General features: G+C 43.2%; 3 protein-coding genes and 1 pseudogene across 5 annotated transcripts; 2 read left to right on the top strand and 2 right to left on the bottom strand.

The window, feature by feature from the left end:
• Nucleotides 1-17,306: 17,306 nt before the first annotated feature.
• Nucleotides 17,307-44,364, bottom strand: CCKAR (cholecystokinin A receptor). Its single transcript, XM_028744260.2, has 5 exons — nucleotides 43,962-44,364; nucleotides 40,956-41,201; nucleotides 29,061-29,322; nucleotides 24,761-24,888; nucleotides 17,307-19,368 (listed from the first exon to the last, which is right to left on the bottom strand). Exons 1-5 carry the CDS (start codon nucleotides 44,068-44,070, stop codon nucleotides 18,842-18,844), a joined length of 1,272 nt encoding a protein of 423 aa, XP_028600093.2. The 5' UTR covers nucleotides 44,071-44,364; the 3' UTR covers nucleotides 17,307-18,841.
• A 31,636-nt stretch (nucleotides 44,365-76,000) lies between these two features.
• TBC1D19 (TBC1 domain family member 19) lies at nucleotides 76,001-150,445 on the top strand. 3 transcript variants are annotated; one of them, XM_028743597.2, is made up of 21 exons: nucleotides 76,002-76,227; nucleotides 80,790-80,862; nucleotides 82,412-82,457; nucleotides 83,767-83,842; nucleotides 84,787-84,861; nucleotides 85,033-85,096; nucleotides 89,998-90,044; nucleotides 93,071-93,181; nucleotides 95,572-95,644; nucleotides 97,469-97,507; nucleotides 102,886-102,998; nucleotides 116,558-116,632; nucleotides 119,455-119,517; nucleotides 128,129-128,213; nucleotides 131,353-131,397; nucleotides 133,409-133,441; nucleotides 134,884-134,993; nucleotides 137,839-137,930; nucleotides 141,116-141,231; nucleotides 142,265-142,335; nucleotides 148,489-150,445. In XM_028743597.2, the coding sequence occupies exons 1-21, from the start codon at nucleotides 76,129-76,131 to the stop codon at nucleotides 148,561-148,563; spliced, it is 1,581 nt and encodes a 526-aa protein (XP_028599430.2). In that variant the 5' UTR covers nucleotides 76,002-76,128; the 3' UTR covers nucleotides 148,564-150,445. The 3 variants fall into 3 exon arrangements, with proteins under 3 accessions (XP_077790529.1, XP_028599431.2, XP_028599430.2); XM_077934403.1 differs by lacking the exon at nucleotides 84,787-84,861 and having other exon boundaries at nucleotides 76,001-76,227; XM_028743598.2 differs by lacking the exon at nucleotides 131,353-131,397 and having other exon boundaries at nucleotides 76,001-76,227.
• Nucleotides 150,446-161,901: 11,456 nt separating this feature from the next.
• Nucleotides 161,902-162,030, bottom strand: LOC144328946 (U2 spliceosomal RNA; annotated as a pseudogene).
• Nucleotides 162,031-173,428: 11,398 nt separating this feature from the next.
• STIM2 (stromal interaction molecule 2) lies at nucleotides 173,429-246,791 on the top strand. Its single transcript, XM_028743747.2, has 12 exons — nucleotides 173,429-173,783; nucleotides 206,455-206,585; nucleotides 218,954-219,068; nucleotides 231,365-231,476; nucleotides 231,909-232,024; nucleotides 235,309-235,486; nucleotides 236,379-236,556; nucleotides 238,617-238,784; nucleotides 239,940-240,040; nucleotides 240,715-240,953; nucleotides 244,181-244,415; nucleotides 245,359-246,791. The coding sequence occupies exons 1-12, from the start codon at nucleotides 173,519-173,521 to the stop codon at nucleotides 245,834-245,836; spliced, it is 2,316 nt and encodes a 771-aa protein (XP_028599580.2). The 5' UTR covers nucleotides 173,429-173,518; the 3' UTR covers nucleotides 245,837-246,791.
• The last annotated feature ends 41,567 nt before the right edge of the window (nucleotides 246,792-288,358 follow it).

The following is a 288,358-nucleotide window of genomic DNA, read 5'->3' as shown; positions in this document are numbered from 1 at the left end:
CTGATCGGCAAGTCCTAGGCTCTGTGGTTTAACCCACAGCGTCACCCGCGTCCCATAATTTGCCACTACCATTAGGCTAAAACTGTATTTGTTAGGAGAAATGGTGAGATTGCAACACAGTCCTGACAGCTGCATGCATGTGAAATGATTATCGATAGGATCTGGAGGGCGTTAGTACCAGGTGAAATGAAACTCTGTAGTAAATGTCAATAAAACTGCTAGGCACCTTGTTCAATTATCTTGTTGAACTTGCAGGGTATATCAGTGTTATAAACTTATCACCTATATATATCAGTTCAGCTATTGCAACTTCCCCCAACTTTATCCTGGGAACTGGTAGCTCAGTGAATGTTCCGGGGATTCTTTTAAAACTCCCACGAAACGGGTGGGGTGTCTTTGAGGAAAGTGACCCCCTGTTCAGGGGCACATTCAATTACACAGCTAGGGACTTTTTTATTTCAGGTAAACCTGATTTACAGAACCCACATCCTTTAAAATATAGCAAGGTGGTGTCTTTGAATTGTGCTTTCTGCCCCCAATGTGTTTTGGAAGCAGAAGAAAATTGTTGACAAAGTAAATGAACTCTGGAGACAAAAGATCAAGAAAAAGAGCTCATCCCAGCAGGAATTTGCTTTACCAACAAGTCAGCCTCATTCAGCGGTTATCTTTGCTAGACCAGAGGAAAAAAACCCTCTTCTGTTCTGTTTTTCTGCTGGAAGCCCAGTGTGCAGCAGCAAACAATCAAATGTGAAACATAACAAGCGTCATCTCAGAGGCGTTTTTGTCCGATTTCCAAACCTTTTGCGGGATTGCACAAGCTAAGAATGGAATTAGCAAATCATTGTTTTGGGAATACAAGCATGGATTCCATCCTGCTGCTAAGGCATGCCTGATGCCCGCACCATTTTTCATTCAGCTTTTAAAAGAACGATACTGAGCTGCAATTTTTCTTGGTTAGAATCAGCAAATGAGTTTCTTTTATTTGGGATGGAGGATTATCTGTCTCCCGGAGCAGGCAGTTTTCTTTTCTTTTTTTCTGAAAAATTTATTGGTTTTTTACCATTTCCTTTTAAATCCATACAAATAATATAATCAAAGCATAAAGAATTCTCCAAATTCTCAGACTTCCTTCCCTCCATCGACAGCCCTTTTTCACTGCATATCATAACGTTCTCTATTTGTCCATAAAACTCTAATTATCTCCATAGTTCATTTCACATTGCAAGTGTTATTGTATTCCTGCCAATGTGCTTATCTGCTTACAGTCTTCTCCCAAGTAAGTTACAAATTTTCCCCAGGCCTTTTTGAAGATTTCCTCATCCTGGTTCCTGATTTTCCCAGTCAATTTGGCCATCTCAGCATAGTCGATCAATTTTATTGTCCACTCTTCTCTTGTAGGAATCTTGTCTTCCTTCCATCTCTGGCTAACGTTGTCGCGTACATGAAAAGTATTTTCTGTTCCCTTGGTATCTCTGCGCCTATAAAGGTAAAGGTAAAGGGACCCCTGACATTAGATCCAGTCGTGGCCGACTCTGGGGTTGCGGCGCTCATCTCGCTTTATTGGCCGAGGGAGCTGGTGTACAGCTTCCGGGTCATGTGGCCAGCATGACTAAGCCGCTTCTGGCAAACCAGAGCAGCGCACAGAAACACCGTTTACCTTCCCGCTGGAGCAGTACCTATTTATCTACTTCCACTTTTGACGTGCTTTCGAACTGCTAGGTGGGCAGGAGCAGGGACTGAGCAACTAGAGCTCACCCCATCGCGGGGATTGGAACCGCCGACCTTCTGATCGGCAGGTCCTAGGCTCTGTGGTTTAACCCACAGCACCACCCGCGTCCCTCTCTGCACCTATAATTCCTAATAAAAAGGCTTCTGGGTTTTTTTAACAAAAGTTATTTTAAACATTTTTTAAAAACTCATTGTAAATCATTTCCCAGTAAGCTTTATTCCTGGAACAGGCTCAGTGGTGCCATCACAGGTATAATCATCAGGCCATCTCGGGGCCAACCCAACCATGAGGCAAGGGGAGGTGCTTGCCTCAGGCGGCAGGATCCATGGGCAGCAAATCCCAATGTCAGTCTTTATCTCCCCCTTGTTCCTGATGTACATCTCCATTCGCCCTTTCTTCCCTGATAGGGAGGCTCTGGGCAATCACTTGCTATCCTGCAGGGCAGCACTGCAAGTAAAATCTCTTACACAAACAAGACTACCTGCTCTTTCATGCAGTGTGTCGTTTCATGTTTTGCAGGGCCCGTGGACACGTTTGCAAACTGAGATAAGCTGCGGTAGGCACCATGCATGCACCACAGCCACACATGCATGCTTATAAACACTCACTTTCCTCCTCTGCTAGCAATAAGGCTTGGGGTGTGTGTGGAAATATTCACTTCCCTCCAATTTGGGGAAGGGGTTGATTTCCTGGGAAATACAGCTGGGAAGGCAGGAGTTAACTTTCTTTCCCCTGCTGCAGTCTCCAGGATAGGTTAAAAAGAAGAAGAGTAAAGGTAAAGGAATCCTGGAAGCGAAGTCCAGTCAAAGACAACTATGGGGTTTTGGTGCTCATCTCGCTTTCAGGCTGAGGGAGCCAGTATTTGTTCACAGACAGCTTTCCGGGTCATGTGGCCAGCAGGATTGAACCGCTTCAGGTGCAAGGGAACATTGTGATGGAAACCAGAGCCAGTGCCGGATTTACGTATAAGCTGAACAAGCTATAGTTTAGGGCCCCACTCTCTTGCCCCCCCCCCAAATTAAAGGGATAAAACCTGGATGTACATTTCCAAAATGTAAGATAAAAAACAAATAAAACCTGCTTACAGTTAGAGCTTAATAATTATTTCACTATTAATATACTTCTTCTTAATTGTATTTCAGTTTAACAAGTACTTCGATAAACTACATATTTTGTTATGTGCAAATGGCATTAGATACCTATTAGGTCCATAAATCACCATATAGCATTTACTCAACGCAAAAAAACCAGCAACCATTTGTTGTTGACAAAGGACAGCTGGACATATAAAGGGTCCCATTACCTTCAGGAGCTTAGGGCCTCATCAAACCTAAATCTGGCCCTGACCTGACCAGAGTGCACAGAAACGCTGTTTACCTTCCTGCTGCTGGGGTACCTATTTATCTACTTGCGTTGGCGTGCTTTCGAACTGCCAGGTTGGCAGGAGCTGGGACAGAGCTTGGAAAAAGTCTCCTATTGGAGGCAATAGGTTTTTATCTTCCAAGTCTCACATTAAAGGGACAGATTATCCCCAAGACAGAGATGGATGCAGTGTATAAATTTAATAAATTTAATAAATCTATCCTCATCATTATCATCCTTGGCAGGAGCAGGTGAATTCAGTTTTCAGGATAATTACGTGGTGTTTGTCAGCTCAACCCTCTGCTGCTTCCCTTTCTCATCCTTCTGCAGTAACTTCCTCTTCTCCTTTTTTAATATTTAAAAAGCATGTTTGTTGCTGATACAGCTTAAGGTGAACATGAACTTCTCTTTTGTCTGTGAAATGGAAGCTTGTTTTGTTTTCCTTCCCTCCATTCTGCTGCTACAGACCCCAGGTGTACTAGCAGAACAATATTTTTCCTAGTATGTCTAGCATTGAATCTGGTGTTTTTCATATGTGCCCCTCCTACAACAAATATCATGGCAAATACACAGTATCACATTGACCACACGAGTGCACAGGCATGTATACTGATTATTATGTTTCATGTTGTTGTTGTTTAGTCGTTTAGTCGTGTCCGACTCTTCGTGACCCCATGGACCAGAGCACACCAGGCACTCCTGTCCTCCACTGCCTCCCGCAGTTTGGTCAAACTCATGCTGGTAGCTTCGACAACACTATCCAACCATCTCGTCCTCTGTCGTCCCCTTCTCCTTGTGCCCTCCATCTTTCCCAACATCAGGGTCTTTTCCAGGGAGTCTTCTCTTCTCATGAGGTGGCCAAAGTATTGGAGCCTCAGCTTCAGGATCTGTCCTTCCAGTGAGCACTCAGGGCTGATTTCCTTCAGAATGGATAGGTTTGATCTTCTTGCAGACCATGGGACTCTCAAGAGTCTCCTCCAGCACCATAATTCAAAAGCATCAATTCTTCGGCGATCAGCCTTCTTTATGTTCCATGGGTCTTCACAAATGACCATATATTTTGCTGCTAAAATTATGCAGGTCTCAAAATATCTATGGACGTTAACAGATTTTAGGAAAACAAAGTGCTTGAAAAAGGCTCCCATCATGATGCTGTCTGGTGTGTGCACACATCTATGGTGTTGCTTGCCACCTTTGGTCAAGCAGGTTTTGCAGGTTTTTAAACAATACAGAAACCTGGAAAATCTGTTTACTTGCGGGCAAGTGTGATGAACAAACTGCTTCCATCAAAAAGCCTTGTTTTTAAGGTGATACCAATATTCCACCTGCGGTAATATTACTTTTTCATTTTGTTAAAAAAATTCTGTACCACCTTTCCTCCAAAGATCACAGGGTGGTTTACAATATCAAACCACAAACATACACAGCATAATAACAAATGAAAGAATAACACACACACCCCCAGTAGATTTTCATTGCTTCATCCACACACATAACTTACTCCCTGATGTTTGCCTGTGCCAAACCAGTCGATAGTTCACTAATATGTGGTAAGAAAGTGTATGTAGCAATTCTCTCCTCCATGCAAACTTGACTGGGTTTCATTTGTTACAGAATGTGAAGAAAACCTGGCAACATAGCTTTACACTGGAAGCTCTTCCAGGCAAGAAAGTATCTTTAACTTATTATATAAAGTGTTCTGTACGTACACTAATGATGCTGTATAAATAATCATTAGTTAAATTTCTGCTTATGTTAAAGCCAAAAATTTACCACCCCCTGCACTATGAGATCACCTGCATTATTGCATGGCAAAACCCTCCATTATGTTGAGCTGAATAGTCAAAATAACCCTTTTACAATGCGGTCCAAAGCTGGATATTTTAAAACGTTCTCCTACTATGAGTTTGTTGCTGTGTTTGCACATTAAGGAATGAAATGCTCTCTCAGCATTGAAGCAAATGTTGATGGCTTCAATAGCAGTGTGTGTCAGGTAGCAACAAATCATGGCATGTGAAAATAATAATAATAATAATAATAATAATAATAATAATAATAATAATAATAATAATAATATCTTTATTGTCATTACCCCCTCGCGGGGACAACGAAATTATTTGACTGCTCCATAAAAACACAAATTAAAACAATACAGTATAGTACAGCAAGGAAGATTAGATGACTTTCAAAGTCCACGCTTCCCATTCAGGGCCAAGATCGCTCTGGAGAAGAAGCTGTTCTTAAGACGACTCGTTCTTGTCTTCATCGTCCTGTATCTCCATCCCGACAGCAGGAGCTCGAAGAGACAGTGACCAGGATGCGATGGATCTTTTACTATGTCCAGTGCCTTCCTATGGCACCTTGTGGGATAAATCTGCTCTAAGGTGGAGAGTGGGCAGCCAAAAATGCTCTCTGCTGCCTTAACAACTCTGCACAACTCCATCCTGTCCTGGGTAGTACAGCTTCCGTACCACACACATAAGCCATAAGTGAGCACGCTCTCAATGGCACAGTGATAGAAGGCAAGCAGCAGTTTCTAAATTTTCCCTCCATTGCTATGCTAAGCAGGAAAAACTATACACACGTACTTTGCGTAGGTAAACTCTAGGCATTTGAGACCCCTGTCATGTGGGGTGCCTAGGTACAAATGTATAATAATAATAATAATAATAATAATAATAATAATAATAATAATAATAATAGATTATTTATATGCCGCTCATCTGGCTGGGTTTCCCCAGCCACTTCTGGGCAGCTTCCAACAGAATATTAAAAACAAGATAAAACATCAAACATTAAAAACTTCCCTAAACAGGGTTGCCTTCAGATGTCTTCTAAAAGTCAGGTAGTTGTTTATTTCTTGATATCTGATGGGAGGGCGTTCCACAGGGTGGAACTACCAAGGATGCCACTACCAAAAAGGCCCTCTGCCTGGTTCCCTGTAACCTCACTTCTCGCAGTGAGGGAACCACCAGAAGGCCCTTGGAGCTGGACCTCAGTGGCTGAACGATGGGGGTGGAGATGCTCCTTCAGGTATACTGGACCAAGGCCGTTTAGGGCTTTAAAGGTCAGCACCAACACTTTGAATTGTGCTCAGAAATGTACTGGGAGCCACTGTAAGTCTTTCAGGACCAGTGTTATACTGTCTCGGCGGCCACTCCCAGTCACCAGTCTAGCTGCCGCATTCTGGATTAGTTGTAGTTTCCGGGTCACCTTCAAAGGTAGCCCCACGTAGAACGTGTTGCAGTAGTCCAAGCGGGAGATAACCAGAGCATGCACCACTCTGGAGAGACAGTCCGCGGGCAGGTAGGGTCTCAGCCTGCGTACCAGATGGAGCTGGTAGACAGTTGCCCTGGACACAGAATTGACCTGCGTCTCCATGGACAACTGTGAGTCCAAAATGACTCCCAGGCTGTGCACCTGGTTTTTCAGGGGCACAGTTGCCCCTTTCAGGACCAGGGAGTCTCCCTCACTTGCCCACTCTCTGTCCCCCAGAAACAATACTTCTGTCTTGTCAGGATTCAGCCTCAATCTGTTAGCCGCCATCCATCCTCCAAAAGCCTCCAGGCACTGCATTTAGGCAACGCTTTGCAGACATATTGAAAAATTCTTAATCATCTTACCAACACTTCTTTTTTTAACAGATGCATTTGTAGTCATACCAGCATGAAAGCCAGCATGTTAAAATTACATAGCTGTCTATGTGAATGTTCAGAACGAGCTTTCACAAAAGAAAATACATACACTGAGTATAAATTGTGTAATGCCCGTTTTTGTCTCTTGTTCTGGAGAGTGAAGAATTTGGCCTGTAGCTAACCAGCACATCCAAACAGTATAATCAAGACAGATTAAAATAAGCACTTAGGAAAACACAAAGAGAAGTTACGTGATTTGGCTGTAAAATTACTTACACAGTGTGGTGGGATGATGAGCTGCTTGTGCGTAAAATGCAAGTCCCTCAGAGTTTGATCAGGTTTTCAAACCTCTGCCTGTGACGGAGCCCCTCCGGCATGGCTGCGTCAATCGCTAGTAGAATCCGAAAGTGGTTGCTTTCGGAAACGTTTCCAACATAAAAGCTCTTTCACGGAAACACGTCTTCTGGACTCTCTGCGTGACAGTTTCCGGCGAGGCGTGGGTGTCCCTATAGGAGGTCCTGAGACCTCTCCACTGTTTTCGCTGGAAACGTCTCTGAGCCACCCCTCCGACTCACTTTCCCTGGAAGTTCCTGCTCGCCCCCTACTGGTTCCCTCTTCAGCTGCTCCGTCTCTTTCAACCTGAGGGAGCCTTTGCACCTCCTGTCCTTCCGATGGCAGTTCCCTGACATCCACCTCCCCTCCAGGGCCCCCTTCACCCCCTCCCGTCTCCTCCCCTCCGGGCTGGGAGGAAGTAAAACCCCTGAAAGAACCTTCCTCATCGTCCGAAGTTTCGAACACTTCCCTCCACCTGCTACTGTCCCTCGTCTCTCGATACTCCTCGTCTTCGGAGTCTATTCCCTCTTCCAACTCCGACTCCGTGAATCCTTCCATTTCCTGTTCCTCGTCGGTGGTGCCGAAGTACTCCCTCCTAAACCTTTCTACCGGCTGTGGTTTCCTAGGGAATCTTTGGTGGAACGTTTCTGTTAAAACCTCGTCATTGACCTCCCCTGCAGTCACCCAGGTGTTTTCTGACTCCGGTTCCCCTTCCCACGCCACCAAATACTCTACCTGATTTCCCTTCCACCTGGAATCGAGGATTTCCGCTACATGGTTGCTGCGTTCCCTCTCTTCCAAGGCTGGTCCCCTGACGTGCTCCCCTTCACGTCCCCCCCTGTATGGTGACAGTAACGACCTGTGGAACACTGGGTGCAATTTCATGTGGTTGGGTAACCGGAGTTTGAAAGCCACCGGGTTGACCTGCTGAATGACCTCAAAGGGTCCCAATCTTCTGGGCCTCAATTTCTTACAACCCCCTTTGAACGGCAACCCTTGGGTTGACAGCCACACTTGATCCCCCACCCTTATGGTTTCACCTTCCCTTCTGTTCTTGTCTGCCTGCTTCTTATATTGTGCCTTGGCCCTTTCTAAGTTGAGCTGGAGCTGATGATGGATCGCTTCCATCTCTTCTACAAAATGTTCAGCCGCTGGAACGCTCCATCTCTCCCCTCCCTCCCCTGGAAATGCCCTGGGGTGACACCCGTAATTAGCCAAAAAGGGGCTCATCCCTGTGGACACATTCTCCGCATTATTGTAGGCAAATTCTGCCAGCGCCAACTTTTCGACCCAATCGTTCTCTCTGTCATTGACATAACACCTCAGATATTGTTGAAGAATGCCATTTGCTCTTTCCGCCTGCCCGTTGGTTTCAGGGTGCCGGGCCGTTGAAAAATTGACTTCCACGTGCAGCAAGCTCATGAGCTTCCTCCAGAACCTGGAAGTAAATTGTTTGCCGCGGTCTGAGATCACCCTCAAGGGAGCCCCGTGCAACCTAAAGATGTGTTCTACAAACAACTTCGCTGTTTCTTCCGCTGTGACTGCATGTGAGCATGCTACAAAGTGGCACATCTTTGTTAACAGGTCTACTACTACCATGATGGCTGTCTTCCCCTTGGACTTCGGCAGATCCGTCATAAAATCTATTGATACCGCTTCCCAAGGCCGTTCTGGTGTGGGTAATGGTTCTAATAACCCTGCCGGCGCCCGTCTTTCCCCTTTGGCTCGCTGACATTGGTCACACCCTCTTACATACTCCCTTACATCTTCCCTCACCTTGGGCCACCAGAATTCCCTGGTAACCAACCACATGGTCTTGTGTTGCCCAAAATGTCCCGCCGTGGGGCTATCGTGCAACTGCTTGAGTACTCTCCCCCTCAATTCACCTTCGGGTATATACAGTGCCCCTTTGTAATACAATGCCCCATTTCTTTCCTCAAAACCTTCGGGGCTCTCGCCCTCCCCCCTGAGTCCTCTGAGCTTATCCTGGGCATATTCATCATTTTCCGTTTCCTCTACCAGTTCTCGTTGCCCCACCAGCGCCGCCCCACACACCCAGCGGTCCTCAGGGATGACATGTCTCTCTTCAATCGCCCCCTCCCCCTCCCAATACTCTGGTTTGCGTGAGAGAGCGTCCGCCCTGACGTTTTCTGGACCTGGCACATAACAAATTTCAAAGTTGAATTTAGAGAATTCCTGTGCCCATCTCACTTGTCGTTGGTTGAGCACTCGAGCTGTTCTCCAATACTCTAAATTCTTGTGGTCGGTGCACACTTGCACCTTGTGTTGTGCCCCAATTAATAAATGTCTCCACCTCCGGAACGCTTCGTGAATGGCAAGTAGTTCCCTGTCATACACCGTGTAGTTCCTCTCGGATTTATTCAGCTTCCGCGAGAAGAAGGCACACGGTCTCCACTCTGACATACTCCTCCCCGGTTGAAGAAGTACCGCCCCTACCGCCCGGTCGGACGCATCGGTTTCCACTCTCATGGGTTTTCGTAAATCCACATGCAGAAGTTGTTCTTCCGAGGCGAAAGCCCTTTTCAGTTCTTCAAATGCTCGCTCCGCCTCCGCCGTCCAAACAAATTTCTTCTTGCTGCTGAGGCAGTCGGTGATGGGCGCCGTCAAGTGGGCAAAGTTCTTGATGAACTTCCGATAAAAGTTCCCAAACCCCAAGAATCTTTGCACATCCTTCTTGGTCTTCGGTGTCTTCCATTCCAGTACCGCTTGGACCTTGCCTGGATCCATGGCCAATCCCTTGTCTGACAAGCGGTACCCCAGGAATTCCACCTCCTTGGTATGAAACTGGCACTTCTCCAGTTTCACCCACAGCTGGTTGGCTTGCAGCCTGCCCAACACTTCTCGAACGTCCCTCACATGCTGCTCCTCATCCTCCGAATACACCAACACGTCGTCTAAAAAGGCCACACAGTTCTTGTAGAGCAAAGGCCCCAGAACGTGGTTAATAAACGCTTGAAAGCACGCGGAGCCTCCTTGTAGACCGAAGGGCATAACGAGGTATTCAAAGGCTCCCAAAGGGGTGAACATGGTGGTCTTCCATTCATCTCCCTTCCTTATGCGTATCAGATTGTACGCCCCCCGCAGGTCCAGCTTTGTAAAAATCTTTCCCTTCCTTACCCTGGTCAAAATGTCATCAATTCGGGGCATAGGGAAAGCCAGGGGTTCCGACACTGCATTCAAGGCCCTGAAGTCACACACAAGTCTCGGCTTATCTGTGTTTTTTTTGTCCACAAAAAACACTGGGCTGCCCCCCACCGCTCGGGACTCTCTGATGAAACCTCGCTTCAGGTTTTTGTCAATGAACTCCCTCAGCTCCTGCATCTCCCTGTCGGACATGGCGTACAGCTTGCCCACTGGGAGTTGGGCCCCAGGGAGTAGGTTGATTTGACAGTCAAAGGGTCTATGCGGCGGCAGTTTGTCTGCTTCCCTTTCGCTGAATACGTTGCTCAGATCTGCGTATTGCGGGGGCACCTTCCCTCTGCCCATTACTTCCATCCCGGCTAGGGTGACTCTGTCTCCGCCCTGAACCTTCCCCTGCTTGCAGTGTTCTAGGCAATGCGCTGACCCAAAGGAGACCACCCTCTGATGCCAGCCCACTAGCGGATCGTGTAGCGCCAGCCAGCTCATCCCCAAGATGATGGGAGCTCCTCCCAAGGTGGCCACATTAAACGCTATCCGTTCGGTGTGCCTTGCCACCCTCATTATCATCGGGACAGTCTGTTGGCTAACTTCTCCTCCCAACAGCTCTCTGCCATCAATCGTGGTCACCTGCAAGGGATTACTTAAAGGGATGGTCTGTATCTGGTGCTCAGCTGCAAACTCCTTACTCATAAAATTACAGGAGCTGCCTGAATCCAAAAGCGCCTTGACCTGTAGGGGGTGTCCATTTGGCAGCTCTAGTGACACTTCTATCACTAAAGCAGGTCTGGGTGGTTCTGGCGTGGGCACTTTCACTGCTCTTTGGCCTGGCTGCTGTGCCCCGACGGTGGCAGCCAGGCGTTGGCTTTTACTTGCTCCTTGTTTTCCTCCTCCCTTTCCCCCACAGCTCCTGCCATCCCTTGCCATTCCTTTCTTTGTGGGCAGACTCTGGCAAAGTGCCCTGGCTGTTGGCAGAGATAACATTTCTTGGCGCTCTTTCCCTCCTTCTTCCGCCCTTCACTGGGATTTGAAACTGCGCGCGCCCGCGCTGTTCCAACTTCCATCGGCTCTGCCGGCGGGAAAGGTGGCTCTGGAATGTCCGGAATGCGCAGTTCCCTCCAACGTTCTCCTTTCCCTTCCCGCCTTTCCAAAGCTCTCGCTTCCTGGCGCGCTCCTATGGCCAGCGCGGATTTGGTCAGCTGGTCCATAGACTCCGCCCTTGGCCCCCGGGAAAGTTCATCTTTAACGGCCGAAGAAAGCCCCTCTTCAAAAAGCATTTGGATGGGTTCCGCCGATAGGTCCCACCCCAATTTATGCATCAGCATAGTAAACTCAGTCCAGTACTCACGGACAGATCGGCTCCCCTGTTTGCAAGCCATTAACTGCCTTCGTACCACCCCCTGCTCAATGTCACTGGAAAACATCAGGTCCATGGCACGAAAAAACTTCCTCGTGTCCTTTAGTATCTCATTATTCACTGCCATCAGGGGTCGAACCCAATCCTTCGCCCCCCCTTCGAGATGGCCAATTACAAAAGCCACTCGCGATTCCTCGTCGGGGAAGTCATCATACTGCAGGTTGAGAGCGTATTGCATCTCAGTTCTAAAGGCATGATAGTTTCTGGGATCTCCCCCGAATTTCTGCACCAATCCTGGCACCTTTCTGGCTATCGAGGTGGTTTTCTCCTTTCCCTTTTCTGCATCCTGAGCCCTCCTCTCCTCAAGCCTCGCCGTTTGCATGGCCAGCTGGATCTCCAACGCCCTGTACCTTTCTTCCAGGCTTGGACCTCCTCCAGCTGCTCCTGCTCCTCCGGTTCCGGCTGGGTCGCTCATGATGCCGCTGCTTGCACAAGCTGGCTTTCAGTGACTTTCGGATTGCTGTGGTGGGATGATGAGCTGCTTGTGCGTAAAATGCAAGTCCCTCAGAGTTTGATCAGGTTTTCAAACCTCTGCCTGTGACGGAGCCCCTCCGGCATGGCTGCGTCAATCGCTAGTAGAATCCGAAAGTGGTTGCTTTCGGAAACGTTTCCAACATAAAAGCTCTTTCACGGAAACACGTCTTCTGGACTCTCTGCGTGACAGTTTCCGGCGAGGCGTGGGTGTCCCTATAGGAGGTCCTGAGACCTCTCCACTGTTTTCGCTGGAAACGTCTCTGAGCCACCCCTCCGACTCACTTTCCCTGGAAGTTCCTGCTCGCCCCCTACTGGTTCCCTCTTCAGCTGCTCCGTCTCTTTCAACCTGAGGGAGCCTTTGCACCTCCTGTCCTTCCGATGGCAGTTCCCTGACACACAGATATACAAACATCAATCATCTACGCAGTAAAATAGAAGAGGAAACATTTTTATAGCCTGTATGTATATTCAGGGCATTCCAAACCTCTCATAGAAATGGCTTACGACTTCTATTGCATTTTGCCTTTTCATGTATTTGAAGTGCTGTGTACTCCAAACTATTTTTTAAAAATAAATTCTAAATGTAGTCAACTTTGTAACAAAATCCTGAATTTTGGAGCATATATATATAAATTGAGGACACAGGCATATTGCATTTTTGCATGATCTTCCATTTTGAGTGCTGTACCTGGGATTTCTGCTGGGCTGCTGGCAAGGAACTCAACAGGGCACCAGAACCCTTCAGTTACTTTAAAGCTCTTATTCATCCAATTTCCTACTACCTTCCACCCCCCCACCCCCCGCTAAGATCTCAGCAGACATTGCCCATAAATTAGGGTTGCCATATTTTGAAGAACAAAAAAGAGGACACATTTGCTGACATCTCCTTTTAACTATGCATCGCTGTGACGACCCATGAAAAAGAGGACGTGTCCTGGAAAAAGAGGACATATGGCAATCCTACCATGAAACAATTTCAAGTGTACCTCTGCATCTAAATGAAGCCCGGGCTACATGTGGTATCCAGGAAGTTATGCTGCACAGAAATCACCCTGAATGTAATGGACAAATCTATAGGAAATCAAGTATCACACAAATGAAATTGGTGGGGTGCAGAGGCACACAGGATTGGCATGCCTGGATGGAATTATTCTATCCTGAATACATTCTTTACGGAAGGGGTTGGCAGACTTACCTTCCTGTTGTCCCAAGTTTGCATGATTGCCCTTCCTAACCTCGGTGATAAGAACCCTGTTAGCCAATCTTAATAAGGAATTGGTCCTTGTACATCATAGCTTAGTCGCTAGAGCATGAGACTCTCTCCAATTATTTTTATTAATTTTCCAAATGATTACAAATCCAACCAAATTACTTTAATTTAATACAATTTCTTAAAATCAGGTTTCCTGCTCTTGTTGCAAACATGTGTTGATCATTTCCTCCCATAGCTGCATCATTTCTTATGTAGTGTTCAGTTGTCATCTGTCAATCTTTGTTACATCATTCTTGCAAACAGAGCCTCCTTACAAGTAGGGCCTCTGTTACATCTTATAAGTATAAAATTCATTACACATGTGTAGTCCTTCACTTGAGACACAGTCTGACTCCCTCCTTTGGTGATCCTCATAGAACTCTAGCCCAATGGTTGCCATTAATTTTAGAATGAATTGATTCTAGAATGCTGTGTTACTTTTATTGTTGTTAGCCACTCTGAGCCCGGCTTTGGCTGGGGAGGGCGGGATATAAATAAAATTTTATTATTATTATTTATTATAAGCATTGTTGTTTCAGACCTGGTGTGTTGGGAGAATTAATTACTGTCTTCCATTGTTCAGTTCTTTGCAGTGTTTATCTGGATGGGACAAGGTCACATTCCATTCCTTCTGCTGTTTACTGACGAGCGTATGGGCTGCAGCCATAAATAACTCACAGAGTACATGTCCAGTCTGTGCCATTAAAATTCCTCTCTGGAGTTCTTCCTTGGCACACAGTTAAAAACAAAATCTTTTCTCAAGTTCGGCTTCTTACCAGATCTATTCGGCAGCTGTTCAATCTTCTTGCTCTGCACTGCTCCATCACACGCCTGGTCCGATCCAAAAATAATTTTAAATAAAATCCATTTAACCTTGGTCAGGTCAGGGGAGGGAATAATAAAGAAGAAGAAGAAGAAGAGTTTGGACTTGATACCCTGCCTTTCACTCCCTTTAAGGAGTCTCAAAGCAGCTAACAATCTCCTTTCCCTTCCTCTCCCACAACAAACACTCTGTGAGGTGAGTGAGGCTGAGAGACTTCAGAAAAGTGTGACCAGCCCAAGGTCACCCAGCAGCTGCATGTGGAGGAGCGGGGAAGCGAACCCGGTTCACCAGATAACAAGTCCACTGCTCTTAACCACTACACCACACTGGCTGTTAAATTCCTTGTTAAATTCCTTGTTGAGCATAAATCAAAAGCTGGACAGCTCAGTTGGTAGAGCATGAGACTCTTAATCCCAGGGTTGTGAGTTTGAGCCCTACATTGGGTGAAAGATTCCTGCATTGCAAGGGGTTGGACTAGATGCCCCTTGGGTCCCTTCTAACTCTATGATGTTATTATGTACATCAGCTCTACACTTGCATACATTTGCTTGCACAGTTCTTATTCCTCAGACTACAAAGCATTGCTGTGTATACTTGGGGTGTGTGTTACCTGATCCTATGGCTTGCGGGGTTTGAAGAAATGAATGTCACCATCAAAGATACCTGAGTTCTGGTGAGTTCTGACTGAAAAAAAGCACTGAGTGTAAGTGTAAAGGATATTGGGGTTGCTTGTGCATAAAGGGTGCTACTGTTCTAGGCAACGTAGCCTGGCAAAACCTTTCCCTGGCTGGACAGCCCTTTCTCCATGGCTGTGTCAGTCGCTGGCAGAATCCATCAGTGGGCGTTTCCTGAACTTCTTCCAACATAGAAACTCTTTGACAGCAAGTCTCCTCCTCGCCTCCCTGCGTGGAAGTCTCCTGCGCAGAGTGGGCATGCCCAGCGGAGGTCCTGTGCTCTCCCCGCTGGTCTCTGTGGAAGAGTCTTGGAGCCCTCTCTCCGCAGTTTCCCCTTGCTTCCTGGTGTCACTCCTATTCCCTTCCTCAAAGGAAGTGTTCTCTCTCCCCCTGCTGGTCCCTTCTCCTGCATCATTGGGGAGCCTTACCTCCACTATCGGCTCCGATGGCAGTTCCCTGACAGTAAGCTACTCTGTCCATTTCAGCCCAACGCCTTACCTGCAAGACGAAATCACTCGGAGCCTAATTGGCAGTATACAGAATGAACTACACTCCTACCTGGACAGTTATCTTTCCACAAGGGCCGACATTGATGCCGAAATCCAGCATCGCCTGAGCTCTGTGAGTGCGGCTTTCTCCCAATTGAAGTGCAGAGTGTTTGAGGACCGGGACATTCGCAGAGAAACCAAAATGCTTCTTTACAAAGCTATTGTACTACCAACCTTATTGTATGCTTGTGAAACATGGACCACTTATAAACACCATCTCCAACTCCTAGAAAGATTCCATCAACAGTATCTCTGAAAATTTTTACACATCACTTGGAAAGAAACTTGGAAAGAATTAACGTCAGTGTACTGAACAAAGCAAAGATCACCTGTGTTGAAGCAATGATTCTTCAACATCAACTTTGTTGGACTGGTCATGTGGTGCAGATGCCTGATGATCGTCTTCCAAAGCAACTGCTCTATTCCGAACTTAAAAATGGAAAGTGTGATGCTGGTGGTCAACAAAAGAGGTTCAAAGACTCTCTGAAAGCAAATCTAAAAAATATGTAGTATAAACACTGACAATTGGGAAACACTGGCCTGCAAGTGCTCCAATCAAAGAACAGCCTTTACCAAAGGTGTCATGGCCTTTGAAGACACTCAAACTCAGGACAAAAGGGAGAAACGCGCTAAGAGGAAGGCACACATGGCAAACCCTCACCGTGATCAACTGCCTCCCAGAAGCCCATGTCCCCACTGCGGAAGGACATGCGGATCCAGAATTGGCCTCCACAGTCACTTTCGGACTCACTGTTAAGACCATGTTCATGGAAGATAATCTTACTTGGCTGTGAGTTATCGCTGAAGAAGGCAGCACCTCATAGAGCTCTGCTGTTCCAGCCACAGCTCCTTTCAGGAGCAATGAACTGAATTTTGCTTTGGAACTTTAATTAGCAGGATGTTTAAGAACAAAGTAGGAAACAGCATGGAGCTGTCCTCTTTGCTGCTATTTTTTTGAATCAAGCAAGGATTGGAGTATCACCGATGGCTAATTCCAGCTACCATACCTTGGATTTCTCTACTGCTTATTATGGGCAGCCCACAGTTGCATCCCAGGGATATTTAAAGAAAAAAAGATTATCAGTGTGACCAGAAAATGACCTATCTAAACAGTGAGTTAGTTCTTAGTTCCATTTTTATATTTTACTTTATTTATTTATAACATTAGTATACCATTTAATATAACAAAAATCTCTAAGCAGTCTACGTAAGAACAGTGAAAACACAACGTTCAATCATTTTGCCCTAAAAACTAGATAAAAACAAAACACAACTGTATCATCACAAGTAAAATTGAGCAATGTACAAAGCAAAAAACATGAAGAGTTGGAGTCCAGGAAAGGTAAGCATATACATGATTTAAAGAGGTGTTTGAAGGTTATTTCTCTCTCTGCCTCACAAATCACCTGAGGAATGGCATGGCTGCTATCGCCGAAAAGGCCTCCACCCACCTCTGGTGACAATCCTCTGGTTGTGGAAGGACCAACAGGGTATCCTTGGAAGATCTTAAAAATCAGGTGTGTTTTTTTACCAGGGTTCTCCAATCACAATATTTTGGGAAAGCAATGTTGCAGGAACATAATGCCTTGTTCTTAGCTGTCCTCTGCTCCTTGCTAGATCTGCTAGTGGTAATTGCTTGGAAAAAATGCTGGACATTTAAGTCCTTCTCCCTCTGTGCCAATGAGCTTTGCACTTAGCTTATGTGATTTGCAACCTTTGGTGCCAATTGGGCAGAAATCTGAAGCCCCCCCCCCATTCATCATAACTCTCTTCTGGGGTAGGGAACTTCTGGCCCATCTATTTGGCCCACCAGGCCATTTCTCACCCCAATCCATGCACCTGCCTCACACCTGATGCCACACCTGATATCAGGTGTGAGGCAAGTAGAGACTTGGCTGGATTCGCCTAGCTACAACACTCTGAAATGATGCAGGTCAGAGTAACTTTACAGTGTATGTCATTTTCATAATGAAACAATTCCCCACAAAACCTTAACTCTGCTTTGGTCCTCTCCCCAATTCAGATTGAAGGGGCCTAGTACAAAAAAACCTGGATCTAGTAATTTGGCAGGGTTTATTCGCACAGGAGTTGCTACTTTGCCTGCAAATTTCAACCACTTTGCCTGAAGGAGTGTCGCCACACCCATTGTTCTGCCCGGACACTGAGGTCCAGCACCGAGGGCCTTCTGGCAGTTCCCTCACTGTGAGAAGCCAAGTTACAGGGAACCAGGCAGAGGGCCTTCTCGGTAGTGGCACCCGCCCTGTGGAACACCCTCCCACCAGATGTCAAAGAGAAGAACAACTACCTGATTTTTAGAAGACATCTGAAGGCAGCCCTGTTTAGGGAAGCTTTTAATGTTTAACAGACTACTGTATTTAATGCTTTGTTGGAAGCCACCCAGAGTGGCTGGGTATAAATAATAAATTCTATTCTATTCTATTCTATTCTATTCTATTCTATTCTATTCTATTCTATTCTATTCTATTCTATTCTATTCTATTCTTCTCAAAAGAAAAAATGGCTAGCATCCCTCCCCCCATTTCCCTATAATCTAAATGGGGAATAAGCGTAGCTTTATTTTTCTAAATTGGGATTCGATCCAAATCAAGTTGTTTTCTGAAGTAATGGATTGGCGTCTGAACCAAATCTTGAGGTCAGGGCAACCCTCTAATAGCTGCAGTTCTAAACATTGACAGAGCAAGGGATTGCTGATTGCTTTGTTTTATGGTTATTCCCTCTAATTAGGAACATAATAAGCACTCTGCTAGATCAGATCAAGGCTTCATTTAGTTGGTTTGGGATTCTTCCAGATCTGATGCGTACCTCTAGCTATTGTGTGAAATTGTCACAGAGAAAATGACAGTGATTCTTTGTGGAAGTGCCTGGACTAAAAATGTGATGTCAAAGCCTATTGGCAAAGTCTGTTGCTTTTGGGGATGGGTGACATTTGCCACCCTTTATTTTTTTCCTTTTGTGGGCGGACGTTTCGCCGCACAGCACCCGTTTTCCATCTCTGAAATGGAATCTCTTCTTGTTCTTGGTGGGGGCAAATAGGTGGTTTAGTGTTTGACCTCAAACCCTCTTGTCTTCTGTTTCTTGGTAATTTTATCAATCATTTCTGACAAGGCAGGTCCCCACTGACAGCCATTCTTTTTGGCCTGAGAGTTGTTTTATGGCGGTGCCCATGACAGTTTCTCAGCCTCTCCAATGTGCCCCATGGGCTATCGTCACTGACCTTTTCTACCTGAGGTAACTTCTATCCATTTTTGAGACCCAAAGCCGAAAAGTGTTGCCGACTGATGGGAGACCTTTCGCAAATTATTTTCCTCCTACACTTTACTGAAGCATGTTCATACAAAGGCATGGCAGATGGTTTAAACACAAGTCAAGACCATAGAAGGAGATAAAATAACCGATTCCCCACCTTGGGCATGTTCAGGGAGGAGCAGATGCATTCATATGGGTGTAAGAATACCTGGAAAGCGTTGCTCCTGTGGTTCTGCCTTCCTCCTCCTCTGCCATCTCTGCTCTGGCCACTGGAAGCTTTTGCTTGGCGCAGCAGGTAAACGTCGCCAGAAAACCCATGCGGAAGCGTTTGTTCATGAAGCAGTAGATAATGGGATTCACACAAGCGGAGGTGTAAGAGAGCAAGTGTATGAAGGAGATGGGGGCTCCCGTGAGAAGCTGTTGCGCCGACACCTTGTCGAAAGCACGCCAGGCGTTGACGCTGAACACCGGCGTCCAGCAAACAAAAAACAAGATCACTATCACTATCAGCATTCGGATGACCAGCTTCTTGGCCATCAAGTTAGCGGTGGAGCAATTGCTTCGAGGCCGGTCAATTTTGGAGATGCTCCTATTGGACGGAAACTGTTGAAGGGGCATCTTTTTCTTCTTCTTGCTTTTCTGCAGATAGCACCCATCGCTATCTTCGAATTTGCTGCTGGTGCTGGTTTTCCTTTCTGTACGGGACGAGCAAATGCGATCACATTATCAAGAGCACACAACATGCGAGGGCACAAAACCCGCCGCACGGCTGGCAAAAGATACACATCAAAATGTGCAAATAAATATCTTTTGAAGGCCAGTGTGTGAGATCAGGTGTGTGGGGGTGAGTGTTTTTCAACTTCTGAAAGCCAAGTCACACACTGGGGGCCACTGAAATTAGAGGCATGATTCAGTCTTTGCATCTAGAAAGGGTTGTGTAAGAGTGAGAATTACCCACCTTCATATGACAGGCCCCAGCCTTCTGGTGTACTGTCTGAGCCATATCTGGACTGAGGTAATTTCCTCTGCGACTTGATATGGACCAGTGCTATATGGATGGTGCTATATTTATTTATACCCCACTTTTTCCCCTGACAGGGACTCAGGGTGATTCAGAAACTGTGTGGCAGTTGGAACATCTGAGGACGGGGTGTGTGTGGTGCACGGGAACTTAATATACAGGTGGCAACCATTTTGCACACGTCCAATTGACACGTAACCATTGAAAAGTTTGGACTCAGAAGAAGGCAGAATAGAGGATGGAATGGGAGTGGAATAGGGGGCAGAATGATGGCAGGGTGGAACAGGGTGGAACAGGCTTATGCACACTTTGTTGGGGCCAGGAACAGAGCCCCCACATATAATGGTCACCACCTGTATACCTTTTCTCCTTCCTGGTAATTATTACCTATTGATCATATCTTAAACAACCTGAAGGAGCACCTCCACCCCCATTGTTCAGCCTGGACACTGAGATCCAGCTTGGAGGGCCTTCTGGCAGTTCCCTCACTGCAAGAAGTGAGGTTACAGGGAACCAGGCAGAGGGCCTTCTTGGTAGTGGCGCCCACCCTGTGGAACGCCCTCCTATCAGATGTCAAGGAAATAAACATCTATCTGACTTTCAGAAGACACCTGTCTTCTAAAGTCAACCTCATATCAGAAAGTTTTTAATGTCCAATGTTTTACAATTTTTAATGTGCTGTAAGCCGTCCAGAGTGGCTGGGGAAACCCAGCCAGATGGGCGGGGTATAAAATAATAATAATAATAATAATAATAATAATAATAATAATAATAATAATAATTTAAAGGTAAAGGGACCCCTGACCATTAGGTCCAGTCGTGGCCGACTCTGGGGTTGCGGTGCTCATCTCGCTTTATTGGCCGAGGGAGCCAGCGTACAGCTTCCGGGTCAGAGAAACCTACGGTCTGTAAATAAAAACATCCTCAAGGTCCCAGGCCTCAGAGAGGTTAGGCTGGCCTCAACTAGAGCCAGGGCCTTCTCGGCTGCGGCTCCAATCTGGTGGAATGCTCTGTCACAAGAGACCAGGGCCCTGCAGGACCTGACATCTTTCCGCAGGGCCTGCAAGACAGAGTTGTTCCACCAGGCCTTTGGTCAGGGCGCAGCCTGACTCCCTCCTCTGGCAACCTGCACAGTATTTTGGTTGCCATCAATTTGATTTTAATTAATTTTTATAATGAAATATTTTAGAATGTGTGATTATTCAACTATTTGGTTATTTGATTGTTGTTAGCCGCCCTGAGCCCAGCTTCGGCTGGGGAGGGCGGGATATAAATAAATTTTTTTTTTTTTATTATTATTATTATTATATGGCCAGCATGACTAAGCCGCTTCTGGCGAAAAAGAGCAGCGCACAGAAACGCCGCTTACCTTCCCGCCGGAGTGGTACCTATTTATCTACTTGCACTTTGACGTGCTTTCGAACTGCTAGGTTGGCAGGAGCAGGAACCGAGCAACGGGAGCTCACCCCGTTGCAGGGATTTGAGCCACCAACCTTCTGATCGGCAAGTCCTAGGCTCTGTGGTTTAACCCACAGCACCACCCACGTCCCTGCCTCAATAGCTTAAAATTTAATTGGTTAGTTGTTAGGGTAGAAATATTCAAAACCAAATAATCAATCAATCAGTCAGTCAGACAAAGTGAGCTGAAAAGTCTTCAAAGTACATACAATATTGTTACAGGTCGCCTCAATCTCTGCCCGAGCGGTGCATGAGTTTCCGGGGGTCTTGTGTTTCCTTCAGAAAATTAAGGCACAATGGAGGGTAATGGTGTCTCCGTGAAATATGATTTATTTGCACATATTTACAACCTGAATCTTTCAGTGGAGGGCATGCGTAACACCTCAAGAGTGTCTCTTGTCATTTCTCTTCAGCAAGCTTGGGTCTGGAGCAACAGCTCCCTGGTCTCTGGGTACAGCCTCTGCTCCTTCTCCCCCTAAATCCTTGCCAAAAACAACTCCCCTTTCCTGTTAACATTGCCCACTGTAACCCTGGCAACTTCACTCTCTCTGTTCTGCAGAGTCTTCTGTCTTGCCATGGCTCCCACTGTTGGACTAACGACTGGCCATTTCAAGCCTTTGTCCGCTAATGGCTTCTCCCTAGCAAGCCATGTCAAGCTGGCACAGCTTGTTATCCTAAACTCAATCCAGCAATGTTTAGCCCAATTTTAGCCTATAACTTTTATTAATTCTAACTTTTGCTAATTTCAGGAATTATGGGTGCCCGGACACATATTTATTTTGATCTCAGGGTATTGCCTGGTAGGCTCGTGCTATTTTGGTGCAATTAATGGCATAATAGCAGTTGATCATTCTCTGAAAGTGACTTTTTTTGTACAAAATGTTCTGTTAACACAGGCCTCCATTTCCATTGGGATTAATTGCATAATAACACCATCTAGCCTAAGGAAAAACACGCTCAATGATTATAGTACACTACTAGGCCCATTGACCAGCTGGCACCGTTGGACCCGATGTCAGTGCAATTTTGAGCTACCTAGACTCATGTAGCTTACTAGTAAATACCGTATTTTTCGCTCTATAGGACGCACTTTTCTCCCTCCAAAAATGAAGGGGAAATGTGTGTGCGTCCTATGGAGCGAATGCAGGCTTTTGCTGAAGCCTGGAGAGCGAGAGGGGTCGGTGCGCAATGACCCCTCTCGTTCTCCAGGCTTCAGGAAGCTATCCACAAGCCTTTGGAGTGCTCTGAAGCGCACCCCAGGCTTTGGGCAGATATCTGCAAGCCTTGGGAGCTCGGCAGGAGTTCCCGCCGGGCTCCCAAGGCGTGCGGATATTAGCCTCCAAACCTGACCTGGTTTGGAGGCTGTCGGTGGGGGAAAGCAGCGCTTCTCCCCACCACCAGCCCCACAAGCTCAAGGGATAGCGGGGAGGTGGAGCGCCGCCTTCCCGCTGTTCCCCGACCTGATCTTTGGGGCTGGCAGTGGGGGAAAGCAGCGCTCCCGCCCCCGCCAGACCCAAAGAGCAGGTCGAAAGGAACCCAAAGCCTCCAGAGCCCAGCGGGAACTCCTGCTGGGCTCCGGAGGCTTCAGGTGAACGCACCTTGAACGCACACAACGCACCTTGTTTTAGAGGGGGAGAACAAGAAAGAAAAATCCCCCCCCCCCCGTTCTCCCCCTCTGGTCCGGTGCGTCCAATAGAGCGAAAAATACGGTATTTCTTTCTCCAAAAGGCCTGTTTTGTAATAGACTACGTTAAAAACAAGGCACTTTCCCCTCTGCGCAATCGAAAATCTTTTTTGCCAGAGCCTTTGGGATTCTGGTGAGATTAGTTAGTCAGGAGACAATTTCACCTGAAGCTGGAGAGATGTGGTTCTTGTAAACCTTTGATATCACAAGTTATCGAATAGCTCTGTACCCACCCAATCAAAAAAACACACCCAGATTTGTGGTTGTAGCCAGGGGGTGCTCTTTCTATTTAATCCTTGCTACTGATAGTTAATGTCTGATTAGAGTGGAACTGAGTCACAACACATCACTTTTTATTTTTATTTTTTAGTAGAAGCAGTGGCAAATAATCATTTTAGTTTTCAAAACTGGAAATGTCAATCTCTTGGAGATACACAGATTCAACTGAGTGATCTCAATCTCTTTGGGTGGGACCAGATGCTATGAACGAACAACAACAACAACAACATAATAAATACAGGTGTCAGTCCTGTATTTCCATGGTTGTAGCCAGGATTGATGTTAGGGGGCAGGCTTTATGTCAGTGCAGGGCAGAACCTCAGCTAGTTACATATTTTTGCTTATTTTTATTGATTTTTATTGACGGGGGGCAACTGTCCCTCTCTGCCCCCCCCCAGCTACGCCCGTGTGTGTATTTCTCTTATTTATTACATTAACGTGTGGGTGCTATTGATTCTAAAGGTGGGGGAATCAGTAGACAGACAGAATTTCTTAACCCTTCCCCCCCACTTAATCCCCCCCCCCATGAGCTCTGCAGATGTTTCTCAGTGACTTCCCGCATTGCCCGATCCAGCTAGAACAGGCATAGGCAAACTCGGCCCTCCAGATGTTTTGGAACTACAACTCCCACCATCCCTGACCACTGGTCCTGTTAGCTAAGGATGATGGGAGTTGTAGTCCCAAAACATCTGGAGGGCCAAGTTTGCCTATGCCTGAACTAGAGGGATCCTAAAACTAGAAGGAGCCTTGGCTGAGGGGTAAATACGCTGAAGAGGACAGGATGGCATGGGAGAGTTTAGGCACCTCCTCAGAAATAGATCCTTTATTGTAAGTTACCCCCTGGGTGCATTCTCATTATTCCTGAAGTAAACTAGGATAACTCTGGTCTCTGTTATTAGGATGTTTTGAAACATGATACAGTACCTTACAACAGTTACTTATAATTGTTGCCTCTGGTTTTCCAGATGGGAATACTATTTGTGTATGGATTGTAGATTTATTGTAAAGAGGCAGGAGAGTGTTGTTGCCGGGAGATCCCTGCCTGAAGTCTGGAAAGCTGCTGTCAATCAATGTCAACAATATCAGGCTTTCGGAATGTAGAGTTAAACTAAATTATCAAATCATCAATTCTAGCACACAAGGGGAGGGGGCAACAAAATAATATAATTTGGCATCTGAACAATTGGCATTATTAATTGTATTATAATTTGGAATTGTGACAATTGGGTTATTGTAATTGAAAACTAATAAAAATTATTGCACAAACAATACTAGGCTAGATGGAGCAATGGGCTAACTTGGTACAAGGCAGTTTTCTATGTAACTTTTTTATGGTTAGTTCTATATTGCTTGTCTTGGAATACCGTTGTATCTATTCTTGTTAAAAGTGAATGAAAATACCAGAGGGGAAGGAACGCAATTGCACACATACACAAATACACACATTCACACACACACACACACACACACACACACACGGAATAATTAATGCTTTTTAAAAAATCCTGGCTATGATTCGTAACTCAGAGACATTTGCAAGACTGCTCTGTTGCAGATTTTTTTTTTACCAGGAAAAAAAATGTCTGCTGGTCACACTTTCACATCTGAGTGAAAGAAAGAGAGTGGGACTGGTCATGAAGATTACCTCGTGAATACTTCCTCTGACTGACATCAAATTTGATCCCTTCGTAGAGCTCCAAGGAGATTAAGCCATAGGCAATGATCATTATGATCCCTGGGATAAGGAAAAGGATGAGCAGCTGGAAGATGTACCTGCAGAAACAGGAAGAGAGGCTTAGACCAGCAGAGAAAAGGTTAAAATATTCTTACCATCTTCTTTCTCATCTCTGGAATGGGCTGAAGCTGATTCTGGGTGCACTGCCTCCTCTCGTTTTAAAACCGAGTGTCATTATTATAGCTCACAGTTGAAAAGGATGTAATGTTAGTAGTATGACTTGTCAGAGTTGACAAAAGATATCCCACAGTATTTGTTCTGAAACATGGAAAGGTTTATGGGGGGGCTGCACCCCTTTTAGTTGCTCAGCTCACTTTGCAGATCAGTAATTCCTAATAATATTGTTAAGTTGTGGGTGAACATATCAGACGACACAGTGATTCTTCAAACAGCTCTTGTTTATTCACAAGCCAGAACAGAACTGAACTGAAGGGTTCAGCCAGCCTGCTTATATAGAGCTCCACTAGAACGCAACAGTAACAACTTTCTGTAACTATCCAATCACTGAACGTCACTTTTATCCCTTATTTGCTTATGTGGACCTGAACTATCTACAGTACCCCCCTGCTGGCTCAGGGTGAGAACTTCAGTACATAACAAATATAATAATAATTTTTTACTTATACCCCGCACAACTGGCTGGGTTTCCCCAGCCACTCTGGGTGGCTCCCAACAGAATATTAAAAATACGATAAAACATCAAACATTAAAAACCTCCCCAGACTCAGTGACGTGGGAGACAAGTGATAGTTTTGTAAAAAAAAGTAGAATGGTCCTACATTCACTCCCTCTCCCCCTCAGACAGTTTGCATCTTGGTTGTGGCACTGAAAATGTAACTTGTCAGATGCCCTGAGTACTAATTTATGTTTGAAAATAGGTGTAGGCTAATTGCTGTTCATGCATGGCAATTTGGGTAGAAACAGCTGCGGGGCCTGGCTTCAGACAAGGTGGGACAACATTTAAGGAAGCAAAGCCTACTCAAATTGAAGGAATGGGTTTCCCAAACCCAAAACTGACTATGCAGGCAGTTTGAAACGGGCACCAAAATCCCTATTTTTCCTTAGCTAAAATCCATTAACTTGAACTCTGAGTCAATGTATAAACAAAAACCCGGCTGTATAAACAAGTGCTCAGAGCCCTCACCTTTATCAGTTCGTGACGGCAAGGATGACCTTGGCTGTTTCAGTGGAGTAGGGATGATATGTCTAGGTCTTATCTTACTGTCCTGAAGTACAGGAAGGAATACCCTTTTATGGTCAAAAGTACAGGAAGGAACACCCTTTTATGGTTAAGAATACCGGAGCAGGAACATATGTGATGTCAACCTGCATGTATAGACTGATGTGGTTGGATTCCTGGGGAAGGAGGGAGAGGGTGCCTGGAGGATATATATACTGCATGAAATTTCTCATTTCTTTGGACTTGCTGTGGACACACCACGCAGGTGCCTTTCTGCTGTTCCGGAGAGCAGAAATAAAGAACTCTTTCTCTGAACCAACCCTCGGTGTCATTTGACTTCCTTCCTCCTGTCCGGGAGCAACGCAGACCCAATCGGTGAACTCCAATAAGGCTACAAAATGAGTCCTGGATCCCACTCCAAGGTTCTATGATCCTAGGAAGTCCAGGTACATAGGGGTTGACATATGTAGGCTTCCCGACATGAGACATCTCTGTAACTTCATGGATGTTTGGGGTAAGGGATAAAGGGTGTAGAAGTAGAGCCCACAGCCCCTTTCTGCTCATATTGCCCCTTTTAAGTGAGTTGAAAAAATACGTGCTCCACTCCTTGAATGCTCAAGCCACAATGTTATTCCTTGAAGGAGAACTACCTGAAAATGATTTACAGATTGTATCTAACTCCAAGTAGACCTGCTAAGATATATAATACTGAATCAGGTAAGTGTTAGAGATGCAATGAGACTGAGGAAACGTTCTTTCATATGTGGTGGTCCTGTAAAAGGGTAAAAGTGTATTGGGAAATAATCCACAATGAATTGGAAAAAATGTTTAAAAGTACTTTTAAACCCAGAGTCCTTTTTGTTGGGGATAATTCAAACGGAAATTCCCAGGTGTCAAAAAAGGTTATTTATGTATGCTAGTCCTGCGGCCCGTGGTTTTTTAGCCCAAAAATGGAAAATGAGCGAGGTCCCAACTAAAGAAGAACGGCAACTCAAGTTGATAGAATATGCACAACTCACAGACTTAACATATAGAGTAAGAGAACAAGAAGAACATGCGTTTAAAGAAGATTGGGAAATGTTTATTGAATATATGGAGGAAAATTGTGTTTATATGAAAACGTGGGCAGCATGAAGATAAATTCAACAGTGTGAATAAGTTTTGATGGATGTAATGATGGAATACTGAGTGGTTTAGTTTATATGCAGTAATATATGCAGGGATTTATGTTTTGCAAAATGAACCATGGACAGAGAAGAAGGGAAGTCATTGATATTTTAAGGTTGTTTGAATTAATGTAAAACAGAACATCTAATAAAAAATGTAAAACAGATACTCTAATCAAAAATTATGGTGGTGGGGGGGGGGAGAGAGAATGCTCAAGCCACAATGCCTTTGCCTTTGAGTTGTCACTTTCCTCTGTCTTTCCTGAAACAAATGAGCATAGCTGCCTCTGTGGAATTTATTACTACTCTGATTGTCTGAATTCTGCAGATCCCGAAGTGAACAGAGAAGGGCTGTAGCAGCAATTACACATGACTGGCTTGTTTTTCAGCACTGCATCTCATAATCAGGACACCGTTTGGAGAGGCTGTGTGATGAAACTCCTGCCCCCTCCTGGCCTTTGAAACGTGCTCTGAATTTTGCATCGCTCCATGGGAACCTGAGGCGGCGCCCCTGTTAATAGGTGCAAAACAACTATGGGCATGAGATCCACACCCCCAATTAACTCCTTTAAGAGGTGGTGTGGAAGGGGATCGCCATGCAATTTACCATCTACCTCCATCCTCACCCACAGCCCTTGCACAGCCACTTATCTGCCACAGAAGGTCTGTGCACATCTCCTATACTTACTGCTGGGGGCCTGCTCCTTCACATGGAGGCCACATGCAGCCAGACCATTAGTCTGCCCACTTGGTCCTGGGGAAGAGAGGATCGGTTGGGAGGGATCTAATGGCTGGTGTGTTGCAGGGTGCATGCGCCAGCCCAGTGGGAAGAGGCAGGGAGGGAGAAGAGCTCAGTTGAGCCCTGTATGGATTCTCTCCTACATGTGCAACTTTTGAGACCTGGGCTGGATGGTGTTTATAGTAAACTGCCTAGAATCCACTGGAGGAAGGTTTGAAAATATTTGAACTAATAAAATGCCCCAGATAGTGGAATTAATTTAACATGGCCAATGGTTGGTGGAAGTTGGTTGCTGGCCTCCATCTGTCTCACAAGACAATGAAGTGTGCCTCTGGGAGGGAGCAAACCACTGGAGCTCATAACTGCTACCTCCCACGTTGTTTCTGCTGCATTAGCAGTACTGAAGTGACCTCTCCAGTGTGGTGTAGTGGTTAAGAGCGGTGGACTCGTAATCTGGTGAACTGGGTTCGCTTCCCCGCTCCTCCACATGCAGCTGCTGGGTGACCTTGGGCTAGTCACACTTCTCTGAAGTCTCTCAGCCTCACTCACAGAGTGTTTGTTGTGGGGGAAGAAGGGAAAAGGAGATTGTTAGCCGCTTTGAGACTCCTTCGGGTAGTGATAAAGCGGGATATCAAATCCAAACTTTTCTTCTCTCTGGACAGCAAGCCTGGGCAGTGCATAGGGAGGTCCTGGGCTGCCCAGATGGCAAGACCCCCCCCCCACTAGGCCTCACTGACAAAATATAGAAAGCAGAGCAATACATTTGGCACCAGCTTGGCTGTTGGAGTTGCCGGAGGGAGGCGTACAAGATGCTATCTTGGGGACTCCACTCTGGATTTGTGTAGGGTTTAATCCTGAGCCCTTTCTTCTCCTGAAGATGTTCCGCAAGGCAGCGGGCAAACTGGATGATGCAATCACCATGTTTATAATACGATGAAGCAAACCCTTCAACATTGCACTTATTTTACCCCACTGACAGGCTGAAGGACTGGCTGTCCATAATTTGGCATATTAAATTGTGCCAAAAATAATGCCATCTAATACCATCTCCCAAGAAATGCCATATCTATATCTATCATCTATCTATCTATCTATCTATGGATATATATTTAAATCTGTTCTTACCAAGATTGCTCTACTACTGGGCTTGGCCAGCCCAGGCGACACATGTTCGCTGTGCTGTTGTCGAATCTTTCAACCGGTCTCAGCTTGCTGTAAATCGGATACGGCGTCATGATGGCAAAGGACAGGCCCCAGGTTGCAGCGATCACCTTCAAAGCGTGAGATTTTGTCTGCCAAACCCGAGACTGCAACGGCTTGCAAATAGCGCCATATCTCTCCAAGGATATTGCAACCAGGCTGAAGGTCGAAACGCTGACTGAGACACCTAAGCGCAGAGGGGAATGGGGAGGAAAAGGAGAGTAGAGAGAGTAAACGGTTGTCTCTTGTTTCTTTTGGCAAGCGGTGGAATCAGACCAGTAATAACCAGCAGCATAGCAGTAACCTATCTGCCAGCAGCCAGCAGAAGCATTCAATCTCCAGGCCTCTATGGCTGGACTCAGCGGTTCCCAAGAGACCTGGCTTCTGTGGATAATGTTCCATTTGGATCAATAAAACCAACCTGCCCTATTATGGGGCATTTCAGATATATGAGGATTTTTAAAAACAATAAAAAAGTATTGATTGATCAGTTATTTGAAATATTGCTACCGACTGCTATCTGTAATCATTTAAAAGTTATACTGAAACAGTGTGTCGGGGCATTTCCCAGTCAATTGAGTTTTCATTTCTTTCTGCAACAGAGTTCTTTTTACAGAAATTTTTCCTGCATCTTTTACTTCCTTACAGCAGCAGCAGCAGCATTCCAGCTATCTCTTAGTGAAATTCCAATTACAGGAATAAAGAGTCTTTATTATTAACAAAACTTTACACCTGGTCATTAATAAAGAAAAACAACAACAAAGAAACATAATCATTTTCTCTTTTTAGCCATCCGGCCAGAGACCTAAAGTTTACTCATTCACATACTCATTTAGACTGACCCCAACTTAGTTGATTGCATGCCCTGATAAGGACACCTGTTGCTGGGGAAGTTTTCCGTTGCCTAGCAACTTCCTCAAGGCCATTTACAAGTTTCTTCTAGAATATTCCAACGTCTTCTATTTACAAAAGAGGTCTAAAACAATTATGTGTGGTGCAGAGAAAATGGAGTGACGCTTTTCACCATCTCTCTTAAAATTCAAGACAGACAAAAGAAATCAGGCAAAAGAAAACATTCTTTCACAAAATGCATCTCCTCTAAACTTTTCAAATAATACCACCTCAGAGGATTAACTGTGGCCAACATTACAGAGCACAAAAGCAGATAGATGACTGTTTGCCTTGATTAGAAAACTCCATACAGACCCAATAATTAAATGCGGAACTGAAGGCCACTTCTTTCTATTTAACAACTCGGTTCCAGAATTACAAAACACTACTTATCTTCCCATATGGGTTTGGCCTTACAAAGCAAATACACCAATTTTTTTCCTGTGCAAAGTAAACACGCAATTCTACGCCGATGATACTGCTCTGCTGCCCTCTAATAGTTTTCCAACGGCTACGGAGAAGTTATGGGACGGTACTGCATATCAGAGAACTTCTAAATGTCAACTTTGCTGAAACTAAACTGGGGAACTGCTCCATTTACAATGATAAGTGGCCATTTGATGAGCAGGTTACTGAACAAGTTGTGCGGCAAGTGAATTGTGATTCTCCCGCCCTCCCCCTTCTAGACAGAGGATAAATAACGCTCAAGACCCAGCTGTGGGTGAAAACAGAGAAGTTTTTATTGCCTATATGCTGAAGATCATGGCCACTGGTCCCATCACCTCCTGGCAAATAGAAGGGGAAGAAATGGAGGCAGTGAGAGATTTTGCTTTCTTGGGCTCCATGATCACTGCAGATGGTGACAGTAGTCACGAAATTAAAAGACGCCTGCTTTTTGGGAGAAAAGCAATGATAAACCTAGACAGCATCTTAAAAAGCAGAGACATCACCTTGCCAACAAAGGTCTATATAGTTAAAGCTATGGTTTTCCCAGTAGTGATGTATGGAAGTGAGAGCTGGACCATAAAGAAGGCTGGTCGCCAAAGACTTGATGTTTTTGAACTATGGTGCTGGAAGAGACTCCTGATAGTCCCATGGACTGCAAGAAGATCAAACGCATCCATTCTTATGGAAATCAGCCCTGAGTGCTCACTGGAAGGACAGATCCTGAAGCTGAGATTCCAATACTTTGGCCACCTCATGAGAAGAGAAGACTCCCTGGAAAAGACCCTGATGCTGGGAAAGATTGAGGGCACAAGGAGAAGGGGGCGACAGAGGACGAGATGGTTGGACAGTGTTCTCGAAGCTACCAGCATGAATTTGAATAAACTGCGGGAGGCAGTGGAAGACAGAAGTGCCTGGCGTGCTCTGGTCCAGGGGTCACGAAGAGTCGGACACGACTAAACGACTAAGCAACAACAACAAATACTGAAGTAAGCAGGGTTGGCATGGTGTTGGGTCAGGAGCCATAAACACATAAGACTTCTGATCTGAAGCCTGATACAGCAACCTGTCATGCCTGTCGCAGAACCCCAGTGTATAAAAACTCTGTGCGGTGAACACTGAGATTGGCATCCTTCCAGTAACCTGAGGTGAGAGGTGTCTATCTCAGCACATCCTGAGCTGGAGTGCCTCCTCAGCACCCCTTAGGAGGGTCCCCCTTATTTTTAATTAATAATTTTATAACACAAATAAAAAACACAGACAGAAAAGACAAACAATACGAGCAAATTCTTGTCATATTCTTATTTTTCTAAACATTGTTGGCTTCCCCAAGTCCCACCTATCTGATTTTCATTTTACTTCATGTTTAGCAGTTTACATATATCATAATTTCTAACCATCTTTTTTAAAAAATCATCCTAAAATAACTGCACATTTTATCACTTACAAATAATACTATTTTAAAATACCCTATCTTCTAACCCTACAGTCTATATCTACTTCCAAAGCTATTCTAAGGTTTAAATATTAACATATTTTTTCAAATATTCCTTAAACTTCTTCCAGTCTTCTTCCACCGTCTCTTCTCTCTGGTCTCGGAGTCTCTCGGTCAGTTTGGCAAGTTCCATATAGTCCATCATCTTCATCTGCCATTCTTCGATAGTTGGTAAATCTTGGTTCTTCCAATTATTCGCTAACAATGTTCTCGCAGCTGTTGTGGCATACAGAAAAAAAGTAACATCCTTTTTGGGGATTTCACCCCTCACTATACCAAGTAATAAGGCTTCTGTTTTTTTTGTAGGTCCCCCTTATTTTTAAATCCTACGGGTTTCAGCGAAGAGTCCTTCCCAGTCTTACCTGAATATGGCAGGTACTGTTTGCCTCGGACCCTTTACATGCAGTGCTCGGGATGCGGGTGGCCCTGTGGTCTAAACCACTGAGCCTCTTGGGCTTGCCGATCAGAAGGTCAGCAGTTTGAATCCCCTCGACGGAGTGAGCTCCCGTTGCTCTGTCCCAGCTTCTGCCAATTTGAAAGCACACCAGTGCAAGTAGATAAATAGGTACCACTGTGGCGGGAAGGTAAACAGCGTTTCCGTGTGCTCTGGTTTCCGTCATGGTGTCCTGTTGCGCCAGAAGCAGTTTAGTCATGCTGACCACATGACCCAGAAAGCTGTCTGTGGACAAACGCCGGTTCCCTCAGCCTGAAAGTTAGATGAGTGCCACAACCCCATAGTCGCCTTTGACTGGACATCACTGTCCAGGCGTCCTTTACCTTTTTACAATTGCAGTGCTCTACCACTGAGCTATGCCCCTTCGCCAACAATATAATATTCATTTTATCAAAGCCACCAATGCAGGATTGGGTAGTAGGATTGGAGAACCGGATCAAGCAAAAGAAGCAGATCCAGAAGTGGCCAACCCTTCACGGGCCATCTTCACTCATGGATGGTTAGGCCAGATTCAGTTCTATTTACCTGAAAAGCTATAGGATGGTTATAGATCTGCCTCAAAAGGAGGAGGGCAGAACCCTACTGCATCCCTGACCCCCCTTCAAGCACTGTGTGACACAATGTACTTCAGTGTATAATATAAGCTGAATTAAAGAAATAAACATATAGAGAAACTGTGGGTCTAGCCAATGCAGACAGCTGGACCGTTATTTATCTGCAGCCCAATTGGGAGAAATATTTTATGGGCAGACTGGCAAAATTTGCGGTGGCTGCTCAGAAACCGAGAACCAATGTTTGTTGAAACCAATGTAGCAAATAGCAAAGATGCCCATCTGTATAGAATTTGCCATTTAGACCTTTTTAATATTACATTTGGAACTAGTAACTCGTTCCTGTAGTTTTATGAGTATCTAATTAATTAAGGAAGGATAATTTCTTGTTCCTGATTCTCGGAACGGATAACCCTTTGACACTCTGCACATTAACAATCAGGAAATGGTCTTCAACATGAAACAAACTTTTCCATTTCATTTATAGGAAAGGAGTCAATATAGTTCTGACAGCTGGCCTGATTTAAAACCGTAACTCTTGACGCGTGGCTGTATAATTCAGCTACAATCTGTATCTAACAGAGCAGAAAATTAGATTATCGGTCAAAGATGCAACCTTGCACTCTTCCCTTTTGCTCCAGGTCTGCAGTGAGGAAGGTCACTTATGCTGAACTCAGTGCATTTCTTCAGAAGGCCCAGTGGTTTGCAAAATAGTGTCAGAGGAAACACTCTGCCAGGGAGCATCTATGGGCCCTCTTCTTGCATTACTCCTATGAAACAGGTCCATGCATTGCATAGGCACCTCCCTCCTCCTCCTCCTCCTCCTCCTCCTCCTCCTCCTCCTCCTCCTCCTCCTCCTTCTTCTTCTTCTTCTTCTTCTGTGATCCCTCATAGCTGAGTAAGATTTGTCTTCCATGACACGGTCTTAACAGTGAATCTGTAAGTGACTGTGGAGGCCAATTTTGGATCCACACGTTCTTCCACAGTGGGGACATAGGTTTACAGGCAGGAGTTGATCATGGTGAGGGTTTGCCAAGCGTGCCTTCCTCTTAGCACATTTGTCCTTTTCATCCTGAGTTTGAGCGTCTTCAAAGTCCATGGCGCCTTTGGTACGCAGGCTCTGCTACGTTATGGTCGCTGTTGAAGGGCCGGAAAGGAATTTCCCTGCATTGGCAGGGTTTACCTTCCCCGTAGCAAAACGTCACAACTTTTGTGGTTTCAGGCCTTGGGCAGAATCCTTTAGTCTATCTTCCCTAAATAGGGAGGGGGGATGAAGCAGTGACCCACCCACCCCCGTGGCGGCGACCCCAGGGTTCCCTGTTAAAGGGGTTGTTTTGAGGGGAGGCATTGGCCATACGCCAATTGCTCTCCCCTGTGACAGTAGCGAAATAGGGGGCGGGCTCTCTGCTTGAACAGACGTTCTCCAGAGCCAGCCCAATCCCCACATATTCTGGATAACCCTGATGTTCCCCAGATCCCTGGCAGGGGTCTGGGAGGGATAAACGCCCAATGCCTAAGCCAAGGTCTCCCTACATCTGAAGTTTTAATAATAATAATAATAATAATTTATTATTTATACCCCGCCCATCTGGCTGGGCTTCCCCAGCCACTCTGGGCGGCTTCCAAAAAAATATTAAAATACTGTAATACATCAAACATTAAAAGCTTCCCTAAACAGGGCTGCCTTCATATGTCTTCTAAAAGTCTGGTAGTTGTTGTTCTCTTTGACACCTGGTGGGAGGGCGTTCCACAGGGAGGGCGCCACTACCGAGAAGGCCCTCTGCCTGGTTCCCTGTAACTTGGCTTCTTGCAGTGAGGGAACTGCCAGAAGGCCCTCGGCGCTGGACCTCAGCGTCCGGGTAGAACGATGGGGGTGGAAACGCTCCTTTAGATATATTGGACCGAGGCCATTTAGGGCTTTAAAGGTCAGCACCAACACTTTGAATTGTGCCCAGAAACGTACTGGGAGCCAATGCAGATCTCTCAGAACCGGTGTTATGTGGTCCTGGTGGCCGCTCCCAGTCCCCAGTCTAGCTGCCGCGTTCTGGATTAGTTGTAGTTTCCAGGTCACCTTCAAAGGTAGCTCCAGGTAGAGCTCATTGCAGTAGTCCAAGCGGGAGATAACCAGAGCATGCACCACTCTGGCGAGACAGTCTGTGGGCAGGTAGGGTCTCAGCCTGCGTACCAGATGGAGCTGGTAAACAGCTGCCCTGGACACAGATTTGACCTGTGCCTCCATGGACAGCTGGGAGTCCAAAATGACTCCCAGGCTGCGCACCTGGTCCTTCAGGGGCACAGTTACCCCATTCAGGACCAGGGACTCCTCCACACCTGTGGCCAAATTTTAATCCCATAACACATTGTCTTGAGCCATTATTCCACGCGGTTGTTGCCCAGGGTTGGGGGGTCTCCGCCTGTCAGCGCAAAAACATCTCCCACTTATTCCACAACACTGATAAATGAGCAAAAGAATGGCTCTTGATTTTAACGTTGCAATACCTGTGATTTTTTTTAAAATCGCAATTTCATTAATGTAAAGGTTTGGGTGCCAAATGTAAAGCTTATCTGAGAAAAGGCATCCTATATCTTAAGACATAAAATGTATCTATAATAAGCGAAGTGTTGAAGTCAAAAATATACTGTGTGTGACTATTGTTGTTGTTTAGTCATTTAGTCGTGTCCGACTCTTCGTGACCCCATAGACCAGAGCACGCCAGGCACCTCTGTCCTCCACTACTTCCCGCAGTTTGGTCAAACTCATGCTGGTAACCTCGAAAACACTATCCAACCATCTCGTCCTCTGTCGCCCCCTTCTCCTTGTGCCCTCCATCTTTCCCAGCATCAGTGTCTTCTCCAGGGAGTCTTCTCTTCTCATGAGGTGGCCAAAGTATTGGAGCCTCAGCTTCACGATCTGTCCTTCCAGTGAGCACTCAGGGCTGATTTCCTTAAGAATGGATGCGTTTGATCTTCTTGCAGTCCATGGGACTCTCAAGAGTCTCCTCCAGCACCATAATTCAAAAGCATCAATTCTTCGGCGATCAGCCTTCTTTATGGTCCAGCTCTCACTTCCATATATCACTACCGGGAAAACCATAGCTTTAACTATACGGACCTTTGTTGGCAAGGTGATGTCTCTGCTTTTTAAGATGCTGCCTAGGTTTGCCATCGCCTTTCTCCCAAGGAGCAGGCGTCTTTTAATTTCGTGACTGCTGTCACCATCTGCAGTGATCATGGAGCCCAAGAAAGTGAGAAAATCTCTCACTGCCTCCATTTCTTCCCCTTCTATTTGCCAGGAGATGATGGGACCAGTGGCCATGATCTTCGTTTTTTTGATGTTGAGCTTCAGACCATATTTTGTGCTCTCCTCTTTCACCCTCATTATAGTGTGTGACTATAGCTTTTAGCAAGTGTAAGGTATCTCTTACATAATAAATCCCCAGAGGGCTATATATTGATACTATTGTAAATGTTGTGGTGATGTATTCCCCTGAAATGTCTTTATGGTGGTAATTACCAAGAAAAAGGGCAAGCTTCCATGCCTCAGATTTTATATCGGCAATTAACTCTAACTTGTTGACTGCCATTTTTTTTAATGTTTCACTGTTTTATTGATCGTCTAATCAAAAGTGTTTCCCAGTTTCTTAAAAATGAACTTTGTCTCTTATTTTTATTATAGGTTTTTATTTTGTGGGGGGTTTTTTGCAGAGGTTTTTTGGACGTAGGCTGCCCAAGACAACAGATTCTCTTATCTGAGGAACAATTTGTTTTGACTTCACAATCCTTCACCTTCTTACTCAGAAATAAATCCCACTGAGTTCATCAGGCTTTCTCGCAGGTAAATATATATAATATTGCAGCTTGAGACAATTTTCTTTCCTATGCTAACAACTGGAAACCAAAACAATTAGCAATTCTACTAGAAAAAGACACCCATGTCCTGTTTCTCATTGCATGCTTGTGTTTATGAATAATAGTAAAAACTGAGTTGATCCTTTTTGACAGTCCTAGAAATGCCATCATCAAGCTTGGTGATCTTTACAAAATGCACAGATTTCTGTCAAATCCATATCCTGATCAGAAACACATTAATTAGAAGTAGAAAGTCCTACTGATTTCAGAGTCACTTCCATTTCAAAGTCCAACCAGACTATTCTTTCCTTAAAAACACACACGTATACACGGTAACTATTTGAGCATAGATAGGGAATTTTTTAATGTTTGATGTTTTATTACGCTTCTGTATATGCTAAAAGCTGCCCAGAGTGGCTGGGGTATAAATAATAAAATTATTACAACAACAACAACAACAACAACAACAACAACATGACAAAACTGGCATTTACAAGAAAGAAAGGGGTCAGCTATATCATATGAAAACAAGTATCTAAAACCTAGATAATAGGCTACAATAATATTTTCGGGCCTTTTCTCTAGGGAAAAATGACAGAAAATTAAACATTTATTTTAACATGTCTCCACTCAACTCTGACCCCAGAGAGTGTTCAGTTGCCTCCCTCAGGCAAGTTCTCATTGAAGTTTCAGTAATTCTGGTCTCAACTTTATACTGTCTAACATGATGAAATGCTTTATTTCTTTAGGAAAAGAAAAACAGCGGGCAGCATTCAACTAACTTTTACTTAGAGTAGACCCATTGAAATGAATAGACATAGCCATTCACTTTGATGGGTCTACTCTTGAGTAGAAGTTAGTTGAATTAGATCCATTATTCCTACATACATAGGAATTCTCTACCAAGGAAGAGGGATGACAGCACAATCCTAACCCTGTCTACTCAGAAGTAAATCCTGTTGAATGGGGCTTAGTTCCAAGTAAGTGGGGTTAGGTTTATAGCCCTACTTATTCAGCTGTAATCCTTAGCATATTTAGTTAGAAGTTATGTAGCAATATAAAAGTCGATGAAAATTATATTTCGTTCATCTAAGGCAAAACTGGAGGAGACACTAAAATGAACCACTTGTTAGGTTTGCTTGAGACTTACGGTAAGTCTGGAATAATAGAATCATAGAATTGCAGAGTTGGAATGCACCCCAAGAGCATCTAGTCTAACCCCCTGCAAAGCAGTCTGTTGACTTTGGTTAGTAATTGAGAAAATTGCAGACTTCGTTCTACTTGGGCTGAACACAGCTTGTTGCTACTATTTCTAACTAAGCAATTTCCCAAATCTGCAAGGCTTTTCAGTCAGCCTTGATTGTTGGCAGGCAGGTATCAAAGCAAATTATATCCCTTAAGGCTCATTTGTCTCTCAAGCACCTAATGGCATGCCCACCCAGTGTTTATTTGTTACATTTGTATTGTGCCTTTCCTCTGAGTTCTGAATACCATCCCAGCCTTGGCACAACTCTGAGAGTTGGGCTAGAGGGAGAGAGAGAATAAGTGATTTGCTTTCACCCCTTCCCCTCCAGCCACTGCACCAAACTGCCTCTGCTCTAGACATTTGTGCCAGTTGTACCACAAACCAGGCACAGGGCCTTCTTGGTAGTGGCACCCGCCCTCCCATCAGATGTCAAGGAAAAAGACAACTATCTGACTTTTAGAAGGCAGCCCTGTTCAGGGAAGTTTCTAATGTTTGATGTTTTATTGTGTTTTTAATATTCTGTTGGGACCTGCCCAGAGTGGCTGGGGTAAGGTAAAGGTCCAGTCGTGGCCGACTCTGGGGTTGCGGCGCTCATCTCGCTTTATTGGCCGAGGGAGCCGGCGTACAGCTTCCGGGTCATGTGGCCAGCAGGACTAAGCCGCTTCTGGCGAACCAGAGCAGCACACGGAAACGCCATTTACCTTCCTGCCGGAGCAGTGCCTATTTATCTACTTGTACTTTGACGTGCTTTCGAACTGCTAGGTGGGCAGGAGCTGGGACCAAGCAACGGGAGCTCACCCCGTCGCGGGGATTCGAACCGCCGACCTTCTGATCGGTAAGTCCTAGGCTCTGTGGTTTAACCCACAGCGCCACCTGCATCCCTGGGGTATATATATATATATATATATATATATATATATATATATATATAATTATTATTATTATTATTCCCATTGCACTGCTGTGCTATGTATCCCAGGAGTGTAACAACGCCCTTCCAGCACCACAACCCAGGAGCCCAAAGCGAGACTGGTCCCCCAGCCCCAAGCCCCAACTGTCCAGAGGATGCATGAGTCAAAAACTAAGAATTGTGTCTTGGTGGGTAAGGCTAAAAACTTCTCTAGCCCAACATTCTGTCACTGTTATGGCTTTTCACCAACATTTTGGGTATGTAATAATTCCAGCTCTTAAAAACAAACAAACAAACAAACACACACACACACACACACACACACACACACACACACAAAGTACCATTGCACCAATGGTGCCTTGACCATTCTTGAACCTCTCGCTCAAAATAGAACTGATGGGTCCCAAAGAGAAGATTTTAATTAGAACCTTCGCTGAAGAAGCAAAGGTAAATAAAAATATGGTTTTATATGATAGGCGGAGATGGGGGCCTCGTCTCCTGGGCAGCCCAGGACCTCCATGCACACTGCCCTGGCTTAGACCCCGCAGAGGTTACTTTGGTGTTGCTAACACAGCAAAAACAACACAGGGGGCAGCGGTTATGAGTTAGCGGTCTCTGCAGCCACAGCAGGCGCTGTGATTCCCCAGCAGTTTGGCTTCACCCACAGAGACTCACTTCATTGTGTCTCGGGACAGGCAGATGGCAACAATCACAGCTAACAGTGGCCCCTGGGGAGCATGAAGGCAATGCCCCCCCCACAACCTAATCTCTTATATGTAACAAAAAAGGTAAAGGTAAAGGACCCCTGGATGGTGAAGTTGCGGCGCTCATCTCGCTTTCAGGCCAAGGGAGCCGGCGTTTGTCCACAGACAGCTTTCCAGGTCATGTGGCCAGTGTGATTAAACCACTTCTGGTACAACAGAACACTGTGACGGAAACCAGAGTGCACAGAAACGCCGTTTACCTTCCCGCTGCAGTGGTACCTATTTATCTACTTGCACTGGTGTGCTTTCGAACTGCTAGGTTGGCAGGAGCTGGGACAGAGTGACGGGAGCTCACTCCATTGCGAGGATTCGAACCGCTGACCTTCTGATCGGCAAGCCAAAGAGGCTCCGTGGTTTAGACCACAGTGGCAGTTGCACACACTGGGCGTAGTCAGGATTTTTGTTAGGGGGGCAGACCTTTTGTTGGGGGGAGAAAACCTCAGTTTTCTATGTATTTTTTAATTGATTTTCATTGATTTGGGGGGGGGGGCAGCTGCCTTTGCTACATCCATGCATCAATGGTCAAAGTGTGAAACTTTATTGAGAATAAATAGGTGAGTGAGGAGTAGGGAGCAGGCAACAGGTCTGAAATGAACCAGAAATCCATGGCTCTAAAACTGGACTGATCCCAGGCTATGCAGCAACAATTCAAAGTGTTGGTGCTGACCTTTAAAGCCCTAAACGGCCTCGGTCCAGTATATCTGAAGGAGCGTCTCCACCCCCATCGTTCCGCCCGGACACTGAGGTCCAGCACTGAGGGCCTACTGGTGGTTCCCTCACTGCGAGAAGCCAAGTTACAGGGACCCAGGAAGAGGGCCTTCTCGGTAGTGGCACCCGCCCTGTGGAACGCCCTCCCACCAGATGTCAAAGAGAACAACAACTACCAGACTTTTAGAAGACATCTGAAGGCAGCCCTGTTTAGGGAAGCTTTTAATGTTTGATGTATCACAGTATTTTAATATTTTTTTGGAAGCCACCCAGAGTGGCTGGGGAAGCCCAGCCAGATGGGCGGGGTATAAATAATTTATTATTATTATTATTATTATTATTATTATTATTATTATTATTATATAACAATATAGTATTTCTAGTCTGTTGAATAGCTGAGAAGGTGGTCAACCTCCCAATGGTATGGAAGATGTGGTCTCTGAAAGCGGAGAGTTTGAAAACGATTTGGCATATGTAGTCAAAATGTGGATGTTCATCAACTCACCCATGAAGTAGCTGGTCAGTTTGCAGAAAGCAATGCCGAAAATGAAATCTTCCAGGAGGTTGGGAATGAGCGTGAAGGGCATGCAGAAGAAGCACAGCATGAGATCGCTGATGGCCAACGACAGCAGGAATATGTTGGTCACCGTTCTCATCCTCTTGTTCCGGATCAACACGACGATCACCAGCGTGTTGCCCAAGACACTGAGCAGAAATATCAGAGAATAGAGAAGAATCCGAACTGCTTGGTCTAAAGCAAAAAGCAAAAAACAGACTGTCGTCATAATTGGAAGAGGCTGCGCAGCCACACTAAGTTGTACAGAATTTATTTTCTGTCTGCATTTTACAGATAGTCACTCAACTGACAGATTTGCCTATCCCTCCATTGAGCTTGGAAATTAAGGCTCTGCTGTTGTTGTTGTCATCTGCCCTAAACATTTAAAGCAGTCTTTTAAAAAGTTTATTTCTTTGGTTTTTCAACTTAAAATTTTACAATCACATATCCAATGTACAACATAAAAACAAGATTTCAAGGAATCTCCTGGACTTCCATCCTCCCCTTTGTGGCTCCTATTATTAATCAATTCCTCCCACATCTTTTATGATAATCCAAACTCTTTACCTCTTCCATTATGTCCAGAATTCAACCTTAAACTGCAAATGATATTCCAATCCCACTAACGATTTTAACTGTTTACAATAGTCTTTGAGATAAGTTTCAAATTTCCCCCATTCCTTATTAAAATTTTTGACTCTTCCAGTCATTTTAGCCAAGTTAATGGACTATGCAGAAATGGCTAAAATGACATTTAAAGCAGTCTTATGCCACTTTGAACAGTCCGGGCTTCCCCCAAAGAACCCTGGGAAATGTAGTTCTCTGAGGGGAGCAGGGGGGTCTCCTAACTACCCTCAGCACTCTTAAGAGACTACAGTTCCCACGATTCTTTAGGGGAAGCCCTGGAATGATGTTGCTTTCAATGCACAGTGCAGATGGGGCCGTAAGATGGACTGGGATTCTGTACCCTTCCTAGTTGCAGGAAAGAGGTTATTTCAGCAGGCAACAGCTCTCTCATCCTTGTCACACAAAGCCTGCCAGACCCCTAGGGGTGACTTGGAGGGCTGGCATTTTTCAGACCTTGCTCTTTCTTTCTGCTGCCATCTCGGCACACTTCCCAAATGCCCTCTTCTACACAACTGTTGCAGGCCCAAGCGCCCTGTCCTTCTTTGCAGCTGTTCACCCAGATATGCAAAGGTACTGTATGTGTGTATTTGTGTAGTAGGCGTTTGCAAGGGACAAATGTCAGGCAGGAGGGAGGATAGGGTGCAAGGGGTCTATGCCTCCCCCTTTGTTGTTGTTTAGTCATTTAGTCGTGTCCAACTCTTCGTGACCCCATGGGCCAGAGCAAGCCAGGCACTCCTGTCTTCCACTGCCTCCAGCAGTTTGGTCAAACTCATGCTGGTAGCTTCGACAACACTGTCCAACCATCTCGTCCTCTGTCGTCCGCTTCTCCTTGTGCCCTCCATCTTTCCCAGCATCAGGGTCTTTTCCAGGGAGTCTTCTCTTCTCATGAGGTGGCCAAAGTATTGGAGCCTCAGCTTCACAATCTGTCCTTCCAGTGAGCCCTCAGGGCTGATTTCCTTCAGAATGGATGCGTTTGATCTTCTTGCAGTCCATGGGACTCTCAAGAGTCTCCTCCAGCACCATAATTCAAAAGCATAAATTCTTTGGCGATCAGCCTTCTTTATGGTCCAGCTCTCACTTCCATACATCACTACTGGGAAAACCATGGCTTTTACTATACGGACCTGCCTCCCTAGCAAGCCCTAATCTCTGGTTGCTCTCCTCCCAGCCAGAGTCCTGAGACCGTGTTTGCCTGTCAACGCAGCGAGAGCAGGGCAGGTACATATAGGAAAGTTATAGGGTGAAAGCGACTGTGCGGAGACAGTTGCTGCCTGTTGCTTCTCCCCTGCAAATACCTCCCCTGTCTCCGATTTGCACATCAGAGACGGAGATGGGGCTGGGATTCTGTATCAGCTGCCGAAGGACATGTAGTTCTGCCCTAAAATGTGAAGGAAGCTATAAAGAAAAATGTCAGGCATATGCGCTATATTGACTGCTGTGAAAAGGGTGGCAACCAGCCCTTCTAGATAGGCTGGTGTAAACCAGAGATCTGGTTGCGTTTGGTCTCGTTCCTTCTGCTGCGCTCTCAAGCTTAGCTCTAAGCAGCTCAGTTCTGGTCTATCCGGAACACATCTCATGCCTTTTCTCAAAGGCGTAGCACATTCAGCATCTGGTACTTCTTACAATATAACCCTTCTAAATTATGCAGCTTGCAAATCCCTATTTCTATCCACTTAGGAATATATCAGACAACAGGTAGTGTAATATATGACTCTGTGTTTTGACACCTTTGGTATAAAACACACACACACACACACACACACACACACACACACACACACACACGTTCTAAGTCCTTCTATATGTAGTTCATAATAACTGCAGTGGTGTGTGTGTGTTTTATTAAAAAAAAACTTTTAAAATTGCACCAGTGTTTCAGCTTACTCTTTGCATTATTTTCTGCCCTGTGTTGCAATTGTTCAATTTTCCAGCAAACATATATGTTGCTTTGTAGGCGGAGTTACCAAGTAAAACCATTTATTTTGACTTTCCACTCTCATTTAAAAATAATAATAATCCCTGGCCATTATTAGCAGCTTTTGGAGGTTCTGGGCGATGTATTTGATACTGACGCTTTATTCTCGTTTCGTGGACATGGTTTTAATTGTTGTATTTTGCTGTTGTCTTGCTGCCTAGTGAGCCACCTTGGTATTCATTTGGAAGAGAAATGTGGTATATAAATGACTAATTATTATCAGCAAATGTTTTCACAGAGCTTTGCTTTAAAACCCTTTATCAACTGCTTACCCTAAACTAGTTGCAGGTGAAGCTGATGGTGTTACAAATGCATATGTATTGCTACAGATATATAAATAGACTGTACCCTACCTTTAGGCTGAGAGTGATTCGGGCAGAAAATGGTGTAATTTTCCAAGCCAAGCTCGCACAGGAAAGCAGGAATATTGCTGTCAAGTAGGCTGTCATTACTTGGATCCATCCTTCACTCTTCAGAGTTTAGTTTCTAAGGCAGCAAGCATAGTTTGGGGACTATCAGTCCATTATTTCAGGCCTAAAAAAACCCTGCAGCGGCGGGCTTTGACAAGAGTCGCTGTCCAGAGTTATTCTTCTTCAGCCACCCATCGGGAGTGCTTAGTCTGTGCAATTCAAAGAAGATTGGGGACGCTTGCTTCGAGGACGGCGTGAGGCAGCTTAAATGCCGCAGAGTGAAATGCAGGCATGCACACAAACACTCTCGATTCCTCTCTTCTGGATCCACCCCTTTCTTTTACGGACGGAGGTGGCTTTGGGATCTAACCATGCCGTAGAACGATTGCAAAATTAACCCCTTGCCCAACTGCTCTCAGCCAGCAGATGCTCAAGACTTCTCCGGTCACAGTTATTTATAAACTTGAGTCAATACATGAGATTTGCGCAGCCTTATCTTATGCACCTTTGCTCAGGCATAGATCCACTCAGTTCAACGGGACTTGCTCCAAACTGTGCACGGGAAGGCAGTCTAAGGCCACAGTGCTTTACAGGTAGTTTAAAAAAGTACAGTCCCAAGTGTTGGAAATGGAAATAGAAAGAGGGTTCTTTGTGTGAATGCCTGATTATCGTCTTCCAAAGCAACTACTCCATTCCGAACTTAAAAATGGAAAGCGTAATACTGGTGGTCAACAAAAGAGGTTTAAAGACTGCCTCAGGGCAAAGGTGAGATAACTTCAGCAGGTGAGAAGGAGGGACCACTTAACCCTATTTCACCAAATTCAAATGTTCCTTTGCTTTCTGTAGAAGACAAATGATAAAGGTAAAGGGACCCCTGACTATTAGGTCCAGCCGTGCCCGGCTCTGGGGTTGTGGTGCTCATCTCGCTTTATTGGCCGAGGGAGCTGGTGTACAGCTTCCGGGTCATGTGGCCAGCATGACTAAGCCGCTTCTGTGCGAACCAGGGCAGTGCATGAAAGCACCGTTTACCTTCCTGCCGGAGTGGTACCTATTTATCTACTTGCACTGTGCTTTCAAACTGCTAGCTTGGCAGGAGCAGGGACCGAGCAACGGGAGCTCACCCCGTCGCGCGGATTTGAACCGCCAACCTTCTGATCGGCAAGTCTTAGGCTCTGTGATTTAACCCACAGAGCCACCCGCGTAGTATAAACACTAACATGTAGTATAATGTTAAAATGTAGTATAAACACTAATAATTGGGAAACACTGGCCTGCGAGCTCTCCAACTGGCGAACAGCCTTTATGAAAGACAATCTTACTTGGCTACGAGTGATCGTCAAAGAAGAAGAAGAAGAAGAAGAAGAAGAAGAAGAAGAAGAAGAAGAAGAAGAAGGTGGTCTTGTAGTAAGGTTAAAGTTTACTGGGAAACGATATATACTGAAATGAAAAGGATATTTAAAACTTCCTTTGTAAAAAACCCCCCCCCAAAAAACCCCAGAATCTTTTCTTTTGGGAATTATAGGGATAGACTACCTAAACTATATAGAAACTTATTTATGTATGCAACTACAGTGGCAAAAATGTTACTCGCCTCAAAATGGAAAGAAGCAGAAGTCCCAGCAAAGGAAGAATGGATACAAAAAAATATGGAATATGCAGAAGATTGGAAGAATAAGAAATCAAGATAACAAACTTTTTATAAAAGAATGAAAATGGTTTATTGATTATTTACAGATAAACTGTAAACAGATAAAAACATCGGCAGGATTATTGTAATAACCTGCAGTTTCATAAGAGTATACAATTAAAGAAGATGAATAAATGAGCAAATTAAGTTAATTTGGATAAGCTGAAGATATTAAAAATAAATTTAAGGAACAGCAGAAAGAGGGGGAGGGAAGTCAAGTTTTGAAATATCAAAATGAATGTAAAATTAGTGAAATGCATAATAGTGAAACATGTAAACTTGAAAAGTATATTTTTTTTAAAAAAAGTATAGTCCCTTATTACATTACATATAACTTCTGTGTTTCTCTTAGATAGGAGGTTAGGGAAAAGGCTACGGAGGCAGTTTAAATCCAGAATTTTAAAACACAGAGCCTAGGAGCACCTAATACTCTGTTGGAATCTAGCTGAGAGTGCTAGGTACATTAAGTCTAGCATTTTTCATCCTCAGGATTTGCTCTGATCCCATGGAGACGTAGCACCAAAGTAAATGTTATGGATCACATTCATTAACAAGCTCCAATCGTATTTTTTTCCTTTTAAACAAAAGCAAATGTGTGAAGCTTCAGTTGGAGGTAAAAGGACACGGGTGGAGGGAGAGTTGTGTGATTCTCTCCTTTCCTGTCGTTTTCGGCTCAAAATCACCACCCAGAAGCCACTTCCTCACCTGTAGGGGGAAATATATCATTTGTCTAGGGACATGGGTGGCGCTGTGGGTTAAGCCACAGAGCCCAAGACTTGCCGATCAGAAGGTTGGCGATTAGAATCCCCGCGATGGGGTGAGCTCCCATTGCTCAGTCCCTGCTCCTGCCAACCTAGCAGTTCAAAAGCACACCAGTGCAAGTAGATAAATAGGTACCGCTCTGGCGGGAAGGTAAACGGCGTTTCTGTGCACTGCTGTTTTTCGCCAGAAGCGGCTTAGTCATGCTGGCCACATGACCCGGAAGCTGTACGCCGGCTCCATCGGCCAATACAGCAAGATGAGCGCCGCAACCCCAGAGTCGGTCACTACTGGACCTAATGGTCAGGGGTCCCTTTACCTTTATCATTTGTCTGCTGCAGAAAGCAAAGGAAAATTTGAATTTGGTGAAATAGGATGAAGTGGTCCCTCCTCACCTGCTGAAGTTATCTCACCTTTTTACCTGCTTTTCAGGGGGGGGGGGAGGGAGACTGTTGCTGCATTACATCCAAGTTGACCCTTAGAACTGCACTTCACATTAAACACAGAACTAAGGTGATAAACTGATGTACAGAATTGGACTACATCACTTCAGATTACTGGTGGGGGTTGATCATATGCAGTGCTTTGAAGGCTGATGGCCGAAGAATTTATGCTTTTGAATTATGGTGCTGGAGGAGACTCTTGAGAGTCCCATGGACTGCAAGAAGATCAAACCTATCCATTCTGAAGGAAATCAGCCCTGAGTGCTCACTGGAAGGACAGATCGTGAAGCTGAGGCTCCAGTACTTTGGCCACCTCATGAGAAGAGAAGACTCCCTGGAAATGACCCTGATGTTGGGAAAGATGGAGGGCACAAGGAGAAGGGGACGGCAGAGGACGAGATGGTTGGACAGTGTTCTCGAAGCTACCAGCATGAGTTTGACCAAGCTGTGGGAGGCAGCGGAAGACAGGAGTGCCTGGCGTGCTCTGGTCCATGGGGTCACGAAGAGTCTGATACGACTAAACGACTAAACAACAACAAACTCTCATTTTGACTCAAGACAATCACCATTTTATAGTTCAAATCGGGGGAAATAAATACAGTAAATAGACAAAAGTACAAAGATTCACAAAATATTTAGGGGTATGCGTACCTCGCATACCCCCAGAAAAAAAGCAATGGTCATATGTCTGTATGTTGTCACATGTTGACTATATGTTTGTATGTTGTCACATGTAGAATGTTACCTTTATGAGATACTGAACTGCACTGTATCGCATACAGTCTTTCTGCTGGGTGTATTAATTTACCACATATGGTACATGTCAGTCCCACTATCCTAACACTTTTGGCATACGAAATATTCACTTATCCAAACATGAGGAATTATTATCCAAACATTGTTATACCCACCACCAATTCAGATATCCAGACTGCAAGACCTGTGTGTAGTACTGAGAGAGACTGGATAAATAAGAGTCGTTTTCCTTTCCTCGTTTGCCTTTTGTAAGGTTTTAGTAGGTCTTCTTGCTTCTTCCTTTTGTCTGTGTGTGTGTGTGTGTGTGTGTGTGCGCGCGTCATTTTGGGGTCAAAATTTCATGATCAGGAATGCATTAGAACAGGGGTCAGCAAACTTTTTCAGCAGGGGGCCGGTCCACTGTCCCTCAGACCTTGTGGGGGGCCGGACTATATTTTGAAAAAAAAATATGAATGAATTCCTATGCCCCACAAATAACCCAGAGATGCATTTTAAATAAAATCACACATTTTACTCATGTAAAAACACGCTGATTCCTGGACCGTCTGTGAGCCAGATTTAGAAGGTGATTGGGCCAGATCCGGCCCCTGGGCCTTAGTTTGCCTATCCATGCATTAGAATCTCCCTATAGGAATCAATGAAATTCGTCAAACTCATTATGCAACGGGCTTCCCTAACGAATGATTCCCCGAGAACACATTGTGTTCAGATAGCTATGTGTATAAGGTTTATTATTCTTTTGTAATAATAACCCAAAAACCATTCATTTAAAATCACCTGATTGTAAGGCAAGTGTTTAAGTCAGCAAGTGGCTTCTCCATCTGAGCAGAAAACTGCAAAGTCTGTACTAGATCAAAGCTGTGAGTGCTTTAATCAATTTAATTGGTGGATTAAGCTTGTAAAACTTTCGTGGAGGCAAATTGCAATTAGAGTGGCTGAGACTTGAGGAGAAAACAAGATGGTTCATTTTGCTCTAAATGAAAATGCTAGACAGTGTTTGCGTCTGACAAGGAGATACAGATCTTTGTTTGTTATGTCAAATGTTAATTTTGCTTTAACAGAAAATACCAGACAGTGTTTGCTTCTAACAAGGAGATACAGGTCTTTGTTCGTGATGCAAAATGTTATCACCCATATTCTTCGGTGTCCATAAAAAGCGCTTGTATCAAAGATTTGGCAACATGCAAGGACATTTGAATTTAATTCATTCAGATGACTAATCAACTAAAAGACTTTGGGACAGCCTTAGAAATGTATTAACTGGCGCTTAGGGTGGTCACTTACGCATCTCAAGAAAGAGGAAACATGCCGCCAGAAAGCAGGACAAATGAGGACACAAATTTACATGACAATGGCAATGTATAGATAGTTTTAAGACCCCTTCTTGTCTGTTTTGTGGCTTCATCCAGAATTCTATTAAAATCAAATGCCTCCAAATACAAGACTTAGCCTTTCAAAACACAGTTCTGCCTTCTGTAATGGATGTCACCAAGAAGTTCTTTTTTATAGTTTTCATAATTTTTTTCTGATTTACATTTCAAGATATTCATTTAGACAACCTTAAATCAGTGACTTCCCTTCTTCTCTTTCTGTGGTTCGTTTTGCATACTGTACATCCCAGCGTATTTTACACAAACTAAACCATTCAGCATTCCATTATTACATCCATCAAAACTTATTTACACTGTTGAATTTATCTTAATGCCACCAACGTTTTAAAATCTACACAATTTTCACCCAAATAATCTGTAAACATTTTCCGGTCTTCTTTAAATATATATTCTTCCTCTTTTCTTATTCAATATGTTAAATCTGCAAGCTGCGCGTATTCCATCAGTTTAAGTTGCCATTCTTCTTTGGTTGGGACCTCACTCGTTTTCCATTGTTGGGCTAGCAAAACACGGGCCACAGTCGTAGCATACGTAAATAATCTTTTTTGACACCTGGGAATTTCCCTCTGAATTATCCCCAACAAAAAGGACTCTGGTTGTTGTTTTTTTGGAAACACTTTTTCCAGTTCATTATATATCATTTCCCTATACTCTTTTACCCTTTTACCACATATGATAAAACATTAAACAGAGCCTAGGACTTGCCGATCAAAAGGTCAGCGGTTCAAATCCCCACAACAGGGTGAGCTCCCGTTGCTCAGTCCCTGCTCCTGCTCACCTAGCAGTTCGAAAGCACATCAAAGTGCAAGTAGATAAATAGGTACCACTCTGGCGGGAAGGTAAACAGCATTTCCGTGCACTGCTCTGGTTTGCCAGAAATGGCTTAGTCATACTGGTCACATGACCCGGAAGCTGTATGCCGGCTCCCTCGGCCAATAAAGCGAGATGAGCGCCGCAACCCCAGAGTTGGACACGACTGGACCTAACGGTCAGGGGTCCCTTTATTTAATAATGATAATTTTATTATTTATACCCTTATCTGATTGGGTTGCCCCAGTCACTCTGGGCAGTTTCCAACATTCATAAAAACATAATTAAAAATTTAAAAACTTCTATTGAATATTTACAGATAAATTGTAGGCAGATAAAAATGTTGGCAGGATTATTGTAACAACCTGCAGTTTTATAAGAGTATATATTTAAAGAAGATGGATAAATGAGTAAATTAAGTTAATTAGGATATGCAGAAGATATATTTTTTAAATTAAGGAGCCACAGAAAGAGGGGGAATATCAAAATGACTGTAAAATCAGTGAAATGTATAAATCTGAAAAGTATAAATAAAAATGTAAAATTAAAATTAAAAACTTCCCTATCAAGGGCTGCCTTCAGATATCTTCTGAAGGTTGTATAGTTACTTATCTCCTTGGCCCGTGGGTCACATAACTCCATATCCTCCAACATTTCTCTGATGAAAATAGGGACATCCTAAGGAAAAGTGGGGCATTCCAGGATCAAATCAGACACCAGGACAGCTTCTGTAAATCTGGGACTGTCCCTGGGAAATAGGGACACTTGGAGGGTCTGTATCTCCACAGTATTCTGGATAGATCATATAGGCCATTTAGTGGCCCTGTGAGCTCCCAGGCGCCATTGTGTGGGACACCTGGTTTCATGAACTGCCTCATTCTCTCTCTCTCTGTCCCTTTCTGAAATAATTTTTATTTGATTTTACAAGTATAGAGTTACGATACAAAATACATATCCATATTTGGAGATTTCTCCGAATCTCTAGACTTCCCACCTTCCCCTCCTTGGGTCCTATTATAAACCTTTTCAACTGCATATTATTATTTCATCATCCAAATTTTATGTCTCTCCATTTTGTCCATGATATCTTCTCCATTGCAACTGTTATTGCAATCCTGCTAATGTTTTCATCTGCTTACAGTGGTCTCTCAAGTAAATTATAACTTTCCCCCATTCTTTATTGAAGCTTTGGTACTCTTGGTTCCTGAGCTTTTTGGACAGTTTTGCCATTTTGGCAGAGCTGTCTCATTCTCTTCTCCTGCTCTGTTATCTCCTCTCTCTCCCTAAGTCATGGGTTGCTAACTTGCCATTTGATCTTCTCCTTGACCTCTAGGAGTCTAGATAGACCTTGTTACCAGGCTGTTTTGCTGCCAACATCCCTGGAAGGTCTCTACCATGGCTAGCTTTCCAAACAAAGACCGAGATACTTCTGGCAAGTCAATAAAGAGTCAAATCTTGCAAGACTAATTAACGGAAGATCCGTTTATAACAATCCTTTGGGTCGTCCCCTGCAGAATGTCTGCTTTGTTCTTAAGCCCTGCTTTTTTCTTGTCACTGACCGATGTCCATCTCACTTTGGCTGCTATTTAAAAAATGCCGAAACGTAAATGAAGGCTTGCTAATGGGAACAAATATAACATTTACATCCTCCCGGTCCTACTTATTGCCTGCACAATATAATACTGTATAAACACAGAACACAGTCCAGATTACCTAGGGCTGCATTTTCTTAAGAATAATATAGACAAAAGCATTACTGTGGAGGCCGATAGTGTAATCTACAAAATTAATCCATAGCCAGACTCTGGAAACTTTTGTTCTTGACAGCTGGTGGATCAAATTCTATTATGATGTTACGTGGAAATAATTTAGCCTGATTTATTTTATTTCTCTCTCCCCACCCCCAATCCATGGGAACATGCACTGAGGTGGCCTGGAAATAGTGAAAAATTCCATCCTGAATATCTAGCCGTGAAGGTAGACTGAAGCTGAGGGGGCAGGTAAACATTCGCCCCAACCTCAACTATCTTTACCACACATCCCTCCCCCCATAGGCCCTATTACCTCCCATTTTCTTCTCACTCTCTCCTTCCACTGCCCCATCGCCATGGCAGGTTCATTAAGAACTCGGTAATGATGTAATGAGGTAGAGGGTAAAAGGTAAAGGTAACCCCTGACCATTAGGTCCAGTCGTGGCCGACTCTGGGGTTGCGGCGCTCATCTCTCTTTATTGGCCGAGGGAGCCGGCGTACAGCTTTCCGGGTCATGTGGCCAGCATGGCCACAGCGCCACCCACGTTCCATTATTAAATAGGACGTCCCTATTTTCATCAGAGAAATGTTGGATGGTATGGAGGTATTTAGCACACTGGTGCCTCCAGGTAGAGTGGCATGCCGCTGCCGCATTTTGTAGACTCATGCTAGTTTAAAAAACCGTTGCTGATACACTGAAGATGACACTGATGATGATGATGATGATGATGACTGTTTGATGTCGACATGCAGAGGGCCAGGAGGCCAGCTGGCAAGCCCCAACTGTGCCGTCTCCATCCATCGGCCCGTGCTCCGACGTAAATCAGTGACCTATACTTCAAAAGCCAGGGCACGCTATTAGCAGAGTGTACTGTGCACACAGAATAGGCGTGAGGCTTGTGAAGTCATGCTATAACTACAGATTTATTAAACATAAATCAAAACAAAGAAACATGTCGTATCTCAGAGAGAACAGCAAAAACAAAAGCTATACACAACGGAAGTTCCCAGCAAGCTGTGCTGGAATGTAAACAGACATGTGACACGCAACAATTCCACACGTCTGCTCCTTAAGGTGGACTGGAAATGTCAACACTCTTATTTGTCCTTTCCAGCTAAGTCAGGTGAGGCAGAAGAAGTGTGGAAAAGGTCCTGGAGAGTCCTAATAGACTTGAGCGATCAGCTTCAGAGATCACTGCACTTCCCTAAAGGACTGGGTATTCATTCTGAGACTGCATTTCAGTTAATCACTATGAATTAAAACTCAAGTAGTCTTGGTGGCACAAAGGACCTTCAGTCCGTCAAGACTTACATGCTGACTTACATGCTGACTGCAACCCTGACCTGGGCAGAGCTAGTCTGGCCACAGTTATCTATGCCCTGGTGTTTCCAAGTTGCAGATCTGCAAAGAGGTTGATGTGGATCTGCCATTGAAGGCAATCCAGAAATGGCAGCTTGTCCCAGAACACTGCAGCTAAAGGCTGGTTTTTCATTTATTCACTTATTCCATTTATCTTCCAAGGATCTCAAGGAGATGTACTTGGTTCTCTTCCTCCCCATTGATATTGATCCAGAGCAGATTCCAATGTATAATTAGCAGAGTAAAAACTTTTTCGGATTCCCAAAAAATAGACCAGAGGCAATTTCATTTCGTCCAACAGAGCTTGACTGCTACTGAAGGCAAATGAGCATAATGGTCACAAATCCAATACAATCAGGATTGACACTGTCCAGTGATTTTTCCCCCCTTTAAAAATGCTTAGGTGTACAGTGGTACCTCAGGTTAAGTACTTAATTCATTCCGGAGCTCCGTACTTAACCTGAAACTGTTCTTAACCTGAAGCACCACTTTAGCTAATGGGGCGTCCTGCTGCCGCCGCGCCACCAGAGCACAATTTCTGTTCTCATCCTGAAGCAAAGTTCTTAACCTGAAGCACTATTTCTGGGTTAGCGGAGTCTGTAACCTGAAGCGTATGTAACCTGAAGCATATGTAACTCGAGGTATCACTGTACTTTCATTTTCCTACTCATATTGAAATACTGCCCCTCAGTGATGCCAAATTTAGATTTACAAAATGTTAAGGGGTATGCGTCCCCCCAGAAAAAAAACACAGGCACTGTCCATAAGAAATCCAGTTGCAGCAGACTTAACTTAAACTCACAATAATTTATAATAAGATTAAACCTTAACACTATAGCGTACTATGTACAGAACACCACACCAGAAGGAAAAGAGATAGAAAGAGAAAAGTAAAACCCAGGTTCCTTCTGGCCTCTTATTATAGTCAGCATGACCTTGTCAGAAGAGATAAGAGAACCAGTTTAAGCCAGCTGTACTCAGCTTCTCTGAAGGAATAACCCAAACATCATGAACCTTCTGCTTGTTTCATTCACACAGAGAAGCTTCCAGAACCCTCTTGAATTAATTAGAATAGGAAAGATCTCTACATACCAGATCAATACTTTCTGCACTAAGAAATGCAAACTGACAAGGTTAAGAGATGGCGACTGGCCCAAGGTTGCCCAATGAGCTTCATGGCTGAGTGGGGATTCAAAACCTAGACTCCCTGGTCCCAGTCCAACTCATAATGAAACATCTCCATTGTCTCCTGGTATGTTTCTGATTTCAGTTCCAAGGGTTGGTCTTAACCTTTAAGCAGCTTAGGGACCAAATACCTGTTGGGCTGCCATCTACCAAACCTCTCTTCACTTAAATAATCATGTGAGGCCTTTCTTTGGGTGCCCTGCCATGAGAAGTGGAGTCCAGTGAGAGAGAGAGAGAGAGAACCTTCTTGATGGTGGTTCTGTTAAGTTGTGGGTGAACATATCAGACGGCACAGCGATTCTTCAAACAGCTCTTGTATATTCACAGGCCAGGACAGAACTGAACTGAAGGGTTCAGTCAGCCTGCTTATATAGAGCTCCAGTACAATGTAACTGTAACAATTTTCTAAAACTATCCAATCACTGAACGTCACTTTCGATCCCTTATTTGCATAACTATCTACAGTATCCCCCTGCTGGCCCAGGGTGAGAACTTCAGTACATAACAGGTTCCTTCCTAGGAGGTCCAGCTGGTTGCACCCTCATGGCTGCCAACAAAAACATCTCTTTCCCCCAGGCTTTTTAGAGCTGCTAACTTTAGGTTTTTTTCCAAACCTGGTTTTACCCTGTAGCTGAATGGAGTTGCTGTTTTAGTTTTACTTCTTATGCCTTGCACTATCATTTCCTGTTGTTGTTGTTTTTAAATTGTGCTCTTATTTTTCTTAATACAGTGGTACCTCTGGATGCGAACGGGATCCGTTCCAGAGCCCCGTTCGCATCCTGAAGTGAACGTAAGATGCGACTGCGCGCGTGCGGGTCGCGTTTCGCCGCTTCCGTGAATGTGCATGACATCATTTTGAACGTCTGCGCATGCGTGAGCAGCAAAACCCGGAAGTAACACGCTCCGTTACTTCTGGGTTGCCGCGGAGCGCAACCCGAAAACATTTAAGCTGAAGCGTATTCATCCTGACTGTACGTAGCAGTGCTGGGAACTTTTTTTAAAAAAATAATAATTTTTATTGATTTTCTTTCCTCATAACAAATATCCAATATCATCACTTAGCATTCGTTTTCCAGTTTCCCCCCTCCCTGTTGACTTCCCCCAACTTCCATTTCTGGTTTGTTACAGCAAATGTTACATTCTGCTGTTTATACATAATGTTCTGTTATCACCTGTTATATTTCTTGTTCTCTGTAAATAAAGTTGTAAATGTTTATTTAAATCCTGCCAATGAGTCCAAGGTGGGTTTTTTTGTTTTGTTTCTGCAAAGCAGTGCTGGAAACCTAAATCGATGTCAAAGGTGTGGGAAATAAATTATGTCACTAAATAAAGATCGCCACAAAACTATAAATCACGCCAACTGCATGCCTGTTATTATTCCTTCGAGGGCACCAGTTCATACAGTTGGTGCCTCTGCATGATTCTGGCTGTATCTGGGCGCTCCCAGAAGATTACTTCATGGTGCCGCCAGCCGCAATTCTTCCTTTTCTTTTCCTCTATCGAACAGCTAAACACAATAAAACAAAACAACTGTGAGTGTTTGAAAATGAAGACAGGCTGAGAAGAGAACATCCTTTTTAGTTTGAGAGTTAATCACCTGAAAGTTATCAGTCTGGCAGGCCAAATGCTACACAGAATCATAGAATTGTAGAGTCAAAAACAGCCATGAGGGTCATCAGTCTGACCCTCTGCGATTCAGGAATCTTTTTGCCCAATGTGGGGCTCAAACTCATAGTGCTGAGATTAAGAGCTTCGTGCTCTATTGACTGAGCTACCTTGCTGGAATAAAGGTATCGCAGCGTTGAGCCTCCCTTTTCGCTGCGTGCATCGGATCACCCGCCCACCCTCCCTAATCTAGGGCTTGTGCGTTTGACCTTGCTATGCCTGTCATGGGGTCATCTGCTTTTGGGGCAGGGTCCCGGTAGGAATTTTGTCCATTTGGCTGATTGGCTGGTGCCATTTGGTTTTTGCCTACTGCGTAGCAAATCGTCACAACTTGTAAGGTTGCGGATAGGCATTGGTTAAAAATTGGTTGGTGGAGGGGTAAGGATTGGCTGTGCCTGCCCCTCCAATGCTGCTGCTGCAAGGGTATTCCATTAAAGGAATCCAGGGGTTTGCCCATAGCTGTCAACCGTCCCTTATTTGGCGGGAAACTCCCTTATCCCAGCGCCGTGTCCTGCTGCTGTCCCTTATTGATAATGTCCATTAAATTTCCCGGGTTTCAAAGGAAGCAGCTCCTCTCCCTCCCTCCCTGCCGGCCAGGGAGGAGGGGGGGTCCAACTGTGTTGCTTGGCTGCGTTGCTCACCCAATAAGGAGTCTAAGAACGACTGGGGGGTGGAGCTTGCATGCCTTGTGTCGATCAAATCAGCTGCATTGCCTGGGGACTCGCCTTTGCTCAGCGCTTCCCAGCGGAGAGGTGACTGTGGTTTTCCTTGCTGCATCCCCTTTGCCGGGTTGCTGCACTGCGGCTACCACTGCTTGAGGCTTCGTTTGGCTGCTGGCTGGGCTTTCTGCCTTTGGCTCGGAGAGGCTCAGAAGTTGAACATACCTGTGCCCAGAAAATCCCTTATTTTGGCTGTTGATCCCTTATTTTCGAGGCTGCTGGTCCCTTATTTTCAAATCTGTAAGTTGACAGCTATGGGCTTGCCATGCTTTTGTCTGAACCCCTGGCATGGGGCTAGGGCCGTGCAAGAGCCCCTGGGAGCATTCGGGGAGAGGTGAGGGTCTGGTGCCCAGCTCCATTCTCTTCCAGAAATGTTTTCCCTTACTGACTCCCACAGGCGTGCAAATGTCAGTTCTGTCCCTGGGCGGGGACAGATAGCCGTAACCAATGCCTAAGCAACCACTCATATTATGTATTTTAATAAAGTTGTGGCCAAAATCATGCCAAAAACCTTAAACAAAAATCTTGGTGTGAATTGTGATTTATTTAGGGGGGTGGCTTGGAGACCTCAACATGCAAGCGCCGCTGCTGGCGCAGCGCGTCTTTGGTAAATGAGTGCACAAAGTCAAAAGCCCTTTAGTAAAACAGTAGATATGCATTTCAGTAATACCTAGATATTAAGTTGTGGGTGAACATATCAAACAGCTCTTGTTTATTCACAGGCCAGAACAGAACTGGGCTGAAGGGTTCAGCCAGCCTGCTTATATAGAGCTCATCTACAAAGCAACAGTAACAACTTTCTGCAACTATCCAATCACTGAACGTCACTTTCAATTCCTTATTTGCATATGCGGACCTGAGTGAAAACTATCTACAGTATCCCCCTGCTGGCCCAGGGTGAGAACTTCAGTACATAACACTAGGTATATATGGATTTTGTTTTTCTAGCTTGATCACAATTATTTATTATTTCATGACTGGTAGATAGTTAAGAGCTTAGGCGGCTTCAGTGGTGGGCGCCCGGCACCCCCCAGAATTCGGTGCCCCACACCCCTTTCACCCCCGGGTAAAGACAGCCCTGGGAGGTAGAGCCAATGATAGGCAGCGCCAACTAATTCTACTGTGATGGCCTGGGAATCTGATTCAGAGGCTGGACCTGAGGAGTCCCAGTCTACACAGGAGTCCCCGCCTCCAGGGCCGGCTGAGCCGGGGCAGGGGCTTGAACCTGAAGGGCCTGCACCTGTGCCGGGTCCTCAGGAGCAGACACCAGATGTATCCACTCTGGCTCCGGAGGTGATTGAGGACCCATTGCCTGCAGGTGCGCCTCTCCCAGCCCCATCAGGGGAAGGTGAGGTTGCCTCTGGGTCCAGTAACCCTCCAGCCTCTCCAGAGCTGCAGAGGCTCAGGGCAGAGAGGCGGAGGGAACTGGGTTCTCCCAGGAGGAGTGCTCGCCTTAAGGCCAGGAGAGGTGGGTCTCCTGTGGGCCGGGACCGCCCCTGGCCTCAGAGGAGATAAAGGCCAGTCAGCCCAGTCCCAGGTTGCGGGAGCAACGACGTTGGAAACCTGTTTCTGCCAGCACCCAGACCTGTTTTTCCGGAGTTCCCGACCATGCCCGGCTTCTTGCTTTGGACCCCGCTTCCCCCTTGGTGGACAGTCTCCAGACCCTTGACCCAGGACCAGACTCTGACCACGCCTCACGGTAACACCCCCCCCCCCCGGGACCAGCACATCTACTTTTGTTCTCATCTGTGCAGTAGGCAAGCTACAGCAGCCTCCAAAACAAGCCGAACAGCTCACTGGCTTCCCTCAATGATGAGTTACTGCATTTGTTGCCCAGCACTGAAGCATTTTCCCCAATAAGGGAAGGAGAGCGCTTTCATGGAGGACTACTCTATTTAGTTATATTTTTGTTATTAAGTTTTACCTTTGAAGCAATCCTAATTCCCCTTTAAAAGATCGAGCGTAGCCCTAGATTTACAGCAGAGAATGTCTGGGAAATCTTGATTGCAGGAACAATTATTTTTGTTTCTGTCAGTGTTATATGACCTTTCAGACGTTTATGGAAGCTGGTCATTCTCCAGACTGCAGTGTGGAAATTGGAACTACCTAGAGAATCAATCAAGGTTCCTTTCTTGTCCACCAAAGGAGCATTAGAAATCCAGTGCTTGGCAAATATTTTGGTAGATTTTTTGAAATATTCTTGGAGTCCTGTCGTGATTTCATACTCTTTATTGCAGCTTGTAAAACAGTGATTGAATTGCCCCCCTCCCAAACCTCAGGCTTTTATATACATTATTTACATAATGTGAAATATACTCGGAGTCGAGTGTGGATTTCATGCTCTTTATTCAGCTCATTGTAGTGAGGAATGAAAGTTTCCCCAAAATATCTGCTTTATATACATTATTTACACAATGGGCCACACGTGATTGGCTAATTCTGGGATTCTCCCGCGGGCCAATCAGGTTGCGGATTCACTTCCACATGGAGCTGGATTGGGTGGCTCCTGCGGACCAATCATACTGCTACATTGTTCTAGGACAAATCAGACTGCATCATTCTGAATCCTATTGTTCTGGTACCAATCAGACTACTGCATTTTGGATCCTATTGTTCTAGGACCAATCAGACTGCTGCATTTTGGATCCTATTCAACTCAGTACATAACACCATGAGTCCCATCTGATTGGCTGATTCTGCTTCCCTCCTGGAGCCTGATTGGTCTTTTCCTGAAGGCCAATCAGTTGTTGCATTCTACAATCCTACCAGCCTAATAGGCGGATTAACTTCTTCCTGGAGCCTGATTGGTCTTTTCCTGCAAGCCAATCAGTTGCTGCATTCTAGGATCCTACTTGCCTATTATTCTAGGATCCAAGCTTAGTACATAACATTTTTATTCAGTAAAAATGGAACGAAGGCAGACCCCTTGTCCCATTGACTCCTGGTGTGACATTCACAGGGCCAAGCTACACACAACAGTAAATGCATCTTTGTAATTAATGTTACATTAATGTATGTATGTACATTAGTGTATGTTTGTACAGCTGTGTTGTTTTAAAAAAATGCAAATAGCTTCAGCTGCAGGAGAAGCAAAGGGGTAATTTAACTCTTTCCTCCCCTGCTATTATTGATGTTGTTGTAAACAAAAATTGCCCTTTTCCCTTATGGGGTATCCAAGAGCCCATATAGAGTCCTTACATAGGTTCCCTATTGGTAGGAGAAGATAACAGAGGCCAACCAGAGAATATTGAGAAGCAAAGCAGCTAGTAAGCTTGATCTTTATTGATCTGTTGCAACAGGGTGCTCCCCTCACCCGCAGGAGAGAGGAGGGACCCCGAACAATGGCGTGCAAGGCCTTATAAAGACTTTTGAAATTGCCACCCTGTAGATCAAGACCACCCCCAGAAACATCATACATACATCACGGAAGGGGTATAACCTAAGACCACCCCTCAGATACATCACACCTACATCACAGAAAAGGTGGTCTAAACAGAAATTTGAATGTTGTTTTTCTCCTGTTGTTGTTTATCTCCTGTCTGGCAGGTTATTTGATTGGATTGCCTGGGTAGCCTTGCCAGTCTTTTGTAACGATAAATAGTTCCTGGGCCATGTCACAGGCTCACACCCTATTCATATCTTAAATGTGTCCTTAAGACAGGATTTGTGAGGAAAGAGACAATGGGGAGGTATCCCACTTTGACCTTGCAGAGAAAACATTTGGTCAGTTTAGGAATCAAAATGGTTCCAGGTTGGTCTTCCTGTGCTGATTTATGTATGTGCTTGGTTGGTACATTTATGAACATTTCCATATATCTAAGACCTCAAAATTCCTATCACATTGTCGATGGGGAATTTCTCCCCCAAACAAACAACAGTTTCAGAGAAGGGATGTTCCTCACAACTGCAGCCAGGAAGGAAAGGATCACCTTTCCCCCTCTATTCTGATATTAATTTATTAATTACTTATTACCCTGCCTGTGATCGGTTGGGTTGCAAAATGGTAAGATGCATAAAAAAAACGGGAATTAAAATGGGGGGGGGGGGGAATCCAATAAAAGCAGCCAGTTCAGTCATTCAACATTAGTCCATCTCCGACCAAAACTGCAGCCAGGGTATACAGCTGGTAACAAATCAATCTGCAGAAAAAGCCTGGGGGAATAATAGTGTTTTTAATTGGCATTGAAAGATGGCCAGCTATGGGGGCAGCTGGGTCTCAGGAGGGAGAAAGCTCCATAGCCAAAGTGCAGCATACCAAAAGCCCATGAGCTGATGCTATTTGGAAATTTAAAAACCTGACAGTTTTTCGCTCTCTGATTCTGTTATTGTGACAGCACATTTATTTTTCTGCAAAAGATTCCGCTAATAGTCTTAAAAGAAGACCCAACACTTATTCCGCTACAGTTTCTACGATATTTTGAAAGCCCTGCTTGGTCAGAGAAGATTTTGGAACTAAAAATCGGTGTTTTTGTGTGATAAACTTAGGGAGCAGGGTTATTCCTCTTAATTTCCTGCTTAATCGTCAGTGGTTTTCTGAGCTGTCATGGAACCTGCAAACGAAATTCAATTAGCTGCCATCACTGCAGGATTTAAACAGGTAGCTGGAATTCACCTTATTAAAACCTTGATTGTTTTTTATATGTTTTGGAAACAACAATGGTGCTGATTGCGAGGTAACAAGATCAGCTGGCTATGAAAATTGATTAAAATTAGTAGAAGGTTGAGAAGGTGATTAAAGAAGAAGAATGAAGCTGTAACATCAGGAATGTAATGGACATATGCTTGTAACTGGAGTGGGAAACCTATTTTTTTAAAAAAAATGTATTCAAATTAAATAATTTGGGTGGATTTGTTAAAATTTGGAAAACTAATACACACACACACAAACACACACACCTTGGTTCTTTGTCAAACATTCTAGTGCATGTTTACAAAAATGGGCTTGGGCTTGGGTGGACCTAGTATGAGACGACCGAAGCTACTGAATTATAATAATAAGGTCAATTTGAATTCATGTAGGTAAATCCAATTTATAGGGTGTTAAAAGGACAGAAAAACATTTATACAAGATATAAATAAGCTGCTTATTTGGCCTGTGATGCTCTATGGCCAGGAGGTTCCTCAGCTTTGTTGTTGTTTAGTCATTTAGTCGTGTCCGACTCTTCGTGACCCCATGGACCAGAGCACGCCAGGCACTTCTGTCTTCCACTTCCTCCCGCAGTTTGGTCAAACTCATGTTAGTGGCTTCGAGAACACTGTCCAACCATCTCTTCCTCTGTCGTCCCCTTCTCCTTGTGCCCTCAATCTTTCCCAACATCAGGGTCTTTTCCAGGGAGTCTTCTCTTCTCATGAGGTGGCCAAAGTATTGGAGCCTCAGCTTCAGGTGAGCACTCAGGGCTGATTTGCTTAAGAATGGAGAGGTTTGATCTTCTTGCAGTCCATGGGACTCTCAAGAGTCTCCTCTTCCTTCTCACCTGCTTAGCCAACTTTCTTCCAGCCAGAAGGACTTCATTGTTCCTGCTTGGCTGAAGCTTGCAAGTCTTCTTAATGAAATTTTTATTTTGTAATGCCTCTAACTTGCTTGAACATGCAAGCCTTCTACCTGGCACCTGGAGTAGGGCAGGCAAACGTCGGGTCAGAATGGAGGCCTGCTAGCCCAGTAGCAACAGAAGTCAGGGCCTTTTTGGTTGGGGCACCATAACTGAGGAGCATCCTTCCTCTGCCCCATTCATTCAGCACTTCCTTCATAGTCTTTCTGCAACAGTTAAATCCATAGTTTATTTAAGCTTTTAAGGAATCTAAGGTTTTTTTGGCATTCACTTACAGGATTTGATGCATCTTAAGGTTTTGAAGTATGCAGCTTCTGGTTTTGTTCTGTTATTATTTAGGGTAAAGGAAAAGGAAAAGGACCCCTGACCATTAGGTCCGGTTGCGGCCGACTCTGGGGTTGCGGCGCTCATCTCGCTTTATTGGCCGAGGGAGCCAGCATACAGCTTCTGGGTCATGTGGCCAGCATGACTAAGCCGCTTCTGGTGAACCAGAGCAGCGCACGGAAACGCCGTTTACCTTCCCACCGGAGTGCTACCTATTTATCTACTTGCACTTTGACTTCCTTTCGAACTGCTAGGTTGGCAGGAGCTGGGACCGAGCAATGGGAGCTCACCCTGTCGCGGGGATTCGAACTGCCGACCTTCTGATCGGCAAGTCCTAGGCTCTGTGGTTTAACCCACAGCGCCACCCGCGTCCCTATTATTTAGGGTAGTTTAGCGCTAATAATAACACCAATGCTTTTCCTCCCTAAAAGAATGTTTAGGGGTATTCTCATTTGGACTCAAGAAAATCACCATTTTCTCGTTCAAATCGGGGAAAATAAGTACAGTAAATGGACCAAAGTACAATGATGCACAAAATGTTTAGGGTATTCTTCCCCCCAGAAAAAAGGACTGATAACAACAATGATGATTATTCTATTATTTGTACCCCACCAATATGACTGGGTTTCCCCAGCCACTCTGGACAGCTACCAGCGTATACAGAAACATTCTTTTCTTTTATTGGTTTTACTTATTTTATACATTTTTAAAATTTTATCGAAAGCTACCTTGAAAGTGAAGGTAGAGTGGTTTGATATACATATCATAGAATCATAGAGTTGGAATAGACCACAAGGGCCATCGAGTCCAACCCCCTGCCAAGCAGGAAACACCATCAGAGCACTCCTGACATATGGTTGTCAAGCCTCTGCTTAAAGACCTCCAAAGAAGGAGACTCCACCACACTCCTTGGCAGCAAATTCCACTGTCGAACAGCTCTTACTGTCAGGAAGTTCTTCCTAATGTTTAGGTGGAATCTTCTTTCTTGTAGTTTGGATCTATTGCTCTGTGTCCGCTTCTCTGGAGCAGCAGAAAACAACCTTTCTCCCTCCTCTATATGACATCCTTTTATATATTTGAACATGGCTATCATATCACCCCTTAACCTCCTCTTCTCCAGGCTAAACATGCCCAGCTCCCTTAGCCGTTCCTCATAAGGCATCGTTTCCAGGCCTTTGACCATTTTGGTTGCCCTCCTCTGGACACGTTCCAGTTTGTCAGTGTCCTTCTTGAACTGTGGTGCCCAGAACTGGACACAGTACTCCAGGTGAGGTCTGACCAGAGCAGAATACAGTGGCACTATTACTTCCCTTGATCTAGATGCTATACTCCTATTGATGCAGCCCAGAATTGCATTGGCTTTTTTAGCTGCCGCATCACACTGTTGGCTCATGTCAAGTTTGTGGTCAACCAAGACTCCTAGATCCTTTTCACATGTACTGCTCTCAAGCCAGGTGTCCCCCATCTTGTATTTGTGCCTCTCATTTTTCAAATAACAAGTGATTCCAGTCACTAGCTGCAGGCACAGGTCTTGTGGAATGAGTCCAAAGCAGTTCTCTGTGGAGGCATAATAAGATGACACCTGATACTAAGAGTAATTACATTTCAAGTCTGTGTCACGGTGACATTATTTCTGTTCTTTCCGTGCTATTCTGCTGGAGTTTTTTTGTGTGAGACTCACCCAACTGCAATATCAGACAATGCACCTGTAGAGGTTATATTAACTTTGGCAAGTGAGTCTCTTACTAAATTAAACATCTGTGTTCTAAATAAGTATTTATAACTTGGAGAGATTATACAATTTCCTCCCTGCATCCAGAACTGAACTATTTTTGCCATAACCTGGTGCTCAGCTTCTGAGCTAATAAATGTGTAGCTGATGAATCACTTATATTTAGTTTATAGCACTTAGCATGCACATTTAGTTGTGTGTTGAGGCTCGCCAGGACACCCCCAAATAAAGACACAGTTCACACAACATTTTTGTTTTGGTTTTTGGGATAATTTTGGCCACAACTTTATTGACTTACAGTATGTGAGTGGTTGCTTACGCACTGGTTAGCGACTATCTGTTCCCACTTAGAGGTAGGAACAGAACTGACAACCGCAAGCCTGCGGAAGTCAGTAAGGGTAAACATTTCTGGGGAGAGAATAGAGCTGGGCACCAGGCTCTCACCTCTCCCCAAATGCTGCCAGGGGCTCTTGCGTGGCCCCAGCCCCTTGCCAGGGGTTCGGACAAGAGCATGGCAAGCCCCTGGGTTCCTTTACCGGAATACACTTGCAGCAGCAGCATTGGAGGGGCAGGCACAGCCAACCACATTCTCTCCACCAACCAAAATTAACCAACGCCTAACTGCCAAAATGAGACCCGAGAGCTCGCTGCCAAACCACTCACAACTGCAACCAATTCCTCAACCCCAAGGACACAGCACTCAACCAGAGGTCAATCCCAGCTGGTGAGAGGTGCACTCCATCATCTCTATAAAAGGGAGAAGCTCTGACGTTCTCCAATTCACTCAAAAATGGTACCAAACTGTAGCAAATTCTCTTGTGTAAGGTTTGGCCATGGAAAAAGCACCTTTTATCATATGCAAAAAAAAAAATCAGCCCTTGGTGTTTTAACCTGTGGAAATACTTTTTTTTTAAAAAAATCCCTAACCCGTGGGGTCACAATTTCTTAACAAATATGACTTTATCCAATTCACTCAAAAATGGTGCCAAACAGTTGTGAATTCTCCCCTGAAAGGTTTGGCAGTGTAAAAAGTACCTTTCATCGCAGGCAAAAAATAAAAAATAAAAATAAAAAATCAGCCCTTGGTGCCTTAAAGGTAAAGGTACCCCTCACCATTAGGTCCAGTTGCGAACGAATCTGGGGTTGTGGGGTTCATCTCCCTTTACTGGTCGAGGGAGCCGGCGCACAGCTTCCGGGACATGTGGTCAGCATGACTATGCTACTGCTGGTGAACAAGAGCTGCGCACGGAAACGCCGTTTATCTTCCCTCCGGAGCGGTACCTATGTATCTACTTGTACTTTGATGTGCTTTTGAACTGCTAGGTTGGCAGGAGCAGGGACCGAGCAATGGAAGCTCACCCCGTCACGGGGATTCGAACCACTGACCTTCCGATCGGCAAGCCGTAGGCTCTGTGGTTTAGACCACGGTGGGTGGCGCTGCAGTCTAAACCACTGAGCCTGGTGCTTGCTGATTGCAAGGTTGGCAGTTCGAATCCCTGTGATGGGTTAAGCTCCCGTTCTTCAGTCCCAGCTCCTGCCCACCTACCAGTTTGAAAGCACATCAAAGTGCAAGTAGATAAATAGGTACCACTCTGGCGGAAAGGTAAACAGCGTTTCCATGTGCTGCTCTGGTTTATTTGAAGCGGCTTAGTCATGCTGGCCACATGAATGCTGTCCGTGGACAAACGCCGGCTCCCTCGACCAAAGAGTGAGATGAGCACAGCAACCCCAGAGTCAGCCACGACTGGACCTAACAGTCAGGGGTACCTTTACCTTTTATCTTACTGATACCCAGAGCTATAATTCTGAGGTCCAGACTAGATGTGACAGGCAGTTCTGTTCTCTCTTCTCTCTGGACATTTTTTTCATAAAGGAGCAACATCGATGATGACAACGACAGTCTGCTTAACCCTTTCTTGTTCTTGTTACTTACCTGCTAAAAATTGCACTCTCCAAATTGCTTTCTCCCTGTGTGATAAGAAAGAAAGAAAGAAAGAAAGAAAGAAAGAAAGAAAGAAAGAAAGAAAGAAAGAAGCTCAATGCTGTTTTAGCCTTTGTTGATCCAAGGTTGTCACCCTGAATGAACAATTCTTGCTTACACAGGCAGAGAATTGCAGTGTTTTATGTATTTATAAATTGCTTTTTTATGCCACTTTGCCTCCTAAGAGCTCAAAGCAGTGTACACTATTCTCGCCTGCCAGGTTTGATCATTCAACAAGCCTAGACTGAAGGTGTGTAATAGGGACAAGGCTACTCAAAAGATTCATAATTGACATTTGGCTTAGCCATGGTCACTTGGATAATCTTGAGTTATAATATATATAGTGAATGTTAACTTCCAGAGAAAGGATGTGGGTGGCACTGTGGGTTAAACCACAGAGCCTAGGATTTGATGATCAGAAGGTTGGCGGTTCGAATCCCTGCGACGGGGTGAGCTCCCGTTGCTTGGTCCCTGCTCCTGCCAACCTAGCAGTTCGAAAGCATGTCAAAGTGCAAGTAGATAAATAGGTACTGCTTTATAGCGGAAAGGTAAACGGCGTTTCTGTGCGCTGCTCTGGTTCACCAGAAGCAGCTTAGTCATGCTGGCCACATGACCTGGAAGCTGTACGCCGGCTCCCTCGGCCAATAAAGTGAGATGAGCCCACGACTGGGCTTAATGGTCGGGGTCCCTTTACCTTTACCTAACTTCCAGAGAAGTGAAGATTCCACTCCTCAGACTAAATACGTTACCTGCATTTCTGCTTATAAAGTACTAATTTATTTGTGAGAGTTTCTAAAAAACTGGAAGTTTTCCATATAATGCCTGTTCAGATAAGTAAGGATCGGTTACCATTTTGTACTAACGTTAAAGAGGTACCTTTTCCTGCACATTTCCCCACCTCTTTTTCTTATGAGAGACCTTTCCTTTCCAAATGAAAATCAACTTTCACCGTTCACTGAGATAACTCGTTAATTGCTAATTAAGATCAGCAGACTTCTTCACTGCCTAGAGGCTGGATGCTTTCCCCTTTTGGACAAACTGGGCAAAATTTATGGACCTGTGTATGCGCAATGGTTCAAATTCAAGCATCTGTTAACACAGCGAAGGGGAAAACTGAAATGAATCGTGGCATGCCTTTGTGTTAGTCTGGAATGCTCTGCTGGCTGGCTTTGCAGATATTAGTGTCAGTAGATAGTCCGTTAAGAAATATGTTTAGCAGGCTAGGTACCCAACGCATTGCTAACTTTGGTCTGCTGCCCTTGTTGTACCATGCATTACCTTTTTAGTTATAGAACATGTTATTGGAACATTGTCACTCTGGTTATTTAGTACAGTAGCCATGCGGGGGGGCAGGGGGAGGTGAAATTAAGCATCAAGGGAGCTGGTGGTTGCGCAGGGGGTGAGCTAGCATTATCCGTTCCTCCAGATCCCAAGATATCAAGGCAAGAACCTGGAAGTGAATACCAGAGATGCTCCCACATCTGAGCAGCTCATGAGGGAAACCGTACTGAATCCTTCAGATAAAAAATTCTACGTGAGAAAATCCAACAACCAGTTGCTAGGCTACGCAATTAGGCAATTAAGAATGTTTTCCTGTGTTCCTTCTAGCCCGTGCATTTAATTATAATTTGACATTAAATGACTAGAATCCATTGAAATTTGTCCTAGTCATATTCTTAGCCTACGAGTTGTAAACAGGAGCTAAGCTATCATTGCGGGCCAGAACTATTTATTTTGGCACCTGGGGCAAATATCATGCCCCCAAGCCAGCCCCATATTTTATGATGTGAAAAATTAACAGTTGTAATAAACAAGTAAGGTAAAGGGACCCCTAACCATTAGGTCCAGTCATGGATGACTCTGGGGTTGCTGCACTCATCTCCCTTTACTGGCCGAGGGAGCCGGCGCACAGCTTCCGAGTCATGTGGCCAGCATGACTAAGCCGCTTCTGGCGAACCAGAGCAGCACATGGAAACGGCGTTTACCTTCCCGCTGGAGCGGTACCTATTTATCTACTTGCACTTTGGCGTGCTTTTGAATTGCTAGGTTGGCAGGAGCAGGGACTGAACAATGGGAGCTCACCCCGTCATGGGGATTCGAACTGCCGACCTTCTGATCGGCAAGCCCTAGGCTCTGTAGTTTAACCCACAGCACCACCCGCGTCCCTATAAACAATAATAATAAACAAGTACCTAATAAACAAGTATCTACCATTTAAATGCTTGCTTAAATTGTGGTAACATTACGATAACAACTAAAGCAGAGACATTAGAAAATGATGGTTCTTCTAATGTTTATTATTTAGTAGAAAATTTGAAAACATAATGTAGACTGTTTAATGGCATGCAATCATATTGATAGAATAAAGGATCCAAATTTTATTTATTTAAGTTCCACTTTTCCTCCAAGTAGCTTGGTGGTGGGCATTGTTTTTGCCTTCCTCCCCCCTGGCCATTTATCCTCCCAGCAACTCTGCATGGCTAGGTTGTGACTGGCTCAAGCTAACTCAGCAAGCTTCTTGGCTTAGGGGGGATTTGAAGCTAGGAGTGCAATTGGGCCATCTCCATCCTGACTCCATTCGATGACACTTGCTGCACAATATCTAACCTATTTGATCTGCAACCTGTGTAATCCAATTGAAGTCCATATTAACGTTTTTTTAGAACAAGTAAGCAGACTGACAGCTGCAGTCACGAGATTACTTCTGTCAGAAAGCCAAACCCTTATCCTATTTCAAATACGAAATTAATACAATAATATCGCTAAAATCTAGAACTTAAGCCATATAATTCTATGAAGGCAAGTGCTGAGTTTTGAAGGCTTTGAAAGTGAAATTTAGTCTACAGATTCATTCACTGATTAATAAAAACTGGTGCTCTTCACAAAGAAATACCAGCAACAGCATATATTTTCTTCTGTGGTATGTCAACATGCATTATCCATCCCCAACTATACTCTGAAGATTATGTCTGTAGCACAGGGATAAAAATCTCATTACGTTGATACCCGTGAACTGGTTATTTTTTTATAAAGAAGGTATTAAAATTTAGGAAGATACGATGCTGTGCTTTCTGCAACAAGATACATAGATATTATAGGGCATGTCTGTGGCTCTATACAAACAAATCAATAAAGCTTTGCAGTGACAAATAAGATTAGGGCTGCAGTTGTCAGCCTGATGTGAAGTTTAAGGCTCTAATGATAGCCTCGGTGCAGGTGATTTCCATTATACACTGAGCTGGTGTAACACTAGTAGTAATTTACTGGCTTGTGGATGTAAATAAAGGTTGCAGCACAATGCAAACTGAACTGGGGTGTGGAATGTGTTAGGCCAGCCCAGTGCGCAGGGAAAAAAAAAAGACATTTTCTTCTTGGTTGTGTTGGTCTTAGCCTCATAACCCTACCTGTTATGTACTGAAGTTCTCACCCTGGGCACCGCTCCCCGGCGGTCTGACAGAGTTTCCAAGCACCCAACTTATTTAAAGGACTATATTGTTGGACATGTAATACTGTTGGTCTAATGGAAGTAGGTAAAATGTAACCGATATGCTTTTGTGCCTAATTGAACCATTACGTGTAGTGCTGTATATAAGGAAACCATTACGATTGTAACTAACGCCTTATCTCGGTCGGGAGGGGTGTTATGTACTGAAGTTCTCAACCTGGGCCAGCAGGGGGATACTGCAGATAGTTCAGGTCCACATATGCAAATAAGGGATCGAAAGTGATGTTCAGTGATTGGATAGTTACAGAAAATGGTTACTGTTGCGTTCTAGTGGAGCTCTATATAAGCACGCTGGCTGAACCCTTCAGTTCAGTTCTGTTCTGCCCTGGGAATAAACAAGAGCTGTTTGAAGAATCACTGTGTCGTCTCATATGTTCACCCACAACTTAACACTACCCCTTCTCCTTTAATCATCCCCATTCCTCCCATTGTTTTCACATGCATCTCTAGAGGTTGTTGGAGCAGAAAACAGGAGGGTCAAGCACATATTTTGCATTGGGACAGCATTCCCCCATGGCTATCTTGCATTTAGTTTTTTGGCCAAGTTTGATGTATTTCAGGCACAGTGGTTTCCTTTCTGTGAAATGTCTGCTTTGTTGGCTGCACCCACCACAGCAGCCATTCTGTGAATTCTTCTTCTTTGGTGATCACTTGTAACCGAGTAAGATTGTCTTCCATAAACACGGTTTTAACAATGAGTCCGTAAGTGACTGTGGAGGCGAATTCTGGATCCACACGTCCTTCCACAGTGGGGACAGAGGTTTCCAGGCAGGAGTTGATCATGGTGAGGGTTTGCCAAGCATGCCTTCCTCTTAGTTCGTTCCTCCCTTTCATCCTGAGTTCCAGCATCTTCAAAGTCCATGGCATCTTTGGCAAAGGCTGTTCTCCAATTGGAGCACTCATAGGCCAGTGTTTCCCAGTTGTCGGTGTTTATACTACTTTTTTTAGATTTGCCTTGAGAGAGTCTTTAGACCTCTTTTGTTGACCACCAGCACAATGCTTTTCTGAATTTTCTGAATGTGCCCGCAACAGTTGGGATCCTCTGGCCTAACTGAATCCCTTAAACCCAGTACAGTGGTACCTCAGGTTAAGTACTTAATTCGTTCCGGAGGTCTGTACTTAACCTGAAACTGTTCTTAACCTGAAGCACCACTTTAGCTAATGGAGCCTCCCACTGCCGCCGCGCCGCCGAAGCACAATTTCTGTTCTCATCCTGAAGCAAAGTTCTTAACCTGAAGCACTATTTCTGGGTTAGCGGAGTCTGTAACCTGAAGTGTATGTAACCTGAGGCACCACTGTACCATATCTGATTCAGACAATGATAACAATCCAGGAACTATTCATTCCTTTTCGAGTCAGTGGATTTCCTCCAGCAAGCATATCATGCCTTGATTACATCAAATTCATTCTTCTGTCTTTCTTGAACAATATAAGTCCCCCTCTTTCAGCAAGGACAGATCTGGGGGGGGGGGGGGTACAAGATGGGACTGAAGACCTAGAACCCGCTAGTCCTTTTTTAAAAACAACAACACCTGCCACCATTGCAGTCCATACTCCACAGCACATCATGGAAACAAGCCCATATACAGAGTCCAGATGTCTAAATATTTGTCTTCCTATTGATGAAGCTTCTAACAGGCTACTTTCTCAAATGCTGCTAACTCATTAAGACTTGCAGCCCACTGCATAATTGGTGGTGCTGTTCTGTCTTTCCAATGTTGGAGCACAAACTGCTTTGCTATGTTAAGCTAGATTCCTTAGTATTGGTAAATAATTTGTCAACATATTCTCCTGTTTTAACATTTCTACATCTCTCTGCCTTTCTTGTTTCATGGATCTTGCCTGCTTGTAGACCTTTTTTTAGTCTATTTTATTCGTATAACATGTACAGTATGTACAAAAAGGGCATCAGCACACAAAAATAACCGCACAGAAACATAGAACGCAAAATCATTAAGAAGCAAAAGGACCAACTACTAATACTAGTGAGACAGAACAGAACAGAAAAGAGGAAAAGAAAGGAAAGTTTGAAGGACACAAGGAGGAGACAAAGGGCCAAATAAATTCAATATTTCTTCCAAATAAAATCACACTTGGTTGGAATTAAGCGATTCATCATGTGAGTGTTCCTATAGGTCAAAAGTAAGGTCCCTGGTTGCAAATCCCGTGAGGCCTGAAATCTAGTGTTTGCATGTGAACTCTTCCACTTCCTGGTTTTATTTCTCCATTGCTAAGATTGGCCTTCAATACTGTGCCTCGTATTCCAGTACAGTGGTACCTCGGGTTAAGTACTTGTTCCGGAGGTCCGTTCTTAACCTGAAACTGTTCTTAACCTGAAGCACCACTTTAGCTAATTGGGCCTCCCACTGCCGCCACGCCGCCGTGTGATTTCTGTTCTCATACTGAAGCAAAGTAGTAATATTTCTGGGTTAGCGGAGTCTGTAACCTGAAGCGTATGTAACCCGAGGTACCACTGTACTGTACTAAGTAGCTATATAGACTCTACTTTCTGTCTCCGCAATAGTAATATAATAGCCTGCGCAACCTTTAATTGTACTCTTCTCCGGTTCTGTACTCACAGTTCAAGCTACGGAGTTTTATTCCCTTCAAAGTCATTTTGTGAATAAATATTCTAACAATGGTGTTATTATTGCTAACTCCCTGAATCAAACCATGGTCACATTGACTTTTATGGGTCATTGCTAAAGTCATCACCAGTAAAGATCTCAAGAGTAGTACTGCTAATTCCCTCTAAATCAATGTTTATAGGACTATAGTGGTACCTCGGTTTAAGAACAGTCCTGTTTACAAATGATTCGGTTTACGAACTCCACAAAACCAAAAGCAGTGCCATGGTGTGCGAACTTTACCTCGGTCTAAGAATGGAATCCAAACGGTGGAAGGGCAACACTGGCGGGAGGCCCCATTAGGGAAAGCACACCTCGGTTTAAGAACGGTTTTGGTTTAAGAACGGATTTCTGGAACGGATTATGTTCATAAACCAAGGTACCACTGTATAAGTGTAAGATACGGGTTCATAGGCACTTCTGCACTGGTGCCTGAACAGATCAGGTAGCAATATCTAACGTTGTGTCAACAGGTCTTCTTGCACAAAGCTGCTTTACAGTTCCTTCCTCCCCAGTGCAGCCCCTTATGACCCCAGAAAAGCCTCTATGAGGTTTTTGGGGACCCCAGGAAACTCCCGGGATGTTACATGGAAGGGATTGCAGAAGGAGGAGAAATCACCCAAAATCAAGCGGGGGGGGGGGGGGGGGGAGCAGCACGCTTGAGCAGAAAGTTGTTGTAAATAAATATTAGCATCATTTCCCAGCATCTTCCTGGTGAGGTCTTCAATTCACTGAACACTTTCCCTAAAATGAAAAACAGCAACTTCGGGGAGGGCAATTTATATCTAGAAAACAGGATTAAGTGTCCTACGCAGCACCAGGTCCTCCTAACCCACGTCATTCTTCCACCTTACAGCTGCTATTTGCCAAAGTGTAGAGATGGGAGGTATGCTTTTGAATTATGGTGCTGGAGGAGACTCTTGAGAGTCCCATGGACTGCAAGATGATCAAACCTATCCATTCTGAAGGAAATCAGCCCTGAGTGCTCACTGGAAGGACAGATCGTGAAGCTGAGACTCCAGTACTTTGGCCACCTCAAGAGAAGACTCTCTGGAAAAGACCCTGATGCAGGGAAAGATGGGAGGTCACAAGGAGAAGGGGAAGACAGAGGACGAGATGGTTGGATAGTGTTCTCGAAGCTACCAGCATGAGTTTGACCAAACTGCGGGAGGCAGTGGAAGACAGAAGTGCCTGCCGTGCTCTGGTCCATGGGGTCACGAAAAGTCAGACACGACTAAACAACAACAACAAGAGATGAGAGGTATAACTGATCTTGACCCAATTGTTTTAATTACCTTTTAAAAACTGTTTGGTTGTGATGTGGCAGTGGCCCAAAGGGCCACGATAAATGTGATTATGTGTACCCCTGTAAATCCTTGAGTGTGCTTCTAATAGAGAAGTTATGGTAGCTTGTTACTTTATGAAACTGATGATTTTGCAAGTTGCCGTCCCCCATTGGGGCAGAAATACAGCTAATATGTGAATCCCAAAGCTACAGCTCAAAGCTAGAACATAAGTTGCTACATGGTGCAAATGGCTACACGTAACACATGTTCCCAGCATGCACACTAACACAATGTAACAAAATATGGTCGGAATCAGAACTTAATCAGTAGAAATTGCCAGTGCTTATTGCACATGTGTATTAAACATGAAATGAGGTAATGATGTACAGTGGTACCTCAGGTTAAGTACTTAATTCGTTCCGGAGGTCCGTTCTTAACCTGAAACTGTTCTTAACCTGAAGCACCACTTTAGCTAATGGGGCCTCCCGCTGCTGCTGCGCCGCCGGAGCATGATTTCTGTTCTCAACCTTGCAGCAAAGTTCTTAACCTGAAGCACTATTTCTGGGTTAGCGGAGTCTGTAACCTGAAGCGTATGTAACCTGAAGCGCCTGTAACCTGAGGTACCACTGTATATGATTGGTGGAAACTGAAATGCTTTGTTTGAAATTTTATAAATACCACTGCCTCGACCACTGGACAGGGTTGCAGTTTTGCAGAACGATCCGACTGTAACCTATTGCTTTGCAATAAACAACACTGGACTCACATTTCTGAGTTTTATTGGCGTAAACTCAGGAGATAAGCTATTTTCTGGCTTACAACAGTAATGCTATTTCATGTGCTTGTTTTACTGTATATTTTAAGTATGGGTGTTTTTAATGTTCTGATGGTATTTGGTTTATTGTGCATTTTAATTACGTATGGATTTTATACTTGATTTCATGCTTGTAAACCTGCTAAAGTCACTTCTGACTAAACCCCACTAGAACCAGTGGAGAAGGAAGCCATGATGAATTTACAGCACAATCCTAATCCTGTCTACTCAGAAGTCAGTCCTATTTAGTTGCAGGTATTGCAGCTTAAATTCTATTGCTTTTGGTGGATCTAAAATGAAATGGAGACCAGCAATTATTATGGTTTAATTTATAAATCGCTTACATGCCATAATGTGCTCTCCCAGATAGACTGCAGCCATCTTTCATCGTGATCAGTCAGTTCAATAAGAGGAAATATGAGATAGTGAAAAGCCATGCAGTTCTAATAATCAAATCGTAGAATCATAGAATTGTCGAGTTGGGAGACCAAGGGTCATCTAGTCCAACCCCTTGCAATGAAGGAATCTCAACTAAAGCATAACAGAGTCATAAAATACACCCGCCTGACAGCCATCTGCCTCAAAGTGCAATTAGATGTAGTGCACTTTAACTGAGGAAAATCTCATGCAGTTAATCCGCAAGGGAGGAACGGAGTAAATATGCAAAAAAAAAAAAAAAAAAAAAAAAAAGAATATATATGGCTACAAACAGAAGGGTGTGATAGAGGCTTATAAAGCAATAAACCGGAGGGAATTAATAGAAAGGAATAGAGACTAATTTTCCATTCTCATAATATTAAAACTCAGGGCCATCCAATAAAATACTAGCATCAGATGTAGGATATATAAAAAGATACTTATTCATACATCACAAAATAGCTTTAAAAATTGGTAACTGCAAGGCTCGCCGGTCATTAGCTATCTTTAAAAAAGTATTAGACCAATGATCTATGGAGAATGTATATGTCAAAGAGTATTGGCTATAGTAGCTTTAAAAATAATATATAGTAGCTTTAAAAATAGTGTGTGTGTGTGTGTGCGTGCGCATACACATACTCTGTTCCTCCATAAAACATTTTACAAGGACAGGTCATATATATATGAAAAACTAGAACAGAATCCTAAAAGGCACCTGTCTGACAAGCATCTGCCTAAAAGTGCAATGAGATGTAGTGCACTTTAACTGGGGGGAATCTCATGCAGTTAATCCGCAAGGGAGGAACAGAGTAAATACGTGAAAAAAGAAAAAGCATATATATATGCTATTTCCATATATATATATATATATGGAAATAGATCCATATATATATATATATATATATATATATATATATATATATGGATATACACACACACACTATATATAAATATATATATATATATATATATATATACACACACATATCCATATATATACATATACATACACACACACACATACACACACACACACACACACACACATATGCATGCTTCGGATTGTAAGCCTGTACATATCACAAGTAGGCAAAAGACCAGTGACTTTTGCTTCCGAGGACTTTCGCCAGCGGAACGTTTTTTTCCGGGGGCGGCGTTTCCCACGGAACCTCTTTCCGCCCGCGCCCCCGGCTCCCCTCCGTTGCCCGGCAACGCCTCGGCTTGAGACGGGGCGAGGCGCGTGTACGTCGCTGAAACCCGTCCGCCCGCTGCGCCAACCCCACCTGCGGCGGCTGGAGGGGCGTCGAGGAGAGCGGAGCCCCCGTCCCCGGCTCCCGGGAAGGGGAACCATGCTCGGCCAGGATGGCGGCCTCTCGCTGACCATCGCCCAGATCGTGCAGAGGCTGAAGGGCTCCGGACTCCACGCCCAGCTGGAGCGACAGGCCCGGGTGAGCTGGCTGCCTCCTTTCTTCTCTCTCAGCATCCTTCCTGCCTCCTCGGCCCCCTCGCGCCCTGCCCCTTCCTCGCCCTTCTCCTCTTCCTCCCCTTTAGCCTTTTTTAAATTAAAATTTCAATTCTCTACTGAAAATATTTCAGTTAAAATAAAAGTGAGAATAAAATAAAATAAAAAAGAAATAAAAGGCAGCTTTGAAAAAAAACCCATTGTCATTCCAACACAACAGTATGTAAATGAAATTATTGGGAAAAGACCCCACTGTCATTCCAACACAACAGTATGTAAATGAAATTATTGGGAAAAGACCCCACTGTCATTCCAACACAACAGTATGTAAATGAAATTATTGGGAAAAGACCCCACTGTCATTCCAACACAACAGTATGTAAATGAAATTATTGGGGGAAAACCCCACTGTCATTCCAACACAACAGTATGTAAATGAAATTATTGGGAAAAGACCCCACTGTCATTCCAACACAACAGTATGTAAATAAAATTATTGTTCTTTTTTTTTGGTATATATTTTTTAACGTCCATGAGATATCGATGACTTCCATTCTTCTCTTTCCATGGTTCATTATTTTACGTATCATAAATCCCTGCATATTTTACAAAAACGATACCATTCAGCATTCCACTATTACATCCATCGAAACTTATTTACACTGTTGAATTTATCTTAATGCTACCAGCATTTTTAAGTGTACACAATTTTCACCCAGATAATCCGTAAACATTTTCCAGTCTTCTTTACATATGGTTAATTTTACATGGTTCATTTTATTTTATTTTATTTGCTCAACACACAGTAAAAAAAGACAAAAGAAACCATAGTGAAAGTACCATCAGTCGCACCTTACGTAGAGAAATAATAAAAGTTTGATAATCCTTGAACTGTAATGGTCTCTTCTTTATATTTAATTTTACATATCGTAAATCCCTGCATATTTTACAAAAACTATACCATTCAGTATTCCATTATTGCAACTATATCTATATCTATATCTCCAGTGCTTTTTTCTAAAAAATACACACGTTTAGGGGTACTCTCATTTTCCTACTCATATTGAAATACTGCCCCTCAATGAGGCCAAACCTAGATTCACAAAATGTTTAGGGGTATGTGTACCCCTGTGTCCCCCAAGAAAACCCCCCTCTGTATATATCTATATAATTTTATAATTAAATTTTCTGTTTTACAATTTAAAATACTCATTTTAGCTCCTTAAGATACCAATGACTTCCATTCTTCTCTTTCCATGGTTCTTTTTACATATTATAAATTCCTGCATATTTTACAAAAACTATACCATTCAGCATTCTATTACATCAACACTGTTCAATTTATCTTAATGCTACCAACGTTTTTTAATGTACACAGTTTTCACCCAGATAATCCGTAAACATTTTCCAATCTTCTTTAAATGTATGTTCTTCTTGTTCTCTTATTCTGTATGTTAAATCTGCAAGTTGGGCGTATTCCATCAGTTTAATTTGCCATTCTTCTTTGGTTGGGACATCACTCGTTTTCCATTTTTGGGCTAACAAAACATGTGCCGCAGGAGTAGCATACATAAATACAGTGGTACCTCGGGTTACATACGCTTCAGGTTACAGATGCGTCAGGTTACAGACTCCGCTAATCCAGAAATACTACCTCAGGTTAAGAACTTTGCTTCAGGATGAGAACAGAAATTGTGCAGTGGCGGCGCAGCGGCAGCAGGAGGCCCCATTAGCTAAAGTTTCAGGTTAAGAACGGACCTCCGGAATGAATTAAGTACGTAACCAGAGGTACCACTGTAGTCTTTTTTGACACCTGGGAATTTCCATCTGAATTATCCCCAAAAGAAAGGACTCTGTTTTTGTTTTTGTTTTTGTTTCGGAAAAGTACTTTTAAACATTTTTTTCAATTCATTATGGATTATTTCCCAATACTCTTTTACCCTTTCCCCTGTGGCAGCAGTGGGAGGCCCCATTAGCTAAAGTGGTACCTCAGGTTAAGAACAGTTTCAGGTTAAAAAAGGACTTCCAGAACAAATTATTAACCCAAGGTACCACTGTATTCTCTCCCCCCCCCCCCTTGAATTTTAAAGGTGTGGCTTATATTCAGGCCAATGTGGTATATATCTTTGGTACAAGAAGCCTTAAAAGTCAGTTTTGCTTGATATGTATTTGTTCTTGGATGCCTCAAGCAGAAAAAACAGGTTTTCTTTTCCTTTGTGTTCAGCTTTATAGTCATAGGGTTTCTTCTTCTTTTAATCTGAGACATGTAAATAGAGTTGGAATAGACCACAAGGGCCATCGAGTCCAACCCCCTGCCAAGCAGGAAACACCATCAGAGCACTCCTGACATATGATTGTCAAGCCTCTGCTTAAAGACCTCCAAAGAAGGAGACTCCACCACACTCCTTGGCAGCAAATTCCACTGTCGAACAGCTCTTACTGTCAGGAAGTTCTTCCTAATGTTTAGGTGGAATCTTCTTTCTTGTAGTTTGGATCCATTGCTCCGTGTCCGCTTCTCTGGAGCAGCAGAAAACAACCTTTCTCCCTCCTCTATATGACATCCTTTTATATATTTGAACATGGCTATCATATCACCCCTTAACCTCCTCTTCTCCAGGCTAACATGTCCAGCTCCCTTAGCCGTTCCTCATAAGGCATCGTTTCCAGGCCTTTGACCATTTTGGTTGCCCTCCTCTGGACACGTTCCAGTTTGTCAGTGTCCTTCTTGAACTGTGGTGCCCAGAACTGGACACAGTACTCCAGGTGAGGCCTGACCAGAGCAGAATACAGTGGCACTATTACTTCCCTTGATCTAGAAGAAGGTGGACATTACTGGATTATCCCAGAGTAATGAGCCTTCATCTGCCAATGGTACCGCCATTGCATTTTCTGACCTGTTTTATACATGTTATATATTCTGTTTTATGTATGTTATATAGTCTTCCTGTAATTAAGGCCATTGATTAATTTGTGATAATTTCCCCTTATGTTAAAATTAGGAGATACTGTTCTTACTGAAGAATTTGTCTAGTTATAGTAGCTGGACCCAATTCTTCCTTTAATGTGTTTCTTCTTAGTTTACTTGTTATTAATGTTTCATAAACATTGTAACTTACAGATGGTAAACCTTTTGCTGATATCCCTGCAATTTTGTTTGCTATAGTTCACTACTTCCTTCTTTTAGTTTAGAGTGCTACCTGCTACCAATTTTAAGTCAGGGGGTATTTATTTACATGAGCTGCAATAAATACCTGTTATTGCTTTTCATTACCACAGCAGTAACTATTTACAGTCATTCCCTGCTCTCCCTCATTTGTCTCCTGAAGCATCTGCTATTAGAAGGATAATCTTTTCCTCAGATGAAATCTGCGGTGTAGAAAATGATAATATTTACAATACACCTTTATGTTGAAATTTATAGCAAATAACACACCCTGAAGCATAATATCTGATAAATTAAGAAATAAAGTAACATTGTTGTCTTTATTAGTTAGTTGCCAGCTGATAGATGCTATATGTTTACAGCACAAAACAAGTAACACTAAGTTGAGTACCAATTTGTGGTGCTTCAAAAGTATGTATAAGAGATGGCTATTAGTAATGTATATGTGAAATACTTTATATATTTGTTTCCTTATTGATAGCTAGCAACATGAAGGACTCCAGACGCTTCAGATAATCTTTGAATTTATTTCATTTTTCTGATACTCAAAATGATTTATGTATGAGTGAGAGAGCTAGCTTTTTTAAAAAAATTGTAGCTATTTTCCATTTCATCAACTTGGATGTTTTTCTTAAACGTGAAAAGTGCTCCCTTCTGGCACATCATTCTTTCCACAGCTAGGATGCATAATTTAATTGACAAGTCAAATCAGATGTCCAGGACATTCAGTCCTTTATAATATCTCATATATGATGGTTCACAACATTTACTGTCCTGCTCTTTGTTTTAGTAGCTTACCTACTTAGAAACAATTTTGTTTGGTAAAAAATTGTGTATTGCAAAATTAGAAGGAAAAGTCCTAGAAAGGAAACTGTTTAGATATTTCAGACATTTGATCACTTAACTTCAAATGGTCACAAAGATGCAGACAGAAAAAATTATGGCCATAATTTCATAGGAGCCTTTCATTGCCGGTTCCCCTTCACACCTTCCAATTGATCAAAGTAAAAACATTCCTTTGACTTTGCTCATAGTGGCTGTGTTAGCATGTCATGTTAAGCCATAATTGATATTTAACTATGATTTAATGTGAATGAGCTGTGTGCTGGTGCACATTCGTGATGCTCAGAAGTCCCTGCTTCACTCTTACCTTGCTCCTAGCTCTGCTGCACAGACATTTACAAACCTCATGCCTAGGCTTGTGACATCTTGTGGAGTTGTTTGTGATGCAGCACAATACATTTTGCAGGTTTCAACATTTGCTATACCTTAAGAATATTTAGGGTATTGTTTCCCAATATAGCTGTTTCTATTAAACTTTTAAAATTTTAATTTTTCTAAAGAATGCTTACACTTCTGACTTTTTTTTTTATCCTTTATGTTAGCTCAGTCTACACAATCCAGAAATTAAGCTAGAATCCTTGAAGGAAGATATTAAGGAATTTCTGAAGACATCAGGTTTGTTCTTTAGTTTGTTACCTTTTAAAGTCTTTTAAGCAAACCCAGCCAGGCGGGCGAGGTATAAATAATAAAATTATTATTATTATTATTATTTAGCCTGCCTCACTGCTGAATATTGGGGCAGCATCCATGTACTTGAAGCTTGCTTTACCCCTGTATTGTAAATAAATTTGCCAGTGTTACTGGCACACAGATCTTGACTAGTCACTTACAGCAAGAGTAAACACCTGAAAGGAAAAACAAACAGCCAGTTCTTTTCCAGTTTCCAAACTACCAGTGGCGGACCTTGGGGTCTCAAATTTTAGCGGCAGCCTCTCATCTTCCAGTCTACTTCATAGCTGTGGTGCCCTCAAGGCTCTGTGCCCAGTGCGACCGAACCAGTCACACGCCCCTTAATTCGACTCTGGAGCTCCTCTGCCTGCCAGCTCGCTTGTACAGTCTTCTAGCCACATAATCTTGTGCTGAGGCAGATGGTTTGCATGCTAACAGTATGCGCTGATGTCATGTGCAGTTAGGGCCACAACCTTGAGTTGGAATCCCATGCATTTACTTAGAAGTACCGTATTTTTCGCTCTGTAGGACGCACCGGACCATAGGATGCACCAGATCATAGGAGCGGGAGAACGGGGGGGGGGGGAAATTCTCCCCCCTCTGCTCAGTGCCCCTTCAGCGAAGCGGCAGGAGAAACGGAGCCCTTTCCATTTCTCCTCCTGCTTCGCTGAAGGGGCGCTGCGCAGAGAGGGAAAACTGTGCAGCGCCTCTCCAGCAAAGCGAAGCCTGGAGAGCAAGAGGGATTGGTGTGCACCGACACCTCTCACTCTCCAGGCTTCAGGCAGCTATCCGCAAGCCTTTGGAGCACAGCGGGAACTCCTGCTGCGCTCTGAAGACTTGCGGATAGCTGCCTGAAGCCCCCGGAGCGCAGCGGGAGTTCGCGCTGCGATCTTGGGGCTTCTGGCTTCAGGTAGCTATCCGCAAGCCTTTGGAGCACAGTGGGAACTCCTGCTGCGCTCCGAAGGCTTGTGGATAGCTGCCTGAAGCCCCTGGAGCACAGCGAGAGTTCCCGCTGCGCTCCGGGGGCTTCAGGCGGTTTCAGCGAAAGCAACGCGAAGCCTCCAGAGCGCGGGGGGAGCTCTCTGCGCTTCGGAGGCTTCGCGTTGCTATCGCTGAAGCCAAGGAGCCTGCATTTGCTCCATAAGATGCACACATATTTCCCCTTAATTTTTGAAGGGGAAAAGCATGTGTCTTATTGAGCGAAAAATACGGTAAATTCTGTGGGTGCAAGGGAACTTATCTGCTGAGCTAATGTGTTTAGGATTGGGGTTTTAGTCTGCAATCTATAAAACAAATACTATGGGGTAGTACTGTTAAACAATTTTGGAATAAATGAGCAGGGGGCTTGTGCTTTTAGAGTGCTTTTGGTAGTGGAACCTCTGTATGCTTACTTCACTTCAAAGGTTTTTACTCCCAAGTGCACATAGAAGTTTGATGGTATTTTTTATAATATGAGTTCCTCTAACTTTCATTTTCTAACCTCTTATTTTACCAGGATGGGAAAAGAAGCTGCAAAATGCTGTTTATAGTGAACTCAGTGTGTGAGTATGTTTTTGTTTGCATTTCCAGAGATGGGGAATAGTCTTTCTTGTCTTCCTATCTGCATGCATTATTTGTAATATCACTTAATGTGTACATCAAAGAAGGCCCAGCCAGATCCTTTTTCAATCTGCAATGGATTATAATTTTTGCTTTGTGTAGAGAATGCTGCAGAAATGAATAGGGAAATGGCACAAAAGAGACATACTGCTTTTTTGTTTTAATCATCTTAATAAAAGTAGAGATGGTTTTGCTGGCGGATGAAAGGTTGGTCTCTAATTCAGTGTATTTTGATGAAGTCTGGCTGTAATAGTAGTGTCCAATCAGACTTTGTTTAGCCAATTTATTCCCTATTAAATGGCTCTTATTTTCTCACTATAGCTTTTATTTATGTAGACCAATTATAGCACCACAAGCTTCACTCTGAAGCTTGAAATGCTGTCAGTATTAAGTGAGTGGATACCTCAGAGGTTTCGGAGTTATCTTTCACTTAATGCTGGAAGAGTTTTTCAGCCTGGAGGGAGGGGTGGGGCTAGCCGCGAGTTGGGTGTAAGCAATGTTACAGTTGTTGTGGGGAGAAGAGGACAATTCCACCCTAACATCTTAGCTATGGGGGGATATGTTTCCCAAGTCGAACAACCTGGCAATCTCAGATGTCTAGTGGCGTGGTACTATGGCTTGATGTGTTAGGAAATATATACTGAATAGTCATGACTTGAACCAGGCATAGGCAAACTCGGACCTCCAGATGTTTTGGGACTTCAACTCCCATCATCCCTAGCTAACAGGACCAGTGGTGAGGGATGATGGGAATTGTAGTCTCAAAACATCTGGAGGGCCGAGTTTGCCTATGCCTGACTTGAACCATGGTATTAGACTTGCTTCGTTTGAACATAATTCTGACAGAGTACCAGGAGACTCTTTTAGTGATGGAGTAAGAAATAAATTCACTCCCTGCCTCCCCTTTCAAGTATGTTTTGCTGTTTTAAGTTTTTTTTTAATGGATATGCAATCCAAAAAAGGCTGAAATTATCTGGTATTATGACTGTGCATGTGTCTGAGTGGCCCATCGTGGGTTTGTTTTTCCAGTAAATTATTATATTTTGTTCAACACAGAGTTAAGTAATGGGATGTAGTAATGTTTCACAAGGCTGGTGGCCGTGAATGGAGGATGATTGCTTGTTATCTCATTAGTGTCTCTGAAAATGATTGTGGTGGTGATGCACTCAATCTTTTAGCATTAACTCTGAAGAGAGAATCAAAGTAATAAATGGAGTAAAAACAAAACCTGTTGTTGCTTTCCTTCTCAAGGTTCCCTTTACCATGCCACCCATCAGCCCCTCCTGAACACACCAAAGAATCTTTGGCTTACATGAGGAAAGCCCAGGTTTGCTGTGATTTAATTTTACTATTTGTATTTGTCATACATCCTGTATTTGTATACAGTTTTAACAGGGACGTGGGTAGCGCTGTGGTCTAAACCACTGAGCCTCTTGGGTTTGCTGATCAGAAGGTCGGCGCTTTGAATCCCCACGATGGGGCGAGCTCCCTTTGCTTTGTCCCAGCTCCTGCCAACCTAGCAGTTCGAAAGCACGTCAAAGTGCAAGTAGATAGATAGGTACTGCTCCGGTGGGAAGGTAAACGGCGTTTCCGTGCACTGCGCTGGTTCGCCAGAAGCGGCTTAGTCATGCTGGCCACATGACCCGGAAGCTGTACCCCGGCTCCCTCAGCCAATAAAGCGAGATGAGCGCCACAACCCCAGAGTCGGCCACGACTGGACCTAATGGTCAGGGGTCCCTTTACCTTTACCTAATGTTGATCAGAGGGATGGAGCATCTTTCTCCTGCTCTGATCAAGGCTATAGTCTTCTTAATCCCCCTGATCTAAGCTATGGCTTTTTTAAAAAAGGTAATGTTTATATAGAGAAAAATTCCAATCTCCTCCACAAATTACTCAATGGCTTTTGTGAACAGCATGGTAAACCATATCCGTGGCGGTTGGGAACAGTAACTAGGCCAAGGCAACTTGCTGTCAGCCCCCTACAAGACAGTTTGGTGGCAGCTATTCAGTGGGTGCATTGCCTGTTTGAGGAAGTATGGCATATACCATATAATATATTTCGTTTTTCTTGGTGTTTGGTGTTAATTGACTCTAACTGTTTCATATTTCATGGTGCTGCAAGTCAGTGCACTTTTTTGTATAAAATGTCAAATAAATGAAATTGTTATTGTCTTTTTTTATTTATTAAACAGTTAAGCTAAAAAGCAAAATGCCAATTAAAAATAGATGGAAAGATGGAAAGGTTATATTGATTTGTGTCATCTGTTGCAGGGAAACTGGGAAAAACGCATTCTGAAGAGCCTCAATAGTATGTGTACAGAACTTGGCATTCCATTAGCGCAAAAGGTAGCTTTGTTAATTTATTTTACTGTGAATGCTGCACTTAGGCAAAGCTAGCCCTAATTTAATGGGGTGGAGGTGGATTTTTAATCCATGTTATTAAATGCTAACAGAAACTTTTGCTTTTGGTTCTTGGTTGGCTTATTGCAAAAGGCATTTTTTTTTAATGATTTACAGAGATCAATCAATGAGCAAAAGGAACTTCTAAGTAAATGGAATGAAATGGGAACAGATGAGCCAGGTATGTGAACCATACTTTATACAAATTTGACTTTATTTAGTTGTGCCCCAGTGCTGATAGAGAGGCTTTTTAATTTTTTTATCTGATCCATTTACATAACACTCTTAATTTAGAAAATGCCAGAGTGGTTCACAAATAATAAAATAAAATACAGAATCACATAACAAAATTAAGATATAAAAATCATTGCAATGTTAAATCAGCAGCAAGATAAAACATTCCTAGAAAGGTTGCCTGTGCCTGGTTTAACAGCGATTTCAAGAAGACCTGAAGGCCAGAGTAGAAAGGTAATTATCTAACATAACTGGATTGACCTCCTGTGAATCTATTGTGGTTGGCCTTAGGGTTCCATTGACCCTGAAGAAAGGTTGGAACCAACCAGCCCCCTTGAAAGTGCAGCTCAAGAGCTTTCTTTGCCGCTGCCAATGCCATCTGGTAGGCGCGATTATGTGCTTGCACCCACACTCTGTCATATTCACTGTAAGATTTCCACCGCCTGCATTCTAGTTATCATCTGCCCTTGCTATCTTGCTCTCTGAGAAACCCAGGGACCTGCCCTGGCTCCATAGTGGCAGAGACGACAGAGGCTTCTGTAAGTAGAAAGGGAGGGGAAACACAAATTCCTCCTTTCCCCCCTGCATCCCCCGAGCCACTCCCCATCCTGTTCCAAAGGTTCTTCAACCCTTTGTAGGTGATGGTGTGCAGAGGGAAGGGGAAAGAGTGAAAATAATAATAATTTTATTTATATCCCGCCCTCCCCAGCCGAAGCCGGGCTCAGAGCAGCTAACAATAGTAAAGTAATACAGCATTCTAAAATCAATTGATTCTAAAATCAGTTCAAAATCAAATTAATGGCAACCATTGGGCTAGAGTTCTGTGAGGATTACCAAGGGGGGGGGTATAAAATTCCTCCACCTTTCCCATTTCTGCTCATGGAAGCCTTCACCAGTTCACAAAGCCTTCTGTCAGTGAATGTCAGGGACTGGGCAAAGGAGGAATGGTGGAGACCACCTCTCCAGCCTGACCCTTCCAGGGAAGAAGAAGACAGTTCAGAATTACAACAGGGGTTTGAGGGAGGTCACAGCTCAGAGGAAGATGAGGGGGAAAGCTGGGAAATGATGGGAGAGGAGGAGAAGAAGGAAGAAGAAGAAGCACCAGGGGGGAGACAGCTGACAGACTCGGTGTCTTTAGAAAGCATTCCAGACCCTGCTTCCCAGAATCTGGCGGGCCTTGAAAGTAGGAGAGCAAAGAGCTCAAAGGCAGAGGGCACTTTTCAGCACCCATAGTGATGACACATGAGGAAGTGAGAGAGACAGAGAGGGTGGAGATTCACTCAGAACAACACCATTATTCTGTTTTTTTTTTTTAAATATTTTTTATTGGTTTTTTACACATATAAAAACAATACAAAACAAAACACATACATCAAAAACACACAACAAAAATTGGACTTCCCCATACCTTCCTTTCACCACATCCTTGTTTTAACATTTTTTCAGCAACCCTTCAGTCGATTTTAGCTCAAATCTCTTTTAAATTTACATAAGATTTACCCTTTACAGCTGTAATTCTCGATTTCTTACCCCTAACATCTTAACAGTCCTCAATTTTACAATAGTTCTTAAGATATATTTTAAATTTTCTCCAGTCCTCCTCCACTGTCTCTTTCCTCTGGTCACGGATTCTGCCGGTCATCTCTGCCAGTCCCATGTATTCCGTCACCTTCGTCTGCCATTCTTCCAGAGAGGGTAGTTCTTGCATCTTCCAATACTTTGCTAGTAAGATTCTTGCTGCTGTGGTTGCATACATAAAAAAATTCTTATCCTTCTTTGGTACCAATTGGCCGACCATGCCCAAGAGAAAAGCCTCCGGTTTCTTAGCAAATGTCCATTTAAGGACTTTCTTAATTTCATTATAGATCATTTCCCAGTAGGCCTTGATCTTTGGGCAGGTCCACCAAAGATGATAGAATGTACCTTCAGTCTCGTTACATTACAGGATTGGAAATGGCAAAAAAGGTTAAGTACCTGGGGGTAAACTTAACATCTAAGAATGTGAACTTATTTAAAGATAACTATGAGAAATGTTGGTCAGAAGTGAAGAAAGATCTAGATATATGGTCTAGGCTGAAACTTTCCTTGTTAGGCCGAATTGCTGTTATTAAGATGAATGTATTGCCGAGAATGTTGTTTTTGTTTCAGACGTTGCAAATCCTGGACAAAATGGACTGCTTCAAGAAGTGGCAGAAGGATATATCTAAATTTGTCTGGCAGGGCAAAAAGCCCAGAATAAAATTTAAGACTTTAACCGATGCGAAAGATAGAGGGGGCTTCGCCCTGCCAGACTTAAGACTTTATTATGAATCAGCAGCGTTTTGCTGGCTGAAGCAATGGCTACTTCTGGAGGATACAGACATTTTGGACCTGGAGGGATATGATAACAAATTTGGCTGGCATGCATATCTGTGGTATGACAAGGTAAAGGTGCATAAAAGCTTTAAAAACCATATAGTCAGGAAAGCATTGTACAATGTTTGGAATAGGTACAAAGATCTATTGGAAAGTAAAACCCCCAGGTGGCTATCACCAATGGAAGCTAAGGAAGTGAAAAAACTTAACATGGACTCAAATTGGCCTAAATATTCTGAAATTTTAGAACAAGAAGGTGAAACATTGAAGCTTCAAAGTTTTGAGAAGCTAAAGCATAAAGTTCGAGACTGGTTACATTATCGTCAGATAAATGAGACATTTAAGCAGGACAGGAAACTTGGCTTTCAGGAGGAGAGGTCAAAGTTAGAAACAGAACTGCTAGAACCCAATACTAAGAACTTATCTAAAATGTATAATTTGCTGCTGAAATGGAATACACAGGATGAAACGGTGAGATCAGTCATGATTAAATGGGCACAGGATATAGGTCATGATATTGCGGCTGCTGACTGGGAACAGTTATGGACCACCGGTATTAAATTTACGGCATGTAGTGCCTTGAAAGAGAATATAATGAAAATGATCTATAGGTGGTACATGACCCCAGTTAAGCTGGCAAAGATCTATCATTTGCCCAATAATAAACAACACCATTATTCTGTGAATATTGAATAAAAGCAGATGGTAAGGACTTTCCCTTGTATTTTCCGTTCCTGGCAACCTGCCGTGGGGGTTGGTTCCTCTGCTGCCTGACATTGAAGGGACACAAATTAATACATCTCATTGATATCATTCAGTACTTTGTACTTCAGCAGTGTAGTGTAAATGTGCACGTGTAAGCCTAACAAATTTTATAATAAAAATATTACAAAAGTGCTCGGGCCACTGAAGCGCATTGCCTCCTGATCCACTCCCAAGAGACAGCCCAGAAGGATACCATGGCATCTAAAGCTGCTGAGAGGTCCAGCTCAGCTAATGGAGTTGCACTTCCATTTTCCATCTTTGTGTGCAGGTTACCCTACAAGGGTGAGGAAGTTGCTTCAAATCTCAAACACAGACTGGAAAGCAGTCTGTTGAAGGTCCAGCTTGGCAGCCCTACAGCCACATGTGGCTTTCATCTTAATTTCAAAAGCCTCTGGGTCTTACTATCATTATAATAATAATTTATTATTTATACCCTGCTCATCTGGCTGGGTTTCCCCAGCCACTCTGGGTGGCTCCCAACAGAATATTAAAAACAATAAAACATCAAACGTTACAAACTGCCCTAAACAGGGCTGCCTTCAGAGGTCTTCTAAAAGTCAGATAGTTGTTTATTTCCTTGACATCTGAGGGGAGGGCATTCCACAGGGCAGGTGCCACTACCAAGAAGGCCCTCTGCCTGGTTCCCTGTAACCTCACTTCTCTCAGTGAGGGAACCGCAAGAAGACCCTTGGAACTGGACCTCAGTGTCCGGGCTGAATGATGGGGATGGAGACTCTCCTTCAGGTATACTGTGCCGAGGCCGTTTTATACTTTCTTGGTGAGATGAAATTTATAAGGGATTCCAGCGTTCACCATTGAGCATTACCAAAACGTCATAAAACAGTGAGCAAGCTTTTGAGTTTCTCAGAACACTTCATTAGACTAGATTCTCTAAAACAGGGTGGAGATTAAGCTGTAGTTAAATCCATGACGCGGGTGGCGCGGGTGGCGCAGGGACGCGGGTGGCGCTGTGGGTAAAAGCCTCAGCGCCTAGGACTTGCCGATTGAAAGGTCGGCGGTTCGAATCCCCGCGGCGGGGTGCGCTCCCGTCGCTCGGTCCCAGCGCCTGCCAACCTAGCAGTTCGAAAGCACCCCCGGGTGCAAGTAGATAAATAGGGACCGCTTACTAGCAGGAAGGTAAACAGCGTTCCGTGTGCTGCGCTGGTTCGCCAGATGCAGCTTGTCACGCTGGCCACGTGACCCGGAAGTGTCTGCGGACAGCGCTGGCTCCCGGCCTCTAGAGTGAGATGAGCGCACAACCCTAGAGTCTGTCAAGACTGGCCCGTACGGGCAGGGGTACCTTTACCTTTACTAAATCCATGATATCTGCATTTAGTTTTGTACCCTAAGGTTGAGATTGCAGACTGCTTAGTGTCTCCTAGGTACTGGCAGAATTCTGGAAGGAAGTGGCGATATCTCATATAGATGTGGATAACTACTGGCCTTTATGTTAGCTTTCAACAACAGTCTTTGCACTTCAGCTGATACTTTGTGATAAGATTGCATGCATCAGAATTTGCTTTGAATGTATATTCAAAATTTATGTTGATATGAACACATATTGCTATAATTAGTATTAGGCAAATTTATCCATCAGTGGTTCATAACCGTTTTTGGATCATTGGCCCCTTTGAGAATCTGATGAAAGCTGTGGACCACTCCCGATATTTTTTTCCACAAAGACAATTCTTTTTAATCAAATAACTTTATGTATCTTATTAATTTCAGATCTAAGTCTCTTCAGGCCCGTTTACGCACCTAAAGATTTTCTTGAGGTAATAAAAAAATAAAGTTAGATCTTCAATTATGTATTTATACAATAAAATATGAAGGGTCTTATTGGAGTTATGAAGTTCATATAGACTTTGCCAGTTCAAAGCGACGGCTTAAACTACAGGCATGGTTATGGAAGTAAAATGGGGAAACAAGGACAGGGAAATATCTAAAAGCCAAAAAGGTTTGTTGTGTTCCTCTATGGCAGGTGTAGGGAAACACAGGCTTGGGGACTGAATTTCCTCTCTGACTGGCCTCAGCATTCTTGCCAGGTTACTTCCTTCAGCATCATAACCTCCTTGAGCATTTTTGCCATAAATTCCATAAACTGGGCCGGATTCAGCTAACCTGGCATGCAAGCGGAAGACAGTGCAAGACTTCCTGCTAGTGCAGTGGGCTTACTCCTCCCCTTCTCCTTCCCCGCCCTGCAAAAAAACAGCTCAGCCAGATCTGCTCTGGATGGGCCAGGACAACCCTCATAACAGTGGGTGGGGGGAGAGGGGAGATTGTTTCCTCTAGCAAGCAGAAATGCTTTCACTGCTGGAACAGTCAAATTAGTGCAAAGTTGAATTCCACCCAGTAAGCTTTAACTTGTAATTTGGGCACAGACGAAAGAAATGAAACAATTAGCAATTCAGTCAGCTTGTGTGTCGGCGTTCAAATTCTGCTCAGCTGTAAGAATCGCAATTCAAGAGTCTGTTGCACAGTAGTCTGTCAATATAAGGACTGCATTTCATCAGATGGGAAAGTTGGCCGCAGAACATGGACAGAGGCCATTTTTGATGATCCTCCTTGCCCCTCCAGTGCCCTGAACCCCCTCTGCAACATCCCCCAAATCTTCCCCAAACCCCTGAAGCAGATTGAGATGGAATACAGTGGTACCTCGGGTTACATACACTTCAGGTTACAGACGCTTCCGGTTACAGACTCCGCTAACCCAGAAATAGTACCTCAGGTTAAAAACTTTGCTTCAGGATGAGAACAGAAATCGTGCAATGGCGGTGCAGCAGCAGTGGGAGGCCCCATTAGCTAAAGTGGCACCTCAGGTTAAGAACAGTTTCAGGTTAAAAATGGATCTCCAGAACGAATTAAGTTCTTAACCCGAGGTACCACTGTATGGGCAATTTCTCCCCTGTAAGGCCAACAGATTCCTTTCTGAGGACAGTCACCACTGGATCCCACCCATTGCATCTTGTATCTCTGTTCTCACTTGCATTATTTCATTGTATCCTAGGTCAGTAGTTTCACACTTTCTCTGTTCATTAAACCCCATTCATATTGCCAAGGCAAATTCCCAAACAACATTCGACTCATGCATAGCAGTGGCCAAGCTTTCTGGATTCCACCATAACACTGCATATATTGCATTGTTGTACATTGTAGCTGGGATGCGGGTGGCGCTGTGGGTTAAACCACTGAGCCTAGGACTTGCTGATCAGAAGGTTGGCAGTTTGAATCCCCGCGACGGGGTGAGCTCCTGTTGTTCGGTCCCTGCTCCTGCCAACCTAGCAGTTCAAAAGCACGTCAAAGTGCAAGTAGATAAATAGGTACCACTCTGGCGGGAAGGTAAACGGCGTTTCTGTGTGCTGCTCTGGTTCGCCAGAAGTGGCTTAGTCATGTTGGCCACATGACCCGGAAGCTGTACGCTGGCTCCCTCGGCTAATAAAGCGAGATGAGTGCCGCAACCCCAGAGTCGGTCACGACTGGACCTAATTGTTAGGGGTCCCTTTACCTTTACCTTTACATTGTAGCTACACACTGCAGGGAGAACATCAATAGTGGTGATTAGTGGAAATGCTTTTCACGAAAGCTTCCCTGTCATCACGAATCTTATTAATGGTTAGCTCTTAAAATTTCCAAGGGACTTTCATGGCTCCCAGAACAGTTTGACAATCCATGTCCTCAATCTTTTGGTCTAGCTAGAGGACAACACAGAGTGCCCCTTTGGGGATCCCCCTCCCGTGTGTTTTCCCTGCCCCCATATGTAAGGTCATATGTGCTCGTTTTACCATGTGGCTTCAGAAGTGAGAGAGGTCTAAATCCGGTTGTGCAAGGAAGAGAGCGACATATTTTAATGAGAAGAGAAGGAAACAACTACTAAAATCCCAAATGAGAAGCATGAGCAGAAGAAACCTGAACCAGTGGCTACAGAATTGATTGATAGAGCTTTTGAACATGAAAATAGTATGGTATCTTATTTTCCAAGAACTATTTCCGTATGGCAGTGTAAATCTGTATTAGCTTGCCTAATAAAAACAACAGAACAGAAAGCAAGCATATGGATATGCCGTTTGTGAAGGTAAATGAAAGTCTCATATTTGAAAAATTCCCTTGTGTAAATAGGAATTTCTTTCCACTTTAGCATTGCAAATGCCATTAGTTTGGTTGACTTTATCATAGCTTAATTTGCATATATTAATGAACATTCTATTGCACTCATGCAAATGTAGATAGAAGGCTTACGTTGTGAGCCTGAACTATTGAACTTTATATGTTCTTGGGTTGTTGTTTTTTTATTTTGCTGATGGCTTGAATTATAATGTAACTATAGCATTTATCTGCAATTAAGGCTAATTAAATCTGTCTCAGTTTAACCTTATGAAAACACTTTGCATGAGTAAACAGTGTTTTGTTATGTCTCTTGTGTTTTCTATTGTTTCTTGACATCTCTTGACATTCTTTGAATGTTAACCTTTTAGTGCTTGGCCTGCATCTACAAATTTATATTTAGCCCATAATCCTGTATTGACTCGGAGAAATTATTCATGTACAAGCTGGAGTGTTTCATATAAACAAAAGAGACCAGATGAAAAACCTACAGCAGACTCTTCCTGTCTCTTTAGCCTTGTCTTTGCACAGCACAAGTCCAGAGATGCATGAACACTAAGCTTCCTAGGACCATAGCATGCAAACAGAAATATTTGACAGTGGCTTACTGTGATGAATGAACATGAGAACATAAGAACATAAGAACAGCCTGCTTGATGAGGCCAATAGAAAACCCTAACTTGTATTGCTTTTCTTAAAGGTATTGATGAACCTTCGCAATCCGAATTATGAAAACACTGAGCAGCCTAGTTTTAGAAACCACCTGGGATTAATTCAGGTGCCACTGAAAGTGAAGGACATCCCTGAACTGGTAATAATAATTATCTTTAAATATCATTCATTCAAAAGAATTTCTAAAATAGTAGAAACAAGTATAGATGAACAAAAGAGCTAGATTTTCTTAACTGTGAGATACTGAACATTCACAGTTCCTGTTTGGGCCTTCAGATAGGTTGCATTGTTTTCAGTGGGTGTTCTTGTCATTTGCTTTATTGTGACCTCTGCCTGCTTAGTGCTCTGAAAACATTTTGGAGGGGAGAATGTGGAAAGGACACTTGGAGGGTGGGGGAATAATTTGGGTTTACTGAGCTCTGGCCGAGCAAAGGACCCAAGTCCTTGTGTTGAAGGAAGAAGCAGAATAGCAGAATGAGCAATTTACATCCAGGGGCAATGTGAGTTTCCTGGTGGAAATTTCCCCACTACTTTGTATGTTTAAATAATGCCCTACAGCAGCAGTTCCCAATCAGCTAATTACTGTGAACCCCCTATTTTTCAAAAGCCAAGCCACGGACCCCCTACTTTTTAAAATAACTTTATGGTTGTGACCTCTGCAAAGCAATTTTTGGAACAAAATGTGGGGTAACCCAAAATATGCAAAGGATTTTAGGTATGCCAAAAAAAGAACAGACTAGGGCTGAGCGATATCTGGTTTTCAGCATCGTGATATATCAGTAGCTAAACATTGCGATATTCCGATATATCACGATGTCTGAAATGGGAGGTCAGGCGTGGGCATGAGGGAAGGAGCAGTCACAGAGATCGGGCGGGTTTGGTACGTGCAGCTCAGGCGTGGGAATAAGAGAAGGGGCAGCCACGGAGATTGGATGGTTGGGGGGAGGAGAGAAAGTGGAGTCACCCCACTGCATGGTATGAGTGGGAGGGGATGGGGATAGCCACCGTCAGTGGAGCAGCTAGCAAAGAGCATGTCCACTGCGGCTGCCACTGCTTTCCTGCTGACTGAGAAGAGCTGGTCCGCCTCAGTGCCAGGGGAAGGTAGTGACACGATGCCTTGAAGTGAGGATGATCAGCTGCCCTGGTCTCCATCAGCACGAGGGGAAGGCAGCACCTTGCAATTGGCTACCCTGGTCTCCTTCAGTGTGAGGGAAGGCAGCTCAGATCGGCAGCGTCATCAGCGGAGATCATTGGTGGTGCCTTGAAATCAGCTGCCCTGCTCTCCCCTTGCGCAAGGAGCTACATACTGCTTCGTATTGCTGGGTGTCAGGGACTGTGTTGCGGAGGGCTGCACTGAGGAGGAATGGTGGGAGCCTCCCCCTGCTCCTGATCCAGATCCTGAATCTCCCCAGGAGCAGGAGGACAATATAGATTTGGAACAGCGGTTTGCAGAGGGACATAGTTCAGAAGGCAGAAGCTGGGATATACTGGATGGGGAACAGCTAGGAGAGGAAACACTGGAAGGGAGAAGGTTAACAGATTCACAGACCGCATTCCTCCACCACCCTCTCCAAAATCGAGAAGGGCTCAGAAAGTGGCAGAACAGAAACCACAGAGGGGGCAAGCTCAGATTACGAGACGTAGAAGTGACGTAGGTTCATAGGGACCGAAGGGGGTGGGCTCTTTAATTGGGAGCACCGCCATTACAAGAAGATGTGTTCTTTGTTCTCTCGCTGTGGTTATTAAAGTTTCTAACTGGTAAGAAGAGTCCTTTTCTTTTGTTCTGCTTATCTGCGGCCACGGGGGACGGAGCCGATTCCCCGAAGCCTGACACTGGGTCAAAATCGTTATTGTGGTGTGATTTCAAAACCGATTTTGGCCAATATATTGAAAAATTGCACAGCAGTAAAACAGACCATAACATTTGTGATATTAACCCTAATTGGCAACCTCTGCCCTACAGAATACTAGGTGACATAATGCTTGGGATGTGGCTGAAATCAAGTTGGGAGTCCTGCTCACAACATGCTATGCCCACTGCAACACTGCTCATAAGAAATCTTAACAGGGTACCCACATAGTTGAGCCTCTCTGCTTTTAATTCTTGCCTCATTCCTAAGTCAGAGGACTGGGCTAGATGACAATTATAGTATACCGTATTTTTTGCTCTATAAGACTTACTTTTGCCCTCCTAAAAAGTAAGGGGAAATGTGTGTGCGTCTTATGGAGCGAATGCAGGCTGTGCAGCTATCACAGAAACCAGAACAGCAAGAGGGATTGCTGCTTTCGCTGCGTAGCGATCCCTCTTGCTGTTCTGGCTTCTGAGATTCAGAATATTTTTTTTCTTGTTTTCCTCCTCCAAAAACTAGGTGCGTCTTGTGGGCTGGTACGTCTTATAGAGCGAAAAATACGGTAAATCATATTTCTAATTGATAGCAATTTGGAGTTTTGTTGACAACTAATTAAAATTTAAAGAAATATCCTTTGCTGATAAAATATTTGTGGGCTTTTTGTACATTTTTTCTCAAGAAAGAATATTTCAACGAGCTAGACTTGAACACAGGCCAGCTGGATATTGATGATTCTGCACATGTGCCTCCAGGTTAGTGCCTTTGTTTAAAGTAGTAAAATTGTTCTTGGTTCTTACGAGGATTCGTGTGAGATATAGATGCTAACGTCTGTTCCAATGACAATTCTTGTGCCTTTATTTGCACTGTGGTAGGAATAGATTTGGCAAGTATAACTTGTATGGTAATGATAGCAGGAAAAGCCAAAACTTACTGAGTACAGTATCTTCATTCCTGGAGCCCTCTCCTGGTCAGAATTTGGCTAAATTTTAAAACACTGCTTTTATAAAAGCAAATGTGAGAAGCCTGATTTGGAAAATAGCAGATCCTAGACTGAATGTAAATCTTTTAGTCCAAAAAAGTTAGGACTAATTATTACTGAGGTAGTAAGCTTTGATCTTACTACCTTGAATTTCTACTTTGAATTATGGTGCTGGAGGAGACTCTTGAGAGTCCCATGGACTGCAAGAAGATCAAACCTCTCCATTCTGAAGGAAATCAGCCCTGAGTGCTCACTGGAAGGACAGATCCTGAAGCTGAGGCTCCAATACTTTGGCCACCTCATGAGGAGAGAAGACTCCCTGGAAAAGACCCTGATGTTGGGAAAGATGGAGGGCACAAGGAGAAGGGGACGGCAGAGGATGAGATGGTTGGATAGTGTTCTCAAAGCTACCAGCATGACTTTGACCAAACTGCGGTAGGCAGTGGAAGACAGAAGTGCCTGGTGTGCTCTGGTCCATGGGGTCACGAAGAGTCGGACACGACTAAACAACAACAACAACAAAGCTTTGGTCTGCACTTCAGAGTGCAGGTGTGGGATCACGACTAGCAATTTCGTCAAACAAAATCCCTGCATATTGAAAACCAGCTGTCAGGCAGAATGGTTCTAGTAGTTTAGAACTGCAGATTAATCCAGAATAGCAAGAGGGAAAGTGTTGCAGTGATTTAGAGATGAACAATGTTATTGCGGCTAGGGCTTTTATCTCCAGCGGCATTCATGCTGTGTATAGAATACTCTGTAACATTATCCTGATTTATCTTTATTCAACTGATGAAGGACAAAACTTGTGCTACAGCAAAGTAGTTAGAGCCTCAAGGCATCTTTTTGTGTTCTATTTATTATCTAACTAGATTAGCATATGCCCTCTTCAGCTCCATTTCTAAATTACAGGAAGCTCTCCTTGCTGGTAATGCATTCGCCACTTGGAAATAATACCTGTCTCATGATGGGAGTGAGCAGGTAGCCATCAAAATTTAAATGGGTGGAAATTAATAACACTGCTGATGTTCTATAACTATAGTTGAAGCATCTTTCTCATGAATGAGAAATAGCACATTTGAATAACATTGTTTATTTTAGACTAATTTTTTTTTGGATCTAATTTCCCCCCCTAAGGTGGCTTACAAAAGGAGAGAATGAAATAATATGATACTTTAAAATAGCGCACTAACAGGCTATACAGGGAAGCTAAGATAAGGACATGCAGAAACCCATCTTCTGAATTTCCATCTCATATAGCGTTCTGATAACCGTAACCTCAAACTGCCCTTTAATCTTTTTAGAGTAGAGAGAGACAGAACCAACATTGTTTTCCCTTAAAAAACCAAACTCTTGCTTCAAATTACATTTCAACCGAAAAGGGTAAGGGTTTAAAAAGTCGTTTGGAGGCAAACGGGTGCCATTTTTCGGAGAGAAATGTTGCACATGTGGATTATGAATTCATGTTCCTTGGAATTCTGGTGCGTGTATGGTGCCATGCTTTCAGATAAGATGTTTTGATAGTTAAATCAAACGTCCTTCTGTAAAACTTTAAATAGTTTTGAACTCTTTGCACTCTTTTCTTGCTTTACTGTTTTAGAACTCTTTGAAAATGAACATGTACGTATTGGTCAGAAAGGTAAGAATTGGATACTGACTGTAAACAAATTACAAGTGTTTTAAGTTTTTCTGTGGGTTTTCTTTGTTTTGTCTGGTGTGAAGCGTAATAAGGCTGCAATTCTAAATACTAGAAATTAAGTACCATTGGATGCATTGGGATTTCCTTCAGAGTAAACATCCATAGAATTGCACTGTAAATGATGTAAAATAAAAAATGTAACTTGTACCTTTTTAACGTGATGGAACTGCTAGAGGTTTATAGGTTCTAGATAAAGAGTGTCACAGCTGGCAGATTAAAAACGAAGTGTGTGTGTGTGTGTGTGTGTGTGTGTGTGTGTGTGTGTGTGTTTATGACAGCTTTATTCCAAATTGCTGAATTCCTGTTTTGAATTCTATTTTAAAATCACCAGAGTTGCTTCTGTGCACAAAGAACTCTCATTAGTGTTAATGGAGTTTATGTCCCTGCATCAGATAAGAATATAACTTTAATTCTTCTAGGTGGTTAGTTGCTAGTGCAAAACCTAATGAAACACGTAGCACTAAGTGAGCTTGCAGGATGGTTATGCCCTTTCAAATAAGGTCATTATTCTACCCGTTGAAAGGAAATCAACCCTACGCCTTAATTAAAAGAAATCAAACCCACATAAGAAGAAGAAGAAGAAGAAGAAGAAGAGTTTGGATTTGATATCCCGCCTTTCACTCCCCTTCAGGAGTCTCAAAGCGGCTAACAATCTCCTTTCCCTTCCTCCCCCACAACAAACACTCTGTGAGGTGAGTGGGGCTGAGAGACTTCAAAGAAATGTGACTGGCCCAAGGTCACCCAGCAGCTGCATGTGGAGGAGCGGAGACGCGAACCCGGTTACCCAGATTACGTGACTACCGCTCTTAACCACTACACCACACTGGCTCATGGAACAAATGATTTTTTCTCTGCCTTTCCTTTCACAAGAGTGACTGTGAAAGGAATTAGGCCATGCCCGTGTCACATTCTCCTCTTCTAAATTATATTAAAAGACAGCATGACAACTATGATAATTTGGGGTGTGAGGAGAGAAAACCCAAAATGACATGCTTCTGATCAGGCAACCACTTAAATTAATAGAATATTATTAATATTATGTTGGGAGCTGCCCAGAGTGGCTGTGGAAACCCAGCCAGCTGGGTGGGGTATAAATAATAGTAGATGATGATGATGATGATGATGATGATGAAGAAGAAGAAGAAGAAAGTAACCTAGATATCCGTGACCTTGATTTAATAGCATCATTTCAGATCTGTACAAAGCCGTTTTAAAAAAAATAGTTTATTTCAGTTCCTCAAAAAACTGAATTTGGACATTATACAAATATTGGATAATCACTTTTCACTGAATATTAAATGCAAAAAAAGGAAGGGGAATGGAATGAAATGTGTGGATGCAGGAGCTATCTGGTAGGTGGACAGCAGAAAAATAGGAAGTGTCATAATCTCACTGTGTGACTCATGCACTGCAAGCTTGACCAAACTAGTCATCAAAGGTGTTAATCTTCACTTTTAAACTTCTCAAGCAGGCCTTCTGTTTTGTTTTGTTTTTCCAGCAATGTCCTAATTACTGGGGGCTGGCATCAAAGTTCATACTGAACAGAAGCTCTTCCATGGTCCCGGATAGCCTTTAAGCAGGCATCTGTTACTAACTGAGTTATCTTTGACTTGTTGCTAATTGGGTAGCCTTAATATTCGTGCCACTTGCTTAGCCAGGAAATGCCGTGTATTATCTTGGCTGACAGCCCCAGGAAATTATTTCTGGTTTGGGTATACCTTGCCAAGCAGCAGAAAAGCATAAACATACCCATATTAGCATTTTCACCAGTGCTATCCCTATCTACTGCCAGGTGTAGCATTGTCTCTTTCAAACCTTTACTTTGTGGGTCAATACTTGGTTTCTCGTTTGCAATCCGGATGTTAGGAAGAAACAAGTTAAGTGGCTCAAAGGTACCTTCCGGAGTAAAAGGTAAAGGTAAAGGTACCCCTGCCCGTACGGGCCAGTCTTGACAGACTCTAGGGTTGTGCGCCCATCTCACTCAAGAGGCCGGGGGCCAGCGCTGTCCGGAGACACTTCCAGTTCACGTGGCCAGCGTGACATCGCTGCTCTACCTTCCGGAGTAGAAATCTCCAAAACCAAACTAAATCATATAAGCATCAGTATGTTGCATTCCTCTTGTAGCAAGCTGTCTTACATTGAGTTAAATTTTTGCTCTATGTAGCTCAGTACAGGGACGCGGGTGGCGCTGTGGGTTAAACCACAGAGCCTAGGACTTGCAGATCAGAAGGTCAGCGGTTCAATTCCCCCTGACGGGGTGAGCTCCCGTTGCTCGGTCCCTGCTCCTGCCAACCTAGCAGTTCGAAAGCACGTCAAAGTGCAAGTAGATAAATAGGTACTGCTCCGGCGGGAAGGTAAATGGTGTTTCCGTGTGCTGCTCTGGTTCGCCAGAAGCGGCTTAGTCATGCTGGCCACATGACCCGGAAGCTGTACGCCAGCTCCCTCGGCCAATAAAGCGAGATAAGCGCCGCAACCCCAGAGTCGGCCACGACTGGACCTAATAGTCAGGGGTCCCTTTACCTTCTAGCTCAGTACAGTATTGTCTGCCATAACTTGCAGTGGCTTTCTAAGGTTTCAGACAGGACGTTCTCTGCCACTGAATTTCAGCCCTTCCCCCAAAGTCCTTTAGCATGTTCAATTTCCTTTATGTCCTTGGTTTCTTTAATTGCCTGCCATGTCCTGCTGTAAGCTTGTTGTCAAGTGCTGCTCTGTTCCCATTTAGCGGACTTTAAGCACATTGAATTGAATGGCCCCCAGTTCCTTTTGTCTTCCCCCTAGAAAGAAATTTTAAAGCTGCTCTGCCACCTTTTTGACCTTAAGGGACAGCAGTTTGCTCTGCACCAGAACCCACAGTCTGCTCTTGTTGTTCTGGATATAAATTAATAGTTTCCCTTTTCAATTGATCACTGTCAACTGCTTTTCCCTTTGTATAAATGTCCATTCTCTGACATACTGACCAACCTTAAACTATGGATTCTTCATCTTTCAAGATAAGAGCTCACTTATCTCCTACTGTGCACTGCTCTGGTTCGCCAGAAGCAGCTTAGTCATGCTAGCCACATGACCCAGAAGCTGTCTGCGGACAAACACCGGCTCCCTCGGCTTATAGAGCGAGATGAGCACGCAACCCCAGAGTCATCCGCGACTGGACCTAACGGTCGGGGTACCTTTACCTTTACCTTTTTCAGGGTGGAAGTAACAAAAACTTCAAAACAGTAAAACATAGCACTAGAATAAACAATAATAGAACCAGCCGTAATACTAAAAAGCATTCAGCCCAGTAAAATAGCAAACTCCAATAGATAAATAAAACTAAATCAAATTCAGTTCTACAGCCCCCAAATAGGTTTTTAAAGCATTTTCTAAAGGCGAGCAGTAATGATGCACTATGTACCACAGTTGGCAACAGGTTCTATAGCTGTAGTGCCACAGCTGGAAAAGGTTTGAAAAATAGTGTGAACGTGCCAGAAGTGAAGAGAACACACAGAATTTATTTTTAGAAATACTAAATAATGTCTGAAACTAATATTACTAATCCATGGCAATCAGCTTGGTGATTCAAGACATTTATTATCATTACGTTAACTGAGAGTGCAGTCCTATATATTAACCATAGTAAGCCTCCCAAAACGCAGTGTGATTTACTTCTGAGTAGATGTGTACAGAACCGTGCTGTAAATGTGACTTCTAACCAAATATGGTATTCTTTGCTTTAAAATCCCCTCAATTTTGAAAACTTACTTTGTGTGATTCAGCCTCCAATTCTGCACAGGCTTCATATTCTACATAGATCTGTGTGGAATAGTAAAATAATAATAATAATAATAATAATAATAATAATAATAATAATAATAATAATAATAATAATATCTTTATTGTCATTGCCCCCTCTCGGGGACAACGAAATTACTTGGCTGCTCCATCCACCCAGGTAGGGCACTCCACACAAAATCAAAACAACTATAAAAACACTAATTAAAACAATACAGTATAATACAGCAAGGAAGATTAGATGACTTTCAAAGTCCAGGCTTCCCATTCAGGGCCGAGATCGCTCTGGAGAAGAAGCTGTTATTAAGACGGCTTGTTCTTGTCTTCATCGTCCTGTATCTCCGTCCCGACGGCAGGAGCTCGAAGAGACAGTGACCAGGATGCGATGGATCTTTTACTATGTCCAGTGCCTTCCTATGGCACCTTGTGGCATAAATCTGCTCTAAGGTAGAGAGTGGGCAGCCAACAATGCTCTCTGCTGCCTTAACAACTCTGCACAACCCCATCCTGTCCTGGGTAGTACAGCTTCCGTACCACACACATAAGCCATAAGTGAGCACGCTCTCAATGGCACAGTGATAGAAGGCAAGCAGCAGTTTCTGCGGAAGATGGTTTTTCCTTAGAATTCTCAAAAAGTACAGTCTCTGCTGCGCCTTCTTCACAAGCCCCCTTATGTTGACACTCCAGGACAGATCCTCTTGTAATTCAATGCCCAAAAATCTGAATGTTGTTACCCTCTCCACACAGACCCCATCAATCAAAAGTGGCTGGACATTGCTCTTCTGTCTCCTGAAGTCCACCACAAGCTCCTTTGTCTTCCTTGTATTTATGAGCAAGTTGTTAGCTCTGCACCACTCTGTCAGCCGCTCCACCTCATCTCTATAGTCCGTTTCACCCTCCCTTTCAGAGATGAGCCCAATCACGGTTGTGTCATCTGCAAATTTGACGACCCTATTACTAGGGTGAGCAGCGACACAATCGTACGTGTAGAGAATATATAGGAGCGGGCTGGGTACGCATCCCTGTGGTGTTCCTGTGTTAGTCTTAAGCATACTAGAGCTATAAGGGCCCAACCGAACCCTCTGGGGGTGGTCTGACAAAAAGTCCAATATCCACCCACAAAGTGAAAACGGAAGCCCCAGATCTTCCAGTTTAGACATCAGACGTTGTGGTAGAATGGTATTAAATGCCGAGCTGAAATCTTTAAAAAAGCAGTCTGGCATAACCCCCCCGCTGCTCCAAATGTGCAAGAACGGCATGGAGGGCAATCGCCACAGCGTCCTCTGTCGATCTTTTCATTTTATAAGCAAATTGGAATGTGTCCAGTCCCTCTGGTAGGCAGGCAATGACATAATTTCGTACCAGCTTTTCAAAGCACTTCATGATTATAGGTGTGAGTGCTACTGGACGAAAGTCATTCAGGTTTTTTCCCCCTGCCATCTTAAATGGTCTTGGAGGAACACTTAAATGAAATGCTAATAAAATATAAAACTGAAATGTGTTTGTATGTCTTTTGTGTGTATTATTAACACCTGCATTTCTTGTAGTTTTAATGGAGCAGGATAGTGCAGCAGCTCAGCAATATGTCCGGCAGGGATGTCCAAATTTGCTACGAGCCGAGTTGTGGGCCCTGATTCTGAACGTTTCCAGTCAACCCGAGGTAAGTAGCAAAATTGCAGTAAAAATGTAGACTTGCAGTAGCTACATACCCAATAGCTAAATTATAAACAATGTTTGGCTGCGTTATTAAGCGTGATGCTAGTTTTGGTTTATTGCGCACAAGGTCACACAAGGGTGTTTGTGCTCATTTAACAGTGTTTTTCTGACTTTTTAAAAATCTGAACCTCGCTTTCCCTAGTTTATTTTGCGTGCCCAGGTGGAGACCCCTGCCCCCCCCAACCGAGAGACAGCCCAAGAGCAATGAAACACACATGACAACGTGTTTGGGGATTTAAAATGGCCACAACTTTATTATCAGTTTCAAATGTAGGAAACCTTGGCTTAGGCATTGGGCGTGTATCCCTCTCAGATCCCCAACCCGGGGGACTGAGGCATGGCAGGGTTAATCGGATCGGAGGGGGCACTGCAAAACACATATTTACACAGCAAGCCCCCCCCCCCCCCCCGTGCAGAACTGGTTTATTGACAACCTATCACCGTACGGCCAGTGACTCCCTTCACACAAAACCCTTTAATGGGGAACCCTGAAATGCCACCGCAGGGTGTGTATGTGACCACTGCACGCCCCCCTTTAGGAATGATAGATGAAAAGATTCCGCCCAAGGCATAAAACCACCACCCGAGACCATGAAATTGCGGTCTCACCACCAAGACAACCTACAACTGAAAAAAACCCCTCAGCACCCTGACAACCAATCCTGCAGGCAACACCTAATACCGTCCAAACAGAGTTCATTCAAACAGAGTTGGGGTCAGGTGCACCCCAACAGGTCTGAATAATTCTACCTTGCTGGGTCTGATGTCCTCATGGTGAACCACTCGGCTGCCAAGACGTATAATCGCAGAGCAGACGGCCCAGTTGATTTTTACCATCGCGTAGTTCAGTTCAGGGGACGCGGGTGGCGCTGTGGGTAAAAGCCTCAGCGCCTAGGGCTTGCCGATCGAAAGGTTGGCGGTTCGAATCCCCGCGGCGGGGTGCACTCCCGTTGCTCGGTCCCAGCGCCTGCCAACCTAGCAGTTCGAAAGCACCCCCGGGTGCAAGTAGATAAATAGGGACCGCTTACTAGTGGGAAGGTAAACGGCGTTCCGTGTGCGGCTCTGGCTCACCAGAGCAGCGATGTCACGCTGGCCACGTGACCCGGAAGTGTCTCCGGACAGCGCTGGCCCCCGGCCTCTTGAGTGAGATGGGCGCACAACCCTAGAGTCTGTCAAGACTGGCCCGTACGGGCAGGGGTACCTTTACCTTTAGTTCAGCAGTCTGGAAGGTTTAAGGGCACTCTGCCATTGCAAGCATGGAAGACGTTCGGACCACATATTACTGTACTCTGAAGTTGGAGTGGTAGCCCTGCAGGTGCTCATCCACTTCCTAGAGCTCCCATGAATTTAATTTGCCCTGCCTCATTCCCATCCTCACAGTGCAGAGGCTCTGCAAGGATGCTGAGGCTGCTTTCGCTGCCCCCGTGCCTCTCTCCCCACAGACCACTGCTGCTGTGTTACGCTTTCCGTGTGTGTCCTGTCTCTACAAAAGTTGCAGACCTTGCTGCCGTTTGGTTGGTTCATGGGGTCACGAAGAGTTGGACATGACTAAACGACTAAACAACAACAACAACAAATATTTATTTTAGATTTTGTTTGATTGCATAGAAATTATTCAGTTTGGTTTTGTATTTTTTTAACATCTTCTTTAGAGTTTATGACTACTTTTGTTGTATTGTTTTTATGTATTGTTTTTATGTTGTAAGCCATCTTGAGCATAGTTTGAACTGTGGAAAGGCAGCATACAAATAGAATTATGTCTCTGTGTGTAGAACTGTGTACAGTGGTACCTCAGGTTACATACGCTTCAGGTTACACATGCTTCAGGTTACAAACTCTGCTAACCCAGAAATAGTGCTTCAGGTTAAGAACTTTGCTTCAGGATGAGAACAGAAATTGTGCTCTGGCGGCGCAGCGGCAGTGGGAGGCCCCATTAGCTAAAGTGGTGCTTCAGATTAAGAACAGTTTCAGGTTAAGAATGGACCTCCGGAATGAATCAAGTAGTTAACCCGAGGTACCACTGTAAGTTGAACATTTCAAATAAGAGAAACCTATTCCTTGCTGTGAAAAATTGGCATACCGTGGAATGACATAAATGACCTCCCCTCTGGAGTAACACTACTTCTCTTACCTCCCCAATACTTTTTCAGCTTCTGTTCTTGTCTCTGCTGCCCAACTTTTTGCTTCAGTATTTTTTCTGAACATGCCACCTAGCCTGTGCTTCTTTTCACTTGCCTTGCTTACTTCCTCAACTGCTCCAGATAATTTCCCGAGCCTTCTTGCCACATCACGCCTTATTCCTATCGGAAATGGGCTTCTCCATACGTCTTCTTTCCTTTCTTTCTACAGCACTGTGGGGTAGCTGCTTCTTTCTGCTTTTGAATATGTGCAGGTATCCTCATATGTTCCTGTACTCACGTTGCCTCCCTGCACAGATTAGGCAGTGGCATAAAGTATCACATTCAGCTATCGGGTAGGGCCTGTGACATCATTACTGATAAGCCACACAACTCCCCTTCTTGCATATTCTGTTTCGTGTGTGTGTGTGTGTGTGTGTGTTTGTATCTTCTTCTTCTTCTTTGGCGATCACTCGTAGCCTAGTAAGATTGTCTTCCATAAACACAGTTTTAACAGTGAGTCTGTAAGTGACTGTGGAGGCCAGTTCTGGATCCACAGGTCCTTCCCCAGCGGGGACAGAGGTTTTCGGGTGAGAGTTGATCACAGTGAGGGTTTGGCAAGCGTGCCTTCCTCTTATCACGTTTCTCTCTTTCATCCTGAGTTCAAACCCATGACACCTTTGGTAAAGGCTGTTCTCTGATTGGAGGCACTCCCAGGCCAGTGTTTCCCAGTTGTCGATGTTTATACTACAGTTTTTAAGATTTGCCTGGAGAGAGTCTTTAAACCTCTTTTGTTGACCACCAGCGTTACACTTTCCATTTTTAAGTTCGGAATAGAGTAGTTGCTTTGGAAGACGATAATCAGGCATCTGGACAACATGACCATATATTTTACTTTATCTTTGCTCATTTTGCTTTATGTTTGCTGTTTGGTTAATGTGCTGCTCTACCTCTCCGCTGCAGTAAACGTTGCTTTAATTTTTCTTTAAAATGCCCAACACGTCCTAGCTAAAGAGATCATGACTTTATTAGTCTTCCTTTTAATAGAGACAGAGTATCGTGCTACATGCTTGATACTGTAGATATGAAGATATTATTTTCAGTTAATTGAAATTAAGAGTACTGTAAGGGATGGACAGATGATGAATAAGTGGCCTGCATGGGTGCATGAGAGAGAGAAAGAATGTATATTATTCCTTGTTATACATGATTGGGAGTGGATTGACAGTAAGATGATAGCTGTATCTAACGATGAAAACAGACTTCAGTATTTTAAAAGCACTATTGGAAAAGATTTTGCTAAGCTTAGGGGAAAATGCTTGGCTTTTTGGTGCATATACTTAAATCAGACCATCAAGAATAAATAATCCAAGAAGTAATGGTTTATACATTGTTGAAAGAGAAAGCACTGCTTTTGTCATAATGAAAAACATTGTGCCAATGTTGTGATGGCTAATTAACTCTGAATTGTTCCAAATTATTCTGACAGTTAAAGCCTTGCTTATTTCCTCTTTTCTTATAGTAAATGGATGAGAGAGATTTATTGTAATTGGCTGACTTCACTACATACCACAGTAGTGGTACCATATTTGTGGTATTTTTGTCTTAATTTGTCAAGTAAAATATCTAAAGAAATGGTCAGTTCAGGCTGCCACACTGCAACTAATTGAAACTGCTCCAACAGTGCCCTAGCTCACTGCCATGCAGTTCTGTCTTATCAGATGATCTGTCCTTAATCTTGCCAATCATAGCTAGAAGCAGTTTACAGCGTTGTGCAGACAAGCAACCAAGTATGAACCTTGCCCGTAGCAGGAAATGTTACGGGTTGGGGAGCTAACGGTTATGATGGAGTCATTGTAAGTCAATGTGAAACACCCAAAACCCAATATGTCAGCTCGCAAACAGTTTTTTCTGTGGACCAATTGGAAATTGCCAGAGTCTCAGGCCATGTAATATATTTTTTTTTGTTGTTGAACGTATTAAAGTACACATCTAGGTTACCATAGTCTTTTAGGGGAAATAAGTCAACTGTTCCAGCATTTATATTATGAAGATCATTGCCCAAGACTAAAGCCGCCTTAGCCTGTTTGATAATCTGGCTCTGATTTTAAAAAATAAATTGTGTCAGGTGGGATGAAGATACTCTCAACTACAGTTGTACCTAGGTTTTTAACAGCTTAGTTCTCAAAGGTTTTGGCACGTGAATGCTGCAAACCCAGAAGTCACTGTTCCGGTTTGTGAACTATTTTTGGAAGCCAAACATCTGACGGGGCTTCCACTGCTTCCGATTGGCTGCAGGAGCTTCCTGCAGCCAATCAGAAGCCGTGTTTTGGTTTCTGAATGTTTTGGAAGTCGAATGGACTTCCGGAACGGATTCCGTTCGACTTCCAAGGTACGACTGTACTGTGAAGCCTTTTCACAGACTGCTGAATGGAACTTGCATACCTCCAGTGGTCCATAGTTTGAGAACTTCTGGCATGGCTAATCTGATAACACAAGAAGAATCTCTTTGGATTAAGACCAAAACCCTTTCTAATCCCATCAGTCTGTTTCCCACAGGAGATAACCAGAAGCCAATGGGAACCTCAAAATCAAGACATGAGGGGAGCAGTAGACCCCTGCTTGTGTTTTCCAGCAATTGGCAATCAGAGGATCTGTGATCCTGGCAGAAGCATATAGCCACCATGACCTTGATCGACTTATCCTCCATGACTTTTTCTAATGCCCCTTGAAAGCCTCCTAAACTGTGTCACCACATCTTGAGGGAGCCAGAGAAAGAAATATTTTGTTTAATCTCTCCTGAATCTTCCACCCTTCCGCTTTATTGACTGACCTGGATCCTAGTATTATGAGAAAGGGTGAGTCATTCCTTGCATAATTTTACAAAACTCTTTCACTTACTCATCTCCCCTCCCCATCCTAAAAAATTCAAATCACACTAGATATGGCTATCAAGTATATTTTAGTGTGATAATTTTGACTGTCACAGATATGTATATTTATTGCAAAACAATTAAAAATATATATTTATAGTGTAATTTTTAGAAGCAGTTAAATCAGAAAGTATGTCTTTCTAATTCAGCCGTGCTGCTAAGTTTTGGTCCTAGAATTCTCCCTTGTGCCATTTGTAACTAAGTGGCTGAGCTACTTTTTCTTCGTTAATGTATGTCAGTTTCCATTTATCCTTCTCCGTATTTACAAACTGAAGACTTTTTGAACCTCTAAATCTTATTTAGAAAAATAGATTTTGTTAAGACACTGAAAGGTACAGCAAAAGCTTTTTGGGAGAAGTGTGTGAGCATTCAAATACACTCATTTCAGAGAAGAACATCTAATTTGAACCAATTTGTGTTCCACGAAGTTTAGGTACAGATGCCAATTGGCAGTTTAGAACAAGAACATACAAATAGGTTGTTTACAGGGGCACAAATATAAAAATAAGCAAAAGGCTACAGACTTAATGCTACAGACTTCTTTGGATATATGAACACAAATTCGTAGGACACGTTGATGGTGTATTTGAAAGGCAGGAAGTACCGTACGTATATTAAAATCACATGGAACTCTAGAATCTACAGTGGTACCTCAGGTTGCATCCGCTTCAGGTTACATATGCTTCAGGTTACAGACTCTGCTAACCCAGAAATAGTGCTTCAGGTTAAGAACTTTGCTGCAGGATGAGAACAGAAATCGTGCTCCGGCGGCGCGGCAGCAGCAGAAGGCCCTATTAGCTAACGTGGTGCTTCAAGTTAAGAACAGTTTCAGGTTAAGTACGGACCTCCGGAACGAATTAAGTACTTAACCCGAGGTACCACTGTATTAGGGTTTCTCTATGTCTAATAATAGAAAATGTGTCCACATTCCAAGAAGCTGAATATTCAGTTGAACCAGTCAGTTTGTCACTGAAATTAGCAACAGAACACTGAAAGCACCAGATGTATTGTTCTCAAAGAATTATAGCATTTCAGGGAGTTTGTGCATGTACACCTGCTGGCAGTATTGCAAGTCTTATCCTGATAGGAAAACACTAAAAGTGTATGAATGAATGCCTGGAATAAGCAGCACTCTCCGGTTTGTTCCTTTCAGATTTCTAGTCATACTGTCTCTCGAAGAATTGATGCTCACTAGGGCAGCTTTGAGGCAGGCTGGTTGAAAGCAGTCTCCCCTTCTGTGGCTATTATGAGATAAGAATAACCACAACAAACAGTGTTGTTAAAATATACACATTTTATTTTATTTTTAAACTTTATTTATGCTTTTCAGATTTATACATTTCATTAATTTAACAATCATTTTGAACATTTCAAAACTTGACTTCCTTCCCCCTCTTTCTGCAGTTCCTTAAATTTATTTTTAATATCTTCTGCATATCCCAATTAACTTAATTTGTTCATTTATTCATCTACATTAAATATATACTCTTATAAAACTGCAGTTTATTTCCATAATCCTACCAATGTTCTCATCTGTTTACAGTTTATCTGTAAATATTCAATAAACCATTTGCATTCTTTTTTTAAAAAGTTTGTTATCTTGTTTTCTTATTCTTCCGGTAAGTTTTGCCATTTGTGCATATTCCATAAGTTTTTATATCCATTCTTCCTTTGCTGGGACTTCTGCTTCATTCGAATTTGGGGCGAGTAACATTATTGCTGCTATAGTCGCATATATGAATAAGTTTCTATATATTTTAGGTCGTTCTGTCCCTATAATTCCCAAAAGAAAAGCTTCTGGGTTTTTGTTTTTTTTACAAACGTTATTTTAAACATCCTTTTCAATTCATTATATATCATTTTTGTACAATAGTCAGGATGATTTATTTGCTAGAAGCAACCATTTATCCAGTCATACCCCTTACCAAATTTCCCAGATGTATCTACAGTTGTACCTCAGGTTACATACACTTCAGGTTAAAGACTCCGCTAACCTAGAAATAGTGCTTCAGGTTAAGAACTTTGCTTCAGGATGAGAACAGAAATCAGGTTCCGGCAGCGCGGCAGCAGCAGGAGGCCCCATTAGCTAAAGTGGTGCTGCAGGTTAAGAACAGTTTCAGGTTAAGTACAGACCTCTGGAACGAATTAAGTACTTAACCTGAGGTACCACTTTATTTTATAAATATTTACAAGCCACACATAAAGTGTTATCAATTTGGCTTACATAATACAAAATACAGTGGTACCTGTACTTACGAACGTGATCCATTTTGGGGTGCCGTTCGCACCCTGAAAAGTCCGTAAGTAGCGCGCCGCTACTGCGCATGCGTGATAGAGTGCTTCTGCGCATGCATAAAGCGTGCAGATCGCTTCTGCGCATGTGCGAAGCGTGCAGATCGCTTCTGCGCTTGTGGTGAACCCGGAAGTGTACTTCCGGGTTTACCACATTCGTAACCTGAAAAGCCGCAACGTGAAGCAAACATAAGATGAGGTATGGCTGTAGAATAAAAGGTAAAGGGACCCCTGACCATTAGGTCCAGTCGTGACCGACTCTGGGGTTTGCGGCGCTCATCTCGCTTTATTGGCTGAGGGAGCCAGCATTTGTCCGCAGACAGCTTCCGGGTCATGTGGCCAGCATGACTAAGCCGCTTCTGGCGAACCAGAGCAGCGCACGGAAATGCCGTTTACCTTTCCGCCGGAGCGGTACCTATTTATCTACTTGCACTTTGACATGCTTTCAAACTGCTAGGTTGGCAGGAGCAGGGACCGAGCAACGGGAGCTCACCCCATCACGGGGATTTGAACCGCCGACCTTCTGATCGGCAAGTCCTAGCCTCTGTGGTTTAACCCACAGCGTCACCCGCGTCCCTCACTGTAGAATATCAGCCCATAAATATCCATTACACATAATTAAAAACATCAATACATGCCAGTTGGTTAAAAAGATAACTTCATCTTGTTTTCAGAAGACAAATAGCAATGGTGTAAAGGCAATGGCCTTGCGGGTTTGTGGTTCCTGTGTCTAGGAGATAGATCAACTGGTTGGAGCTGTATTCTCCAAAGGAGCAGGTACACAGTCTGGCATCCTCCTTGATCTGCCTCTGTCACCAGAGCCCCACGTGACCTCTGTGGCCAGGAGTGGTCTGACCATGACAGTGGATCCCCAGAGACCCCTCTATTTCCAGATTACCTCCCCACATGAAGCAAAGACCAAATCATGGGTATGTCATGCCCTATGCATTCAGCCGGGAACAATCTGAGATGGTCCTATGGTTGCCATGGAGCCATGAAATCCCGAGGTAATCCAACAGCAGCCTCAGCTTGGCCATGGATGTTGAAATCACCCAGAGTTATTGTTTGGGATTCCTCCAACACCACATTTGGGATACCTCGGCCAACCCAGAGAGGGAAGCTGTTGAGCAATGGTGATATCATTGCGTGTGTTTTCATTAAGATCACCTCCTGGCAAATAGAAGGGGAAGAAATGGAGGCAGTGAGAGATTTTACTTTCTTGGGCTCCATGATCACTGCAGATGGTGACAGCAGCCACGAAATTAAAAGACGCCTGCTTCTTGGGAGAAGGGCAATGACAGGCCTAGACAGCATCTTGAGAAGTAGAGACGTCACCTTGCCAACAAAGGTCCGTATAGTTAAAGCCATGGTTTTCCCAGTAGTGATGTATGGAAGTGAGAGCTGGACCATAAAGAAGGCTGATCGCCGAAGAATTGATGCTTTTGAATTATGGTGCGGGAGGAGACTCTTGAGAGTCCCATGGACTGCAATAAGATCAAACGCATCCATTCTTAAGGAAATCAGCCCTGAGTGCTCACTGGAAGGACAGATCGTGAAGCTGAGGCTCCAATACTTTGGCCACCTCATGAGAAGAGAAGACTCCCTGGAGAAGACACTGATGCTGGGAAAGATGGAGGGCACAAGGAGAAGGGGGCGACAGAGGACGAGATGGTTGGATAGTGTTTTCGAGGTTACCAGCATGAGTTTGACCAAACTGCGGGAGGTAGTGGAGGACAGAGGTGCCTGGCATGCTCTGGTCCATGGGGTCACGAAGAGTCGGAAACGACTAAACAACAACAACAAATTTTATTTTCTGAGAGGATGCCCCTGTTTTTATTTTTATTTTAGTTTCACTGAAATGTAGAATTCAAGCGAAGGAGCTATGGATCTGCTATAACTGAATTTCACAGAGCTTTAAATTATTGAAAACACACACAGTATAACAAGATATTTGTCATGGTAATGAATAATTCAAATTTAGTTTCTGGAAACCTGATGAGATTAGATTTGTATTTCTACTATACTATAGACTGACTAGTCACCATGAAGGACTTCTTTGGGTTGTTATCTATACCGTAATTTATTTATAATTGTGTTTGCTGTGCTTATTCAGTTTGAAATGAATAATAAAAGCTGTCCTTCATGTGATAAGCAGATAATAAATATTTATATAACTTTTTTGTTTGCCTTTTGCCACATGATGCCACCAAAAGTGACATTGAAACTGTGAAACTCCTGGCATTATTTTATGTTACATTTGGTAAACAAAGTAAGGTGTGTGTTTGGGGTTTTTTAAAGGTTTCAGGGGAAAATATTTCGTTTTTCAGCCAGCATTCATTTTGTACAACAATGCCATTGCATGAGTAAAATTCCCCAGTGATTCTATGTTAACTGAAAAGTGGGACAGCCTATTCAATTTTTTAAAAAAAATAATATATCAAGAATTGAAAGATTATGAGTCCAGGAAGGAAATTATATTGTAGTTGTTATTGGAATGACTTGCTTAAGAGAATTGTTGTCAGTCAGTGATGAATTGAATGGACCAATGATGTAACTCATATAGGTAAAGATAAAGGACCTCTGGTCAAAGGTGACTATGGGATTGCGACGCGGGTGGCACTGTGGTCTAAACCACTGAGCCTCTTGGGCTTGCTGATAATAGAAGGTCGGCAGTTCGAATCCCTGCGACGGAGTGAGCTCCTGTTGCTCGGTAGCAGCTCCTGCCAACCTAGCAATTTGAAAGCTCACGAAAAGTGCAAGTAGATAAATAGGTACCAGTCTGGCGGGAAGGTAAATGGCATTTCCATGCACTGCTCTGGTTTCGGTGTTCCACTGCGCCAGAAGTGGCTTAGTCATGCTGGCCACATGATCCGGAAAAACTGTATGTGGACAAACGCCGGCTCCCTCAGTCTGTAAAGCAAGATGAGCGGCGCAACCCCAGAGTCGTCTGCGACTGGGCTTAACTTTCAGGGGTCCTTTACCTTTACCTTTTAAAGGACCCCTGGACAGTTAAGTCCAGTCAAAGGTGACTATGGGGTTGCTGCGTTCAGCTTGCTTTCAGGCCGAGGGAGCCAAAGTTTGTCCACAGACAGATTTCTGGGTTATGTGGCCAGCAGGACTAAACCGCTTCTGGCGGAACACCGTGATGCAAACCAGAGCGCACGGAAACGCCGTTTACCTTCCCGCCGCAGCGGTACCTGTTTATCTACTTGCACTGCTGTGCTTTTGAACTGCTAGGTTGGCAGGAACTGGGACAGAGGAACGGGAGCTCACCCCATCATGGGGATTCGAACCGCCGACCTTCTGATCGGCAAGGCCAAGAGGCTCAGTGGTTTAGACCACAGCGCCACCCGCTCCCTATAACTCATATAAGGCAGCTTAGTATATTGACTAGTTTAAAGTGCACACACATCAGACCTTATCCGAAGTATTTCACTTGTGTGATTTCATCAGCAGCTGATAATTGGTTCTGCCCCCTAACCCAATACTTGGCATTTTGCTTTTCCTCTACCCATCCTCTATTCTGCACCTGACTCCAGTTGGTGGGTTTGGGGTTTCTAGTAAGCAAAGTGGACTTTGCAAACCAAATATGGCCAGTGTCATGGAATAGCACCTCGGAAGCTGTCGTTGTAATAACCCCCCCAGTGCACAAAATAAATGCCCCTACTTTTGGACGCTATGCTGAGAGAGGTAGAACCTGCCACACAGAAGCATTTTTGTTTTTTTGCAACATTCCTACCAATGTAGTATGTATACATTGTTCTTAATTATGAAGCTTGTATAATATTATGTGGTATTTTTTCATCCCCGTGATCAGGTTCATATTTTGGATCTTGGCTCTTTCCCGTTAATGCAGGGTTGCTGTAACATCCAGCGACTCACCGCCACACATTCTTGGAACTTTATTTTTTTAAAAACTTGTAAATTAAGCCATGTCTAGAGGGCACCAACATAGTGTTGCTTATTCATGTGATATGCTATATAAATAACAAATCCACTTTCACATTCATGTGAAAACTTTTTAAATTTCAAAAACAGGAGATCAGTTCTTCATAGCTCAACATACGTAACTTGTATTATACAAACCCCCATTCTATGGACAGGATACTGTGTTTGGGAGAAAGGCTTGTATACCTGATAAGTAGATTATTTATATATATTCTGAATGTACCTAGTTCACATTCCTTTTCATCATTAAGTCTTGTCCTTTGCACTGTTGGATTTTTTACATCTTCTTCCATCTGTGGAATGATGTGCAATTGCCTCTCATCAACTTCAAAATCCTAAAATAGAACAAAATGTGTTTATGGAAAAAGCAGATAATTTAATACAATAAACACAGTTGTGATGTGTATATTTTACAACTATTATATTTTCATATGCTGCCTTAAAAGGAGAACCAAGTTACTATTATCTTTCTCTCCCCCCCCCCCATCTTTATGCCAAAGTGCTTGCAGTGACCACCTCCAAAACTATGTTAGCCATCATGACATTTGTATGCCAAGTCATTAATTGTATTCTTCCAGCTGTGGCTTCTGTCTTCCTGATAGGATCCATGTGGGCTGTGTTTATGGCTGTATCTCTGCTTCTAGGTTTTGCTTGGCTAGAGTCTGCTTCTAGCCAGCTATGTTTGTGAAGAGGCTATAGCTTTGCATAAATTATTTAGAGGAATACCACTGACGTTCTTGGGGGAAATTGTTAACTGTTGCCCTCCAGTTTCTTGCCTCGTGAATTTAGCAGAATTCTTTTTCCCCTGCAGTTTTATTTCATAGGCTCTTTAAGAATCACCCTCTTCTGTTGTATACTTAGAATATTATTGATTGATGGATGGATGGATGGATGGATGGATGGATAGATGGGTGGATTGATTTATTGCTACCCTAATGTATGCTGACTTTCAGAGCAAAGCCCTCCAGGGTGGCTCATGTAAAAAATAATAATTAGTTACATAGGTAAAGGTAAAGGTACCCCTGCCCGTACGGGCCAGTCTTGCCAGACTCTAGGGTTGTGCGCTCATCTCACTCTATAGGCCGGGAGCCAGCGCTGTCCGGAGACACTTCCGGGTCACGTGGCCAGCATGACAAGCTGCATCTGGCGAGCCAGCGCAGCACACGGAACGCCGTTTACCTTCCCGCTGGTAAGCGGTCCCTATTTATCTACTTGCACCCAGAGGTGCTTTCGAACTGCTAGGTTGGCAGGCGCTGGGACCGAACCCCGCCGCGGGCATTCAAACCGCCGACCATGCGATCGGCAAGTCCTAGGCGCTGAGGTTTTACCCACAGCTCCACCTGCGTCCCTACAATATAGGGACATAGTTAGTTACATAGTTACATAGAAAATCTCTACTTTGCTGGCTGGCAATAATGCATTTATTACTAGACGGGTTGCAAAATTTGCCTTGGCTGCAAGTAAGTTGAGAGCTAGGCAGCAAGACAAGTATCATAAGGGGGAGTGTGAGACATGCTTAACTTATGCAAGAATGATTTTTGCTTTGCTGCTGCTGCTGCTTCTGTTATTCAGTTTTAAATCAATTATTTGTATCCTACACATTGTGACCAATTGTGATGGCTTATAGCTTTTAGCAATAAAGATTCATTCATTCATTCAACTGAGAATATTTAGAAAATATATAAAACCATTATACAGATCCAAAACTGTCAATAGCACATTAAAACAATATAGAGGTTAACACATAGCATCCTAATTAAATGCATCTTGAAATAAAAATGTTTTTTAAGATCCATTTAAAAGCTTTCAAAGATGGAGCCATATTTTTTTTCTTTGTAAAGCAATTTTATATTGTCCTTTGGCTCCAGGAGGAATTAGTTACTAGAGTTACCACACTTCATGAAGACTTGATAGTTTTCACTGCCTGGTTGTGCGGAAGGAAGCGACGTGAGGAAATATCATATTTGGATGTTTGAAAAAGATTTTAGTTTTTGATCGACTTATGCGCAAATTATATCCCATTTATTTTAATGGGATATACTCAACAGTATCTTTCAGATTGTGTCCTGATAGCCTTCTTTTTGAGCTGTTTACTCCATTTTCAACTTGAACATCATATGGTATTAAAATAAGCAAAACACTTACAACTACAAAGTGTGTCATTTGTTTTAAGTCTCACACAACGAATAATATTTAGCATTATTTCATTCTAGGATGTTTTGTACTATGAACAACTGAAGTCTAATGTGATTCAGCATGACCTTTTGGTGGACAATTTGATTTATAAAGTGAGTATTTCTAATTTATATATCGCTATCTGTTGTTGTTTGTATCATCATCATCATCATCATCATCATCATCATCATCACTTTTTACTTATGAGTCTCTTTCCATGAGGCATCCTGAAACAATTTGCCCAATTCAGATACCAACTGGGATAATGATCTCCATTTAGAAGGCTTCTCTCTCTGTCTGTACAGTGGTGCCCCGCAAGACGAATGCCTCGCAAGACGGAAAACCCGCTAGACGAAAGGGTTTTCCGTTTTGGAGGTGCTTCGCAAAACGAATTTCCTATGGGCTTGCTTCGCAAGACGAAAATGTATTGCGAGTTCCTGCAGGGTTTTCCCCTTCCCCCCCCCCTTTTCCCAAGCCGCTAAGCCGCTTAACAGCTGATCCGCTAAGCCGCTAAACAGCTGATCTGCTAAGCCGCTTAACAGCTGATCGCTAAGCCGCTTATCAGCTGATCCACTAAGCCGCTTAACAGCTGATCCGCTAAGCCGCTTATCAGCTGATCCGCTAAGCCGCTAATAGCGCTAAGCCGCTAAGCCGCTAATGGGCTTGCTTCGCAAGACGAAAAAACCGCAAGACAAAGAGACTCGCGGAACGGATTCTTTTCGTCTTGTGAGGCACCACTGTATCTATTTGCTGACCGACCAAAGTGTCAGAATCTCTATTTTACTACTTTCAGATGAAAAACAACTGTTATTGTTTGTGAAAGGTTTCATCTAAAATTGCATGTATCTGAAGTATATCTGCAGTGGTTCAGTGCAAGAGTTAATATTTCTGCTGCTCCCCCCGCCCCCATTGAATTATTTTGGAAAGGAAAAGAAAGAACAGGCAAGGATTGGGCAAGCTTCCTTTTTGGGTCACCATTAGCAGTGGCATCAGCCCAGCTTCTTCCATTTTTCCCTTAGGCTCCCCCCCCCCCCACCGTGCCGCTATTGCAGGTTGTTGTTATCTTGCAAGTGTGGTGGCAGCCTGGCTAATATTTTGCATCCTTCACAATGTCCTGTTTCACGGCGTTTGCGGGTGGGTTGGTCGGCCACATCAATAAATGGTGGAGAAACTTCTGCAAAGTGGACGGATTTTTCTGATGCGGAGAGAAGACATTCAGACAATTTCTCAATGTTGCCTCAACTCTTCCAGTGTAACAATTATATGCACAGCTTGCTCAGGAGGAAATGGAAGTTGAATGTCGATTGCTAAAAGCATGTGAGAAGATTTGGATTTGGGGTTGAATAGAGAGAGGGTCTGTCTCAAATGTCATCCTTCAATACAGCCCTGATTCATAAGAGTCCTTCTGAAGCTACTTTTTTTTAATGTAAAACCTGCCTTAATTTACAACCGACAATAACAGCATCCATGGATTCCTATACATTGTCTACTTTGGCTGTTAGTCAGACATCTGTAATTTTGTCCTGAATGGATAGGGAAAGCATGGTGAATAGAGGGGGGAAATGGTTTTTGGCTCTCTGCTGAGTTCATATTTGGGATGGGATATAAATTTTCTGAGTCTGACTCCTCCCCTGATATGCTCCTTTGTTGTGTCTGTGGTAGTGTTGTACCAGTGTGACATTCTGCCACAGCAGTGTTACATTAGAACAAACTGTGATGTATCTTCACAATTCACTGGCTCAGGCTATTTAGGTGGTTTCCTGTGATTTTCCAGAGAAATGGCATCTGGATCATAGGTTTGTGCAGCTATTTTATTCAGTACACACACACACACACACACACAGTGGTACCTCGGGTTAAGTACTTAATTTTTTTCCGGAGGTCTGTTCTTAACCTGAAACTGTTCTTAACCTGAAGCACCACTTTAGCTAGTGGGGCCTCCTGCTGCTGCTGCGCCGCTGGAGCACAATTTCTGTTCTCATCCTGAAGCAAAGTTCTTAACCTGAGGTACTATTTCTGGGTTAGCGGAGTCTGTAACCTGAAGCGTATGTAATCTGAAGCGTATGTAACCCGAGGTACCACTGTACACACATATACATGCATACACACACACACACACACATATATATATATATACACACACACACACACACACACACACATACACACACACACACACACACACACACACATATATATATATATATATATATATATATATATATATATATATATTAGACACTGTAAGACACAGACACTGTAACAATTTAGAAATCACCAAGAACAGATTCCTTGGCCTCTTCGTGTGTCAGTTGTGATAGGAAGGGCATATAGAAATGCAAGCTGTTTTAGAAATGCATAGTTTTACTCTTGTTTTTCAGCTGGGATCCGCAAGCATTTTTGGTATGGCATTGCAGGGGGCTGGACTAGATGACCCTCGGTTCCCTTCCAACCTTAAAATTCTTTGATTCCATGCATTGTCTCAAACTTCTTCAAAACCATTTCTCAGTTCTTGCCACGTGCCATGGCAAAGAAAGCTTATTGTCTGAGAAATACAAACCTAGAACTCTCAAAGGGGTGCATGATTAGTTTTTCGGTTCTTTGATGACTGTGGAATGCAGTTTAAATGTTAATTGGGAGATAATTTGCTTTCCCTCTCCCATTGAAAGAGTGGGGAAACTCCCATTGATGAAAACTAATAAGAAGTGACGTGATCAAATATATCATATGGATATCAGTGCCTAGTGTTATGATGTTACTAATAGATTTTTTTTCTGTGTGCAGGAAATGTGAAGTTGACAGCAGGTGGAGTGAATAGTTATTAACTCTGTAGCATGACAACAATAATATCTTGTTATGCTAATGCATCGCAGGAGCTTCCCAGCTGGAAAATATACTTCTCAAGCTTCAATTTTTTATGGTTTTTCATTTGCAGGATGTGAAGCTGACAGCCAGCAATGATGACTACTACTTCGTGTTTGAGGATTATTTATATCAGGTAATTACTGTTATTGCAACAGCCTGTCAGTGGAAAAAAGTGACAGGCAAATTAGGTACAATTTGTTCCAGGTATCTTTTAAGCTGATAGTGAATTACAGTTGCACTAAGGTGACCAGCGGGGATGCGGGTGGCGCTGTTGGTTAAACCACAGAGTCTAGGACTTGACGATCAGAAGGTTGACGGTTCGAATCCCCGCAACAGGGTGAGCTCCTGTTGTTTGGTCCCAGCTCTTTCCAACCTAGCAGTTCGAAAGCACAAAGTGCAAGTAGATAAATAGGTACCGCTCCAGCGGGAAGGTAAACGGCGTTTCCGTGCGCTGCTCTGGTTCACCAGAAGCAGCTTAGTCATGCTGGCCACATGACCTGGAAGCTGTCTGCGGACAAACGCCAGCTCCCTCGGCCAATAAAGCGAGATGAGCACCGCAACCCCAGAGTCGGTCACGACTGGACCTAATGGTCAGGGGTCCTTTAAAGCTGACCAGCAGCGGAATCCTATGCATGCCTACTTAGAAGTTCTACTATGTTCGGTAGGGCTTTCATTCAAGGAAGTGTGTATACGATTATGGCCTGGATGACTTAGTGCCTCAATTAAATGGATCCATCAGTCACTGTCCAGAATCACTCAGCTCTGCCTGTGCATGGCTAGCTTTTACCACAAACAACCTTCAGCCAGCAGAGTTAAAGATAACTAGCAGGCTAAGTCAAACTCCTACTCAGATTGTCATTTTGTGCAGCCACAATGTTTGGATGACTGGTTTCACTAAGTTAACCCTAGTAGATAAGGATCTAAGACTCTCTGAAAATTGAATCCCCTGGGAAGGGTTACACTTTGAGATGCTAGTTTTTTCTGTACTGTCCATTGATGTGCACTGGTGAATACTTATAGCAGTAATTCTGGACCTCTATTGATTTTCCGTTGGCCATGCGGCATACTCTTTCAGAACACTGTGAATTTTCTCCTACCCTCTCTTCTTTGGAGTATCCCTGGTATAAGAAAAGCCAGATTGAGGGAGCGGAAAGTAGAAAGGCAGTAATTTGTAAGAGAATGTGATTTGTGCAGCTGATAATTAATGGAGGTACAGGAATGGTAATATAATAATAATTTTAATTTATTTATACCCCACCCATCTGGCTGGGTTTCTTCAGCCACTTTGGGCGGCTTCCAACAGAATATTAAAAACACGATAAAACATCGAACATTAAAAACTTCCCTAAACAGGGCTGCCTTCAGAGGTCTTCTAAACATGGAGGTGCTCCTTCAAGTACCGTATTTTTTGCTCTATAAGACTCACTTTTTCCCTCCTAAAAAATAAGGGGAAATGTGTGTGCGTCTTATGGAGCGAATGCAGGCTGCGCAGCTATCACAGAATCCAGAACAGCAAGAGGGATTGCTGCTTTCACTGCACAGAGATCGCGCTTGCTGTTCTGGCTTCTGAGATTCAGATTTTTTTTCTTGTTTTCCTCCTCCAAAAACTAGGTGCGTCTTGTGGTCTGGTGCGTCTTACAGAGCGAAAAATACGGTATACTGGACCGAGGCCATATAGGGCATTAAAGGTCAGCACCAAAACTTTGAATTGTGCTCAGAAACGTAACATGAGCCAATGTAGGTCTTTCAGGACCTGTGTTACATGGTCTCGGCGGCCACTCCCAGCTTGCTATCCACATTAAACAACAGTATGGATGAGCCCTAAGCTATCTAGCTTATTAAGAGCAACTGTGGAGAGAGATTGAAAGATATTGGGGCAGATTCCGCATGCCGAACCCATGTACACTTTGGAGCCCTATGGGACTTGCAGGAGAAAAGTAGTATTGTTGATCATCATTTATATAGAGAGCTACAGATATATATGGTGCTACACAGAATGACATGAACAAAAGGGGTTGGTGGACTACCCCAAGGACCTTGCAACCTAGATTTTGTCACTGATGGCATAAACAGAAAGAAGGAAGGGAAATGGGAGGGTAAAAAATGTGATTAAATGCAGTTAGATGTGCTAAAACCATGTTTCAGCTGGAGATGGAGATTAAAAGGCAAAGAAAAGGTAAGTTTTGAGAAAGGTGTGAGATAAGAGTTTTGGAAGGAACTCCCAGAAAAAAAAAATGTTTAAAAGGTAAATACCATTTATATATATTAGTATTAAGCAGTCTCTTGTCCTAAAGCTCTGCACAGGAAATGTTGTATTCTTATATTTATATAATACTGTTTCCGACCTTGAACACTTAGGATGGGGAAGTGCTAGTCTTAAGTAAACAAGCATCCGTAATTTATTACCTTTGCTTCTAGTAAAGGAGAGCCAACTAATTTGTGTGGACTTGCATATATTGTTTCTTTTTAGTCTCCTTAAATGGAAGCTTATTACATTTGCAAATTTCCTAATGTGTATTCGATTGCAGTGTCTACATAAATGTCATGGGGGAGGCTTCACATTTTCGTGGCACTTTCAACTCGATTAGTCACAGCTGTTCGGGTGGGCTTGTCATTTTGTCGATTATAGCTACATAAAACAAGCTGAAATATATTGGAGGCTGAATGTATCCCTCCTTAGAGGACAGACTGATTTGTTTAGTCCTCTGAATGCTAGAAATTAACAATAATTAGGACTCCTGGTTTTTTATGTGATATGTATGATGCTGTTTTTTTTAATATTAAAAATATACAGCAGAATTTATACCTCCCTATCCATCTTTACCAGTAATACTAATGTACTAATTGAAAGCTCATGATCTGAGCACGAGTCCTTATCTAGTCAAAGCAGCAGCACCTATATACAAGTATTAGCAGGTTCAGGGGAAGCCTGCAGTTTGCAGAAATACAAAAAACGTTACCGGTAGTTAAAAACAACCTTAATGTGGGGAAGAACCTCAAAAATAGACCAGTGTGTCCCCATATAGATGTTTTGATAGGCTTGCCTAAACAAGAATGTTTTGATCATGTGCCAAAAAAATACAGCAAAAGCACTTCTCTAAATGTCTATTAACAGGGAGTATCAAAGTGCAGGTACCACTACACTAAAAGACTGATTTGAACAGGTCCCAAGTTGTTACCGGTTTTATATACCTACAGTATCGTTACTGTTGGTACGTGGGTGGCATTGTGATCTAAACCACTGAACCTCTTGGGCTTGCTGATCGGAAGGTCAGTGGTTCGAATCTCTATGGTGGGGTGAGCTCCCATTGCTCTGTCCCAGCTCCTGCCAACCTAGCAGTTCAAAAGCACACCAGTGCAAGTAGATAAATAGGTACCGCTGCAGCGGGAAGGTAAATAGCATTTCCGTGCACTCTGGTTTCCATCACTGTGTTCCGTTGCGCCAGAAGCGGTTTAGTCCTGCTGGCCACATGACCTAGAAAGCTGTCTGTTGACAAACGCCGGCTCCCTCGGCCTGAAAGCAAGATGAGCGCCACAACCCCAGAGTCGTCTTTGACTGGACTTAACCGTCCAGGGGTCCTTTACCTTTTTTTATCCTTTACCAACAGTAACACCTGAAACTTGGCTTGGTAGCAAACTGGCAACCAGTGAATATCTATGAGCAGAATTGTTATATGGTGACAGAGTCCCACAGCTGTCAGTACCTGTATTCTGCAAAAAATGCAGTTTCCGGGTCAAGTGGAAGGGAAGCCCCACACAGAGTACATGGCAGTAATCCAATCTTGAAGTCAGCAATGCCTAAACTGCTGTGGTCAAGTTATCCTGGTTGTAGCTGTTGTACCCAGTGCAGCTGCTAAAAGACACTTCAACCACCGAGGCTGCCTATTCTCCCAGTGACAAAGGTGGAACCAGAAGAACCCTCATACTCTGGACCTGCTATTTCAGGGGAAGCACAGCCCAGTCCTGGGCAGGCAAAATCAATCCAAAAATCTGTTTCATAATTAAAAGGAGCTTCCGGACTGGCAGAAGGTAGAATGAAAAATATTTCCAGTCAGTGGTCGCTTGACAGTTTTGACTGATGGAAGTCTCAAACGCCACTTTCTGAATCAGTTAGCTCTGAAATGCTAACGACGGTGCAAACTCATCTCTGTCAGAGTAAATAATCCGATGTCATTCAAAATCCTGGGGATAAATATAGATAAGTCAGTTACCCGTAAATTGCTCTCTGCAGGGCAGTACTAAGTTACCATTTTGCAAAAATGGTGTGTGTCCTTGTTCATCTCATTCATCAACGAAAACACTGACCAGTGCAGAGAACAAATGAATGGGCAGGAAATGAACAGAATTAAACTTTCTTGTAGGTGTGGTCACTCCTATACCTCATTGCAGGCAGCTATCTAAGAGTAAAAATTCATATTAGAAAGTGAAAACTGGGGCTCTAACTGCATATACCTTGTGGGGAGGGACACATCACTTAGAATAGAGTGTCATTTGGTGGGAGGGGTTGCTCAGTGCATCCCCACCCCCCAATTCCCCTGGAAATGTTACTCTATGCTTGGAGACACGTTGTTGTTTTCTTGCTCTTTTTCGTTTAGCCAGGCCCGCCTATGGAGAAAATGGCCTAGTGGAATTTTCAGGGAACTATTGGCTGGCACAGCAAGTACAATCGTACCTTGGTTCTCAAACGCCTTGTGACTCGAATGTTTTGGCTCCCAAACGCCGCAAACCCGGAAGTGAGTGGTTTTGGTTTGCGGACATTTTTTGGAACCCGAAAGTCCAACGCAGCTTTGGCGGCTTCCGATTGAGTGCAGGAAGCTCCTGCAGCCAATCAGAACCCGTGATTTGGTTTTCGAATGTTTTCCAAAGTCAAACGGACTTCCGGAATGGATTCCACTCAAGAACCAAGGTACCTTCCTCCTGCCTACTTGATTCTCCTTTGAAAATCTGCTTCCCACGTTCACCTTAACCATCAGAGGACACATGTTTAATGTATAAGTTCTGTTGGAAGCAACGCCTTTGTTTGGGGAGAATGAAGGGACTTGTCTTTCCCATCTAATTTTGGCTAAATACAGACATTTGTGGTACTACGGCATTAAGTTTGATTCAGCACAAACACCTTGATAACTATACAAATATAATGAAGTCTGTGTGCGTGTTTTAGCTGCAAAGGAAGCATCCCCAGTTTTCTTAATGCCTCATTACAGATGTTTCTCTGTGTCTCATACAAGCAAATGCAGTGATAAGATTGGGGAGAATGGATTGCATGCGACGTCTGGACTGATCAAGTCATATCCTCCCCAGCTTCTTTAAAACTAAGTCATTGCTTAGCAGGAGAGGTAGCCTTGCACTGATTCATTCATTTATTTATAGGTGCCATCAGACCATCACAAAGCAAGGGAGTTATATATTGGTGTAAAACCTAACAACCAATAGCAATGGACACAAACCAAAATATTTTTTTTTTATAAAATATTTTATTGCAATTTTTTAACAAAAGAAAATCACCAAACATATGAAACACCATCACCACTAAATAACAAACAAAGAAGACATAGATAGACAAAAATATAAAACATAAGATATAACAAAGAAAAAAGAAAGAATCACAACCTTTCATACATTTTTTCCATAACTATCTGGACTTCCTCACGTCTCCCTTTCCTGCGTTCTCCGTAAAAAAATTATAAACCGCAATTTATTACCTTATTTCAATTCTTATGTTCTAGTTCTCATACATTATGACTCTAATTTTAAATGTTTCCATCAAATATTTAACTGCTTAGTTTAGGCATAACATTACTTCAAATCTCATCTTTATCATTCCACTTATTCTCATATATTTCTCATCTAGGCTACTGATGCCATATTATTTCCTTTCATGCACTTTCTTAACATTCATACAATTTATAAATTTTTTGTAAATAGTCTTTAAACTTCTTCCAGTCCTCTTCCACCGCCTCTTTTCCCAGGTCTCGAATTCTGCTAGTCATCTCGGCCAGCTCCATGTAGTCTATCAGTTGTGTTTGCCATTCTTCCAGTGTGGGCAAATCTTGTGTCTTCCAATATTTTGCAATAAGTATTCTTGCTGCTGTTGTTGCATACATAAAAAAAATTCTGACCTTCTTTAACACCTTCTGGTCGACAATGCCTAAAAGGAAGGCCTCTGGTTTCTTAGGGAAGGTATACTTAAATACCTTTTTTAACTCATTGTAGATCATTTCCCAGAAGGCCTTTACTCTCGGACAGGTCCACCAAAGGTGAAAGAATGTTCCTTCAGTCTCCTTACATTTCCAACATTTATTATCATGCAAGTGGTGTATTTTTGCAAGCTTGACTGGGGTCATGTACCACCTATATATCATTTTCATAATATTTTCTTTCAAGGCATTACATGCCGTAAACTTTACACTGGTGGTCCATAACCTTTCCCAGTCAGCAAACATAATATTGTATCCAATATCCTGTGCCCATTTTATCATAGCTGATTTAACCGTTTCATCTTGTGTGTTCCATTTCAACAGCAAGTTATACATTCTTGAAAGTACCTTAGTCTTGGGTTCTAACAGTTCTGTTTCTAGTTTCGATTTTTCCACCTGGAATCCTATCTTGGACACAAACCAAAATAAAACACAAACTTCACATTTTGAATTTCCTTGGTGAACTGCAATACTCTCTGATGGGTCCCTATCTGAACAAGTGCTAACGTAAAATTAAATTTACACGGAGCATAAATAAAGTGACGTAAAACCTGACTTTTCTTGTTTAAAGAGTTACAGTGTTCTTGCTAAAGAGCTATTCTCGAATTGGCAGGACTTTGTTGCTTGCCCAGGCCTTTCTGCCCAGGGATGGGCCATCCCAGCTTTGCTTATTGCTAGAAATATAAGGCTTTCACTGTTCTTGGGGAAAGTTGAGAATTCAAATGGCAGGAAACAGGACAGGAAGCAAACGTATGTGCATCTGCATTCTGAACAACAGCCAGAACTTCACTTTTCTCTTTGTATTCACCCCAGTTGTTATAAATTAGCTTTTAATTTTTCCTATTTATTAGTACTTTGTTGAGTGTACTATGTTTTGACAGTTCAGATAAGATCAAAAGCTGGTAATGAATAGTGTTGGTTGTAAAGTGTGTGTTTAAGATAAAGGCCCTTTGTCATCTGAAAAAATGTTAATCTGCAAAATAGTAAGCTGCTCAAGGAGGTAAAAACCATATCTCGGCCAGAAAATTATTATGTCCTCTGTCAGAAGGGCAGACATTTTCCCAAGACATTTTTGCTTTTGACAAATGTAATTATCGAAAGGCTGCGTTTACAAAAATATTAAACAAAAAGGAGCTGTCTGAGTGGATGATGCACAGGGAGACATTGCCATGGCGCTGAAAGCATTCCAGGTAGAATGCAGATCCATACACTTTCCCTTCCTGTCTGCTATGCAGCTGCATAGATTTGTCCATACTTTTACAGCAAAATTAAATGTAATGCAAGAGATCCATGATCAGATCTCCCAGTTTCCTGGTTTTCTTAAAAGCAGCTAACAGGGAACCTCAAATTGCAGAAGCGGGGTTAATATTTTCCATCGATGTCTCTGTCCATCTGTCTCTCCCTCTCCCTCCCCCCCCACCTGTTATTTGTCCAGCTGGGGAAAACACAGGTGAAAACAGAATTAGATTTCCAGGAATGCTTCCATCTCTTCAAAATCTAAACAAAAGAACTGTTCTTTTAGACAACTAATGCAATTTTGAGGAGGAAACACAGTTTATCTTGCCTTCATTCTACCTAGAATGCCATGGTAATGTTTCACTGTACATCATCCACTCAGACAGCTCCTTTTTGTTTAATATTTTTGTAAACGCAGCCTTTTGATAATTATATTTGTCAAAAGCAAAAATGTCTTGGGAAAATGTCTGCGCTTCTGACAGAGGACATAATAATTTTCTGGCTTTTACCTCCTTGAGCAGCTTACTATTTTGCAGATTAACATTTTTTTTGGGGAGACAAAGGGCCTTTATCTTAAACACACACTTTACACCCAACATTATTCATTACCAGCTTTTGATCCTATCTAAACTATCAAAACATGGTACACTCAACAAAGTACTAATATATGGGAAAAAATTAAAAGCTAATTTATAACAACAGAGGTGAATACAAAGAGAAAAGTGAAGTTCTGGCTGTTGTTCAGAATGAAGGCAAGATAAACTGTTTCCTCCTCAAACTTGCATTAGTTGTCTAAAAGACCAGTTCTTTTGTTTAGATTTTGAAGAGATGGAAGCACTCCTGGAAATGTAATTCTGTTTTCACCTGTGTTTTCCACAGCTGGATAAATAGCAGGTGTGTATGTGTGAGAAAGAGAGACAGAGACATGGATGGAAAATATTAACACCCCCCCTTTCTGCAATTTGAGGTTCCCTGTTAGCTGCTTTTAAGAAAACCAAGAAAATGGGAGATCTGATCAGGGATCTCTTACATTACATTTAGTTTTGCTGTAAAAGTGTGGACAAATCTATTGTCTGAATTAGATATACTTTGCTCTGAATTGGCGAGACAATTTACATGTTATAGAGAAACTCAGGGATTTAACTCACCTTTCTCAAAGTGTCCAGTACAACTTGAGAGGATGAAGAGGCTAACCTAGTCAAATTTATTTGCCTGTATTTTTATTTTGCAGGATATGGCAGTTTAATGTCAAACTTCGAGGTGATTTTATTCATTGAACAGTTTCTGATATTCCTGTTGTTGTTTTTACAGGTATTACTTTGTTTCTCTCGAGACACTTCAGTGTTGGAACACTTTGCGTACAATAGTGCTACTCCACCCAAGTCATACGTTCGAGGTAAAGAAACAAATATTTATTGATGGTATTTATAAAAGATTATTGTTGGTGACCAGCTTTGACTTCCGCTGGTGATCGTCAACGGCTGAGCAGGACTCAAAACCAGATTTCTCTGGTCCAGGTCTTAACACTACAATGCAAACTGTATTTGTGGCCCATCACAAATAACCTACTTTTGTGCTGCCTGCAAAAACAGGTGGATTTTTTAATTGGCTTTTTTGTTGCAGAGGTTGAGTACTTGGCAGCAAAGCTGGTAGGCTACATTCGGGGTGGCAAGTCTTGTGTTGCGCAAGTCTGACAAAGAGCGGGACTAGACATTATGTGTTGTTCTGTGTTTCTTTTTCCAGGCTTTGCCTCGTTCTATATACTGAGGCTGCAATTTGAAGCTGAAGACCAGGGGAAGAGGGTCATTCTAATCTTTCCCTCTTGCAGTGCTTTTCTCCTGACAAGTCTCACCCACTGCTACTGTTATCCCTGCGGAGGGAAAAAATAGCATGTACCCATACTTTTTTTGATAGTGACTGTAAAGGCAGCTGGCTGTGTGTTTGTGCTTTCTTTTCAGTTGCCTACATGTGAGGCAGTTCAATACTTTAAACAGCTATAATAGGATTACTCTCCCCGCCATAAAAGTAGGAAGTCTACAAATGTATATTTCCTGGCAACAGATTGCTTTTGACTTTGTGCCCAACTGTTACTGCATTTTAAAAATGCTAATTATGTTTTATAATGCAGCTTTAAAAAAATTCCTACAGGATTCAATGGTGCGGATTGGATTTTCACTGCTAAACATTCTGCACATGAACAGTATTTATGAAAGATTGATTGATTGATTGATTGATTGATTGATTAATTGATTGATTGAATTTATATACCGCCCTATAGTAGGAGGTTTCAGGGCGGTTCACAGAAAAGATGAAACAGATCAAAAGCACCACTAGAGAGCATTTTCATCTACCATAAAACCTACCATGACTGTCATCTTTTACATTCTCTCCAGATCGCATCATAGGTCCCTGCTTAACTTCAGAGAGAAAATGACCCTATTTTAAAATTCATGTAGGCATATGCTAAAACAGCAGTTTCACTCAAATAATGCTTCTGCGCTCTAGATTTAAATGGGTTTGATCCTCTCAAAGCAAAGCACTTTTTAAGTCCTGCTAATTTCTTTTAAGCCTTAGGGATACTAGGCTGAAGGGATGGGGGAGAGGGAATGACGCTTGGCTTTGTCATGGAAATCTGTCTTCACAGAAAGCGAAGGCAGGAAGGCAGTTTTGTATTGTGCTGGGTAGAACAGCCTAAGATTCTCTTCTCTTTCCAGTAGAAGGTCTCAGCTGATCCCCCCCCCCCAAAAAAAAACCCCAACAACCATGGTGTGCTCTGTTCCCCTTGATGCCTTGAGAGAAAAAGTGGTGGCCCTTTAACTGAATGGGCAGCAGAGTTTTCACCACTTTTTGCTCCCTTCCCTTCCTCTGCCTGATGTGACCCAGGGCAGAAATGATCAGGACCTCACACTTCCTTTCCCTGTCATAACAACTGCATGGAACTTTAATTTGACCAGGGAAGTGGGGTTGCAAAGAGGGCTTAGTCCTTTTCTTCTTAGCCCTGATATATGGCCTTTTCCTTCAGAAGCTCATTTGGGTGAAGAGGGGAATGGAGGCAGGTTTGGGTCCCTTATCTCCGTGCTGCTATGGAGAGAGTATGCCAAAAGGAGTCAGCTTTTCCCTTCACTTAAAATTGAGCAACGGCAGGTTCAAATCCTAGCTGCAAAGGAAATGTGATGGGAAAGATCCATGATGAGGATTTCCCAGAGACATTTTTACTCCAAAGTTGCTGGAACAGCTGCTAGTTTAACTGCGATTGTGGGAGGGATGTTTAACTCCCTTCCCATCTCCGAAATAGATATGAAGAAGGATAATTACAGCAGGGAAATGCCATAGAAAGAAAGCGTTAAGCACCCAGTGATAGTTTGCCAGTCAAACTACCAGCCTCACACGACTGTTATAAATTAAATCTACCTATCTATGAGAGAACCGAACCATCAATCACATCCGCTTTGGTCTCAGTATTTGAACTGTTATTGCTAAATAGCTAGTAAAGTGAGAAAACCACTCACTCACTTGGTCTGTGAGCTGCCCTGAGACCTCCAGGTACAGTGGTACCTCGGGTTACGTACACTTCAGGTTACAAATGCTTCAGGTTACAGACTCCGCTAACCCAGAAATAGTACCTTGGGTTAAGAACTTTGTTTCAGGATGAGAACAGAAATCGTCCAGTGGTGCGGCGGCAGCAGGAGGCCCCAATAGCTAAAGTGGTGCTTCAGGTTAAGAACAGTTTCAGGTTAAGAACGGACCTCCGGAACGAATTAAGTACTTAACCCGAGGTACCACTGTATAGGGTGGTACATAAAATCAATCAATCAATCAATCAATCCTGTCCAACTTGCTTGTCTGCATGCAAAGTCAGAAATGCAGAGCAGGATTGTTTCCCCAAAATTCATATTAAGAAATCCAATAAGTGGCTGTTAAAAGTTTGAGTAAGACATGTTTCACATATTTGCATAGATCTCATTCATTGTTTGTTCTTTTAGAAGATTATTTTGTAGATTGGTCTGTTTTACAGCTCTGTAGCGTTACACCATAGGGACGCGGGTGGCGCTGTGGGTTAAACCACAGAGCCTAGGACTTGCCGATCAGAAGGTCGGCGGTTCGAATCCCCACGACGGGGTGAGCTCCCGTTGCTCGGTCCCTGCTTCTGCCAACCTAGCAGTTCGAAAGCACGTCAAAGTGCAAGTAGATAAATAGGTACCTCTCCGGCGGGAAGCTAAACGGTGTTTCCGTGTGCTGCTCTGGTTTGCCAGAAGCGGCTTAGTCATGCTGGCTACATGACCCGGAAGCTGTACGCCAGCTCCCTCGGCCAATAAAGCGAGATGAGCACCGCAACCCCAGATTCGGCCACGACTGAACCTTATGGTCAGGGGTCCCTTTACCTTTACTAGCGTTACACCATAATCATTCCTAATTTCCCACTGCCATTTCACTTTCTCAACTGTATCAGATCTACATTTTCAATTTGGAAAAGTCTTTGTTCTCTTCCCATACGTCTGTTACTTACTCTTTTCCATTGACTGTTCTTTTCACAGGGAAACTTGGCATGGAAGAATATGCTGTCTTTTATCCGCCAAATGGTAAAACAGTTATCCTGTTGCCTCCTCTAGTGGGGAAAGGGGAAACTGCAGTAATTTCTAAGACCACGAATTCTCCTGATTTATGTAACGGACAACTGGAAATACAACAGGCTTTGACAGGAAGGGGTTTCCCTCTTCTCTTAGAGAATTGACCATGTTTTATCATGTTCTAGCCACTGTTTGGGCATGCTTAATCCCACTGTTGTCTTTGGCTGAGCCTATTTTGCATATGCTGTAGTACAATTTTTACAGCACGAGCTGCCCTTTCTGCCACTAGCTCATGGTTTGGAGTTGGAAGTCTGTGGGAGCGGGCTTGCTGAATCCATTCCCAACTCACCATGCGATTTGCATTAGTTGCAAGTGAGTTGCACAATTTGCAGACTGGGCCACCTGTATTTGGGGGACTGGAATACGGCAGCCCTGCGCTAAGACCTTCTAGCAGTTGGTCCCTTACCTTTCCCGCCCCGACCTGGCCACAGTGATACATGCGACGGTCACCTCCAGGCTTGACTACTGTAATTCGCTCTACGCAGGGCTGCCCTTGAAGCTGTCCCAGAAACTCCAGCGGGTGCAGAATGCTGCAGCGAGGCTCCTCACAGGGTCTCTGCCATGGGAGCATATTCACCCGGTGCTTTTCCAGCTGCACTGGGTCCCGGTGGAGTACAGGGTCAGATAGAAGGTGCTGATTTTGACCTTTAAAGCCCTTCACGGCCTAGGACCCTTGTACCTACGGGACCGCCTCTCCCGGTATGCCCCACAGAGGACCTTAAGGTCCATATATAGCAACAGCCTAGAGGTCCCGGGCCCTAAGGAAGTTAGATTAGCCTCAACCAGAGCCAGGGCCTTCTCAACACTGGCTCCGGCCTGGTGGAACGCTCTGTCTCTTGACACCAGGGCCCTGCGGGATCTGATCTCTTTCCGCAGGGCTTGTAAGACAGATTTGTTCCACCTGGCCTTTGGCTCAGAATCAGTTTGATTCCCTCCCCCTTTTTCTTTTTCCTTTCTCCTCCTATGATGAGATTGCTCCCTAATTGTTTTAATATTGTATCTTAATCTTTCAAATTGTATTTTAATCAACTTGTTTGTATTATTGGTTGTTAGCCGCCCTGAGCCCGGTCTTGGCTGGGGAGGGTGGGGTATAAATAAAAAAAATATTATTATTATTATTATTAGCGATGGTGCTGCAGCAGAAGGAGAAGAAGAGGTGCCTTTGCAAGGCAGTATAATACAATCCCAGACAAACAGCACCAACACATCCTTAGAACTCCTTCACAGTTGAACTGTCATGAGTGGCTCCACTTCTGAGTTTTCGGTAGGGAACCAGGCAGAGGGCCTTCTTGGTGGTGGCACCCTCCCTGTGGAACGCCCTCCCATAAGATGTCAGGCAGATAAACCACTTCTAGAATACATCTGAAGGCAGTCCTGTTCAGAGAAGTTTCTAGTGTTTGACATTTTATTATTTTTTAGATTTTGCTGGAAGCCACCCAGAGTGGCTGGGGAAACCCAGACAGATGGGCGGAGTATAAACAAAAAAATTATTATTATTCCTCCTAATTGCAGTGGGAATTGCATGACAGAGAGAGAACACTGTGTGTCTGCATGTGTAGCGAGTGTATGCGGTGAACATATATGTGCAATGATTGTGTGCACATTGTTGACATGCAGCTCTTAGTGGGGTGGCTAACTTTACATTTGGCTTCGGGCTCAAAAAAAGCCATCAACTCTGAACTAAAAGAAGCCTGCAGAATTTCTGACCCTTTACATTGAACGCAGCTCGCCAACCATCTGTTGTTAGGCTTGTAAGGCCTTCTGTTTTTGGCATTTGAAGAAGGGGATTTTATTGAGCCACTGGTTAGCCCCTGATTTATGATTGCTAACCAGTGGCTTTTTTTGATGGCTTTTGTCATCGGTTGGGTATACTTTTGTCTGGGGTTTTTTCCCTTACAAAGCATAAAGAACTGTGGAATCATGAACAATCCTCACAGTAAACTGGAATATCTCTGTTTTGCAGGTGTAATCCCTTTCCATGGCTTTTCGATGTACGGTAAGTGGCTCTGCAATACTAGCACTGGAGCTAAAAATTGGAAGTTTGATTAATTGAATAAGTAAGTCAGTTTATATTGTTGCAATATCATATCTGTCTGTGTTTATCATACCTGGAGGTTTGGTGGAGATTAAGTTGGATTGCTGGTCTTAGTTCCAGCATTTCAGTAGGTGGGATTTCTGGAGAATGGGGCCAGAGAGTTGTTTGAGCTGTCAGGCTCCTATGTTTGGCTTGCATCTCATAGCCTTAGGATTCGGGGAATTTTTGGCAAGCAATGGGGCCTGTTGTTCATCGTTGGAGGAAGAAGAGCCTTCTTCCACATTCTGCCCCTGCCCAGGAGGCTAATTCTGATTTTTTATTAATTTTTCTATTGTTGCTGTTCTTCTTCTTCTTAATTAAATGTTAGTCACTTTATTTTGCCCAAGATAACTCAGAGCAACTTACAACCAAAGAAGTAACCAACCAAACACCCCCCCCCCCACACACATAGATACATTAAAATGAAGGTTAAAATATACATTTAAAACACCCAGCCAAGTTCTAAAAGGCCACAGATAGTTGAAGGCCACAGGCCTAGTTGTAGAAGAAAGTTCTTGTCTGGTGTATAATGAGATATAATGATGGTGTCAGGCGAGCCTCCCTGGAAAGAACGGTCCACAAACAGGGAGCCACCACAGAAAAGGTCCATTCTTGTGTTGCCGCCCTTGGGATCTATCATGGAGGGAGCACACAAGGGCTTCAGGTGATGATCACAGGTTCTGGGGTGGTTCATATTTTGCAACCAGGTTGGGGTTGCATGGAAGTACCTACCTATGGATAGTATTTATCTGGCTACCCCAGTTTCTTCACTGGTTATTTTACCAAATAAATAAATACAGTGGTGCCTCGGGTTAAGTACTTAATTCATTCTGGAGGTCTGTTCTTAACCTGAAACTGTTCTTAACCTGAAGCACCACTTTAGCTAATGGGGCCTCCTGCTGCCGCCGCACGATTTCTATTCTCATCCTGAAGCAAAGTTCTTAACCTGGAGCACTATTTCTGGGTTAGCGGAGTCTGTAACCTGAAGCGTATGTAACCTGAGGTACCACTGTAAGTAAATTTGTGTGACTTTGTATGTGCAACCCATACATTGGTCCTGATTAACAGCATTGTGCCGTCAAGCAAATCTGTCTCAACTGTGAGACTGGCATTCCCAAAGTAATCACATGTTTAAAGTGGCCTGTTGTTATTCCACTTGTCAATAAAAAGGCAATACTTGAATGACTGTTAAGAAAAGACACGATTATTCCATAGCTGCGGCTGCATTAACATACGTATTGTTCTTATTTCTACCTCCACAAAGAACTGGTGTTCGTTCAGAATATTCAGGTTTTGTCTGACATGCATCTTGTGATTTTAACAAGTAGTGGTGTTGTGATAACGAATGTCTTTTAAACTTTCAGTCGCTCCGCTTTGTTTCCTGTATAACGAACCTTCCAAGCTGTATCAGATGTTTCGCGAAATATACGTGCGCTATTTCTTCCGACTTCATTCCATCTCTTCTCACCCGTCCGTAAGTTTGCTTTGAACAAATCTGAACCTGCAAAACGCAACGAACTAAAATATGCCTGTCTCTTTTTACCGTGCCTGTTCTAAAAACTCAGGACCGCTGTCTATGCAAACCTTCGATTTGTTTGACATGTACAAAAATATTTTAAAATGTAGACCTCTGTGTTGATAAAATCTCTTGCGTATTATATATGAACGTACAAGACAGCTTTATACTGTCAGATTATTGGCCTGTTTCATAGGGATAATAGAATCACAAGTGTTGGAAGAGACCCTGAGGATCATCTAGTCCAATCCCCTGCAATGCAGGAACATTGTGATAGGAATTTTGAGGTCTTAGATATATGTTAAATGTTCATAAGTGTACCAACCAAGCACATACATAGATCAGCACAGGAAGACTGACCTGGACCATTTTGATTTTCAAACTGTCCCAAACTGACCAAAAGTTTTTTCTGCAATGTCAAAGGAAAATGGAAAAGTCTCCCCATTGTCTTTTCCTTCACAAATCCTGTCTTAAGGGTATGTCTGTGTTTGAATAGGGTGTGAGCCTATGATCTGGTCCAGGAACTAAAAGACTGGACAGGCTCCCCAGGCAATCCAATCAAGTAACCTGCCAGACAGGAGATAAACAACAACAGGAGAAAAACAACATTCAAATTTCTGTTTTAAGACCACCTTTTCTGTGATGTAGGTGTGATGTATCTGAGGGGTGGTCTTAGGTCACGCCCCTTCTGTGATGTATGTATGATGTTTCTGGGGGTGGTCTTGATCTACAGGGTGGCAATTTCAAAAGTCCTTATAAGGCCTTGTGCGCCATTGTTCTGGGTCCCTCCTTCTCTCCTGCATTTGAGGGGAGCACCCTGATGCAACAGATCAATAAAGATCAAGCTTACTAGCTGCCTTGCTTCTCAATATTCTCTGGTTGGCCTCTGTTATTCTCTCCTACCAATAGGGAACCTATGTAAGGACTCTATATGGGCTCTTGGATACCCCATAAGGGAAAAGGGCAATTTTTGTTTACAACAACATGCAGGTGTCCCTTTTAGGGATCGAACCTGCAACCTTGGTGTAAACCATGCTCTAGCCAACTGAGTTATAGAAGCAACAGTTTAAAGCCTCAGCTGGATGTCTTTTCCAATCCTGCTGAGATTCTTTAACTAGAGATCTGGAGTTTGAACCTGCGACCTAATAATAATAATAATAATAATAATAATAATAATAATAATAATAATAATTTATTATTTATACCCCGCCCATCTGGCTGGCTTTCCCCAGCCCTTCTGGGCGGCTTTCAGCAGAATATTGAAATACAATCTATCATGTCATTTTGCATGCAAAACTATGCTACCATGTGTCGGTTTAAAAGGCAAACACATTTCTTGCAGCCTCAGCTTTTTTTGAGCTAGGGTCCACTTTGTGAGATTTGTAAAGCATTGTAAAAAAAAAATGACAGATGTATACGTACAGGGATAGAAAAGAATTTCAGAAATGGGAGTGAGTTTGGAAACGAAGTCTCGCAGTCCTTGGGTCATGTTCAACCACGGCTAAAGTACTGAGCCTTCAATGACAACATCCTCTTCAGTTCGAGATTGTAATTTAATTACCTGATGCAAAATTACCCAGGTTAATTTTATCCAGGGTTAACGGGAGTTGCTCGCAACTTAAAACCTAGGCAGGGAGAAATGTGTTATATCTGAATCGGGCCAGAGTGTTTCCCACACATTAAATGTCCTGGAGAAGTTTGATATTTTGTATCCAGGGGATTAATTTAGGTCGGCTCTGGGAGGGATTCAAATGAGTTTTTGCGTTCATGGAACAAGATTCACCTCTCCCTTTGTGTGTTGCCACAACCCCTAAATCTGCTCTGGAGCGTTGGGAGAATTTCCAGCACAGGTTTATGGGGTACACAGTGAGAAGATAGGGAGGGAAAGCCCAGGGGGGTGGGATTATTGAGTTATTTTTGTTTTTGCTATGTTTTTTATTTTATTTTATTTTAGAGTTTTATTTATTTATTAATGTTCTTATGTTGCATTGGTAAACATTATCATATTACAAGGCTTATTATAATATAATTTTCAGCATGTATACAAAGTTTATATACCTAGAAGGGGGGGGGGGGACAAGGAGAAAAAAACATTCCAAAATCATATATGTACCAACACTTTGGACTTCCTGTCTATCCCGTTGTATATTCCTTTTTTAAAAAATGAATGTACTCTTATTATTGTGTATTTCTTTACATTTTACCTAATACATTCCTATATCAATATGTACCCTTGGCCTTATTTCTCAACTCAGTCTGTCTCCAACGTCAATCGAATGCTAGCATAGATAGCGAATCTTTAACATACATCTTATATCTGTCCCACTTTTCCATAAATTTTTGTTTTGAATTGCCTCTCAGGCTATTTGTCAACTGCGCCATTTCAGCAAATTCTTGTAGCTTGTTATGCCAATCGGTTATTGTCGGGACTTCTTCCTTCCACCCCTTTGCCACCAAAGTTTTTGTTATGTAGTTTATGTTTTTATATTGTGATTTTATGTTGTAGCTGCCCTGAGACCTGCAGGTATAGGGAGGTATACACATTTAATTAATTAATTAATAATTATTATTATTATTAATAATAATAATAATAGCAGCTCAGTGACAGAGTGACACAAGCTCACTTTATCAAATCTTACTGTACTACTTTGACTTGTTATATGTATGTTTTCAATCTATGCATGAACTACATTGGGTATTTTTTCACTATCTATATTTAAAACTCAGTAGTAGTAAGAGGTACACTTGTTGTATAGTTGTGCTTTTTTAAAAAGTGAATTATTATACTCTTTCTTTTTTAAAGGGCATTGTATCATTATGTTTGCTGTTTGAAACCCTTCTCCAAACCCATCTACCACAGCTGTTTTATCACCTTCGAGAAATTGGAGCACAACCGTAAGTATTTTCCCTTATATTTAAAAACTTGACACCATCGTCATCATATTTGCATGCCACCTTTCTGTAGTTAAACCCATGCTCGAGGCAGCTTACAACTTGAAAAGGTTTACTAAATTACAAATACAGTGGTGCCTTGGTTCTCAAACTTAATCCGTTCCGGAAGTCCGTTCCAAAACCAAAGCGTTCCAAAACCAAGGCGTGCTTTCCCATAGAAAGTAATGCAAAATGGATTAATCCGTTCCAGACTTTTAAAAAGAACCCCTAAAGCAGCAATTTAACATGAATTTTACTATCTAACGAGACCATTGATCCATAAAATGAAAGCAATAATGTGCTGCACTATAAAATAAATAAGACAGTATTGTAGATGATAAAAATTAAAATTATTTTTTTTCCTTACCTGCACTGAAGATGATGATGATAATAATAATAATAATAATAATAATAATAATAATAATAATAATAATAATAATTTATTTGTACCCCGCCCATCTGGCTGGGGTTCCCCAGCCACTCTGGGCGGCTTCCACAAAGACCAAAAATACACTAAGATGTCGCACGTTAAAAACTTCCCTGAACAGGGCTGCCTTAAGAAGTCTTCTGAATGTCAGGTAGTGGTTCATCTCTTTGACATCTGATGGGAGGACGTTCCACAGGGTGGGCGCCACTACCAAGAAGGCCCTCTGCCTGGTTCCCTGTAGCTTTGCTTCTCGCAATGAGGAAACCGCCAGAAGGCCCTTGGCGCTGGCCCTCAGCGTCCAGGCAAAACCATTGGGGGTGGAGACACTAGTCATTGTTTGGATGGGGGGCTTTTATCCATTTCTGCAGTCGCACAGTAAATCAATCAATCAATCAGTAGCTGAACTGGGTTCCACATGGTCACAAAAACAAATGAACCGAAAAAGCCTCAAAAACAAAAAAAATGCAAAATTAATAGCAAAACCAAAAGCACCAAATATAAGCTCAAAATACTACCTCAGAACACTGCAATCAGAAACAGATGGCTTGAATTATAATGGGGGGATGCAAAATAGCAGTGCAACAGTTAAAAACGGAAATGGAAGGTTTCAATTATAATGGGGGACACAAATTAGCAGTGCAATGGTAGAAACAGAAGCTCAGGCCTCAAAACGGAGCATGTTCGACTTTCGAAGCAATGTTTGCAAACCGGAACACAGACTAAGCTGTTCGAAAACCGAGGTACCACTGTATAACATAACTAGTCATAAACAATAAATAAAACACATAAAAAGTACACAAGCAAAGTGAACAATTTCCACATCAATCATAATAAGTTATAAAGATGAAATAATGGTAGCAATAATAGCAAGAAAAGCCCCCAAGAAAACTCCCTAAACAATAAAAGTAAATATTTTATATTTTGACACCAACATGGGAAAACTCATTTAGCGACTTTAAACTCCTGTAGCAATTTAGCTGAGAAGGTGCTAAATACAGTCAAACCTCGGATCCTGAACGCCTCCGTTTTGGAACATTTTGGCTCCTAAACGCCGAAAACCCAGAAGTAAATGTTCTGGTTTTCAAACGTTTTTTGGAAGCTGAACATCCGACGCGGCTTTCGCTTGAGTGCAGGAAGCTCCTACAACCAATCGGAAGGCACGCCTCGGTTGTCGAACATTTCAGAAGCTGAACAGGCTTCCAGAACGGATTATGTTCGACAACCGAGGTTTGTCTGTATTTGGAATGTCCTAAAAATGATCGATCCTTCCTTATTTAGGAGACCACTGTAAGCAGATGAAAACATTATCAGGATTCTAATAACACTTGTAATGTAACAAACACCATGGACTGATACAAAATATAGATTGTGAAATAATATGCAGTGGAAAATGTTGACAATAGGACCCAGGGAGGGGCTGGTGGGAAATCTCGAGATTCAGAGAAATCTCTTTATATGGATATGTATTTGGTATTGTTATAACTTTACACTTATAAAATCAAATAAAAACGATATACCATATTTTTTCGTGTATAACACACACCCGTGTATAAGACTCCCCCTATTTTTGAAAACTCAAAATTAAGAAAATGGGGGGAGATTGCCCCCACGCATAAGACTACCCCCTCTTTTTAACATTATTTTTAGTAAAAAAAACAACACCCTAGTATTATACACGGAAAAGTACAGTACCGTATTTTTCGCCCTATAGGACGCACATTCCCCCCTCCAAAAATGAAGGGGAAATGTGTGTGCGTCCTATGGGGCGAATGCAGGCTTTCGCTGAAGCCTGGAGAGCGAGAGGCATCGGTGCGCACCGACCCCTCTCGCTCTCCAGGCTTCAGGAAGCTATTCGCAAGCCTTGCGAGCCTGGGGGAGTTCCCGCGGGCTCGCAAGGCTTGCGGGCAGCAGCCTGCAGCCCGAAGCACGGGGTGCCCTCCGGAGGACGCCCCGTGCTTCGGGAAGGTGTCCGCAAGTCTTGTGCTCCCGGCGGGAGGTCCCGCCGGGCTCGCAAGGCTTGCAGGCAGTAGCCTGTTCTGGGGTCGGGGGAAGCTCAGGGGGGGAAATAATTTTTTTTTCTTTATTCCCCCCCCCCCCAAAAAAACCTAGGTGCGTCCTATGGGGCGGTGCGTCCTATAGGGCGAAAAATACGGTATGTCGTTCCTCCCAGCAGTGTCTAACTCGTTGGGATCCACTACTGAATCAAAGTCTAATGAGGGTAGGAACACCAGAAATATCACAATTCAAATACAGGCTAAAAAATTAAGAAGCGGGTCCCAAAACACGTTTTTTGGGTTAAAGATGTTTTTTCAGGTCTGAAAAAGTTAAAGACTCCTGCTTCAAGGTACAAACTCAGAGTAACAAAAATCAAGGTTGACAACTTTGCTTACCTGCGTGGAGACACATAACATTTGCTGTTACCCTAAGGGGAATGCATTTACAATTGATGCTAAACAGTACTTTCTTTTTCGATTTTGAATATTGAAATACTGTTAAGCTCAAGAAGCAGATAGCAAATAGATTCTGAATTAGTGAACTGAGTGTATCATGCCAGATTTAGCATTAAGAAGAATTACTTTCTTTAGTTGGCTTTGGCTTTAGCTGCGCTCTTTTCCGTTTAAGGCTCAGAAATCCACATAAGCACATCTAAGTCAAAAGGCAAATCCACCGTGATTGTATGTTATGGGGAAATATAACAGTGTGTGTTTCTTTCCACTCATAGTCTAAGGATATCATTTAAATGGATGGTACGAGCATTCTCCGGCTACTTAGCTACAGATCAACTTCTGCTTTTGTGGGACAGAGTTCTGGGATACAACTCTCTGGAAATTCTTGCCGGTAATTAAAACATATTTTGGTGATGGTATTCACATTCTCCCTTTTTAAAGAAAAATGATATCAACACAAGAGGCTTCAGTTTCCTCGTGTGCAATTGCATGGTTTCAGTAGCTTTTCATTGTGTGACCTCCGACTCAGTGTCTTAAAACTTAGAATTTTGGAAACGGAGAGTGGCTGGGCCTCTGTCCTGTTCACTCCTGCTATTCTGAGAACTGGCATAAAAGTAAAGGGACCCCTGACCATTAGGTCCAGTCATGGCCGACTCTGTGGTTGTGGCGCTCATCTCGCTTTACTGGCCGAGGGAGCCGGCGTTTGTCCGCAGACAGCTTCCGGGTCATGTGGCCAGCATGACTAAGCCACTTCTGGCGAACCAGAGCAGCACACAGAAACGCTGTTTACCTTCCCACCGGAGCGGTCCCTATTTATCTACTTCACTTTGACGTGCTTTCAAACTGCTAGGTTGGCAGGAGCAGGGACCAAGCAACGGGAGCTTCGAACTGCCGACCTTCTGATTGGCAAGCCCTAGGCTCTGTGGTTTAGACCATAGCGCCACCCGTGTCCCGTTTATAATACAAATACTAATACCAATCATTCAAATACTGCTTTATATAATTTAGGTAGTCCCCCGCGTGCTAGATTTAATGGTGTGATGATTTTCTTTATTTCTGCGTTGCAGAAGCTTATTAATTTCAATTATATTCTGGTCAAAATAATAATCCCTTATACAACAGCTGCAATATTAATAACTTCTATTCGTGTTGACACATGATTTATAGAACTACAAGTAAGGCAAATATCACATTAAGAAATTCTTAATATATTTATTCTGTTGAGCACTTTAAGTGACTTTCTCGTACGTCTTTTCTTTAAAACGAAACTGTCACAAATTGACTAGAATGGCGCATTTAAGCTGGCTATATAGTATTTCCCAAACTAAGTATTACTGAATTGAACGTAAAGAATAGCTAGACCAAAATATCTGTAGCAACTAATTAGTAGGCCGCCAGTCTAAATATTGTGCATTCTTTTTCAGTCCTGGCAGCTGCTGTGTTTGCTTTCCGAGCTGTGAATCTAATGGAGGTGACATCACTGGCTGCAGCTGAAGTAAGGATAAGTTTCAGTGGGAGAAAATGGAAATAGTTTGTGACATCTTGCCAACCACAGTAATTTAAGCTCCGTGTGCACATAGCATGCAATGTGAGGCTCTCTGCTGAAATTCTTATCACGGCTAAATATTCAAAGGAAGTTATGAAAATATATGGATGAAGCTCATGATACTCCTATGACAAATACAAAGGAGAATGTTTAAACTGGGTTATAAACACGATGAAATAATTGAATTATTTTTTTTCAATTACACTTAGGGCCTTTCATATACTTTGAGTGTACGCTTTTTAAAATATGCACCACGGTTCTGAGAGGTATGATAGAGAAATTCCTAAATCTACTTTAGGGCAATACTTTTATTAGGCCAACCAAAGCGTGCAAGTTTTCGAGTTCTGCTGAACTTCAGTCAGGGCAGAGGCTGAACAAGGCAAGAGGAGAGGATAGAAATTGGCTGGTGGTGAAGCTCTGAATCTTCATCTGCTAATAGCCTTCCAGAATATTGGAGGAAGTAGCAAGTGTTCAGATGAGGCTTTCTCCCTCGTTGCTTTGTTTTACCATCTAGCCTGATAAAGGCTATTTTGGGACATGTTAGTTGCCTTAATAAATGGTAAAGGTAAAGGGACCCCTGACCATTAGGTCCAGTCATGGCTGATTCTGGGGTTGCGGTGCTCATCTTGCTTTATTGGCCGAGGGAGCCAGCGTACAGTTTCCAGGTCATATGGCCAGCATGACTAAGCCGCTTCTGGTGAACCAGATCAGCACACGGAAACGCCGTTTACCTTCCCGCCGGAGCGGTACCTATATATCTACTTGCACTGGACGTGCTTTCAAACTGCTAGGTTGGCAGGAGCAGGTGCCGCGCAACGGGAGCTCACCCCGTCACGGGGATTCGAACCGCCAACCTTCTGATTGGCAAGTCCTAGGCTCTGTGGTTTAACCCACAGCGCCACCTGCATCCCTTAATAAATGGTACTGCCCTAATAATAGATTTTGGAACCCTTTTCCTGGGCCAACATGACTACTTTTTAACTTTTTTGGGGGAAAAAATATGTTTACTACAAACCATTTCTGCTATGTGTAGATTTTCAAAAGACACTCTCACGGTGCAGTTCTAAACACCTGCTCAGAAGTAACCTTACTTCTCGCAGTGCGGGAACCGCCAGAAGGCCCTCAGAGCTGGACCTCAGTGTCCGGACTGAACGATGGGGGTGGAGACGCTCCTTCAGGTATACTGGGCTGAGGCCGTTTAGGACTCTAAAGGTCAGCACCAACACTTTGAATTGTGCTCGGAAATGTACTGGAAGCCAATGTAGATCTTTCAGGACAGGTGTGATATGGTCTTGGCGGCCACTCCCAGTCACCAGTCTGGCTGCTGCATTCTGGATTAGTTGTAGTTTCCGGGCCATCTTTAAAGGTAGCCCAAGTTCGAGTACATCACAGTAGTCCAAGCGGGAAATAACCAGAGCATGCACCACTCTGGCGAGACAGTCCGCAAGCAGGTAGGGTCTCAGCCTGCGTACCAGATGGAGCTGGTAGACAGCTGCCCTGGACACAGAATTGACCATGCATAATTTTACACATCAAAATTATGTGCAAATGTTGTAACCTCTTCTTGTAGGGGAGTTTTTCCAGCTTCCTTAGCATTTCGGTTGCTAGTTTCCATGTCTCCAATATCCTGATGATAGTTATTACAAGTTTGGTCACACCATTGTTTTCTTCTGCTTTCCTAATGATCCATACTGTAGAATCCACCTTCTTCATAGCTGCTGCAATACTGTGTGGACTTCTTCACCTAGCTATAACCATGACCCTAAGATCTCATTCCTGCCAGTCACTGCTGGCTCAGTGTATATTATTATTATTTATTGAATTTATATATCACCCTATACCTGGAGGTCTCAGGGCGGTTCACAGAACAAAATCCAAATATAAAACCACAAAATTTATAATCAAAATAACAACAACCCAACCCCCCCCAAAACCCCCCATTTTAAAAGGACAGGGGTGCCCAAACGTTTTTTAAAGAGGGCCAGATTTGATGAAGTGAAAATGCATGTGGGCCGACCAAATTGTTGACTTTTTTTAGGACTGAAGTTTTTTTTGGGATTTTACCCCAGGAAATAAACTGCCGGGGCCGGATTAAACTGACTGGTGGGCCCGATTAGGCCCCCGAAACGGACTTTGGACATCCCTGGCATAGGATATCTATCAAATCAACCAAAGGCCCAGTTAAAAAGGAACTTTTTCCCCTGGTGCCTAAAGGTTTATAATGAAGTTAGGATATTTTGCCCCAATGTACGACACTTTATACATACTTGCACTGAATCACATTTTCCCGTTTTATTCCCCATTTGTCCAAACCCTAATTCTCTCTAAGAGCAGCAGAACTACCAACAGGAAACTGGCATTTCCTTGCTGTATCATTAAAGGTCTCCCTTTTTGTTTCTCTCATCTTACCTGTATTAGTCACCTTGCCTTCAAAGGAATGAACTTTGTCCTGAAGAGCTAGTTTTTCAGTTATTGCATCATGTCGACACAAGTTGTACCCAGCAGGTAGATAGTTGTACATGTGGCAATCTGGGTGACATTCTAATTTGGGATTTTCCTTTGGGGGATTTTTTTTAAGCTACGTCCAGTGCTGTGAGGTTTGATGAGGTTTTCTGAAAAGCTTCCTGGCCCCATTGTGTTGGCAAACTCGCCAACGTTCTTAACTTTCCCAACTCCTTAATTCAATTCTTCATCTCTAGGGCTCCAGCTCATCTGCAGATCTCTCTCCAGACTTTTACTAAATATGGCTAGCTTTCCCCCAGTTAGGTAAAATGACTGGCCTTCAAAAAAGGGTGTGTTTGGCTAGTTTGCAGACCCAAAGCTATTCAGGTGGCTGGGCTGCTATGAAGCTCAACAGGCATGAACAAGATTACAGCTAAAGATGGTTAAGGTCATATCCAAACACATTCAGTCCCATGCAAGAATGGGGCAGATTTTATTGTGAATGCCTTTGGCTACATGCAATAAATTGATTGATTACGACTTAAGAGTAGACATACATAGGCTAATACTGCACCCGTGTTGGAGCCCAGAAACGTGGCTCTCTTTCACCTTGGCTAAAATTACAGTTTAGTTTTCATTTTTTTAAATCTCCCAGGAATTCAGCTAAACTATATTCTACTGCTGAACTAAATCTGTACTTGTAGCTTTTCACTTCAAATATGCTAGCTTTACTCTTTCCAGACTTTGCTTCCGTTAAGGCTTATCTGTAGTTAATCTGTCTTAATTGCTAGAGTAGAGGTAAAAAATTGTAAATTGCTGCAGGATTACCTTCTTAGGGCTTTGTTCTTAAATCTGTTCTAACCCTGGTTTAACTTTAATGTAAAGGTAAAGGGACCCCTGACCGTTAGGTCCAATCACAAATGACTCTGGGGTTGCAGCGCTCATTTCGCTTTACTGGCCGAGGGAGCCAGCATACAGCTTCCGAGTCATGTGGCCAGCATGACTAAGCCGCTTCTGTCAAACCAGAGCAGCGCACGGAAACGCCATTTACCTTCCCACCGGAGCAGTACCTATTTATCTACTTGCACTTTGACGTGCTTTCAAACTGCTAGGTTGGCAGGAGCAGGGACCAAGCAACAGGAGCTCACCCCGTCGCGGGGATGCTCTGTGGTTTAGACCACAGCACCACCACATCAACTTTAATGTAGGTTGTGCTTAATTTATATGTGCACAGGTGCTTATCTTGTCCAACTCTTTGCCGCCTTCTTGACATTTTTCCTTTGGGCTGTGATATTACAAACAAATAAATATAACTTGAGGTAGGGACGCGGGTGGCGCTGTGGGTTAAACCACCGAGCCTAGGACTTGCTGATCAGAAGGTCGGCGGTTCAAATCCCTGCGACTGGACCTAATGGTCAGGGGCCCCTTTACCTTTACCTTATGAACTGATGAGCAATGAGAGCAAGAAAATTTTCATATACAGTTGTACCTTGGATCCCAAACACCTTAGTACTCGGATGTTTTGGCTCCCGAACGCCTCAAACCTAGAAGTGATCCAGTTTGTGAACTATTTTTGGAAGCTGAATGTCCAACGGGCGTCCGCAGCTTCCGATTGGCTGCAGGAGCTTCCTGCAGCCAATCAGAAGCCGCGCTTTGGTTTCTGAACTTTTTGGAAGTCGAATGGACTTCCGGAACGGATTCTGTATGACTTCCAAGGTACGACTGTACTACGACCCCATTCACACATAATAAGGCAGATTTCTAACTTGCTGTGGTTTTCCGAGAATCAGTTCTGTGTTTATATGGGCTGCCAGGTGGCTCTCGCTTCGCTCCTCCCCTGACAAGAACAAGACAAACCTTGGCTTTGTGTTATCTCTGACCCAGGGATCATACTAGGCTCTCTTAACAGACAACAATTTCTAGCCAAGCTGCAGCCGTGGTTTGTTGTTGGCTTGCTGTTCATGACTTATTAAGGAGCAAAAAAAACCCATAATAAGGGCTTTGGAAATATCCCCTGGTTTATCCCACTTACATTGAGAGGAGGGGGAAAATGAAATGTGAGTGATCAGGCTGTACACAGGAATGCTCTTGTTCTCAGTTAACAGTGATAAGCCAGAAAACCTTTGTGTGTGTGTGTGTGTGTGTGTGTGTGAGAGAGAGAGAGAGAGAGAGAGAGAGAGAGAGAGAGACTCTTTAAAACATTACTAAATAATAGTGGATCGTCCTGAACCCCTGAGCAAGGTAATATTAAAGAAAATGCAAAACCATTTCATTACCAATCACCTTCTTTCTGTGTTCAACGCTTCAAGAGTTACCCACACATCCGCTATTTGCCTAACTCAATTAAGGGAGCTATATTTAAAAGGTTCATCCATACTCATTCTGCAGGACATAAGTCGTGCCCTTATGCAATTTAAAACTTTGAGCTGATGAGTACACTTTCCAGTATTTGCATCGTCATATATTTTCAGAAACCACAGATGCTCATGGTGTTTGGTTCTTCCTCCCCCCTCCCCTTGCTAGATTGGTACTATTGCTTTTTTTGTTGTTGTTACTAATACATTTTAAAGTCTTTTTAGTCCCCAAGTGGCCCACATTTGATTCGGTTTACTAGAACATTTTTAAAACAGCAGGTTTTTTCCCCCATTTACTTTATGACTAGAAAAAAACTGTTGTCCAAAATAATAATAATGGCATGGTATCAATACAGAAACAGAAACTCCCTATCTAAGGCAGACAATCTAAAGGTCTGCTGTGGGGGATCCACGGTCATCCTACAACCTTTGGCTATACAGATCTCATATATTTCTAATGGAAGGAAATATCATTACCATGGAGCCACCACAGAAAAGTCCCTAACATCAGTAGTGATCATCTCTATATCAGATGGTGATGCCACCTGCGAAAAGGCCATATTCCAAAACTTAAAAAAATGGGGAGACAAATGTCAGAGGATATGGTTACTTAAATATCCAAGACTTGGGCTCTAAAGCTTTAAAGATTAACACCTTAGTTGCCATGAGAAGATTAACTATGATTTATTATGTTTCCATAAATGATCCTTCCATTCATCCCTACCCCCCACCCCTGTCCCACTTCTTAACAGTTTCATGATATTGTGTAGATTGCACGGTATAACCTTTTCTGTCCAGGCATCATTTACGTCTGGACAAAATGTCCCTCAAAATATTTGGACTGGGGAGAGTGATCTTTGCATTTTGCTGCCTTTATGAAAGTGGGTCATCTGCACATGATTATGCTAAGCACTCTTACTTTAAAATAAGATTTTAAAAAATAAATGTCGCTCTCACTGAGAAGGCTCACCGTGAAGCATTCTTACAAATCAAGACTTATTCCGCAAGTACTACTCCAGACAAGCAGGATAAGGGTTCCTAACGTACAATTATTTTTAGATACAAGGTGAAATGTTAGACTGTCTTCCGCACCCATGATACCACATATATTTGAATGAGGCCTAAATCCTAAAATAAGGATTCAGTGTACTTGATCCCACTGTGTATAGGACTCTCATAGTACGGTTCAGAATTAAAGGGAATTTCTGTAGATAAAAGCAAAAGCAGGTAAATTAAGGAGATGTTGCAATTATTTTTTTAAGCGACCATTATAAACATAACGTGACATTTTCCCCTTTTATTCCAGGCTGTACTTGCTGATCTTTCGACTCTGAAAGTTATGCCTCTTCTTCAGATTTTTCTGTTCGCCACCGGCACTTGATGTTCCTCAGAGCTGCTGTGCTGCACTGCTAGACTTTCATCAGACGCTAATAATAAACTATGCAACACTTTCGTTAAAATCAAGCTCAAATGTTAATGGGCGGAATTCTGCAAGAGTTAAAACTGCACTTCTCACATGGAAACCCCCCCCCCATTGCTTTTTGCATATCAAGTTAGCGCTGCTGCATGCTGCTGAATTTTAGCCAAACTGCAGTACCTGGATGTAATGCAAATCACATAACAGCCAATCCACCTAAGTGATAACCCCCAAACGCATGTACAATTAAATGCACCGAAAAGGAAATAGCGTATAATCATTCTAGAGTTCAGTTCTGCCTTTCTGACGCTGTGAGGTGGGGAAAGGATGTCTTCACTTATAATCTATTATCCAGTCACACCATCCGTCATCTTAAAAGTCCTGCAATACTTGAAAAAAAAAAGTATTTCTGTAAAGTATTTAACTTTAAAAGTGTAATAATAACACTTCCTTTGAAAAATCGCAGCAATACCTCTCTTTGCAACCTTTCTATATCATTCCTGATGGAAGAAGCATCTTGTTTTATTGTTCTTGGCTGGAGGCCGTGGACGAGTTTAGAGTTGAAGGTGGTATGATGGAGGCATCCTTTTTCTGTGACGTACTCCCTTTCCCCTTTCCCCTGCTTTTCTCTTTGGACCAACAGGTCTTGTAAGTTTTTGAAACGCTCCAAAAACCTCCAAAACCTGTTCGTTTTGGAGCTGACAGCAGGACCGATTGGCAACAGTTGTCCTTATCATAGAACCTTCCGTGCCGTGAAAGAAACTAATCTTTCTCTTCCAACCCTTACCAACTTATTCTCAACCCTTTATCTGTGGTGGTTCTGCTTTGCAAAGCTTTATATTACAGATAAAAATGCCTCGGCGCAGCTTTCTTCAGAACCTATCAAAGCCTTTCTGAACGTGAGCCAAAGCAGTTGCTTGTGAATGACGTCAATAGTTTTCTCCCCCCCTAGCTCCCACCTCCTCTTTAGGAGCTGAATGTGCTGCATCTGCCATTTCCCTAGCCCCTGCTGGTCTAGGAACTTGTGTATCAACTCGCTGAGTCTAAGCTCGTATTGCTGCGTGACTTGAGTCGCGCTGCCGTCGGGACAGACAGTCTTTTACCGATGATGATTCCTTGCCCCCCCCCTTTTCTCCAGGGATTCCAGTAAGCCTCCCTAAAATCCTAATTGATTACCAGGTTGTTCTAATTTAACCACATACAGCTGTTGGCCAAGATTGGATGTCGAGACCTCATTCGCGGTAAAGCTGTATCATTGATATGCTGCGTTAACTTTTGGCCAATTTGTTTCACGAGGTCCACTTTGCTCTTGCAATTCCCAGCGGCCTAAAGACGTAACTTGTAATACTTTTTTTTCCCCATCTAAAGGAAGTTTTATGAACGTTCCTCAGCTCTAAGAAGTTGTCTGTCATTTGCAGTATTCAAATCTTTGTAGAAAAGAGAACGGCATGGCATGAGCAGATCCACAAAATGTCTCGTCCCCCCCCCCAGCATAGACCTTACTGCAAAGAAACTTGCACCAGGGACTTGAGAGTCACTTGTCCACCTGATACGTGTGGCACTCTCATCATCCAGATTTTGAGCTGTCAGCAAAGCTGAAAAATGATTTCAAGTCCAAATTTAAATTTATGCTCTGTTGCATGTAAGATGGTGGCTACCTACACTGATATTTGCCCATTTCCCGAAAGCGTATTTTAAAGGTTGAGTTGAATAATTTAAAAGTATTTTATTTATTGTGCTGTACACAGCCTTTCTGTTGTTGTGAAGCTTCCATTGCATTGACCTTGGAGCTTAATTCCTCCTTTTGTTAACTGAAATAATAAAAATGTTGTTTTCTTTCATAATATATATTCTGGCTGCAGAATCTGTTGTTCAGTTTTGGGATACAGTGGTACCTCGGGTTACATACCCTTCAGGTTACATACGCTTCAGGTTACAGACTCCACTAACCCAGAAATAGTACCTCGGGTTAAGAACTTCAGGATGAGAACAGAAATCGTGCTCCGGTGGTGTAGAAGTGAAAAATCATGGGAGACGAGAGAGGCAGGTGTAGCTAGGCGTCTGTCCAGGGCGGACCCTGGGAGCCTGTTTTATTGAATATTGCAAGCATTGCCACAGGTGGGCCTGTGGCTGATTGGTTGATACATACACACAGAAACTTGTAATTGGTTAACATAAGTACTAAGGCGGGAATTACATGTGAAAGGTGGGGATTACATGTTGTCAGAGACGGCCCCCAGGTCTCAGCTCACAGAAGACCAACGCTAGGCAGCAGAACTGTACAAAGTCTTTATTGAAGTTTAGTTCCCATTTTCAAACCCTAGCGTGCGTCTCTACGTCTAGACCCTAGACCAGCGAAGCCTCGTCTGAGTCTCCGCCCCCTGTACACCAGTTTAAGACTCTAGCCTTACTCCACCTTCTACGCTTCTCCTTCCTCCTCTGGGTCCTACTACCCCCCTGGGTGCCTTCCTTCCTGGACGCCTCGGAAGCGGACCCTTCGGACTCCTCCCCCTCTCTTCGCCGGGCTTTAGGACCCGGCTCCCTCTCCGGGCTGCTCATTGCGCCCCCCTCTTGTACATTTGAACTTGGCGCGCGCGCGCTGCCCCTGACCTTCCTTTTGACCGTTTCCTCGCTCTCTGATGCAGGCGTGGCTAACCCTGACTCATGTCCTTCCGCTGACGGAAAGCTGCCTGCTGCCGATGCTTGGGACTCCTCCCCCTTACTGCTCTCCGGTGGGGAAGCTGGTCCCGATTTCCAGCTGCTGCTTTCTGAGTCCCCTCTGGCCCCTCCTTCCTGGGGTGTTCCCTCTGGCAACCCCCTAGCTCTGACCACGGGAGCCCCTTTCTGTGAATCCTCTGATTCGCTGGAGAGACTTAGAGACCTCGGATGGCTATCATCGCTGACCTCTCCCTCGGATTCCTCTCCCTCGGTCTCCAATCCCTCCCTTTCCTGTCCCTCTGCTCCTGAACCCCTGACACATGTGATCATTTATCATTGATGGAGAGAAGGCTAGGAATCGGAGCTAGAACTAGACAGGCATGAAGCCTCCTAATTGAATTGTAACTAGGGATTAATTGGCACAAACAATATAACAATCAAGTTCTATAGATGCGGGCCTTCTCGGTAGTGGCGCCCGCCCTGTGTAACGCCCTCCCATTAGATGTCAAGAGAGAAATAAACAACTACCTGACTTTTAGAAGACATTTGAAAGCAGCCCAGGTTAGGGAAGTTTGTAATGTTTGATGTTTTATTGTGTTTTTAATATTCTATTGGAAGCCGCCCGAAGTGGCTGGGGAAACCCAGCCAGATGGGCGGGATATGAATTTATTATTACAGTGGTACCTCGGGTTAAGTACTTAATTCGTTCTGGAGGTCCGTACTTAACCTGAAACTGTTCTTAACCTGAAGCACCACTTTAGCTAATGGGGCCTCCTGCTGCTGTCGCACCGCTGGAGCACGATTTCTGTTCTCTCCCTGGAGCAAAGTTCTTAACCTGAAGCACTATTTCTGGGTTACCGGAGTCTGTAACCTGAAGCGTATGTAACCTGAAGCGTATGTAACCCAAGGTACCACTGTATTATTATTATTATTATTATTAATTCATACCCCGCCCGTCTTGCTGGATTTCCCCAGCCACTCTGGGCAGCTTCCAATAGATGATGATGATGATGATGATGATGATGATGATGATGATGATAATTCTGTACATCATTCCCCAGGAATAAGCATCACTGAACTCAGCACAGCTTGCTTACTTCTGACTGCACTGGTCTTCTTCTTGTTCTTCATGTACGTTTGTTAGCTGCTTTATCTTGCCCAAGGCAAGTCAGAGCGACTTACAACCAAAAAAATTGAACCAGTTTGCATTGTATGAAGTAGCCCCATAGTAGCCCCATAGGTTTCAATTCTATATAGACTTAACCTGGGGTAAGTCTAATTCTGGGTTTCCCAAACTCGGGTCTCCCAGCTGCCCCAGAACCACAACTCCCATCATCCTAGCCAGCAGGACCAGTGGTCAGGGATGATGGGAACTGCAGTCCAAAAACAGCTAGAAACCAGAGCTTGGAAACCCTGGTTCTATTGAACCTCCTTGGGTTAGCTTCTGAATAAACATGCATAGAAATACAGTGGTACCTCGGGTTACATACGCTTCAGGTTACATACGCTTCAGGTTACAGACTGCACTAACCCAGAAATAGTGCTTCAGGTTAAGAACTTTGCTTCAGGGAGAGAACAGAAATCGTACTCCGGTGGCGCGGCGGCAGCAGAAGGCCCCATTAGCTAAAGTGGTGCTTCAGGTTAAGAACAGTTTTAGGTTAAGAACAGACCTCTGGAACGAATTAAGTACTTAACCCGAGGTACCACTGTATCAGGAAGTTTTTAATATCTAAAGTTTTTACAATTTTTTAATGTGCTTTAAGCCGCCCAGAGTGGCTGGGGAAACCCAGCCAGATGGACAGGGTATAAATAATTTATTATTATTATTATTATTATTATTAGGGGGGAAAGTATTTGACCCCTGCTAAATTTGCCCGTTTGCCCTCTGACCAAGAAAGGACCAGTCCATAATTTTAATGGTAGGTTTATTGTAGCTGTGAGAGACAGAATAACAGGAAAACCCCCAGAAACCCAGAAGACAAAAGTCAGAGATGGATGTGCATTATGTATTATTATTATTATTATTATTATTATTATCATCAGCCACTTCGATTTTTTTATTAAGCGGTATACAATTTGTGATAGCTTGTTTGTACGAATGAGTCCTCACGGGTCAAACATTTATAACATCTCACAAAGCTTTTGCGCTCACACATTCAGCTTTGAGACATCAAGTGTTGAGGAAACCAATTGATGAGAAGCCAAGTGATGTTATCTGCATGCGTGACTGTATCTCCAGCTCCCAACTTCCATACGAAGATAGTACAGTGATACCTCTGGTTACGTACTTAATTCGTTCCGGAGGTCCGTTCTTAACCTGAAACTGTTCTTAACCTTAAGCACCACTTTAGCTAATGGGGCCTCCCACTACCGCCGCACGATTTCTGTTCTCATCCTGAAGAAAAGTTCTTAGCCCGAGGTACTATTTCTGGGTTAGCGGAGTCTGTAACCTGAAGCGGATGTAACCTGAAGCGGATGTAACCCGAGGTACCACGGTATGTGTGGCTGAGAAAACAGAGACAGGGCCTAAAATGATTTGGAAATTTCTGCTTGCACCTGTGTCAGTAGCACCGTTCGGTTTCAAAACAGAGACCCGGATCCAAAATGCTTGATCCAAGAATGTGGGGTGGACGGAATGGTTAGGAAACTTGACTAGTGTAGAGGAAATTTTCTAGGGCAGAAGTGATGATGCTTGCGCACCATTGTTCAGGGTTCTCCCTCCCTCCTGTGTATGTTGAGTGGGGACCCTGTTGCAACAGTTTTCCTTGAATAAAGATCAGGCTTGCTAGCCGCTTTGCTTCTCAATTTATTCTGGTTGGCCTCTGTTATTTCTCCTACCAATAGGGAACCCACTTAAGGACTGTATACAGGCTTTGGAATACCCCATAAGGGAAAGGGAGCAGTTTTTCTTATAACACAGTCTAAGGGGTCATTGCTCCTGTACTTTGAATAGAGGTGTGGAAGATAAGGCTTCCTGTTATGTACAGTGGTGCCCCGCAAGATGAATGCCTCGCAAGACGGAAAACCCGCTAGACGAAAGGGTTTTCCGTTTTGGAGGTGCTTCGCAAAACGAATTTCCTATGGGCTTGCTTCGCAAGATGAAAATGTCTTGTGAGTTCCTGCAGGGTTTTTTTCCTTTTCCCCCCTTTTTCCCAAGCCGCTAAGCCGCTTATCAGCTGATCCGCTAAGCCGCTTAACAGCTGATCCGCTAAGCCGCTTAACAGCTGATCCGCTAAGCCGCTTAACAGCTGATCACTAAGCCGCTTATCAGCTGATCCGCTAAGCCGCTTAACAGCTGATCGCTAAGCCGCTTATCAGCTGATCTGCTAAGCCGCTTAACAGCTGATCCGCTAAGCCGCTAAGCCGCTTATCAGCTGATCCGCTAAGCCCGCTAAGCCGCTAATGGGCTTGCTTCGCAAGACGAAAAAACCGCAAGACGAAGAGAATCGCGGAACGGATTCTTTTCGTCTTGCGAGGCACCACTGTACTGAAGTTCTCACCCTGGGCCAGCAGGGGGATACTGTAGATAGTTATGCAAATGAAGGATCGAAAGTGACGTTCAGTGATTGGATAGTTTTAGAAAGTTGCTACAGCAACGTTGTACTGGAGCTCTATATAAGCAGGCTGGCTGAACCCTTCAGTTCAGTTCTGTTCTGGCCTGTGAATAAACAAGAGCTGTTTGAAGAATCGCTGTGTCATCTGATATGTTCACCCACAACTTAACACTTCCCTTGCTAAAATTCCTTCTTCTGCGCAACTACTGATGGTACAAGTCCGTTCATTTTACCGGAAGAAAGCTTCAGACTAGTTTCCTCTGAAAAGGAGCATTTAAGGATGCTTTTCGTTCAAGGGCAAAATTCAGAGATATCCTTCTGGCATGCCCCAAAAAGGGGCTTCAGGCAATGTGTGTGTACAGTATGTGGTGTAGAGAAGGGATGGTTTTTGCTCAGAGGAAAATCATGAAGAATCCCACGGGCTTTGAGCAAAGTTAAAATGGACATCCTCTAGATGGCGGCCGGTGGCCATCCCATAATTTGTCCATGAGGTATTATGGTTGACTGGGAAAGGCTTAAGGAAGTGATTTCCATTAAGAAAACCTTTGTTCGGCTTCCTGTGGTTTTGCTGGTGTCCCACCATGCAATCTGAATATAACGATGCTATTCAATCGGTTTAGCAAAAGTTATTTTTTAAGTGCAGCACGGCTAATATTTACAAATGGTACATAGACAAATACGAATAAAGGTTCTGTAAGCATAGATGCAAATTCCTAGGTGCTACTATTGGGCTGGAGTGTTTGAGGGTTATTTTGTTTTGTTGGGGGGGGGTTGTTGCTGTTGGTTTTTTGGGATTTTTATGCTAGATCTTGTGAATTATGTGGAAATTGTTCCATTTGGTTGCGCATTTTTAAATTTATTGTTTATGACTGCTTTTGTCACGTTGCAGTTAAGTACCGTATTTTTTGCACCATAACACTCACTTTTTTCCTCCTAGAAAGTAAGGGGAAATGTCTGTGCGTGTTATGGAGGGAATGCCTACGGGTGGCATACCTACGGATTTTCCTCCTCTAGAAACTACGTGCGTGTTATGGTCGGGTGCGTGTTATAGAGTGAAAAATACGGTAGTTTTTTTCATGTTGTAAACCGCCTTAAGCGTGGTTTGAAAAGCTGGCACACTAATAAAATTATGTCTGTGTGCATGTATGTACTTCAGATTCTCCCTCTGTCAGGCTAAATCAAGTATCTTATTTATTATTTATATTATTATTATTATTATTATTATTATTATTATTATTATTATTATTATTAATTATTCATCAAACCTTTTATCGGCATCACATACAAACATCCGAAACAAATCAATACAGAATTACCCCTTCCCCAGTGGCACAAAACATTTGCTAAAATGAAGGAGGCAGAGCAGTCTGTCGTCACCTCTCTAGGTCTCCAGGGAGATCAGATGTCTGCAGTGTATTTCAACGACAAAAAACCAAATAGAGATATTTAGCATCTAACTTGGTGAGCTCCTGATCATTCCCCAGTAATAGAAAATGTATGACCTCCAACTCTGGTTTCCATTTGGGGATACAGAGTTGATCTAGAAATTGCTGGTGGAGATCAGCATATAGTTTACAACTGAGAACCATATGTGTAAGGGTTTCCACCAGGTGATCTTCACATGGGCAAGTTCTTTCTCCTTCCAGCCTGCCTGAGAACCTTCCCCAGAGGAGGTTTGATGGATTTGAATTAAACGTGGCCAGTGAAAATGCCCTTCTTTCTTGAGGGTTAATATATACCACCTTATACCCGGAGGTCTCAGGGCGGTTCACAGAATAAAATCAAAATATAAAAGCCCAAAATACAGAATCAAAATAAAAACAACAACCCAATAGCCGCCCCGCTCCCATCTCAAGTGGCAATGGAATTCCTACAGCTGCCAAGTGCCTAAAGATTGCATGATGAAATGGAACTCCTTATTTTCATTCCCAATTTCAGGTAGAGACCACAGGGTTTTGTGTGTGTGTACAGTTGCATACTATTTTGAGGTACAAATTAGCAGCAGGGCCTAGCTGGGCGCCTTAAAGATTAAACTGCAAAAAGGGGGAAAGGAAGGTATTTTAAAAGCAGTTGTAGGTATTTTATTTTTAAAGTACTCCATAAGAACTACAGCAATGTTGACACGGGGCAAACAGAACGCCCTCTTTTATGGAAGCAGAGGCCCAGTTAATATGAAATAATTGCCATTCCATCTGGCAGAGATACACTTCCTTGTGAGCCATTATTGCATATAATCTAGGTTATTGGGTTGGGGCCTGTCTGCTCCAGCTGTCATTCCTAAATGACATTAGAACCCATGCCCATCAGATTATTTATAGCCAAAAGACATCGATGCTTTCCACCTTTTTTAGACCACCCTTTTCACAAAATTGTGACCAAAGCGGTTCGCAATATATCAAACAAACAACAACAATGAAAAGAACTTATTAAAAACAATTAGAAATAATATCAGTAAGTGAATACAAAATAAATAAATAAATCGGTACAACATTGTTCAAAAGGGTACATATACAGACCTCAGGTTACAATACGCTTCAGGTTACATATGCTTCAGGTTACAGACTCCGCTAACCCAGAAATAGTGCTTCAGGTTAAGAACTTTGCTTCAGGAGGAGAACAGAAATTGGGCTCTGGTGGCGCAGCAGCAGCAGGAGGCCCCATTAGCTAAAGTGGTGCTTCAGGTTAAGAACAGTTTCAGGTAAAGTACGGACCTCTGGAACTTAACCTGAGGTACCACTGTAAACCCACCTAGTTTCATAGCTTAAATGAAACAGAAGAGAGAGTAATACCAACATACAAACACAAGGAAAACATAGTACAACAACAACAACAACAACAACACTACATTTATACCCTGCCCATCTAGGCGGCTCCCAACAGAATATTAAAAACACAATAAAACATCAAACATTAAAAACTTCCCTAAACAGGGCTGCCTTCAGAGGTCTTCTAAAAGTCAGATAGTTGTCTATTTCCTTGACATCTGATGGGAGGGCGTTCCACAGGGTGGGCGTCACTACCGAGAAGGCCCTCTGCCTGGTATACGAAACACCATAACGTTTCCAGGTCATTCCATCATATCGATCAGAGACTCAAATCTCCCAGCATCCAAGAACCAGGCTTCATTTCTCACCTAGAACAACACAGACATTGCTACCAGCTCTCACCCCAACGGGTGTAACGCCCACCATTATTGATGGTCCTCATCCCAGGCGGCAGACAATTACCTTTCTTGCATGCTCTCCCACCAAGCGCCATTCATCTAGGCCAGTATTTCCCAAACTCAGGTCTCCTGCTTCTTTTTGGACTATAGTCCCCATCATCCCTGACTGCCAATCTCGCAAGCTAGCGATGATGTACTCCAAAAACAGCTAGAGAAACACTGTCCTAGGCTGTGGACTATAAACAAGATCTCAGCGCAAGTGTCCTCACTTTCATCATGACTCCTGGAGGGATGACTCCTAAAGGGCCAATGTCCCTCTGGTGTCACCCCTTTTGGGTCAACCCACCAGGGTAGCGCAGCCTACTTTTTAAGTTCCTTCACTGCAGAAATATTGCCACCAAGCCAACCTCTGTGTTAAGTTGCGGGTGAACATATCAGACGACACAGCGATTCTTCAAACAGCTCTTGTTTATTCACAGGGCAGAACAGAACTGAACTGAAGGGTTCAGCCAGCCTGCTTATATAGAGCTCCACTAGAACGCAACAGTAACCATTTTCTGTACCTATCCAATCACTGAACATCACTTTCAATCCCTTATTTGCATATGTGGACCTGAGTGAAAACTATCTACAGCATCCCCCTGCTGGCCCAGGGTGAGAACTTCAGTACATAACACTCTGCCTCTGCTGTCCAGCTGGGGTTTGGTTACAAGCATTTTAACCAAGCGGCAACAAGGTCTCTCTTCCCATTTTTGCCTCTCTGGGGAGAGATTTGTATGTTCCAGTTTTTATTTTAACCAGGAGACTGCTCCACTCATGAGTCAGGCCGAAGCAGCAGGATCCACTGGGGCAACAGATCCCAAGGTCAATCTTTCTCCCTGCTGCTTGTTGGTCCTGATGTAGATCTTCCTTCACCCCTTCTTCCCTGGTGCCATTTTGGAGTTGACCTCAAGTGCCAGAATGTCTTGGGCCGTCCCTGCTCTTAACTCCCATTGTGAGTACTGGATTACTAAATTCTCACAGAATCTCAGCTGATAAAATACCTGAGACAGATGTCTTCCACAACGACGATTATGCTTTTACTCTGGAGCACAAAAGCTTTGGAAATATGAACATTAAGAAATAACTTGTGTGCGACTAATCTCTTAGGCCTCGTTAAAATACATTATAAAAATACAATCCATTCTTACAAATACAATGGTACCTCGGGTTAAGTACTTAATTCGTTCCGCAGGTCTGTTCTTAACCTGAAACTGTTCTTAACCTGAAGCACCACTTTACCTAATGGGGCCTCCTGCTGCTGCCGTGCTGCCGGAGCACGATTTCTGTTATTATCCTGAAGCAAAGTTCTTAACCTGAAGCACTATTTCTGGGTTAGCAGAGTGTGTAACCTGAAGCGTATGTAACCTGAAGCGTATGTAACCTGGTTGCGAATGGGATCTGTTCCGGTTGCCCGTTCGCAACATGAGCAGAACGCAACCTGCGTCTGCATGTGCACGGGTCACGATTCGCCGCCTCTGCGCATGCGCGTGATGTCATTTTGCACGTCTGCACATGCGCGAGTGGCAAAACCCGGAAGTAGCCCTTTCCGTTACTTCCGGGTCACCGCGGAACGCAACCTGAAAACGCTCAACCTGAAGCAAACGTAACATGAGGTACAACTGTACTGTAATAGGTTAAGATCTGGTGAAGTACAATAGCAACTTTGTAAAGTATACAGTTTTGGGTTTTCCCCCCTCCCCCCTTTATTTTTCCATTTACACGGCTGCTGTTTCTTTTTTTCTTTTCTCTCTATTTTATTTACATCTCATCGTGTTTAGTGCACATATAATTATGTACTTTTTGAACTTTCAATAAAGATGTCTGAAGAATTAATAATAATAATAATAATAATAATAATAATAATAATACACAAACGCCAAATGATTAAATATCCCAGTTGCCCATTGTATGAGGTCATGGGGATTGTTTTGCATGAAAGACAGTCAGATGGCACCAAATTAGGTCATTAAAATGTTGCTGTTGAACCAAGGACTTCATATCAGAAAGGAAACAGCAATATGCTCCACCTGTGGGATGTAATCCACTGGGAGCAGTCAAGTACAACATTCCTTGTAATGCTAGAGAAGACAGGCGAGGGAATGTTTGATCCAGCCAGTTGAAACTTCCTGTTCCTTCTGGCTGGAGCATCCTTCCTTTGCATGTGACTAAAGGTGGGCGTGACCTAACCTGTCCAGGTAACAAAAGGACCAGTCATGCAGCACACCTCTCTCTTTTTCACTTTCTTCTTTGTCTGACCAGCTTCTAGCTAGGACTGCTCTGCAAGCTCTCAGCTAGCAGAAGCACTGGGATTATTTCCCCATATGGGGTAGATCCACATGTACATACAGTGGTACCTCAGGTTAAGTACTTAATTCATTCCGGAGGTCCGTACTTAACCTGAAACTGTTCTTAACCTGAAGCACCACTTTAGCTAATGGGGGCCTCCTGCTGCTGCCACGCTGCTGGAGCATGATTTCTGTTCTCATCCTGAAGCAAAGTTCTTAACCTGAAGCACTATTTCTGGGTTAGTGGAGTCTGTAGCCTGAAGCGTATGTAACCCGAGGTACCACTGTATTTGTAACTAAGTCTGCCTTCAGGGATCCAACTGTGAACTGATGCAAGTAAACTTCTTTTATTGACTTTGAATAAGATTGTGGCGTCTTTATTCTTTTAAGAGGGATTCAAGGGAACTTACCAGGAACGTACAATTCAATCTCAGACAGACTGAATTGTACAATAGTGAGAGCTTATACAAGCCTGCAACCAGCTATCTGCTGGGCATGTGAAAAGGGGAATTTAAACCCTGCTAAGTAAAGGAACTTCCTAGCGCAAGGTAGGAAGAATATTAATAAACAACATATCCTCTCCTGTTACCCTGAACATTCCCACACCACCAACCTCATTCTGCTCTCAGGCAGCCTCTCATCCATCTGCCTTCTTACTTACAACATACAGTGATACCTCGGGTTACATACGCTTCAGGTTACAGACTCCGCTAACCCAGAAATAGTGCTTCAGGTTAAGAACTTTGCTTCAGGATGAGAACAGAAATCATGCTCCAGCGGCGTGGCAGCAGCAGGAGGCCCCATTAGCTAAAGTGGTGCTTCAGGTTAAGAACAGTTTCAGGTTAAGTACGGACCTCCGGAACGAGTTAAGTACTTAACCCGAGGTACCACTGTACTGCCTCTTAGGATCCTCTTAGCAGAACTCAGAAGAGAGAAGGAAGGGACAAAATCAATATTAGTTGGTTCTTGCTCAACCTGCTGTTGGTCACCCAGCTTGGTCACCTCATCAGATCCAACCAGCAGAATATTTGCGTAGAGAAAAATCAGAATTATTTTCAGTTTTATTACTGGTGGCTGTACTAAAACGCAAGACTTGGGGCCATTGTCACCTTTGGAAATTTACTCAGCAGTATGCAAAAGGGAGAGAGAGAGGCTTAGTCTAGGCAGATGAAGGTGATGGACTATATGGAATTGGCGGAAATGACCGGCAGAATCCGAGACCAGGGAGAAGAGTCGGTGGAAGAAGATTGGAAGAAATTTAAAGACTATTTACAGAAACACTGCAAAATTAATGAATGTTAGAATGATGTTGGATTGAAGTTAAGCGGTTTTTAGTAACAATGTTATAAAGGAATATGTAAAATGGTTTGTTAACAGGTGATAATATAAAGCTATAATATATTAAGATAAAAGATTAAGATAAAATTAAAGGGGGAAAGGAGTTGCTGAATTAACTAATTGAACTGGAATACAAAAAAGGGAGGTGTGAGGAGGTCAGGGAAACAAGCAAATGAAAGATAAGATTTGGAAAAAATGATTTGTTTTTAACTGTTTTTATTTTGTATTTCCTTTTTTTGTCCCCCCCCCCCTTGTTTTTGTAAAATGTTGAAATCTTAATAAATATCTTTTTTTTTAAAAAAAGAGAGAGAGAGGCTTAGTCTAAAAATTGCCCTCTATCCAATAAGAACAGATATGACACTTGATCTTAGCTGAAAGGCTGAGAAGCGAGAATGTTACTTGCCTCAAAATGGAAAGAAGCAGAAGTCCCAGCAAAGGAAGAATGGATACAACAACTTATGGAATATGCAGAAATGGCGAAACTTACCGGAGGAATAAGAAATAACAATAAGATAACAATAAGATAAGATAATAAGGAATAAGATAACAAACTTTTTATAAAAGGGTGGAAATGTTTTGTTGAATATTTACATATAAATTGCAAACGGAGAAAAACACTGGCAGGATTATTGCAATAACCTGCAGTTTTATAAGAGTATATATTTAAAGTAGATAATTAAATGAGCAGATTAAATGAATTTGGATATAAAGAAGATATTAAAAGATAAATACAGTGGTACCTCGGGTTAAGTACTTAATTCATTCCGAAGGTCCGTACTTAACCTGAAACTGTTCTTAACCTGAAGCACCACTTTAGCTAACGGGGCCTCCCACTGCTACTGCGCAGCTGGAGCACGATTTCCGTTCTCATCCTGAAGCAAAGTTCTTAACCTGAAGCACTATTTCTGGGTTAGCGGAGTCTGTAACCTGAAGCGTATGTAGCCTGAGGTACCACTGTATAAGGAACCACAGAAAGAGGGGGAAACAAGTCAAACCTTGAAATGTTAAAATGATTGTAAAATCAATGAAATGTAATTTGAAAAGTATAAATAAAAATTTAAATAAATAAATAAAAATTGCCCTCTATCTTTGCAGGATGTGAATGAGTTCCACCGCTATTCTTAAAAAACAAACACCAAAAACATGGGAAGCAGATATGCAAACTGGAAATTCAGGTGTCTGACAACATGAGAGGAAATTCACTGAAGCTGCTTCACAAATGGTATCAGACTCCAGCTCAGCTATCCAAAATGTTTTCTTCTGGACCACCGATATTTACGAAGGGATGTGGAAAAGTTCCGAGAAATGGTTTATGTGGAACAGCACATATTTTGTCCGCAACTGCCGTAGCTAAATATGTCTGAAGACGAGAACAAGGATATATTGAACAAGGATATATATGGCGCTGGTAGATTCATTATTTATGGGAAACTGCTAAGGACCTTTCCCTGCAGAGTTCGTATCAATTTAAGTGGAATATAACTTTCATAGAAAAGATCAGCTTTGACATCAGCTGAAGCTTTGTCAATGTCAGTACACACCGGACTCTCTTTATATGATTTGGCAATCTTTTTTGACCTTATGTCATGACTTGCATATCTCAAACATCCCACACTTCAGGCGTGGCACATTTGGCAATACTTCTGGCAGTTATAGCTGGATTAATAGTTATAGTTTTCTCTGTGCAACTGTGGAGGCCAAAGAAAAATTAAGAACTCTAAGAAGGCACATGCATAAGACGTTGTGTTATTCTGTTTGTTCTCTATTCTGGTTTTATTGTTCATCCCGGTACTGGATAAAATAAGAAAAGCAATAAAAACGCTTATAACAAAGTAAAAATCAGAATAATTTCACAGGTACCTGATGTAAGAGGGTGATAAGTTTATTAGTGTCAGGCACTTCCTAACTCCTACATGGACAAAACTAAAAACAAGAAATAATGTGAAACACAACAACAGCAGTTCCTTTGCCTCCATAGAGTTCTCTGAGAATTCATGTCACAATAATGTCAGCAGGGAATACCCCCAAGTTCCCCGTGATACGACACAGTGGGTATTTGTGAGTTAAATGGGATCAACCATTCCATTGTGTTACAGAGGGTTATGTGATCTTCTTTTGAGGAACCGATAGAGAAGAGAAGCGTACATCCTTTTGCAGTAGTTGCCAATACAGAGGTACCTTGGTTCTCAAACTTAACCTGTTCCGGAAGTCTGTTCCAAAACCAAAGCGTTCCAACCCCAAGGTGCGCTTTCCGATTGAAAGTAATGCAAAATGGATTAACCCGTTCCAGACTTTTAAAAACAACCCCTTAAAACAGCAATTTAACATGAATTTTACTCTCTAACGAGACCATTGATCCATAAAACGAAAGCAATAAACTATGTAAGGTAAAGGGACCTCTGACCGTTAGGTCCAGTCGTGGATGACTCTGGGGTTGTGGCGCTCATCTCGCTTTACTGGCTGAGGGAGCCGCCGTTTGTCTGCAGACAGCTTCCAGGTCATGTGGCCAACATGACTAAGCCGCTTCTGGCAAACCAGAGCAGCACACGGAAACGCTGTTTACCTTTCCACCAGAGCAGTACCTATTTATCTACTTGCACTTTGATGTGCTTTCGTACTGCTAGCTTGGCAGGAGCTGGTACCGAACAATGGGAGCTCACCCCGTCGTGGGGATTCGAACTGCTGATCTTCTGGTTGGCAAGCCCTAGGCTCTGTGGTTTAGACCACAGCGCCATCCGCATCCTCTAATAAACAATGTACTAAATAAATAAGACAGTATTGTAAAGGTAAAGGGACCCCTGACCATTAGGTCCAGTTGTGACTGACTCTAGGGTTGCGGCGCTCATCTCGCTTTATCTCATCTGGTCATGCGGCCAGCATGACTAAGCCGCTTCTGGCGAACTAGAGCAGCACATGGAAACGCCGTTTACCTTCCCACCGAAGCGGTACCTGTTTATCTACTTGCACTTTGACGTGCTTTCAAACTGCTAGGTTGGCAGGAGCAGGGACCGAGCAACGGGAGCTCACCCCATCGCGGGGATTCGAACTGCCAACCTTCTGATTGGCAAGTCCTAGGCTCTGTGGTTTAACCCACAGTGCCACCTGCTGTATTGTAGATGATAAAAATTAAAATTACATTTTTTTCTTCTTACCTGCACTGATGATAGTCATTGTTTGGATGCGGGGCTTTTATCCATTTCCGCAGTCACACAATCAATCAATCAATCAATCAATCAATCAATCAATCAATCAATCAGTAGCTGAACTGGGTTCCACACAGTCACAAAAACAAACAAACCGAAAAAGCCTCAAAAACAAAAACGCAAAATAAATAGCAAAAACAAAAGTACCAAACTTCATCAGTTCCAGAAGTCTGTTTGACTTTTGAAATGTTCAAAAACCAAGGCGCAGCTTCTGATTGGTGTGGGCGCCCTGGAAAAAATAGCTGACAGCCGCATCAGACGTTCAGCTTCTGAGAAACGTTTGAAAACTGTAACACTTACGTCCGGGTTTTCGGCGTTTGAGTACCAAGGCATTTGAGAACCAAGGTACCGCTGTATTCATTAACAATTGTGGCATAAAGGCCAGGTCATTTACTGTGGCACCCCCATCCCCATAATTCCTAGACCTGTATCTAGGAGATGAGTGCAACAAAACAATAATATGGGAGCGAGTGATTTCAGAGAGCCAGTGTTCCTGAATGTTTATCTACTTGCTGAATGTAAAGGGACCCCTGACCGTTAGGTCCAGTCGCAGACGACTCTGGGGTTGCGGCGCTCATCTCGCTTTACTGGCCGAGGGAGCTGGTGTACAGCTTCCGGATCATGTGACCAGCCTGACTAAGCCGCTTCTGGCGAACCAGAGCAGTGCACGGAAACGCCGTTTACCTTCTCGCTTACCTATTTATCTACTTGGACTTTGATGTGCTTTCGAACTGCTAAGTTGGCAGGAGCAGGGACCGAACAATGGGAGCTCACCCTGTCACGGGGATTCGAACTGCTGACCTTCTGACTGGCAAGCCCTAGGCTCTGTGGTTTAACCCACAGTGCCACCCATGTCCCTGAATGTTTAGCCCACTGCAAAAGATGCAGCTATATATGTTTGTGCCCAAACAGCATTGGCTTTGGCCACTGAGAAAGGCTCCCTTTCTAGCGTCCAAACTTCTTTGGATTTTAGCTCATCATTGCTACACAAAAAACCTGCTCCTTTTCCCTTATGGGGTACCCAAGAGCCCGTGTAGAGTCCTTAATTGGGTTCCCTATTGGTAGGAGGAAATAACAGAGGCGAACCAGAGAATATTGAGAAGCAAAGCAGCTAGTAAGCCTGATCTTTATTAAACTGTTGCAACAGGGTTCTCACTCACCACATGCAGGGAGGAGGAGGAACTCAGAACAATGGTGCCAAGCCCTTCTATAGACTTTTAAAATTGCCCACCCTGTAGCTCAAGACCACCCCCCAAAACATCATACATACATCACAGAAGGATGATGTATGTCTACAGCAGAAATACATCACAGGAGGTGGTCTGCAGCAGAAATCCTGTTTGCCAAGATACCTAATAATGGTCACTTATTGCTTTACCTGGGCAGCCTGGCCATTCTTTTGTGATGGTAAATACTTTAATTCTTGAATCCAGGTCACAGGCTCACCCTATTCATACACAAAGATGTCTTTAAGACAGGTAAGCAAAACACAATGGAGAAACTTTCCCATTTCCTTCCTCCTTGCAGAGGAATATTTGAAGTCAATTTGGGAGAGTCAAAATGGTTTGGGAGAGTCAAAACTGCTTCAGGATTGCTATCCTGTACTATTTCAGACTCGTGGTTTATATACTTATGTAAGTTTTTGCCTTGTACATTTATGAACGTTTATTTTATATTTGGGACCTTAGAATTCTTATACAGTGGTACCTCAGGTTAAGTACTTAATTCATTCCGGAGGTCCGTACTTAACCTGAAACTGTTACCTGAAGCACCACTTTAGCTAATGGTGCCTCTTGCTGCTGCCGCACCGCCGGAGCACAATTTCTGTTCTCATCCTGAAGCCAAGTTCTTAACCCAAGGTACTATTTCTGGGTTAGCGGAGTCTGTAACCTGTAGTGTATGTAACCCAAGGTACCACTGTAACATCATTTATCTTCTCCATTTCAAGAGTGCTTTCTGGAAGGCTAGGCTGACAGTGTGAGTTCCTTTAAACTGCTGGGATGAACAAGCCAGAGTGCCAAACCCCATAGTTAAGATGGAGTGCATAGTGTAGAAGGAAATGAATGAGATGATAGTGCAAGATAGAGAGACAGAGAGCCACCCTTCATGTTCTAAGATACTGCAGCAATTTGGGAGCCAGGGTATATCCTGAACAGAAAGCATATAACATTTTAAGCATTTGGACACTGAAAACTGCAAAAAAAGAGCTTCCTGTTTGCGGGATATCAATTCTCCACGTCGTTTTTCTCCAGATTTGTCTGGTTTGACCCTACCCCTCAACCAGCATCTGAGATGTTGGTCAAGGCATGGCATTCTCACAGAAAGCATTCCCTTAATATTTTTTTTTTTTATACTTTACAAATTTATACATTTCACTGATTTTACAATAATTTAGACATTTCAAAACTTGACTTCCTTCCCCCATCTTCCTGAGGTTCCTTAAATTTGTTTTTAATATCTTCTGCATATCCAAATTAACTTAATATTTAAATATAAAACTTAATATTTAAAGAAGATCACTCAATGAACAAATATATGCTCTTATAAAATGGCAGGTTATTAAGATAATCCTCCCAATGTTTTTTATCTGTTTATCTGCAAATATTCAATAAACCATTTCCATTCTTTTATAAAAAGTTTGATTTCTTATTCTTCTGGTAAGTTTCGCCATTTCTATATATTACATATGTTTTTGTATCCATTCTTCCTTTGCTGGGACTTCTGTTTCTTTTCATTTTGGGGCGAGTAACATTCTTGCTGCTGTAGTAGGATACATGAGTAGGTTTCTATACATTTTAGGTATCTCTATACATTTTCTATACATTTCCAAATATTTTCTTCTTTAAGATACATGCGCTCTCTTCCTATTTCTAGAGAACATGTTGATTTAGGTATCATATTTGAAAATAAGAGCTTCCCATCTTCCCCTGATGTGGGTTTTATATGTTTTGAAGTAGGAATTCTTCCCTGCTTGCAAAAAATTCTAGACCTCCTTTATAGGTTGTCTGGCGTAAATCAAATAATAAAATTTCCTATAGGAGCTCACAATGTAAAAGGATTACAGTTCTAGTAGGAAAACTGAAGCAGGAAACCCCAGGCAGATGTTTGGGGATTAGCAGTGTTTACTTTAACTATCATGCAGCCGCAGATTGTTCCAACATCTACCATTCCCCATAATTCTATGAATGTTTGTTGAATAATATAGACTTGGTCAAGGGATAAAAATTCTGACGTGATTTGGACAGTTGATTTCACTTTGCTCACAGGATGGAAGTTTAGTCAGGGTGATCAGATATCTATCAGGCTGTGGGTAATTTCCTGTAATAGTGTTTTCTATCATCTATGTGGGACAAGAAGCTACAGTTAGAACTGTATATGGAACAACTGATTGGTTCAAAATTGGGAAAGGAGTACGACAAGGCTGTGTATTGTCTCCCTGCTTATTTAACTTATATGCAGAATTCATCATGCAAAAGGCTGGACTGGATGAATCCCAAACCGGAATTAAGATTGCCGGAATAAATATAAATAACCTCAGATGTGCAGATGACACAACTTTGATGGCAGAAAGTGAGGAGGAATTAAAGAACCTCTTAATGAGGGTGAAAGAGGAGAGCACAAAATATGGTCTGAAGCTCAACATCAAAAAAACTAAGATCATGGCCACTGGTCCCATCACCTCCTGGCAAATAGAAGGGGAAGAAATGGAGGCAGTGAGAAATTTTACTTTATTGGGCTCCATGATCACTGCAGATGGTGACAGCAGTCACGAAATTAAAAGATCCCTGCTTCTTGGGAGAAAAGCAATGACAAACATAGACAGCATCTTAAAAAGCAGAGACATCACCTTGCCGACAAAGGTTCCGTATAGTTAAAGCTATGGTTTCCTCAATAGTGATGTATGGAAGTGAGAGCTGGACCATAAAGAAGGCCGATCGCCGAAGAATTGATGTTTTTGAATTATGGTGGTGGAGGAGACTCTTGAGAGTCCCATGGACTGCAAGAAGATCAAACCTCTCCATTCTGAAGGAAATCAGCCCTGAGTGCTCACTGGAAGGACAGATTGTAAAGCTGAGGCTCCAATACTTTGGCCACCTTATGAGAAGAGAAGACTCCCTGGAAAAGACCCTGATGCTGGAAAAGATGGAGGGCACAAGGAGAAGGGGACGACAGAGGACGAGATGGTTGGACAGTGTTCTTGAAGCTACCAGCATGAGTTTGACCAAACTGCGGGAGGCAGTGGAAGACAGGAGTGCCTGGCGTGCTCTGGTCCATGGGGTCACGAAGAGTCGGACACAACTAAACGACTATTCAAATCCAGAGGTATCTCCCTCCTTTTGCAAACTTGGTTAGATGGAATAGACTGAAATGCAGCAATCAGCCACTACAGGTGAGATTTTAAGTCTGATTGCAGGACTGATTTAAAAGCCCAATGTGCTGTGTACTCAGCAGAAGGCATCTTTCTTTAAAATGCACACAGTATACAAAAAATTCTAGTCCTTTATGTTTAAAATATTATCATTGCTGCAAGGATGAATGGCTACAAAAACTTATGGAATATGCAGAAATGGCGAAACTTACCGGAAGAATAAGAAATCAAGATAACAAACTTCTTATAAAAGAATGGAAATAGTTTATTAAAAATTTACAGATAAATTGTAAACAGATAAAAACACTGGCAGGATTTTAATAACCAGGAGCTATATAAGAGTATAGGGACGCGGGTGGCGCTGTGGGTAAAAGCCTCAGCACCTAGGGCTTGCCGATCAAAAGGTCGGCGGTTCGAATCCCCGCAGCGGGGTGCGCTCCTGTTGCTCGGTCCCAGCGCCTGCCAACTTAGCAGTTCAAAAGCACCCCCGGGTGCAAGTAGATAAATAGGGACCGCTTACTGGCGGGAAGGTAAACGGCGTTCCGTGTGCTGCGCTGGCTCGCCAGATGCAGCTTTGTCACGCTGGCCACGTGACCTGGAAGTGTCTCCGGACAGCGCTGGCCCCTGGCCTCTTGAGTGAGATGGGCGCACAACCCCAGAGTCTGTCAAGACTGGCCCGTACGGGCAGGGGTACCTTTACCTTTTACCTTTATATAAGAGTATATATATAAGTGTGTGTGTGTGTGTGTGTGTGTGTGTGTATGTGTATATATATATATATATATATATATATATATATATATATATCCCGCTTGCCAGACATCTGGAAATTAGCCCTCCCCACAAAAACTGACACCAGATCCAGAGGCACACAGAACGCCATCACCAATCAACCACACCAGACCCTAACCCAGACCCTCTCCACAGATAAATTACAGACACCATCCAGTAGCCAAACCATGGTGGCACCTCCGGATGCTGCACCCCCCTGCAATCCCTACACAGATCTGGCTGGCACAGGCCACAAAACCACAGCTCGCCCCTATACACGAAGCCAAGCCAGAACACAACTAATTTCAGTACAGCCATCTTCTCAGAAAAACTCTTCACAAAGTTCAAGAGGTCAAGACACAAAGGCCTTAGCAACTAATCCACACCTAATGACCCACCTAAGTGGTACTCAGGATATCACTCAAGAAATCACTCAAGATATCCCTCAAGTAATTAAGGAACAAAAGAAGAAAAGGCACACTAGCCTGGGAACACCTCCTCAACAGTATTTATAGGAACTCAAACACTGAGATCCTGCTCTGTTCCAGTAACAAGAAGCCGAAAGCACCAGCCTGAAGATGACGAGTGAGACCTCGTCGAAACGTCGCCTAGACACCCCAACTTTTACACGGGAAGACACCCGAGGACACCAAAACCTGCATATATATATATATATATATATATATATGAGATAAATAAAAAAGTTAAGTTAATTGGGATATGCAGAAGATATTAAAAATAAATTTAAGGGACCACAGAAAGGGGGAAGGAAGTCAAGATTTAAAATGTCAAAATAAATGTAAAATCAGTGAAATGTATATATCTGAAAAGGATAAATAATAGGTAAATAAATACCAATAGTTCGGATTTTGCTATGTAAGAGTTAGAACTGCTAAGTTGTGGGTGAACATATAAGATGACACAGCGATTCTTCAAACAGCTGTTGTTTATTCACAGGCCAGAACAGAACTGAACTGAAGGGTTCAGTCAGCCTGCTTATATAGAGCTCCAGTACAACGTAACTGTAACAATTTTCTAAAACTATCCAATCACTGAACATCACTTTTGATCCCTTATTTGCATAACTGTCTACAGTATCCCCCTGCTGGCCCAGGGTGAGAACTTCAGTACATAACAAGAACCATCTGGATTTATAAGAGTCCTTAAGTAAGCTGGAGTGCAGACTCGAAGGCTGGCAACGAAAATGGCAACGCAACCAGTATTTTATAGTGCTAGTTGAAAAATGGGAAACACACAAACACACACACACACACATATGATTCTGTTGCTTCAAATACAGAAGGTACTCAATAACAAGGCATCAGTTTTAGCAGCCCGTTGTTTTCTTAAAAAAAAAATCTTATTAGCTTGACTGCATTTTGATCACAATGTCTCCAGTAAATGATGATCTTACATGCAGTAAATACACAGTCTGTTTCAAAGCGATGGATTGATGGTTTTGCAGTTCTCCATTCTCCATTCATTTGAAAACTGACTGCAATTCAATGCACACCTTTATTTTGGAAAGGAGCCTCATTCAAAGAAGAAGGACCTGCTTCTGGGTAAACAGGAACTAGGGATTAGCCTGGGAAAATACGGACAAATTGTTACAGCGGCACAGAGAAACTTCTTTGAAGAAGTCCATAAAAATGGGATCTGTGTTATCAAGCTGGCAGGGCTAAAACTTGAGTATTAGATGTGGTGGGATGTACTTCCCCGCAAAAGGAAAAAGAATTACCGTAATCCTTCTGGCCCACCCCTGCACTTAATTAAAAGTGATTCCACTGTATTGGGAAATGATCCACAATAAATTGAAAAAAATGTTTAAAAGTACTCCCCCCCACAAAAAACCCCCAGAGTCCTTTCTGCTGGGGATAATTCAGACTGAAATTCCCAGGTGTCAAAAAAGGTTATTTATGTATGCTACTACTGCGGCCCCAAAATGGAAAACGAGCGAGGTCCCAACCAAAGAACCAAATTCTATATATACACAAACACATAGTGCTTTTTTATGGGAGGACACAGGGGTACACATATGTGACGTTAACATATGAGAGTGCTGGAGGTGAAATAGTTAAACGGGTTACCCAATCAGAACCCAGGGGGGTGGAGTCAGAGGGACTATAAAACCAGCTCTGGGAGGGGCAAAGTGAGGAGTTTGTTGGGAGGTTGGTTGGAGTGAATTGGGATAGAGTCTGTGGGTAGGTTGAGTTAGTGTAGCGAAATAAGCTGAGTCAGGAACAGTTAGGAGCTAGGAAGACAAGTAAATATCTGAGAGGTGGTTTAGTGAGTGAGAGCAGGTAGCGGAAATATAGGTCTGGATAGGCACCCCATGATTGTAATTGACTGAGATGCTTGTTAAACTGCAATAAATAAACAGAAGTTTATGTTCCAATTTAACCCTGACTGGACTCAGTACAGGGATCAATAGACGGTGAAACGTCCGGGGACCCTGTGTGATCGCCACAACATACCCCTAAACATTTTGTGAATCGAACTTTGGCCTCATTGAGGGGCAATATTACATTATGTGTAGGAAAATGACAGTACCCCTAAACATTTTTTAAAGAAAAAAAGCACTCTCTCTCTCTCTCTCTCTCTCTGTGTGTGTGTGTGTGTGAATGCAATAATGGAATACTGAATGGTATAGTTTTTGTAAAATATACAGGGATTCATGATATGTAAAATGAACAACAGAAAGAGAAAGGAAGTCGTTGATATCTTAAGCATGTAAAATGAGTATTTTAAATATATATTACACACACACACATATGTGTGTGTGTAATATATATATGTAACATATTACATTTTTAACTACATATTAGTTTTGTGTGTATAACTCAGTGTGTATTACTCAGTATGTGTGTGTATAATAATAATAATAATAATAATAATAATAACAACAATAGTAAACTGAGTAATAGACTCATGGAAGGGAAGGTGGGAAGTCCAGAGATTCGGAGGAATCTTTAAATATGGATATATACGGTTGTACTGTTACGATTTTATATTTGTTAAACCAAATAAAAATTATTTCAAAATAAAAAATAAAAATAAAGCGCTGGCCCTGCGTATGCTCAGCCCACGTGGCAGGAGTCAATAAGACAGCGATGCTCCTGAGCATGCGCATCCCCACGTGGCAGCTTCCCATTCAAAGGGACGCCCCTGAGCGTGCTCACCCCCCAAAAAAACAACGCCATCTCGTTCCCGGCTTCGCTGCACCCAGCCGCCCCTTCTTGCCTTGCTCCTTTCCCTTGATAAGAGAGAGACCCTTCAAGCCGTAAGGGCAGGCGCGGCTTCGCTCGCCGCTACTGCGCACGCCCCACCGCCTGCGTGGCGGCGCGCATGCGGAGTGGCGTCCTCGGCGGCGCGAGCGGGCAGCAACCGCCGCATCGGCTGCTTTCGTCAGCGGAGCGCGAGCGGGCCCCCCCCCTCGGCGGGGGGCGGGGCTTCGGCGGCGGCGCGGGCGGCATCCTCGCGAGCTGAGGCGACGACGAAGGAGCCCGTCGCCTGAGCCGAGCCGAGCCGCCGCGCCGATGAACCGTTGCTGCCCCGCCGCCGTGAGGAGAGCCGCGCGGCCGGGAGGGATCCTGCTGCTGCCGCTGCTCCTGCTCCTGCTGCTTTTGCCGAAGGCGGATGCCGCCGCCGCCGCCGCCGCCCGCGCTGCTTCCTCGCCTTCGCCGCCGGCCCCGGGGCGCTGCGAGGCGGAGGCGGCGGACGTGGCCGGCGGCGGCGGCAGAAGGGGAAGCGGAGGCGGAGCGGCTTCTGCGGCTGCTTCCGACAGCCCGGCCCCGGGGACAGGTGAGAAGCAGCGGGTGAGGGAAGCCGCCGGGGGGTTGGAGCATCCCCGCCGCCGCCGGAGGAGGAGGAAACGGGGGAGCCGCCGAGGCTTCCTCAGCGCTGAGGGAGGGAATCTTCGTTGCGGTTCCTCCGAGGCTCGCAGGGACGAGGACGCGTTGACGTCACGTGTGGAACGGCGGACGCGTGTCTCGCCCCTTTCGCCCGCTGCGACGCGCGAAGTTGGCCCCGAGTTGGTGGCGCGGGGGCGGGGATGCGGATCTTCGGCGCCGGCATCTCCTGCGGGTGAGGGAGGCGAAAGGAGTAAAAGGCCATTAAATGCAGGGCACGGGAGGGATCCCTCGGGTCTCGCCTCTGCTCCGGGAGGAGGGGGGGTGTCGGCGTCACGTGTGGAGCGGGAGACGCGTGTTTCGCGAGAGCGAGCTGTTGTTGGGGTGTGACGCGTGTAAAGTGGTCCTCAGTTGGGGAGGGAGAAGCCAAGGGGCGGGGGAGCTGCTGGTCTCTCCAAGGATGGAGCTTTGGGGGGGGGGTGAGGATCAAGGGAAGGGAAGAAAGCTTCCTAAAACCAGCCTTTCTCAACCGTGGGTCCTCAGATGTTGTTTGCTTGCTTGTTGATTCATTGAATTTATACACCGCTCTATACCTGGAGGTCTCAGGGATGTTCACAGAAAAGATCACAATATATAAAATCAAAATAAAAACAATAACCCAATAACACCCCCCCTAGCTGCAAGGATGGGAGTTGTAGTCCCACAACATCCGAGGACCCGAGTTGGCCTCAGGTAACACTCAGCAGGTTCTGTCCTGCGGTGAGGTGTGTGCAGGATGAAAACTGGGAAGGCTTTTAGTGCTAGTTATGGCTGAACTTAAGATCTGACGTACCTTTGGATGTGTAGGTGGGAGAAGTAGTGGCGTTTTACCCTAAGCGCTGCATAATAGGGAACACTTGACAGAGTTTGGTCATTGGTAGTACCCCCCCCCCCCGAAATTATTTTACTAATTTTCCAGATTATTACCAAACCAAATTACTTCAATTTAATACAATTTCATAAAATCAGGTTTCCCACTGCTGTTGCAAACATATGTCGATCATTTCCTCTCGTAGCTGCATCATCTCTTGTTTAAGAGACATTTTTTCCTCCTTACAAACAGTGCCTGTGTTACATCTTACAAATATAAAATCCATTTCACATGTGTAGTCCTTCATATACATTGTGGTTTCAGTCCTGGCGTGCTGGGAGAATTAATTACTGTCTTCCGTTCTTCAGTTCTTTGCAGTGTTTGGTCATTATTATTATTGGTAATTATATTTATACGTCACTTTTTTCCTCCTAAGGAGCTCAACGCTGTGTACATGGTTCTCCTCCCCAGTTCATCCTCATTAACAACCCTGGGCTGGTGACTGGCCCAAGATCACCCAGTGCTCTTCCTTGCTGAGTGGGGATTCGAACTCTGGTCTCCCAAGTCTAACTGTTAAATCACACTGTTTAGGCAGCCTTCTGAACACCCTTGCTACACTGAAATGTAGCCAGTGTTGCACCCTTTCAATTCCTGTCTTTGAGTGGAGCATTAATGAAGAGCTTAGGATTTCAGTTTCAGTCTCTAAGCCCCCCTTGGGCCAACTCCTCATTTATCTTACCCATTTGCAATGTGTTGGTTTTTTTTACACGTCTTAAACGGCTTGTAAAAAATAAATGGAGTGGGAAGGCTGTCAGTGCAGTTCTCTTGGCTCTTTCATTGCTCATCCACTTATTCCTGCAGAAGAACCAGATGTGTCGGCAGGCAACTCTGGTCCTCTCTCTTTTTCTGTGTTTGAATTACTAGTCAAAAGGAGTAGAGGCAGCAATGCGGAACTGAGGCAAGTGCGTGAAGCTTTCCCGGCAATCCCAGACTTCTAACTCGACATTAGCCCACAAGGAAGTTACTATAAAAGTGCTCCAGAGGCTTTAAAAATAATCTTCGTAGGAGGGTGCTGTTTAATATTTATCATCCTATTGTCTGCATGTTTTATAGTTGTGTGTAACTGGAATATAGCAACTGCTCTAACCATTTATCTTGCGTCTGGGTCTTGCGCTGTGCAGAGGGCAAAAGACGCTGTTTGCACGTTAGTGGAATCTGAAGCAGAGTGAAGGAAGTTGGGAGTGAAATAAACAGTCCTATGAAGTGTTGATAATATATTATCAGCAGGAAGACTTGCTCAGAGGCGGATGAATTCATTCCCAGGAAATAAACTTGCCATCATACTGTTGAAAATGAGAAGATGGAATGTAGATTGTTCTGGAGGAAGTTTCGTGGACGTGATAGATGGAACTGAAACTTTGACATTGTCCTGTGAATCCTGTACTGTACTTTGACATCTTCAAAAGTGTGTTCAGCGAACACCTTGACAGTGAATCACTTTCCTGGGGGGAAAAGTAACCATTTTGGAAATGAATTGACCATATTGCAGACACTGTTTAAAAGCAAATTTAAAAGCAACAAAACATGGAAGTGTTTTCAGAAGTATGTAGCTTCTGTGAACGATGGCAAAAAAGACGTGTGCTTCTGTGAGAAAGATAAGCATCCCGGGTTGCGGGAGGGGGGAGAGCATATATCAGGTCATTTGAAGTGTGGGTTATTGCAGACTTTGCAGAATTTTCTTTATTTGTTTCATTTGTGCCCTATCTTTCTGTTAGGGTGTCCAGAATGGTATGTGGATAGTAGTATCAAGTTTTCCAAACAACGTTGTGAGGTATGTTAGTTAGGCTCAGAGCTGGTGACTTGCCTGTGGCCTGTCAGTGAGTTTTATGAGTAAATAGGTATTTGAACTCAAGTCCTGTTCTAATGGCTGTTCAGCACATTGCAGAATGCCACAGGGAACTGTTTTGTCCTCCTCCTGGTTGTTCTTAAGGTCCAGAACTTGCTTGGCTTTGCTACTTTGCTTTTTCTAATAGTATTTCTGTAACTGGGAGAAGCAATATAACACAGCCAGGAACAGCTGAAGAGCCAGAGAAAATGTGTCCTGTATTTGTGGGTTCCCGACTCAGGGTAGTTTTAGCAATTTCTCCCAGCCAGAGGATGCTGCGAGGAGCCAGAGGTTCTAGGTACCAAGTATGGCTGCTGCTTTGGTGGGGCCAATGGGTATGAATGGGGAATTGTGGAGCACTCTGCAGTAGTAAATGATGGAATAATGTTGGGGATTTGACTAGTGTTTTCAGATAACTAGATTGAGTGTGTGATTCTATTTTATCCTGTTAGCATGGGAGTGGTCCTGTTTTCTATTTTAAATACTTTGGCTTGGATCCATGTTAATGGAGCAGGGCTTTCCTGCCCCCTTTTCCTCTGCAGCCCCCTGAAACCTTGCTGCTGTGAATTGGTTGGCCTCTGGGATATTGAGGGGAGTGGTGGCAATTTAGGACCTAAACCATGATTTATACTGTAATAAATCTGAAAAGTTTGTTATCCAGAAAAGTTTTTTCTGGATAAATAGCTTAAGGATCTGTGGTATTTCCAGAATAGCATGATGTTAAATTAGGTTTCTCTGTTCTGTTTTTTAGTATCAGAGACATAGTGTGCAGTGAATCATTTACCCTTCTTGCCTTTTCTCTCTCTTTTGTATAAAAACAGTTTCTCAGCTCTGTTTTTCTTCTTTGGTCTAAAAGAAGCTTTGGCAAATGGGCACTGCCCTGGTATGTATACTGTGATCTTTTAGCTGCCAAGTGAAGACCAGTTCCTGTTCTCCCAGACCTTTTATTTACAATCTTATGTATTGTTTTAGTTCTTGCACCAAGTTTCCCGTTGCTGGTTTTTTTGTTTTTTGTTTGGCTGGTTTTAAGTATTGTTGCTGCTGGGGGTTATGCTGATTTTAGTCAAGTTTTGCAGAGTTTTACTTTATTTTGTTTATTGTGTTGGGAATTGTATTTTGTATATTTATGTAAGCTGCCCAGAGAACTTTGCTGATTGGTGGTTTATAAATTAATAATAATTACATTTATAACCCATCGATCAGCAATGTTCTTTAGGCATCTTACATAAACAATATACAACATACAATTCACTTTGACTTACAATGTATTAACATCTTGGGATTTGAGGGATTCTTACCTGTATTCCAAGTTCTCAGCATATTTCCTGTCTACTGTGGGTATGTTTTTCTCTTATCAGTTTCTTCTAGTTAATCTTTCTTTTTCTGAAGTCTTCCTGTAGATTGATATCTATTGTGCTATGCTGCTTTTATCTCAACTTTCTAAATAGTGATTCTGAAGTACAGCTGCATGTTTACACTGATAAATGAGAAACAATCTTACTTGACAAGTGATGGTATGCTGCATATATTCTAAGTTTGGGATAGGTTGTGGTAAATTGCCATGGTTCAAGTGTCCTATATGGAGTGCCTAATATAGATGTAGGACTTTACGTGGATTCATGTGAGGAGCCTTTCAGCTTTGAGGCTGGGAATGGAAATTGGAACCAAATTCTTCTTCATATTACTATGGCTGAAGATGTCATTGCATGCAAAACATCTTATTCAGCAAACATTGTCAACAACAATCATTTGTTTAGCAAACTTTTCTGCAATACATTACTCTGGATTGTTTTGGTATTTTTGGGTGGGAAGGGAAGCTATTTCTGTCTCTTTGAATTTGTACACTTTTCTATTCCAAGAGCTCACAACATGTACTAGCCTAAATCAAAATATAAGCAAATAGCTAAAGCGGACTCCATAAAATAAAAATTCACACAGTTTCAACGGTTGAAATCCCAGCTTCTCTTCTACTTCCCAGTAGAGCAGGCCATTTCCCACTGACAGTGCCTCAGTTTTACCTGGATTGGGCTTCAGTTTATTGGCTCTCATCTAGATACCAAGAGAAGACAACAGTCCAGCACATTCATAGCCAAGCCTGCCAGATGTAAAGGAGAGAGGTAGAGCTGTGTGTCATTTACATGTTACTGACAGCGTAATTACCAAAGTCTGGATGACTCCACTCAGCTGTTTCATACAGATGTTAAATAGCATAGGGGGTAAAATCGAACTCTGAGGAACCCCACATAGAAGGCTCCATGGGGCTGAAGAGCACTCTCCCAAGTAGCACCCTCTGGAAATGTTCATTCATGTAGGACTGGAACCACTGCAAAGTTAACAAAGGACACATAAACCCCAGTTTGAATGGATCTAGAAAATCAGTTGTCTTCAAGAGCACTTGGATCTGATCTGGAACATTAGTCTACTGAGTATATTTTTGGTCCAAGCTGGATTTTGCTTATTAAATGGTTTTTCACAATATGATGATACAAGATATCAAAAATAGTAGACTGAATGTGCAGTATAGCTGGCATCTCTTTTTAAGGATTAAGAAAACCAGAACTGAATTAGAACCAGAACTGAATTAGAAGTGGTCATTTTTGTGTGGATGAAGTAAAAAAAGTCTGTTGCCTGGGAACTCTTATGTTTCCCAAACTGAAAGTTGGTGATTAACTATCTATGCAGTATCTTGCACTGCTGGTGACAGTTATATAATGACCTGTCTTTCATTCTTTTTAGATACAGTTATCATTCTGCAGTGTTGGTTGCTGTGGAAACCAAGCTATGTGATACCCACAGTAGTTAGAGCAAATTCATTATGTAATAGTTATATACTTTTATATTGCACTAATTACAGTAATCTTGCATTTGTACTAACCACAGGCAGTGAATGCTATATATATGTAGTACAGTGGTATCTCGGGTTACATACGCTTCAGGTTACATACTCCGCTAACCCAGAAATAATACCTCGGATTGAGAACTTTGCTTCAGGATGAAAACAGAAATCGCGTGGTGGTGGCACGGCAGCAGCGGGAGGCCCCATTAGCTAAAGTGGTGCTTCAGGTTAAGAACAGTTCCATGTTAAGAACGGACCTCCAGAACGAATTAAGTACATAACCAGAGGTACCACTGTACTTATAGGCCAAAAAATATATTACTGTATATCACAAATATGTGTTTCAGACTATAGTGTTAAGAACCGATACCGTATTTTTCGCCCTATAGGATGCGTAGGATGTACCTAGATATTTTTTTTTGGGGGGGGAAATAAAGGGAAAAAATTATTCCCCCCCCCAGGAGCGGGGCTGGAGCGGGGGAAGCTCGAGCTTCCCCAGCCCCCAGAGCAGGTCGGAGAGCACTGGTGAAGGTGAGCGCACCTTCGCCTTCACTCCCGGAGCTTGCGGGGCTGGGGGCGGGGGAAGCCCGAGCTTCCCCCGATCCCAGCCCCCAGAACGGGTCCCAGAGCGATGGCGAAGCTGCGCGCAGCTTTGGCATCGCTCTGGGAGCTTGCCGGGCTGGGGGGATAGCTTCCTGAAGCCTGGAGAGCAAGAGGGGTCGGTGCGCACCGACCCCTCTCGCTCTCCAGGCTTCAGCGAAAGCCTGCATTCGTCCCATAGGACGCACACACATTTCCCCTTCATTTTTGGAGGGGAAAAAGTGCGTCCTATAGGGCGAAAAATACAGTAGTTTTCAGTTGGGAATATTATTGGCTACTTTTATTACAGACATCATTTCCATCGTAAATGGAACTTCAGAAAGGGTGCAGTGCGCAGTAGAAATTTAACTTTCAGCTTCCTGTACGCATTTGTATTGGTTAGGTTTGCAAAAAGTTACCACATTTTTTATATGCATAGAGTTGATTTTAGATAAACAGTGCTAAATGAGGGCTACTTCCCACACACGCATCTTTGGTAATGTCTCGTATGCAATTATTGGCTGAGACTAGCCTCTCTTCCCAGCGGTCTTGCTTCCCTGACTATTAAAAGACGATTTCCAATCGATATGGAAACGAGCAGTGGATAATATAATAACAACTCTAGGATTCAATCCACAGTTCTTACTTAACATGGGGAATGAGCAAGCAAAAACCATTATCAAACAGCGTGTGGTCTTATTCTTTCTTTGACCAGGTCCCCCAAATTTTTAATTAGCGAAACTAGAAGATACTCGACTTCCCAAATGTCATACATAGCTAATCTTGAAATACCAAAACAACGAAGGGCTTTCGCCTTGACGCGTTGTCAGGCCTTCCCTTCAGCAGTTCAGGAAGGCAGTTATAGGAAGATACCATATGAGGAGAGGAAATTCCCATGTGGCTCTGGGCAGCAGGAAACAACGGAGCATGCCCTTCTTCATTGCCAGTATTACATAGACATTCAAGCTAGGTTTATCCAGCCCATCCTATATAAGTTCCCTGGGCGTTCAGAACAACACTACATCTCCTTATTAGTACAGGACGATAGCCCAGAAGTCACATATTTAGTCGCCAGATTTTGCGCTGCCATGATAGATATTTGTCGAAGGATGGTCTATGCTACAAATCAATCCTAAATAAAAGGCCCATATTGTTAGAGCTGCACTTCTGAAGCCCCACCCCATACAGCTGTTCTTTTTTAACTGATCTCCTTTAAATTTTCCTTATCGGTTTTTATTCATCCATTACCTATGCTTAATCAAGTATTCTAGGTATACGTTTTAATCTACGTTTGGTTCTTGTTCCCAATTAATTTAATAATTATCTGCTTAGAGATATTGTTATGCTATTTATTTAGATGTTTTGCTTATGCTAGTCTGTGACCATAATAAAGTAAATTCATTCATTCTTATGCAACATGTCCCTGAAAAACCCTTGCAATCATGCCCCTGGAAGCCACATGATTGGCTGAGAATCCTAAAAACTTATTTTTTGCATGTGTTCAGTTACACAAAAGTGCTTCAGATGTTGCAGAAGAGATATGGTCAACTCAAAGTTGGGCACCTTATATTTGCTGTAATTTGTGAAGTGGCCCTGATCATTGTTGAAAATATTGGTGTATAGTGGCAGACTTTAAGTTTTCATTGTCTTTGCTCCCTGGAGAAGGATGGGTTTAATTTCTTCTTTTGCTTTTTAGTACTTTTTTTGTGGGGGTGCAGAGAGTTAATTTGTTTTCTGTGACACGATTTGATTCTAGTGCTCTGGCTGTTGAGGTCATGTTGTTCCTGCTTATATTTGGTGTTCTTTTGTCAGCATGCTTTCTGAAGGGATCAACTGCTGTTCGTTCTTAACATGAATTGTTGAGCAGGGCTAGAAATTTTGATCGCTGCAGGCTTATAGATCAACAAAAGTATTTATTGATTTCATGTACCTATCGCACGGGTGATAAGGTTGGGAAATAATTTTCTTGAAGGAATTTTTTTACTTAGCTGTTCAACCAGCTTAGGACAACTAAAGCTTGGACCTCTTCATTCAGTGCTATGAGTTGCATGGTGTGTCAGTTCTATAAAGTTAAGATCCCTCACCCAGCAAAGCATGCAGGGTTGGTTTTAGCAGAGGTCTTTGGCTTGCTTGGGTGAAATCCCTCCCAGTACGCAGGCATATCCCTACGCTGGAAGGGGTTCACACATGGAGACATGATCGCTACGTATTTCAAGTTCCATTTTGTTTTCTGGTATTTTATTTGACAGAAATTGTGGATTCAGAAGGGATCTTTATTTTTCAGTAGCTCTTGTTCTAAGTAGCACCTCTGTTTTTTTTAAAAAAACTTGTTTTGAACTTAAATCCCATCGATTTCCGTGCAGCTTAATTCAGAGAAATAAGGCATGCTGCCTACATGTCTCTTCGTGGATTGAAATTGTCTTCTGTATCAATTTTTGGGTGAAACACTTATTAAATTGCTGGGTCAGCCTTATTGTTTCGTGTAGTGATAAGTAAGTAACTTATCGACACTTGTATTAGTTTTGTCAAAGAAGGGCTTAAAATACACATTTCAAAGCAAATGATCATGCTTACAGGCATACTTGAGATTATGGTGTTTTGTAATTAACAATGAAAGTATATCATATTTTTTGACTTTGTGGTCTGATTGTTGCAATTCCAAGTATGTTTGATTCTGTCTTAGCTTAGTAGTAACCTGAAATGCTCCAGTAAGGTGGTACAAACAAAAACGTTGGCTAGCAAGATCTCTTTTCCTAATTTATTTATCTCACTGCAAACTGTTCTTCCAAAGTTACATCTAAAGGCTTGGTTTTATTTATCTAATGAAATTCTTGCTCTGTTTAACAATAGTTTTATATCTTCGTTCAGTAGTTATTGTGACCTGGTCCCAATAACAGAAGCATCCTTGCAACAACAGAAACATTCCTGTTCAGTGTTGTCAATAGACATTCCGTCTCTTAGGTGCCACCCTGTTCCTCTTGGCCCAGCTACATGTCAGAAGATAATGCAGTATCTCTTCTGAAGAGAAGGAAACTCCATCCTAATATACATACTATTCTTTTTGTCTTTTGCAAGAAGGAACATTTTTCTTTGGTATTTCCAAAACTCATTCCTATATTGGCTTGTATGCAAACAAATATGGAAATATAATTGACACTTCAAAATATGCCATATTTGAAAGAATATATATAGAAGAAGAGCCATGTTCATACAAACCAAAAGTTTTAAAAATGCAATAGGATTCCTGTTGAATTGGTCCAAGGGTCTATCTATAATAGTCAGCCAGATGACCCTGGGAAACCCATGGCTAGGCAAGAAGGAAATATTCCTTCCTGATAGTTTTCCCTCCAGCAAATGGTTTTCAGTGGGATGCTGCCTCTGCACATGGAGGTTCCATTTAGCCGTCATGGCCAATAGAGCTCTATCTCCCCTCTCTGTCCCCAATTAGTCTAATCCTCTTTTAAAGCTATCTAAGCCAATCTCCCGTCAGCACATCCTGTGGCTTTCAAGTCCATAAATTAATTGTACGTTTTGTGAAGAAGTATGTACTGTTGTCCACCCTGAATCTGCAGTCTGCCACTCAGTTTCATTGGGTGACCTTGGAGGAGCTAGAATTACACGAGAGGCAGAAAAAATTCTCAATATGTACCCTCCCCATAACATCACGGAAAAGCTGCAACCCTTCTTGAGTATCATTTATACTGAAGAGCCTCTGTCAATGCCTAAAGATGTGGGTGTTGCTCACCTTTGAAAAGTATTCATCAAATGCAAGCCATTAAATTAGGTTAGTTAATTTTTATTGTTTTATACAATGTTGTTCAGTTTAAACTGTTTAGTTGAGTTAGCTTATATTTATAATTTCAGTAAAGTACTGTATGGATTGATTTTTTTGGTTTGGCTTTTACTTATTAATATTATGATTGCTTTTAATTGTTTCTGATCTTTTAAAATTGTTATTATTCATTTGATATTCTATCAGTTGCATTGGGCACAATTTTGTGGGAAAACCTTATGCAAATAGATAATGTATAAACCAAGATTCCATTCCAGTTGTGCCATGTGTTAAACCTTTGCTGAGTAACAAAGTTTTGTCTGAGCTTCTACACCTATTAAAGGAGGGCAAACCAGCACGTTACAATATGGTTGTTGTTTTTAAAGCAGGCACTTCCAGTTTACTGCCAATCATCTTGGTTATATTTCACTGCTGTCTGGAACATATGTGTGTAGGAGGGTGACTTACTGAATGTATTAAATGCCCACATTGTTTGTCTTTGGGGGCGTTATTCATATATCTGATTAATATAGAATTAATATTCTGGATATAGAATATGTTCTCTCACAGCAGATAGATTACTGAATAGGAGTGGACTATTGGATCGGGTGGAGTGGTCATTTGGATTGGCTTCAAAGATAGCTAGTTGTGGATTCACTTGAGCTCCCTCATTGCCTTCCTTGGTAGTTTGCATTTGGCTAGAGACCTTATTGTGTGTGGGATAATGACCCTCTCTATACCACACAGCAACACACTTAAAAACTACCAGGGGTCTTGTTTGGTTGGTGTTACAGTTGATTATAGGGATGCGGATGGCACTGTGGTCTAAACCAGTGTTTCCCAACCTTGGGCCTCCAGCTGTTTTTGGACTACAACTCCCATCATCCCTAGCTAGCAAGACCAGTGGTCAGGGATGATGGGAATTGTAGTTCAAAAACAGCTGGAGGCCCAAGGTTGGGAAACACTGGTCTAAACCACTGAGCCTCTTGGGCTTGCTGATCAGAAGGTTGGCGGTTCGAATCCCCATGACAAGGTCCCAGCTCCTGCCAACCTAGTAGTTTGCAAGCACGCCAGTGCAAGTAGATAAATAGGTAGTGTTGTGGCAGGAAGGTAAACGGCATTTCCATGTGCTCTGGTTTCCATCACGGTGTCCTGTTGTGCCAGAAGCAGTGTGGGATGTTTTAATATTTCATTGTGTTTTCCTAGAAAAGAGGGTAGGAAGGGCAACAGTGGTGTGATTGTTTGGGATGGGAAACCTACTTGCATCTTGCTAATTTGTCATGCTTATTTCAAAAGCTGCTTCTTCGCTGTGTCTCATGAAGAAGAATTCTTTCTCTGAGCTGCTTTGAATTCATTTGAATCCATTTTTAAATTTAGCTTTTCAAAGCTTTGTTTCAAGCTCTTGTTTCAAGCTGTATTCTCTTGCCTTTAATATAAACAAATGCATAAAGAAAACTTCATGCTTTACAAGCTTGTGATATGTAATGACTGTGAAATATCTAGCAGTCGTGTTTAAGGGCATGAAAGAAAGTAATGTTTCTTTCTTCCGTAAACACAGAGAGTAAATTTGTTGGTGTAGAAATTATAATTGGGCTTCACTAACTCTATTCTGCCTGGACCAACAGCAGACACTTTGCCTGTTTCTGGGATAGGGATGGAGACAGAGGAAGGTAATATTACTGTGGCTGTGTAAGGAGCAGGGTGTGGCACTATGGATCTATCAGACTGAAGGCCCTGATGTACCAGGAGAAGCTGAGAGGCAAATGGCAAGTGTTTAGACCACACAAAGGGAGAAAAGGCATTGAGATCTGAGAAATGTAGTAGAGAGAAATAAAAGAGTTGAGGTACCAATAGTTACCTGTTCCAAAGAGAGTAGGAGTGGGTTTCCTGAGTTTCACAGGCTTTTGAACAGAGGGATTGGATTGAAAACGAAGGTATGCATTGTGGCTACATGAAACTTCCGAATTCCACTTAGTAAGCATTCACTGAAATGTTTCTTCAACGGAGTGGCAATGATGTGGAATCGAAAAGGTAAGGTAAGGTAAAGGACCCCTTGACGGTTAAGGTGTCTATGGGGTGCGACGCTCATCTCGCTTTCAGGCCGAGGGAACTGGTGTTTGTCCAAAGACAGCTTCCCAGGTCACATGACCAGCATGACTAAACGGCTTCTGGCGCAGCGGGACACTGCGACGGAAACCAGAGCGCACGGAAACGCCATTTACCTTCCCGTCACAGCGGTATCTATTTATCTACTTGCACTGGCATGCTTTCGAACTGCTAGGTTGGCAGGAGCTGGGACAGAGCAACGGGAGCTCACCCTGTCATGCAGATTTGAACCACTGACCTTCTGATCGGCAAGCCCAATAGGCTCAGTGGTTTAGACCACTGTAGGCCACCCTAGAGTTCTGTACCATAAATTAGGTTGAGCTAGGAATTCTAGACCAAGATGGGTTTCCTAAAGTGAAAACGATGGACCACTCGGGGGCCTGGGCTGAAGTCTGGTCTCTGAAGTCTAAACTGTTCTTGGCCTTGAGGGCAAAATAGTGAGGTGTCAATGGATTTTCCTGTGCAAAATAGAGATGGAAGATACTTTCAGAGATACAAATGATTGCTGTCTATGTTACCAGTGGAAGCAGTTCTTGCTGGGGAAGCCACTTTTTTCTTGCCAGGATGGCCTTAATGGAGGCACTTGCTGGTATTGGCAGTTAGCCAATAGATCAGGCACAATTAGGTCATGCGTCTGGAGCACTTTATGTTTGCAGACATTGCAGAGAAGTTAGTCTTCTATTAATGAAGATAGCTTGTGTGCAGCTAGGCTTACTGCTTCTTACACCCTTGTCTTGCACAGCCTCCTGTAGAGCAATGCTAAAGAAGCAAGGTGTTTAGCAGCATGCACAGAGTGCTAGCCAGACTGGCCACCTGGGTAATAAGCAGCCAAAGGCAGACTCTCCGTAATGATAGTTCTATTGTAAATAGATACACCTTCAAGCATCTGTTTATTTTTATACTTTCTTTGAGGGGTTAACAATAGGTAGCCTCTCCCCCCTTCACTGTTTATTGGACAGAAATTCTCTGTACCTGAAGCACCTGAGAGAAAGGCTGCAGTGGGATAGTGATTGACATTTAAAAGATGTTATATTTCTGCTTCAGCCTGACCACCTGTGTTCAGTCAGAAGTCCAAGTTCTAGAGATAGACAGATCTGGAATCTTTGAATCCAATGCCATAGTTAAGGCACTTAGTGGGGTGACCTATGAGCACTGTCACTTTTTTTAGCCACATGTATTATAAATATATTTGTTTCTTCACATTCCTTTCAGTGTTCGAAACTCCCATTGTTCTAGGCTCATTTTGCGACAGGGAATTTCATCAGTGCAAGCAGTTTCTGATCTCTGGGTGCAGTACTGTGTCTAAGATTTCAGATTAAAACAGCAGAGTGGAAGGAAAGGAGGACCTTTTTCTGCTTCCACACTTCCAGCTACTCTCTGAAGACTGGAGAAGAGACCCTCTTAAGAATATTAAGGGGGTGGGGCAGGGGAAGGACTAGACCATGTGAAAAATGAACATAATATTTTAGCTGCAGTTCATTCATTTTCAACTTTGTATTCTTGTTGTTAAAAAAGCGCACCTTGACATTCTGTTGTTGCACCCATAACCTAGGTGCAGTTTAGTTCCTTGCTATCACATGTCAGTTTCTAACACTGATTCGTCTGGAAAGAGGTGCGTAGACGTCTTTTTAAGGCTAAGGACCAGGAAAGTGGGATGGTGTACCTGGGAATTCATCATGTTTTGAACACTGTGGACCAGAATTCTTTCAGCGCTGTTGTACTGAGGAACATAGTCTGGTGGTTTGCCAGTTCCTTCTGAGATACCACACCCTCTTACTTTATGGCCATCACACAATAGGGGACTTGAAAAGTTTCCAAATTAAAACTTAGTACCTTCTGCTCACTGGAACAGTTGTATTGTATTTACAAGAATAAACATGCAAGGAAAATGGAAAGGGACCATTAGTAGGAGGCAGGTATTGAGGCTTGGTTGAAATATCCTGAGATGTTTTGTTATGGTTGATATTCAGTGTTACGCAGCATAGACTGATAGAAAATGTTGGACTTGCATAACTATTTCAGTGATTCTGCTGTGAGTATGAACTTGGTTAGAACTGCCACATAGTTCTTCAAGTGTTTTTGTTTTTCTTAAAGACCAGCCCAACCTGCCATTTATTTACAGGATTTTTATGCTGCTTTCCAGGACCAAGGCCCTTTCAAAGTGTCTGGCAATCAAAATCATAATAAGCTGTAGCAAAACAATATCAATACAAACTTTAAAACTACATTTTTAAAAATAAAAAATATATCTTTATCCCTGCCTAAAATTCAGTAAGGAGGGAGCCAACCTCTAGGCCAGGGGGAGGTAGTTTCACAAACAGGATGCCACAACTGAGATGGCACCACACTATGTACTATGCTTAGCTGTGAGAGTGCAGTTGTACCTTGGATCCCAAATGCCATGGAATTCATTCAAACATTTTGGCATGGAAGTGATTGTTCCAGTTTGTGACCGTTCTTTTGGAACCTGAACGTCCGGCGGGACTTCTGCAGCTTCTGATTTCCTGCAGGAGCTTCCTGCAGACAACCAGAAGCCGCTATTTGGTTTCCAAATGTTTTGGAAGTAGAACGGACTTCCGGAACGGATTCCGTTTGACTTCCAAGGTACTACTGGACAAGGAAGGCCTTCCCAGCAGATCTTAAGGCATGGTCTGGCAGATAATGGAAGAGGCACTCCTTCAAGTACTTGGAATGCAGGTTGTTCAGGACTTTATATGGCAACAACAAATCTTGAATTGAGTCTTGTATCATATTGGCAGACAAAGCAGTTTTGTACGTGTATGTTATCTATTTTATTAATTCAAAAAAATTATGTACTGCTTGATTGGGGGTGGGGAACCTCAAAGTGGCTTTTGTGTTACATGGCCCCAAACAGAAGTACCACTCACAATCCTGATGCTGCACCAGTTGCAACTTCTGGATTATCTTCACAAGTAGCTCAGTATAAAGCACATTGCAGTATATTAAATGTAAGGTTACCAAAGCATGGATAAACTGTTACTAAGTTATCCTGGCCCAGGAACAGCTGCAGCTGCAGCCACTGATGCCACCTGGGCTTCGAGTGACAGTGCAGAATCAAGGAGCACTCCCAAGCTACAAATTGTTCCTTCAGGAGGCGTGCAACCTCATCAAGCATAGGCCATACCTCCAAATCCCAGACACAAGAACCATCCATCAGCTGCACCCCCATCTTGTTGGGATTCAGCTTTAGTTTATTGACCCTCATCCAGCCTGCCTCCAGACACCAGCCCAGCATTTGCAGAGCTTCACCTCATTCATACTGGGGAGAGAGAAAGCTGGGTTCCCCCTGCATATTGATGGCGCCATGTTCCACATTACCAGATGACTACCCCCATCAGTTTCATAGAGCTGTTAAACAGCATAGGAGACAGGATAGACTGCTGCTAAACCCCACAGCCTAGTAGATGAGGGACCAAGCAGTAGTCCTGAAATTCTACTCTGTGGAAATGACCCTGCAGGTAGGAGAGGAATCGCAGTATCATTATGCTTTCAATTCCCAACCCGTATTGGCCTGAATATAAGCCTCACTTTCCCCCCAAATTCTGACCGTGAAATGTTAAAGTGTAGCTTATATTCGCGACCTTATGGTATGCAGCCAGGAAGCCCCCCCCCCCCCGTATGCAGCCAGGAGGAGTGAGGAATGGAGCAGCTTATATTTGAGTATTTTTTCTTTTTTTCTCCCCCCTCCCCCGGTCCAATTTTATAGGTGCAGCTTATACTCGGGTGTGGCTTATATTTGAGGCAATACGGTACTTGAGGAGGATTGCATTGTTGATGGTCTTAAAAGCTGCTGATAGATCAAGGAGAATCAATGGTAAACCAAGTAGTGGTTTCACACACTACTTGTGTCTCTTTTCGAATAAAGATTATCATCCAGGGCAATGAAAACTGTTCCAGTGCCAAGAAGCCAGATTGAACCTTCCCCTTCCTCATAGATTATCCAGCCTGTAATCCAGCTCCTAGAAAAAAACCAATTCAACCTTCTTAAACTAAATGTAGCCCCATGCATTATAAAACAAAACACTACCTGTGGAACCTGACAAAGTTAAGGAAAAACACACCTAACTCATCAAAACATCTATCTTATTATAAACCTTACCTTATCTTATATCTCATTAGCAGTATATAAACTCCACTCAAATATATAAACCAAGACTTGAAAACCTCACTTTAGCAAACCCCTCTAACAGAGTACTCAACAGAACACCTCTTTACCAGAGCATTTGAACAAACTTCACACTTTATAACCTCACCTTTCATATAGGTAAAGGTAAAGGGACCCCTGACCATTAGGTCCAGTTGTGATTGACTCTGGGGTTGCGGCTCTCATCTCGCTTTATTGGCCGAGGGAGCCAGCATACAGCTTCCAGGTCATGTGGCTAGCATGACTAAGCCGCTTCTGGCGAACCAGAGCAGCGCACGGAAATGCCGTTTACCTTCCCGCCAGAGCGGTACCTATTTATCTACTTGCACTTTGACGTGCTATCAAACTGCTAGGTTGGCAGGAGCAGGGACCGAGCAACAGGAGCTCATCCCATCACGGGGATTCGAACCGCCAACCTTCTGATTGGCAAGTCCTAGGCTCTGTGGTTTAACCCACAGCGCCACCCGCGTCCCCCACCTTTCATATACCTCCACACTAAACCTCCACACTAAAGAATCTTCCACCTAGACAACTAGTCCATTAATTGCTTGACAGCTTCAGCAAATCACAGTCCACACAGTCGCAGGTCAAAATTCCCGACACTGACAACTTGAAACAACTACCTGGTTCAAACACCCACGAAGAATATGTCCAAAGATACCTGTTCACAGCCCATTGTCAAAGAACCATGGAAAACTTGTGTAACCTTTTCACAGCTATTCTGGCCTTTTACTTTAGAATTGCAAGCTTCCTTGCCACACCCTGCTACTTCCTGGCGAGGCAAAAGAAGAACTCTGTGATAGACATGAACACTATTGAAGAGCCATTACCTTACCTCTCTCTCTGACCTTGTACCTGCCCTTACTCTTCTGGAGAAAAAAACTGAAACAGATTGAAATGGGTCTAGATAATCCAGTTCCTGCAAGCATGCCCAAAGTTGCTGAGCCACCACCCTTTCTGCAAAGCTTAGTCGTACAAGTTTGTTAAACTTCATAATGTTGCAACACAGGAATGTAACTCTTTTTGCTGGTGCATTGCAAAGAATTTATATCACTTCTATATTCTGTTGCACTTTGGGGAACAGTCAGCCTCTCCCTGCTACATGCTAAAGAAGTAAGCAACTTCAGTAATATATGGCTCTTCAATATCCCCCTCCAATATCTCCATATCTCCTTCAATATCTCCATCATAGTATTGAGGACTTCCTAGAAAGTAAACCATGAACCTCAATTTAAGAATCATTCTTTAGTTAATAATCTCAAAAAAGATCAACTATTTCAAACACTTCCCCTGCATATACTGAATGTTTGATTAAATGTGATGTAACTAAAGATGCAGTGAAAACACCAGGAGCTCATTAAAGATCCCCATAAAGGGCAGATGAGCTTTAGAAGCACTTGAATTCTAGTTTGTAATTTCAAGGCTGAGAGTTTGAGTAATTTTAGGGATTCTTGTATTTGCTTGGAAAAAAGATCTGAGATCTTTCAAAATAAGCAAATTGGAAGATGTATAATATTTGCTAAGGCAAGCCTGTCTATTTCTAAGTGTAACTTAGCTTTGCAGATAACCTATGGTTAACAGATTTTTTTCAATGAATCTGAGGGAGGTCTGGTAACCCTAAGATAACCTATCCCAGCAATGCAGATGTTTTCAAGCTTTGTATAAAGCCCATGATGTAAATAGCAAGCTTGCTCTTTGTATTCCTGAAATGTTGCTACCTTTCTATTCTATCAGAATAAAAATTCACTGAGACTTGAAAAGCTATATACTCAAATGTGAATCAAAACTGATCCAAATTTTAAAAATCATTTTACTTATTTTTTATTTCTCTCCTTTGGTAGGAACTTAAGAAATAGTCTAGGAAGGGAAAACAATTTCTGGTCAGACTGCAACTTAACTAATGAATACTTTTGGGAGAGAGTCAAAAGATCAAGGCATGTGTTCTGGATTATAAAAAGGAATTTAGATGCCAATGTCTTACGTTTCATTTTCTTAAATCTTTCTTCAGTAAGAGAGCAGTTACAGCATTAAAAAAACCAAACAAAGTCCTTTTGTACTGTAGTTGGTAAATCTTCATTTCTGTAACATTGTGTGGTAGCTGATTAAGTCCTGTGATTTTGAGTTCAAGAGTTTTTCAAGGCTTGTGCTTGTTTTGCATATATGTAGTAAATGTTACTGCACAGTAAATTATGAAATCACTAAACAAAACACTACTTAAATGTCTGAGCTTGCCGTCAATTAGTAATGCCTTGTTCAGAACAATTTAGATGGTATTTTTGCTTTAGGAGTTCTTGGTAAGTATAAATTGAGGATTTTCGAGCTTTTACTGAAATTCTGGGGTTTAAATTATTAGTACTTGGACTGCAAATACTAGAAATGTTTATTCAGAAGCGAGCTCTACTGTGTTCAGTGGGAGTTACTTTGAGGTAATATATCTAGGTTTTCCATTTTTAAAAGTTCATATAGTAGCTGTTGCTTTATGGGAAAGCCTTGCAAAAAACGCCCAAAAAACTTTTCAGATATTACTGATCAGCTCACGTTCCTTCTCAATATTTTTTCTTACTGATATTTTACGCCATTGACCAGTTATGAAGGCTTGACTTGTGTCTTCTGATTTTCCCATCTTTCTTCCCTCCTGTGTTCAATATGCTGCCCATTTATATTGTTTCTCCCCTTGTAAATATGTACCAGAATGTATAAAACACAATATCCAATTGACAAAAGCACAAAGTGATAAATTAGTTCTTAAAAATAAGAATCTGTAATTTACTGTAATTGGTTTTTAATTGCAGAATCTCTGATCAGATGCTGATAATCAGATGACCAACAGGATGCTTGTATCACTGTTTATGTTAAAGGTGCTTTAATGATGAGCATGTAGAGCATTAACTGCTATAAGAAATAAGGTGATTAAGACAAAGCAGATAAACTCATACTTTGAGGTGTCATTGACAGTGCAATTCTATGTATGAACTATATGCAGAACTACATCTCAAAATTTAGGACACATAGAGGAGAGTTTTGTTCTGGTTTATGTGTTTATCTGAAAAGGCAAACCACATTCATTTATTATTATTATTTAGTAAATTTATATACTTCCCTACACCTGTAGATCTAAGGGCATTTCACAACACTTCTCTTCCTCTAGTTTCATTGAGTTCAAAGTGACTTCCTCCTAGGTCAGTGAGTACAGGATTACAGTCGGAGAGTTCCCTAAATGTTAAAAAAATTTGTTGGACTCCAACTCCCATCAGCCCCTTCTGGTATGGGCCATTGATTAGGAATGATGACTGGTTGTGCAGCAACATCTCAGGGGCCACCTGTTCTACCTCCTTGTTTCAAAATTCCAAGAAACTTGGTTCAGTGGTTGAACCTACCACATGCTTGCTAGTTTTGTCAGGAGTATTTGTCACATGCTTTGCTATGATCTATCCATTTTTGTGTGTGTGGGAGACTCTACTGAAAAAACTCAGTGGCTGATAGCTGCATTTTTAATCTGCTGTGATAAAAATAGAATTGAGAAGGTGTAAAAGGAAGATGATACATATCAAAAGGGAGGGACGTATCTGTAGTGGTATATTTGCAATGTGGAAGGTACCTGAAGGGTAGCAGTATTTAGCAAGCACAGCAGTTTTTGTCGTCCCGCAAAGACATGTATAAAGTACCAATTTCTGTATTTGGTAAAGTGCTAATAGAAACTTACGTCGTTTAGGTCCAACAGGACTCCAAAATGCAGGAGAAAGCCCTGAGTTTGTAAGTTTCTTTTAATGACTGTTGCAGATGACCCAACAAACTTTAAAGCTGAGACAGGAACCTGTGGCTCTCCAGATTATGTTGGATTTGAACTCGCATCAGCCCAATTCTGCCTGGCCAATGTTAACGGCTGATGAGAGCTGCAATTGAACAACATTTTGAGGGCCACAGGTTCCCCCCTTGCTCTAATGCATTCCTGAATAGGAACCCCCTGTTTGCCTGTGAATAGCACCCACGTACAAGAGGTCTGTTTTATTCACAGTGGGCAGTGTGTGAACATGAACAACTGAAGACATAGTGTGTGAATTATGGTAGGGTTTACCTAGAAGTTTCATTTTCCAGTTTTCTCAAGCTTCTCTAGCAATCCAGTCTTAGAGTTGTGTCCAGTGCTGTTTGTGTGGAAGTGAAACAGACTTAAGATCACACAGTGAGACTTCATCTTCCTTTCCCCACCCCTGCAACCTCCTGTGCACCGCATGCAACATTGGATCCTGCCTTTAGTTGTTAGGTAAAGGTAAAGGGACCCCTGACTGTTAAGTCCAGTCGTGGACGACTCTGGGGTTGCGGTGCACATCTCGCTTTACAGGCCAAGGGAGCCGGCATACAGCTTCCGGGTCATGTGGTCAGCATGACTAAGCCGCTTCTGGCAAACCAGAGCAGCGCACGGAAACACCGTTTACCTTCCCGCCGGAGCAGTACCTATTTATCTACTTGAACTTTGACGTGCTTTTGAACTGCTAGGTTGGCAGGAGCAGGGACCAAGCAACGGGACCTTACCCCGTCACGGGGATTCGAACCTCCAACCTTCTGATCGGCAAGCCGTAGGCTCTGTGGTTTAGACCACAGCACCACCCTGTCCTGTCTTTAGTAGTTAGTTGTGTGTAATTCTAATTTAGTCTTTCCCAACCTGATGCTTTGGACTGCAACTCCCATCATCACTGACCCTTGGCCATCTGCTTGGATCTGACGAGTTTTGTAGTCCAAAACTTGTAGAGGGCACCAGGTTGGGAAAGACTGCTTTAGCGAATGCAGAAAGCAATATGTTTTCCTTAATTCTAATGCAGGCTGTGTGTGTATTCAAATGAAATGTCTCTTGATTTGTTTAGGAGTGGCATTTCAAGCAGCTTACTTTAAAGTTTGGAGTGACTGATGCATTGCAGTTAAAGCCAAGAGGTTTGTCTCCTTTAACGGTGCATGTAAAATCTTCCTCCCATTTTGGCTTAAAATTTCAATTTTCTCCATATTTGCATTACTTATGACTTGATTATGTTATGCTTTCATGCATGCACAGAATATAAATCAGATGCCACAGCAAACTCCAGCATCTGATTAGAAAGGGTTTATTGCAAGATGGTGAGATGTCTATCATTGCCTCACAAATGTATTGCACAATATCCTTTTTGAACACTGCAAATGTGCACTGCTGGACAGTTTCTGACTTGCAGCAATAATAATAATAATAATTAATAATAATAATATTAATAATAATAATAATAATAATAATAATAATAATAATAATAATAATGTTATTTATAAGCCACCCATCTGACAGATTATAAAACTACAGTAAAACATCAAACATACAGGACTGCCTTCAGATGTCTTCTAAAAGTCAGATAGTAGGCAGATTGATCGACCCTTCTTCTAGGCAAAGCCTGTAGAGAATGACTGGAAGGGAAAGTGGCAGTGGGGAAAGAGGACCACCTCTTTCTATAGGAACCTACCTGGACCCTGAGATCACCTTCCTTCGAGTGCGTCCTCCTTGAGAGGTGCGGAGGGTGGCAACATGAGAATGGCCCATCTCTGCAGTGGCTCCCCGTCTGTGGAATGCTCTTCCCAGGGAAGTTTGCCTGGCGCCTTCATTATGCACCTTTAGGAGCCCGGCAAAAACGTTCCTTTTTAACCAGGCCTTTGGTCGATCTGATTTACACCCTATGCCCTTTTAAAATGTGGTATTGTGTGTGTGTGTGGGGGGGGAGCTATTGGGTTGTTTTTATTTTTATTATTATTATGTATTTTGTGGTTTTATATCTTGATTTTATTCTGTGAACCACTCTGAAGCCCCCAGGTATAGGACGGTATAATAATAATAATAATAATAATAATAATAATAATAATAATAATAATAATAATTGCCTGACCCTTACTTATGCAAAGGGGCCAAGGGCAACACTGGTTGATTTCTTACCATTCTTTAGGCCTAGTAAACCTCCTTTTTTCCCTCTCTAGCCCAGGCTTATGTGTGTCCGTTGCTTGTCTCTCTTCTTCATACTCTACACACCTCTTCAATAGCCAACAACTCTGCCTTCTCTTTTCCATCATCTGACATAGTTTCTTATTGTCTCCTCTCCTATGCTTCTCTGCCCCCTTCTGTCTTCTGATTTGCTGACCATGCCTCCAGTTAATTCTCTCTTATGCATGGCAGATACTCCTTTGTCCTGAATGGCTTCTACTACCAAAGTTATTGCAGAGAGCAGGGATTGCTGTTCCATCGGTGTCTTGGGAAGGATACAGGAAATTATAAAACACATGGGCACCTTTTGTGGTCTCAAGAGCTGCAGCTGGAAGTGTCAAAGAGGTGCATGAAGTTTAGGAGCTACAGTTTGCTGACCCCTGAACCAAACTGTCCTATTCATTACAGAGGGAGAACCCTGTATGAAATAGTTGTAGTTCTATTTAATGTCACCAGACTTCATATCCTTTTATTTGTAATAGTAGTGGTTAAACAATATGGCAAAAATGTAGTCTAAACCACAGAATTTTGTTTGAAAGCTGTATGGGTGTGTTAACTTTGAAGGTAGCAGGGAAACTTTCTGGCAAGAGAAGAGGGGGATCAGTACCTAGGTTGTAGGTGGAACTTATTTGGGATGGTAGGAATGGTATAGTTACAATCAGATGGAACAAAAGGATAAACCTTTTGGGTTTTGTGGTATTCCTCTTGTTGTATGCATGTAGGCTTTAAAGCTTGCAGTTTGCCCTTGATCTTGCTGCAGCCGGCTTCCTCCCCTGCTAACTCTGTTCACGTTGCCTTGACAAATACTTCTAGTCACTCACTAAAAACAAAAAAACCTTTATATATCAGTCAAGATGCTGCCATCTCCCTTTCACCAGTATAGAGGAAACACTGTGAAGCTAAGAACAGATTGTCTCCCTGTTTGTGTTTCCTTTGCTTGGCACTGCAGCCATTTCCAGTTGCTATGATGAACCATTTACAGAGGAAGTTCGCTCAGCCACTTCAATTTCTTTCTTACCCGGGAATATGTTGAATACTGATAGGAACTTCAGAACAATGCAGCCGAAGTATTCTTTCCTTGAGCATGTGTATTACAAAATGTCAAACTTAGAAATCACAGAATTGTAGAGTTGGTAGGGATCTCATAGGTCATCTAGTCCAAACCCCTGCAATGCAGGAATCACAGCTAAACAATGCCTGACAGATGACCATCCAACTTTTGTTTAAAAACTTCCAGTGAAGGAGAGCACAAGGGAGTCCATTCCATTGTTGAACAGCTCTTACCATCAGAAAGTTCTTCCTATTGTTTAGGCGGAATTGCCTTTCTTCTAATTTGAATCCATTGGTTCAGGTCCTACCCTCTGGACCAGCAAAAAACTAAGCTTGCTCTATCTTCCATGTGGCAGCCCTTCAGATATTTGAAGATGGCTATCATATCACCTCTGAGTCTTCTCTCCTGTACAGCAAACTTACATAACTCCCTCAACTGTTCCTAATAAGCCTTGGTTTCCAGATCCTGCTATCATTTTGGTCAGCCTCCTCTGCAGACATTCTCACTTGTCAGCATCCTCTTGAAACTGTGGCGGCCAGAACTGGACACAGTACTCGCCGTGGGGTCTGACCAAGGCAGAATGGAGTAGAACTATTGCTTCCCTCTTGTTAAATAGACTTATTAGCTTGAAGGGGGTGTAATTTGGATTGGTGGAAGTGCTTTTCAGTGTGATCCGAATTAAACAACCGGAAAGGACCCTTCAAGCTGCAAGGGGGGAAACTTTCTTACACTTCAAGATCTTCTAAGGCAAGGCAGAAGGGAAAATGCTTCTGCAGTTAATGGTGCTTCTCTCATCAGTTTCTTGCCATGAGTTCCTAGACTGTAAAGCCACAAGTGGTAGGCACCTACCTGCACAGTAATCTGTTTTCATTTTCTTGCTTCTCTCTGGGTGACCCTTTCACACTGCTGTACTAGTTGGTCTTCGGTCACACAGTTTGTTACTGGAAGGCGTGAAATGAGTCAAGGTCAGTGTTGGAAACTCAGATATGAAAGCTAGGAGCTAAATGGCACCTTAAGCCCAGGTTATGGGTGCAACAACGCAATGTCTAGGTGCGGTTTTCTTAATAACAAGAATACAAAGCTGAAAATTAATGAACTGCAGCTAAAACATTGTGTTCATTTTTCACATGGTCTAGTCCTTCCCCTGCCCCACCCCTCTAATATTCTTAAGAGGGTCTCTTCTCCAGCCTTCAGAGAGGAGCTGGAAGTAGGGAGGCAGGACAAGGTCCTCCTTTCTTTCCACTCTGCAGTTTTAATCTGAAATCTTAGGGTGCAGTACTGCGCCCAGAGCTCAGAAACTGCTCGCGCTAATGAAATTCCCTGTTGCAAAATGCGCCTAGAACAATGGGAATTTTGAACACTGGCCATGGTCAAATTGCACCATTCCTATGTGCCTGCATAGCAGATTGCTTTGGGATTTTAATGAAGTCACTGATACAACCATCTCTTTCTGTAAAATGCATTATGCAAATATTAGCATCGCCACTAACATTTTGGTGCCTGGAAAACTGATAGTGAAGAATTACATAACTAAATTTGTGGGTACATCTGCAGAACAGGTTTAATTTTAAATTTGGTGCATTCAACTCTTTCGTAGGAGGTAGCATATTTCTGTTGAATTGTGTTGCCTAGATATTAGGTGGTAAATGATTACCAGATGGTGAGGACAGTGTGTGTAATGGGGATCCTCATTTACCACTCACTTGTCTTACAAGTGTGGTGTTTACGACTTTTCATCACTACACTTCAAAGGAAACCCTGGCTAGCCACTTGTCATATCAGAGGGTGGACTTACCACCTGCATCATGTTGGCTCCTAACACTTTTTTTTCAGCCTCTGCTATCACAGAGATAGCAGCTGCTACCTTTATGGCAGAGAAGATTTTAATATGTGAACTGGCCCATAGAGCAGTTGTACATAAGATGTAGAAAACTGCACTTAAACAGAAACAGCTGAGACAGACTTTGTCCTTTCTCTTGTATATATATTGTCACAGTAAGGTGCTTTTTTAGAGTTGTGAAGATGATTTTGTTGTTGTGGCAGTATTGCCCATACTGTATACAGTGGTACCTCTGGTTACGTACTTAATTCGTTCCGGAGGTCCGTTCTTAACCTGAAACTGTTCTTAACCTGAAGCACCACTTTAGCTAATGGGGCCTCCTGCTGCCGCCGCACTGCCGGAGCACGATTCCTGTTCTCATCCTGAAGCAAAGTTCTTAACCTGAAGCACTATTTCTGGGTTAGCGGAGTCTGTAACCTGAAGCGTATGTAACCTGAAGTGCATGTAACCCGAGGTACCACTGTATTTGACTGTCCATTGCCTACAGCAAATAGCATGTTAGGTTTGGGTTGTGTTTTTACAAATTGTTTGCTCATAGATAACAGTAGGACAAAAGAAATATATATACACATTTCTGTTCCATTTATTTCCAATTTTCCCATTTTATTCTGCCTACAACCCTAACATAAGCTGAGAAAGAAACTGGCAAAAAGACACCCAAATAGGTTAATGGGTGAGTTGGGATTTGAACCTGGATCTTCCCTAGTTCTATGCTAATGGCAGCTGTGTCTGTCCAACCACTTCCAGCTCTTAGAGTGCAATTCTGTATGTCTGCTTGGAAACAAGTCTCATTGTGTGGTCAATGGGGTTTATTTCCAGGTAAGTGGGTATAGGATTGCGGCCTTAGAACCGTTTTGGTCTTCAGCCTACATACCAAAAGTCAGATAAAAAACCCTTCAGTCGTGATGCATAAATTATAGTAATTGTCTTTACAGATGGAATTGATTTGGAAAACAGCTACTAAGCTGCGGCTGTAGAGAACATGTTATTGCACTGATTTACTAGCTTCCCTGTCGAATACCAGGGCAAATCCAGGGTATCAGCCTACGTCTTGAAAGTCCTTAATGGAACTGGCTCTGGTTACATGTAAGGACAAACTCTCCTGTGTTAGCATGACCTCCTTGAACAGCTGTGTTAAGTTTAAATACAATGGAACCAGTGACTTGATGGGAAGCTTGTTTTAAAGGGGGCTTTTGGAGTTGACTATTCAAAGAAGAGATTGACTCTCTGCAAACTTGACCTAATTGTACTGGTCTTGCCACTTTCCCTCTTTTTACTCTCTTGCTGTTTTGTGATCTCTTTTTCCTGCTGGTGTTTTCACAGAGGTGGCAGCATTAGTGTACTGCTCATTTGGAATCATGGAGCTAAAGATTCTGTTCCCTTGCCATACATCCAGACAATTTTAACTTCTCCCAGATGTGTTTCATCGGCCTCTGTTTCTTTATGGTGCATGGAGTAGTTAGCATGGGAGTGTGTGATTGTTTTATAGGCATGTTCTGCATGATTCTTAAGAGTTCTCTTAATCAGGAAGGCTAAGAGACAAACATGCTGTGGTTTTAGGTTTTCTGAAGTGCATTGGCTCCTGCATTGGGCTCAAAGGCATTTCTGTGCACCTGGAGGTGCTCTCTCCCTCTCCCCCATCCCCAATATTGGGCTTTCTTCCCATTTATACTGACCATTAGTGATTGTATTGTGATTTGTATTTTTACTACTCCCCCCCCCTTTTTGTTAAAAATGGTGTGCGCTGTGGCCTAGATTGCCCTGTGTCTTTCAATCTTTAAATTGCTACTCTTCTATTTTCCAGACTAGGCTTTTCATGTGCACAAAAAATTATGATCTCTGCACCATTTTTTCACATTTCTTGAAAAGAGCCTCTTATTTAAACCAATATTTGACATCTATATTTTTGGTGTTTTCTTGCTTTTCAACATCATCTTGTTCCTCTCACTGCTTGACTTGTTCCTCTCCTCTGCTTGGCAGGGGGTTGGACTCGATGGCCCTTGTGGTCTCTTCCAACTCTATGATTCTATGATTCTATGACTTGTGTGATTGTGTTAGTGACACATTGCATCTGTCATCATGATATCAAAGATGCCCATAAACAAAATTCTGTGAAGCTTGTCTCAGAATTGGTTCTCTTAGAGAAAATGAACCTGGCACACATACTTCAGTTATTTCCAGACCAGATGACTGCGCTGTTTTGTATATGGGGGCTATCTTTTGAAATTCTGACATATTGAAAATGTCTTTAAAATGTCCGTTAGTCCAAAATGTGGCAGCTGGACTCTTGAGTGTTGGCTAATCATCGGCATCTTTAACTCCAATCTTGTTTCAGCTTGATTGGTTCCCTTTGGTTTTGGAAAGTCTTTAAATGGTCTTGATCTGCCATGCAGACCTACCTGCCCAGGCTTTAAGAACTTCCTTGGAGTCCTTACCACCATTTTGGGCTGTTAAATGAGTGAGCATAAGAGATGTGGCTGTTTTAGTGATGGTGCCAATGCTATGGCTCATCTTCAGTGGCGATCTCTCTGGCTCCCTCTTTTGGTCCATTCAGACACAAATAGAAAACACTTTTACATGGCAGTGATGTATAATTCAATTGCTTTTCAAAAATTATTTTTAACATGATTACTGCTTTTTCAGATTACGTTGTTCTAAGTTGCTTTTTCTTCATTCCCTTTTTGTAACTGTGTTTATTTTATTTGCTTATAAATATATTGTACTTCTCTTCATCTTAACTGCTGGGTGTTCTATGGGCAGAAGAACAGAGTAAAAAAAATTAATAGCAAGAATAATATTGATAATCTAAAGGCATTCTTTTAGTCTTAAGTAAAATAGAACATAGGTATGTTGTTATGAATTACGTTTTTTAACTTTTATCAATCCCCACCCCAGCTATAATTAAACTGGCCTTTATTTTTCATCAAATGACTTGTTTCTTAATTTCAAACTGTTCACTGTTTTCCCTTCATGTTCTTCACTCTTGAATGCCTTCAGGAACTTGATCTGTGAGCGGTATCAAGTGTTCTTTCGACAAATGCTCAAGGGAACCGACGCTGTTTTCCACTCTCTTGTATAAAAAAGCACATAACGTTTTACATGAGAAAAATAGCACCTATTTGTCCATTACAAAATTAAGAGGGTTATGAGGAACAAGTTGTGTAAAATGTAAGTCCAGTGTCTTAGGAATAAACTTTTAATTACAAAGCGTTGGGTCCTCTTTAGTGGATGCCTCGTGTCTGTGACCATAGTTGGTACTTACTTTGGTGAGGACTGCAAGTGAGAACCAATCCCTCCCACTGCTACAATACAGATTCCCTGATTATTTGTGTGTGTGTGTGTGTAATAGAATGGGGTTTGACATACTTTAGAATCTAGATTTTATTTGCAATGTGGTACCCCTGCACATTTAATTTATGGGTGTATTTACCCTACCTTTCACAAAGCGGTCTTAAGGAGTTTAGAGTAAAAACATAAGAAAATAAGCAATGACACAAATAACCATAAAAGCAGCAAATAAACCTGTAAACAGAAACCAATAAAACCAGAAGTTATGACCAAAATAAAAACAACAGATAAAAGATAAATAGCTGTGGCTTCAATGCCATTAAGAACCATTAAAGGTACCTGAGAACAGAACTGCTTGGTGCTTAACAAGTAATGAGGCTACTTCTCAAAAACAACCTCATCTACAACACTGGATTCTAATAGAACATTGATATCTGTAGCCAGAGAAGAGATGCAGCTGATATCCCCAGTGAAACTGATTAAAAGCAGCATTTTGTCATTTTTGCATCATCACAAAGGTTTAGCCTCTGTTGTGACCAAATATGATTCAAAGTATGGGGCAATTAAATGTATGTTTGTGAAGAGATATGAAATTTAGTGCTGGTAGCTTGCAGCTTACGTGAGGGTTTGCTTTTGAGGGTCTTTGTGTAAACACCATGTAAAGCCAGGAACATCCAGAACCTTCCCTCTGCATGACCATCCCTACCTGTCTGGAACAGGAATTGCCCCCCCGCACCTTTCTTACTGAACCCTGTAAAGGATGGGCAACCCTCCATAGCCCTCACATGACCTTCCCAGAGTCCAGTAAGTGAGGTGGAGGGCTTTAAAAAATCCCTCCAGAGAAGGTTTTACTGGGACCGGCAGGCAAATACAAATAGAAGGCTAGAAATCACGCTGTGGAAAGAGCTTATTGAAGCCACTGAGCCTCAAGCGACAGCAAAGGATGCAGAAGTACCCCTAGTCTGTGTACCCGCTCTTTCAGAGGGTGGTTAACTCCATCAAAAGGAGGCAGCCTTCCAACACAAGAAGTCCCAACAGTGGAGGAATGGCAGATGAAGATGATGGACTTTTCAGAGCTAGCCGACCTGACTGGAAGAGTCCGCGACCAGAAGGAGGAGGAGTACCAGGAGGAATGGATGAAATTCAAAGACTATTTAGTTAAATCTGCTAAGATAACTTAATTGGAAAAACTTGCAAATACCAGATAGGCCTAGGATTTAAATATGTGATGTTAGAGAATAATATCTTTAAAGTTAAAATGAAAAGGAAGAAAGATGTTAAGTGATTAAGTTAATTTTATGAGAAAATTGGTTTTGGAAAACTGTTACAATGAAATACACTGAAATTCAGCTAGGGGGATTTGAGGAAGTCACTTAACAATGTTACCAAGATTGGATTAAGTACAGTTAAGATGTTTGTTTGTTTAAAAATTCTGGAAAATCAATAAATTTTTTTGGAAAAACAAAACAAAACAAAAACAAAAGGAGGCAGCTTTCCATCCATGCGGTCCAGGGAACCACCCACTAACAGTGCCTCAGCCTTGTTTGGATTGCGTTTCACTTTGTTGGCTTTCATCCAGTCCATTGCCAAAGACAGTAATGGTCCAGCGAAAGTAAGGCCATGTGCTATCTGCATATTGCTGACAACTTCATGTTGATGTTAAACAGCATGGGGGATAAAATTGAATCCTTAGGAACCCACATTGAGAGCACCACAGGGCCGAAGAGCACACCCCAAGTGTCACCCTCTGGAAACGACCATCCAAGTAGTACCACAAAGCTGTGCCATCCACCCATAACTCAAGACAGCTGCTCCAGAAGGCTATCATGCTCGATGGTATTGAAAGACGCTGAGAGGTCAAGGAAAATGAAGGCATTTCCCCTGTCTCTCTCCTGACAGAGGTCATCATACAGGGCGACCAAAGCTGTTAATTAAAAGTTAATTAGAGGACTTCCGTTCTGGATAAGCTGTCATTTAATAGCAATAACTTAGATTTCCTCTGTGGTATACAATATGTTTCCTGCAGGAAAATAAATTGAAAGCACATTTAAGTCTGAGGGCCTTGTCGGATGCCAAGAACTAATTTACTCAGAATGCTTAAATACTTCTCCTTTCCCTCGTTTTTTGCAGAACCTTTTGTGGGGGAGAATGCTTTGTGCTGTGCAAGGAAATTCAGACAGGTCATAACAGCACAGGCTGGCATAAGAACATACAAAGAGCTCTGCTGGATCAGACCAAGGGCCTTTTGGACCCAAAATTCTGTTCTTATAGCCCACAATTTCTGTTTGTGGAAGGAAGAAAATTAAGAAGGACTTGTGGCACCTAGTCGGGGAGCTACTGGTGACCCACTGGTACCACCTCACCACTGCCCAACTTCCTCTTTAACTGCACGGCTGCTTCTACTTCCTTTATTTGCATTTCTGGCATTTCTACCTCCTCTTGTCCCCAGCTCTCTGCAGGGAGATCCCACTTAGCTGTTCTGCCCAAAACATAGTATTATAGGATGAAGAAGCTTGGACTGCTTCTAGTCTATTGTAATGGGTGCTTCCAGCAAATTTGTTCTACACTCTTGCACTCCACATTGTGTGTGGACTTTCCCACCTCCCACCCCCGCTATTGTATGTTTGTATGAAAAACACTCATGTTGGAGAAGCTATTAACAGCCACTTCCCAGTAATAAGTTATTTTGTACTTGCTGCCTTTTAGTTTCTTACCCCTCTTTATTATTATTCCCCCCCCTTTAAGTAACCTTTTATTGGATTTTATAAACAAGGATCATAGGAATAATAAACTGTATAAAAAAAGACCAAGTCTTTGAATGTCATTTGTGCATCGCAAAAATAGCATAATAAATTTGCAATAATATCTACAACATATGATTCATTATTAGTGGTTAGTGTACAAGTCTTTGGTTTAAATAAACCAAGTGGAGTGGATTAAATAAAAACAGCAAGTGGAAACAGGATAGAACTGCTTGGCTCTGTTTTGTTTAAAGCTTCCTATCTTTATTATTATTATTCACACACTCGTGTGTGTGTGTGTGTGTGTGTGTGTGTATATATATATATATATATATATATATATATATATATATATATATATGAATATGAAGCCTAGAATTGCCACTCATGAGGGTCATTCTTACCTGATTAACATGTGGCTGAAGAAGAGGCCAGGGATTTGATGAGCAAAAGCTATGTTAACTGATTCAGCCTGCGTGGCCCAATGTTCTTGTACGCTCTGTAGTGGCATTGTTGTGAATTGCAGTTCCTGGCATGTTGCTCACCAATCCTCAACCTGTATAAATAAAAGACCACTAAGACTGGTTTGGACCGAAAAAGGTCACAACTTTATTGAATACAGATGAAAGTGGTTTGGCTTGGGCATGGGGCAATTGGAATACTTCTGGCTTGCCCACCAGAAGTGATTCGTAGGTCAATTCAGGTGTGGATTCCTAAGACTTACATCAAATTGGGTGACCCCCACAGGGACCACTGTCTGGGAGAGCGCCTTTAGCCCTGGCCCTGCCTGGGCACGTGGACATGTCCCCTCCCCTCCCCGAATTCCTTTAATGGGATACCCCAGCATTTGGAGGGGCAGGTGGAGAATACAACCCCCCCTCCATCCAAAATAAAGGATTGCCCCAATGCCCAACCCAGTTGTGATGATTGCTGTGAAGTAGGCCAAACCACTGGGCTGGAGCCAATTTGCCTGCTGGACAAATTTGCCTGCTGGACAAATTCGTACCCAGCCCCATAAAATGGCAACCACCGTAGCCACAGCAAAGTCCTTGACTATGAGCTTGAACCAAGGGTGGGCGGGCAGGGAATACGATGAAGTAAAAGCAGATAGGGCCCCAGGTGAGGGCTGTTTAAATAGCCATGGAGCAGACCGCTTTGTCAGCTCCACATCCTGGCCCAGTCTGTGTCCACGCCTGCATCCTCATTCGCCAAACCAGGATGCAAGCCAGGATTCGGCTCCTGATAGGCAGTGGGGGCTTATGGCTCTGCCACCTATCAGGAAGGGGCACTGATGTCATGATTCCCTTGTCGGGGTCCCAGGGGAGCCTCAGCCGTTCTGCAGTGCCACCACACCGAAAGGGTAAGCGGACTTGGGCCTATGACAGTTCAGTAGCATGGAACTTGGGCCCTACTATTAGGAACTGAGATTAATAATTCCTAAAAACTTGAAAGTAACGTTTCGTTTCCTCCATTTCCCTCTTGAAGCCCAAATTGTTAAGAATTGTTTCTGATTTTTGTCCTTTAGATCCTTGCCATTTACTGAGTCCACCATGTTTCACTGAGGAAGATAAATACAGCCTGGAAGCTCTTCGCACAATTCATAAACAAATGGATGATGACAAAGATGGGGGCATTGAAGTAGATGAAAGTGACGAGGTACGTGAAGAAAATATATTACTCTGAATATCTTCCTTAAAAATGGAATTTTGTATGAAAAGGAGCACATAAACAATTAACTTACCACTGTTTTGTTGTACCCATTGCAGCTATGGAGTTTATGCTTTACATTAGTGGTGTAGCTTTTCTGGAAAATTTTGAACCAGAAATTTTGCTGATATTCTACAAATGATCTAATTTACTTGTATTAGGAAGCAAAACAAGATCCTTTGAAACTTCCATACTCGTCTAAGCTCATATTTACAATTGTCGTCCGTTCATTGCTACTAATAAACTTACAAAGAAGAAAATTTTGCTTACCATTTATACTCAAATATATTGAAATAGACCAATTCAGCTGTCTATGAAACATATCAATCCTTTTGAGATCTTCCCTGAAGATATCCCCCTCCTGCCTTCCCCCTCCCCGAATTTGCCCCCTCTGCCCTGAGATCTTCCCTGAAGATAACCCCCTCCCTCCTTCCCCCTCCCCGGATATGCCCCCCTCCCCCCTGAGATCTTCCCTGAAGATATCCCTCTCCCTCCTTCCCCCCTCCCCCCTGTGTCCCCTTCAGACCTTGTCCTTTGCTCCCTCTCCCTTCAGCCCACCCCTGAATATGCCCCCTGCCCCCTGAAACCCTTCCCCCCCAATCACTCCCGGAAAAGATCCTTCCGTATGTCCCCCCCCCTCCAGAGACCCTTTTTTGCACCCCTCCCAGCTCCAACCTTACCCCTGATACCCTTCTACACCCCGGAACACTGGGCTGAGTACGACTAAGCTGCAGTTGTTGGTAAGTATGACAGCCCAATGGGTTATTGTCTGCCCAGGTGCTAATCTGCAAAAGAACCTGCAGAGCTGCACAGAGGCAGCCTTGTCAATATAATGATAGTTGCTTCCCCAAAGAAGCAGAAACTATGAGAGAGTAAACAATCTTTACACAACCCTAGTGATGTAAAGTATTATGCCAAAATAAGTGCCAAGTTTTAAGACTAAACGGTAATCTACATTTTAGCAGACTAAGTATTTTGATTTACTTTGCAATAAGAAAATGTTACCGAATTCTATTTTTAGTAAACTGTATGGAGATTATTAGTGAAGTAGAGAACAAGGGAAATAGAAATGGAGGAGAATCTTGCTGGATTTTCTGTGCTTACTTTGATAAAGCACTGCTTTTAAAAAGTTTTGAGTAGGAGTGCCAAGTCTTCAGCTTATACAGCTGTCCATAGTGTATTACTGTCACTGCTTTTCTTACCCTGCTACAGCTGTTTGCTTTTTTCATATACAATTTTGCATCATATCACTTCATAGGAAACTCTGCTATTTTCATGAGCCTCTTTAAGGATCGCTAGTCTATTAAAAAGTTTTGTTAGCGGGCCAAGAACATGCTTTCTTTAAAAACACCAAATTAACCTCTACAATTTAGTCATGTTAAATTTTCAAAATTTAGCCATACTTTGATGATAACTATTTGGCATTAAAAACAATGCTGTGAAAAGTTTGGCAGATCGGTTGTAACCAGTAGTGCAGAGAAAATAACACATGGACTTTTTATAGCATAGGGATTGTGAATGTTAGCAAACAATTGGGGAGAATCTTATGCATTTTCAGGCGCAATTGTTACTATAACTGGAAAAGAATAGCACTGTGCCCGATGGGGAAGTGGAAAGTTCACTTGTAACCAGTAGTGCAGAGAAAATAACACAGAAGTCTAAACATGGACTTTTTATAGAACAGGGATTGTGAATGTTAACAAACAATTGGGGAGAATCTTATGCATTTTCAGGCGCAATTGTTACTATAACTGGAAAAGAATAGCACTGTGCCCGATGGGGAAGTGGAAAGTTCACTTGTAACCAGTAGTGCAGAGAAAATAACACAGAAGTCTAAACATGGAGTTTTTATAGGACAGGGATTGTGAATGTTAACAAACATTCTGGGAGAATGTCATGCATTTTCAGGCACAATTGCTACTATAACTCTGGGAGGAAAATAGCACTGCCCGATGGGGAAGTGAGAAATGTTCACATTCATTTTAATGCTGTCAGAAACAAAGTTGCACATTTAGGAATACAGAATGTAGGGCAGGGTACAGGAAAGCTGCCGATGGTACGAACTTGACCCTTACTCCTCGGTCTCCAGCATGTCCTGGCCTCCAGTGTAGCAGTCACTATGAAAGGCAGTAGAAGGTGTGAATTGCTCAGCTGCTTCTGCTCCTCTTGATTTAGGGCAGCTTGTATAACAAGGTTGGAGGTGTAAGGAGGAGGCATTTTGAGTCCTCCCCTCTCTCCCATGCTATGGACAGACTTTATGCTAAAGCAGACTAGAAAAAGTGGGGTGAACTTAAATGCTGTATGCTTTCAACTCGTGCCACAGAGTATAAATGACTATTTTAAGATACAGTGGTACCTCGTGTGACGTTAACATAAGAGAGAGTGCTGGAGGTAAATACCGTATTTCTCGCTCTATAGGACGCACTTTTCCCCTCCAAAAATTAAGGGGAAATGTGTGTGCGTCCTGTAGAGCAGTGTTCCCCAACCTTGGGCCTCCAGCTGTTTTTGGACTACAACTTCCATCATCCCTCGCTAGCAAGACCAGTGGTCAAGGATGATGGGAATTGTAGTCCAAAAATAGCTGGAGGCCCAAGGTTGGGGAACACTGCTGTAGAACGAATGCAGGCTGCGCGGCTAAGCCCAAAGCCAGAACAGGGAGACGGAGCGCTGCGGAGCGCTCCATCTCGCTGTTCTAGCTTTGGGATGGCTGTGCGCAAAGCCTCTGCAGGGCAGCGGGGTACCTTCATCCCGCTGTCCTGCAGAGGCTAGCAAGGCTGCTCCCAAGCCAGAACAGTGAGAAAGAGGGCTCCGTCTCGCTCTTCTAGCTCGGGGATGGCTGCGCGCAAAGGAAGGCTGCTCCCAAGCCAGAACAGTGAGACAGAGGGCTCTGTCTCACTCTTCTAGCTTGGGGATGGCTGCGCGCAAAGGAAGGCTGTTCCCAAGCCAGAACAGCGAGACGGAGAGGTCCGTCTCGCTCTTCTAGCTTGGGAATGGCTGCACGAAAAGCCTCTGCAGGGCAGCGGGGTGCTGCGCTCCAAAGACTTCAGGGATCTTCAGCACTTCCCCCCACCGCCAGCCCCACAAGCTCGGGTGAATGCACCTTGAACGCACCTTGTTTTAGAGGGGGAGAACAAGAAAAAAAAATCCCCCCCCCCGTTCTCCTCCTCCTGTGGTCCGGTGCGTCCTATGGTCTGGTGTGTCCTATAGAGTGAAAAATACGGTAGTTAAACAGGTTGCCCAGTCAGGACCTAGGGGGGTGGAGTCAGTGGGACTATAAAACAAGTTCTGGGTGGAGTTCGTTGGGAGTTGTTGGTGGGTAGTTGGTTGGTTTTAGTGGGATGGCTGGTTGGGAAAGGCAGTTGGTAATAGAGAAACAGTTAGGGCAGTGGGTTCTTGAGTGTGGGGAGGTAGAAGAGATAGAGAGAGGAAAATAAAACTAAGAAAGTAAAGAGCAACCACGTTTGGAATGCCGTAAAAGTTTGTTTGTGTCTGAAATAAAATACACTCTTCTTTATTAATTGAGAAGCTGACTGAGACTGAAGTGATTTTACCAGGGAGGACCTGGTTGGTGGCAGCGGATTAGTGGTGTACGGGTCAATAGTCCGTGAGATGACCTGGGGCTCCGTACGAACGCCACACCTCGGTTTAAGAACAGCCCTGTTTACGAACTATTCGGTAGTGTTCAAAAGTGGAAGTAGTGTTCCGGTTTGCGAACTTTTCTTCGGTCTACAAACGGAAGCCAAACGGTGGAAGGGCACTGGCGGCGGGAAGCCTCATTAGGGAAAGCGCACCTTGGTTTAAGAACAGCTTTGGTTTAAGAACAGACTTCTGGAACGGATTAAGTTCGTAAACCAAGGTACCACTGTACCAGTTCCTCGAAACTGCAGAAGGGAAGACTGCTCTTACGTTCATGTCCTGCTTGCTGTGGCCACAGACTAGATGGGGCATTGATCTGTTCCAGCAGGCTCTTCTAACTGGGTTTACTCAGCATTTGAGCAGCTTTTATAGGATAATAAAAACAAATCACAAATGGACATCCCTTATGTATGTGATTCAGCATCCCCCCACTTTTCCCATAGTTGATAGATGGTATTTGGGGGAAAAATATGTCTGAGACTCTGGAAAGCTGTCTCCCGAGAAGAATCAACAATCTGACTCTATAAAGCGGGTTCATATACTGTACAGATTTCCATGCTGCATTCAATGTGTGAATATTAAGGAAAAACAGTTAATGCTTATTACAATGAACTTACATTTATTGATCCAAATTGAGGTTGGAAATGGCCACATAGCAATTGATTTTTCTGGCAATAGTGCCCATTTGACAATACTACTCCAATTCAAGACAATTTTGTGTTAAAGCTTTTATTTACGATTTTTTAAAAAAACCTAACTCTATGTCATTGCATATCAAATGAAGAGAGTCCGTTGGAAACATTTAGCAAAACCTACATAGGAGTGTTGGAATGTTGTCCTCCAATCATACTAAAACATTGTTTTCAGCTTTCTTAACACTCCTATGTATGCTATATGGGGTTCTGCTTTGTCTATTTAATTTGTGCTTTTGTCTTAATGTTGCTAGATTTCTCCTACTTTCATGGAACATGGGTTGCAGATTAAAAATAAATAAATCCAAAGCAGCTTTCTATCGGTCATCCAACTAAAACAACTAAAAAGCACAAATTAAATTGACAAAGCAGAACCCCATACAGCATTAAAAATATATTAGTCATTCAACCTGGCTAACCCTGCCAAAGAGATGGGCAGAGCCCATTCCATTGATTTAGCTGAAAGGCTAGCTCTAGTTGGCTTCTCTCTGTGAACTATTTACATTTCATTATAAGTTTAAGAACTGTTGCCTAAGTTTGTTTTTTTCCTTTTCCTTCTCCATCTCTCTGCAGATGGAGAATGTCTTGATTTTAATCTGTGCATGCCACTTACCGTATTTTTCCATGTATAAGAGTAGGGTTGTTTCCTAAAAACTAATGCCGGCAATTAGGGGGCGTCTTATACACGGATACATCTCCCCCATTTTCTTAAATCTGAGCCCTCAAAAATAGGGGGCGTCTTATACATAGGGGTGTCTTATGTATGGAAAAATATGGTAAATTGTGTTTATTAATTATTAATAATAAAAGCAGAAAATTGTAAATAATTATTTAAAATGAAAAGTTTTAGGGTTATAGCCAATGCTAGTCCTACTCAGAGTAGACATATTGACAAGCTCCTCATTGGGGGCAAAGATTCCTGCATTGCTGGGGGTTGGACTAGATGACCCTTGTGTTCCCTTCCAACTCTACAACTTGATGCTTCTATTGTATTAATTAATATTAATGGGCACGACTAACTTAAGTTTCCCCCCCGTCTACTCTGAGTAGCACTTCGGTGGATATATCCCTTAACCTGTCATCTTAAAAAGACAATATTTGTGCCTCACAGATCTGCTTGGGAAGTTATTCCACAGACAAGGTCCAACACTGGAAAGGTTGTCTTTTTGATGGCTACCCTTCTAACCTGGCCTAAGCCTGGCCCATCTGGAGGGAGAATCCCTGAAGCAGATCTGAAAAACTGGGTAGGCACAACTACCTCTGTACCAAGCTGTTTAGAGCATTAAAGCTTCTTTAATTGTGCCTGGAGTAACATTGGAAGCCAGTGATGAGACTGGAAAACGGATGAGATATTTAGGCCGGCACGTTCTAGTTAATAATCTAGCTGCTATGTTCTGAAGCAGCTAAAGGTTTTCAGATAGTCTCCAAAGGCAACCTCCCCTACCACACTAGTAATCTAGTGTGAATAAATGTATAAAACATATATCTGTCTAGGAAGCTCCTGGCTAGTAAATGTGCTTGTGCCACTGGATTTGAGCATCTAGTGAAAGTGCTAGATCGTATATGATCCTGGAGATACATTGAGGCTTCCAACATGCTCTTTAAGGGTGAGTGCAACTCCATCCAGAACAGGTCAGATGTCATGTCCACCGCATCCTGATCTAGATTAAGCCTCAGTTTCTTAGACCAGGGCATTGTTCATTCTTGGCACCTGTTCATCATTTCCACTGCCTTTCCTTGTTCAGATGAAAAGGAGAAATAGCATCCTAATGATCCCTTACTCCAAATATCAGAAAAATCTCACCCAGCAGCTCCACCAACATTTTCAATAGGATGGGGACTGGACTAGACGCCTGGGGAACACATAGCAGTGAACTACTTTTTCCTCAGCTCCACTTTCTTGAATACACCCACCGGAGAAGAGTAAACATGAACATATTCATCCCAGAGAGGTGGTCTCGAAAGAAACCTTTCATACTGAGAAGCAGATGCACACCCATGTCCTTATCCTTTTGCATGCCACCCACAGAATGACCAAGGTAGTTTCTGTGCCACATCTGAGCTGGAAGCCAGATTGAAATGGGGCCACATAATCGACATCATCTACAAATGCTTGGAATTGAACTGCTACCTTATGGCTGAGTACTGTGGCCCAGAAGGAGAGAATTGCAGCACAGGAGTTGTTGCGGTTGTCTAGATCCAAACTTCAGGGTTGTAGGCTACAGCTCTTTGAACACCTTGCACCTGAGGCAAGCAGTGTTACCTGTAGAAAGGGGTTTTGAACAGAATTTGTGGTGGTGTGTTGAGGGTTCTATTTGATCCACTCAAGTCTGTAGGGCACGGAGAGCCTCAAGGGCCATAAATAGCAACACCCTAGTGCCCTCGGGTCCTAAGGAAGTTAGATTAGCTTCAACTAGAGCCAGGGCCTTTTCAACACTGGCTCCTGCCCGGTGGAACGCTCTGCCTCATGAGACCAGGGCCCTGCAGGATCTGATTTCTTTCTGCAGGGCCTATAAGACAGAGTAGTTCCGCCTGGCCTTTGGCTTGGAGCCAATTTGATTCCCTCCCCCTCTTTCTTTTTCCTTTTTCCTTTCTCCTCCTGTGATGAGGCTGCATTTTAATATTTTAATGTTTCAATATTTTAATCTTGTATTTTAATCTTGTTTTTAAGTTGTATTCATTCAACTTGTTTTTATTATTGCTTGTTAGCCACCCTGAGCATGGCCTTGGCTGGGGAGGGTGGGGTATAAATAAAATTATTATTATTATTATTAGGGCACCTGCTTTCAAAACTAGTCCCCTGGAAGTCCTTGTGCATTCTTTGGTTCATTTACCTCCACAGAGTAGGCTCTAAAATGAACTCTAGCTTGTGTTCAGGCAGTTGTTCTGAGTTTTCCATTTGCAGTAAAGCCATCAATCCAATTGTTTCATGGATAGGAATGCCAACAAGCGGAATGAACACTGTCCAGTGGAAAGGGGAATTTAAATGTGATTGTTTCTGCAGACCGAATCACTTAAGCATTCTACTGATTGACCTGGACCACCTGCCATATCAACAGGAAATTGCATCAGAGATGTTAGGAAACCCATCTGTGTGAACTTGCCTGCCACCCGCTCTGTTATCCTTCAGGCAGTAGATGAAAACTGCTTTGTTATTCTAGGCTTAGAGTGGCGTAAAATAACTATGCTGTTAATGAATTGTATAAGCTACTATTTAGGTTGATGCGGTTTGGAGCTTGATTTATTTTGTACTTGTGCTGTACTTGTGTTAGTCTTATGTAAAAGCTTCTTGGAGACTGCTGATTGTATGGTGGAATATGAATCTTTTTTTGGAAAAAATTAATTCCCTGTGCATTTTGCCATTCTTAGAGCCTCCTAAGAAAAGTAGTAGGACTGCCTTTGATATTCTAGGACCATTGGAAATGTTTCAGGACTTAAAGCCAAAGCAACTTAATGTGCTAGTGAGAAACTACATATCACAAATACTGAGGATTTTAAAATTTAAGAAGTGAGGCAAAGCTTCATTTGCAGGCTGGTTACAATTGTGAGGCATTCTACATTCAGCTTGATGTGTTTTAACTGACGATTGAAACTCTCTTTGTCTCTTGGAAAGCCCATTTTAATAAATGGTTGCTGTTATTGCTGACTTGCCAGGTAGGCTGTCTTTTTACGCCTTGGGACTACGATCCCAAAAGGTGCTTTTCTTTTGCAGCAACTAAATTGGCTAGAGTAAGAATTTGTATCTGTTGGTATCAATATGTCAACATTCCAGTTTAGGAGTGTGGTCCCAAAGATTTCCAAACAGCATTGAACACTTTGGTTTGCATTTTGAATTTGGGGGCTTTTGAGGATACCATTTCTTTTCTTTTCACAAAGACTACTTGCTAGAACAAGACCAGGCTTGCCAAATGAAAGTAAGAACATTTTACGTAAAAGGAAGTGTCCTTGATGGTTGTTTATGCTAGAAGTGATGAGCCTTGTTTTCAGAAAATCCAACTTCCCCAATCCTTTTTTTGTGGTTGAATGACTGTGAGTATTGTGAATGTTTGGCTGCATTCATTGTGTTTCCTAACACAGAGCAAAAGCATTTGGATATTTCCCCCACACTTACTGTGAAAGGCTGCTCAACATCACATCGGAGACTATTTCCACTGGCTCAGTTATGGAGGTTGTAGTCTAACACCGTCCAAATTGGTAGCAAAGATCAGTTTCTTTCCCCATTACATCTTTAAAACTAGAGAGTATCTGATCTTTGCTACCAGTCTGGGCATGCAGAAAAAGGGAAGCTATCTGTATTTTTCCTTGCTGCTCTAATATACATGTTTCTAAACTTATGTCCTTGAGGTTCCTTGGAAAAAAACTGAATTTTTGGCTCCACCTATGAGCAGAGTGAGGTGGTAGGGGGACTCTACCATTTTAGACTGTGAATGGGAGAATTAACTTTTAAACATTCCCATTTTTTTTAAAAAAAAGCTCTCTGCAGATAGTTGTTTTTTAAATTCACAGGGAGGTTTCAACCTGTTCCTATTACTAGTTATCCACTTCCAAAGAGTTGAATCTTGCTAAAGTACCAAACCAGGTTTGAAAATGATGTGATTTGGATCTCCAGGATTTTCTGGTGTAACTTGGGGTTCAGGTTTTTCAGCATTTTTTAAACCTTGTTTGTATTCCTGCCTTAAAAAATTCAGTTAGGAAATGATTATCCAGTTATAATGGCAGCATGTATGTTGCTTGTTCAGAGGCTAGAGATGAAAAAACAACAACCCCTAAATATTTGGAGCACATTAGCTGCACTGCTAAAATTGATACATACTTTGCAAGTCTATTCTTGTTCTCGTGAGACTTACTGGCAACTTTAGATTTTAGAAGAATGCAAGCCTTCAGAGGTTCCAATAAAAAATACTAGAGGCAGGAAGAATATAATGTTTCCCATGCCGAGGTGTGCCGAGTTCCATTCAACATGGAGGGGGGGGGGGAGAGAGATGTGTGTGCATGTGACATCACGTGTGCAAGTGTGTGCACGACATCACGTGTGCAGCATTTGTGATGTCAGACGGTGGGAGGAGGCCCGATGGAACCCTGCACGCCTTCTGATGGGCTCAACGGGGCCTGCCAAGGCTGCAGTCAAAGTAGTTTCCCAGGGTGTGGCTGTGATATGCTGATAAGCTGACAGTTTCTAGGAGCCACAGATGAGAGTTTAGTGCCGGGTGGGCACTACCCCAGAAGGAGCATGATGTGTTCCTCACCAGAGGTACTACCCTCTCCCCTAACACCCAATACGCTTCTATAAGGACGCAGGTGGCGCTCTGGTCTAAACTACTGAGCCTCTTGGGCTTGCCAATCAGAAGGTTGGTGGTTCAAATCCCCACAACGGAGTGAGCTCCCGTTGCTCTGTCCCAGCTACTGCCAACATAGCAGTTCGAAAGCACGCCAGTGCAAGTAGATAAATAGGTACTGCTGGGGCGGGAAGGTAAACAGCATTTCCGTGCACTCTGGTTTCCGTCACAGTGCCCCGTTGTGCCAGAAACGGTTTAGTCATGCTGGCAACATGACCCGGAAAGCTGTCTGTGGACAAACGTTGGCTCCCTCGGCCTGAAAGCGAGATGAGTGCTGCAACCCCATAGTCTCCTTTGACTGGACTTAACCCTTCAGGGGTCCTTTACCCTTTATCTTTACCTTACACTTCTATATAAGGTAATATTCATTCATTCTTAGCTGAAATCATATATGTCTTTTTAAAATCAGTACATTCGATAGAGTATAATGAATACTATCAAGATATGTAAATCAGATAACTCATAAACGATATTCATCCATTTCTTTAAAATCTAAGAAATCAAGATGGTCTGTTTCTTTGCCAAATCTGGTCACTAATGTTTCTTCCAATTTAAGTCAGTCAAATGTGTTTTAAGTTAGTTCAAAACTCACTCTATGTAGTCCAAGGTTATGAAATATAACTCTAGCTTGTTCAGTCACAGGCAGTGCATGCCCCAAATGCTTACAAAGTCTGTCAAGTTCATTTAGATATGTTTAGTTTAATTGATTCAGTTTGATATTTCCTGTGTTTAGTGACAATTTTATCGGTGTACACTGTTCAGTTTTGGCCTGGGGAAAAACAGAAGTTAGGTTGCACAGCAGTAATGCTTGCAAGGAGTAATGTCAAATATGTTTCCCAAATAAGCTGTCAAATCGTAATCTTATTTCTATCAAGGTCAAGGCTACTTAAAGAGTTAAATGTCCATATCTACATCACAATCTCAGTTGGTAAGCTTTGCTTAATGCTTCCGTTTCAACAGAACTGTAATCCATTGTTTTAGGCAGTCTCCACATCCCTGACAGGTTTTATGTGTTTACTTAAACAGGTTTCAAACTTTCTTCTTTCATGCAGCCAAAGACCTTTCCTTCAGTGTCTCAAATGCTGCTGCAGCAGCAGCCTTTCCTTGCAGCCTCTCTGTTTGCCAAAGCGGCTTGCCAAAGTAGCAAGCCCTTCTAAATGTATTCCTCTGACAGTGCTGCACCCCAGCAGCTTCCCATACTTTTAAAGGCAGCCCACTAGATCCCAGATCCACCATGAAGGAGCTCTAGGGTGAAATAACAGCTCCTTCTCCCCTGTGCCAGGGAGAGTTGCATCCTCCTTTCAGAGGCAAAGGAGAGCAGCACAGCTTCCACAAGGGGTTGGGGGATCAATGTTGTTAATGCAGCCTCCCTCCCACTCTCAGGGTCAGCCCACATCCTTCTAGGTCCCTCTCTGGTTTCAGATTTGTGCTGTCAATAACTTGCTGTACTGTGCTTGCACACACATGATGATGATGATGATAATGATAGTTATACCCCGCCCATCTGGCTGGATTTCCCCAGCCACTCTGGGCGGCTTCCAACAGAATATTAAAATAAAATAGTCTATTAAACATTAAAAGCTTCCCTAAACAGGGCTGCCTTCAGATGTCTTCTAAAAGTCTGGTAGTTGTTTTTCTCTTTGACAACTGGTGGGAGGGTGTTCCACAGGGCGGGTGCCACTACCGAGAAGGCCCTCTGCCTGGTTCCCTGTGTAATAAACAAAAATATGCCCTTATTCCCTTATGGGGGACACTAGAACCCTTATAGAGTCCTTTGTAGGTTCTCCATCGGTCGGAGAAAATAACAGAGGCCAACCAGAGAATATTGAGAATTGAGTCTAGTACCAAAGCAAACAAAGCCCAATTTAAAAGTTTATATAAACATAATCTAGTCCATTGCTGTATTATTATTATTATTATTATTATTATTATTATTATTATTATTCGAATTCATATACCGCCCTATGCCTGGAGGTCTCAGGGCAGTTCTCAGAATAAGAAGCATTCATATGGGAGGCCCTTTTCATTTTCAGTTTGAAACTCTGACCTGCATCAGTTGGGTAATGCAAATCAGCATTTAAAAGTAACTTGAAATACCAAGTTACTGAAGAAGTGTGCATGCGCACGAAAGCTCATACCAATAACAAACTTAGTTGGTCTCTAAGGTGCTACTGGAAGGAATTTTTTTATTTTGAAATTCCAAGCGACAAAAATACTAGGATAAGCTGTATAATAATTTGGTTGAAACAACAGTTATGATCAAAGGTTGAACCTGTGTGGGACCATAAAGGTATGACCATAAAGCAATGAGGAAAGAGTTTGATTCTATTACTATTTTTAAAAACAACATTTCAAAAGCACTTAATTCTATAGTGCTAGTGCAATGCAAGTCGCTCCACATTTTTCAAGAGTACAGATGTGGATATTCTACCTGTACTGTATTGAACTGTACTGAAACCATTACGTTCTCTGAATTACAATGAGCATCTAATGACAAATGAAGGATTGAGAATTGTGAATGGAAGTAAGGGGAAATTGGTGATGAAGTACCAAGTGGATTTTTTTAAGTACCGCCAATTTGGGGGTTTGTAACCCACCACTGTTAGTGTCTTAGCTGCAAGAACTCTCTGACCTAACTTTCTTTCTTTTCCAGTTTATCAGAGAAGATATGAAATATAAAGACGCTTCTAATAAGCACAACCATCTACACCGGGAAGACAAACACATCACCGTTGAAGATCTGTGGAAACGCTGGAAAACATCTGAAGGTAAGATACTGAAAGCTGTACTGGTCCCTTTTCTGCAGTCTTTAATGCTCTCATTAGCGAACACAACAGACCATATTTAATTACTGTCTTGACCTAGGACTGGAAGCCATGGGGAGAAGGGACCTGCAGGCAAAGGTCATGAGCTCAGTTATTGGCAGCTTGTCATAGCAGGGTATTCTAGGCAATTTGGAGTCAGCAGGAGGTTGCAGAAAGGTCTGGTTTTGGAGAGACAAGCCAGAGCTAACAAGGAGCTGAGTCAATGTGGTCTGTGGAGCAATAAAAAACAACAACAGATAGCATTTATATAGCAGGTTGTAATGTGTAAAGCTCTTCGGGAATCCTTACAACAACTGTGCAAGGTACGACAGTGTTGCTGTTCCCGTATTGCAGACGAAGGTCTAAGTGAAATCTTCGTACATAATGAGATCAAAAATTTTGCTAGATTTCAGTCTTGGAATACTTTGGTTCACAGTTCATTCTAAGTCATTATGCTATATCAGCTCTCATCAGCAACTCTGCTCTACTGCTTGAAAGGTGGTGATGTTAAAAGTTGTGGTTTGTTGTGTGCCTACTTGCAGAAATTCGTGTAAAGATTTAGCACATTGTGTAGTACATTTTGCTGTGTATTGTTTTTGTTGCTTTGGGGTTTTTTGTAAGGATGGTTTTGCACTATTTTATTTAAGTAGGATTTTGAGTCTTTGAACATCAGACCCTTATGCTTTTACCAGTCCCCTTAGTTAAGGAAATTTTTCTTATACGCAATCTTTGTTTTGCATGGGGGTTACGTTCCAGACCCCGTATAAAGCGTTCTGCCCCTCCCCTGTTTTGCCCCTTTAGCGACGTTTTAGGGTAATTTACAGGTTTGGCGCCGTGTGTGCGTACGATTTTGCATCAATTGGTCATTCCCTGTATTGCTGTTTGTTTATATATTTTTATTAAAAATATATATAAATACATGCATTGTCTCTTTTTTCAAGTTGTGTTTTCTAGAAATCAGTTTCATTTGTTGTGAAACGTTAGTGTTGCATGCAATATTAGGTTGGGAAGAAAAGAGGAGGAGGGGGGAATGGTGAGTGGGGTGGGGTAGTATTGCTTCTATTCTTCTGAGTGTATGTGTGGGGTTTTGTGTCAGCGTCACTTGTATGGGTTCTCTTGCTATTTGCTTGTTGTATTTCCTTGGTGGTAAGAGAGGTTGGGGGTGGTCTAGGGAGTGGTTGGCTGTAGTGAGATTTGTTTATGTGTGTACATATTTGGATCAGGTTAGCCAGATTGATGTGTAGCTGTGAACAGATTCTTCTTGTTATCTTGTTGGACTATGTATGTGATAAAGGTGTCTTCTTCTATTTGTCCCCGTGTCAGTTTCGGTTTATTGGTTGTTGTTTTTCTATTAAGGCTTTTCTATTGGTCCATGTTTACTCCTGACAGGTCTCTCCAATGTCTGGCTATGATGCTTCTGGCTGCTGAGAGTAGGTGGGTTATGAGCTCGTTGTGATGTGAGTGGGCATTATTATCTTGGAAGATGTTCAGTAGGGCCAGTTGTGCGGTGACTTCTAATACTTGCTTAGTTATTTTGCATATTTCTTGTATGGCTGATGTCCAGAAGAGTTGGATTTTGGGACATTCCCACCACATGTGGAAATATGTGCCTGTGGAGGTGCCGCCTCTCCAACATTTTGGTGAGGCTCCTGGGTGTATCAGCGCTAGTTTCCGTGATATAAATGAGTTTCAGGGTGAGTTCTTTTCTTTTATCTGAGATGGATTTAAAGGGAAATTTAGACCACATTCTAGTCCATTGGGTGGCGTTAATCTCATAGCCTATGTCGTGCTCCCATTGTATTTTTATTACATCGAGGGCGTTTGTGGGATTTTGGAGCACTATTTTGAATATTGTGGATACTATCCCCTTGCCGTGTTAGGAGGAGCTTTTCAAAGGTTGTCAAGGGCCTAGTTGCTGCTGATTTTACTACTGGATTGTTTAAGAAGGCATGTAATTGGTAGTGTGTTAGCCAGGGCATTTGGGTGTCCCCTAGTTTGTCTCGTATTTCTTGTGTTGATGTGGGTTTGTTATTTTTGTAGAGGTCTGCTAGGTGGTATAAGCCTTTGGCTTGCCAGGTTTTTTATTTGGGAGTTTTGTGCTGCATGGTGGAATAATGGGTGGTGAGCCAGGGAAATTAGTGGAGATGGAGTTGGAGACGTTTTACCTGCTTCTTCCTTCCATGCTTTAAGTATGGTTTGTGTGAACCTGTTTTTCTTAGGTTGTTTGGGAAGAATGGGTATGCTGTGGTAGAGGTATTTTTGACGATGTCTCTCTCCAAGTGTGCCCAATGTTTTGTCTAGTCTTCTAAAATGTATGGGATTATGTGGTGCACTTGGTTGACAATGTAGTATAGTTCTATGTTGGGAATTCCCCACCCTCCGACTGAGGAGGGGAGGTGTAGGTATTTGGGGTTTATTCTTGGATTTTTGTGTGATAAACGAGTGTAATTTTTTCTGCCATTTGCGGAGTTGGGTTGGGGGAATCCAGATTGGAAGAGTTTTGAATAGATAGGTTAATTTTGGGAGGGTGAGCATTTTGGTCATAACCATTTTGTCTTAGAGGGTGAAGTTGGTGTTGTTCCATTTCCTCAAGTCTTCTACCTGAAAGAATGTATTTCCTGACTGACTTTGTTTCATAAACTATTTTTGTTTAATAAAACTTTTCTTGCTTGTTTGAATATTTTTTTCCTGAGACTAATCATTAGGTTTTGTCTCACACAAGTCCCCCACTAGATAATCCATGGTAAATTGGAGAAATTATTGTAATTGGTGTACCATGAATATGATGCATAGTACATCTCTACCACGTTGTAAACAGACAGTTTTATTGCTTATTATTTTATTTTATTTACTTTGGTTTTCTAAATGAGATCTTCTTGTTCCTTGAACATTCCAAAGTCATTTGCAACCAGATGGACTTAATTAACCTCTGGTTTAACTTTCAGGTATTAATCTGCAAACTGGAGCTGTAAACAAGTTCCCCTGGGGTGCTAAAAGCATGTCAGCCTTCTATTATGAATCTAATTGGACAGCTATATTTGCATAAATTCAATATTCTAGTTTGCAAAACAGGTCTGCATTTTGCTTTAGGCCATGCAAAAATAGGATGGTGGAAAAGAAAACATAATTTTTAACTCTCTTGCCCTGTAATGTATGTTTGTCCTTAATGGCAACTTTAATTTGGTATTTTGTTCTAATTAAAATTGTGGCTTGCTTTGCTTTCCCAACCATTTGGTTAACTGCTGCAGGTTAAGCAAGTTATTGGCATGGAATTAAATGGATTTAAGATGCTCGTGTAAAGGATGGTGTCAATAACATCAACTTCCTTGAGCTTGCTTGAAAGGTATTTCTGTGTCAGAGTCACAGGCCATAAATAGTACCGATCATGGCCGATTAAGCACCAAAGTAAGCCCTACCCAGAAATACTTCATCATGTGGTGTCTGTTCTTTGATTAGGTTATGCCAAGGCATCAATTTAAGATTCTTTTTAAAAAAATAATGAAATTGTGAGACCATTCCATTGCAGATTGTTCATAATATGATGATGATTAAAATTTATATACTGCCCTATACCCGTAGGTCTCAGGATGGTTCACAAGATAAAATCAGAATATAAAACCACAAAATACATAATCAAAACAAAAACAACCCATTAACACATTTTAAAATTTTAAAAGGACATAGGATGTCAATCAACCAAAGACCTGGTTAAAGTAGCCAGTGCAGTTGGACCAGGATCGGTGTAATGTGCTCAAACCGTCTTGCTCCGGTGAGCAACCTGGCCGCTGAATTCTGCACCAGCTGAAGTTTCCGAACCGTTTCAGAGGCAGCCCTACATATAACGACCCATTGCAGTAATCTAACCTTGAGGTTATCAGAGTATAGACAACAGTAGTTAGGCTTATCCTGTCCAGATAGGGGCGTAGCTGGGTCACCAGCTGAAGTTGATGGAAGGGGCACTGGGCCACTGAGGCCACCTAAGTCTCAGGTGACACCAAAGGATCCAGGAGTACCCCAAGCTACGAACCTGCTCCTTCAGAGGAAGTGGAACTCCATCAAGAGCAGGCGATCACCCACCCATCCATTCTAGGGAACCACCCCCTAAAAGTCCCTCAATCTTACCTGGACTGAGTTTCAGTTTGTTGGCTCTCATCCAGTCCATTATTGAGGCAAGACACTGGTCCAGCACTTCCACTGCCTCACCTGCACATGTAAAGGAGAAATAGAGCTGGGTATCATCAGCGTACTGCTGGTGACGTACTCCAAACCACCCAGCAGTTTCATGTAGAAGTTGACCAACATAGAGGATAGTATCAAACCCTGCGGACCCCACATTGAAGGCTTCACGGGGCTGAAAAGCACTCCCCAAACAACGCCCTCTGGGAACAACCATCCAAGTAGGACTGGAACCATCACAAAGCAGTGTCACCCACTCCTAGTTCAAGCAGCCCTCCAGAAGGATACCATGGTTGATGGTATCGAAAGCTGTTTATCTTGTTAAAGCATTTAGCTGTTCTGGTCATTCTTCTATAATTGCAGCTGTGTTTTATGTGCTATATTTGTGTCCTGTCTTTTGTGCAAGAAACATAAAGAAAGGATGATCTCCAGGTGCCCAAGGAAAAAATAAGTTGCCGTAGTGTACAGGTGCCAGGCTGAAATCTATTGTTCAGAAGTGTCGCTGAGGAAGAACTTTGTTCAGAATGTGTTGGGCTCAGTTAAAAATGAAAAATTATTGTGCACCTGGATGTACCCCTCCTTCCTTTCCCCTGTTGCTAGCACCTTCCTGATTTTCTTCATCATTTTAGCAGTGCAACAACTCTGAGTTAGGCTGAAGGAGATTTGTCCAATATCTGCTGAGCTATGTAGCAGAATGGTAATTTGAGGTTGCAGTTTTTTCTGCAGACTTTACAATGAAAGAGGCTGCCTACACACCATCAAATGAACTAGAAATATAGGGCCAGATTTAACTAACCCATTCTACTGTGTTTTTACACCCCTTTCATAAATCTATAGCTCCTGATTTTTGACTTTATCACCGAAAGCTCCTTGTACTGAATAAATACGTTTTTTATTGTTAATATCTGTCATTTTTCTCATTTGTATGTTCTGTTTTATTCTTTAATAAAAATAAAATAAAACTATAAAAGGGAACAAAAGAAATACACAGCAAGATTCAACTAACCTGTTCTGTTGGTGGGTGCCAGCGCAAGGTCTCTTGCTAGGGCAGTGGTCCTTCCCTCACCCCCCGCCAAGTCCTCTCTGGTGGGTTGGGAGAGCCCAAGTGGACAAAGGAGAGGGGAGATCAGTTGGACAAGCAAAAATGCTTGAGCTGACAGAACAGTTTTCCTTAGCAGTGAATTGAGTTCCACCCATAGCTTTGATTGCCACATCTTGCAAACTGTGTGTTCATAAATTAGTGTTCCTTCTCCTTTCTTTAAAACAGGCACATTTTTTTACATATGCTACTATGTTTCCATTTATACAAGTGCATATGCATAACCCCCCCTTAATACCCCAAATAATAAATGGTTCAAAAATGCTTTTTGTTTGAAAGTACAGTCATACCTCGTGTTAAAGACACTTCGGATTGTGCGATTTCGGGTTGCGTACCGCGCCGAACCCGGAAGTACCGGAACGGGTCACTTCCAGGTTTTGGCGCATGTGCAGAAGTGCTAAATTGTGCATTGCGCATGCACAGAAGCGCCTAATTGCAACCCGCGCTCGTGCGCACACACGGCGCTGCGGGTTGTGAATGCTGCGGGTTGCAAACGTGCTTCCCGCATGGATCACGTTTGCAACCCGAGCGTCCATTGTATTACTGTTGGTGTTTGCATGTCAGAAGTAGGGAACCTTGGGCCATGGGGCCAAAGGCAACACTCCAGCCCTCTATATTTGGCTCTCAGGATTATCCCCAGGTCACTCTTCCATGCCCTCCTGGCATGCATTATCCTTGCTGGAATATGCTCCTGAAGTGTGATAATGCTTCTTGCTTCCGTGGGTGGAAGTGGAAGAGATGTGTAGAAATGTCTGGTGTTTTTCATGGCTGGAATGTAGCCTAGTGTACAAACATGAGTCTCATCTGCCTACTTTTGTCTCTGGCCGCACTTACCACTGGCATGTGACCCTTAGAAAGCAGCCCAGTAGGGGTTCTGGCCCTTTTCACTCAGAAAGGTTCCCCACTCCGGTCATATACCTTGATGCTAACATATAAAGCCTGTGATAATTCCTGTTTCTGTGTGAGCACATTGGGGAGAGGGGTGGCATTCAGAGTGAATACTCTTGCTTTCTTGTCCTTGATCAAAGGCATAATGCTCATCTGTACTACTTTGTATGTGTTATAACACAAAAAGCAGGATAGGAGCAAATTGCTCAAATCCAAAGCAGAACAAATTCTAGTGTCTCATCAAGAAAGGAATGAGGACTAACCACTGAGCCTCTTGGGCTTGCTGTTCAGAAGGTTGGCGGTTCAAATCCCCGCGACAGACTGACCTCCCATTGGTTTGTCCCAGCTCCTGCCAACCTAGCAGTTCGAAAGCACACCAGTGCAAGTAGATAAATAAGTACCGTTGCGGCGGGAAGGTAAACAGCATTTCTGTGCGCTCAGGTTTCCATAGTGGTGTCCTGTTGCGCCAGAAGTGGTTTAGTAATGCTGGCCACATAACCCATGACAAACGACAAACACTGGCTCCCTTGGCCTGAAAGCGAGATGAGCGCTGCTACCCCATAGTGGCCTTTGACTGGACTTAACCCTCCAGGGGTCCTTTACCTTTACCTTTAACAAGTTGTCAGGGTGCCTCAGGTAGTGAGAAAATGCTCTGCTATTGAATGGTTAATCTGCATGACTTGGGAGTCTAGCCTTCTGGCACGGTAATTCATTCAGTTGAAATTGCATATGTGCAAAGAACAGCGCTAACAGACCAACACAAATGTGGCGTGGGTAGCATGTGACCATCTTCAAATAATGTTTCTAAGGCACTGTGCACAGCAGATGTTCTTCCAGCAACTGGGAACAAGTTGCATACCATCTAGAAATGTTATGGTTGCATTGCACATTCTTCATTATTGGCAGCCACGGGTTTTGAATAGCTAGACAGTGGAAATGAATGCAAGCCAAGCACTACTGGGGATACAATATGTAACCTCAAATTCCTTTTCAAATAAGCTAATGCAGGAGTTCCAGATCCCCTTTCTTGGAAGCGCATGCTTGCAATGTTAAATTGTTGGTTGAATGTGAGTTTAGAGTAAACGTCACTGTTGTTTCATTATGTAACATCTTGGCACCAGTTTGAGCAGAGATGGACAACTTGGCCCCTTTACTAATGCTGAAAGGAGAACTGCCCAAGGCAAATTTAAGTTTCTCTTAAATTACTGCTAACTGTAAATAGCTGTTATTTATTCAGTATAGCTAGTAACCGTGATTGCTTTTCTGCACACAGCTATTAAATTGGGGGGGGGGGGGGGGAGAGGTCCTAAGCTTGCTGTTCCTATTTTGAGTTTCTTTCCTATTTTGAATTTCACAGTAAATCTAGGGTTTTTGGAATTGCTTTAGATGTGAAGTTTCAGGTATAAACTGCAAACTTAGAAAAGTGGAGCCAAGTGATACTAAAGGAATACAATGATACTTATAAGGTTTTTTAAAAAATTAAATTAAAGCCTGCTTCATGTGAAATGTAATTAGCCTAACATAAATGTTCTTGTTGCTGATTATTAATATGTGTTAGAGCCTCTTTCAAAGAAACCAAGTGGCACTCTGGAAAAGGAGGGGGAGAGTGAGGAACTGGGGAGATTATAGTATATTAGCAGTGCTTTTTTCCTGGGGTACTCAAGGTACTCAAGAACCAGCAGCTTTTCCCCAAATGTTAAAAGTGTGATACTTACTGTAACAACTTTATGGTGATTGCCAGCATTGTTTTTTTCTTAAAACAACAGCAAACCACTGTGTATTAGAGCTTTGAGTGAATGTAGTAGTCTGTTAAGACCTCTGCTGTGTTGATGATAACGTTTTGAATAATAAAACTTTGGTTATCTGAATCTCCCTGGTCGGGAGTGCAACTCTCAAACAATATGCTTTACACACACAAATAAGATACTTTACATAAGAGGTTACATTTCTGCTCCTTTTGGCAAGCGTGGCAAAAGCCTGTGGTCACATTTGGTGCATGATCCCCAATTGGCAGAAATCATATTCCCAGGAAGGAGGGGCAGCTTGAAAAAATGTTATCTACTTGGTTGCTGATTAGTGGTATGTTTGGTGCAATGCTAGCTTGCAGGGAAGACCTGTCCAAAATAATCAAGATGTGATAGTGTGCTTCATTGCTTTGGCACGCTTTGTGCCTGTGGCAAGTTGTGTTTTGCTTTGAAGCTTTAGGTCTTTTATAGATTTTTTATCTGATACGTGTTATGATGAAGCATTGTCTCTGGTGTCATTTGGGTAGGCCACATGTTCCAAATCTTCTTGGAAGCATACAGCTTGGGGCTTCCTATAGGAAGGTGTGTGTGTGTGTGTGTGTGTTTGTGTGTGTGTGTGTGTGTGTGTGTGTGTGTGTGTGTGTGTGTGTGTGTTCCCACTGACAACTCTCTAACTTTGGTAAAGCAAGTTCTGGAAATGAGCCGTAGTGGGATTAGCATCTCAACAACACCAACATGTTAATCCTTGCAAAATCTCCCACCAGATTCCACAGGAAATTAATTTTGCGGTGAATAGAACCTCACTGTTAAGCTAAATAATGAGCTCCTGTTTTGTGACATTTTGTGACTTTCTCTAAGTTGCCTGCCACTACTTATGCTTTTAATTCGTAGTGGATTTTCTTTGAACTCCATGCACCCTTACTTTCCCCAGAACTCTAACAGTGAAAGCAACAAGACTTGGAGTTTATCTAAATCAGGAGTTGCCAGCCTGCAGGAGCTTAACAACAACAACAAAATCAATAAAAACAAACAAACAAACAAACAAACAACAAGAAGTCAGATTTAAAAGCAGTTCATGAACTATGTATTGCTAAACTGAAGTCTAAAACAAAACCAAGTCACACAGGCTGAGTAAAGTGTCTGGAAGGAACAGTTTGGAGGCAAGCAGTCTTTAGTCTAGGGGAGCAAAGACTGTTAGGAAGATTCGGAACCACCAAAGACATTGAACAGGCCGTTGCCTGTAGACCAGAGATTATGTTTGAGGAGTACAGTGAGAGGTGAAATAGATTTCAAAGGATGACGCCGGGGTATGGTATAAGCTTTTGATTTCATGTGGCACATTGTAATTAAGTTAAGAAGTTGGGTTAAGAAGGTCAGGATCAGCAAGTAGATTAGGGTTGCTGTGAAATGGGGGACAGGGAGTGGGCAGGCGTAGAGGACTCCTTGGTCCTGAATGGGGTAACTGTGCCCCGAAAGACCATGTGCTCAGCCTGGGAGTCCTTTTGGACTCACAGCTGTCCATGGAGGCAGAGTTCAATTCTGTGTCCAGGTCGGCTGTCTACCAGCTCCATCTGGTACACAGGCTGAGACCCTACCTGCCCGCAGACTGTCTCGCCAGAGTGGTGCATGCTCTGGTTATCTCCCGCTTGGACTACCGCAACACGTTCTACGTGTGGCTACCTTTGAAGGTGATCCGGAAACTACAACTAATCCAGAATGCAGCAACTAGACTGGTGACTGGGAGAGACCATATAGCGCTGGTCCTGAAAGACCTACATTGGCTCCCAGTATGTTTCTGAGCACAATTCAAAGTGTTGGTGCTGACCTTTAAAGCGCTAAACGACCTTGGCCCAGTATACCTGAAGAAGCATCTCCACCCCCATTGTTCAGCCCGGACACTGAGGTCCACCTCCGAGGGCCTTCTAGTGGTTCTCTCACTGCGAGAAGTGAGAGTACAGGGAACCAGGCAGAGGGCCTTCTCGGTAGTGGCGCCCGCCCTGTGGAACACCCTCCCATCAGCTGTCGAACAGATAAACAACCATCTGACTTTTAGAAGACATCTGAAGGCAGCCCTGTTTAGGGAAGTTTTAATGTTTGATGCTTTATCACTTTATTATTATTGTTGTTGTTGCTGTTGTTGTTGTTGTTCAATTGGGAGCCCCCCAGAGTGGCTGGGGAAACCCAGCCATATGGGCTGGGTATGTATGTATGTATGTATGTATGTATGTATGTATGATGGTGATGATGATGATAATAATAATAATAATAATAATAATAATAATAATAATAATTAATAATATAAGACTGTCTCTGATGTGCTTCTAATATGGCTTGTGGGAGCATGCTCTACCCATTTTAGAACAGTTGCATTGGTTACCAATAAGTTTCTCAGCACAATTCAAGTGTTAATTATTGCTTATAATGCCCTAAATTGCTTCAGACTAGGATACCTGAAGGAATGCCCCTTCTCTGCATTGATGCTTAGTCGGACAGGACATGTAAGAGTCTTTTCTGTGGCCGCAGCCCAGTTTTGGAATTCTCCCCTGCAGGAAATTCAGCTGTGCCTCTCATCCTTTGTCTTTGCCAGACAGTGTAAACTGATCTCGTTTATTAGCCTAGGCAGGGCCGTAGCTAGGGGGTGGTGAGGTGGGCCCCTGCCAGGGGTGCAGCCAATGGGCACTCTCCTGCAAAATCGGCTAAAAATATGTCTATAAACATAAATATTGATTATTGCCTCATAAGAAATGGTTTTAAATAGAGGGTGAATTGAATGGGTGGAAGGGGGGGGGGTTGGAGGAGAGGTGGAAAGAAGAGTTAATTTGTCCACGGCTAGGGGGCGCAATCTGGACGGTTCTGCCAGGGCTGCAAGATCACCTAGCTATGGCTCTGAGCCTAGGTATTTTAAAGGCTGACTTTGGTTTCCTCCGCCATGCGGACGGTTATCATCTGGCGGTTCGTGAATCATGAAACAAGAATGCCCTTCTTTTTGAAAGAAAGAAAAGAATAGATTGCGCTGGGTGGGAGCAAGCATTTTGGCATGCTAAAAGCACTCTTAGTATTCCAGTGAGAATGTTACTAGCTTGTTGTGATGGCATCATGCAATTCCTAAAGCTGTCAGCTGAGGCCAAGGTTACGGTTCCTTCTATATTTAAGCGATTGTGCTTTCTTGTCTGCAAGGTCTTGAACGTAGAGAGCCTTATCCTAACCAAGCCACTAGCTTTCACATTAATAAGCGTTGCATGTGAAGATAAAGATAAACCCTTTAGCTGGGTGCACACTGGGCATTTTAATTGTTTTGTTATGTAGGTGATTAGCGGATGCAAAACGTTGCAGTGTGGAATGCTTCTGTGCAGGCTTCGTCTGTGGAGCCACTTCGTACCATTCCCCTTTTCTCTCTCGCCTTACCCACTGAGCATGCTCAGTGTTCGGTTTGGCTGGGAAAGTGAATGGACTCCAAAGTGTCGTCTTCTGAGACTTTGGAGTTCTTCTGAGCCTGCTGGTTGCTCCTCTTTGTTCATTTTGGATACACTGAGGTCCAGCGCCAAGGGCCTTCTGGCGGTTCCATCACTGCGAGAAGCGAGGTTACAGGGAACCAGGCAGAGGGCCTTCTCGGTAGTGGCACCCAACCCTGTGGAACGCCCTCTCACCAGATGTCAAGGAAACAAACAACTATCTGACTTTTAGAAGATACCTGAAGGCAGCTCTGTTTAGGAATTTTTTTATGTTTGATGTTTTATCGTGTTTTTAATATTCTGTTGGCAGCCACCCAGAGTGACTGGGGTATAAAAATATATTATTTATTTATTTATTTATTCATTTATTTATTTATTTATTTATTTTTAAGGAGCAGCATGGTTGAAATTGAGATTGATACCAGTCTATATGGTACTGTATTTTTAAGTTTTAATTATCAGTAGTATTTTAGGATTTGTATGTTGCTTTCTTTAATTTTCTCATTGCCCAACTAGCACGCTCTCTGTGTCACCAAAATATCATGGGCCCACATGATGTTCTACCAAACTCGAGTAGAGATCTTCCCATATGTGGGTAACACAACCTGTTTGCATCCGCTTCGTTCCACAGTATGAGTTGAAGAATAACAGGATCAAGAACTCTGTGTACACTTCACTGGTCACAAGACCTTTTCTTTTTCAATCATGCCATGGAATTTTTAATAATGAAATATTTTTAAGAATTACTTCTTGATAATCTTTCTGTAATCTTGACTTGGATGAGCACATGGTGAAGACGGTGAACCTGCCAATAACTTGCCATTGCTTTTTTATTTGTACGGTTGCTTTAATTCTTGATAATCTAGCCAGTGTAAAATAGTATTTGTGTTTGTGTTGTAGTTCACAACTGGACGCAGGAGGAGACTCTTCAGTGGCTGGTAGAATTTGTTGAACTTCCTCAGTATGAGAAGACTTTCAGAGAAAACAACGTCAAAGGAACAACATTGCCGAGGTGAATTTTGTACCTTTTTGGGTCCTCCTGCAGTGTCGGGCTCTCTGTGCAGAGCATGCTTAGTGAAATATATTAAACATTAAGATTAAACATTTCTTACATCTAAAACATTGTTAGCCTAAGAAATCTGCTTTTTTGATGGTACATTATTGCACTTAAACTGACAAAGCCATTCAGTTCTGTATAGTTTCATGCTATATCAGTTTAAACAAAGACATTCTGTTAATGCCAGACTTGATGTTGGTTTGGTACATTAAAATCTTCCATCTCTGGTTTAGTGTTGCACATGAAATTTGATAAACCACACAACATAGTATCTATTTCTCAGTGACTTTGAGTTACCACACACAATAGAATCTGCATTTTTAGTTGTGTCTCTTAACAGTTGCTTTCAGGACAAGGAACATAAAATCCCTGCTTTATTGTGTACAGGATAGCAGTTAATGAAGCCGCATTTATGATCTCTCAGTTGAAAATAATTGATCGGAGCCACCGGCAGAAACTACAACTGAAGGCCTTGGATGTTGTCTTATTTGGACCTCTCACACGTTAGTATTATTTCCTCTTTCTGCCTCCTCCCCACATACACACCTTTAAACTGCTAGCAGAAAGAATTGTTCTGTTGAACTGTGATTTATGTTAATATTTAGGCTAGCCAATTCCTCTGAGGGATATCTCCAATGATACTATTGTGGGTATCCTTCAGCGGGTGTGTTTTGAGTATAAAAATAAACCGTGGTTGATCAGGACAGGAATAAGCCTAGGTAAGTCTTGGATTTGTGTGCTATTTTATCCTCTGGTGCGGTCCTAAGGAGGTAGGAAGCTTTCACTTCTGCTTTAGATGAACCACAATTTAGCATTACATCTAAATCCTAAACTATGAGTCATCTGATTATAGCAAACCAGTTTCATTGCATGGTTTGAAGCTGCCTTGTTTCAGACAAAAACTGTAGATGCAAACCATCATTTCACTTGCTTGTTTTTAAGTGAAAGGAAATGGCAAGTGGGAAGTCAAATTCTGAATTAGCCTTTTTTGGGGGGAGGGGGGAGTGTTAAAAAAATATTATTATTTATTGAATTTATATACAACCGTATACCCAGGGGTTTCAGGGCGGTTCACAGAATAAATTCAAGATATAAAACCACAAAATACCTAATAAAAATAACACCACCACCACAATGGTACTCATATCTTGATAAATTGAAAAATGTCTAGATCCCACCCAGCTCTTCTTTCTGTGCCCCTCCCCCTTCTCTATTGAATTTGCGGTACACATTTTTATTTTGTATTTTATTATCAACTTTTTAATTGAAATTTGACATTTTATGGATGACATTTATTAGAAAGAATTAAAAATCACGATTGGTGCCAAGGACATTGGAAGACTTGCTTTTTGATGTTTCTTCCACCTCATGCTTGCCATGGGAAGTTAGTGCAGTACTCTGCTGGTCCTGTTTGTGGCAATCACACAATGTTGCTTTTATACACCCACCATGCCACACCTAACCCAAACCCCGAGAAAATGAGAGAAAGAGAGAGAGATGTTATCTAATAACAACAGGCAACATTCCCCACGGGGGGGGGGGGAGGGGAGACCCAAGATGGGCAGCCGCATACCTCTTATGCGCACACAGAGCACATGGGGAGTGGGTGGCGCTGTGGTCTAAACCACTGAGCCTCTTGGGCTTGCTAATCAGAAGGTCAGCGGTTTGAATCCCCGCAACAGAGTGATCTCCTGTTGCTCTGTCCCAGCTCCTGCCAACCTAGTAGTTCGAAAGCACACCTGTGCAAGTAGATAAATAGGTACCCCTGCAGCGGGAAGCTAAGCGGCGTTTCCATGTGCTCTGGTTTCCGTCACAGTGTTCCGTTGCACCAGAAGCAGTTTAGTCCTGCTGGCCACGTGACCTGGAAAGCTGTCTGTGGACAAACGCCGGCTCCCTCGGCCTGAAAGCGAGATGAGTGCCGCAACCCCATAGTGACCTTTGACTGGACTTAACCGTCTAGGGGTCCTTTACCTTTGCCTCCTTTTTTTTTTTACACCGAGCACATGCATGTATTCAGAGCACAGACACATGCACATCTCCCTATGCGACTCACAAACATCCACTTCACAGATATAACTCCTTCTCTTCGTCTCACACGCCACAAATGCACACATAGCTCCCCCTTCTCTCACACACACAGGCCACACATAGATCTCTTCCTCTCTGTCCAGATGTACCTCTCTCCCTAGGAGACCTCACATGTATACCTCCTTTTATCTCTCATTCGCACAGACAACATATAGATTTCTCCCTCCCACCAAATGCCACAAAATACTGTATTTTTCGCTCTATAGGACGCGCCAGACCATAGGACACACCGGACGATAGGAGAGGGAGAACAGGGGGGGGGGGAATTATCCCCCTCTCTGCTCAGCTCCCCTTCAGCAAAGCGGTAGGAGAAACGGAGCCCCTTCCATTTCTCCTTCCGCTTTGCTGAAGGGGCGCTGCGCAGAGAGGGAAAATGTGCAGCGCCACTCCAGCGAAGCGAAGCCTGGAGAGCAAGAGGGATCGGTGTGCACCAACCCCTCTCGCTCTCCAGGCTTCAGGCGGCTATCCACAAGCCTTCGGAGTACAGTGGGAACTCGTGCTGCACTCTGAAGGCTTACGGATAGCTGCCTGAAGCCCCCGGAGCGCAGCGGATGTTCGCTTTGTGCTCCGGGGGCTTCAGGCGGCTTCATTGAAAGCAACGCGAAGCCTCCAGAGCACGGGGGGAGCGCTCCCTCTGCGCTTCGGAGGCTTCGCATTGCTGTCGCTGAAGTCAAGGAGCCTGCATTCGCTCCATAAGATGCACACACATTTCCCCTTAATTTTTGAAGGGGGAAAAGTGCATCTTATAGAGCGAAAAATACGGTACATCTCTTCCTCTATCATACATAGCCCCTTCTTCAGAAAAAGGCCTTCCCTCGGGCAGAGGAAGCACCTGCCACCAGTTCCACATCGATGGCAGACAACAGCAGCCTGAGTGTGTGAGGATACCACTGCTCCCCCCAACCTTTTTTTAAAAAAACAACAACAAAACAAAACCCAGCATGGAGTGAAAGAGGTACTTGTGGCTGGCTGGCAGGCAGTGGCAGCCTGAGTTTGCAGGAACATCCCCAGCCACTTCCCCCATATCTCCAGCTAGCATGGGATGAAAGAGGCACCTGCTCCTTTTAAGAAGGCGGTGGCAGCCACTCCCAAAGCATATGATGATAACTTCATTGCTTCTCCCCACCCCTTTGAACTTTTTTGTTTTTTTAAGCAAGCCCCAGGGCAGGCAAAGGCTAGCAGGCAGCAGTGGCAGCCCAAGCGAAGATTTTGGTACTCCTTTCTGGAATATTTTGTCAGAAAAATCCACTGGCTGCACCAAAAAAATGCTGCACATCAACCTTTTTCTCGGCGCCATGTGTTTTCTACTGTTGCTCTAGTTAATCTTAGGCATGATTAGTGAAAATAAGCCAGCTTAATTTAACTTGGTTTGACCCTTTCAGGATTACAGTGACTCTTCTTTAAGACACATGTGCAGACAGGTTGCCAGGAGAGAGAGGGGAAAAAATTATGCTGAGCACTAACCATACTTAAGATTAACTGCAGTTTGTAATTATTTTTTTTAACTTCAACAAACTGGTCGACCTAAAATGGAAGTGGAAGTTTCTGAACTCACAGAGCTATGCTGGAGGGGAGCGTATGGCCTCATGGCTTGTTGCAGCTTGTGTAGCCCTAAACCCTGGTTTAGCATTGTATCCAAATCAGCCCAATCTTGTTAGATGATCTATCTTTTAAACTCATGTACAACTGCATTTTTCAGGACCGCCTCACAACTGGATGAAAGATTTCATCCTCACCATTTCTATAGTGATCGGCGTCGGGGGCTGCTGGTTTGCATATACTCAGAACAAGACTTCGAAAGAGCATATGACAAAAATGATGAAAGATTTAGAAAGCCTTCAAACGGCAGAACAAAGTCTGTGCGATTTGCAAGAGAGGTACGTGAAAAATAGACAATACTTTAGGGTGTTCAAAGTCCTTATGACAGCCTTGAAAGGACATTTAGTGTGAAAATATTGCAGGACTTTGCCTGTTCCACATAGTGAATTCATGGTTAAGGTGATGTATGAAGAGGAGACTACTCAAGTTACGTTTAGCCGCTAAGCTACACCAGCATTCCTGTTAATGTATGAGTTCTGATGTTCTTCACTAATTTGAATGTCCTCGCCTTATTATTATTATTATTATTATTATTATTATTATTATTATTATTAGAGTTTATATACTTCCGTATACCCGGAGGTCTCAGGGTGGTTTGCAGAAAACATCACAACATATATAATCAGAATAAAAACAACAACCCAATAACACACACCCCCCGCCCCCTATGAAAAGGGCCACATTTTAAAAAGGGCATAGGATGTAAATCGGATCAACCAAAGGCCTGGATAAAAAGGAATGTTTTTGCCTGGCTCCTAAAGGTGCATAATGAAGGTGCCAGGCAACCTTACCTGGGGAGATTTTCCACAAATGGGGAGCCACTGCAGAGAAGGCCCGTCCTCATGTTGCCACCCTCTGGAACTCTCAAGGAGGAGGCACACAATGGAGGGCCTTAGAAGATGATCTCAGGGTCTGGGAAGGTTCATAAGGAAAGAGGTGGTCCTTGAAGTATTGCGGTCCTGAGCCCTTAGCATCGTAACTTGACAGAAAACATAGCTAAGTTTGTTGAGAGAGACAGGTAACCTGTTCTTTTGACACATATTGAGAGGCTTAGTGACATGTCGCTTGGCGATGCCACAGAGTAGCTTAAATTATTTGTCCAATCAATTGAGGCATGAACAGAACTGAACAAACACTATTAACTTGTGGAAAAAAATGTCTACTTTGAAGGCTTGAAAAAGCACAGGAGGAAAATCGGACTGTTGCTGTGGAAAAGCAAAACCTGGAGCGCAAGATGATGGATGAAATCAGCGACGCAAAACGGGAAGCGTGTCGGCTGAGAGAGTTGAGGGAAGGAGCTGAATGTGAACTCAGCAGGCTTAAATATGCAGAAGAGGAGCTGGTGCAGGTATTTGCGAATAAAATCTACCATCTCAGCCCACGCAGAGTCGTACCTTTTCCAGCCACTTAATGGCATTGTAGCATTCGAGCAAGGGACACGATGAAATTGTAAATCAGAGAAGCAAACTGAGATCAATTCCAGAAAGCTGGTTTAGACATACAAAGCTGAAACTGGTAGAGAAATAGGTGTAACAATCAGTAGAAGGAAAGAGTCAGAACTGGGGCCTTTGAGCTGCACACTGTAGGTGCCTAGCTTCATCAAGTGATGCTGACACAAAACCCCACACATACGCTAAGTAGAAGAATTAGAAGCATTGCCACCCAACCCCACTCCACTCACCATGTCCTCCTCCCCCTCTTTCCCCCTTTTTTCCTCCACACACCATCAGGAATATCCCTCCTCATATCATATTCCAAGGAGAGCTGAGTTTGCAGCTCTGCATCTATACACTTAAAAGTTCCTCTGGTAGCCCTCTTTTTAACTATACACTTTGGAGCAACAGGGACCCGGGTGGTGCTGTGGGTTAAACCACAAAGCCTAGGACTTGCCACAGAAGGCTGGCGGTTCAAATCCCCGCGACGGGGTGAGCTCCCGTTGCTGGGTCCCTGCTCCTGGCAACCTAGCAGTTTGAAAGCACGTAAAAGTGCAAGTAGATAAATAGGTACTGCTCAGTTGGGAAGGTAAACGGTGTTTCTGTGCACTAGTCTGGTTTGCCAGAAGCGGCTTAGTCATGCTGGCCACATGACCCGGAAGCTGTACGCCAGTTCCCTTGGCCAATAAAGCGAGATGAGCGCCGCAACCCCAGAGTCTGCCATGACTGGACCTGATGGTCAGGGGTCCCTTTACCTTTGGAGTAACAGCTTGGCTCCACACGCAGCTCCCCCACTCTCGCGCTCTGTTTCTCCCTCTCTTTCACACCAACTCGCACACACACAGACTTTAATCTCCCCCTCCCCAGTTGCGTTAGCATCACCGGGGTGTCCCAAGGCTTAACCTGCGCTTCCCAGCAATCCTGATGCAGCTGAAATTGTCATCTCGTTGCTCTTCAGCATTGCAGGAACACGAATCTTTTCCCCACGGGGCAGCTGATGACTGAGCAGTGTGGAAAGTGGGTGTGTCTCCTGGAGGCTTGGGGGCTACACCCGTGGGTGCCCAAGGGCTGCCTGCAGGCTGCGGATCATCCACATGCAGTCTAAAGAAATAATAGGGAAAGAAAACTGAAACACCGCATTTGTTCAAGGACACTGATAGGGCTTATGTTCATAATTTTATTGAATTTCCTGTTTTACATTTTAGAATATTCATTTAAACAACCTTAAAATATCAGTGACTTATCTTCTTCTCTTTCCATGGTTCATTTTAAATCCCTGAATATTTTATATAAACTGAATCATCTGGTATTCCACTATTGGATCTATCAAAACTTATTTACACTGTTGAATTTATCTTAATGCTGCCCACGTTTTCAAATAAACACAATTTTCGTCCATATATTCAATAAACGTTCTCTTATTCTTTGTGTTAGGTCTGGAAGTTGTGCATATTCCATCAGTTTAAGTTGCCATTCTTCTTTAGTATGATAGGGCTTATGTTCAAGGGGGTCTTACCCAGAGAAATTAATCATATGAGTTTTAATTTATTCATCCTGCAATTAAAGCTATATAAATTTGTATAAATAAAAGCACTAGTCCTGAAAAGAATAAAGTGTGCCTTTGGTACTAAGTTGATTCACGCACCACAGTAGCCAACACCTTAGATAAGGCTTTTTCCCTTTTGCATGAGTAAACAAATGCCTCTTTAAATATGGGGTCCACCACCTATAATTTCTGAATGAACTGGTGTTTTTAAATTAATTACAGTAATCTTGAGAAATTCTGAAGTCTTCTATCTGGAACATCTTTAAAAATCTATTTTAGTAGATTAATCAATTAATCAACCATATTATATAGTAATGCTCAGTGACTCATCGATGCAGAAGTGTTAATGGATCAAAGCTGTTTTAAAAATATTTTTACACTTCAGGCTTAGGTGTCTCAATATCTTTGCATATTTCTTCTGGCTCTTAGGTCCGCATGGCCTTAAAAAAGGCCGAGAAGGAGTTTGAACTGAGAAGCAACTGGTCTGTTCCTGATGCGCTGCAGAAATGGCTCCAGCTCACGCACGAAGTGGAAGTGCAGTACTACAACATTAAGAGACAAAATGCAGAAATGCAATTGGCGATTGCCAAGGATGAGGTATTGTTCATTTTTGAGTCCTCGCAGTCAAAAGCAGTGGGTACTCTGTTGATTTCATCCCTGAACTAATACAATTCGGGATGTGGGATTGCAACTAGATGTATGTGTGTGTACCCTTGCCTCCTGCAAGTTTAAGTTTTGAGCAAAAAGGACAGTTACAATTCTTGTCTCATTTTTGTCTCATTTTTTCCCTTCTACTGTATCACCACCCTCCTAAGAGCTGTGTCCCAGGCAGCTGCTCCTGCTACTCTATTCTAGCCTGCCCACAGTTTCTGAGTTCAGTCCAGCTTTAAATGTTTTACATTTTATAACTTTGTGCTTTGGCTTAAAGTCCAGGATAGATACCCTTTGAGGCAGCAAACATAAGTTACTCAGATTAACGCAATATCTGCAAATTTTATTTAAAGGCAGTTCATAAAGCATTTTAATAAAAGAAATAAATGAATGCTAATCTCACCTTAAGAAGACACTTTTAGCATGCCTCTTGTTTGGGGGTGTTGCATAGTTGTGGAGTTACCTGTTGAGAATACCTTTGACTATGCCCCTAGCTGTTCTCGCTTATGTAAAGATGGGAAACCTTAAGGGAGTTTTTGTTCTTTTTTAGAGATTGTGATAGGACAGCATGTCTCTTTGGATATGCTATTCCCATGGTCACTATAGTTTTCTTTTTCTTCCTCTCCTCCTCCTCCTTCTTTGGTGATCACTTGTAGCCAAGTAAGAATGTCTTTCATAAACACAGTTTTAACAGTGAGTCCATAAGTGACTGTGGAGGTCAATTCTGGATCCATGCGTCCTTCCACAGTGCGGACATAGGTTTTCAGGCAGGAGTTCATCATGGTGAGGGTTTGCCAAGTGTGCCTTCCTCTTAGCACATTTCTCCCTTTCGTTCTGAGTTTGAACGTCTTCAAACCTTTGGTAAAGGCTGTTCTCCAGCTAGAGCGCTCGCAGGCCAGTGTTTCCCAGTTGCCAGTGTTTATACTACTTTTTTTTTTAAGATTTGTCTTGTGAGAGTCACTATAGTTTGACTCACTATAGTTTAACCTCATAACGTTTCCCAATCATATTAACTAGATAAAAAAAGGTATATATTCCTCTTTACCCATTGCATTGCATTGTATATGTAAACTTGGCTTCATATTTGTCCTTTAATAATAGGCAGAAAAGATTAAGAAAAAGAGAAGTACAGTCTTTGGGACATTACATGTTGCACACAGCTCTTCTCTCGATGAAGTGGACCACAAGATTCTGGAAGCAAAGTAAGAGAACTGCCTAGTGGGTGATGCCCCTTGTGCTCAATGCATAAATTGGTTGATACTGTAGTGCTCAATATTTTAATGTTAAGGTTTTTATTTTTTTTTAATTGGGATGCTGGTGGCGCTGTGGTCTAAACCACTGAGCCTCTTGGGCTTGGTGATCAGAAGGTTGGCAGTTCAAATCCCGTGACCGGGTGAGCTCCCGTTGCTCTGTCCCTGCTCCTGCCAACCTAGCAGTTTGAAAGCATGCCAGTGCAAGTAGATAAATAGGTACCACTGCCGTGTGAAGGGAAACAGTGTTTCCGTGCGCTCTGATTTCCATCACAGTGTTCTGTTGCACCAGAAGCGGTTTAGTCTTGCTGGCTACATGACCTGGAAAGCTGTCTATGAACAACTGCTGTGTCCCTCTGCCTGAAAGCGATATGAGCGCCGCAACCCCATAGTTGCCTTTGACTGGACTTAACCATTCAGGGGTCCTTTACCTTTTTTTACCTTTTAATGTGGGTGGGCTGCATTTTAAATTGAAAATAGCAGTTTCTATAACGTAACTGTTTGTTTGTAGCTCCTGAAGAACGATAGCACTGTATACATTAATATGGCTGATCATAAATACCCCCAAATGCATAATTTGGAGATGAAACCCCCCCAAACAAACACAAACTTCTGTTGTTTCCTAGGAAAGCACTTTCTGAATTAACCACTTGTTTGAGAGAGCGACTCTACCGATGGCAGCAGATTGAGAAGATCTGTGGCTTCCAGATAGCACATAACTCAGGATTACCGAGTCTGACTTCATCACTTTACTCTGATCATAGTTGGGTGGTAATGCCGCGAGTTTCCATCCCGCCGTATCCAATTGCCGGGGGTGTAGATGACCTTGACGAAGACACTCCTCCTATCGTTTCTCAGTTTCATGGTATGTGGTCGTATATCTAAGAAGACATTGAATGCCTGGAGATACACAGCAGTTTGGCAAATAACCACAACCATTAGAAGAATTGGCAAAATGAAATACCAAATGAAGCAATGGGTCAGAGGGGTTAGCAGGATTCAGCAGAACAAAGATGCTAGGAAATATGGAAAAGCAGAAACACTTGGCATATGGAACCCCAGCTATTTAATGTGTGGGAATGTTGAGGATAGTAGGAGAGGATATATTGATTAAATATTATCCTTCTTCACTCACGCTAGTGAGCTAGTAGGCGAGCACATTCCCTTGTACATAGCAGGAAGCTAGCTGATGGATTCGTTAGAACTATTTGAGTTAAGCAGTCCAGTCTGGCTTGTCCGGATTGGAATCTTCCTGGTAAATCCCCTTTGTTGTTGTTGTTTAGTCGTGTCTGACTCTTCGTGACCCCCTGGACCAGAGCACGCCAGGCACTCCTGTCTTCCACTGCCTCCTGCAGTTTGGTCAAACTCATGCTGGTAGATTCGAGAACACTGTCCAACCATCTCGTCCTCTGTTGTCCCCTTCTCCTTGTGCCCTCCATCTTTCCCAACATCAGGGTCTTTTCCAGGGAGTTTTCTCTTCTCATGAGGTGGCCAAAGTACTGGAGCCTCAGCTTCATGATCTGTCCTTCCAGTGAGCACTCAGGGCTGATTTCCTTCAGAATGGACAGGTTTGATCTTCTTGCAGTCCATGGGACTCTCAAGAGTCTCCTTCAGCACCATAATTCAAAAGCATCAATTCTTTAGCGATCAGCCTTCTTTATGGTCCAGCTTTCACTTCCATACATCACTACTGGGAAAACCATAGCTTTTACTATACGGACCTTAAAAACAATAATGACACAACAGTCTACTTTTAGAAAGTAATGATAAGGTTTACTTACATTCAGTTACATCCCACATAATGGACAGTATAAGAGCTTTGAAACTGAGAGTAAATTACATTTATGGGAATGAAAAATAAGCTGGGAGGGAACCTTTTGAAAACAAAACAAAACATGTTCTTCCAGGAAGGAAGCAGAGAAGGTGTGCTCTTTTAGTCGAGTCCAGTTCTTCCCATTTAAAAGGCAGAGGGGAAATGGGACTCTGGAGGCTTGCTTCCTGGAAAGTGCCGGAAGCTTTCCCCTCCCAGCCGCTAGTTTCCCCAAAAGGAGAAAAGAACAGCCACACGCTCAGGGTTTCAAATTTTAGCACTGTGCTTCTTTGTGCACAGTGTGGTGCTTAAAGAGCTGCTTTCTCTCTCGCAGGCAGCCTTGAAATGCTGGCTTTGTGGATGGAGCTCTCTCCTTCCTGCTTTTGTAGGAAATAAAAGAAAGGGCTCTCATTTGGAAGTTGCAACAGAAAGCTGCTTGTTGGGCGCTCTTTTTTCTGGGAAGCCTGAAAGGGGAGAGTGTCTCAGAGATTAAGAGTCTTACTAGGGTTCTGCTGTGCAGAGGAGGGCATTTTTAATGCTGTTCCTTTTAAACTTCATTTTCACAGCTGATTGTAGACATCTTTTCTTCAAAACCTGTATCACATTCCCCCCACCCAACTTTTCATTTCTATGGCTGGCAAAACAATTGTTTCCCTCTACTGCCGCCCTAACCTTTTGAGATTCTGAGGGCTGTGTGATTTTACTGATAAAGCCTTTTTTTAAAAAAAACAACCCACTCTGCTTCTGATCTGCAGCAGTTGAAAATTATTTTGGTTTGGTTTACATCTGATGTAATTGCTGATATTTGCAGAGAGCGACATCATCTTCTTCTTTGGCAGTCACTTGTACCCGAGTAAAATGGTCTTCCATAAACGTGGTCTTAACAATCTGTCCATAAGTGGCTGTGGAGGCCAATTCTGGATCCACATGTCCTTCCATAGTGTGGACATAGGTTTTCCAGGCAGGAGTTGATCACTGTGAGGGTTTGCCAAACGTGCCTTCCTCTTAGCTCATTCCTCCCTTTTGTCCTGAGTTCGAGTGTCTTCAAAGTCCATGACACCTTTGATAAAGGCTGTTCTCCAATTAGAGCACTTACAGGCCAGTGATTCCCAGTTGTCAGTGTTTATACTACATTTTTTTTAGATTTGCCTTGAGAGCGTTTTTAAACCTCTCCTGCTGTCCACCGACATTACATTTAGCATTCTTAGGTTGGGAATAGAGTACAGTAGTTGCTTTGGAAAATGATAATTGGGCATCCACACAACATGACCAGTCCAACAAAGTTGATGTTGAAGAACCATTGCTTCGACACTGGTGATCTTTGCTTCTTCTAGTACACTGGCATTAGTTCGCCTGTCTTCCCAAGTGATATGTAAAAATTTTCGGAGACACCGTTGATGGAATCTTTCGAGGAGTTGGAGATTGTGTTTATAAGTGGTCCATGTTTCACAAGCGTACAGGAAAGTTGGTAGTACAATAGCTTTGTAAACAAGCATTTTGGTTTACCTGCAAATGTCCCAGTCCTCAAACACTCTGAGCTTCAGTTGGGAGAAAGCTGCACTCACAGAGCATACCACAACTGTGATCAGGTTGATCTGGGCCTGAACAATATCCTGAAGTCCCATGATCTAATCAGCAACACTCTTCAACTGGACAGTCCTTCAATTTTGAAGTTGTTTTTTGGTTCACATTTTAACTGTTTTCCATGGCTCCTTTGATACTGTTTCAGATATCATAGGTAACCTAAGGCTCATTTCATAGATACAGTTTTTCATAGTGGACACTCTTGTTAAAGCTTTTAATAAATAAACCTTTAAAAATAATAGATGATGATCATAGAATTCCTCTCCATCCATCCCATTGATCATAATCATTTAGTGAGATGTTACAGATTCCTGTTAAATATTTGAGTCAGATGTTGCTGCCAACATCATAAGTTGGTGACTTCCCTTGTGACCTTCTCCAGTAAGACTTCAAAATGATAACCGAGCCTTCTGTGAAATTCCATCAAGTGGAGGTCAGTTTTACACCTGCCTTGTCCTTGCCTGTCTCTTTTGCTGGTGTATTTTAAGTATGGATTAATAGGAAGGAAGGAAGGAAGGATATATTATTCAAGATTAAAATGAAGTCTATGGTTGCTGCTGCTTCTACGCAAAATCATTTGTGGGCTTGTGCAGATAGAACTATTTGCAAATTCTGCCTGCCTGGAACAGAGTAACGGCTCGGTTGATAACTTAGAGCAGCTGGTTGATTTTTGAATAACATTGTTTTGTCGTTCTCAGGGTCCATCGTGAAAACGAGCACCTTAGCAAGGAGCAGTAGCATGTGTCGCTCCCGGCGAAGCGTCATGCCGTCGTCTCCGCAGTCACAACACACAGCACAAACACCGCATCCTCCACATGCCCAGGCTACTTTGCACTCTGCAGATCCAGACATCCTTTCCGTGTCCAGCTGCCCCGCTGCTTACCGTACAGAAGAGGAGGAAGAGGCAATTTACTTCACTGCTGACAAGCAATGGTATGGGCATTGGGGACGCTAGCGTGACGGTTTCGGTTAGAGCTAGTGCCATGAAGTCTCTGTGTGCCCTCACTGTCCAGACTTGGACACACCAGAAGGATTTGCAAAGGATCTTTTCCGTTTAGATCTGGAAGATTGCGATAAGACTGTTAACTCCCCTGTGCCCTCCGTGGTATGCAAGATGCAAGGTATTCAGGGCTTGAAATGCAGATTTAATGTGCCCTTAGAGACTCGTCTGTTACAGCAGGCAGGCGGCTACACTTGGCACCGTCTACAAGGGCATTCCCGACATAAAAGCTGCTAACAGAGATCTGACCTTGAGGTGATGAAGTCATGGCTGACAATGAAGCCAGTGGAGGAGACTGTTCTGAGCACTGTGTTTCTTGTGGTGCCAGGGCCATCTTTCTGTTAGCAGAGTCTCTGTGCAGTGAACTGCTTGATGCCTTGTTTTGAAGAGAGATGGGGGGGGGGGGGTGAACAGTTACACAATTTTAGAATTTTATGAATCCTGGGGAGAGTCAGGTAAACAAGAACTGAGTTGGCTCTTTTAAAAAATCATTTTAGTGCAGAAGGAGTAGATGGATTGTTTCCGCATACCTTGGAAGCCGAACGCCTTGCGAGTCGAATGTTTTGGCTCCTGAACGCTGCAAACCCGGAAGTGAGTGTTCCAGTTTGCGGACGCTCTTTGGACCCTGAACGTCCGATGCGGGAAATAACCTATTTCATGATGGACCTTGCCATTTGCAGTTTTTGTTTCCGCTGCTGACAAGTAAAAGTTGTGTGTGTGTTTGTGTGTAAACTCAGGATTTGGAAGATTTAATGAAGTAGGTAATTTGATTATTGACAGAGGGATAGATAGATAGATAGATAGATAGATAGATAGATAGATAGATTCTTAAATGGAACAGTCTGACACCTTACAATTGTCTCCTCTTTGCTGCAGGGAAGTACAAGATACAGTTTCTGAATGTGACTCCTTAAATTCTTCTGGAAGGAAACAATCTCCTCCTTCGAGCCTTGAAATATATCAACCTTTGTCACCTCAGAAAATATCACGAGAGGAACTCTCATTGGAAGAGTCATCTACTGGAGACTCTTCTTCCCTGACGGCCGATATTTCCAGGGGTTCCCCTGACTGTGTTGGCATGACGGAAACTAAAAGTATGATCTTCAGTCCCGCAAACAAGGTGTACAATGGCATTCTGGAGAAGTCGTGCAGCATGAACCAGCTCTCCAGCAGTGCCCCCGTCCCCAAGCCTCGCCACACCTCTTGTTCCTCCACCAGCAGCGAAAGCAAAACGGGTCACGAAACCTCGGCTGTCCCTCGGATAAGTAGCACCCCACAGGACCTCTGCCAGAACGGAGAGCGAAACAAAAAGGCCTCCAAAATAAAAAGCCTCTTTAAGAAGAAGTCAAAGTGAGGCTGCCGGAGGAAAATGCGCAATTGTGGCATCGTTAGACTTGTTTTCTTTTTTCTTTTTCTTTTTTAAATTAAGAATGTAGTTTTCTTTGTTTTCTGGGCTTGGATGCCGCAGCAGGAAAACCTCTTAGGTCAATTCCTCTTCTGTTTTAAATGACTTTATGGTAAAGTTGTGCCAGCTGTCAATGAAAAATTTTAATTTCAAGACAGTTTACAGTCATTTGTCTATTTATTTCTGCTTTTTTTTTTTTTTAGTTTATATAAAAACGCCATTTTTTTAAAAAAAAAAACCACAACACTTTAACACAAGCTTTAACGGACTAGTAAGCCTGTCTGGGCTTGCCAAAGTTTTTTCTTGTTTACTGAAGCATCTTCTTATCTTTCCACAGAAGCTATGGCATTTGCATTACTGGACATCAGTAACTTTTAATGAAGTAAAACTACTTAAATTGCACTACTGTTTTCCTGACTGGAAAGTATCTTTGCAAGTGAAATTGTTTAGACTTGTAAAATGATGGAAGAGATGGGTTGGTTCATTGTTATTTTTTAAAATTGTTTTTAATGTAGAAGCTAGCATTTCTAACAATTGATTTCTGGAACTGGAACCTCGTTTCGCCAACATAATGCTTCTTTAAATGCATTTATTAACCTAATGGGTTGGGTCCTGTTGTAAAAAATCATGTTTATCCAGGGCTTTCACTGTGATTTTACTGCATTGCACAGGCTGAATGGTTAAAAAAAAAAAGACTTATTATAAAAAGAAGAGGCTCCTGATTCCATTCTCAAATGACAAAATTCAAAACTTGATTTTGAAGGACTTTTTAAGACATTCACAACCTTAAAACTGGGATAGGGACAACTGTGGGCACTTGTTTACATACTTTGACAGACGACGGATGTTTGATTTGTGAATATTTGTACTGTGGCAAAGATAATAAATTGAAAATATTATTGTGCATTGACTTGTTCTGATTTTAGCCATTCCAGTCCAACCCCCCCCCCCCCAAATTCTTGCTTGTTAGAGGTAATGGCCTGCCACGACTGGTACTTGCCGTTATATTGTGGATGCCTGTATTTCATTTTATATATTTTATTAGAGTGAGCATAAGTATTAATAACACTTAATCCTATTATTGGGCATAGTCAGTTTTGAAGCAAATTGTCAGTCGAGCATGTTTACTTTTGCAGCAAGTCCCCCCGATTCGGTGGGATGTCATGCCAAACTGCTACACAAATAAGCCTTGTGCTTTGTACACTTTCTCTTCCCCTCTTCTTGTTTGCCGTTGATTCATTTAATTTGTTCTTCTTTTAGCATAAACCAAATGCTACACCAGAACATTACTACTTGCACCTTCCGCTTTTCGAGACCAAGTTAGTTTGAAGCCGGTTCACAATCCTGATTTGGAGGGAACGCCTGAACATTGAGGTCATTCACATAGCACCAAATCGTTGTTTGCTATTAAGTAGGAATCAGCCGTCCAGGTTCAGTGGGTCTTCCTTCCAAGCGATTGTATAGAACTGCAGTCCTATCCTGTTACACCCCTTGGTTCTAGCATAAAATCTTACATATTTGCTTTAACAAGGTTGGGATCACACATGTATGTGTAAAGGTAAAGGACCCCTGGATGGTTAAGTCCAGTCAAAGGCGACTATGGGGTTGTGGCACTCATCCCGCTTTTAGGCCGAGGGAGCCGGCGTTTGTCCACAGACAGCTTTCTGGGTCATGTGGCCAGCAGGACTAAACCGCTTCTGGCGCAACGGGACACTGTGACGGAAACCAGAGCGCACGGAAACGCCGTTTACCTTCCCACTGCAGCAGTACCTATTTATCTACTTGCCCTGACGTGCTTTTGAGCTGCTAGGTGGGCAGGAGCTGGGACAGAGCAACGGGAGCTCACTCTGTCATGGGGATTCGAACCACCGACCTTCCGACTGGCAAGCTCATGATCAGCAACTATGGGTAAATGACTTGGCAGCTTGGATGTGTGAATGGACTATTATTAAAAAAGCATTGTGTTTGCAAGTTATTTGAAAGTTCTGTATGTGGTGTTATAATTACAATAACCCTTTCAGATGTGATGGGTGATTTTGCAGTCAAGTGATGGACATACATGTGTAATCCACCTCTCTATGCATGTGTCAGATTTGTATGATCTTATGCTGCTAGCTTAATATAATTTTTAAGGGCCAGATGTAATTTGGTGTGTTAAAACTAACAATATTGCTGTGCGATGTCATATTATTATGATTATTATGATGATTATTATTATCATTATTATTTTATTTTATATACTACTGTATACCCAGGGGTCTCAAGATATAAAATCACAAAATACCTAATAAAAATAAAAACAACCCAGTAGCCCCCCCCCCAAAAAAAACCACATTTTAAAAGGGCATAGGATGTAAATTGGATCAACCAAAGGCCTGGTTAAAAAGGAACGCTTTTGCCTGGTGCCTAAAGGTGCATAATGAAGGCACCAGGCAAACTTCCCTAGGGAGAGCATTCCATAGACGGGGAGCCACTGCAGAGAAGGCCCCGTTCTCGTGTTGCCACCCTCCAGACCTCTCGAGGAGGGGGCACACGAAGGAGGGCCTCCGAAGATGATCTCAGGGTCCAGGTCAGTTCATATGGAAGGAGATTGTCCTTGAGGTATTGCGGTCCTGGGCAATTTAAGGCTTTATAGGGAAAAACCACCACTTTGAATTGGGCCTGGAAACTAATTGGTAGCCAGTGCAATCGGACCAAGATGGGTGCGATATGCTCAAACCGTCTTGCTCTGGTGAGCAACCTGGCCACTGAATTCTGCACCAGCTGAAGTTTCCAAACCGTCTTCAGAGGCAGCCCTAGCTATAACACATTGCAGTAATCTAACCTTGAGGTTACCAGAGCATAGACAACAGTAGTTAGGCTATCCCTGTCCAGATAGGGGTGCAGCTGGGCCACTAGTCAAAGATCTTAGAATCTAAAACTGATGTGAGATTTAGAAGGCAAGCTTTCAGATAAAAGCAGCCAATCTTTATGTTCAGCAAGCTTTTATCTTTTTGTTTGAAGTTACAGTTCAGTAACAAAGGCAGCTTTCACAATGAAATAGTGGCTGGTTGTACAAAGCCATCACCATTTTGATATTGGTCAAATAACAGTGTCTCTTAGTCTTGAAGAGTGTAGATCTGATTGAGAATTTTGTGGAAGCGAACCCTTCCCAATTCCTCTCTACTTAGCAAGTACAAAAGACATTTGTAAGAAATATCCACATATTTCTTCACAGTGGCAATGGGACATGGTCTCAATAGTCATCGGAGATTGGGGGGGGGGGGGTCCAAGTGTTGGCTGACATTCATTTGCATAACTGCATAGCAGAATCCGTTCCAGCTCAACTATCTTGCTGGTAGGTAACCTTTCATGAAGGGCTTCCCTTTGCTTAGTACAGTGGTGCCTCGCAAGACGAAAAGAATCCGTTCCGCGAGTCTCTTCGTCTTGCGGTTTTTTCGTCTTGCGAAGCACGGCTATTAGCGGCTTAGCGCTATTAGCGGCTTAGCGGGTTTAGCGGATCAGCTGATAAGCGGCTTAGCGGATCAGCTGATTGGCGGCTTAGCGGATCAGCTGATAAGCGGCTTAGCGGCTTGGGGAAAAGGGGGGGGGGGGAAACCCTGCAGGAACTTGCAAGACATTTTCGTCTTGCAAAGCAAGCCCATAGGAAATTCGTTTTGCGAAGCACCTCCAAAACAGAAAACCCTTTCGTCTAGCGGGTTTTCCGTCTTGCAAGGCATTCGTCTTGCGGGGCACCACTGTATTTGTATTCATTTTCCTGCTATAATGCCATTATACAGAACTTTTCAGGGAGGTGGGAAGATCTGGAAGATCAGAGACCTCTCAAATTGAATCTTCCTCCAGTCCTTTTAGTTGCCTTGTCCCTGCCATGCTACCCTATGACATGTGTTGCAACCTGGAGATTCCTCCCCTTACCTTTAAATCTATTGTGGAATCAAGAGTCGATGCAGTTGCAACTTTTTATTCTCCCAGTCCTGCAATCTTACCCACCACCAACATTTCGACTTGTAGAAATCATCATGCTGTCAAAGTAGGAAGAAGGGAGGAAGGAAATAGAAGGAAGCTGGTGACAGGGCTTGGTGCATGCATGTATGTGTCTGCAAGCTGTAGTTGGGACGCGGGTAGCGCTGTGGTCTAAAACACTGAGCCTCTTGGGCTTGCTGATCGGAAGGTCGGCGGTTCAAATCCCCGTGACGGGGTGAGCTCCCATTGCTCTGTCCCAGCTCCTGCCAACCTAGCAGTTTGAAATCACACCAGTGCAAGTAGATAAATAGGTACCTCTGTGGCAGGAAGGTAAACAGCGTTTCCTTGCACTCTGCTTTCCATCACGGTGTTCCATTGCACTAGAAGCGGTTTAGTCCTGCTGGCCACATGACCCGGAAAACTGTCTGCGGACAAACGCCGGCTCCCTCGGCCTGAAAGCAAGATAAATGCCACAACGCCATAGTCACCTTTGACTGGACTTAAGCGTCCAGGGGTCCTTTACCTTTTTTTTTACCTTTATTAAGCTATGTGAAAATAAAATGCGACTTCCAAGGATGCATCATTTTACGTAAAGTTCTAAAAAGGCTTGAGGCTACAGGAAGGCCTCAGGTGATCTACTTTAGTGACAGATGGTGACAGACTGAGGAGGGGGGATCTAGTTGGTTGTTTGGGAGCTGGGGGTGGAGATCTAAATGTGCTGCTGCAATGCAGAGAGCCCAGTATTAGCTTAACATCTGCTGCTGAATTTGTAGATGAAGCAGCCAACCCCCGCCCCATTGCCCCTTTCAACTTTGGATGGTGCAAACACCGTGTTTCCAGGTAGGCCAAAATTGAGCCCTCAGCGCCATGACCAGCAGGGCACGGTTCTTGCCAAAATTCTCACATCGTCCGATTCACTCGAAAACGGCGCCAAACACCTGCAAAGTGCCTCCTGCAACATTTGGCAATGGAAACACCACGTTTCTAGGTAGGCCAGATAATGTTGTCTCGGCGCCCTGACCTTGTTCACGGTTTTCGCCAAAACTGCGACATTGTCTGATTCATTCGAAAACGGTGCCAAACACCTGCAAATTGTCACCTGCAACGTTTGGCGATGCAAACGCTGCATTTTCAGGTAGGCCAAAAAATGAGTCCTAGGCATCCTTACCCACACGTCGTCGTTTTCGCCAAAAACAGGTCTGGGCACCGTGATCTGAAGGTCATGGTTTTCGCCAAAATTCTGACGACCTCCAATTCACCTGAAAACGCTGCCAAACACCTGCAAATTGCCCCCTGCAAAATTTGGCGCTGTGTTGAGAGCAGGGACCTATTCTGAGCTACAGCACACAACTCTCTTCCGTTTAGTTAGGGGGTGTTTGTAAATTTGCAAAGGTTCAGAGGCCAAAGTAGCTTTGCAAGGGAGGAGGTCTATTGGGAGCCTACAACCACTGTAACACAATTCAAATATTTCAATAATATTAATAATTTTATTATTTATACTCCACCCATCTGACTTGGTTGCCCCAGCCACTCTGGGTGGTTTCCAACATAATAAGAACACAGCAAACATAAAAAATGAAAAGCTTCCCTAAACAGGACTGCCTTCAGATGTCTGCTAAAAGCCAGATAATTGTTTATTTCCTTGACATCTGATGGGAGGGCATTCCACAGGGCGGGTGCCACTTCCGAGAAGGCCCTATGCCTGGTTCCCTGTAACCTCACTTCTTGCAATGAGGGAATGGTCAGAAGGCCCTCAGAGCTGGACCTCAGTGTCCGGGCTGAAAGATGGGGGTGGAGATGCTCCTTCAGGTAGAAGGTAAAGGTAAGGTAAAGGACCCCTGGACGGTTAAGTCCAGTCAAAGGCGACACGGGTTGTGGCACTCATCTTGCTTTCAGGCCGAGGGAGCTGGCGTTTGTCCACTGACAGCTTTCTGGGCAATGTGGCCAGCATGACTAACCTGCTACTGGCACAACAGAACACCGTGACGGTAACCAGAGCCCATGGAAATGCTGTTTACCTTTCCACCACAGCGGTACCTATTTATCTACTTGCACTGCATTGCTTTCAAACTGCTAGGTCAGGGGTAGTCAACCTAAGGCCCGTGGGCTGGATGCGGCCCAATCACCTTCTCAAGCCAGCCTGCAGATGTTCTGGGAATCAGCGTGTTTTTACATGAGTAGAATGTGTCCTTTTATTTAAAATGCATCTCTTGGTTATTTGTGGGCCATAGGAATTCGTTCATTTTTTTCTTCAAAATATAGTCCGACCCACCACATGGTCTGAGGGACGGTGGACTGGCCCATGACGGAAAAAGGTGCTAGGTTGGCAGGAACTGGGACAGAGCAAGGGGCGCTCACTCCACCGCGGGGCGGGGATTCGAACAGCTGACCTTCTGATCGGCAAGCTCAAGAGACTCAGTGGTGCCAAAGGGTTTAATGGTCAGCACCCCATCAAATCACAGCTGGAGAATATCTGCTCTTCAGGAATGTTGTGAGGTTTAGTATCACGTGGTGCTTGCTTTTAGTTCAGACAAATTTAAAGAAGGATTAAAATAGATAAATGAATGGGAGCAAAGGTGGGTCAATGGCAATTACCGTATTTTTCGCTGTATAAGACGCACTTTCCCCCTCCTAAAAAGTAAGGGGAAATGTGTGTGCATCTCATGGAGCGAATGCAGGCTCCTTGGCTTCAGCGATAGCAACGCGAAGCCTCCAAAGTGCAGAGAGAGCGCTCCCTCCGCGCTCCGGAGGCTTTGCGTTGCTTTCGCTGAAGCCTGGAGAGCGAGAGGGGTAGGTGCACACCAATCCCTCTCGCTCTCCTGGCTTCGCTTCGCTGGAGAGCCGCTGCGTAGCTTTCCCTTTCTGCACAGCGCCCCTTCAGCGAAGCAGGAGAAGAAATGGAAGGGGCTCCGTTTCGCCTGCCACTTCGCTGAAGGGGCGCTGAGCAGAGAAGGAGAGAATTTTTTTTTTCTTGTTCTCCCCCTCTAAAACTAGGTACGTCTTATGGTCGGGTGCATCCTATAGAGTGAAAAATACAGTAGCTGTAGGAACTAAACTGAACTTCCATGTTCAGAAGCACTAGCTCTCAAATCACTATATAAAGGTAAAGGTACCCCTGCCCGTACAGGCCAGTCTTGACAGACTCTAGGGTTGTGCGCCCATCTCACTCAAGAGGCCGGGGGCCAGCGCTGTCCGGAGACACTTCCGGGTCACGTGGCCAGCGTGACATCTCTGCTCTGGCGAGCCAGAGCCACACACGGAAACGCTGTTTACCTTCCCGCTAGTAAGCGGTCCCTATTTATCTACTTGCACCCGGGGGTGCTTTCGAACTGCTAGGTTGGCAGGCGCTGGGACCGAACAACGGGAGCGCACCCCGCCGCGGGGATTCGAACCGCCGACCTTTTGATCGGCAAGCCCTAGGCGCTGAGGCTTTTACCCACAGCGCCTCCCGCGTCCCTGCCCAAATCACTATATACTGAGGATAATTGGCATCACCCTCATGCTCTGCTTCTGAAAACCTACAAAGAATGCTGCAGACTCACAATTCTCATTTCAATAAATGGGGAGCAACATAATTTCTATGCTGGGAATTTCAACTGTTTCCTGTATTCAAAAAGTCCTGACAATTCTAAATCGGAGTTGCTTGACATAGAAGACACTCTTTCAATAATTATGCAATGCGACTGAAATATTAATACAGGCATAATATGATCTGCTATAATTGCCTGACATTCAAGACTGTCATTTTATCAAGAGAGACCATCATTTTATTTGAGCTGTGGAAAAGGAAGTGTCTGGTTAGAAAAAGTTTCGGCTACCTCATGCATTTGTCCTCTGGGTGGCAGAGTCACACTGTCTATTAGAGTCCAGGCCTTGCAAAATTCCAAATACTTCCCCAGCCAACCGCTAATATGACTGTTCCTGGCTTACATTTCCCTCCTGCGACTGTGTCAAATTTATTAGCAAGAGGTTGGGAAAGCAAGATAGGGACTAAAAAGAGGTAATTCTCATTCTTGCCTGACTCGGTTAGCTCCTGCAGATGATAGAACAAAAAATGGGCTTTGTGAGAAGAGAGCTGCTTGTCTTCTCTTCATGGGTATGCATGCTCTAAATTCTCTTTCTTTTCTTTCCTTTTTTGCACTTCAGCAGCTATGGAAGCAAATAACAATATATATATATATATATATATAGCAGGGTTGGCACTACCATGACACAATGTGAATTATTTGTTGTTGTTTAGTCGTTTAGTCGTGTCCGACTGTTTGTGACCCCATGGACCAGAGTATGCCAGGCACTCCTGTCTTCCACTGCCTCCCGCAGTTTGGTCAAACTCATGTTAGTAGCTTTGAGAACACTGTCCAACCATCTCGCCCTCTGTCGTCCCCTTCTCCTTGTGCCCTCCATCTTTCCCAACATCAGGGTCTTTTCCAGGGAGTCTTCTCTTCTCATGAGGTGGCCAAAGTATTGGAGCCTCAGCTTTAGCATCTGTCCTTCCAGTGAGCACTCAGGGCTGATTTCCTTCAGAATGGATAGGTTTGATGTTCTTGCAGTCCATGGGACTCTCAAGAGTCTCCTCCAGCACCATAATTCAAAAGCATCATTTCTTCGGCGATCAGCCTTCTTGAGACTCCCTAGGGTAGTGATAAAGCGGAATATCAAATCCAAACTCCTCCTCCTCCTCCTTCTCTTCCTCTTCTTCTTCTTCGAAAATTGCCCTATAAGCTTACAAGTCCTAATTTTCTACTTGAGCTGATAACATCCGCTGAATCACCACACCCATTACCAGGGAAGGGGAAAGAACACAAAACTTATTATAAAGGAAACTTCAGAGCAAGGATTTTCTGGTATTGTAATTTCTTTTATTTGCATAAAATTTTTTGGACCCTCACAGCATCTTAGAGTACATTCTCCCATACTGCAATTTTTAAAAATAAAATGCCTAGCCCATAATGGAGACTGTTTGTGAATGGTTGAAATGAGAGGTGTAAATGAGAGTTGCTGTGTCAAGCGAGCAGGTTTGGGGATTATGAGAAACAATAAAAGCCCAAGCAAATGCAAGGCTTCTCTATCTGCATCATAATATAAAACTTGCAAAATATTGAGCTGCCAATGAATATTGCCACAGGCATGTTAATTAGACAGTGCTTTGAGAACAATTCCTCCCTGGAACATATAATTGCAATATTTTCATTGAGGTACATTAGATTATTCTGTGGGCGAACAGCGATATTAGAAGCTTTTTAAATCTTAAAACCCGTAAGATGGAAGCGCATTGCATGAAAGAAATCTCAAGTAAAAACCACAACATGTTTTCGTTATCATAACTATATTCTGTTGCTTGAAGTGTCATTGCTTTGTTTTAAATTGCTGTTTATAAATGCAAATATCAATCTCTTAAAAAAAGGTTACAGAACTGATTCTGGAAACTATCAAGGCATCTCTCTATTAGCTGCGGCTGGTAAAATTCTTGCAAGGATCTTAGCAAACCGTCTCTTAACAATATCCGAGGTGACTCTTCCTGAATCCCAAAATGGTTTTTGGCCTTCTAGGGGGACAGTGGACATGATTTTCACTGCTCAACAGCTTCAAGAAAAAGGCAGAGAGCAAAACCAACCCCTGTATATGGCGTTTATTGACCTGACTAAGGCTTTTGACACTGTAAATCGTAATGCCCTGTGGACTGTCCTTCTGAAAATTGGCTGCCCAGATAAATTTGTAAACATCATTCGGCTCCTCCATGATAATATGACAGCAACAATCGCAGATAACAATGGCTCTCAAAGTGAACCATTCACAGTGGGATCAGGTGTTAAACAGGGTTGTGTTATTGCCCCAACTCTATTCATGATTTTCATTGCCATGATCCTACACTTTGTCGAAGGGAAGCTGCCCACCAGAGTAGAAATCATATATCAAACAGATGGAAAGCTCTTCAATCTGAGCAGCCTGAAAGCAGAGTAAGGTTATCGTAACTTCCATCATAGAGCTTCAGTATGCTGATGACAATGTAGTGTGCGGACGCTCAGAGGATGACCTCCAAACCATCCTAAATATTTTTGCAGAAGCTTACGAAAAGCTTGGCCTATCACTCAACATCCAAAAAACCAAAGTGTTGCACCGACAAGTACAAAATAACCCTTCTGCAGCGCCACAAATCCAACTCAATGGTGTAACGTTGGAAAATGTCGATCACTTCTCCTACCTAGGCAGTTATCTTTCCATAAGGGCCAACACTGATGCCAAAATCCAGCATCGCCTGAGCTCTGTGAGTGCGGCTTTCTCCTGATTGAAGTGCAGAGTATTTGAGGACCAGGACATTTGCAGGGAAACAAAAATGCTTGTTTAAACTACTAAGCCTCTTGGGCTTGCCGCTCAGAAGGTCAGCAGTTCGAATCCCCATGACGGAGTGAGCTCCCGTTGCTCCATCCCATCTCCTGCCAACCTAGCAGTTTGAAAGCATGCCAGTGCAAGTAGATAAATAGGTACCACTGCAGCAGGAAGGTAAATGGCATTTCTGTGAGCTCTGGTTTCCGTCACTGTGTCCCATTGCGTCAGAAGCAATTCTGCTGGCCACACGACCCGGAAAGCTGTCTGTGGACAAACACCGGCTCTCTCGGCCTGAAAGCGAGATGAGTGCCACAACCCCATAGTCGCCTTTGACTGGACTTAACCGTCCAGGGGTCCTTTATCTTCACCCTGCCTTGAGTTCCACAAAGGAAGAAAAAGGCTGTGTGCATGTAACAAAAACAAAATTGCCTTGACAGACACAGTGATTTGTAGCAGACCTTTAAAGCCCTAAATTGCCTCAGGCCAGTATTCCCGAAGGAGCATCTCCACCCCCATCGTTCAGCCAGGACACTGAGGTCCAGCTCTGAGGGCCTTCTGGCAGTTCCCTCATTGTGATAAGTGAGGTTACAGGGCACCAGACAGAGGGCCTTCTTGGTAGTGGCACCCGCCCTGTGGAACGCCCTTCCACCAGATGTCAAGGAAATAAACAACAATCTGACTTTTAGAAGACATCTGAAGGCAAATTTCAGGGAAATTTTAAGTGATTGATGTTTTATTGTGTTTTTAATATTTTGACAGGAGCCGCTCAGAGTGGCTGGGGCAACCCAGCCAGATGGATGGCATAGTAACAACAACAAGAATAATGGTTTGGAGAAATTCACTATAGTACCCATCTATAAAGTATGTCACACTTTTTAAAAGGCCTTTCAAGTACCTCTTCTCTCTCGCCCCATGCTAAGTATTAACAAAGGTTATTTATGTATGTCACTATGCATGCCCGTGTTTTGTTAGCCCACAAATGGAAAACGAGAGAGGTCCCAACCAAAAGAGAATGGCAACTTAAGTTGACAGATTATGGATTTAAGACTTAACATATAGAATAAGAGAACAAGAAGAACATACATTTAGAGAAGATTGTAAAATGTTTATTGCATATATGGGAAATAACTGTGTGCAGCTGAAAACACTGACAGCATTAAGATACAGTGGTATCTCGCAAGACGAATGCCTCGCAAGACAAAAAACTCGCTAGACGAAAGGGTTTTTTGGTTTTTGAGCTGCTTCGCAAGACGATTTTCCCTATGGGCTTGCTTCGCAAGACGGAAACGTCTTGCAAGTTTGTTTCCTTTTTCTTAACACCGTTAATACAGTTGCGACTTGACTTCGAGGAGCAACTCATAGAACGCGGTGTGGTAGCCTTTTTTGAGGTTTTTAAAGACTTTGGTGATTTTTGAAGCTTTTCCAAAACTTTCCCGACACCGTGCTTCGCAAGACGAAAAAAATCGCGGAACGAATTAGTTTCGTCTTGCGAGGCACCACTGTAAATTCAACAGTGTAAATACGTTTTGATGGATGCAATAATGGAATACTGAATGGTATAGTTTTTGTAAAATATGCAGGGATTTTTGATATGTAAAATGAACCATGGAGAGAGAAGAAGGGAAGTCATTGATATCTTAAGGATGTAAAATGAGTATTTTAAATTATGAAAAATTCAATATATATCTGTATATATCTATATATAAAATTAACAAATACTTGGTGCCACTTCTTTATGTAAACCCCCCTAGGATGACAGTGCGCCACATCAAAAGCAAATACTGCATCTAGGGCAACTCTGTATCTTTAGTATAGAAATGAGCTAGAACGTTGCCTTCCCACCATGCTTCCAGTATCCATGTGCCAAGGAAAGATGCCTGCTGAGTTTTTAAACTTCCAAAGGATCAGAAAGCAAGGGCTCAACTTTCCTGCCAGCCTCGCAGCGAGGCAAGTGCCGAGTCATGAATCTGCTCTGAGATATTGGCGCCGGTTTACCTCCGATGATTACGGTTTGTTTTGACAGGCTGGCTCGCTCCTCTCGTTCTGAGCGGTTTAGACACTGTCAGATTAATTTAATGCACCATGTTGCCTTAATTATCTACCATTTCCACATCACTTTCTGAATTATAGATTTACATAGATGAAAACATCAGTAGCCTGTTTGTCAGCCTCTACAGGGCTTGCGAGGGAAGAAGCCCTTTGTAGTCCTCCGTCTGAAAGAAGCTGACAGAACAATTAGCCGAAAAGAGCAATCAGGGTTGAAACGGAAACTTGTCTGACCTTCCAACAAGTTTTGCATACCTCACTTTAAACTTCCCTTTGAATTATGTGAACGGTTGCGCATGCTTAATACACGGAGCCCTTGCTTTGTTTGAACAGCTCAGGCCAAAGTGGCCACAACGCCTGCAGCTTGAATTTCACGATGGAAGAAAAGTAGGATATAAATGACACAAACTGCACCTGTGGATTTTCTGCTTCTCCTGCAGCTATGGAAGGCAGGGACTCCTTGGCAATTTTTCTTTTTGTAAAGTAGTGACACTATTTGTAGCTTTGGGCACATCTATGCTATAGACGTCAATGGATTTAACAGAGTCCCAGGGAAGCCTTGTGAACAGCCCTTAGACCTCCAGGCATAGGGCAGTATGTAAATTCAAAAAATAATAATAATAGATAACTTCAGCTCTGCGAGGTGGTTATGCTGATTCAACATTTTTGACTTGCACTTTTGCACATGTTAAAAGAAAACTGCTCCCTTTCCCTTATGGGGTATTTGAGAGCCCGTATAGAGTCCTTGGGACGCGGGTGGCGCTGTGGGTAAAAGCCTCAGCACCTAGGGCTTGCCGATCGAAAGGTCGGCGGTTCGAATCCCCGCGGCGGGGTGCGCTCCCGTTGCTCGGTCCCAGCGCCTGCCAACCTAGCAGTTCGAAAGCACCCCCAGGTGCAAGTAGATAAATAGGGACCGCTTACTAGCGGGAAGGTAAATGGTGTTTCCGTGTGCGGCTCTGGCTCACCAGAGCAGCGATGTCACGCTGGCCACGTGAAGAAGTGTCTTCGGACAGCACTGGCCCCTGGCCTCTTGAGTGAGATGGGCGCACAACCCTAGAGTCTGTCAAGACTGGCCCGTACGGGCAGGGGTACCTTTACCTTTTATAGAGTCCTTAAGTGGGTTCCCTATCAGTAGGAGAAATAACAGAGGCCAATCAGAGTAAATTGAGAAGCAAAGCAGCTAGTTAGCCTGATCTTTATTAAACTGTTGCAACAGGGTCCCCACTCAACACACGCAGGAGGGAGAAGAACCCTGAACAATGGTGCACAAGCCCATATATAGACTCTTGAAACTGCCCACCCTGTAGCCCTAGGCTAACCCCCTAAACATCATACATACATCACAGAAGGAGGTGGTCTACAGCAGAAATCCTGCCTGCCAGGATACCTGATAATGATCACTGACTGCATTACCTGGGCAGCCTGGCCATTCTTTTTTGATTGTTAATACTTTAGTTCCTGAGTCCAGGTCACAAGCTCACCCTAAAGGTAAAGGTAAAGGAACCCTGACAGTTAAGTCCAGTCGCAGACGACTCTGGGGTTGCGGTGCTCATCTCGCTTTCAGGCCGAGGGAGCCAGTGTTTTTCCGCAGACAGTTTTTCCGGGTCATGTGGCCAGCAGGACTAAGCCACTTCTGGTGCAACGGAACACTGAAACCAGAGCAGCGCATGGAAACTCTGTTTACCTTCCCGCAATTGCGGTACCTATTTATCTACTTGCACTTTTTGGCGAGCTTTCGAACTGCTAGGTTGGCAGGAGCTGGGACCGAGCAACGGGAACTCATCCAATCATAGGGATTCGAACCGCCAACCTTCTGATCAGCAAGCCCAAGAGCTCAGTGGTTTAGACCACAGTGCCACCCGCGTCCCGTAGGCTCACCCTATTCATACACAAATGTGCCCTTAAGACAGGATTTGCAAGGAAAAGGACAATGGGAAGGCTTTCCCCATTTGCCTCCCTTACTGCAGAGGAATATTTGAGGTCTTTGGGAAGTCAAAATGCCTTCAGGATTGCTCTCCCATACTATTTCAGACATATGGTTCATATATTTAGACATGTGTGCATTTATGAATATTTATTCTTTATTTGAGACCTTAAAATTCCGACAACACACACATAAATAACACTGATAACACCACGCCCCTAGGACGCATGCCATGCCCCTGGGGAACACACCATGCCCCCCATGGGTGATGTGCCACACCCCGGGACGGGTGCCAGCCACACACCCCTCTGCCCCCGATGCCGGAGCATGCAACTTCGCCACTTCATGATCGAATGCTTCTCTGTATAACACACCCCACCCCACCCCTGGATATTGTTGTTGTTTAGTCGTTTAGTCGTGTCCGACTCTTCGTGACCCCATGGACCAGAGCACGCCAGGCACTTCTGTCCTCCACTGCCTCCCACAGTTTGGTCAAACTCATGCTGGTAGCTTCGAGAACACTATCCAACCATCTTGTCTTCTGTCGTCCCCTTCTCCTTGTGCCCTCCATCTTTCCCAGCATCAGGGTCTTATCATAGAATCATAGAATCATAGAGTTGGAACAGACCACAAGGGCCATCAAGTCCAACCCCCTGCCAAGCAGGAAACACCACCAGAGCACTCCTGGCATATGGTTGTCAAGCCTCTGCTTAAAGACCTCCAAAGAAGGAGACTGTCTTTTCCAGGCAGTCTTCTCTACTCATGAGGTGGCCAAAGTATTGGAGCCTCAGCTTCAGGATCTGTCCTTCCAGTGAGCACTCAGGGCTGATTTCCTTCAGAATGGATAGGTTTGGATCTTCTTGCAGTCCATGGGACTCTCAAGAGCCTCCTCCAGACCATAATTCAAAAGCATCAATTCTTCGGCGATCAGCTTTCTTTACGTAGATTTCAGGGAGAAGAGTTCTTGCTAGTTCTTCCTGATATGCTCCTTTTCTATAGGTTCAACTGCGGACGTTTGTGTAACGAGGATCTTGCGAAGTGTGATCAATATCTTGTGCTTTTCAGTAGTGAGGAAGGCCCTGTTGCCACGAAAAACACGACTCAAAAGCAGATTAAAAGCTGTTATTGGGCAGCTTCCAGAGTTGATTTCCGTCTCCGAACAAATGAAGAATAATTGCTCATACCGTAGACAATTTGCAACACCATGCAGCAGCAATGTAGAAGGCAGCTGATGCTTTTAAGATTGCACTGAGCTGACCTGCTGACCAGTGGGTGGCCCATTTGAGAAGTGCCTCTAGGCTGGGACTGTCTCGAGGATGATAGACCCATTTACCTGGTACGGCATCCACGAAGAGCGTTTCAACATTAACTTCCCAGCTATGGACTAGCAATGTGCAATTTCCTCATCTGCTGCGAACGGAGTAGAATAAGAGTAGCAGATGTTAGGCACAGAAGGTGCAATCAAATAGCCAAGCTTATAAACCAGGATAATGTGGAAATAAGGTAATATGGGAAGCCCTTTTCAATTGAAACATATGTGCCTGTCACCACAAAGGTTGAGGAAAGATTGGTTGTCCCTCCAAAGTTTGCAATGTATGTAACCAGGTTAGGCAGATAAGTTGACCCAAATTTCAGGGGTGCCCCCCCGGCTTATTTCCAGTAGCAGGAACATTTACAGTGGTACCTCGGGTTACATATTCTTCAGGTTACATACGCTTCAGGTTACAGACTCTGCTAACCCAGAAATAGTGCTTCAGGTTAAGAACTTTGCTTCAGGATGAGAACAGAAATCATGCTCCAGCGGCACGGCAGGAGCAGGAGGCCCCATTAGCTAAAGTGGTGCTTCAGGTTAAGAACAGTTTCAGGTTAAGAACGGACCTCCAGAACAAATTAAGTACTTAACTCGAGGTACCACTGTATTTATTTATTTATTTATTTATGCATGTATGCATGCTTTTCGGGTTTATATATTTCACTAATTTTACAATCATTTCAGCATTTCAAAACTTGACTTCCTTCCCTCTCTTTCTGCGGTTCCTTAAATTTATTTTTCATATCTCCTGCATATCCAAAATTAACTCAATTTACTCATTTACTCATCTACTTTAAATAAAACTGCTCTTATAAAACTGCAGGTTATTACAATCATCCTGCCAATGTTCTTATCTGTTTACAATTTATCTGTAAATATTCCATAAACCATTTCCATTATTTTATAAGAAGTGTGTTATCTTGATTTCATTTTTTTTAAAAATATATATTTTATTTTTCATTTTTTTAAACAATATTCTTATACATTCACATCATTTTCATTTTATACACTTCTAGGATTACATGAATTCTTCAGACATCCCCCACCTTCTCCTGGTTTAAAATCCCCCCCCCCCCATTTTTATTGCATCTAATTACATTTTCCCAATCCATTTTATCTCCTTTTTTCACCTTAAATCAGACTTCCTCAACTTCAGTCCTCCAGATGCTTTGAGACTACAATTCCCAGCGTCCCTGACCACTGGTCCTGCTAGCTAGGGATCATGGGAGTTGTAGGCCAAAAACATCTGGAGGGCCGAGTTTGAGGAAGCCTGCCTTAAATCATATTACATCATAAGTGTTACAACAATCCTGCTAATGTTTTTAAGTATCTACAGTTGTCTTTAAGATATTATATAATTTCCACCCACTCTTGACTAATTTTTTTAATTGTCTTGGTGTCTGATCTTCACTGTTATCTTTGCCATTTTGGCATATTCCATCATCTTTGTCATCCACTATTTTGTTAGGACTTTCTCTTCCTTCCACTTCTGGGCAAGTAGCATTCTGTTATCTTGATTTCTTAATCTTCCAGTAAGTTTTGCCATTTCTGCATATTCCACAAGATTTTGTATCCATTCTTCCTTTACTGGGACTTCTGCTTCTTTCCATTTTGGGGCAAGTAACATTCTTGCTGCTGTAGTAGCATACATGAATAAGTTTCTATACATTTTAGGTAGTTCTGTCCCTATAATTCCCAAAAGAAAAGCTTCTGGGTTTGTTTTTTTACAAATGTTGTTTTAAACATCCTTTTCATTTCACTATATATCATTTCCCAGTTAGCTTTGACCTTACTACAAGACCACTGCATATTACTGCCACAACTGGTACCTATTTCTCTACTTGCACTGGCGTGCTTTCGAACTGCTAGGTGGGCAGGAGCTAGAACAGAGCAATGGGAGCTCACCCCGTCACAGGGATTTGAACCGCCGGCCTTCTGATCAGCAAGCCCAAGAGGCTCAGTAGTTTATACCACAGTGCCACCCAACGTGGGCCGGTTTCCCCAACCCCCAGGTACACCTCTGTAGATGGGTCATAAAAACCAAACCACAGAAGTTGCTCATTAGTTCTCAATCAATACAGCTTCCCTCACAGGATGGCTTTGAGAATAAGCAGCGAGCGATGACCATTCCAAAATCCTTTCCTTGTCGCTATCGTTTTTTGTCTCTTCTTTTTGCGCTGTCTGCAAGAGATCATTTTGCTCTTCCTGCACCACGCGCCTTGTCACTTTTTAATTGCGCTAATTATAAACGATGAAACAGAATTGCTGAAGCCGTATGTTCCCTTGGAAGGTTTCTTTTGTGAAATCATCTTCGCAGAAGTGAAGTGCAGGAAAATTCTTGCCACTGTGACATCTAGCAGTTTGGGTGAGTTTTGGAAAAGTTGCCAATTCTCTCCCCCCCCCTTTAAAAAAAGTAATAGAATAGTGATGTGCTGAAACCCTGTGCTTTGTTTGCAGATTGCTCTTTGGCACAGAAATGTGTTTGTACTACAATGCAGAAGGCTGAAAATTACAACTTGTGTAAAATAAAGGGGAAACAAAATGATGGCTTGATTTGCTACAAGTTGCAAAGTATAATAATGTGTTGCGCTTGGTAGAAAAAGGCCACAGTAAGTGAATTTCTAGTTTCCACATGTTGTCTCCATGTGGAGAAATAAACAAGGCCCTGTTCAAAGAGCTATTTTGTGTTGTGGGAGTTTAGAGTTCTTACTGTACCACTACCCATGTTGATAGAGGTGCAAGAGGGGTGCACTGTGGCACTGTGGTCTAAACCACTGAGCCTCTTGGGTTTGCCGATCAGAAGGTTGGCGGTTCGAATCCCTGCAACTGGGTGAGCTCCTGTTGCTCTGTCCCAGCTCCTGCCAACCTAGCAGTTTGAAAGCACACCAGTGCAAGTAGATAAATAGGTACCGCTGTGGCAGGAAGGTAAACAGCGTTTTTGTGCGCTCTGGTTTCCATCATTGTGTTGCGTTGCGCCGGAAGCGGTTCAGACATGCTGGTCACAGGACCTGGAAAGCAGTCTGTGGACAAACGCCTGAAAGTGAGATGAGTGCAACAACCCCATAGTCACTTTTGACTGGACTTAACCATCCAGGGGTCCTTTACCTTTACTCAGTGCTTTTTTTCCTTAAAAAATGTTTGGGGGTACTCTCATTTTCCTACTCATATTTAAATACTGCCCCCCAAAGAGGCCAAACTTAGATTCACAAAAGTAGCCCTGCGTCCCCCCAGAAAGAAAAGCACTGCTTATGGACACACCATTAAGACCATATTCATGGAAGACAATCTTACTCGGCTACGAGTGATCACCAAAGAAAGAAATGAAGAGGTATTGAAAGCAAACATAGGATTTTTTTCCAGTTTACAGAACCTTTATTTGCACTTCTGCAACACTTAAAAGGTAAAGGTAAAGGTAAAGGTACCCCTGCCTGTACGGGCCAGTCTTGACAGACTCTAGGGTTGTGCGCCCATCTCACTTAAGAGGCCGGGGGCCAGCGCTGTCCACAGACACTTCTGGGTCACGCTGGCGAGCCAGCGCAGCACATGGAAACGCTGTTTACCTTCCCGCTAGTGAGCGGTCCCTATTTATCTACTTGCACCCAGGGGTGCTTTTGAACTGCTAGGTGGGCAGGCGCTGGGACCGAGCAATGGGAGTGCACCCCGCCGCGGGGATTCGAACCGCTGACCTGATGATCGGCAAGTCCTAGGCTCTGAGGTTTTACCCACAGCGCCACCCGCGTCCCTCTGCAACACTTAGAATATTGCCAATTGGGCTTTTGAAATGATGGGTATATCTAGTCTGAACTTGATAGTGTTGTGGTCACAGCTGCCAATATGTTCACTAGCATCTTGTTCCAGTCCTGGGCATCACTTAAGATAAGTTGAAATTTGCTTTTCCTCTGGTCCACTCCATGACCAACTGTTCTGGGTGACACAATCACTTAGCTAACAGGACCAATGGTCAGGGATGATAGGAATTGTAGTCCCAAAACATCTGGAGGGCCAAGTTTGGCCATGCCTGACTTAGAGTATCTGGAACACACAAGGCTGGAGCACACAATTACCCAATCTACATTTACTCATTGCTACATCATTTCCTTTTTGGGATACCTGCTTGATTTTATTCTCTATCTCAGGATCACCCTGGGCCTTTGGTGCACTAGAATCTTGGGAATGAACTTAGAAAATAAGACGACAAATTGCACAGATCCTTTAAGCTGAGCACTGCATGCCACAACCGTGGGAACACCCAGACACTGCTCGCTGGGAACATTATTTAGAGCTCTGATTTACGTTTGACAACCTATATATGAATTGCTAATACTCCAAAAGATTCCAGCACTTAGCCTGATATCTGTTTCCATCATCAACCTTTTATTCGACCGTCAGTCAGAAAAAAGTACACTTGTCAATACACAGTTAAAACATCCAGGAAGATTTTAGAACTTAGCCAACACTAAAATGGGCTAAACAGATAGCCCCATATCAATACAGTCAATTATAGTCTTGCGACGCTTAAAAGCTAAAAAAAGAAATTTGGCCACCAAGGAAGGTATAGCTCTAGTGACATTATTCAGCAAGTGTAAAACCTGGTTTTCTCCGGGTAGGAAGCTAAATTGACATAGGAGTGGGTCTATAAAATTTTGTCTAAGCTCTGCATAAGAAGGGCAAGTCAAGAGAATGTGTTCGGTGGACTCAACCACACCCATGGCACAATGACAGGTTCTCTGGGCGTATGGTACTCCCCTGTACCTTCCCCACAATATCGCAGAGTCAAGGACATTTAATCTAGCCGCTGTAAGAAGTCTGCGGTATTCCACATAGTGGATTTCTGCAAGGGAGGGGGCTGGTATGGTCCGATAAATCTGGTCCCCTAGAAACATCCCTGGTTTTACCTGGGCTATGTCCTCTTGTCTGGCAATGTTACTCAGTCTCCGGGAGAGCCTGATATCTGTTTGTTTTTTTTTTTATAAAAAAGGAGAAGCTAAGCTTCTTCCTGCTGTCTCCATTTTTATGTACATACACACCTGCTGCTGCCATGAACACCTTCAGTTTCCAGACAAACTCCCACCCACAAAGCCAGACTTCCACATGTACACGCCAGCTGCCAAGTTGCCTGGCACAGGTCTCGCAGGAGAGGCAAGAAGACCAAACCTTCTGTACTTCTTCCCTCTTCTTCCTGCTTGGCAAGCAAATAAATGAAGCTTCACTCTCTTCGTTTCGTTTCGACTTCTCGGGGCCATGCAATGGCTCCATGTCCACTGATGCCATTTTTATATCGGAGAAAGTGCTATGGGTTCATAGGATGGTGAGGGGAGAGACTCCATCAGGCAAGGCCTCCTTCCACCTGCCTTGCTCCACTCTTCTTCTCAATGTGTATTGTATTGTTTTATGTACTGTGGCTTGCCGTTGTTTTATTGATTATAGTTTAGATATTATTGTAACTGTTGAATGGATTTCTGTTTAACTTTTATATGTTGGTATTATTATTTTATACTATTCTAATGATTGTTGAATGTTACTTTTTTGATGGAGGTTGCCTATTTTAAAGTTATGTTTTATTATCACATTTTTGTATTGCATTAGATTGTTATAAGATGTACATTTTTTGTTTCTTCAGCTTGTAAACCGCCTTGAGTATTGTAAGATAGAAAGGTGGTATACAAATTAAAAGGGACGCAGGTGGCGCTGTGGGTAAAAGCCTCAGCGCCTAGGGCTTGCCGATCGAAAGGTCGGCGGTTCGAATCCCCGCGGCGGGGTGCGCTCCCGTTGATCGGTCCCAGCGCCTGCCAACCTAGCAGTTCGAAAGCACCCCCGGGTGCAAGTAGATAAATAGGGACCGCTTACTAGCGGGAAAGTAGACGGCGTTTCCGTGTGCGGCTTTGGCTCGCCAGAGCAGTGATGTCACGCTGGCCACGTGACCCGGAAGTGTCTCCGGACAGCGCTGGCCCCCGGCCTCTTGAGTGAGATGGGCGCACAACCCTAGAGTCTGTCAAGACTGGCCCGTACGGGCAGGGGTACCTTTACCTTTTTATACAAATTAAAAATGATGATGATGATGATGATGCAGCAGTCTACTATCCTTCACAGCAAAGTTTGCTTCCTGGCTTTCTTGAAACGTTAATCCAAGGTAGGTTGCAAATCATAAGGTGGTATCAATAAAAACAAACATCACACTACAACTATTTTTAAAAAATTAAAACCAGTACAGTCTTAAGACATCATTCCACTCCTAACTAGGGTTGCCATTTTTTTAACTACCCCCTGCTCTTCTGCATCTAATAGCAGCTTCATCTATAGACTTGAATGGATGATAGGGCTTACATTTGTGCCTTGATAAACTGCACCAGAGGGTTTCTGATGCAGATGCTAAAGTACAGGAACAGGTTGGCCATTTTATTTCTCTCGGGAACCTGGAAATCCTATTTGGAATGCCTACTGAAAAAGGAAAGTTTCCACCATCTTTTAGCAGGTAACTATTAGGCCAAATGTTGTTGTCTTTGACCATGGAGTTTTCTTGGCAGGGATACTGGAGTGGCTTGCCGGTTCCTCCTCCAGGTGGATCACATTTGGTTAAAATTCTCCACTATAGTAAAAGCTATGGTTTTTCCAGTAGTGATGTATGGAAGTGAAAGCTGGACTATAAAGAAGGCTGATTGCCGAAGAATTGATACTTTTGAATTATGGTGCTGGAGGAGACTCTTGAGAGTCCCATGGACTGCAAGAAGATCAAACCTCTCCATTCTGAAGGAAATCAGCCCTGAGTGCTTACTGGAAGGACAGATCCTGAAGCTGAGGCTCCAATACTTGGCCACCTCATGAGAAGAGAAGACTCCCTGGAAAAGACCCTGATGTTGGGAAAGATGGAGGGCACAAGGAGAAGGGGACGACAGAGGATGAGATGGTTGGACAGTGTTCTCAAAGCTATTAACATGAGTTTGACCAAACTGTGGGAGGCATTGGAAGACAGGAGTGCCTGGGGTGCTCTGGTCCATGGGGTCACGAAGAGTCGGACACGACTAAACAACAACAACATTAGGCCAAATAGGCATTTGCCTTCCGGGTTCAAAATTTCCATTGAGCAATAAAGAGTAACAAGCAAATAAAATCATATGTAGAAATCAACCACCATTGCACATCCCCAAAAGCCTGGATGAAAATGAGGGAAATGAACAACAACACTAGTAGAGGACAGGGAGAAGCAGGTGCTCCAGGTTTGTAGAATCTCTCAGAGCCTATCCAGCCTGCCCAAAAGATTTTTCTTATTTGGCAATCACTCATAGCTGAGTAAGATTGTCTTCCATGAAGACGGTTTTAACAATGAGTCTGTAAGTGACTGTGGAGGGTAATTCTGGATCCACACGTCCTTCCACAGTGGGGACATAGGTTTCCAGGCAGGAGTTGATCATGGTGAGGGTTTGCCAAGTGTGCCTTCCTCTTAGCGCGTTTCTTCCTTTTGTCCTGAGTTTGAGAGTCTTCAAAGTCCATGACACCTTTGGTAAAGGCTGTTCTCCTACTGGAGCACTTGCAGGCCAGTGTTTCCCAATTATCCATTCTTATACTTATTCTTTTTAAAGATTTGCCTCAAGAGTGTCTTTCAACCTCTTTGTTGTCCACAGGAATTCCACTTTCTATTCTTAAGTTGGCAATAGAGTAGGTTGCTTTGGAAGATCATAATAGGGCATCCAAACAAAATGACCAGTCCAATGAAGTTGATGTTGCTTCATCTGAACGTTGACAAGTCTTCTACTCTACTCCACTCACCATTCCCCCTCACCCTCTTTCCTCCTCTTTTCTTCCCAACTTAAAAGTGCATGCAGCACTAATGTCTCACGACAAATGAAAATGATTTGTAGAGAACACAACTTGGAAAATGAGACAACGCACATATTTTGGTAAACTAAGAAATCGTGTGTGTGTGTCTATCTATCTATCTATCTATCTATCTATCTATCTATCTATCTATCTATGAAACATGTGACCAGGGATATATACCTGTGCACATTGTCAGGCCTGGTGGTCTGAAGGCATGTGGGGACAAGCAGTCTAGGAGCAGTTGAGTGCAGCCGAGTGACTCTCAGACCGAGCATGTGAGTCAGTTTACAACAGAATCCCACTGATTCTTTGTGTGTGGCCCAATTCCCACGGAGTTAATAGCCATGGGAACAGCATCATGCATCTCAGCAGCACAGCAGACACCAAGAAAATAGCCACAAAGTGCAAAAAGTGAGACACCTGGATCCTGTTGCTAAAACTCATGCTTTGACTCTCCTGGTGCCTTGCACACAATTCAAATATTATGTGCCCTGTGGATATTGTGGACTCTGGCAGAGGTTTGCTGATCTTTGTTAAGGATGTAATAGAGCTCAGCATTCAGCAGTAGATCTTAGCTGCAGCCACCAATATGGGGACTTGTGATGGACGATTATTCCAAGTGCGTCTGTGATTAATTCCATTTGCATTGATGCAAATAATCTTAGTGAAGACTTGGGAGAGTTGATTCATTTTGTGGGTTGTTTTCTTCTTCTTCAGGTGCTCTGGCTTTCCATTGATAGCACAAAGCTATAGGAAGGACAGCCATTCTCGTGATATTAATAATGGGATTACAGAATCAGGTCAGTTAGAAGAATAGAAGCTGACTCTGTGAGCGTATAGCAGTGGGCTGAAAGTGGAGATTAATTCCTGGGCACTTAATATCTTGCATTTTGTTACTGGGAGATGTTTCTATGGTGGATACCCTTTCGCTGTTAGTATACTGCCTCCAAGCAGATGAATTCAGTTGTGGCTTCATAGGCAATTCTGTTGCTCTGTGAAAGGAAGTACTGTTTTTTGGGGAAAGGGGGCAGGCAGGTGTGGAGGACTCCCTGGTCCTGAATGGGGTAACTGTGCCCCTGAAGGACCAGGTGCGCAGCCTGGGAGTCATTTTGGATTCACAGCTGTCCATGGAGGCGCAGGTCAAATCTGTGTCCAGGGCGGTTGTCTACCAGCTCCATCTGGTACGCAGGCTGAGACCCTACCTGCCTGTGGACTGTCTCGCCAGAGTGGTGCATGCTCTGGTTATCTCCCGCTTGGACTACTTAAATGTGCTCTACCTGGGACTACCTTTGAAGGTGACCTGGAAACTACAACTAATCCAGAATGCGGCATCTAGACTGGTGACTGGGGGTGACTGCCAAGACATGAAAGACTTACATTGGCCCCCAGTACATTTCTGAGCACAATTCAAAGTGTTGGTGCTGACTTTTAAAGCCCTAAATGACCTCGGTCCAGTATACCTGAAGGAGCGTCTCCACCCCCATTGTTCAGCCCGGATACTGAGGTCCAGTGCCACGGGCCTTCTGGCGGTTCCCTCACTGTGAGAAGTGAGGTTACAGGGAACCAGGCAGAGGGCCTTCTTGGTAGTGGCGCCCACCCTGTGGAACTCCCTCCCATCATACGTCAAACAGATAAACAACTATCTGACTTTTAGAAGACATCTGTTTAGGGAAGTTTTTAATGTTTGATGTTTTATTGTGTTTTTAATATTCCGTTGGGAGCCTTAATGATCCTAGCCAGTTTGGCACATGTCTTCTTTGTTACAGAAACTACAGGTATGCGACCCACAATGTCTGAATTGAAATAGCTGCAACTTTGGTTTTCCCTGACTAGGGGGTGATGTTGCCATTCAGGGGCCTGTGAAGGAAGCTAAAGAGACTGCAACTTTCTTAATAATAATAATAATAATAATAATAATAATAATAATAATTTTTAAATTTGATTTTACAAGTGTAGAATTATAACAATACAAAATACATATTCATATTTAGAGATTTCTCCAAATTGCTGGGCTCCCCGCCTTCCCCTCCATTGGTCCAATTGTCAACCTTTTTGACTGCGTATTGTTCCATATTTTATATCACTCCATTTTGTCCATAGTATCTGATACATTACAAGTGTTATTAAAATCCTGCTAACGTTCTTAGCTGCTTACAGTGGTCTCCCAGATAAATTATAAACTTTCCCCATTCTTTATTAAAGTTTTGGTCTTCTTGGTTCCTGAGCTTTCCCGTCAGTTTTGCCATTTTGGCATAGTCCAACAGCTTAGTTTGCCATTCTTCCCTGGTAGGGACTTTGTCTTCTTTCCATCTCTGGGTTAGTAGCATCAGTGCTTATTGCTGGTTTCTGTGTGTTGCCAGTGTGCAGTGCTTGGAGTCACAGGACTCTGTTTACATTCCAGAGATTCCATACTGTTGGACGTCTCACGGGAGACGGATGTGACATTTACTGGTTTTCTGTTCCTTTGTTTGTTTCAGTTGCTCTCTGCTTTCACAGAGAGAGGATGTGTTTTCTGTCTGCGTAGTAAGAAATAAAGCATAGCGATGTAGCCATAAATCTCATCACTTCTGTGTGCTGCTTTGATTCTTTGCTGAATGGGGGATGTGCCTGGAGCCTTATCAGAGGCTCAGGTCCTTAATCACGTCGGAGGCGATTCCAGAGGAGCTCGGAAGATGAGCTTTATCAGCTCGGTCAAACACAGATTCCAGTATTTTTTGGTTTTGGGCACAGAAGAACGGCAGAAGAACGGAATGCAGGTTATCTTCCTAAAAAAACCCAACACTTTTAGGGGTACTCTCATTCTCCTACTCATACAGAAATACTGCCCCTCAAGGAGGCCAAACTTAGATTCACAACATGTTTTGAGGTATGCGTACCCCTACGTTCCCCCAGAAAAAAAGCACTGAGTAGCATACATAATAAGTATTTTCTACTCCCTGGGAATATCAGTACCTACAATTCCTAATAAAAAAAACTTCTGGGTGTTGTTGTTTTTAATAAAAGTTATTTTAAACATATTTTTTCTTTTAGACTGCAACTTTCATACATATTGAGGACACAGAATGCTGAGCATGGATTATGTAAACCAGAGGTGGAGAACCTCCAAGCTTTTCGGTCCTCGGCTGTTGGGACTCTGCCAAGGCTGTGAGCAGGAAATACACATTTATAGTTGACACCCCAGCATCTGCCAGCACGGATGATGATTAGCATTTCAACTGAGCATTCTTGGACAGGCCGTGTCATCTAATGAGTCCTTTCCAAAGCATATCTAGGCATTTTACAGGTACAGGCATGCACTGGTATTTTACGGTTAGCTGGGCGACAGACTGAGTGAGGTGAGGGAGCAAGGAACGAAACAAAGGCAGCCTTAGGGTGGTGTTTTCTTCTGCTGCAAATCCTTGTTGACTTCCCTGATCAGTGGTGAACATCAACATTCATATAATGAAACACAGCATCAACCTCAGAATTTAGCCCTGGAAGCTAGCTAGGTCTGTGCAGGCTTAAATCTTTAAGCCTATATATATATAATGATTTATACATACATACATATCTATCATCTATCTATCTATATCTATCTATCATCTATCTATCTATATCTATCTATCATCTATCTATCATCTCTCTCTCTCTCTCTCTCTCTCTCTCTCTCTCTCTCTCTCTCTCTCTCTCTATCTCTATATGTATGTATAATGATTTTCAGTTTTATACATTTCAACAATTTTACAATCATTTTAACATTTCAAAACTTGACTTCCTTCCCCTTCTTTCTGCAGTTCTTTAAATTTATTTTTAATATCTTCTGCATATCCAAATTAATTTGCTCATTTATTCATCTACTTTAAATATATACTCTTATAAAACTGCAGGTTAGTACAGTAACCCTGCCAATGTCCTTATCTGTTTACAATTTGTTTGTAAATATTCCATAAATCATTTCCGTTCTTTTATAAAAAGGTTTGGTATCTTGATTTCTTATTCTTCTGGTAAGTTTCGCCATTTCTGCATATTCCATAAGTTTTTGTATCCATTCCTCTTTTGCTGGGACTTCTTCTTTCCATTTTTGGGCAAGGAACATTCTAGTCGCATACATGAATAAATTTCTATAAAGTTTGGGTAGTTTTGCCCCTTGTTGTTGTTGTTTAGTTGTGTCCGACTCTTCGTGCCCCCATGGACCAGAGCATGCCAGGCACTCCTGTCTTCCACTGCCTCCCGCAGTTTGGTCAAACTCATGCTGGTAGCTTCGAGAACACTGTCCAACCATCTCGTCCTCTGTCTTCCCCTTCTCCTTGTGCCCTCCATCTTTCCCAACATCAGGGTCTTTTCCAGGGAGTCTTCTCTTTTCATGAGGTGGCCAAAGTATTGGAGCCTCAGCTTCATGATCTGTCCTTCCAGTGAGCACTCAGGGCTGATTTCCTTCAGAATGGATAGGTTTGGTCTTCTTGCAGTCCATGGGACTCTCAAGAGTCTCCTCCAGCACCATAATTCAAAAGCATCCATTCTTCGGCGATCAGCCTTCTTTATGGTCCAGCTCTCACTTCTATACATCGCTAATGGGATTTTTTGCCCCTATAATTCCCAAAAGGATCTTTGAGTCTTTTTCAGGTGCTGAAGTACAGTTCTCAGGCAACATGAAAACTTTGCATCCACCTAGCTGTCAGAAACCAGTTGCCTGCTCTTTTCTCTCTGCAGAACCACACCTTTCTTTTCCAGCAGGTGAATTCTGGGACCCAGAGATGGGCAACAAATTCTAGGGGTCTAGATTTGGTTATGGCCAGCTCTGACCTGGCTGAGACACCAAGCAATTAAGGGGAGAGCAATCCTCAATTAATTATTTTTAAGGATACATCTTTCAGCAGTGTGTTTTGATTGTTGAAAATTCAACTCATACTCATTCAAATGAGACTGTAAGAGCTGAATCTCAGCTCCATCAAATTTACTCCTTTTAAAAAACCCCACATTTGAAACTTTAAAGGATAGGCATAAACAAAGGACATACTTGTACTTTCATAATGTGCTTCATTACTCAAATATTTTCTTACTTTGGTAGCATGAAGATTAAACATACCTTGGGATGAAATACACAGGTTTTGTTCCAGCGTCGCGGCAGCATAATTAAAATTAAGTTGAAAGTCAAACACATTTGGAATTGCTCCCTTATTATTCTGTCTAGATGTTCAAAGTTGATGCTTCAAACATTTTTGAATGTGGAAAATACAAGTTTTCCCTTTATTCGAGCCGTTTTTGAGAGAGAATGCTAGATGATCAAGATGCCTGATGATGCGAAAGGCTGACACTAATTACAAAAGGTCATATGAGCACCCAGTGTACTCTGGTACGTTGCAGATAACAAGGACTCAAGCTGCTATGGCAAAGAAGTATCTGTCCATTAAGAGGAAAGCTCATGTCAATCCCTTGTTGTCTTTCTCATGCCAACATTGTTTTTCACCATGCCAAAGTGTAAACTGTAAGCTTCTTGGGGCAAAGAACTCTAGCAGTGATGGGGAACCTGTGGCCCTCCAATTGTTGCTGCCTGATAGCTCCCATCATCCGTTGCCATTGGCCATGTTGGCAGGAGTTGGTAGGAGCATTTATGCCCTGCTTTTTCACTTTCGTCCCCATTGATATCACTATTGCAAATAACCTTCCATGAATACATAGATGTCTCTCTGCCTCTCTCTCCTCCCAAAGTGTTATCCATGGTGCAGGCAGAAGTGATACTGTTAGAAAGCCGGGGGCAGGAAAACTAGAGAATAATACAGTGGTACCTCAGGTTAAGTACTTAATTCATTCCGGAGGTCCGTTCTTAACCTGAAATTGTTCTTAACCTGAAGCACCACTTTAGCTAATGGGGGCCCCTGCTGCTGCCGCGCCGCCGGAGCACGATTTCTGTTCTTATCCTGAAGCAAAGTTCTTAACCTGAAGCACTATTTCTGGGTTAGCAGAGTCTGTAACCTGAAGCATATGTAACCTGAAGCGTATGTAACCTGAGGTACCACAGTACAGTGGTACCTTGGTTCTCAAATGCCTTGGTTCTCAAACACTGAAAACCTGGAAGTGTTTTTTGGAAGCCAAACATCCGATGCGGCTGTCGGCTATTGTTTCCGGGGCACCTGCACCAATCAGAAGCTGCACCTTGGTTTTCGAACATTTCGGAAGTCAAATGGACTTCCAGAAAGGATGAAGTTTGGCACTTCTGTTTTTGCTATTTATTTTGCGTTTTTGTTTTTGAGGCTTTTTCAGTTAATTTGTTTTTGTGACTGTGTGGAACCCAGTTCAGCTACTGATTGATTGATTGTGTAGCTGTGGAAATGGATAAAAGCCTCCCATCCAAACAATGACTATCATCAGTATAGGTAAGAATTTTTTTTTTTTTTAATTTTTATCACCTACAATACTTTTTTATAGTACGGTACATTGATTATTGCTTTCATTTTATGGATCAATGGTCTCGTTAGATAGTAAAATTCATGTTAAATTGATGTTTTAGGGTTTGTTTTTAAAAGTCTGGAATGGATTAATTCATTTTGCATTACTTTCTATGGGAAAGCGCACTTTGGTTTTGGAACAGACATCTGGAACGGTTTAAGTTTGAGAACCAAGGTACCACTGTACTTTGTTTGCAACACAATCCATCCCATCAGGAAACCATCAAGGCTCTCCTAAGTCCTAATGCTGAATTTGGCATCACCCCATCAATACCTGTGAAAATCAAGGCCTATTGAAACTGCTCTGTAACACCAGACTCATTCCATCAGTCTATTGTTATGAGGCCCCAGACTCCCCTAAATTCCTGGGTCCAGTAGATGTTAACCTATAAACCAGGCCACCTTCCTGAGCAGGAAATTGCCTGGGGAGATGAGCCATGGGGACAACCAGACAGAGGGGACTCTGTGCCAGGTGACAAATGGGAGAGGCCCCTCCCTCAGCTCAGAATCAGTTAGAAGACAAAAGCAGAATTTGAGTCTTTAAAATTGGCTGGGATGTGACCTGGAAGCAAAAGGTTGCACTCTAGAAAAGGTGGCAAGCTAGAGAGATGCTCAGAGCCATGGCTGGAGTCTGTCAGAATCCAAGGCAGGGCTATGAGAGAAGCAAGACCTCATTGGGTTGTCAGTGCTGTGACCCTCTCCACCATAGGCTCAGATTGTATATATGTGTAAATAAGCCATATATCAGGGGTCAGCAATCTTTTTCAGCAGGGGGCCACTGTCCCTCAGACCTTGTGGGGGGCCAGACTATATTTTGAGGGGGGGAATGAACAAATTCCTATGCCCCACAAATAACCCAGAGATGCATTTTAAATAAAAGGGCACATTCTACTCATGCTGATTCCTGGACCATCCGCGGACCGGATTTAGAAGGCGATTGGGCCTTAGTTTGCTGACCCATGCCATATATCATAAAGACATCACAGTCGCTGCTGTGCCTCATTTCTGAAAGGAAACACAACTCCTTGGTAAATGCATCTGGAACCCCTGGAATCTGACAATGCTTGGAGATTGGGGAGGCGTGCAACAATATAATGAATACAGAGCCAATGCCATTGTGTGATTTCCTGCCTCACATATAAAGGTAAAGGTAAAGGGATCCCTGACCATTAGGTCCATTCGTGGCCAACTCTGGGGTTGTGGTGCTCATCTCATTTTATTGGCCGAGGGAGCTCGGGTCATGACTAAGCCGCTTCTGGAGAACCTGAGCAGCACATGGAAAAACACTGTTTACCTTCCCGCTGGAGTGGTACCTATTTATCTACTTGCACTTTGACGTGCTTTCGAACTGCTAGGTTGGCAGGAGCAGGGACCGAGCAACGGGAACTCACCCCGTTGCGGGGATTCGAACCACTGACCTTCTGATAGGCAAGTCCTAGGCTCTGTAGTTTAACTCACAGCACCACCCTTGCCTCACATATACCTGGGGCCAAAAAATGTCCTCTCAATATTCCTATGTTGGGCTTTCTGAGGGCCAGGGTGTAAAGACTGGCTGACCAAGGCCATAAATACCAGAGCACATGTAAGAAGAGCTGCCTCTGCTTTCTGCATACAAAGCCACATACTATGGAATAAAGGCTTATAAACACACTTTGAGGTCTTTTGCACATTAATAGCTCTTAATCTCCGCAGGAGAGCTCAGGAAAGGAAAGCATTAAAAAGAGAGTTACAGGAACTGGATCACATGAAAGATAGCCAGGCTGGTGTTTATCATGTAAATGCAAATTTGAAACACAAGCAAACCTTGTCAGTTGCTTTTAATTTTCCTAGAGGCAACGTGGGCGAGCACCTTCAAGCTCACGGTGATACTGTCCAAAACGATCAATTATGGAGTCGCTCCTTCAAACTGTGGGATGTAATCCATTGGAGCAGTCAAATGCAACATTCCTTATTTCCCTAGAGTGGGCACAGGCAAGTGGACACCCAGTCAGTGTAACTTCCTGTTCCAATGGTCTGGAGCATCCTCCCCCTGCATGTGACCTGTGCGATTGGCATGGCCCTGGTTGACTCCATAAAAGAGCCGAGTCATGCAGCCATTTCTCTCTCTCTCTCGATCTCTCTCTTGCTGATCTCTCTCTTGCTGCTCTCCTGCAGCCATTTTGTTCTCTTAATGTAATTTTGCTATCTGCTGCCTCTCAGCCAGCAGCACATGAGCGCAATCTCCATGTGAGATGAACTTACAGATTGCTATGTAACTACTAAGTAAAGCCTGCCTTTCAGGGATCAAATCGTGAACTGAAATGTGAGTAAACATCGTTAGGTAAAGGTAAAGGGACCCCTGACCATTAGGTCCAGTTGTGACTGACTCTGGGGTTGGGGCACTAATCTCGCTTTATTGGCTGAGGGAGCCGGTGTACAGCTTCCGGGTCATGTGGCCAGCATGAATAAGCCGCTTCTGGTGAACCAGAGCAGCGCACGGAAATGCCGTTTACCTTCCCACCGGAGCAGTACCTATTTATCTACTTGCACTTTGACGTGCTTTCGAACTGCTTGGTTGGCAGGAGCTGGGACCGAGCAACGGGAACTCACCCCGTCGCAGGGATTCGAACCGCTGAACTTCTGATCAGCAAGTCCTAGGCTCTGTGGTTTAACCCCCACAGTGCCACCCGCGTCCCTCAAATGTCTTGTTACTTTTGAGGAAAAACTCTTGTGTCTTTATTCTTTTAAGAGGGATAAAAGGGGACACCAGGAATGATCCATCTGGGCAAGACGGATTGGATTACTTAACTAAAGAGATTCAAACGAATCTGCAAACTAGCTTCCTGCTATATTGAGGGGAATCTGCTCTGCTACATCACTCACTTGTGTGAGTGAAGGAAGGAGAATACTTATTCAATATATCCTTTCCTACTATCCTTAATGGACGCGGGTGGTGCTGTGGGTTAAACCACAGAGCCTAGGACTTGCCAATCAGAAGGTTGACGGCTTGAATCCCCGCGGCGGGGTGAGCTCCCATTGCTCGGTCCCTGCTCCTGCCAACCTAGCAGTTCGAAAGCACACCAGTGCAAGTAGATAAATAGGTACTGCTCCAGCAGGAAGGTAAACGAAGTTTCCGTGCGCTGCTCTGGTTTGCTAGAAGCGGCTTAGTCATGCTGGCCACATGACTTGGAAGCTGTACGCCGGCTCCCTCGGCCAATAAAGCGAGATGAGCGCCGCAACCCCAGAGTCGGCCGCAACTGGACCTAACGGTCAGGGGTCCCTTTACCTTTACCTTTACTATCCTTAACATTCCCACACAAACAGCCTTTTGGACCAACAAATAACAAAATCACTCCCTTTAAACAGCTTGTGCATAGCATCTCCATGAATATTCCCCTCCTTTTGGGGGTCCTCCCTTCCGCCCCAGATCTCCTGAAGGAAGGTCTGGCTACACAGAGCCGTAACTTGACCCTGAGATGCCATTTATAGTTTCCTCTGTGTACCTGGAACAAAGCTGGACTAAAGGAGTTATGGGGTTTATGCTGAACAATATTGTCTGAGCTTTGCTGCGCCTTCTTTATTCCCTTCCACTCCCGGGCAAACCCATTCCTTCATTTTTACAAGCACAAACGTAGCCGGTAAAGTGGCATGCGTTTGAAATGGTGGGGGAAAGCTTCGCTGCTAAGTGTTCCCAGGCAAGGTGGCTGTTTCAGGGCCCAGGAGCGATTCAGAAAAGAGATGACAACTGTACAAATCAATGATGCTTTATCCTCCGCCGGTATTCACACGGGCCATTCAGCTAAAATGCAGACAATCCCATATGCTGCCTGAGCTAAAACTTGGCTAGCTTCCCTTGCTTTTGGGGAAAGGGCTCCTGTGTTCCTGCGGTTGGGCCATTGTGTCAGAATTGGACATAATAAAATCTTAGACTATGGCAAGTTCTTAAAGAAATGGGAGTGCCTGATCATCTCATCTGTCTCCTGAGAAATCTCTATGTGGGACAAGAAGCTACAGTTAGAACGGGATATGGAACAACTGACTGGTTCAAAATTGGGAAAGGAGTATGACAAGGCTATATATTGTCTCCCTGCTTATTTAACTTTTATGCAGAATTCATCATGTGAAAGGCTGGACTGGATTAATCCCTAGCCGGAATTAAGATTTCCGGAAGAAATATCAACAACCTCAGATATGCAGATGACACAACCTTGATGGCAGAAAGTGAGGAGGCATTAAAGAACCTCTTAATGAGGGTGAAAGAGGAGAGCGCAAAATATGGTCTGAAGCTCAACATCAAAAAAACTAAGATCATGGCCACTGGGCCCTCCTGGCAAATAGAAGGGGAAGAAATGGAGGCAGTGAGAGATTTTACTTTCTTGGGCTCCATGGTCACTGCAGATGGTGACAGCAGTCACGAAATTAAAAGACGCGTGCTTCTTGGGGAAAAAGCAATGACAAACCTAGACAGCATCTTAAAAAGCAGAGACATCACCTTGCCAACAAAGGTCCGTATAGTTAAAGCTATGGTTTTCCCAGTAGTGATGCATGGAAGTGAGAGCTGGACCATAAAGAAGGCTGATCACCGAAGAACTGATGCTTTTGTATTATGGTGCTGGAGGAAACTCTTGAGAGTCCCATGGACTGCAAGAATATCAAACCTATCCATTCTGAAGGAAATTAGCCCTGAGTGCTCACTGGAAGGACAGATCGTGAAGCTGAGGCTCCAATAATTTGGCCACCTCATGAGAAGAGAAGACTCCCTGGAAAAGACCCTGATGTTGGGAAAGATGGAGGGCACAAGGAGAAGGGGACAACAGAGGACGAGATGGTTGGATAGTGTCTTCGAAGCTACCAGCATGAGTTTGACCAAACTGTGGGAGGCAGTGGAAGACAGGAGTGCCTGGTGTGCTCTGGTCCATGGGGTCATGAAGAGTCGGACACGACTAAACGACTAAACAACAACACACACACACACACACACACATAAAACGAAAGAAAAGATTCTCAAGCTCTACCGACTAAGCTATCCCAGATTTATTATTATTATTTAATTGGGCAAGTTATTAAATTATGCCATTCTCCCACCTGCTGTCTGTTAAGTTAACAGTGTTCTCACATCAAGGATCTTGAGAGCTGTTAGGAGACCCCTGTTCCCCTCACAGAGCTGAAATTCCTAGTTTCCTGGGAAGAGGGGTTGACTGTTAAACCCCTCTGGAAATGGTAGCTCTGTGAGGGGAAGAGAGCAAGGTCTGCACTCTTAAATTGCAGTTCCTAAAATTCTTTGGGGGAGGCCATGACCATAGCTGTCAACCGTCCCTTATTTGGCAGGAAACTCCCTTATCTCAGCGCCGTGTCCCGCTGCTGTCCCTTATTGATGATGTCCCTTAAATTTCCCGGGTTTCATGCTTGCCTGGCTCGGGAGGGAAGCAGCGGCTCGGGGTCCTCCACCATGAGAGAGAGTGCACACGAGCTGCTGCGTCTCTGTCTCTCCCTTTTCCCCCTCAGGGGCGCGTCGTGAGGAGACGTGTGGCGGCGGGCGGGCAGGCAGCCCCTCTCTTGCAAGACTTCCGCCGTGCTGCCAGGGGAAGCTGGAGGTGGCAGCGACTGAGGAGGTGGCCTGAGGGAGGAGGAAGAGGAGGGGATGGGGAGGGATGCAGAAGGGTGGCGCTTCAGCGGCCACCACGGTGCCGCAACCGCCTCATGCCGGGCTCACGGGCGAGAGTCTCCCCCCCCCCTCAGGTGGGGAAAAGCCAATGGAACTCCTCACGCCAGGATGATGGCAGCCTTGACGTGCTGCTTAGCATACCCTCCAACCAGTGCAGCATCTTAATGTAGTGATTTCCCCCTCTGCATCCCATTCATAACTCTATTTTTATAAATCATTTGTCCATCCATAGTTCAAATGTTTACTACAAGTTTTCTGTCAATCCTACCAATGTATGTAACTCTTTACAATAGCTTTTCAACTAAATTATAAACTTTCCCCATTCTTAATTAAAGAGGTCCTCTTCCTGGTTTCTAATTCTGCCTGTAAGCTTTCCTATCTCGATGTCGTGCATCAGTTTTGTCGCCACTCTTCTTTGGTCGGAGTTGTAGACCCTTAGGATCATCTAGTCCAACCCCCTGCAAAACACAGTCAGTCACAGCAAAAGCAGCATGGCTCCATGAGTGGCGGATTGCTGTATAAGTTAAGCAAAATCCCGTATTTTGGCTGCTGGTCTCTTATTTTCAAAGCTGCTGCTCCCTTATTTTCAAATCTGTAAGTTGACAGCTATGGCCATGACTGTCAAAGTGGCACAATGGTTCTTTAAATATGTGGTGAAAAAGAAAAAGAAGGTACCTTTTAACATATGTGGTGGATGTGTAAGGTAACAAAAGCATTCTGGGAAATGATATACTGTATAATGAATCGGGGGGAAAATGTTTAAAATAACTTGAATAGAAAAAAACCCCAGAAGCCTTTTTATTAGGAATTGTAGGTACCAAGATCCCAAAAGAGCAGAAAAGACTTTTCATGTATGTGACAACAGCCACACGGATGCTACTAGCCCAGAGACGGAAAGAAAACGAAGTCCCTAACCGAGTAGAATGGCAAACCAAACCATTGGATTATGTCAAAATGGCAAAACTGACAGGAAAGTTCAGGAACCAAGAAGACCAAAACTTCAATAAAAAATGGGAAAAAATTATAATTTACTTGAGAGACTACTGTAAGCAGATGAATACATTAGCAGGAGGCTTGCAATAATACTTGTAATGTAGAAGATATTATGAACAAAATGGATGATGAAATAATATACAATTGAAAAGGTTTACAATAGAACCCATGGAGGGAAAGGTGGGAAGTCTAGAGATTCAGATAAATCTCCAAATATGGATATCTATTTTGTATTGTTGTAACTCTACACTTGTAAAATCAAATAAATCCCCCCCCCCCAAAAAAATGTATGGTGCAGATGGGCAGAGCATTTATTTAGTTGAAAGTGTGCCTGCATTTTAAAGGTTACCTCACTTTCTACTTTGAGGAAGCCAAGTTCTCCATAGGCCATAGGAGAGAGAACATGTTCTGTTAATATTAATTGTGCATCTCATTGTATTTAAGAAATATTGACATTTCTTTCCTGGAGAGACTATTAAATAACACTTGGGAAACAGTTTTACTGCTTCGTTTGCTGTACATGAGTATCGTCCCTTTGTTTGCACAAATGGTTATTGCCCCAAATGCAATAGAAAAGTCTTAATTGGGACTTAAGCCATTAGAACCTTTCAACCCACTTTGCTTTTAACCTCACTTGCTACTTTCTTTGCTATTTTCTTCCTTCAGACTCCCTTAAAAAATTGAAATGTCTCAGCAGCGGCAGATTTTATGGACCAACAGTTGGGGGCGCTTCAAGACCAGTTTAAGGAGAGAGAGGCACCCGTTTGGAAATAAAGAATAATTCTACGGCTGCATGAAATAGGTAAACAGTCTTGTACAAAACAAAATATAAAATATACATAAAGCAATTAAATATGTATTTAGCAGGAACTCGGATTCAATTTCTGTATCTTTCCCCTCAGAAGCTGCTTCCTGAAACTGGACAGGCAAGTCAAAATTACAGTCTTGTTCTAAACAGATTACTTGGTTACCTGGTCATATCTCCTAAGTAAATGGGGAGTGGATTTTAGCACCCAATTGAATGCACAAAGTACTGGGTATTCAGAGTCACTTACGAAATTTCCAACTGCAAATGCATATAATTTGAATATTGCGCATTCTCTTTCATAACAGGGGTCTTTAACTTTCAGATATTCTTCTCTCTTTTTTTGTTTTTTAAAAACCCCCCACAACAACGCCCTGTCTATTTAATTCGCCACACACCCAGCCCTGAAAACTGTATTGTAAAACAACGATAGCAACAACCTTGCTCAGTTGAGCATTAAATGCTTGTGTTAACTTTGCCAGGAACATGGGAGTCCCAATGTAAAATATACTGAGGAAGATTCTGTTGTTGGAACTTGTGTGACCCTGAGGCAATTTCTCTTTGTAGGAGACGGTGGTTTTCCACTAAGGCTGCTTGTGCCTGTGGTATTTCCTCATGCTATTGAATTATGTAATGTGTAGGTCTATTTTATTTTAATGGATGAAATAAATAACGTTCCAATTTAATTGGAAGTGAGACATTTTAATTGGTTGGGATGTGTTTATTTTTATTTTTTTAGAATGCCTTGGTTCCGATGAGTTCCCGTGATAAGGAATTAAATGGCAATTAGTGTGCGCGTACCTGATATTTGCACTACAACCCCGTGAAACTGCGAGCGCGGACTTTTACTCAAAACGTTCTGGCAGTCAGCCTAGATTTCCAGCTTGTACTGAAATAAATCTTGTCAGCTGCTTCTAAAATGCCAAATGAATTGACCAGGATCCTCTTTCCCCCAATTAGAAGGGCAGCCTTACCCCCCAGGACACCCTGACTTGCACAAATAGTTCCCTTTCATTACCTTGGGATTTGTGTATTGTGCTTCCTATATGTTTGCAGAGCAAAGAGCAAACAAGTAGGCTCAGAAAGGCACTTCCTTGCTGAGGGAAACTAGCTAACGTATGCCCAGGGGGCCCTGAAAACATACAAGATTGATGTACAAGAGGATTTTTATCAGATGTATACAGAACTGGGTTTGTGGCTCTGCAAATTTCATGGCACTCGTGCCTTTGAGGACGCGCAATCATTTCACCAGTGGAAGAAGAAAAAGAGCTTGTTGTAGGATCAGAAAGCAGTAAACCTTTGTCAATCTCCCAGATTTTGGTGCTGACAGCAGTGAATCCTAGAACTGTAGATTTTGGAACGGCACCATGGGTCATTTAGTCCAGCCCCCTGCAATGCATGAATCTTTTTGCCTAACATGGGGTTGAACTCACAACCTTGAGATTGAGCCTCAATTTCTATTGACTGAGCTATCTTTCAAGCTTCCAGCTGTATCTGAGCAAGATTTTCTAATGCCAGTACACCTCGGAGAGGAACAACTACAGCAGTGCTGATATTCTGAGTAAGCCATTTTTTTGTTAAAAGCTTTAGATAATTGTGTGGGTGTCCCATAGATACCCATTGCTTTCCTTATTATGTTGAATACCCCCCCCCCATTTTTTTCAGGTTTCATCATTAACATCATTCAAACTTAAATTCAACAATATTTATACAATTGCGGAATTCCCTGAACCCCCGGACTTCCCTTCTCCCCCTTCTGGTTTTCCAGATACATTTTTAAAATTTTAACTGCATATAATTCATATAGCCAACTTTAATTAAATCCTTATTTATTCCTTCATCTATTAAAAAAATTGCAAGTGCTATATATCATTCGTGCTAATGTCTTTAAATCTTTACATTGTTCCTTAATGTACTCTACAAATTTATACCCTTCTTTTTTAAATTTACTGTCATCTTGCTGTTTGATCTTCCCAGTCATTCCCTCCATTTCTGCATAGTCCATCATAATTCAAATCAAGTCCTTGCTTATATTTACCACTGGTTCTGTGTGAGGAGATTTCACCCCTCCCATATCCAAGAATCTGCTGATGTTCTCTGCTGATTCTCCAGAGAGGAGGGGGCGGTTTCTGCTCTCTACTTATTCCGCTCCAGCCTCACATCAAAGAGAGAGAGAGACTGAGTGCTAGAGAGAGATTGTGTGTATAGATAAGGTTGCTGCTAAGAGCAGCTGCAGACACTCAGTGCAGTTCAGCTTTTTCGTTTAGACCTCATTTAGCTCTGTAGATAGCTGTGTATTATAGTTGTAGATAGAATAAAAGAAGATATTCTACAGAGCCGCTCTCCGAGTCGTTTATGCTCTGCTATACTCTGCTGTGTGACCACTGTCTTCTTGTTGGAGTGAATCCGGTGCTCACAACTCTAAGCTGTGAGTCCACAGCACTTTGACCTGTTCCTGTGCAGAAGGTGGTCTCTGGAAGTGCTACCCAGCTCGCCTAGCCCAGTCAGGGCTGAAGTGAATGAGTCCAGTTGGTGGCACTGGCTCAAGGGCGATGCTGACACTGTGTTCCATTTTTTGTTTAATAGCACAATCTGATTCCTCCATAACATAAACTAGGTGTTTGTAGTGTCTCCAGGGACCGGGCCAATACTTTTCGGCGCCTGAGGCAAACCACAGAATGGCATCCCACTCCCTTCCAGGAAAGAATGGGTGAGTGAAGTTCAGGAACAAGGGATTGAGATCTGCTGCCCCTATGAAACCTGTAACCCAAGGCGATTGCCTCAATTTACCTCATGGATGAGCCAGCACTGGTTTTCCCCATCTATCTTTTGTGTGATGCATAATGGATTGTAAGTGTACTTCAGTCAAATCCACATTTAGGTGTGTGAGAGCAATCAGCTCTGCATGCTTTGGAAACTTGGGGGTGGGGGCGGGCTGCTGCAAATTTCCAGACTGCTATGCAGACAAAATTCTGAGCAGGGTGCATGGCAGCGGATTGCCTTTGTCTGTGCAAACATGCAAACCCCCCCCCCCAATGTTAAAACACAAAGAGAGAGCAAAATAAACGAGGTACACATATCCAGATGGAGCCCTCAACCAAAATCCACCAATACACATAGCATCTTCTACCCTTGGCTTATTTTAGAAATATTTGCAGAAATGCCTTGATTGCCAAAGAGGTAAACAAAGATCGCTAACAACCACCTTCAGCAAAAGGGGTCTGCCACCCTCAGCTTAGGTTAAACTCTGAAGCGATGGACCAGCAGAAACAAAGCTGACAAGATACACACACTAACTATATAGTGTCTTATTATGAGCGATACAGGCCATTATCTGTATGTATGGCTATTAATCATAATGATGCTCTCTTGCCAGGCTAAAGAGGAAAAACATATTTTCAGCATGAACAGTTTGCTCACCGGGGCTATTTTGAGTTATGTGTGTGCTCGTTTGCTTGAAGAATTCAGGCTTTGCAGCAGTATCCGAGAACAGCCACAGGCCCTAGGGGTGGCTGTGTTCCATGTATCATAGTATCCAAGGGCCAAAACACATGGTGTTTAAACATGTAGCAAGCAGGCAGGATGTACCTGTCCAGTTCTGTGGGAACACTTTAGTTATTGACTCCTGGGGATGTAAATGTAGGTAAAAAGGTAAAGGACCCCCAGGCGGTTATGTCCAGTCAAAGGGAACTACGGTGCTACCTTTGTTGTCGAACGTAATCCGTTCCAGGAGTCCATTTGACTCCAGGAACTGTTCGAAAACCAAGGCACGGCTTCCAATTGCAGAAGCCACATCGGATGTTCAGCTTCCGAAAAATGTTTGCAAACTGGAACACTCACTTCCAGGTTTGCAGCATTTGGGAGCCAAGCCGTTTGACAACCAAGGTACCACTGTATGGGGTTGCGGCACTCATCTCTCTTCAGGTCGAGGGAGCCAGTGTTTGTCCACAGAAAGATTTCTGGGTCATGTGGCCAGCAGGACTAATCCGCTTCTGGTGCAATGGAACACCGTGATGGAAACCAGAGTGCACAGAAACGCCATTTACCTTCCTGCCGCAGTGGTACCTATTTATCTACTTGTGTTGGTGTACTTTTGAACTGCTAGGTAGGCAGGAGCTGGGACAAAGCAACAGGAGTCGTGGGGATTCGAACCGCCGACCTTCCGATCAGCAAGCCCAAGAGGCTCAGTGGTTTATTAAATGTCATATGGAAAAAAATAAGCACAACAACAAAACAATATGAATCATTAGCAGCTGTAATCATCATCTTCTTTTTTAGGGCTAAGAGAATTCTAACTGTTGAGAAAGTATTGGCTTTTTTAAAAAAAATTCAACAGTACATTCATACAAAGTAAGCAAGCTTTCTATAGGACTTGGGGGCTTTGCTGTGAGAATCCTACTGAAAATTGCCTATTTTTAAAGCTATTTTTAAAGCTATGGACAAATCTCAAAAATAAATAGCGCAATTAAGGCTTGTTAAAAGAAAAGAGTTTTAAGAAGCATCAAACGCCACTTCTCAGCTCCACAAAGCAATCTAGGTGCGGTATCTGAAGAGAAACTTGATATTAGCTTAAAGAATTGATCAAGAAACCTTTATTGCAGAGTACATCTTGTGCTGTTTATCATTCTCATTTTAATCCTTAGGAATGCAGCTGCTCAGGAAATGCTTTCTTCATGTTATTTCCTTTCCTTTCCTCACCACCCCTCTTTTAGTACCACTGTAGCCTGAGATCTATTTAATTTGCTTCTGTAACATCTTTCAGTCTAATCTCTCCCAGGGAAGTTTGTTGACTTTGAAAAGAAAATCTGCTTCAGATGTCTTTTGTGATAAGTCTGAGAATGTTTTTTTTTTTTTTAACTTCCTGCACCATAGAAGTTTATCTTATTTAAAATATTTTATGGTGCTCTTGTGCCCAAATGTTACTGGAAAGAATTAAGGTTGTTCACAGAGTAGAAGTGAGAGAAGTTGCAAGTTCATGGTTGTGGCCAACCTTTTGGGCGTGTGTATGAGTCACAGTGGGACGCGGGTGGCTCCACAGAGCCTAGGACTTGCCGATCAGAAGGTTGGCGGTTTGAATCCCCACGACGGGGTGAGCTCCCATTGCTCGGTCCCTGCTCCTGCCAACCTAGCAGTTCGAAAGCATGTCAAATAAATAGGTACCACTCTGGTCGGAAGGTAAACAGCATTTCCGTGTGCTGCTCTGGTTCGCCAGAAGCG

The sequence above is a fragment of the Podarcis muralis genome, chromosome 9 (assembly GCF_964188315.1).
Source record: "Podarcis muralis chromosome 9, rPodMur119.hap1.1, whole genome shotgun sequence".
Taxonomy (NCBI): domain Eukaryota; kingdom Metazoa; phylum Chordata; class Lepidosauria; order Squamata; family Lacertidae; genus Podarcis; species Podarcis muralis.
Note: the sequence above shows the minus strand (reverse complement) of the source record. Positions and strands in the feature narration are given on the sequence as shown.

Excerpts from the sequence above, each read along its gene's own strand:
- STIM2 (XM_028743747.2), top strand. The coding sequence starts at position 173,519 with ATGAACCGTTGCTGCCCCGCCGCCGTGAGGAGAGCCGCGCGGCCGGGA. Across the intron at positions 206,586-218,953 it reads AAGTAGATGAAAGTGACGAG|TTTATCAGAGAAGATATGAA; the intron begins GTACGTGAAGAA and ends TTTCTTTTCCAG. Across the intron at positions 236,557-238,616 it reads CAGAAGAGGAGCTGGTGCAG|GTCCGCATGGCCTTAAAAAA; the intron begins GTATTTGCGAAT and ends TCTGGCTCTTAG.
- CCKAR (XM_028744260.2), bottom strand. The coding sequence starts at position 44,070 with ATGGATCCAAGTAATGACAGCCTACTTGACAGCAATATTCCTGCTTTC. Across the intron at positions 24,889-29,060 it reads CCAGTAGTAGAGCAATCTTG|GTACATCTTCCAGCTGCTCA; the intron begins GTAAGAACAGAT and ends CTGTTTCTGCAG. Across the intron at positions 19,369-24,760 it reads TCAGAGGAAGTATTCACGAG|AAAGGAAAACCAGCACCAGC; the intron begins GTAATCTTCATG and ends CGTCCCGTACAG.
- TBC1D19 (XM_028743597.2), top strand. The coding sequence starts at position 76,129 with ATGCTCGGCCAGGATGGCGGCCTCTCGCTGACCATCGCCCAGATCGTG. Across the intron at positions 97,508-102,885 it reads TGTACGTATTGGTCAGAAAG|TTTTAATGGAGCAGGATAGT; the intron begins GTAAGAATTGGA and ends CATTTCTTGTAG. Across the intron at positions 134,994-137,838 it reads CCATCTCTTCTCACCCGTCC|GGCATTGTATCATTATGTTT; the intron begins GTAAGTTTGCTT and ends TCTTTTTTAAAG.